The 288,358-nt window shown below is 42.4% G+C and overlaps 4 protein-coding genes, 3 long non-coding RNA genes and 1 pseudogene across 13 annotated transcripts; 5 read left to right on the top strand and 3 right to left on the bottom strand.

Annotated features, from left to right (window-relative positions):
* The first annotated feature begins 27,541 nt into the window (after positions 1-27,541).
* Gm35884 lies at positions 27,542-39,753 on the top strand. 5 transcript variants are annotated; one of them, XR_390408.3, is made up of 5 exons: positions 27,542-27,629; positions 27,964-28,156; positions 31,442-31,611; positions 34,102-34,260; positions 35,245-36,499. It is a non-coding gene; the product is annotated as a predicted gene, 35884 (long non-coding RNA). The 5 variants fall into 5 exon arrangements; XR_881129.1 differs by lacking the exon at positions 35,245-36,499 and adding an exon at positions 39,102-39,753 and having other exon boundaries at positions 27,542-28,156; XR_390407.3 differs by having other exon boundaries at positions 27,542-28,156; positions 31,450-31,611; positions 35,245-36,501.
* On the top strand, positions 53,190-54,107 carry Gm11833 (predicted gene 11833; annotated as a pseudogene).
* Positions 87,912-144,800, bottom strand: Rad54b (RAD54 homolog B (S. cerevisiae)). 2 transcript variants are annotated; one of them, NM_001039556.3, is made up of 15 exons: positions 144,707-144,800; positions 140,243-140,393; positions 133,788-133,899; positions 109,905-110,099; positions 107,781-108,053; positions 105,726-105,888; positions 103,819-104,044; positions 101,962-102,169; positions 98,715-98,854; positions 97,384-97,674; positions 94,251-94,426; positions 93,155-93,416; positions 91,282-91,348; positions 90,902-91,102; positions 87,912-88,277 (listed from the first exon to the last, which is right to left on the bottom strand). In NM_001039556.3, the coding sequence occupies exons 2-15, from the start codon at positions 140,375-140,377 to the stop codon at positions 88,066-88,068; spliced, it is 2,661 nt and encodes an 886-aa protein (NP_001034645.1). In that variant the 5' UTR covers positions 140,378-140,393; positions 144,707-144,800; the 3' UTR covers positions 87,912-88,065. The 2 variants fall into 2 exon arrangements, with proteins under 2 accessions (NP_001034645.1, NP_001243074.1); NM_001256145.1 differs by lacking the exons at positions 87,912-88,277; positions 90,902-91,102; positions 91,282-91,348; ... (7 more) ...; positions 107,781-108,053; positions 109,905-110,099 and adding an exon at positions 115,918-120,043.
* Gm11832 (predicted gene 11832) lies at positions 88,710-92,582 on the top strand. The gene is made up of 3 exons (NR_166636.1): positions 88,710-88,772; positions 91,342-91,469; positions 92,338-92,582. It is a non-coding gene; the product is annotated as a predicted gene 11832 (long non-coding RNA).
* On the bottom strand, positions 115,918-124,058 carry Fsbp (fibrinogen silencer binding protein). Its single transcript, NM_001256142.1, has 2 exons — positions 123,613-124,058; positions 115,918-120,043 (listed from the first exon to the last, which is right to left on the bottom strand). Exons 1-2 carry the CDS (start codon positions 123,984-123,986, stop codon positions 119,518-119,520), a joined length of 900 nt encoding a protein of 299 aa, NP_001243071.1. The 5' UTR covers positions 123,987-124,058; the 3' UTR covers positions 115,918-119,517.
* Positions 143,901-152,264, top strand: LOC115489931 (predicted GPI-anchored protein 58). Its single transcript, XM_030253962.1, has 3 exons — positions 143,901-143,916; positions 144,428-144,877; positions 152,105-152,264. Exons 1-3 carry the CDS (start codon positions 143,901-143,903, stop codon positions 152,128-152,130), a joined length of 492 nt encoding a protein of 163 aa, XP_030109822.1. The 3' UTR covers positions 152,131-152,264.
* Positions 144,894-146,268, top strand: Gm35693. The gene is made up of 3 exons (XR_390401.4): positions 144,894-145,045; positions 145,689-145,806; positions 146,067-146,268. It is a non-coding gene; the product is annotated as a predicted gene, 35693 (long non-coding RNA).
* A 312-nt stretch (positions 152,265-152,576) lies between the features above and the next one.
* Positions 152,577-217,762, bottom strand: Virma (vir like m6A methyltransferase associated). 2 transcript variants are annotated; one of them, NM_001081183.1, is made up of 25 exons: positions 217,615-217,762; positions 208,841-208,956; positions 204,894-204,980; positions 202,363-202,411; positions 198,110-198,278; positions 196,644-196,766; positions 195,541-195,813; positions 189,552-190,692; positions 186,742-186,891; positions 184,306-184,794; positions 182,461-182,615; positions 180,785-180,867; positions 177,280-177,373; positions 176,581-177,125; positions 175,837-176,072; positions 174,930-175,182; positions 172,675-172,892; positions 169,399-169,531; positions 163,658-163,810; positions 163,079-163,239; positions 161,517-161,613; positions 158,723-158,889; positions 157,420-157,751; positions 154,846-154,989; positions 152,577-154,175 (listed from the first exon to the last, which is right to left on the bottom strand). In NM_001081183.1, the coding sequence occupies exons 1-25, from the start codon at positions 217,675-217,677 to the stop codon at positions 154,021-154,023; spliced, it is 5,586 nt and encodes a 1,861-aa protein (NP_001074652.1). In that variant the 5' UTR covers positions 217,678-217,762; the 3' UTR covers positions 152,577-154,020. The 2 variants fall into 2 exon arrangements, with proteins under 2 accessions (NP_001074652.1, NP_001333984.1); NM_001347055.1 differs by lacking the exon at positions 186,742-186,891.
* Positions 217,763-288,358: the final 70,596 nt, after the last annotated feature.

The following is a 288,358-nucleotide window of genomic DNA, read 5'->3' as shown; positions in this document are numbered from 1 at the left end:
GAGCCAGGACTTCCCAGCCATGGGGAGATACAAGGAGGCTCAATCCCCTGAGAGAGCCCTACTGCTTCTATCATTTGCTAAGATTTGCAAAGACCTGTGGTTCTGGTGGGCCTGGAGAACCTTGCCCTTACTACAGTTGTGGATTGAGAACAAGAGGCCCTGCAATGAAACCTGCCTTAAGTACATTTTAAACTGCACTGCTAAGTGACCTCTTCCCCAGGACATGGGTATTTCCCGGGGACGTGGGCATTTCCCACATGCTGTGTTTAGAGTCCATGCTAGCCTTTCCAACACATCCATCTGCTTCTCCAGCCAGCTTCTGCTGTGGGTTGGCTGGCGGCCCCTCGGGAAGCAGCCAGCACCAGTGTCTATTGGAGTGGCTGGGCTGCTCTGTGGTTACAACGGTGTCACGAAGGCATCTATGCGATTTGGGAATTATCCAAGTGACCAGCTGCACCTCAGGTCTGTCAGGGACCAAGCTGGCAAAGGTAGAATCCACCAAATAAGAAAGATGGAGAGTGCCTTAGTCTCAAAGGCAGAGCCCCAAATTTATTTATGCACAAGGAAGATAAGAGCCAGAGCCAGAATAGACTATAGTTTGGCCACTCAGGAAGACTTTAGGTGGCCAAACTAAAGTCTATTCTGGGTACCATAAAGCTCTGGATACGGCTCTTCACCAGCCACGTTTTTCCTCAATGTTAACACGGTGGGAAGGGACACGGATGTAGAAAGAAAATGAGGAAAAAGGACTGGGGGGGGGGGGGAGAAGAAAGATGGAAACAATGAGGGAGATGATGGAGAAGGAAGGAGGGGCAGGGAGACAACTACCCAACTGTGAATACGTCTCTGAGGAGAGGCATTTCCACGCAGATATCCACATTTCCTCCCAGGTCTATTGCTCTGGCGACTGTTCTCAACAGAAACACTGTGGTGTCTGTAAGCAAATCACACCATCTCTTAATCCTACTTCTTCACACTGATAAGAATCTCACATTGGGGGATGGGGTAATGGCACATAATTTAAAATAAATTTAAAAAAATAAAAAAGGAGTAGCAAGAAGCTCACATTGGGGAGCTGTGAAGATTGCTCAGTGGGAACGTGCTGCTAAGCGAGCACAGGACCTGAGTTCAGACCCTTGGCACTTACACAGAAACCAGGCATCGGCCACAGGAATGAAGCTGCAGTGCTGGACTGCAGGACAGAGATGAGCAGAGACCAGCGCTGGCCAGCCTAGGGAATGACAGGTGAGGGAAAGACTCTGATTTATAAAACAAAGTGAAAAGCAACAGAAAACATCCAAACAGTCCCCTTCTGGCCTCTAACCATCATGCAGAGGCAAGCACACAGGCAAGCACACACACACACACACACACACACACACACACACACACACACACATACACACACACACACACACACACACACACACACGAACACACACACACACACGCACACACACGAGCCTCACATTAATACTATAACTGTGTGTCTGGGCAGTATCTTGAACTGTTTCCATTGGCATACGTAAAACACTCCCAAAAATGTAAAGGGTGGAGGGCTCATTCCAACCTTCACATTTTTTTTTTTTTTTTTTTTGGAAAGAGGAGGTACAAAAATGATATGTTTAAAGAAAAGAGTCTGCCTTTCTAAATTGTCCCACAAGAAGCCAGACGCTGACAAATGAGAAAATAGTGATGTAAAACAGGTTCCAACCGACTGATAAGTGAAAATTTAGAGAGAAAAAAAAACACACCTGCAAAGCACAATTGAGAGTCAAATTCTATCAGAGGCCCAAGTAGCCTACCCAGGATGCCAGCTCCTAGACCCATCTGAGGGTCTGAAACTGCACAGGAAAGGCAGAGTCACGGCGTCTGTGCAAGTAGCAAGGTCTGAGGAGGAGAGACTGGCAGCCTCTTGCTGGTTCTTGTTCTGTGGATATTTTCTCCATATTCTTTCTGCCAGCGTTTGAACGTTCCCTTAGGTCCTAGCAAAATGAGCAGCTGGAGTCTAGCAAGGCAGCAGGACCTAACACAAGAACAGCAACAAAAATCCTCTTTCTAAGCAATGAACACAGGCTTCAGCCCTGTTGGACCTCGAAACATCTCCTGCCTACACAGAGGCAACACTGGGGAACGGCCTGATAACAGCTCTGTGTAGCAGAGCTATGCTCGTTCGACCCTCCCGACACTGCTGTTTCATTTCTAGCAGGGCACATGCACCTCTGCTCCACAGAAGCCTGACCAGTCCTAGGGGAAACTACACAAGTCTCTTCCTATCGCCCAAGACCTTCCCTGGGTCACATTTCCCTAGTGAGTGAGGCTCCTTTCTCTCCCTCTCTTCTCCAAGTCTGAACAAAGCCCTGAGTGAGATTAACTTGGGGCCTGCCCATGTCACATGCTCTGCCAGCCTGGAGACTTGGGCAGCAGCTTCCAGTATTTTAGATGGGATGAAAGAGGGAGGCTAGACGTAGAGAAAGAGCAAACTCCTTTCAGGATGTAAATACAGGTAACGGGTGCATGTCTCTCTTAATCACTGATAGACTATGACCTTGAAGATTGTGTCTTGAAAACTAGGAAGGAGAGATTATGGGTTCATAGATGCCTGGGACTATAATACATGTATCCTATTCAAAAGGCAATGGAAGCAATTAGTTACCTTTAACACATTGCCTCATGCCATAGGCTTTCTACAACCAAGGTAGTGTCGTGGCCTCTAGACAGGAAAAGCTACACAACAGCAAAGTGAACAGCCATCCCAACGGTCTCCATTCCCTGCCAACAACCAAGAAGATAACACAGATGAGTTTTTCTTCTCGGTGCATTTTAAATGTTGTATTGGTCAGCTGTCTGTTACTATAACAAAATAGCTAAGGTAATTACTTACAAAGTCAGGTTGAGGCTTATGGTTCTAGAAGGTTCATAGTCCAAGATGAGGCAGTTCCCTTTTCCTTGGGCATCTAGCAGCGCTAGATCATGACGGGAACAGGAATCAGAGGTAAAGCAGCTAACATGGAGAGCTAGGATTGATAAATCCGTGTCTCTCCATCCCTTTAAGTGGCCTGCCTCAATGATCTAAGGGCATCTCCTCATCACGCCTCACCTCCTGAAGACCTGGCCCACCTACCAAAGGCACGAACATGGAGTCTCCTGAGAGCCTGCCTTTCTCACAGTCAATCACTGGACCTTCAACCCCATGGTCTTTCGGAGTGGAGAGGAGAGATTTTTCAATATCCAAACTGTAGCAATGTTTGCAATTTAGCAATGTAGCCAAGGTATGCATTCAGTTCCCGACATCCTTACTAATCCTGAGCACATTTGGCTCCGGCCAGCTCTTCCCTTTTATGTAAGCTACTGCCTCCTGAAGACATGTGTGATCCCTGCATAGGCTGAAAGGAAAGGTAGGGGATTTCACATCAGAAAAGCAAGATCAAACCTAGACCTTGCCTCCTCCTCGCCTGTGACTCGGAGCCTCAGAGGCCAGGGCTTCTGCTGTTCTGCAAACTGCCTGTGGAAGTGCTTATGAACTACAGACCAGGCCATCAGCACAGCAATGACTGTGACAATGACGCAGGAGCCAAGGACTGGAGTTCAGCCACTTGCCCTCAGCTTTGCTGCCTCTTCAGGCTCCAGTTAAATTAATCCAGTAGAATTCAGGACACATGCAGTAGCAGAAGGAAGGGCGGCAAATGTCCTCCCATTAGATGTTACTAGGAAAAAATTAGCAAGGAGAGCGGTATGGCTAAGCTCTTTGTAAACAAACAAGGAGATGGGGGAGGGGTCAAATGCTCGACACTCATAATAGGTCTCCATCAGCCACAAAAATACTCAGAGGAGGAGCTGGGGTGGGAGGCAATGTGCAAAATCTGAGCACAAAAGGAGCCACCCACCCACTCTGGGAAGTCTAAAGAAGGAAAGAATTACTATATGGAAAATCATTGCTTTACAGAAGTAAGGGGGGCTGCCAATTGCACAACCAAGAGAGCCCTGATTAAGAGAAAATAAAGACTGAAGAAAAGATGACTAAGAATAACCTCCCAGCACCCAGGGGCCTGCAGGATCCAGATGGACAATCCCTCCAGCTGCGTCCCCCTTGAGACCTCCCCCCCCCCCAGCCTTCTCATCAAACTCCCGCTGAGCACACTTGATCCCATTGAAAAAAAAAGTTCTCAGCTAGTACCCAACCTCCACCACCACCACCACTACCACCACACCATCAGGCCAGCCTGCTGCAAGCCTCCATGACTACAGGGGCAGAGGTAACCATGGTCCTGTCTGTAATGACCGTGCAGAGAGAAAGCAGAACGCAATTGGTGGAGTGCAGGGAGGGTGGGAGGACCTGAAAAGGGCAGACGTTTTCCCCCATCCATTGTTTCAAAAATCAAAAACACTACTTGCAGAAGGAGGACGAAGTAGGATTGAAGGCACTCCCACTGTCGGACTATCGGCAACAATGGCTCTATTTATGCTCCACCATCAATATGTAAACCGTTCATATCCTTCATGACCCAGCTATTCCACTTGTAAATGTGCACCTTACTACACAAGGTACTAAAAAGAAGTGTGCCATGGAAAACACAGTTGGAAATAGCAACCATCAGAAACCACCTCACCATCACCATCACCATCACCATCACCAACACCATCACCATCACCATCACCATCACCAACACCATCACCATCACCATCACCAACACCATCACCATCACCAACACCATCACCATCACCAACACCATCACCATCACCATCACCATCACCAACACCATCACCATCACCATCACCAACACCATCACCATCACCATCACCATCACCAACACCATCACCATCACCATCACCAACACCATCACCAACACCATCACCATCATCATCATCAATAGACACCATGTGGTGCACAGATGTAGCAGTGAAAATGAGCACTGCACATGTGCCCATAGTAAGAAAAATGAACATCAAGACCACACTGATAGTGTGCAAAGGCCACTTGCAGGATATTGATAGGGTGATCATTCCCATAAAGTGTTAATGCCGCACTAAAAGCACAGTTAGATACATAGCTAGTAAAGGGAGAAAAACATGAATGAGAAAGCTAAACAGCATCTTCAGAATAAAACCGTTCTTGGGGAGAAGAATGCGATCGGATGGCAGCAGATGTTCTCAGACAAGAGGCCAGGCAAGAGTCCCACACAAGATCAAAATGATTACCAAACCAATCAGGGGCTCCTTCCTAGGGGAGGCTAATTCTCCCTCTCTCAGCAGTCACTAGTGCCTGTAGTTCTTTGTCTGGGTGGGGCCCTGTGATTTTACCCCTTCAGCATTAACATATCTATTGATATTGCCACTGTTGGAGTCTGAGAGATAGGGACTCATTGCAGATTTTCTGGTCCTCTTGCTCTGACAATCTTTAAATATCAAAGAAGCAGAGGCCTTCAATTTGAGAAGGAGTGTGGCAGAGTGGGCCTGGGAGGAACTAAAGGAAGGGAAAGGAAGTGGGGAAGTAATTTAATTATGTTTTAATTTAAAGTATTTTTTTAAAATGCTTAGGAAAAATAAATTTGAACAAGAATAACTCTTAGGTGCTTTATTTTCCTCTTGCAGTCTCTCAGGCAGCACACAGCAGTGGCGGGAGAGTGGTAACTCTGTGTGGCACTCTCTGTGGGCAGCCTTCAAGCAGCCCCTCCCATTCCCCATCCTCCCCAAGAGATTTGGTCAACAGTAGAGGAAGAGCTGAGAGCGGAGAGTGAGAGCGAGAGTGAGAGCATCAGGGGATGGATGGGGCACAATCACTCTAAAGCCAGCAATGCATCCCCTGCCAATTTCTCCTCAGTTTCTAAGAATATAAGGGTACAGCAAAGTCCATCTCTGCATGGATGGCTGAGAGGACAAACTGAGCAAGTGATGCTCACAGCTGTCTTCTGTTGAGCAAGGTAGTTCACTAAGCAATTTACATATGTCATCTCATGATGACATCATTAATAATACCCATTTAACAAATTAGAAAACTGAGTCACCGAGATATTAGGTCCTTTACCCATGGTCACACAGTGGTGACAGAACTGACCCATGCCATTTGTCTGAAAAGTGGGAGCGACTCTACCTGACACCATTGCTGCAAAGTAAAATGGCAAAAGCTTTGACAGAGGTGTGTGCTCAGAAGAGTGGAGGCAACAAAGGAGGACTGACAATCTGTGCCTGAGTAGGTGAGAGAATGGAAATTAAGAAAACGCCACCTCATGCTTGCATGCTATGAACAAACCTTGAGAGGGGAGTGCATCTATGTGCCCATATATTGGGAATGAAATATGTATTTGTGTGTGTGTGTTCTAAGCATGCACGCACACACTATTGAGAGAGCTATCTGAGTGTGTGTGTGTGTGTGTGTGTGTGTAGGGGGGCAGGGAGAGAAAGACAGACCAAGGGCCTTAACCAACACTGAGCTGTACCCGATGCTCTATTTGGTCTCACATCAATGACTCAGAGTTCAGGCAAGGGCTTAGGTACTGGGAGGTGAGAGCAAGTCTCTGAGGTCCAGCAGCAAACAAGAAGCCAGCTCTGCGACAAAGTTCGGAGCAGAGACTGAAGGAATGACCATCCAGAGATTGCCCCACTTGGGGATCCATCCCATAAACAACCACCAAACCCAGACACTATTGCAGATGCCAAAAAGAGCTGACAGGAACCTGATATAGCTATCTCCTGAGGGGTTCTGCCAGTGCCTGGCAAATACAGAAGTGGATGCTTACAATCATCCATTGGATGGAGCAGAAGGTCCTCAATGAAGAAGCTGGAGAAAGTACCCAAGGAGCTGAAGGGATTTGAAGCCCCCTAGGAGGAACAACAATATGAACTAGCCAGTACCCACCAGAGCTCCCTGGGACTAAACCACCAATCAAAGAAAACACTGGGAAGGACTCGTGGCTCTAGCTGTATATGTAGTAGAGGATGGCCTAGTGGGTCATCAATGGGGGAGAGGCCCTAGGTCCTCTCTATGCCCCAGTATAGGGGAATGCCAGGATCAGGAATGGGAGTGGGAGGGTTGGGGAGCAGGGGCAGGGGGGAGGGGGACAGGGGATTTTCAGAGGGGAAACTAGGAAAGGGGATAACATTTGAAATGTAAATAAAGAAAATATCTAATAAAGAAAAAAAAGAAGCCAGCTCTGCCAGCCTGGAGTTTCAAGTGGCTGCAGAATCAGATGTTTTGCTGTATATCAACCAACCCTTCCCATATGAGGACCATGGAGTTCCAGCAACTATTTAGTGGAAGCAGCTTCAATCAGGGGAGCTAAGAGCTCTGTGAGGCTCACTGACTACATCTGGGGATGCAGGTTGCAAGAGAACCTGAGATCTGCAAAGGGCAGGCCCCCACACATGCCATTCTCTGTAGCAGGGAGAGTCGGTGCCCAAATGCCCACCTCCCTTTTCAGCCCTCCCATGTTTTCTCTTCACCCTGCCTCTCCCCTCCATGCTCCTCTCTGCTTCTTTGTCTTTGGTCTACATTATTTTTCTGAGCATCTAAGGCATAGCAAATACAGTTCGTGCTCAGCCAAAAAATTGCCATCTCTACCCAATTTGAAACACCACAGTTGGATAGGAAACAGATGTTTCTGGCCATTAAATTTTATATGAAAACTACAAATGTCCCCCCTGACAAATGAGATAAGAGAACCTCTGAGAATCATGAAGCCATGCCCCTGGGGTATCCGGCAGGAGTGATGCACGGCCTGGTGACAAGGGCTTGCTTTTTTCTTGCAAAATTGAAACACAATCTGGGGTAGAGGAAAAGGAAGCTGTTTGCAAATGACCTGGAGACCCAATATTGTTATCTACACCCCCCAGGCTCAGGAATCCCTGCCTTGGGAAGGATATTGCACAGTGTGGTATCACAGCGGTGATGGATTTTATTAAGCACCCCTCCATTTGCATGCTCAAGTTATATAATTCAATATATGTCTTGCTGTAAAGTTTTATGTTCCTGTGTGTGTGTGTGTGTGTGTGTGTGTGTGTGTGTGTGTGTGTGTCTTTTAAATTGCCAATAAGGAAAAGGAAAAACGATTCAGTAATTTACTGAATAAATTTTGATGGAACGCCTATTAGATCCTGGTCTGTGTGCTAGTCTCTGGAGCAATACCGTCTTTGTCCATAATAATGTCACTGAACTCTTACTTGATACTAATGTGTCCCTCCTCCTCAAAGGCCGAGTGCCCTGTTGGCACAGATGGACAGGGTCATACAGAAACCTCTCCTGTAAGAAGGGACTACAGAGCCTCAGAAACCAGGCATGGATTTGCCTATGCCTACTGCGGACCTCCAAGGAAACAAAAATCACATGTAAAGAAAAGGTTAGCAAGAAAAGAGAGAAGTGTTTGGAAAATCCAACTCTATTGTTTCTATATCCTGCTACTCTATTATAATGCAACAACTACCTTAGGATGTCAGACTCTTTGGTTACTATTTTTGTTGTTGTTGTTGTCCTTTCTAGGTGATAAGAAACAGAGGCACATTCAGCTACCAGATTATTGTGGGAGGGACAAGGAACCATCCCACAGCTGCCTGGCTGGGCCCACTTCATCCAAGTCACCACACACGTTCCTCCTCCTCTCTGAGGAGCCTCACTGCAAAAACTGAAAACTAACAAACCACCCTAATTTAATAAAATGAGGAGAGGAGAGGAGAGGAGAGGAGAGGAGAGGAGAGGAGAGGAGAGGAGAGGAGAGGCGAGGCAGAAAGAAAGAAAGAAAGAAAGAAAGAAAGAAAGAAAGAAAGAAAGAAAGAAAGAAATTCAAACGCATGTGCTGTCTCCCTTCATTTCTATGTCTGTTTTACCTTCTCTTCTCTCTATACACCAGCTTTGTCTTCAGTCCACCCAAGGTCCCAGCCAAGAGCATCTGACCGACTCAGCTTGTAGACACCACCACTCTCCATCCTCCAATCGAGTGGCAGAGCCAGTAGCACAGGCACAGTTGTCTCAGAGGAGCCTTAGGGGCGTGGCAGAAGACGTGCTCAGGGTCACAGGAGCTACACTTTGAGCAACTGCCACAGATATGTATGCTAATCTCTGATTATTCTGTCTTCTCTGTGGGGACTTCCTGTGTCACCTGTCCTGGGACTGCTTTAGACTAACACAGACACACTAACAATGTCCTCCATTTCCTGGCTCTTATTATTCTACCACAAAGGCTTGGAGGGAGAGCCCAGGACTACCAAGTTTTCTGCCTCTGAGTTTTGCCTCCAGCTCTCTCTCTCTCTGGGCTTTTGAAAATCTTCAAGCAATACTTGACTTCACATATGTTTAGTAAAATGACTACTTTAACATTTGATCAGAACCTTAGTAAGCCTTGTTCTCCTCAAACATCTATTTGGGGACATCTAACAGTAAGATAGAACAAGAAAATAATAGATTAAAGGAAAAATCAGATCAGATCACAAAATCATTAAGACTAGGGCTGGAGAGATGGCTCAGTGGTTAAGAGCACTGACTGCCCTTCCAAAGGTTCTGAGTTCAATTCCCAGCAACCACATGGTGGCTCACAACCATCTGTAATGAGATCTGATGCTCTCTTCTGGTGTGTCTGAAGACAGTGACAGTGACACAGAAAATAAAATAAAATAAAATAAAATAAAATAAAATCATTAAGACTAAGTACCAAGGCCTCACCCTCCCAGTGGCAAGATTGCTATCCCTCTTGTAAAATCCTCTATATGACTTATTTAAACAACTTGTGACAAGCAGGACACCAACATCTTTCTCCCATGCTCCTCTCCGAGAAATATGAGCAAATTAATACTAAATGATGCGAGGCCTGCCTGTGCTCTCGCCAGACTAAGGAGAAGAGGAACATAAACACAGAGAAGAGAAGATATAACCCAAGAACAAAAGAGTCTATCACCGAGAACCAGGAGCAGTTTTTGGAAGAGGTACATCATGTTACACAAAAGAGTCTAAATATTTTGCTCTCCTAGTTACAGCTCAGCTTCCAATTAATTTACAGCCTAAAATGTCCAGTCACCAGTGAGCGCATCCCTATACTGAAGACGCAGGCTCTCTGGCCATCAGAACATTCTTTGACCCAGAAGTACAGATAAACCCATCCTCTATGGAGCTGAGATGGGGTTTCCTGGGCAGGGAAAAGACCAGTAGAAGAGTAAGGACTTTTACCTGAATGAGAACCACAGAATGGACCGTCTCTTACGTGTGTCACAATGTAAAGATTTCCCCTGTGGCCTCATTTGCAGACCTGGCATATAGAATTGTTTTAACTGGTGTGGTCCAATTTCGCACATTCTTTCCATAGGAAGAACACTGGCCAGGCCCAGAAGTCAGGCAGAATAGCAAGCTCCCTAAGCTAAGACCCACGGCCCTGGTTCTTGCAATAAATCTAAATTCAGCCAGAACCCCACTTCCCACCACCGTTTTGTGGGAATAGTTGGAGTCCTAAGTGAATGTTATTGCATGGCATTTCAAAGACCTCAGAGCCTCAGCCTCATGGGAGTGGCAAAGCCTTCCTCTGGTCCACGTACAAATGTCACAGAGGCTGGCAAATCTTTGTGAGTTCAAGGCCAGCCAGTTCTACAAAGAGAGGTCCAGGCCAGCCAAGGCTACATAGTGAGACCCTGTCTCAAAAAATAAGTATAGATGTTACGAACAATTTACTTTTGGTGAAATTGGCATATGTAGGAATTATGAGCCACCGATTCCTCCTGGAACCTGTGTCCACTGCAGTCTGAAGCAGCTTCCCTTCAGAGACTGCTTACAAGATTAGCTAGTCCACCTTCTGCTCATCCCGTTGTATACAATACACCTGTCTCCTTGACCAAGATTAGCTAGTCCACCTTCTGCTCATCCCGTTGTATACAATACACCTGTCTCCTTGACCAAGATTAGCTAGTCCACCTTCTGCTCGTCCCGTTGTATACAATACACCTGTCTCCTTGATCGGGAGCTAGAATAAATACACCCAGTGTCCGGGCTGCTGGTGTATCTCCATCAGCGGGCACAGCCACCCAATGCCAGCTTTTCTGTATGGACATCTGTCCTTCATGGCCCTGCATCCCAGTCAGATCACCCCCAAAAGCCATGCAGGTTGCTGTGCAGGCCGAGGGTCTGGTTGCTTTTCCCCTCCGAGATAACACGGCTCTTACCAGGGAGAAGCCTGCCATAAGTCCCACGACAATTTAGACACCAAACCTAAAAATCTAAGAGTCTTAGGAGCAAGGTTCCAATGCAGCACGTGACATCCAGAAGATATGGACAATGAGTAAAAAAAAAAAAAAAAAAAAAGTCAAAATAGGAAATGCCAGTGTGAGAACTCCAACAAGCACCTGTGAGATGATGCCACATGTAACAGGACTTACCACACAGCCTGACCACCTGAGTCCAGGCCCCGGGTCCCACATGGAAGGGAGAGAGAACTGACTCCCAAAAGTTGTCCTCCGATTTATACACACATGCCCATTAAATGAATAAATAAATAATAAATAAAAATAAATAAATAAATACTTAGAAAAAGAACTCCAATAAACTGAATTGCTGCACAGCTAAACATAGAATTCCCTGGTAAATCTTCCAGAACAAAAAGGTCATGAAAATACAGCCTTAGGCAGAACACTTGATAGCAGCAGCTGTGCACTGTGGTGAAACAAACTGCCCCAAACAACAATCATTTATTAGCTTGCTGTAGTGTTGGTCATTCAAATGGGCTAGCTGGGGCTGGGCGGCTCCTTCCTAACCTCGCCAGGCTGACTCACGGGGCAGCTGCCAGCTAGCAGTTCAGCAGGAATCTTACAAAACTGGCCTTGCTCTCCTGACAGCCTATTTGGTCTTTGCCTCTCCACATGTTCTCTCATGCCCAGTGCAAATAGCCTTGGTTCTCCTGGAGGCAACAGTAAGGACTGTCGAAGACTGGAGAGGTGAAGCCAAGGGCTACCTACAGCAACAGCAGAGCGCATCCAATGACGACTGTTCCCCTTGGAGTGTAATATAGGATGACTTGGTACATATAGAAGAGTTTTCAAGTATGTTTTAAAAGAATGTGTCATTTAAAATATAGCCAACTGGTTGTTAGATGAAAAAGGAATCCCAAAATTTAAGCTAGCTGTGTTTCTAGCAAGTCAGGTTCAAACATACTAATCAACACTGCTCTTCACACAACACAACTCTTGCTTCTCTCTCTCTCTTTCTCTCTCTCTCTCTCTCTCTCTCTCTCTCTCTCTCTCTCCTTCCCTCCCTCCCTCCCCCACCTGCCACCCATGGTCCCTTCACAGTTTTGTTACTATGAGCATGGTGGTTTTGTGCCATGGTTTGGTGCATGTGTGTGCAAGTCAGAAGACAACTTTGTGAGTCTGTTCTCTCCTTCTACCGTACATGGCTCCTGGGGTCAAACTCAAGTCACCAGGTTTGGGAAGGAAGCGCCTTTATTTACTGAGGCCTCTCAAGGGCTCTCTTTTTTCTACCCTTAGCTAGGATGAGGCTAATTTTGTTATATTCTTAGAAAATTAATTGTAATCTTCTACACTAACTGCTATGACTAGCAAAACAACATTGATCATACTAGATATCATTTTATAAACTGTTTACCAGTGTGGCCCTGGTGTTCTTCTGCACATCTGGAGTCATGAGCACCTACATTGCGTTACCATAGGAACGCAAGCTCACTAGGTAGCACTTCATAACCTCATGACAGCAAGGCCATTGGTAGCACGCCTGTGTGGGGAGCACCAAAGAATGCCTACCTCTGACATCATCCCCGTCCTCATTTCTCTTTTCATGAAAGGTAACACGGGTGTGACTAAGTAGTTTTGTCTGCCTGTTTCCCCTCCAGAAGTTAGGGTGAGAGCAGAAAGCTTGCTCACCCTCTTTTATTGCGTACTCTATCCCTTTCAGTCCAAACTGACAGTATGTCTACTGATGCAAAATTCTTCAGAATGCCATGGATCTCTTAGGTATGTCACAGGCATATGTGCCACTTGGCAAGACAGTGTTGACAGAACCTCTGTAGATAGATAGCCATATCTTCCCTTTTGTTGTTGTTTTGTTTTGTTTTGTTTTGTTTTTCTTTGCTTAGTTGGAAATGTCGATGCCTTGTGTTTTATCATTTCTGGAAGTCATTGCTACTCCTTGGCCTGTGGTTGCCCCTCCATCTTCAAAGCTAGCAATAACAGGTTGGTTAAATCTTTCTCCTATCTCTCTAACCTACTTCTGCTGTAACCGCAGAAACGTTAACAGAATGGTACTTTTGTGACTAATGTGGGAAAGAGAACTTGTGATCTCTGGGACTCTTTTAAAAGTCCACCCAGGTAATTCATGAAGCAACCCTTATGTCAAGGACCATACCTTAATAGTGTCTGTAGAGTCCTTTCCGTTCTATAAGGTTCTACAGATTGTGATGTCTCTTTGGTAGCCTATTACACAGACAGAAATTGCTATCTCATCTAAGTTACTATTATTTCGGTATTGACAGTAGCAACCAAACTGGTGTTCTTTTTAAAATCTTTGTTTATGTGTATGTGACTGCCTGCGTGTACAGAGTACCCACGGAGGCCAGAACCAGATCAGGTTCCCTAGAGCTGCAGTAACAGGTGGCTGTGAGCCTTCTGATCCAGGTGCTGGAACTGGACTCGGGTCCTCTGCAGGGGCCATGGGCTGCACATGCTCTTAACTGCTGAGGCCTCTCCCCAGAACCCCGCCCCAGCTCCCCAATGGTAGTCTAATCAATGTGCTCTTCTCCAATGTTGCAGTGTGAGCACCTTGCTCTTTAAAGTGCTATCTATGGGGTAAGGCATGGTAACAAGAGCAGTAGAGACCTCACTTTATGAAAGATGGCTTGCCTGCTATCATCAGCACAATTATAATTGCTGGAAACAGAATCAAGTTTGAAAGCTGGCAAAAATATCACGTGGAGAATCCTTGGAAAAGTGAAACAGCACTTACATGGAATAAACAGCCCCTAATATGCCACCTTTATCCTCCATTTAAATTTTTTTTATTTGACTAAAGTAAGATAAGCCTGAAAATAAAGTATAAACATTCAAAAGAACTGCTCCTGTTTGGATGCCTACAAAGTACTGTTTTTATAGCACTTTTGTGTGAGCAGCTCTGTAAAATGCAAAATATTTTTCTTAGTAGAGCAGGCAATATGTTTGTTTTATTTTTTAGAATATTGAACCACGTTGTAAAAAGGTAAGAGAAATGGATGGATCAAAAGGAACCTATGAATGAAACTACATAAGTTCAGGGGACGTGCTAAATATAGGCTGGGAATCAAGACATACCTTGTGAGAATATAACACTTTATATTAAGTGTTAATGTAAAGAATAAGTAATCCAGGCTAAGACAGACAGACAGACAGACAGACAGATGAATGGATGCCAGGAGTAATGGAATGCATAGGATGGTAAGCCAGGGTTTTGAGTACACATTCAAAAAGCAGAAAGGCCAAGTACTAAGGTATAAGTACCCATTCAGCCTGAGAGCTGGCCACAGCGGGCCACCTAAGTCATCACTCATCTCCCGCACCCATAATGACGCCCCCATCCTGTCCTCTTACTTTCCCTACACACAGACTACAGATGGAATCCATCCTGGATGGATTGGCTCAGTGGAAATCTTCAGCTGTCCTTCCACACGGGCAGGCTCCACTTACATCCCTGGTTCCTCTCACTAGACCGAGATTACTTGTGCACAAATAAGTACACCCGTATCCCACACCTGCTACAGCACAGATCATGACTTACCTCACGTTCACGTTTTGTCATATGCCCAGTGGGTCTCCAGCAGGTGTAAGGGTTGTCTCAACAGTGCTGACCCTTCTGAAGGATAACTCATGTTTACAAGTGTGCTTCTTTTTTTCAATACTGAGGACTGAACCCAGGACCTCACTCATATTAGGCAAGTTCTGCACCACTGAGCTACATCCAAGCCACAAGACCCTCTTTGTTTAATGTTATTTTTGACACCCAGGAAAAATCAGCAGAGGCAGTGTTCCTGGCCACATTTTCCAGGTGTTTAAATTGAGGCTCAGAGATCATTCAAACGTCATCAGAGACTATTGAGAAATAAGGAAAGACTGAATGTGAGATCTTGGAATCTCAACCTTTAGGAAAACTTTACAAACTTCTTCCCTCCCTAAAGATAAAACTTCATTCAGCTTCGAGTTATCAGATCCGAGGCTACCTAAGCCTTTGAAAACAAAATGGATATTTTAATTTCTTTTTGAAAAATGAAGAAAAGGAATTTACCTGGGATGTTCACATTTGGGCAAGCACAACATCAAGGGAGGAGGCAAATGAGGAGAACTATGTCAGCCATGAGCCCCCATGGCAGAAGGCATGGGAGACGATCCTGTGCCTTGACTCTGGATCTAGGGTGTGCTTGCTGATAAAACCCGAACTCAGCTTCACATAAGCAATGAGTCTAACTTCTGTTTTGAGCACAGAATGGTATACATGCCCGTGGGTTCCCAACTAACCTTCAACAAATCCAAATTATTTGCCAAGATCCTTGAAGTCCTTTTTTTGAAATAGTCAAAGAAATCAAGAAACCATCTTCTAAGGCTTCTGGTCCAAGGTGGAAACTTGAATGTGTGTCCATCTTCCCTCCTTCCTAACATCACACTGCTGTGACTAACAGTAAAGAGTGGGAAGAGGAATATTATACATCACATAAAGGAAGCCTACACCAGGTCAGAAATCTTGACAGGTGTCTGAGTGTAAAGAGTATAGCCATGTGTGATGGCACACGCCGTGAATGCAGAGTCTATCTCCGAGTTTGAGGACAGCCTACTTATGTAGCAAGTTCCAGGCCAGCCATAGCTAAAAAGTGAGATCCTGACTTAAATACAAATGAGGTTATACTGGAGAATAAAAAGAAGGGAAGCCACCATAGCTGAAAGCAGAGACCACAACAGCTGTGCTAGGCCATGGGGTGGGGCCATGGGTTCAAGGACACAAGAACAGAGATGGGACCGGAAAGCAGAATGGAGTGGGTGGAAAGTAGACTGGAGTACGTGGTAAGTGAAGGCCTGTGGCTGAAATTACTGGGCAAATCTGGCTATGTCCACAGCTCTACACTGAACAACCCTGAACTACATTTGCCACAAAGGGTAACCTCTCTTTTGTCAGGACAGAGGCAAGTGGCTTACGCACCAGACCTGCCATAAACACCCATCACATGAACTGCCTCATCCCTCTTTGTTTCAGAATTTCAAATTCCAAATTTACCCTAAACAATTATCCATTGGCTACCCTTCAATCATCAAACAAACAAAACAAACAAAACAAAACAAAACAAAACAAAACCAAATCCTGCATATGCACATCTTAGCCAGGGGTTGGACCCTGACCCAAAAGAGGACAGTCACATCACCTCTTGAACCAGCTGACACAAGGACTCAAATGTCACATTTGTTCACCTTCCAGTGATACCCAAAGACACTCTTGGGTCCCAAACTCAAAGTGTTGCCTAGAGTAAATCCTGGGGATAGCCTGGCTCTGTAGGCCCTCACACTGGTTCTCTTTACCCTAGAGCCTATCTGCTACCCCTTATTTTTCCATGACTCCAGGAATCCTAGCAGTGCTTGCTTTCCCTCTCCCTCCCCCTCCCCCTCCCCCTCCCCCTCTCCCTCTCCCTCTCCCTCTCCCTCTCCCTCTCCCTCTCCCTCTCCCTCTCCCTCTCCTTCCTTCTCAGATCATCCACCTACTGTGGCTTGCAAATGTGTATCAGACCCCTGCCCCACTGGTTCATGTGCTAAGACTGAAAATGGTAGAATGTTTAAGAAGTGGAGCTTACTTCAAAGTCATTAGGGCACCAAAATTAGGGCATCACCCTCAGAAGACATGATGCTGGTCTCATGGAATTCTTAGCTCTTACAGGAGAGGTTGTAAAGCAAGGTCACCCCACATGCTTAGCTCCTTCAGTAAATGTCTCGCCATCATAATTATAACTATAGGGGTCATTACCAGAGGCCAAACACTTTAGAACCTGCATCTTAGACTGACATCCTCCAAATGTGAGCTAAGTAACCTCTTTATGAAGTTCCAGCCTCAAGTGTTGTATTATAGCAACAGAAGGGAGACTATTACATGCCCTACTCTAAAGGCTCCAAGTCCCCATCCACTGGTGTAAGTTCAAAATAAAGCTTCCCCTTAAAGAGATGGCAAATGTATTCAGCAATGAGAGAGGATGACAGAAAGCAGAAACACCTAAACATGAATTAGGAGGAGATCACTTCAGAGACCAAAAAACAATCTAAAAATGTTAGCCAGCATACCTATAGAGACGTGAGACATCTAGAAACCCCAAAGCAAGTACCCATAAGGTAAAAAGAATAGTCCAACACGATAAAGAACTATTTCTTGATTGAGCCACACAGAGAAACCCTGTCTCAAAAAAAAAAAAAAAAAAAAAAAGGACAGAAAGAAACTATCAAGATCTTCTGGAAGATAAGACAAAAACCAAAGAAATAGAATCGATAAGCAGAAATTTTAAGAAGTGCCCTGAGGACTTACCCAGGGAGTATTCCTTCATATGGATTCTGGGATAGGAGAGAGGGAGAGAAGAAGCTAGACTACCAGAGTCCACATGATGAAAGGAGAGAACTCCCACAAATTATCCTTGGACCTCCATGGCACAGGCAGGCACACTCACACTAACACCCAAACAATAAATAAATAGTTTTTTAAGAGGGTGCCTTAGTTAGGGTTTTACTGCTATAAGCAGACACCATGACCAAGACAACTCTTTTTTTTAATTAGATATTTTCTTTATTTACATTTCAAATGTTATCCCCTTTCCTAGTTTCCCCTCCGAAAATTCCCTATCCTCTCCTCCCTCCCCCTGCTCCCCAACCCACCTACTCCAGCTTCCTGGCCTCAGCATTCCCTATACTGGAGCATAGAACCTTCACAGGACCTAGGGCCTTTCCTCCCATTGATGACCTACTGACTAGGCCATCCTCTGCTACATATGCAGCTAGAGCCACAAGTCCCTCCCACTGTTTTCTTTGATTGGTGGTTTAGTCCCAGGGAGCTCTGGGGGGTACTGGCTAGTTCATATTGTTGTTCCTCCTAGGGGACTGCAAACCCCTTCAGCAACTTGGATACTTTCTGTAGCTTCTTCATTGGGGACCCTGTGCTGCATCCAATGGATGACTGTGAGCATCCACTTCTGTATTAGTCAGGCACTGGCAGAGCCCCTCAGAAGACAGCTATATCAGTCTCCTGTCAGCAAGCTCTTGTTGGCATCTGCAATAATGTCTGGGTTTGGTGGGTTTTTTTATGGGATGGATCTCCAGGTGGGGCAGTTTCTGGATGGTCATTCCTTCAGTCTCTGCTCCGAACTTTGTCTCTGTAATTCCTTCCATGGGTATTTTGTTCCCCCTTCTAAGAAGGATCGAAGTATCCACACTTTGGTCTTCCTTCTTGAGTTTCATGTGTTTTGCAAATTGTATCTTGGGTATTCTGAGCTTCTGGGCTAATATCCACTTATCAGTGAGTGCATATCATGTGTGTTCTTTTGTTATTGAGTTACCTTACTCAGGATGATATCCTCCAGATCCATCCATTTGTCTAAGAATTTTATAAATTCATTGTTTTTTTATTGCTGAGTAGTAATCCACAGTGTAAATATATCACATCTTCTGTATCCATTCCTCTGTTGAGGGACATCTGGGTTTTTTCCAGCTTCTGGCTATTATAAATAAGGATGCTATGAACATAGTGGAGCATGTGTCCTTATTACCAGTTGGAACATCTTCTGGGTATATGCTCACGAGAGGATATTCTTGGATCATCCAGTAGTACTATGTCCTATTTTCTGAGGAACCGCCAAACTGATTTCCAGAGTGGTTGTACCAGCTTGCAATCCCACCAACAATGGAGGAGTGTTCCTCTTTCTCCACATCCTCGACAACAACTGCTGTCATCTGAGTTTTTTACCTTAGCCATTCTGACTGGTGTGAGGTAGAATCTCAGGGTTGTTTTGATTTGCATTTCCCTGATGATTAAGGATGTTGAACATTTTTTAGATGTGTGTGCCTCAGCCATTCGATATTCCTCAATTGAGAATTCTTTGTTTAGCTCTGTACCCCATTTTTAAATAGGGTTATTTGGTTTCTGGAGTCCAACTTCTTGAGTTCTTTATATATATTCGATATTAGCTCCCTATCAGATTTAGAATTGGTAAAGACCTTCTCCCAATCTGTCCAAGGCAACTCTTACAAAAACAATATTTAGTTGGGGCCAGATTACAGGTTCAGAGATTTGAGTCCAGTATCATCAAGGTGAGAGCAGGACAGCATCTAGGCAGGCATGGTGCAGGAGGAGCTGAGAGTTCTACATCTTCATCTGAAGGCTGCTAATAGAAGACTGACTTCCAGGAAGCCAGGAGGAGGGTGTTAAACCCACACCCACAGTGACACACCTACCCCACAGGGTCACACCTTCTAAGAGTGTAACTCTCTTAGCTAAGCGTACACAAACCATCACGGAGGGGTTAAAAACTGTTGGTAAATAATAAAATCAATTTCCAAAAGAGAAGGAAATACAAGGTTCTTTCCAGCTTCTTACTATTATAAATAAGACGGCTATGAACATAGTGGAGCATGGTTCCAAGAGCTCAAAAAAAAAAAAAAATGGTCCAGAAAAATTTCGTCTTCTGTATCATACAAGGTCGCATCATTGTAAAATTTATGGTCTGTTTGTCCTGAGACAGTGGAGGTCGGGTAGGAAGCGTGAGAATTAGCTTGGTGTCACTGCATCCGCAGCAATGGGGGCTGGCATTGACTCCCCGTTAGGGGAAACATTGTTTTGAACACACTATTCAGTACCTGGCCCAACTCTCAGTGAAATACTACATGAGAAGAATGACATGAGGTCACGCATGAGAACAGCAGGAGCCTCCCCTGCAGCCACTCAGCCACTTCAGAACGCACTTCCTGTAAAAGCCACTGGTTACGCAGGAGAAAATCCTCCAGGGATAGAGGAAAACAGGGAGGTGGCCCAGTAAGCTCATTTATTTAAACCTGGGATGATAGTCTCCTCGATGCTCAGGAGGTAACAAGTCAGAATTAAAACAATAAATCAGAGAGTTCTGAGAATGGGTCTTTCAGAAGTAAATTCACATTAGTAGTCAGAGTAAGCCACTGGGTGTTCTATATAATATGAATTTATATGCTTCTTTTGTCCACAAAGGGGAAAAAAAGGACAAACAAACCCTTTACAGAGAAAGAATTTAGAAGAAGTACCAACCTAAAATATAATGTTTTCAAGCAATTGTTGAGCATATGAGAAAGGAGAAGCTGGCTATCACGACAAGGACATTTTCTTTCTGTCATTCCATTTTGGACATATGACTACAATTCCTTCCAACTGCAGGTTGGTGTGATGCATAAATTAAACTTACCTGACTCATAACATTGTAAGCACTTTTATTGGTGGCCCATTCTTATTATAAAGCAAGATAATACAGGAAATGATGGGAGGGGTAAGATGGTGGTTGAGTAAGAGCCTCCAATGATCACCTCTCCCAGAGAAGAGCCCGTTTGAACAGTGTGAATAACACCCCAAACTACCTTCACAAATGCTAAGGAAGTCCGGTGAGAGACTACAGTGCCTGGTTGTGGTATAATTTACAAAGAGGTAAAGGGTAGGGAGACAGAAGGGAAGAGTTGCCTCTTAACCCCTAACTAAGCAACCCAGCATGGTGATACTTCCTCAGTACTTAAGGCAGAAATTACATCCAGGGCTTCAACGTGCCAGAAAGAGTCTCACAAACCCTGTGATAGCGGGGCAGCTAACTTTTTCAAACACCCTTCTAATAATCTCTGTCAGCAGAAGGGGAAGCCGCTCAAGAAAGCCAGCACTATATGGGTCTTCATGGAGTAGGAGCTCACGATGTGGCGAAGTTCTGCAGCCTTACTGACCACACCCACGGCACAGGAACCATGGCCAGTGCCTTCAGTGTGAGTCTCCCAGAGCCAGGCTGACTCTTCAGCTAAGCACGGGTCACGGACTATGGATGAGCTCTCTGGGCATGCGCTGATTCCAAGGCGAGGCTAGTGAGAGCAAATGATCAGTTCTAGGTTCTTCTGTTTTGAAGACTTGGGATATGCCTGAGCTTAAGTTAGCCTCTAATGCTGAAACACTGAAGTCAGACTTGAAGCAGAACTGGCCTGAGACTGCCATCTAATGTTGAAACAGAAACAACCACAGGATCAGATTCAACAAAGAGCCTGCTTGAAGTCCTGGAGAGCCAGGCATAAAAGAGTTAAGTTATAAAAGAACAACAAACAACAACAACAAAAACCCACTAATTCTTTGATACTGAAACAATGTTGCACACTAACAAGTGTCAAGCACTTTTAGGAAAACTTGATCCTACCTGTCAAAATAAGGACACTAAACTTCAACTCTATGGGAGACTTTCAAACTTAAGATAGCTATCTTTAGTTTTCAGAAAATTCAATAAACTTCAGGAAAACTGAAGAGATATGACTTAATATCACAACAGAGAAGTTAACAGAGAGACTGAAACTTTTCTTAAAAATCAAATAGAAATCCTTAAAGTAAAAACTACTCAGGACAGACTGAAAGCCTGACAGTGGAATATCACAGAGAAGAAAGATGCAGTGAGCCAAAACCAGGCTACTTGAAAATATACTGCTTGGGCTATTGGGATGGCTCAGTAGGAAAGGTGCTTGATACCAAGCCTAATGGCCTGAGGCCAAACCCTGGGACTGAGGCAGAGAAGAAGAGAACAGACTCCTGAGAGCTGCCTTCTGCCCGAGGAGCAAACCACAGCATGTGCACCAATACACATATACAACATACATACATACATACATACATACATGTAGATTTTTTAAAGAAAAAAAATATACAGGTGGAATGACTGGCCTCCAAAACTGTATGTCCTTTTAACTCATCTAGCAGTTCCCAGCAGGCACCCCTCCCCTGAGCTCCATATCCTGGCCAACAACCCCTGCAAAAGACTCCCATTCTACCTGAGACAATGCCAGTACTGAAAACCCCAGGAACCCCATGGACCTGGAACCACAGAGGCGACACAAGTATCTAAAACCCCAGAGGTCATACTGCCCACCAAAACCCCACTGGAGACACACTATTGGGCCTGAAGTTAACAGAAGAGTTAGCCAGAACTACAGGCCACTTAGGCCAGAAGACCAGAGAGAAAACAGAAAGCAGGGCGAAAACATCCAAAAAAAATCCACCCAACAAAGACAAAGTCAGAAATCAGCACATAAACCCATGACAACTCCAAACACAAACGACTAAAAGCCAGTGCAAGAACACAGTCAGCAGTGCCCAGGACAATAGGGCACCACCACAGCCCAGCTACCCTACTACAGCAAGCACGGGAGATTCCAACACAGCTGAAACTGAAAATGACCTTAAACCCAATCTTATGAAGATGAATGAGGCTCTTACGGAGGAAATGAACAAATCCCTTAAAAAATAATCCTGGAAAACACAAACAAACACTTGAAAAAAATGAATAAAACTGTTCAAGACCTGAAAATGGAAATAGAAACAATAAAGAAAACACAAACTGAGGGAATCCTGGAGATGGAAAATCTAGGTAAGTGAACAGAAGCTACACACTTAAGCGTCACCAACAAAATACAAGAGGTGGAAGAGAGAATCACAGTCATAGAAGATACAATAGAAGAAATTGATACACACGGTCAAAGAAGATGTTAAATCTAAAAAGTTTCTGACACAAAACATCTAGGAAGTCTGAGATTATGAAAAGACCAAATCTAAGGATAATACAAATGGAAGAAGGAAAAGATCCTCGCTCAGAAACCAGGAAAATATATTTAATAAAATTGCAGAGAAAACTTTTCCTAAACTAAAGAAGGAGAGGCCTATAAAGATACAAGAAGCTTACAGAACACCAAGTAGATTGAACCAGAAAAGAAAGTCCCCAGCCACATAATAATCAAAACACTAATAACATACAGAACAAAGAAAGAATATTAAAAGCTGTAAAGGAAAAAGACCAAGTACTATATAAAGGCAGATACATTAGAATTATAGCTGACTTCTCAACAGAGACTCTATAAGCCAGAAGGGCCTATACAGATGTCTTGCATACTCTAAGATACTACAGAGGCCAACCCAGACTACTATAGCCAGCAGAACTTTTAACTAATATAGACAAAACAAGATATTCCATAACAATGTCAAATTCAAACAGTATCTATTTACAAATCCAGGCCTACTGAAGGTACTAGAAGGAAAACGGAAATTATGTTATCTTTTATAAGCATAATGCTATAAAACTAGAAATCAATTACCAAAAAAAAGCTTTATAAACTACATAAATACATGGAAATTGAGCAACTTACTCATTAACACCAATAGATCAAAAAAGAAAGCCAAAGGTGATTGAAAAAATTTGGGGCCATTAATATGGTTCAGAAAGTTAAACTAATTATCATTAAGCCTAAAAACCTGAATTCAATATTCAGAACCCACACTGTAGAAGAATTGACTCTCCTAAGATCTCCTCTGACCTGTGACCTGTGACCTCTGAGCAATCCATAGCATGTACACGCACACATGCGTGTGCGTGTGTGTGTGTGTGCGCACGCGCGCGCGTGTATGTGCGTGTGTGTGTGTGTGTGTGTACATATATTTGCAGGCAATACCAAATGGACTCAGTAATCTGTGTGTATACATAATAATTAAGGAAAAGAGGCCATGAATTTGGGGGTTGGGATATGGGAGGACTTGGAAGGAAGAGAGGAAGGAGGAAGTGTTGTAAATATACTACTAGTATATGAAATTCTCAAAAATGTAAAATTAAAAAACAAAACTCTTAAAACAATGAAAGTAGAGACATAAATATAAAAATCTTCAACACACAGAAAAAGAAGTAATTGAGGGAAATTTATAGCAAGCAATACCTACAGAGAAAAAAAGGCTTCTAAATAAATCACCTACTGCTACATAGCAAGAAACTGGGGAACAAAAACTAAAACCTGACTTGGTTTTGACTTAATCCAAATAAAGCTAGGAATAATTATTATTAGAACAGAAATACACGGAATAGATTGAAAAACTGATACAAACACCAACAAAGTCAAACAACAATGGCAAACCCATAGTCAAACTAAAAAGAGCAACGACTCAAATAAAATTAGAGATGAGAAGAGTGACTAGCAGTTGTCATGACAAAAATACAAAAGATTATTACAGGCTATTATTAACTACATGCTAACAAATATGACAACCTACAAAAAATGGAAAAAATTCTTGAACTCATACACCTTACCAAGATTGAGTCATGAGGAAATAAAGAACTTGACCAGGCCAAACCACAAGTAATGAGATTCAGTCAGTAATGAACTCCCCACCAAAGAAAAGCCCAGGACCAGAAGGCTTCACTATTAAATCCTACCAAACACTTAAACACTAATTCCAATTTTTCTTTTTTAATATACTGTTTACTTATTCTTTGAGTATTTCAAGCAAGCATAAAATGTATTTTGATCATATTTATCTCCTGTTTCAATTCCTCTTAAATTATTCCTAAAAATGCTCCCACAAAAAGCAATTTAAGGGAGAAAGTTTATTTCATCTCACAGTTCAAGGTTCAGGTCTTCCCACATCAATTAACACTTTCAAGATTACCTCTCACAGGCATGCTTAGAGGTCCATCTTTTAGGTGACTCTAGTTTCTGTCAGGATGACAATTAATACTACCCACGGCAACTCTACCCTTTATCAGGTTGATACTCAAACATAGTGCAAGTCATAACCTTCCACTCTTTTGTGGAGGCTTAGGACTACATTATAGTACAGAAAAGCATTCTGTTCAACTTTATTTAAAAGTACCCAAAGTCTTTAACAATTCCAACACTTTAAAAGTCTCTTACCTGAGCTTTTTAAAAAAGTTAAAAATCAAGTTACACATTTCCAACATATAACAGCAGAGAATAAAAATTCCTGTTCTGAAATGAAAGATCCAAAGCACAACAACAACAACAACATGCAGCAAGCCAGCCATACCAAAGCAAAACCAAAATCCAGAAGGGAAGACAACAAATTGGGTAGCTGTGTATCCAGCATTCAGGTCTGGTGATGCAGCTGGCTGGGGCCACCCCTCCAGCTCTGACATCTGTGACACACACAGATTCTCTCCTAGCTAGCTGCCCCCCTCGGTGCCTGAGGCTCTCTTTGGTAGATGTTCTATGGTCCTGGCATCTCCAGTATCCTGGAATTTCACTGCAGCTTAGACTTAATCTTCACAGCCTCATACAGTGGCCTCTCAAGACCTCTTTGTAGAGACTCTAGTCCACCTATCTCTTGCGTGAGCTTAATTTCTATCTAAATTAAAGGAGCAAAGCTCTGATGCACTTGTCTTATGTCTCACACGCTTTTGAAGCCAGTACCATATGGATCCTACTGCCGAGCTTAATGGCCAGCTGTGGCTGAAGTCTGACCCCACCAGCCATGCCTCCACCAGCAACATCAATGTGCTGGCCCTTCAAACACTTTCAGCCCAGACTTTCTTCCTCTAAATTAATTTGGATCTTCATAAGATAGGGCCTCCAAAGGTGAGGTTTCCCTCCCAGGATCCCTTTCTTGTCTGATTACAGAGGGAATTTCTCCTCAGTGGTCTCGATCTCTCACCATTACAGACAACAGTATCAGCCTGACGCTCTCCTCTCCTGAAATATCCTCTGCCAAACAAATTGGTCCCTTATCTTTAAATTAAACTTCATTCTAGATACCGGCAACATGAAGCCATATTCTTGGTCAAAATATCACAAGAATGAGCGTTAGCCCAGTTCATGACAAATTCCTTGTTTCCCTATGAAGTACTTGAGCTGGGTTCTCATGTCCTAATTTATCTTTGCATTCCTGTCTCCTAAGCCCTCTCCCACCCCCCAGAATGGCTCTGTAAGTTCTGTTGCCAACATTTAAGGGCTTTCCCAACTTAGAGTTCTAAACCATCCTATAAGTTAGCAATGAAACGGTTCCACACCTGAGAACCCTGTAGGTACATCATAAGAGTGGCTCCACTCCTTGGCACCAATTTCTGTCTTGGTTTCTTTTCCTGTTGCTGTGATAAATACTCTGACGGAAGCAACTTAAGGGAGAAAGAGTTTGTTCAGGCTCACAGTTCAAGCTACAGATGTACTCAGGTACAGAAGGCAAGGCTTCATGGGCTTGAGGCCGCTGGTCACGTGACACACAGTCATGGCATCGTGATGACTGCTTCCTAGTGTCTGTCTCACCTTCTGTTTTGCACACTCTGGGATCCTTGCCCCAAATTACATGGGTCTCCCCACATCAGTTATGACATTCTTTCACAGGCATCTTCCGGCTGACTCTGTCATTTTGACGGCACGATTTGAGTACTTATTCAAGGAAACCTGATCTTTTAAACATTTAATAGTTTTCTTCCTCTCCTAGGCAGAGGAGGTTGTCTTTCTTTCTTTCTTTCTTTCTTTCTTTCTGTCTCTCTCTCTCTCTCTCTTTCTTTCCTTCTTTCTTTTTTTTTTCTCGAGACAGTTTCTCTCTGTAGCCCTGGCTGTCCTGGAACTCACTTTGTAGACCAGGCTGGCCTCGAACTCAGAAGTCCACCTGCCTCTGCCTCCCAAGTGCTGGGATTAAAGGTGTGTGCCACCATTGCCCAACTTTCTTCCTCCCTTCCTTCTTTCCTTCCTTTCTTTCTTTCTTTCTTTTTTTTTTTTTTTTTTTTTTAGAGGAGGTCTTATATCCTAGGCAGGTTTCACATGTTTGGCATGGAGCAGAGAGGATGAACAATTTGACAGTTTTAGTGTCCCCTGTCTGCAAATGGCTGTGACCTGGGGGCTTTTCCCTGTCTTGCTTCCTTTCCTTGCTTACAAATGAGTTTCTGTCTATATAAAACCCAGAAAGCAAGCAAGACATGTTCTCAGAGATTAAAGAACTTTCCTTTTCTATTTATTGAAACCAAGACCCTCAGAAGATGTCTTAGAATTATTGTAATCTCTGTCTCTCTCTGTCTCTCTCCCTTTCCTTCTCCCTCTTCTCTCTCTCTCTCTCTCTCTGAAGTTAGATAAACAATAACATTTGAAATGGAAATGAATTCCCATCCAGACCTGTCTGTGTCACACCTGGGCCAAGTGATGTGAATATTAAGTTGAGGTTCTGGAGCTGAGCATAGGCTTGTAAGGTTTCACGGGAGAAAAGGCATCTATCTGGTCAGCTTGAGGTAGCCACATGCAATGCAGTTCTGCCACCTATGGGGGGCTCAGGAAGTACCTGTGGGTTGACTTAGGCTGGATTACGGCTATCTGCATGTTTGAAAGCATGTCTGGGGTTAACAGGTGGAGACCTCTGCATCAGCTGTCTGAGTCCTGCTTTGCTGCCCTTCCTGCCCATGGCTGCAGGAACAGATGAGAACAAGATTTTCTAGTTTGTGGAATCATCTCTCGGGGGTTTTATGTTTTCATGTTTCCCAACGACCCTGCCAAGTCTATGTTTGTGAGAACAAGTCCAGGCCAGTGCCTGAGTTTCTGCCTACTCTGACTTCCTTCAGGCCCTGGCAGTCCTTCAGAATTCCATGGGCTCCTGACCACTTCATCCCACATGCCTGGCAAGGTCCTTCCTGGAGGCTGCTTTGGTCAGTGTCTCCTCTGGTAGAGTTCCCCTCAAGGCACGGGCCCCCAAACCCTTGCTCCCCTCTGGAGATGTTCCCATGCTTAAGGACCAGGAGACTGTGACTCATGAGCTACAAGAAGTCCTTGGCATGCGCCCTGCTGGCTGGAAGAAGATTAATGGCCCAGTGAATGTGCTTGCTGAAGGAGGACGGCATAGGCAATGGCAGCGAGTTCCTGCTGGGAGAACACTTGCCAGCCCGTGGGGGATACCAGCCTTGGCATGGCAGAACAGTGGGTTTGCTCGGGTATTTGAAGGTGTGTGTCTCAGAGGGAACCCTCAACTCCTTTCCCCTGCAGCTCCTGTTGGAAGCAGGTGCACAAGATGGTGCCTTACCTATTGCCGCTTGAAAGCCTGCTGCAGGCTAGCACTGGAGAAGGCTGCTGGGTGGTTATACCTCGCTTCATGGAGCATCTGAGGACTGTTCTTCAAGATGTGCCAGTCACTCATTTACTCATTCCTTGTCTTCAACCAGTAAACAAAAGTCCTTCAGTAAGTATCCATAAGGATTGGGTTGCAGGGCTCCCAAGGTAGCCAAGGTCACAGATATTCAAGTGCCTTATGGGAAGTGGTGTCACATTGGCATGCTTCCTCCACACTCACTTCAGATACTTCATTCACTTCAGTGAAGGACAAAAGAGATTAAATGAGAGACAAGATATTCTATATTAACAAGAGCTACTCACAAAGAAATTAACATTTTCTACATGTAGACAATGAGGCAGAGTTAGAAGTGGCAAACTTGTGGTCGTTTTAGGACATTAAATACTTTCTCATATAGGTGCCTTTACATGGTTGTTGCTCATCAGGGTAAAAATGAAATCAGTCTTGAAATAGTGGCTGGGTCCCTCTAACAGCAACCTTAGGAGAGCAGAGGCAGCTCCTAAAGATGCCTCGGAACAGGGACTTAAGAAGAACAGGGGAGGCCAGGCGTGGTGGCGCATGCCTTTAATCCCAGCACTTGGGATGCAGAGGCAGGTGGATTTCTGAGTTTGAGGCCAGCCTGGTCTACAGAGTGAGTTCCAGGACAGCCAGAGCTATACAGAGAAACCCTGTCTCGAAAAACCAGAAGAAGAAGAAGGAGGAGGAGAAGGAGAAGGAGAAGGAGAAGGAGAAGGAGAAGGAGAAGGAGAAGGAGAAGGAGAAGGAGAAGGAGAAGGAGAAGGAGAAGGAGAAGGAGAAGGAGGAGAAGGAGAAGGAGGGGGAGGGGGGAGGGGAGGGGGAGGGGGAGGAGGGAGGGGAGGGGGAGGGGCAGGGGCAGGGGCAGGGGGAGGGAGTTTTAGCCAGGAAAAAGTACTGAGCAGTTCTGAAACTTCGAACTGCCGTCAGGTGATATCTCGCTTGGGTGCTTTAAATCATATCTAGGTTATATTTAACTGCGTTGTAAGTACTAGGGACTGTTGTGCTAATGTCCGGTGATGGTAGGACTTTTGGGGAGTGACTCTAAGGCAGACTGTACCTGCTCAGTACAGACAAGTTGCTCTTGTTTTTTTCCAAATGCTTTTTCATTGGAATTTTGTTGAATCAATGGATGTATAGTCGAGAGGGCTGACTGTTTTTCATGAATCTTTTCCATGCTAGATTCTGAGGTACAGTGGCAGGCTGTTCCTTCATGGAGGGGCCAGAAGGGCTGCTTAGAAGGCAGGGCAGTGTGACAGTGAGGGGCAGCTAAGCATAAAGGAGCAGTGTGCCTCCCACATCCAGCAGCCTCACTTAGACACCCGGGGGCACAGTCAGGCTTCAGTTCACATGGGTGGATCCAGGCCAGGCCACGTGCTACCTGCAGAGCCCAGTCCCCCATCCTGAAGTGTAGATCCACCAGAGCCACTTCTGCAGCTGGTTTACATCCTGTCTCTGTTTTCTTCTCCACACAGGGCATCTGTCTCTGTGTTGATGCTAAAAGTCTGTTGGAGTCTGGCTGGCTGCATCTCATGGATTTCTCTAGCAGGCTGATTTGTAACTTTCTTGGATAACAGATTTTTTTTTAAAAGTGACTTTATCCTTTAGCCAAACATTTTGCCTGTAACTTCAGGGATCCTGTCTGTGCTAGGAAACACCTGGTGAATTCTCAGTGCCTTTGACACGAGGTGGAAGGGACATGCAGTGATCTTGACTGTGAGACACTGGCACAAGGGCAAAGGAGCCTCTTGGAAGTCACCTCCTGGGAAATGTTCAACTGAATTCTCCCTACTCATGTTCACACTTGGTGAGCTGTTTGCCTTCCAGAGCTCTTGCTATGCTCCAAGGAATGGAAAGAACGGCTCTGATGCTGCCCTGGGGGGTGGGGGTGGCCACCACATCTGCCTTTGCCATGCACTGGCTTAGTGATCCTGGGCAGGTGTGAAAAAATCGCTCTTCAGTTTTCCTATCTGTGAACCGTTGAGAGTAACAACACTTTAAATGGGTCTGCCTCATGCAGTTGTTAGGGGGAAAAAAGTGAAGAGCCTGGCACATAGTAAGACCTGTGTAAGTGGGCAGGACCATCAGTGATTACAGCAGCCCTTGTGCCCCGCTTTCCTATCTCTCAGGCCCCAGGAAAGACTCCCTAACCTTGATCTTGAGGCTGGTGGAATGGATGCTTGACATTGAGTCTATTACCTGGGAGTCCTGGAAGAGCCAGGCAGATCCACAAATATCTCACAGTGTGAGAGGTCTGGAAGCTGACGTTTCAGAGCCGTGTGGTGGTGTTAGCAATTCCCTGATGTCTTTCATTCTTCTCTCAGGGGTCCAGGGAACTCAAGCTTATTTCTGAGTCTATCTGTCATAGGCTATGAAACGGATCATGCAAAGCAGCAGATGAGAGGAACCCTGCTTCCTTTCCGCAAGTTTCCTGCTGTTTCAGCTGTATATACCTCCTCCCATTCTAGCTGAGTCTTGGGACAGAGGGAAGGGAGGGAGGGTTTCCACTCTGCAGGAAGGCTCCTGTCAATTTGTTTGCTATACCCGTTGCCCCTAGTTTATAGTACTTTGACTTTAAAAGAAAAGTTTTTCAGGCAACAGCTGGGCGAAGAGACTCGCACAGGAGTGGGCACGGAGCCAGCTCTCCTCAGCACTGGCTAAGTGTGAGGCTTGCTTTGCGAAAGAACCAGTCCTGTGACGAAAATCCCAGTTGGGCCGCAGCCTGCATAGGGCTGATGTGAGGCCTGGCCCCACGGGTGAACACAGCCTAGACAGCCTATTTGTTCTTGGCTGACTAGAGATGGCACAGTGCACATCTGGGATGAATCAACTGTTGGCCAGTTACTAAATAATAAAATGCCCAGGCAGAGTGTGAGTCGGTGCCCTGTTTACAGCAGGTTAGAGGCACATGCGCTGTGCTGCCCCAGAGCAAGACATAAAATTACAGGACTGTCGTTTCCTCTCCAGTGGTTCCTGAAATAGGCTTGCTAGGGGTTGCTTTTTTAAAGCAAGTAAGCAAGCATGCAAGCAAGCAAGCAAACCTGCAAACAGACAACCACAAAACAACTTGGAGCCAATGAATTCTTTTCAAACAAGTTTCTTCTGGAAGCCAGGGTTTTGTTTCCTTGCCAAGGGAGCAGGTTCTCTCTAAGTTGCAGAGGGTGCCTCCTGTGAGCTCTGGAGAGACATGAAGGAGGCAGGCTAGCAGCAGCTGGGCTGTGGCAGGCCAGCCAGGCTTCACCCTCCACAGCTCAGTTAGTCCCCCGAATTGCTCTTTTCAAACAGCTGTCTGCCTGCATGCAGGGGCCTCAATTCTCGAGAAGGGTGGTGTCTCTATTGTCCTAGGCTGCATAACCTTTCTGCTAATGTCCTTTGCAGTGTATTAGGTGTAATATCACATGCCGAGAGAGACCCTTCCAGGACAGAACAATCGAGCTGGGGGAGACCGAAGCGTACTTCTATACACAGTGAAATGGCCAGACTTAGGAAAAGAACATCCCCAGATGGAACACACAACACAGTGGATGACCTGCCTCCTCCTGTGCTAGGTGAGAAACAGGAAGGAGACTGAGGAAGGGGTCAGGGCTTCCACAAGAGGTGGCCCACGCTGGGCTTTCAAAACTCTGTGATTAGACAATGAGATCCTGCCCACAGTAGTGACAGTGACTGTGTACAGGGCAATCTGCTAAGCTGTATGCATGTATTAATTCTGTCTACCAGTGATTTCTGGTGGATGCTAGGATATTTTTTAGATGAGAGAAGAGCAGATCAGAGAGGGTAAGAAATACATTCAAAGTCACACAGCTGGTATGAGTAGTAGTCTATCTAAATTTGAACACAAGAGTCCATTTTTAAAGTATCAGATTCTCTCTTCTAGTGGTTGGGGAATGCTGCCTCAGCTGCTCCAGGTTCTGCTTGTCTTATCAGGAGACCCTGACTGCACTTTTCTTGGCACTGTTTTGTTTGTGTGCTTGTTTGTTTTGTGTCTTAGTTTAACATCCAGCCTGTTCTCTAACTCTCTATGTAGCTTGGGTTGGCTTTCAACTTGTGATCAACTTGCCTCAGTCTCTTGAAAGCTAGAGTTAGAGATGAACATCACCATGGGGCCAATTTCTGCTGTTTTTGAGATGTTTCTGTGATGAGTAGTCTTGAAAGTTAGCAGTGATGTTGCTTTCTGGAACAGAGGGCAGGCATGCTCACTGCTCATTGCAGAAGACTCCAGTTCTGTAAACACTGGCTTCCCCTTCTGTCAGACAATTCCTCTGCACGAGCAGGCATCAGCTGCCCCTTCATAGCAGACCCTCCCCAAGAGAGACGGTGCTCACGGGGCTGCCTTCTGTGCTGCAGTAGTGAATGTCTTTGTTTCTGACCCTAGAGTTTCATGCCTCCTGCTCATGCCTCTTTGAACTGTGTTAAGACAAGCCATCTGTCTAAGTCACTTTCCTATTACTGTGATAAAACACCTTGACCAAGGCAACTTATGGGGTGAAGGATTTATTTGGTTTCTGGCTCCAGATGGGTAGAGTCCACGGTGGCAGAGCAAAGGCAGCAGGCATGGTGACAAGAATAGCAAGCCGGGAGCTCACATCTTGATCCTCAATCAGGAAGGAAGGACAGTGTACTGAGGCACGAGTCTTTACATTCTCAAAGTCCACTTTCTGTGACATACCTCCTCCAGTATATTCCTGTGACATACCTCTTCCTTCCTAATCCTACCCAAACAGGGCCACCAAGTATTCAGACATCTGAGCCTATAGGGGGTACACTCATTCAAACCACCACACCAGTACTTTTTAAGTAGAGAAAAATCTTAGTCCTTCATAGATTTTGATAGTTGTGTGTGGCATGTATGTGGTGTGTGGTGTATATGTGTGTGTGTGGTGTGTGGTGTGGTGTCTGTGAGTGTGGTGTGTGTGTGTGTATGTATGATATGTGTGTATAGTGTGTAGGTTGTATATGTGGTATATAATGTGTATGTCGTGTGGGTGTGTGTGGTGTGTGTATATTTATGGTACGTGTATAGTTTGTGTGTATGTGTGTGTGGTGTGGCATGTGTATGGTATGTGTGTGTGGTGTGGTATGTGTAGTGTGTGTGGCATGTATGTGTATTCTGTATGTGTGTATATATGGTATATGCACAGTGTGTAGTGTGTCTGTGTATGTGAGGTGTGGTATATATGTGTGTATGTGTGTGTGTGTGTGTGTGTGTGTGTGTGTGTGTGTGTAGTGTGTGCAATATGTATGGTGTGTGTGTGGTGTGGTATGTATATGTAGTGTGTGTGTGTGGCATGTATGTGTGTGGTGTGTGTAGTATGAGTGAGTGTGTGTGTGTGTTTGTATTCTGTACACACATACTTGCACGTGGGGATTAGGCGATATAGAAGTTAGGAAGACTGGGGAAGAGGTGGGGTCTGTAGATGGAGAAGGGAGGTAGGAAGGCGAAGCCTTTGGTGGGGATGAGCATACACAGAGTTACAGCATGGAGAGCTGGGATGGAAGTGGGGATGATTTACAGGCAGCGCATCAAGGCTGGGTGGATTGGAAGCAGAGAATCCTGAGGAAGTAACTGCCAGAGATGAGGTTAGAACCCAGGAGGACCTGGAGTAGCACACAAGAGTGAATCTTAAGGAGTGCATCAGATTAAACAGTGTTCTGTCACAACACTGAATGTGCATTGTTGATTGGCAAGTCTTATCAGTGAAGCAGGTCAGCAGGCTATAGGTCTAGATAGGGCTGGTGCTATACTTGAGGCCTTCAGAGCAGTGGTCCTCAGCCTTGTTGATGCTGCGACCCTTTAATACAGTTCCTCCTGTTGTGGGGACCCCAGCTATGGAATTATTTCGTTGTTTCTTCCTAACTTTAGTATTCCTACTGTCATGAATATATATATCTGATGTGCAGCCCCAAAGAGTCCAAGACCAGAGGTTGAGAGCCACTGCCTCAGACAATAGAGCTGATGTAGTAGGTTTGGTCCAGAGACAGGATGATGGACAATCCTCTTTTTCTTGGAGGATGGCTGATCTTTTTGTCTTACTCAGGACTGCATATGACTGGAGGAGGCCCATCCGTGTGGTGGGGGGCTTTCGGCTCTACTCTACTGAGATTAAAACCTACCTCTGTGGTGCTGGCAGGATGGGATGGCTAAGGTGGAAAAGGTGCTTGCTGCAAGCCTGACAACCTGAATTCCAACCTGTAAGGTAAGGTGAGGCACACACAATAGTAATACAAATAAATCTTTAAAAAGTAGAAGGATGCTGGGCAGTGGTGGCGCACGCCTTTAATCTCAGCACTTAGGAGGCAGAGACAGGCAGATTTCTGAGTTCGAGGCCAGTATGGTCTACAGAGTCAGTTCCAGGACAGCCAGGGCTACACAGAGAAACCCTGTCCAAAAAAAAAAAAAAAAAAGTAGAAGGAAGAAAGATGGTCACACACCATGTGTCTGAATTAGGATTAGATTTAAACTCTCTTAATTCAAGCTTTCTGAACTGGTCCACAGCTGGCCCTAGGGAGACAAATATCTCCCCAAGAGCTTCAGTTTAATCCTTATGAAAGGCAGTGACAGACTGGTGGTCTCAGGTAGCGGGACAGTCTTCTGACTAATTCTTTCCTCAACAGCCTCCTATCACCAGCTGGACTGTGGCCACTTTTGGAGATGTTTACAAAGCCAGGAATAATCCCTTAACCCCTCCCCCATGACTAATGACAGAGAGGCTCCTTCTGCTCCTTCTAGGGAAGGACAAAACCCCAGAGGGTTCTGCTTCAACTTGCCTGCCCTAAAGTCTCACAGAGTAGATACTGCCAGGAGGTGCCCGACCTGGGACTCAAATCAAATCAAATCCAATTCAGGAACAAAAACCCTTTTTTAAATGGACTAATTGTAGGGAAATCCTTAGTTACCCATGTAGCTGGTTCCTTACCAGCTTTCCTTTAAACATTTTGACTGTTTTTGCTTAAGTCTTTCCCGCCTCAATAACCCTGTCGTCCTTTATAGTAGCTACAGCTAATTCCATTAAGATTTTTACTGAGCATTCTGAACAGTAGGCAGTGTTGGAGTCATGAATATAAACTGTGGCTTCATCTTTAATGTAATGAGGATTGCAACAGATGATTTACAACTTCCTGTGTGATGTGCTAAGTAGTACTTAATTTCATTCTTTATTCATATTGTTTCCACTTTACAGGTAAGAAAACTAAGCACTGAGTTCCAGGGAGTTGCTGCGGTCTCGTGAGCAGGATTCATGCTCACATCATGGGATTTTGAGGAGTGAGGTTCCCTGAGTGGTGTTTCCTTCCCATGATGCCCATAGAACGTACACAATGAAACTCTTAGCTACAAGCCCTTTGGAACAGAAAGAAACTACACTGTTGTGGGTTAGTGGTCCATGAGAGGTAGCCTGGTCCATGGTTGAGCTAAAGGCTTTGAAGCCCCTGAGGACCCTGAAGGGATGGTAGGGACTTCACTTGCTCCCAGGCACCAGTCCCCTGACACGTAGCCACAGCCCCACATAGATTTGTGGCCATCAGTCATGTAAGAGCAATGCCCCAAGCCCTTCCACATGTAGATGAGGCATTCCTAACATCCCTAACATCCCTAACATCTCAGACCAAGACAATAGGAAAAGAGATGTGACCACATAAGCTCAAGATAGAGATTTCCATGCTGATGAGGTACCTAGAGGCCCAGAGATCATTGCTAATAAAATTTCCTTCCTAGACATTTCTCCCTGCAAAAGGTATTTAATCTCAGGCCCACCCTGAGAAGTGGGGTGTAGTTTTACCAATCCACTTTCCATGATGACAATAAATAATTTGGAACCACAGACTGTATCTTTTCATTGGGATCCGCTGTGGGAAGCCATGGAGAAGATCTTCATCTATAGAGCTAATGTCTAGTCTCCTGTAGAAGGTCTCTTTGCACTCCCAGCCACAACTGCTACAAAGCCTGCCACCTTCAAGCCAAGGACAATCACTGTGGGACCAGGCAGAACCCTAGCCACCTCACCACCCTGGCTCTGGGTTAGACCTAGCTCTCTGACCCAACTCTATTCTCAGCTCTTCTGTGACTTCCTGCAGTGCCTGGATATCCAAGGATCTGAGAAACCCACGGGCCTGGTCCAGGGACCCAGCTCCAGCTTTCCCACATCTCAGCCTGGGCTTTCCCCCTCTGGAGCAGTGTCTCAGGGTTTCCCTACAGCCCAGCACTCACCCCAGCAGCAGCGGTGTGGGACATGTGCAGTCAAACTCCCTGTGTTCCTCCTCCCCAAGCCATCATGCCCTGTGGCAAAGGGGACGAGGGACCCACAACCCTACACATTGTAGAGTATTAATATTTAAACACAAAGCTAACTTTATAAACACTCTACAGGAATAGATGGTTTTCCTTATGCTTCTGTTGTTGAGTATTACAACTGAGGAGTATTACAACCTTTAAACTCAAGTAGCCTTGAAGAACAAAAAGTGGGGGGAAAAAGTTTTGCTCATTTACTTTATTATTTATTTATTTATTTTTAGACTTAAAATTTTATTTTATGCATATGAGTGTTTTGCCTGTATGTACTGTCTGTATACCATTTGTGGTGTGCCTGGTGCCTTCAGAGGCCAGAGAGGGAGTTAGATCCCCTGGAGCTAGAGTTATGGGTAGTTAGAGGCTGCCACGTGGCTTCTGGGAACTGTACCCATTCTTTGCATGAGTAACAAGCACTTTTAATTTTAGAGTCACCTCTTTGCCCACCCCCCCAAAAAAAAATTTAAAGTTTTTTTTCTACTTATATTTGTGTTTTTGATCTATTAGTTGGACATAATCAAATTTGATATCAAAGAATATAAAGCAAAGACCACACTAAGGAAGAAAAGTTAAGTATGCCCAGTGAGTTCAAATAGCTTGCAAGAATAGGCAGAATTTATAAACTGTAAGTTAATAACCCATTGAATGTGTTAAATAATAAAAACCATGAGACAGACAGGAGTGTAACTCCTTGGAATGTTGATAGGTATACATTTTGTATTATTCCTAAATCAAGTTAAGCTTTTGTCCTGGTCACTTATGCCCTGTTGTGAAGAGACACTTTGACCAAGGCAAGTCTTATAAAAGAAATCATTCCATTGGGGGCTTGTTCAAAGTTTCAGAGGTTTGGTATAATATTATTATGGTGGGAGCATGGCAGAACACATGGTGCTGGAACAGTAGTTGAGAGTTACATCCTGGTCCATAAGGGGGGGGGGGAGAGAGAGGGAGAGGGGGGGTTAGGGGGGAGATTGGGTCTGAGTCTGACATGGGCTTTTGAAACTTCAAAGCCCACCGCCAAATAGGTCATACCTAATCCTTCTAAGCATTCAAATATGTGAGCCTATGAGGGCTACTTTTTATCTAAACCACCACCATATTCACTTCCTGGTCCCCATATGCTTGTAAATAGTCTATCATAATCTCAACAAGTCCAAAATACAAAATTATTCTGATACTCATGACAACCTCTTAACTGTAACTTCATATATAATCAAAATAAAAAAGCAGATTGTATACTTTCAACATACAGAACACACACACAATACACACTCACACACACACACACTACATATCTCAAAGAGAATATTCATTACCATTCTAAAAGAGAGGAAATGCTGGACCAAAGCAAGGACTAAAACCAGCTGGGCAAACAAACTCCAAACTCTGCATTTCTATGTCTGATGTCAAAGTGCTCAGACCAAGCCAGCTCAGTCAGTCAACAGGGAGTGAGGATTAAAGAAAGAAAAGACAATTAGACAACACCACAACATGACTCCAGCCAGTGCTGAGGCCTGAAGCAGGTTTAATCTTTTCCAGTCTGCTCTTATATTATTCAAGGTACTACAAAGATATGGTCAGTCCTTAAGGCATAAACAAAGTAGTCAAGGAACAAACAGGGAATAAACAGAGTAGTTAAGAAACAAAGAAAGCATAAGCAAAGATCCCAAGATTACTGTATTCAGGGTCTTAACAAGACCCATCAGGATACAAAGAACACATTTCTCAGCTGTGTTCATCTTGAGTCTATGACCTTGTTCTAGCTCAATGTCAAATTCCTGCCAAATTCCTAGAAGGTTGCCCCAAAAGCTCTCCACAGAGTTCTCCAACTCCTTTCAGCTTTGCTAACTGCAATATACTTCTCTTTTGAGGGGCTGGTTCTGAAAAGGTCGGCTTAGGAACTTTGGAAAGGTCATGAAACACTTGCCCCACCGGAAGGGAGAGGCTAATTAACATTCCTCAGACCACAGGGAGGAACTGACCTGCAGGTGGGGACACATTCAGCAGGACGGACTGTTGCCCACCTTCAGACAGGGGAAGTCCTAGTTACCTCATTCCCTAAAGACCAATCAGTTTAAAGGCTGCACTGTTCTGCCAGTCATATTGTGCCTAGTTGCTGATGCTCTATTCTGCTCCTGGAAACCATATAAAAACTCATCGGATGGGTGCTGGGGGGTCGCCGCCTCTCCTTTGGGTCTGGGACCACCCCAGTGCACTGGAACAATAAATTCCTCTTGCTTTTTGCATCGATCCTGGCTCCATGTGATTCACTCAGGAGGTCCCCTGTAAGCTAAGGCTCCCTAGAGTCTTATAGTTCTTCACACATTCTGCAGTTCTTCTTGGCATATATTCCATGGTTCTGGCACCTCCAGCATTTTGGTGTCTCCAATGAAATCCACATCTCCCAATCCTTCTAATTTTTTCAAATAGTGCCACTCCCTGGTGACTAAACATCTAAATATATGAACCGAATGGATCCATTCTTATTCAAACCACCACAGCATAAGTCTTCACAAATAGTCATCATTATGTTAAAAACTTTAAACCCCTTCTTCCAGCTCTTTAAATATTTCATTTCAATAAGTTGAGTTGTTATTACGTTTTAGAGTTTCTATGTATTCTAGAGGTTGATCCTGTTGGATGTATAGCTCATATATTCCCCCCTGTTCTGTAGGCTGTCTCTTTACTCTGATGGTTTTGGTAACACTGGACTTGGGAAATGCATTTGAGAGAATTCCTTCTCTTTATTTTTAGGAATAATTTAAGAGGAATTGAAACAGGAGATAAATATGATGCCAGGAGTGTGTCGGGGTGGCCCTTCATGGAGTTCCCCGGGAGGTCATTGTGTGAAGCTGTGAAAGTGAAGCTTGGATTTCATTTTTTAGAAAGCTCAGGTAAGAGACTTTTAAAGTGTTGGAATTGTTAAAGACTTTGGGTACTTTAAATAAAGTTGAACAGAATGCTTTTCTGTACTATAATGTAGTCCTAAGCCTCCACAAAAGAGTGGAAGGTTACGACTTGCACTATGTTTGAGTATCATCCTGATAAAGGGTAGAGTTGATCAACCTGATAAAGGGTAGAGTTGCCATGGGTAGTATTAATTGTCATCCTGACAGAAACTAGAGTCACCTAAAAGATGGACCTCTAAGCATGCCTGTGAGAGGTAATCTTGAAAGTGTTAATTGATGTGGGAAGAGCCATCTTTCCTGTGGGTGGGAGTCTTCCCTGGGCAGAGGACCCTGGACAGTATAAACTAGAGAGGCAGACTGAGCACCAGCCAACCTTTTCCTATTGTGTGTACAGTATGCCCAGATGCTTCAAGCTCCCACTGCCTTGCTATGTTGCTTTCTCTACCACGATGGCCTGTACCTTGAACTGTGAGATGAAATAAACTTTCTCCCTTAAATTGCTTTTTGTGAGAGCATTTTTTTATAACAATAGGGAAAAAATCTAAGCACTTACCAAAAAGGAAAACAGTCCCTTGAAATTTGGGATGGAAGTGCTACAGCCTTGGTCATTTTCTAAGGTCCACTTGGTCCTCGGGGCGGTGCCCTAAGGAGGTGCTGGAACTTTGGGAGGTGGAGCTTTGCGCAGGTCTTTAAGTCATTAAGACCCCGGAAAGAAATAACAGAACTGACCACTTCTTCCTCTCTCCCAGCCTCCCTGAGGTGAGCACATTAACTCTACTTCAGCACAGGCTGAAAACCACTGGGACAACTTGCCTGTGAAGTAGGGCTTCCAGAACTGTCAACCAAAACATACCTTTTCTTCTTATAAGCCAACTATCTCCTACTATTTTCTTATAGTTACAGAAAACTCACTAATAAGGGAGTCCAAGCTATGATAACAAGCTAAAGAAAATCAAGCAAGAAGCATGAGCTGATGTCCCTTTAGACTGAACTCTGGACAGTCCATGTTACAGTCTAACATCTTTGGAAGCCTCTTCAGAAGATGTGCTGCAGTAGCTGTAGGAGATAGAAGGCTGTAAGGGCCAGCCTTGACTTTAGAAAGCATGGCACTGATATGGATTTTTGAGATAAGCCAGAATGACTATGCTGGACATCTGGGGGGCTAAGTCAGCAACAGATGACTGACACCAAATGTAGGGTTGTGGGTTCTGTGTCTCCTTGGCTGCTTGGGGAAGCAGGGCATGGGAGTTGACCACTCTTACCCCATGCCATCGCAGGGCAGTAATGAAGCCCCAGGACACTGCTCCAGGGGTGGGGAAACACAGTGATAGTCAGAGCTGGCTCAGCGGTCCCCAGACCTGCAAGGAGGCTGGGCAGTCTGGTTCTTAGGCTCTTGGACACCCAGGCACCACTGGAAGCTGCAGAAGAGCTGAGAATGGAGTGGGGGCCCTATGGGCTGAATCTAACCCAGGGCTGAAGGGAAAAGGGGAGCTCCAGCTGGTTCCACAGGGAGAGTCCTTGGCTTGACACTGCAGGCTTGGCTTGATCTTGGTGGCAGTCATGGCTGGAAATGCAAAGAGGTCTTCTGCAGGAGATTAGATGGCAGCTCTGCAGGCAAAGGCCATCTCCATGGCTCCCCATGGCAGATCCTGATGCAAAGAGACAGTCCGTAGTTTTAAGACATTTATTGTCATGGTGGAAAGTGGATGTGTAAAACCATACCCCACTTTTGAGGGTGGGCCTGAGATTAAACACCTTTTGCAGGGAGGAATGCCTGGGAAGAAAAGCTTATTGGCTAAGCCCTCCAGGGCTCTAGGTACCTCATTAAAATGGAGATCTCTGTCTTGAGCCTTCATGACCACAGGTCACACCCTCTACATGTGGAAGGGCTTGGGGCATTGCCCTTATGTAACTGATGGCCACAAATCTATGGGGGGCTATGACTAGTGACAGGGGCTTAGTGTTCGGGAACAGGCAAAGAGCCTACCGTCCCTTCAGGGTCTCTGGGGGCTTCGAGCCTTAGCTCAACTGAAGACCAAGTTAACTTTCACGGTCCCACAACCAAATGTCCTGGGAACACAAAGACAAATGGTGATGTCATCTGTTACATAACTAGTCCTGGCAAAGTGCATTTTTTTGTATGATCTTCATACAAATATGGCCTTGAGGTCAGAGGCAAGTACCTTTACTTTTTGTCTTTGTCAGCCAGCCTGTGTAGGCTTCTGGGTGTTTACCTGAAGCCTATGTGCCAGTTTGTGTGTGTGTGCCTGTACCTGCATGCATGTGACTCATGTACTGGGATGTGTCACATTTATCTGTCAAGTGCCCTAGGTATGTTGTATCTCTCTTTGACTGTCAGTCTGTGACTCTTCACTTCCCCTTCCATCTCCCAGGCTTCTGTGACTCTCCCCCTTTCCTGGCTTCAGAGTTCAGAGTAGCCCAGAACACAACCTACCTTTAACACTTATGTAATAGGCAGAAAATTTTTAAACAAGCCTTCTCTACTTTCTTGGATTTGGGGAGTGTCCCTATAGAAATAAAGGCACAAATGGAGAGAGAGGGAAGGGTAGAATGGCAGAGAAAGACTGAAGTTTGTTTGCATCAAAGGAACAAAGAACTCTTGGACCAAAAGGATCATCCTTCCATATGGAAATAATAGAAGATATCCACAACAGACTGCAATGTGAGGGACAGGATGCTCAAACAGGCGATGGCTACTGCATCCAGTGTACTGTGGGGTAGAGGTAGAACCCCAAGAGTACCTTTTAGTTTGATATATACACAGGTGTGTTGCAGTACAATGCTCCCCTCTTATGCCCCACCCAGAAATGCCAATTAAACTAAGATCCTTTTGCAGCAGCCTCATGACGTTGGAAGCATGACTTCTTTTCGACCGCTATCCTTTGCTCAGATTCACGGGTTCTTGTGTTTAAAGGCTTGGTCCCCAGCTGGTAACACTGTTCTGGAAGGTCATGGCACCTTCAGACATGGAGTCTAGGTGGTGGACATAGGCCACTAGGGCCAGGCCCTAGAAATTATAGCCAGGTCTTGCTTACTGAGCCACTAATATGAGAGCAAGCCATATTGCTTGATCCAGCAGCTCCAGCTACCATTCCTTTCCTGCCAGATCAGACCTATAGCCCTCTAGTTTGTGAACCAAGACAAGCCCTTCCTCTCGCAACAAAGCAAAAAATAAGTAACACACCTTGTTTGCATTCTGGTGAGCTTTAGGAAAGCTCTTTGTGCCTGGGGTGGCTTCAAACCTGCTGTCTTCTGAGTCTATTAAGACAGTGCACAAGGAAAAGAAAAAAGTGTAAAGTCAAAGACACTGACTCCAACCAGAAGTGAATGCAGTGAGTTATTCAGCTTCTCAGCCCCCTCCATGTGAAAAGAAGATGATTTCCAAACTAATAAGGTATATATACAAAGCAGTCTTGACCAAGAGGCACTGAGTCACCCAAACAAGCTCGTGGTAAGGATGATGGTGATGGTGGTGATGGTGGTGTTGGCTTTATGCTTTTAGAAACTGGGTCTCACTGTGTAGCCAAACTCACCATGTTGGCTGTGTTGGTTTGAACATGAACAGCCCCCACTGGCTCACACATTTGAATGCTTGGCCATTAGGGAGTGCTGCTCCTTGACAGGGGTAGAAGGTGTGGCCTTGTTTCAAAAGGTGTGGCCTTTTGGAGAAAATGTATCACTGGGGGTGGGCTTTGAGGACCAAATTCTCAAGTCCTCTGTCCCAGTGTCTCTCTCTTCCTGCTACCTTCAAATTTGGGGATAGAACTCTCAGCTCCTCTAGCACCATGTCTGAGTGTGCGCTGCTATTCTTCCTGCCATGATGAAAATGAACTAAATCTTTGAAGTTGTAAGCCAGTCCCAATTAAATGTCTTTCTTTAAGAGTTGCCATGGTCTTGGTGTCTTTTCACAGCAATAGAACATTATTAACTAAGACATCAACCAAGTTGTCCTTGAACTTGCAGTAATCCCCTGCCTCTGCTTTCTGGGTGCTAGAACTATAGGCATGTACTGCCAAGCCCTGAAGGCTTTTTAAAAGACTTAATAATCTATTCTGGACCTAACTTCCATAAAGACATCACATTTCATGTGTATCATATAAACCTTCTTGTATCTAGATGCAAAGCTTCTCAAAATCAAGTATTATATTTTTTAATCACATAAAAGGTCATATGCCCATAAAAAGGAACAAATGAAAGTGAATCTCAAAAATATCTTGCTAAGTGGAAGAACTCAACTCAGATGCTGTTAATTATGTAATTATATTTATCTGCAAAGTCTAGAAAATAGAACTCTATAGATACTGTTATAAACTAAGTACTGTCTAGAGTTGCTTGCCATAATTTCTCATCTGAGGAGCAAGCATGAGATTTCCTCCTGGAGTGATAGGAATAAGATATGTAGGGGCTGGAGAGATGGTGACTGGCTGCTCGTTCAAAAGACCCGGGTTTGATTCCTGGCACCCATGTGGCAGCTCACAACAATCTGTAATTTCTGTTCCAGAGAGTCCAATGCCGTCTTCTGGCACTCTCAGGCATTGCATGCATGTGGTATACAGCAATATGTGGAGAAAAAAATACCCACATACATAAAATAAACGTTTTTTAACCTTTAAAATTTTTTTAAATGTAAATGAGATTGTGGTGATAATATACAGCTGATATTCATAAGCACTGAATTGCATGATTAAAAATGGGGTGAATTATGGTATTTGGGTTGTGTCCAAATGAAACTTTAAAAAAATCTATGTGTTTTTCATGGCCTCTAATAAATATAACAATCCTAGTGTAGGGAAGGGAGAAATGTGCTGTAGAAGAATTTCAAGCAGTTAGTTCTTGCTCTTACCCAACCCCTCCCTCCTCGGGCCCTCTGATCCCAGCCACCCCGGGAGCCCCTGGGAATTCAGACTCTGGGGCTCCACTGGGAACAGTGATTTGAATTTAAAGTTGGTGAACACATCCCCGTTTAAGAAACACTATTCTAGTCACTCTATATGAGGTCTGTGCCCTCTCAAAGCCTTTGTCCTTGCCATGCCTTGACCTTCTGTGAATCCAACACTTGATAGGAATCTTTTGTCAGAGAACACTCTTGTTTTCCTGAAATCAGGTAATTGGAAAAAAACCAAATAGCCTCTCCTCAAATTAAAGACCTATATTATCTGTTATAAACAATACTAATTACTATTGCCTGTCTGCTTCAGTGGGGTGACCAGATGTTTATGTACGGCTGCATCCAAGAAGGACGGCCCTCACCTCCATTTCTGGATGGACACTGGAGAAGCTGGTGCCCATTGCCTGTGCTGTGAGGCCTCCCCACAGTCTGTCGTGTTGGGAGGAATACTGATATTCCTCTCAATAATCACATTTAGCACAACTATCAGATGGTTGGCAGTGTGCGCTGGAAAACAACCTAGAGGTGAGCAAGGCTCTGTATTTTGATGCAACAAATGAATAATTCATCAGGAACCTGGCTTCTAAATGGCCTGGTTCTGGTGTGAAGGACTAGCAGAAATGTGTTTTAGAAACTGATTTGGGGAGAAAAGCTAAAGGCTGTCGCATCCACCAAAAGATGCTGGCTCTGAACACCACCCTCAGATATATGTATAACAAGGCTTTCCTTTGAAGTTTTTACTCTGAAACGTGGGAGACATCGTTCCTCTTAAGTCAGAGATTTGACAGTCCCCAAGTAATAAATTGTTTGGAAAATAGTATGTTCCCTTAGCGTGACCTTATCTTACTAGACAAGTATTTATTTGTCTTTGTTTATTAATAGAGTATCATTCTATAGCCATGTCTATAGTCCTGTTATGTAGACCAAGCTGGCCTGGAATCTGTTGTGATCTTCCTACCTCTGCTTCTCAACTGTTGGAATTACAGGAAAGTACCACCATGCCAAATGTATGGAGAGGTGGGGGGTAGAACACAGAGCTGCATGCATGCAAGGCAAGCATAATACCAACTAAGCTACATCCCCAGCCACTAGGTAAGGCATTTTAAAAGTTCTCTCCTAGTTCAATATTCACGGTAGCCATCCAACATAAGTCTGTCATTCTTTGGTCCCATGAATACCTTTTTTTGATCTAGCTGCTTCTTTGTTTCATATTCCCACTCATCAACAGTGGTTCCAAAAGAAGATTGGGAAAAGAGGAAAGGGCAGTAAAATTAGGTTGGTTATCTCTGCCCCTTTCCAGTCCAGAGACTTGATGGACAATGACAGGAAAATTTTGAACCAACCTTTAAAAACAGAAGTTTTGACCGGGCATGGTGGTGCACGCCTTTAATCCCAGCACTTGGGAGGCAGAGGCAGGCGAATTTCTGAGTTTGAGGCTAGCCTGGTCTACAGAGTGAGTTCCAGGACAGCCAGGGCTACACAGAGAAACCCTGTCTCGAAAAACCAAAACCAAAAAAACCCCAGAAGTTTTGGGGTTGGAGAGTTGGCAAAGATGGCTCAGAGGACCCAAGTTCCATTCCCAGCACCCAGGTGGCTCACAACTACCTGTAACTACAGCTCCAAGGAACCTAATACCCTCTTCTGACCTCCACTGGTATACATACACAAACGGTATACATTCTCATTCTCTCTCCCTCTCCCTCTCCCTCTCCCTCTCCCTTTCTCTCTCTCTCTCTCTCTCTCACACACACACACACATACACACACACACAGTGTTTTTAAAAGTCTGGAAATTAATACAAATGACATTCAATTTCTCTTTCCAAGCATGAAGGAGTTCTAAACTCTGAGGGAAAAGTGGGGAATGTTTTATGTGTGTTACTTTCTTGTGGAGGCATGGGGAGAAAGAAAGAATAGATTCCTGAGCTCTGGGACTCTCTAGCCAAAGATCTTGCATCTTTAGGGGTGGGGTCTGAGACAGGCTGGCCAAAGATGACAGTCTCCCTACACCAGGGGAGGCAGTCCTACAATAGCCCGAAAGCAGCCCACTCTACGATTGTTGCAGTGATAAAATACCAAAAGAAACTTGGAAAGGAAAGGGCTTATTTGATTTACACTTTTAGGTAGTGATCAATAATCCATCACCAAGGAAGGTTGGCACAGAAAGTCAAGCAAGAGCTTGAGCATAGGAAATGGAGGAATGGTGCCTACTGGTTTGCTGTCCATGGCTCAAAACTGCTTTCTTATACGTCCCAGGAGCTCTTGCCTAGAAATGGCACCACCCAAAGAGCCATTCTGGGCTCTCCCACATCAATTATTAATCAGTAAAATGCCCCACAGACTTGCCTTCAGGCCAGCCTGATGGTAGCAGTTCTTCAATTAAGGCTCTCTGTTCCCGGGTGGCTCTAGTTTGTGTCAAGTTGACAATAACAGACCAAGGAAAGTCTTAAGGGTCTTATGATGTCTCTACACAACATAGAAAGATCATATGGCTCTTATGCCCTGGTTTCACTGCCAAAGCTATCAAGAAACACACTCCCGAACTACGATATGGGTGAACGCAAGTTCTTGTAGCATTCTCTGGTTACTAGATTCCCAGTGGAGCCCTTTCTGGAAGTCGGCTTAGTTGCCATGTAAACGTCAGTACAATTAACCATGCCAGTCCTGTTAGGCTCTATCTCAGAGATCTCGACAAGTCTCAAAAGAAAAGAAAAACAACCATCTTTAAAAACAAAACCAAAAATCCAAACTATAGCAACCGTGGGTGAAGAAAACTGTCTCAGTGGTAGTGCACTTGCCTCTCATGCTCGAAGCCCTAGGTTCAACCCAAGCATTGAAAAAAAGATGGGGCGAAGGCTGAGACCATGGCTCAGCAGATAAAGTGCTGGCCATGCAAACATGAGGAAGAGAGTTTGGATCCCAGCACTCACATAAAAGCTAGCAGGTATGGCCGCCCACTGCTAACCCCATTGTTTGGGACCTAGAGACTCAATGCCAGGGGCAAGCTGGCTAAGAAGACTAGCCAAATTGGCAAGCTCTGTTTGCAGCAAGAGATCCTGCCTCAATAAACAGAATAATTGAGGAAGACACTGAGCATTAATCTCTGGCCTCCACATGCACAGGCATGAACAAATACACACACACATACCACACACATATCCATGAAATGATTAAGTATACAGCATCAAAATGTTATCTTCCTGTATAAAAGATGAGATGGCTCAGTGGTTAAGAGCACTGGCTGCTCTTCCTGAGGTTCTGAGTTCAACTCTCAACACCCACGTGTCAGCCCACAACCATCTATAACTATAGTCCCATGGGAACTTATGCCCTTTTGTGTTGTGCTGACATACAGGTAGACAAAAAGCCATATATGTAAAATAAATAAATAAATCTCTAAAAAACATGAAAGCAATTTATATTTAAAAAAATAAAAGAAAGATGATACAGCAATCCATGGTTACTGAACATTATAGATCTATCAGCTGCAATGCATAAGTCTGAAGAAAGTCAGCAGCTCCATAATTTCCGTCCACACTGTCATTCCTCCAGGGTTAAGGGGTCTTGACGACAGTGTGTAGCAGCAGACACTGTGCAAAGACAGTGTTCTCTATTCTCCACACCGACTGGACCTGCGCATGTGTGCCTGCCCTACAAGTGTCATTCACCCTGTCCTTTAGCTCCTTCCCTGGGAAGACAAAAGTTAGAGGCTTGGCTCAGAGATAGAGGTCAGGCTGCAGGTGGTCAGGACCAGACACACATGGAACCGTCTTCCTAAGCAGCATGGACCCGGGGTGCGGGGCTGCGAAAGCATAGGACAGAGAGCACTACTTGGCAATTGATGGAGCCACTTGGCAGGTTATAAGTCTCCTCTGAGCAAACAAGAAGAGAACTAAAGCATTTGAGGGAATTTGTGTTTGGGGAATGGGCAATAAAGTAAATGTCAGTAAGACAGAGTAAGAAAAGCAACTTCCCTAGAGTGAATAGAAGCTGATGATAACTGGGGGCTGGGGGAGACAGGTCAAATTGTGTTTGGCACCATAAAAAGGAATTATCATGTTTCAAGGTTAAAGAAAAATCTCTTCTGTTGATGTAGAGATTTGCTTTGGAAACTGAAGGGTAGTTACTGCTGTGATAAGAGAAAAACAAAAGACCGGACCACCTAACAAAAACCCCAGTACCAAACACAAGAAGCCCTCTTTTGAGATGTAGCCAGAATCATTGGCTTAAAGACTCCCATCTTATTGCTGTTGCCATTGGCTACACTGCAGAGGTGGAAGATAAGTTTCTATTGGTGAAGACATCATGTACTTCAGAAACAGAGCCACTGAGCCCCTTGGGGTACCCCTGCAGTACATGGTCTAGTAAAGGAGACAGAGATAAACCAACCATGAACTATGGAAGAATACATTGAGGGTACTCAAATAGTTGAAAATGCCTCCCAGAAGATGCCCCCATGTGCTAACCCTTAGAGCCTGTAAATGCAGCCTTCTATGGCAAATAGGAGGGCAGTCTTTATAGATATGAGTAAGGCTCTCAAGATAAAAGATTACCCTGGAGTGGAGGTGGGTCTCAGATACAATTACATGTCCTTATAAAAGGCAGAGGGAACACTGACACAGAGGGAAGGCAGGGTAATGTGACCACAGAGGCAAAGCACAGAATAATGTGACCACATCCAGAAGGCAATGGGGCAAGGAATCCTGGCAGCTGCTGGAATCTGGAAGAAGGATCTGAGGTCCTCAGTCATTTCTGGATGGCCCTTGATTCACGCAACCCAGAGCCGATTTCCAGTACCTCTCCTGTGCAGCTGTGATAAGGTAGACGTCTAATCCAGAGTTTGCGTGGTTTACCAGCTAGGAGAAATGAGCAGACGCTCTACACACTCCTGGGAAGGTGTCTGCTCAGGAGCCTTGGGTCAAGCTTAGGAACGGATCCTGGCTGATTTAAGCAGAAAGATCCCCTGGAGTTGATACTGACTGGGGATGGGAGGGCTCCTGTGGTGGGCCAGTGGCCTGAGCCTGGGTGGGGGAGTAAGCTTAGCCACGAGGAGGGTTCGAAAAAACTCAGCTGTTAATGTCAGGGAAAAGCCTGCTAAGAGGCTACTGCCCGTGTCATGAGAAAGAATTGTACCCTAGCCATCCCTCTTTTCTTTGTGTCACTTGTAACCTGTGTAATTCCTGAAAGTATAATCTGGTCAGACAGAAAGCCTCTCCACTATGTCTTCCTCAGTTTAGAAAAAGGAGGGAAGTTCCAAAGGGACAGAGGGAATTCTTCCTAACTTTAAGAAGGTTCAACAACCAAAACCAATAACAATTGCAACAAAAATACATAGCAGGAGACAGCCAATCCTGGTATGAGTGGCTTTTGGGGAAAGGGGCTGTGAAAGACAAACCAGCCTGAGCATTCATAGAACTGAACTGTGGCCTGTAGGTACACATGCACGTGCAGGTCATATTCACATGTTCTCTGAGCTGGCTGGCATCCCCCTCCTCCCATTTTCACATCTCACTATTGCAATCTTGAGCAGGAAATGTAAACCAAATCCAGGGGCCCTTGCGAAGGGGAAAGAAGAATGCAGGCTGGACACAGGAACACCACGTATGGCTGCCCCACACCTGTGTCCTTGGAACTTAAGTCAGCATCCCCAGAACATCCCGGAACTAAGAGCAAACACTGCCATCGCTGAAACGAATTGTGTATTGGGTTGCCTAGCAACTCTGTGTTGTTTATGTGACTAACTCCTAGCCTGGACACATGTGAGTACACCTTTAGCTCTCTGGAGAATGTAACTGAGTCATGATTCTACTTTTATGAAATCAGGAAGAGTAAAAGCATTATTTACATACGGGCTTGCCTATGGACCCTGAAATGAAGCAGAGTCCTAGAAGCTGCAGGTGAGGTGACTCAGAAGACTGAAGGATGGAATGTTTCAGAACAAGCTGGAGATGAAGTTCACTGACGTCAGCCTTCCAGTGAGTCTGCTGAGTCTCTCAGCCTGGAACCGTGGGGGTCCGAGAGGAACCACAGTCAGTCACTTTCTGCCCTATGTCATTGATCTTAAACTGAGTGTTGTTCCTGGGAACAACATAAAGCCAGTGCCCTATGGGTAAGATTAAAAGAAAATTTACCAAACATTTAAAACAATGGACTCTGTCATCTTCTCCAGCATACTGTTCATCAGTCTTGGTCTGTCTCTCCATTGCCTAGATGCCTTCTTGGTCCATCAGAAGACAACCAGGGAAAGATGTCAAATGATAGCCCTGTCATTAAGCAGTTCTGTGACATAAGCAACCCTCCACGTCCCAAATACCTTACTTGCAAACTCAGAAAATAACAGTACTTTACTGGGCTGCTTGGTAAACCTTAATAAAATATACATCTGGCACACAAGCACAGTCCTCCAAGCTGTTTCCATGGCCCAGCAGGGAGAGGCCTTTGCTGTCAAGCTTTCTGACCTGAGTATTGTTCCAGGACCCACATGGTAGAAAGAGAAAGCTGATTCCCACAGGCTGTCCTCTGACTTCCACATGCATGCTGTGATACACACACACCTCATACACCACAAATGAATGTTAAAAAAAAAAAAAAACTTAGAAATATCTCTCATCCCTGTTGACCTTGTCTGAGATATTTCACCTGTTCATCTCTTTGTTCTTCAGCGCAAGTGTGTTCATAATGCTTACGTGATAGTGTTGGTTGTCAGTTTGTCAGGACAGAGTCCCATGGGTGGGAGAATCTTGAGAGAATCAGTTGAACAGAAAGACCAGCCCTCTATGGCTTCCCTCTATTCCCTAACTGGGAAAGACAAAACCCGGGATAGCATAGCAGCCTGCACAGGCTCATTGCTCTCTCCTGACTGCAGATAAAATGTGGCCAACTGCTTCAAGCTTCTGACAGCTCCCCCATCACAAAGGACCCTCGCTGGGAACTGAGTTAAAATAAAGCTTTTGTCTCTGAAGTTACTTTGTGTGTATCACATCAGCATGAAAGGAAAGCAAGCAGTTGCTCTTAGCCACTGCACCATCTTGCAGAATTCTCAAGAATATTAAAGAAGACAATACATTTATACCTGGTATGGGATGCACATCAATGAACATTCAGCAACTGGGCAAATACTCTTCTGTTTCTACCCCTGATTTGCTCTCATGTGGATTAAGCTAATATTTAGAAGGTGGATATTATATGGGTAATCTCTCAAAAGAAAGGCAAATTTCTCTGAGTTACTAAGGCTATTTTTTTTAGGTATTTTATTTTATTTTATTTTTTTATTTTATTTTATGTGTGAATGTCTTCATGCATGTGGGGGTTCTGCCTGGTACCCAGAGAGGCCAGAAGAGGACATCAGTAGCTATTTAAACCTCTATATTTAAACTAGATGTCTATTTAGACCATTATATAATGAACTTGTTCAGAGTTTGAAGGGTGTCATTCTTGTATTCCAAAAAATCATAAATTTAAATATGAGGAGTATTAAAATTTCAAATTCAGTTAATAAAGTAGTAAAGCATATACCATAAATAAATTCTATATATGTGGGACATATGACGGAATATTTTAATGAGTCATACCTCATACATTTAAAAAACAATTGACTTAGATTATGTTAAAATTTGTCCTTATTGGACAGTGATAATGCTTTAATCCCAGCACTTCGAAGGCAGAGGCAGGTGGATCTCTGTGAGTTCAAGGTCAGCCTGGTCTACAGGGTGAGTTCCAGGAGAGCCAAGACTACAGAGAAACCCTGTCAGAAAAAACAAACAAAAAATGCCCTCATTATTGAATTTTAACTTTTTACTTTGAATATAGAGCCATCCATATAAAGATCATCCTGCTGGCTAATGTTTTGGACCTGGTGCTTTTTCTTAAAGATTTATTTTTATTTCATGTGTCTATGAATGTCTGCATGTGAGTATGTGGGTATGTAAACCACATACATGCTTGGTGCAGAGGAGGCCAGGAGAGGGTGCCATGCTGTGGGACTGACAGATGGTTATGAGCTGCACTGTGCAGGTGATGGGGAGCAAACGAGCATCCTCAGTGAGAACAGAGTCTCGGTCATGGTCACTGCTGCGATGAAACACCAGGACCAAAGCAACTTGGGGAGGGAAAGTGTTCGTTCAGCTTAAGTTTCCACATCATCATCAGAGGAAGTCAGGACAGGAGCTCCAGCAGAGCGGAAACCTGATGCAGACGCCATGAAATACTTCTTCACTCCCTTGCTCCGTGGTTTGCTCAGCCTGCTTCCTTACAGAAGAACCCTGGACAATCGGCCCAGAAATGACACCACCCATAATGCGCTGGGCCCTCCCAAGTAAATTACTAATTAATAAAATGCCCTGCAGGTTGATGTACATCCTGACATTATGGAGGCGTTTTCTTAATTGGGGTTTTTTTCTCTCAGATGACTTTAGCTTCTGTCAAGTTGACATAAAACCAGCCAGTGGAACCAATCCCATGTCAACTTAACCCACAAACATGTTGGTATTCTTTTTTTCTATTTTTTTGGGGGGGTAGGATGGGGATGTTTTGAAGTAGGGTTTCTTGGATGTCCTGAAACTTGATCTGTAGATCAGGCTGGCTTCAACTTCTGCCTGCCACTGCTTCCCAAATGCTGGGATTAAAGGCGTACACCCTTACTCCTAGGCTTAACACACGAACACATCCCTTCTCAATTAGAACCTTTCCCTCCTTATTTATCCTGAAGATGGTATATTAATATTCATTATACAAAACATAATAACTTTAAAAATTCCACAGTCTTTACAAATTCAAACACATTAAAACTCCAGCCTCAGTCAGAGAGAGACCATTCCAGAGAGCTGTCATGCAGCTGTTGGTACCTGTTTTGAGGAAATACAGAAAGCAAGCTTACAGCCTCGGTGGAGAAAGGTTTTCATGTCAGAGCCCGAGTGAGAATTCTTGCAGTCATTGATACCCTCCCTTCTTCTCCAGACAGAAGGGACCAAAAGAGTACAAGCCAAGATCTGTTCATCTGATTGATAAAGTTACTAATAAGCCAAAATATCTGTTGTTGTCAATGACCGTGTGACAGACCAGTTCTGTCTACAAGATACAAGATGCCCTATCTGACTGCCAAGGTTAAGGGCAAAGGGAACGGAATCCAGACAGCTATGGTCAACATGATTGATGTTACAAAGGCACTCAATTGGCTTCTAATGTATCACACTAGGTATTTTGGTTGTAAGCTGGGAGCACAGACCCAGTCTGATGTTAAAATGACTGTTAACATTGTGGGTGGGTCTCATGAGGTGAATAAGCAGCAAGACATGTTGGATGGATTTAAAAAGTCATTAAAAGACTCTTCTCTCCTGAGTGTGAGAGTTCTGAAGCCGATCTACATGTCTTTCCAAAGAAGCAAGCAATAGGTAATTCTTGTAAAGCCTGTGGGTACTGAGGCATGCTTATACACAACATAAACTCGGTGCACTCAATCTCAGAAACCCACCTGAGAATAATGTCAGTGGTACAGGGAAGAAAGGAAAGGAAAGGATGAGAACACTGGCTCCACAGCCAGCAGTGAGACACCACCAAGTAAAATTAGTCCTCCTCCACAGCATGTGGAGGAAGAGGAGGAGGAGGAAGGGTGCATGGGAGGGGAGGGGGCGATACAACTGAGGTGCAGAGTGGATAAATCCAGTGACCATGCAAAATGCCTGACACTCAGCTAGGATTTGGCAAGAACTGTAGAAGGGCATGAAAACATCCTGTTGGATAAGAAGACAGCGTTATTTATTCATCTGATAAATTGTCAATGAAGCTGAAAAACTGGATGTAAAGCCATGGGTCCCCTTGTTTTGACCGAAGTTCTCTTTAATGAGAAGATGTGAGAGAAAAGCAAGAAATACAGGCTCCATTTCCCAAGATTTTGTCATAACAACAAAAAAGGCTCAGAGGCACCTTATTCGTGGAAAAGAATGGATGATGGAGATGCATCGAGTTTAGCTGATTTGTCATAGGTGCACTGCATCTCAGCATGACTCCTTCAGACCTGGGCCTTCAACTGCTACTGAGGTTCTCACCAATGGCCTCTCCTGGCCTCTCACATGGCCAGTCTCAGATGCTCTCTATGACCCCTTCATGCCTTCTTAACCAGTACCACTTACACTGGGTGACCCTTAAACTGCCAAGTCTGGCTGCTAGCATAAGGTACAACCTTGGCCACCTCTGTGTGCTGACTCTCAGGAAACACTTCCCAGAAGATGTCACCTTCTTAATCACCTTCAGCTCAGCTAACCAGCACCAAGGGTCCCAGCAAAGCAGAGGTTTCATGTCAGTAGCTCTGATGTCTTGCTGGCTAATCATGAGAGATTCTTCAGCCTCAATTACCCAAAACCACAGAACCTTAATTCAGAATAACGAATGACCCCAATAGAATCCTTACACCTCCCCGAAACATCAAAAGCTGGGTCTCAGCCTTCCTGTCTTCCAAGCTCCTATAGAACAGCTCGCCAAGCTTTGAACAGCCAATGGATCTTCTAGCCCAAAGTTTCAAAGTCCTTCCACAGTCCTCCCCAAAACATGGTCAGCAATACTCCACTATCCTGAAACCAACTTGTCTTAGTTAGGGCTTCTATTGTTGTGATGAAACACCATGACCAAAGCAACTCGGGGGAGAAAAGGTTTATTCAGCTTATGCTTCCATAGCACAGTTCATCATCGAAGGACGTCAGGACAGGAACTCACACGTGGCCGGAACCTGGAGAGAGGCTGATGCAGACAGAGGCCATGGAGAGGTGCTGTTTACTGGCTTGCTCCTCATAGCTTCCTCAGCCTGCTTTGTTAGAGAACCCAGAACCACCAGCCCAAGAATAAAAGCACCCACAATGGACTGGGCCCTCCCCCCATAAGTTATTAATTAAAAAAAACACCCTACAAGCTTACCTACAGCCAGATCTTGTGGGAAGCACTTTCTCAATCGAGCCTCCCTCCTTTCCGATGACTAAGCTGACAAGCAGCAAGTGGCCTTTATTGATTTGCCATCTCTCTCTTCCCCCACCCCAAACCTAATACTTTTATTGCCTTTATTAGAAGATAAAGGAATGAAAAATGAGAGCGGCAAAGAGTGAAATGTGGAGAAAATATAAAGATTCAAACTTTTAAAATCTCCAAAAAATAATCCTCCAGGAGTCCTTCTAGCGTTTCTGTGACTAGAGCCAGAGGCATGATGTCTGTACATCACCCACCGCTGCCGAACTCGGCAGAACAATAACACAAGCACTTGCTCCACAATGAATGAACAGAAACCAGTTTGTCCACTATGGTGATGAAAAGTTCACCTGGGTCTGGCTGGGTACCTGAAGCACCTTTCTCGTCATGGTTGATCTTTACTGACCTTCTACTCCTGCTCACCCTGGGCCATCATCCTGGAGACTGTTGGTAATGATTATCCTGTTGGACTCTACTTGCTCAAACTGTAGAGAGGTGTTAAAGCATGGCAGGTGGCCTCAGTAAGACATCAATTCGAACTGCCTAAACCTAAACTATTAGTTACACAAGACCCTCTTCTGAGTAGAATATATATTGGTAAATAGCTTCAGGCTGGGAGTGTGCCTCAATGGTAGCACTTGCCTGGAATATCCAAACAGTAGGTGCAAACTCCAGCATTCCAAATGCTTTAAAGTTTCCCCCACTCCTCTGTTGGAGCTTTTCATTCAGCACTTCTAGCCATGGGAGAGCAGTAGCTATGGCTCACAAAGCCCCCTCTCCCATGGCCAACTCTTCCCAACACTCAAACTAGAAGCTCATCACAGCTGGGTCTAGACACACACATCATCTCAGAAGCATGCCCTTCTGTTAGCTGAGTAACCTGTCCTAGTAAAACAAGCTATTAATGGGTCAGCCTCAGTCTTAACTGTTTGGGCAAGTTGAGACTAATTAAATAGCTTCTTAGACTTGTGACCCAAGGGGTCAGTGCCAAGATTTAAAAAAAAAAAAAAAATCCTTTCCCATCACTTGGGAGGTAGAGGCAGGAGATTCGGGAATTCAAAGTCAACCTCAGCTACATAGTGAGTTTGAGGCTAGCCTGGGCTACATATGACTGACTCAAAAACAGTGCAGGCATGATGGTGCATGCCTTTAATCCCAGCACTCTGGAGGCAGAAGCAGTTGATTTCTGCCTCTGTGATTTCAAAGCCAGCCGGGTCTACATAGTGAGTTCGTGGTCAGCCAGGACTATGCAGTGAGACCCCATCTCAAAGCAACTCTCCATGCTCTCAGGATTGATATTGATCCAGAAAATACCAGAAGGCTGACTCACTCCCCAAGTGGCCATTCTTACCATGATGAATTCACCCTCCAAATGATCCCATGGAGACTGTCTTAGTTAGGGTTTTACTGCTGTGCACAGACCCCATGACCAAGGCAACTCTTAAAAGGACAACATTTAACTGGGGTTGGCTTATAGGTTCAGAGGTTCAGTCCATTATCATCAAGGTGGGAATGTGGCAGCATCCAGGCAGGCATGAGGAGTTGAGAGTTCAAAGGGCCAAACCTATCCTATTTTATCTTGGAACAACTGGCCTCTATCCAAAAAAAAAAAAAAAAGCTACACTCAGAGGAGACAAAGACAAGGAGGAGGAATAGGGAAGGATTGTAGGAGGGGATGACCAGGAGGTGGGCAGTGAGCAAGATGTAAGATAGATAGATAGATAGATAGATAGATAGATAGATAGATAGATAGATAGATAGATAGATTTTAAAAAGAAACCCTGATTGGAGGATGTAAATACAGGTAGGAAGACATATAGCATTTCTAAGCAGCTGGCTCTTCAACTGCTCTGGAGCCATGATGATTCTTCAAAGGCAGTGCGCTAAGGCCTCGGCCTTATCCTATGTCCTCACTGGATATGAGACTAAAACTTCAGGAAGTCAAACACGGTCTTGTCTGCCCGGTAGCTTGGGTCAAAGAGCATGTCACTGGTGGCAGTGGTTTCCCAATCCCATCAAATCAAAACAAGCATCTCATGTTGGAAAGAGAGAAGACCTGTGGTGTCCTAGCAAATCATGGGAAACAAGCCCCACTCCCTCCGTTCCCAAGACTTGGTGCTGATACACCAGGCTACCTCCTCTCATAGCAGAACTCTCAGCAGCACCACAGCCTCAGAACCTCTCATCCATGGTATGTGAAGAGACTCCTTTAATTAAATGCACAAGGCTGGGGTGTAGCTCTGTGATATGTGCTTGCCTCGCATGTGAAAGACTCCGAATTCAATCTTCAGCACCGCAAAAAAAAGTAAGTAAAAATAAACAAACAAATGTACTAGGCTTTCTCATCCAAAGATTGACTTTCACATTCAAATCCCATGACCAAGATCCCTCAACAACAGCCATGTGTTATTCTCAGAGAGGTGCTTCTATTAGCTAACCCAATGCTGCTTGGCTTGGCCCTAATTCAATAAAGGTTATTCAACTCTTATGGTATAGTTGTCTCATATGAGGCTATGCCAGTGCCTGACAAATACAGAAGTGGATGCTCACAGTCATCTATAAGATGGAACACAGGGCCCCCAATGGAGAAGCTAGAGAAAGCACCCAAGGAGCTGAAGGGGTCTGCAACCCTATAGGTGGAACAACAATATGAACTAACCAGTACCCCCAGAGCTCATGTCTCTAGCTGCATATGTAGCAGAAGATGGCCTAGTTGGCCATCACTGGGAAGAGAGGCCCCTTGGTATTGCAAACTTTATATGCCACAGTACAGGGGAACACCAGGGCCAAGAAGTGGGAGTGGGTGGGTAGGGGGGCAGGGTGGGGGGAGGGTATAGGGAACTTTCGGGATAGCATTTGAAATTTGAAATGTATATAAAGAAAATATCTAATAAAAAAGAAAATATAATTCACAAACACAGAATTAAAATTTTAAAAATTTTTAAAATAAAAAATAAAAAGGAGGGAGGCAACAAGATGGCTCAGTGGGTAAATGTGCCTGCTACTGAGCCTGACAACCTAAGCTCAGTCTCCAGGACCCATACGATGGAAGAACCAACTCCTGAAATGTGTCCTCTAGCATACATACATACATACATACATACATACATACATACATACATACATAAATGCAAAAAAATAAGACTGCTTCTGCATTTGCTCTTGGGAACCCCGAAGCCATTATCTAAGAAACAAGGCGATGTGCGGGCACTGCATGCAAAAGGTGACCCAAAACTTATATGGAGAGAGGGAACCTGTTGCCTGGCTGACCTCAGTTCCATCTGATCTACTGACCACCAACTGACCATCAAGACCAGAAGAACTGCCCTGTGAGCTCAGCTGTTACTACAGCCCTTCAGATAACTACAGTCAGAATTAACCATGATTGTAAATACAAATGTGAGAAAGCACTTTAGCTGATACAACACTTAACCAAATACCAGTTGCCTCTCCACTGGAGCCTGTATCTTCCCTGGTACTAGGTTTTTGTCTAAGTACCCAGTACAGATGTAAATCTACCCCTGTGAATGGGCCTTAAGTCCCATCAGAAATTTGGTTCAACTCATTCATGCAGGTTCTAGAGCTGAGTGGAACTTTGGGCAAGACACCCTTGCTCACTCAACATTTACCAATCCAGACTATTGCAGCCCTGTCCCAGTCAGCTTGGCGGGAGGCATCTCTGCCTTATCCAACCATAAAGCTCTCAAAAGCTGCAGAGTTGCACATGGTACTTGTCCCTCATGTGAACTAATGCCTTCTGCTTGCTCCTTGGGGTGCACACACATTTCCTTCTGCACTGGCTTTCCAAATCTGCAAAATGGTCAGAAGTTGGGATTGTGTCATCTGTATGATGAGCCCTTTCCCAAGAGGATGGGTGGAACAAGGCAACACCCTGAACCAGCATCCCAAAAGAAATAGTGAGGTAAATGTCTCTTAGCATTTGCTGCCATCAGTTTCTGAGCAGATGTCAGTGATCACAGAAGTTCATAACTATGGAGATGCTAAGGTCACACACAAGCAAGATCTAAAGACTCCAGCCTCTGCTTCAACCATTCCCGCCACAGATCAATGTTGGGCACAATAGCATGGGTAGGAGGTGTGAACCGTGTTAGATCTCCCCAGCCCTCAATTGTAGGCATGTATTTTTCCTCAACCTACTTTAATAAGGGTTCAACCTCCCTTCTAGCCCACTGCCCACCAGAGATAATGGTAAAGAAAGGTTATTAGGATACAGGGGAAGTGGACCTGTTTAGAAATAGTTCTTTGGGGAAATTCCAATCTCTGTTGTTCTCAGTTCAGTCCACTAACAATCACCAAACACGAACCAGCAGCTGCTGTCTAGTCCATTCAGCAGACATCACACATTTTAGAACATAAGCTATTGGAAGCTATTTAAAACATAAAATTTCTCCTGTGCCCATGTGTTTGAGGCTCTTCCCCACTTTCTTTTCTATTAGTTTTAGTGTATCTGATTTTATGTGGAGGTCCTTGATCCACTTGGTCTTGAGCTTTGTACAAGGAGATAAAATTTGCATTCTTCTACATGCTATCCGCCAGTTGAACCAGCACCATTTGTTGAAAACGCTCTCTTTTTTTTCCACTGGATGGTTTTAGCTCCTTTGCCAAAGATCAAGTGACCACAGGTATGTGGGTTTGTTTCTGGATCTTCAATTCTATTCCATTGATCTACCTGCTTGTCACTGTACCAGTACCATGCAGTTTTTATCATGATTGCTCTATAGTATAGCTTGAGGTCAGGAATGGTGATTCTCCCAGATGTTCATTTATTGTTGAGAATAGTTTTTGCTATCCTGGGTTTTTTGTTATTCCATATGAATTTGCAAATTGCTCTTTCTAACTCTATGAAAAATTGAGTTGGAATTTTGATGGGAATTGCATTGAATCTGTAGATTACTTTTGGCAAGATGGTCATTTTTACTATTAGTCCTGCCAATCCATGAGCATGGGAGATCTTTCCATCTGAGATCTCCGATTTCTTTCTTCAGAGACTTGAAGTTCTTGTCATACAGATCTTTCACTTATTTAGTTAGAGTCACACCAAGATATTTTATATTATTTGTGACTATTGTAAAGGGTGTTGTTTCCCTAATTTCTTTCTCAGCCTGTTTATCCTTTGAATAGAGGAAGGCCACTGATTTGTTTGAGTTAATTTTATATCCAGCCACTTTGCTGAAGTTGTTTATCAGCTTTAGGAGTTCTCTGGTGCAATTTTTTGGGGGGGTCACTTATATATACTATCATATCATCTGCAAATAATGATATCTTGACTTCTTCCTTTCCAATTTGTAGCCCTTTGACCTCCTTTTGTTGTCTAATTGCTCTGGCTAGGACTTTGAGTACTATACTGAACAGGTAGGGAAAGAGTGGACAGCCTTGTGTACTCCCTGAATTTAGTGGGATTGCTTCAAGTTTCTCTCCATTTAGTTTGATGTTGCTACTGGTTTGCTGTATATTGCTTTTACTATGTTTAGGTATGGGCCTTGAATTCCTGATCTTTCTAAGACTTTTATCATGAAGGGGTGTTGGATTTTGTCAAATGCTTTCTCAGCATCTAATGAAATAAATGATCATATTTTTTTCTCTGAGTTTGTTTATAGAGTGGTTTACATTGATGGATTTCTATATATTGAACCATCCCTGCATCCCTGGGATGCAGCCAAGTTTATCATGATGGATGATCATTTTGATGTGTTCTTGGATTTGGTTTGTGGAAAGTATATTGAATATTTTTGCATCGAAATTCATAAGAGAAATTGGTCTGAAGTTCTCTTTCTTTGTTGGGTCTTTGTGTGGTTTAGGTATCAGAGTAATTTTGTCTTCATAGAACGAATAGGGTAGTGTTCCTTCTGTTTCTATTTTGTGGAATAATTTGAAGAGTATTGCTATTAGGTCTTCTTTGAAGGTTTGATAGAACTCTGCACTAAACCCATCTGGTCCTGGGCTTTTTTTGTTTGGGACACTATTAATGGCTGTTTCTATTTCTGTAGGGGTTATGGAGCTATTTAGATTGTATATCTGATCCTGATTTAACTTGGGTACCTGGAATCTGTCTAGAAAATTGTCCATTTCATTCAGATTTTCCAGTTTTGTTGAGATTAGGCTTTTGTAGGAGTATCCCATGATTTTGTGGATTTCCTCAGTTTCTGTTGTTATTTCTCCCTTTTCATTTCTGATTTTGTTGATTTGGAGACTGTCTCTGCACCCTCTCGTTAGTTTGGCTAAGAGTTTATCTATCTTGCTGATTTTCTCAAAAAGAAAAAAAAAAAAGCTCCTGGTTTTGTTGATTCTTTGAACAGTTCTTTTTGTTTCCACTTGGTTGATTTCAGCCCTGAGTTTGATTACTTCCTGCCTTCTACTCCTCTTGAGTCTATTTGCTTCTTTTTGTTCTAGAGCTTTCCATTGTTCTGTCAAACTGCTAGTGTATGCTCCCTCCAGTTTCTTTTTGTAGGCACTCAGAGCTATGTTTTCCTCTTAGCAGTGCTTCATTGTGTCCCATAAATTTGGGTATGTTGTGGTTTTATTTTCATTAAATTCTAAAAAGTCTTTCATTTCTTTCTTTATTTCTTCCTTGACCAAGTTATCATTGAGTAGATCGTTGTTCAGCTTCCGTGTGTGTGGGCTTTCTGTTGTTTTTGTTGGTATTTAAGACCAGACTTAATCCATGGTGATCTGATAGGGTGCATGGGATTATTTCAATCTTCTTGTATTTGTTGAGGACTGTTTTGTGACCAATTACATGGTCAGTTTTGGAGAAGGTGCCATGAGGTGCTGAGAAGAAGGTATATCCTTTTGTTTTAGGAAAAAAATGTTCTATAAATATCAGTTAAATCCATTTGGTTCATAATTTCTGTTAGATTCACTGTGTCTCTGTTTAGTTTGTGTTTCCATGATCTGTTCATTGCTGAGACTGGGGTGTTGAAGTCTCTCACTATTATTGTGTCAGGTTCAATGTGAGCTTTGAGCTTTAGCAAAATTTCTTTTATGAATGTGGGTGCCCTTGCATTTGGTGCATAGATGTTCAGAATTGAAAGTTCATCTTGGTAGATTTTACCTTTGATGAGTATGAAGTGTCCCTCCTTATCTTTTTTGATAATTTTAGATTGAAAGTTGATTTTATTTGATATTAGTATGGTTACTCCAGCTTGTTTCTTGGGACCATTTGCTTGGAAAATTATTTTCCAGCCTTTACTTTGTGGTAGTGTCTGTCTTTGTCACTGAGGTGGGTTTTCTGTATGCAGCAAAATGGTGGTCTTGTTTATGTATCCAGTCCATTAGTCAGTGTCTTTTTATTGAGGAATTGAGTCCATTGATATTAAGAGACATTAAGGAAAAGTGATTGTTGCTTCCTTTTATTCTTGTTGTTAGAGGTGGAGTTATGTTTATGTGGCTATCCCCTTTTTTGCTTATTAAAAGAAGATTCTTTTCTTGTTATGTCTAGGGAGTAGTTTCTCTCCTTGTGTTGGAGTTTTCCATTTATTATACTTTGAAGGGCTGGATTTGTGGAGAGATATTGTATAAATTTGGTTTTGTCATAGTTTCTCCATCTATGGTAATTGAGAGTTTTACTGGGTATAGTAGTCTGGGCTGGCATTTGTGTTCTCTTAGGATCTGGATGACATCTGCCCAGGATCTTCTGGCTTTCATAGTCTCTGGTGAGAAGTCTGGTGTAATTCTGATAGATCTGCCTTTATATGTTACTTGACCTTTTTCCCTTACTGCTTTTAATATTTTTTCTTTGTATTGTACATCTGGCATTTTGATTATGATGTGACAGGAAGAATTTCTTTTCTGGTCCAGTGTATTTGGAGTTCTGTAGGCTTCTTGTATGTTCATGGGCATCTTTCTTTAGGCTAGAAGTTTTCTTCCATAATTTTGTTGAAGATATTTACTGGCTCTTTAAGTTGGGAATCTTCACTCTCTTCTATACCTATTATCCTTAGGTTTGGTCTTCTCATTGTGTCCTGGATTTCCTGGATGTTTTGAGTTAGGAGCTTTTTGCATTTTGCATTTTCTTTGACTGGTGTGTCAATGTTTTCTATTGTATCTTCTGCACCTGAGATTCTCTCTTCCATCTCTTGTATTCTGTTGGTGATGCTAACATCTATAACTCCTGATCTCCTTCCTAGGTTCTCTATCTCCAGAGTTGTCTCCCTTTGTGGTTTCTTTATTGTTTCTATTTCCATTTGTAGATCCTGGATGGTTTTGTTCAATTCCTTCACCTGTTTGGTTGTGTTTTCCTGTAATTCTTTAAGGGATTTTTGTGTTTCCTCTTTAAGATCTTCTACCTGTTTTCCTGTGTTCTCCTGTATTTCTTTAAGGGAGTTATTTATGTCCTTCTTAAACTCATCTATCAGCATCATGGGATGTGATTTTAAATCCAAATCTTGCTTTTCCAATGTGTTGGGGTATTCAGGACTTGCTGTTGTGGGACAACTGGGTTCTGATGATGCCATGTAGCCTTGGTTTCTGTTGGTAAGGTTCTTGTACTTGACTTTCACCATCTGGTTATCTCTGGTGTTAATTGGTCTTTCTGTCTCTTGCTTGAGCTTATCTCTCCTGTGGTCCTGTAAGCCTACATCAGCACTTCCTGGAGATAAGTCTCCCCTGGCTGGAACTATGCACAGAGGCTGCAGGACAGCCCCAGCTCCTGGGTACAGATGGAGGCAGGAAAGACACTGTCCCAGCTGTTCCATGACTTCTGCGACCTGTGTGCTCCTGGCTAGTCCTGCCTTATACAGTCACTGGAGAGAAAATCTCGATCCACACTTCTTGAACAAGAATTATTTACATTTAGTGTGTGTATGTACGTGTGTGCATGTGTCTGGGTGTGTGTATGTATATATGTATGTATGTGTTATATGTGTACCACAACTTTCATGGAAATGGCAGAGGACAACTTGCAGGAGTTGGTCCTCTTTCTTCACTATGTGAGTTCCAGGGATGGAACCCAAGTGATCCGGCTGAGTGGCAGGCACATCTGGTTACCGAGCCAGCTCACTGACCCAAGCAAAAGTTCTTGTCCTGACCTTAAAACAATTCTAATAAGGTTAATCTACAAATATATTCCACAATTATTTTCTAACAATGTAAACAAATTCTAACAAGGTTAATCTAGAAATCTATTCCAGAATCATTTTCTGACATGGTAAACAAGAAGAGCACACACTCTTCAGGGATTTGTGAAGCTCTGAAAGGTTATTGGTGGCGGCTCCTTTTTTCCAGTGGTTGCTTTTTCACACTTGTAAAACTTGGTCTATCCCAGATGATTTATCTTAACTTTAGAAATCATCTGGTTCAGGAAACAGAGAAATGTCTGTTCCTACTCAGAATCATGTGGAAGGGTCACCCTCTCAGCTTCCTGTGTTTTCACACTGGCTAGTTGAAAGGCTATTTCATGTTTCATTCTGACGTCACATTTAATAAACATGATTAAAATTCAAAATAACAACCTTGTTTTCTTAAAATTGCATAATTAGAATTGAAGGAAAATATATACTACATAAAGTTATTGTCCAAGATAAATGGTTGGGGTTAGAGTGGCATTTGTTTTCTGCTCTTCTATAAAGAATGACAAAGAAAAATCTTCAAAATAACCTTAATTAATGTTTTCTTTGGTGATGGCTCACTCCCCCATTGACTTTCCAACAATCCCTTTCAGAAAGAGAAGACTCCTTAGGGTCTATTGATTTAATAAACAGGATTTTCAAACCCATACTGAATCACTTGATGAGTTTTAAGAGTAGACTTTCATTACCAGTCTATTTATACTGCCTTAGTCAATGTCATATTGTTTTGACACCAAGGCAATTCTTATAAAAGAACACATTTACTTGGGGCTGGCTTACAGTTTCAGAAATTCAGCCCGTTCTCATCATGGTGGGGAGCATGCAGGCAGACATGGGGCTGGAGAAGTAGCTAAGAGTTCTAGATTGGGATCTGCAGGCAACAGGGAGAGAAGAAATACTGAGCCTGGCTTAGGCCTTGAATCTTTGGCCTTGAAACCTCAAAGCCCCCAACCCTCATGGCATACTTTCTCCAAAAAAGGTCACATCTACTCCAAGAAGGCCACACCTCTTACTACAGTCAAATAGTATCACTTCCTGGTGACCAAGCATTCAGATCTATGAGCCTATGAGGACATTTTTATTCAAAGCACCACATATCCTGTTGATAGATGTATGGGATTCATGGTATTGATACAACTGTCTGACTTTCTTTGCAATAATGTTAGATATCACACTCCTTATATCAGGGCCAATTCTAGTAGAATCAGAAACATAAACAGGAAGAAGAAATTGCATAAAGAAGCCGTGGTACTGGTGAGCATCTGAAATTGCAGCACTTTGGGGTAGAGACAGGTCGTTGTCATTGGCTACGTAGTAAGTTCAAGTCAACCTTGTCTCAAAACAACAAACAAAGAAGAAGAAAAAGAGGAGAACATTGAGGGGAAGGGAGAAATATAAAAAAGATATGAGGAGTCCTATTTGTAATAAATAGTAGATTAGGTAGTTCAACCAATATCCCAGTGAAAACAAAGTAGAATGTTTAAGCACATACCATAGGAACAAATTATCCTATGCCTTAGTGCTTACTAATGGGAAATTATAATGTATATTCACACAAGGACAATCCCGCAAATGTTCACAGCAACTGTATTTACACAAGCCCCAAATGGGAAACAATTCAAGTGCCAACCAGCACGTGAGTGGTCAGATAAACTGTGCATGCATCTATTCCATGAAATACTAGTACACAGTGGAAAGGAGTGAACTGTCAGCAACACAGATTAATTTGGAGATAACTTACTCTGAGTAAAAGGAGCTAGGCAAAAAGAAGCAAATAGTGTATACTTTTGTTTATAGAAATTCCTAGAAAATATGAACAAATCAGTTGTTACCTAAGGATGGGAATTAGGATGAAACATGGTAGAAAACCAAAAGCCACACAGTGCAGAGAAATGTAAATCCATCAACATGGCTGGTCTGGCAAGAGGTCAGATCCAAAGACCTCTTAGGTTGGTGTGGTCTAGCTGAAGTGCAGACACACTTTTAGTACACATCTTTAATCCCAAACAATGTAGGTATGGTTAGTTTGTAGAAGGAAACAGTCATATTTAAAAGTGATGTCTAATTGGAGGGCAGATCAGTTAGTGGAGTCAGGCAGCTCTCTGTCCAGTCAGTTTACTGCAGTGGAGTTCAGTCAGTCAGTTGAAAGTCAGCACAGGAGGCAATGCAATGGAGTCCAGTTCAGTTTCGTTGAGTTTGTGTAGCAGAGGCACATATGGAGAATAAGGAGCCAGAAGACTATAACAAATTGCCAGAGTTAATTTAAGGCCAAGCAGAGCAATTCAGTGAGAAGCTGACAGAAGTCAGTTTGAATCAGTCATCTTGGAGAGAAGTTTGACACAGAACAGCTGAGCTGAACCAGCCAGCCAACGTTCAAAAAGTATTAGAGGCTGTGAGTTTATTCAGCAGTAAGCTACCAAGACAACATTTACATCAGGCGAATAAAAGTTACATTTACACCACAGGGATAAATTTGAGGAGTGATGAATATATTAATTCTATCAATTATTTATGGTTAAATATATGTGTCCAAACTCACATTCTGATAATGTGCTAGACATTAAAGAAGACTATGAAGAATGACAGGAACACAGTGTCCCTTCTCCATTTGGGAAGCCTTTAAGTGTTAATCTTAAAACAAAGGAGTGCTAGGGCCAACCATATGGCTCCGTAGCTAAAGGTGCTTGCCAATAAGTCTGAAGATCCAAGTTCAATGCCTGGCCCCACATGATGGAAAAACAGAAGTGACTCCCACAAGCTGTCTTCTGACTTCCACACAGTCACTGTGGCACAAATGCACATGGACACACAAACATGTACATACATGTACATGCACATTCAAAATAAATGCTTAGAAAAAAGAATAGTAAAAATGAGTGGCCCAATATACCCAACTTAAAAGTTTTTAAAGAACAGTATTACAACAAACCTAAAGAAATATAAAGAATGAAAACATAAAAATCACAGAAATCAATAAACCAGAAAATAACAATTAACCAACAAAACCAAATGTTGAATGGAAACATGGGGGGGGGGGCGGGGGTAAGCCTGGTGAAACAGACTCTGGGAATTATTATCCTGAGATAAATAGAAGTGACTTGAAAGAAGACAATAAGGGGCTGGTGAGATGGCTCAGTGGGTAAGAGCACCCGACTGCTCTTCTGAAGGTCCAGAGTTCAAATCCCAGCAACCACATGGTGGCTCACAACCATCCCTAGCGAGATCTGACTCCCTCTTCTGGAGTGTCTGAAGACAGCTACAGTGTACTTACATATAATAAATAAATAAATCTTTAAAAAAAAAAAAGAAGACAATAAAATAGAAAAGCATTCTGAAACCAAAAATTTTTTGTAATACAAAAAGTGAAACCCTTAGGGGAAAACTGAATTTAAATTTTCTGTGCATCCAGATGTAGCAGAGGTGCAGCTTGGTCCTAATGTGGGCACTGAACAACTGGAGCGGGGGGTGGGGGGGCCTTTGGGTCTCAAACAACCGGAGTGGGGGCTATCCCACAAGTTGTTGCCTGTCTATGGGTATGTTCCTCTAACCTAGCTGCCTTGTCTGGACTCAGTGGGAGAGGATGTGCCTAGCCTCATGGGGACTTGATGTGTCACAGGAAGGGGGGACTTCCCAGGGGCGCCCCACCCACTCAGAAGAGAAGAGAAGGGAAGAGGGAGGGATTATGGGAGGAGTGGCCAGGAGGGGGGAGTAAGTGGGATGTGAAATGAATAAATAAAAATAATAACAATTTTTTTTAAAAAATTTAAATTTCTGTGTGTCACCCCACATACTACAACACTAACGTATAGAAGAAAGACTGGTGCATTAGAGCCATGTCAGACATGGGGGCAACCAGCTGCTCTCTGATTAGATAAGAGTCCTGCTCCCCTGGAAGGGTTTCATAGCTGGTACTGAAAACCTTGTCAAAATCCTATGACGGGGGAGGTCACAGGCCCTGTGAGGAACCTAATAGTAATTGTTCTGCTTAAACAGTCAAACTGTCAAACCGCATTCTCAATGTTGGTGTTTAAACCATAGATTTGTGTTGAAACACTGAAAGTGTTTGTCAGAGAAGCTCCTTTTAGCTGGGTGACGGTTAATGCATACCTATAATATGTCCAAGGGCCAAGTATAAATAGCTGAGTGTTCAGCTGTGGATGGATCACATATTAGCATCTAGGTGCCAAGGCTCGGGGAAACTTGCAGAAGAGGAGGTAGAAAGAGTGTAAGGGCCAGAAGACGAGGAGCTCTGTGAAATGACAATTTGTGTCCAAGGCACGGCTGTGGCATGGAGCTGCGTTAGTTGCAGAAGACCTGCACGTGATCAAGCCAGTCAAACTTTCAGTACTGGGGGGAAGGGAGCATGCCAGAGAGATAGCCCAGCAGTTAAGAGCATTGTCTGCTCTCGCAGAGAATCTGACTTCAAGTCCCAGCACCCACATCCTGGTTCACAACTACCTGTAGCTTTAGTTACAAAGGATCCAATACCTCTTCTGGCCTCTGTGGGCACCAGGCATGCTAGTGATGCCCAGGCATATATGCAAGCAAAATACCCACATACATAAAATACAATTTTTAATTAAAAATGAATAAAAATTCTAGCATGCATCAGAAAGGGACCTAGAGACTCCACCCCATCAGAGAAGTAATCGGTAGCTACAGGGAAAGAGAGTCCCTCTTCTTTGGGGACGAGGCCACTAGGAGGTGCTGATGCTGCAGTGGAAGACTGCATACCTATCTGTACATGGGCAGCATGAGCTGAGTGCTGGGGGATATTAATTTTACAAAATTGAAAAAAAAAAGAGAGGACATGAAGATGGGAGGAAGATGAGGAGCACTAGAGATAGCTGAAGGGACACAGTGGTGAATCATAGAACAGGAAAACCTACTGCCACCAGGTGTCTTTTGACATCCAGACACATGCCATGGCATGCATGTGAGCACACACACACACACTCTTCAGCACACTCACACACACACACACACACACACACACACACACACACACTCTTCAGCATGAATGGGGGTGATAAGTTCATTGCTCTATTCTTCAGGATGGTAATACTTTCTGAAGGAGGGACAGGATACACTCCCACATTTGTTATATCTTATTTCTGAATAAATAAAAGACGTGAAGCAAGTACTATATGATGCTCTGTTTTAGAACATGGTAGGTGTGCAGCTTAGAGAGGAGATTCTAGTGGCCTTTGATCTGGCCTTAGAAAGTAATTGGCCTTACAACAGAACAACAGGAGAACAGTGTAAATGCATTAACATTTAACATGAGAAGCCCTTCACGTGAGGATGTGAAGACTCACCAGCACAGTCAAGAGATGAGCACGGTTGTGCCGAGTGGAACAAGTAATAAACACCACAAGACAGAGGGGCTGGGCAGTGGGTGTCATAAGTAGAAACAGAGGTGAGTTAGTGAGGTCTGTTTGCACATGTTACATGTCTTCACGTTCTGTCCTTGCTGACAAGAGTGATGTGTTCTGTCCCAGGCAAAGTGTCCCACACCTGTAATCCCAGCCCTTGTGAGGATGAAGTCAGTCTACTGTACAGACCAAGTTCCAGGTGACCCAGGTCTACTACACCACCCTGTCCACTCCTCCTCCCACAGAGGACAACACTCTTCCTTCTGCCATCAGGAGGAAGTCTTTCACAAGGGAGTTTTAACAACACTTTTAAGATCCAGAGCAAAGGTTAAAGTGACGTCGTCACACCTGTTTCTCATGTGCCTTTAACTCAGAATGGCCAGTGTGCCATTGTGACATATAGGGAAACAGACGGCAGTCTAATGATGATGTTGTTGATAAAGGAGGATGTGTGAACAAATACATACAGCCAAGAAGTGTAGGCAGGAGCAACAGAGGGTTGCTAGGCAACAGAGGGTTGCTAGTCGCCATCACTAATGGTGCATGCTTTACAGAGCCTTGATAGAAGAATGAGCAGGCCTGCTTTTGTCAGCTGCAATTTGAACACAATTTACTCCTATTTATAGATATTCCCCAGCTTAGGAGTCCTTAAAGTTCTCCACACAGGCACCAGTTGATGAGCTCTGCCTCTGTGGGGCTCCAATAAAAAGATCTTTATGGTCAGTGGCCATGGGGTGGCTGACAACCGGGCAGCTTGAGTCAGCGCCCTAGGAGGAGCATGTGACCACAGTGCTGCAGAAAGGAGAGTGTTGGATCCTTGGCTTAGGGATTGCTTCCAAGGGAGACCTGGAAAGCCTTTCTGAGAGGTCGTGGGCCAGAGCCAATCAGATCTTCAGAACACTCAACAACACTCAGGGGAGATAAATATAGTTTTGAGCCCTGCAGAGGACCCCACCCTTATCTAAATTTGAATTTCAAATTGTTTGGCAAAAGCTAGCCAGGACTTGCTTGTGTTCCTAGGTTTCTATGGATATTATCTGTGTTACACAGGACACCCTAAATATCAGCTAGAATTTCACTTTTTATTCACTGGAGGTAAAATATAACATCACCTAACTTGTACAGCAAATCTGAGAACACAAAATTACCTCATCAGCACTTAAAGCAGAGAGGTTTTGAGTTGTGAGTGGTATCTTTTGGGTATGTCCAGTTAACAGGCCTATTCACCAAAGGAAATAAATCGACAAATCAGACTCCATGAAAAGGTCTAAAATTTGTGTGTAGAAAGGCAATTTCACCAGAGTAAAAGGGCAATCCACAGAATGGAAGGAAACTTGGAAATCGTATAATCTGATGAGAGTTTAGTGTCAAGAATGTATAGCGAACTAAAGCTCAACAAAAATACACACTAAGGAAGGCCATGTCAAGCTGTGGACATGGGCCTCCATTCCACAGCAAAAGGCTCAAGTCAAGACTAAGGCCAATGTAAAGAGATACCAACTGAAATGTATAGGACAGACATACGTGCAGGAAAAACAGTGCATATCTGCAACACACTACAGCAAAATGTTTTTTGTGGGTTTTTTTTTTTTTTTTTTTTTTTTGGTTGGTTGGTTGGTTGGTTGGTTGGTTGGTTGGTTGGTTGGGACTTTTTTAGTTTTTCCCCCCAATGGTATGTTTCTCCTTTTTTGTTGTTTTTATTTTTATTTTTTGTTTTCTTTGGGGGGATGCAAGGGCAGAAGGCAGAAGGAATAGGGGGAAATGAGTATAATTGGGGCACATGATGTAAAATTCACAATTAATCAATAAAAAATAAGCAAAAAGCTTTTTGCCAAACAGTTTAAAAGAATTAAAAAAAAAAAAAGCCAGGTGTCTTTAAGCCCAGCACTTGGGAGGCAGAGACAGGTGGGATCTCCAGGTTCGAGGCCAGCCTGGTCTACAGAGTGAGTAGTGAGTTCAGGTTATAGGACAGCCAGGGCTACACAGAGAAACCCTGTCTTGAAAACCACACACACACACACACACACACACAAGCGAAGGGATCAGACAATGTCTTCTGGCCTTCGGGGGCCTTACATACATTCACAAAACACTCATATACATAAAATCAATATATGAATAAAATTGGAATAATTTAAACACTCCTTAAGAACAGACAAATCAATAGTAATTTTTAAAAGCGCCTTTTCCAGCCTTGATTGTGATGGTGTGTGCCTGATCTTCCTGCAGCTTGTTATGCCATGTTTGGTTGATGTCCGCTGGAAGGCCTGCTCTTTTCTGAGAGGTGATATCTGGGGGAAAGGGGCAGCAGGGGGAGAGGCTGAGGGTAGGGAAAGGAGGGGAAACTGCAGTTGGGATGTAAAATATGAGAGAAGAATAAAAAAGAGAAAACTGTAGAGATAATTGTTACTACTTGTCGCCATTGTCCAGCAGTGGGTAAGAATAGATTCTGTAAGTGTTGATATGACTGGGTGATCGTTCTTAAAACAGTGATTCCTAACTCATTCCTCACATCAAAATTACAGAAAACAGAACATGAAGAAATTAAAGTAAGCACCTTTTAATCTAGCTACTTCACAACACCAACAAATCTAGAATACCCCCAGCATTATAGGACAAATAGTGAATGGGTAGTAAGACTGGGAGATCTCTTATGATTTACTATTTGTTTAATTTTTCCATTTATCCATCTAATCTATGCAGTCCCTGCAGCATTATCCACTGTACTGTTTAAAGGCTCAACATGTCCTGGGCCACCGATCATGTTTCTCTTGACAGCAGAGCCGTGTGTGGTTGACTTACACAGTGAGCTCTCCTCTGGAATCAGAACCTGACTCCATGTAGACCAACCTACAAGACTCATTCAGGAAGACAGAAAATAATAACTAGGTGAAGACTTCATTGCCTGACCATATGAACCCTCCACATCTAGATGCCCTCAACAATGCAGCCATGAGGCAGTTCCTGCTGCTGCCTGAGGGGGACAGCAGCAGACACGGCCTCTGTTAGAGGAGTCTCGGGGCATGTCTTCAAGCATAAGTAATGTAAATAAAACATGCGTTTCGTTTTTTTACTACTTATGGAATAAACATCGTCTGTTTTGTTTTCTATGTTATCTGACAGCTGGAAATCCTTTAATAATTTTTAAGAAAAAAAAGTCTTACTAGAACTCTCCTGAAACTATCACAATCAAATAGCAAACCATTCATTATTATAAACGCTTGTTAAAAGTATGTTGCTCTTACAAGAAAATCAGTTGGTGATTAGGTGTTACTGTTTCAATATTATTTATATCATGTTTTATAAGGGTTGCTCATTTTTTTTCACAATATTTTGTATTGATTATTTGGAAATTTCATATCATGAATTCCAAGCACACTCTCTTCCCAGTCTTCCCAGGTCCACCTCCCACCCACCCTTGTGACCTCCCCCTAACTCCCTACAAGAAGAGGGGGAAACCAAGTCAATTTGTGTTGCCCATATACTCACTAGAGCATGATCAAACTTCTAGTGGCCAGTTCCTTAATAAAACTGAGTCCTTCCCTGCCCTCATCCCCCCCACCCCCCCAGAAGGCATCAGCTGTGGAGAGCTTCACTTCAGTATCCTTATCACAATTTTAGGAGTTCTCTTTGGTAGATTTCTCTCTAGGTTTTTACTACTTGGGGATGGGGGGGTGGGTAAAGGTTGTCACAGAAGCCTTCTATGTCACTCTTTCTCAACTGTGAGTCTGCCATCATCAATACCATGGCAGCCATAGCTTTCTTGCCCTTCACAATCAGCAGGAGCCCAGATCATAGACTCAGACATGGTTTCTGGATACAGCATGGACCACAAGACATCCACATGGTCTCTGGCATTAGCACATGATGGACTTCAGCATCTTCTCCAGTGGCAATACAGACCATAGACATCAGTACTGCCTTCTGCTGCAGTAGGAAGGCAGACCCAGACATGGTCATCGATGGCAGCACAGACCAGGACATCACCATAGCCTCAGGTGGCAGCGCAGGTCACTCGAATAAATATGGCTCTCAGTGGCAGCAGGGCTCAGAGACATTGTGATGGTTTGTATATGCTTGGCCCAGGGAGTGACACTATTAGGAGGTATGGGCTTGTTGGAGTAGTTTTAGCCTTGTTAGAGTGGGTGTGACCTTGTTGGAGTAGGTGTGTCACTGTGGGTATGAGCTTTAAGACCCTCAAGGTAGCCTGGAAGTCAGTCTTCTCCTGTCTGCCTTTGGATAGAGATGGTAGAACTCTCAGATCCTGCTGTGCCATGCCTGCCTGGGCACTGCAATGCTCCCACGTTGATGATAATGGACTGAATCTCTGAACCTGTAAGCCAGCCCCAGTTAAATGTTGTTCTTATAAGAGTTGCCTTGGTCATGGTGTCTGTTTACAGCAGTAAAACGCTAAGACATAAGTTGGTACCAGGAGTGGGGTATTTCTGTGATAAGCCTGACCATACTTTACTCAGAAAAATGTGGATTTTGAAAAGCAGTGGGATGCTTTAAGTGGGGCTTAGTGGGCCATCTTAGTAGGAATGTGGAAGAGTTTATTGCTGAGAGTTCTACAGTTGCATCCAAAGGCAGACAGGAGAAGACTGGTATACAAGAAGATACAAGGGTCTGAAAGCCCACAGTGACACACCTTCTCCAACAAGGCCACACCTCCTAATAGTGCCACTCCCTGAGCCAAGCATATACAAACCATCACAGACATCATCAACATGGCTTCAGGTTGCAGCACAGACTATGGACATCCACATGACCTTTGGTGGTAACACTAGCCATAGGCACCAACACAGACCCTGGCTGAAGCAGGAACAGGGACCCAGACAGACATCAGCGTGGCCTCAGGAGGCAGCTCAGACCCAGTACATCTGTGCGGCATTCAATGGTACCTTGGGCCAGGGACATCAACATGGCTCCCAGCTGCTGTAAGATCACAGACATCCACATGAACCTCGGGCTTCAACACAGTCTGAAGCAGTGGACCGTGAATACCAAAGTGGCCTTGGGGGACAGCACAGACCATAGAGGTCTTTCAAGAGAGGTCTTTCAAGCAGGTTCATTCCAAAAATTGATCTGTTCTTCCTCTTGGACACCCTGCTGTTGCTCAGAACCATGGCAACTGTGCAGCTGGGGAGCCTGTGGAGGGGGCAGGGGGAGGGGCTAAATTGGAGTGCAAGCTCCAGGCTGCTACACACCGCCCTATCCCCTATCGTCCCTACTTGGCAACTACATGTGTCTCCCCCCCCCGCCCCGCCCCCACCCCCACCGTCCACCGCAGGCCTCTCTCACTTCTATTACCACCATAACATTTCTAGTTCTGCACCCTCTCCACCATTTGCTCACTGCTCCGTTGCTCTCTTTTCTATCTCTGTATGGAATATTTGTTCATTGTGACACTGGAAACTGTGGGTGTCATAATACACACACACACACACACACACACACACACACACACACACACACACACACACACTAGCCAAGATGGCTGTACTTGCAAATATTCATTGCAATGAGTCTTTGGTTCACGGTTTCTGGTTTCTGAAGCACCAGACATACTGGACCATTGCTGGCCCCTATTGGAGAACCTGCCAGAGTCATGGTGATCCTGCAGCTCTGGTTCTGCAGGACCGGCCCTTTCACGTGCTCCGGCGGCTCGCAGATGGTGTAGATGTTGGGGTAGACTGACTCAAAGCACTGGATCTGGGCCCAGATTGTAGCTGAGTTGGTCAGCTGTGGCTCGGTACACTTTCTGTTTAATTAAATAATTTACTGCTCATGGCCCTTCACCCACACAAGGAATATAAAACCCGGACAATATAAAATGTTAGAGAAAATCACACCGTGGGGCACATGGATAACTGAAATGGGTTATAGCTTTTATAGCTATCATAAGGGAAACAGGAAGACAGTATGCGAAGGCTGATGAGACAACTGTGAGCTGTTGCTGCCCCCTGCAGGCCATCCACCATAAAACAGCATTGTATATACAAATAGTTCTGGCCAGGATATGCAGATAATTAAAGTTACAGATAATAAATTAACAATATTTTATATAGTTAATTCATTAGTCTTAAACTTTTTCTTCGCATTTTTATTACATTTATTTTCACGGTGTTAGGAGGTATGTCATAGCCTGCGGAGGTCAGAGAACAATTTGTGGAATCTTCTCTCCTACTGCGTGGGTCCCAGTGGTCAAACTCAGATCATGAGACCTAACAGTAAATGCACCTCCCTTACCCACTGAGACATCCCACTGACCCAACTTTATTTTTCATAAACCCCAAAATCTTTGGGGATTTGCTTTGTTTTGAGATTTTGCTCTCAGTAAATATGTTTCTGGCATAAACGGTAGAGGCTCAGAGCTCTTCATACTAATAACTGCTAAAGACAGCCCTTAAACTTTCCTTTAACTTATGAATCAAATATAAAAGTTCTGAAACCACACTGGCTTATGATTGAATTCAGCTCCTTTCATGAAAAGTGATGCTCCTGGAAAGTATTTGAGCTCTCATTTTTCTCCCCTGTAAAATGAAGAAAATAATAATAATAAAGATAATATTATCTAAGTTTTGAGATTGCCATGAACAAAATAAAATAAGGCATATAGATTCAGCAATGCCATTCAGACACATAGTCAGGAATCCACAAATAATTTATTATTTCTAATTATTATTATTATTAAAAGAAAGTATGCATTTTAAGTGACTTCCACACAATCTATGGGAAGGCTGACTAGAGCATCCAGGCCTGCTGACTGCGAGCCAAGTGTCAGACCGTCACAAGGATGCTGACTTGCTCTTCATGCAATTAATATAAAGCTCGGGGTTCCTGGAGATAGCCACACAATTCCCGCAAGCGGCTATCCAAATAGCTCACTGTCAAGTCCTTTATAAGCCCAGCACATCACAGATTAAGGTTACTGGACAATCCTCCAGCATCTAATGACTTCATTGCACTGGAATGACAAAAGTGGTTCAGCTTTTGTTTTTTGTTTGATTGTTAATGTATTTTTAAAGATGTATTTAATTCTATGTGTTTTGCTGACATGTGCCTTTGCACCACACAGATGTGTGCCTGGTGCCTAAGGTCAGAAGAGGGTATAAGATCCCTGGAACTGGAGTTAGGTGTGGTTGGGAACTACTATGTGGGTCCTGGGGATAGAAGCCTCGGGCCCTGTAAGATCTTAACTGCTGAGCTAGCTCTCCAGCCAGATTATACACTTTCAGACAGGGTCCTATACCGTAGCAGAGGTTGGCCTTAAACTCATGACAATCTTCCTGCCTCTACCCACCTTGGGCTGGGATTGCAGGCATCAGCCACTGTACCTGTTTGACAAAGCTGATATTTTCATGACACTGCCTCATAGAAAGTAAGCACATTCCATTTCTCCCTCCGCTCTGAAATCCCCTTTTTAGATGCTTTAGATAAATATCTTTTAAAATATCTATTGCTTGTTTCTATCAGGCCATTTCATTGTCTCTGGTAGAGCAGAACCAGATGCCTCATTCCCCACGAGAAACCATCGCTTGTCAGTTGACAGGTCCGAGTCTTCTAACATTCCAGGAACGATGCTTCCATGAAAGTTGAGATGCTGCAGATTTCCATCTAGTGTCATTGCTAAAAATTTGTGGGTTCAAGAGCTGGGGAAAGTCCTGAGGCACCGAAGGTCAGCCTTTCTTACAGAGAGGGTGGGGTCCCCTTAGTAATAAGTATCACACAAGTACTTTTTTTAAAAAAAATTTTTTCCCTGGAGCTGGGGAGATGGCTCAGCAAGTTAAGAGCACAGGCTGCTCTTCAGAGGACCTGGGCTTCATTCCCAGCAACCACATGGAGGCTCAAAATCATCTGTAACTCTAGTTCCAGCGATTCTGCCACCCTCTTCTGTTTTTTGTTTGTTTGGTTTTGGTTTTTTTGAGAAGGGTTTCTCTGTGTAGTTCTGGCTGTCCTGAAACTCACTTTATAGACCAGACTGGCCTCAAACTCAGAAATCTGCCTGCCTCTGCCTCCCGAGTGCTGGGATTAAAGGAGTGTGCCACCACGCCCGGCCCCTGTCACCCTCTTCTGGCCTTCACAGGTTGCAGGCATACACATGACATACATATGTAAATGCAGGGAAAACACACACACACACACACTAGCTGTGTTTAAAAAGTGTCCCCTGAAAAGTTCATCTCCTGGTTCTCTTTTGACCCTGATGGCTTTCATTGTGGCATTTCCATACACACATGTCATTTGCTTCCTTTCACCCCCTTCTCCAGTGTCCTCCCCAGTCTTCCCTCCCTCCTAACTTGTTTCTCTGTCTCTGTGACAAAACACTTGACCAAAAGCAACCAGAGGGAGGCTGGTGTTTAATTCAGCTTACAGATTGTGGCCCATCATCAAGGGAAACTCCAGGACTTCAGGGCAGAGGACAGAAAGCAGAAAGGAAGCAGAGGCCATGGAGGCCCGCTGTTCACCGGCTTGCTCCCATGGCTCACCCAGCCTGCTTTCTCATACAATGCAGGACCACTGTGGGCTGTGCCCTCCCACATCAGTCATAAACCAAGAAAGTGTCCCCTGAACACAGGCATGCAGGCTCGGTTCATGACAGAGACAAGTCCTCGAGAGACGTCCCCTTTTCCCAGATGACTGCAGCTTGTGTCAAGTTGACAAAAACTAACAGCACACCCCTCTTCCTACTGGTCCCCTTCCTTCCCTAAAACAGCCTGCCGACCTTCTGGTTTCATGGCACATAAATTCCATTTTCCTCGCTTTTCTACCTTCTGCTTTAGATCTCTTCTTCTCCTTTCATGGTCTCCTTTCTAGTTCATGGCTTATACATATACATGTATACTCTGCCTCACGAGTGCTGGGACTAAAGGCGTGCACCACCACGCCTGGTGATTTTCTTTAAAGATTTAATTTTTAAATTAAATGTGCATGTGGGTGCAATTCCCGCAGAGGCCAGAAGAGGGCACTGGATCCCCTAGAGCCAAAGTCGCAGGCGACTGTGAGTCACCTGATGATGTTGGGACCTGAACTCAGGTCTTCTACAAGAGCAATACCTGCTCTTAAGACTGGGCCATCTCTCCACCCTGATTTCATTATTCTTTATTGAAAAATGTTAGTATGATGTATATATACTTCTTCTCTGCCATTCATGAACTGAACTTGATTCCATCTTTTGGCTACTGTGAATATTGCAACAATAAACACGTGTCCTTCTGAGCATGCCAACTTAGAGTCCTTCAGGTGTCTATCAAGAGTGATCTAACTGATCACCATAACACTATTTTCATCCTTTTGAAGTCCCCACACGGATGTCCACAGTAGCTGCACTAGCTCACCCTCCCACCATCAATCGCTGAGTGAGGTCTCCTCTCTCCTGTACTCACCAGCATTCGTTGTTTCTTTTCTGTTTTAGACAGGATTTCTCCACATAAGCTTGGCTGTCCTGGAACTATGTAGACCAGGATAGCATTGAACTCACAGAACTATGCCTGCCTCTGTTTTCCAAGCGCTGGGATTAAAAGAATGTGCCACCACAGCCAGCTGCCATTTGTTCTCCTGACTGCAGCCATCCTGACTAGGGTGAAATGGAATGTCATGGCAGCTTTAAGGTGCATTTCTCTGGTGTGGAAGATGTTGAACACCTTCCTGAGTATTTGTTGGCCATTGGTAGTTCTTTTAAGAACTGTATTTTAATTCAATAGCCTACTTACTTACTGGTAGATGGGTCGATCTGGGGATTTAATTTTTGCAGCTCTTTCTACATTCGAGATGCTAATCCCGCGTGGGGCATGGTAAAGACTGAGCTGGGAAAGTTCTTGGGCTTATTTCTAGGCCCTATATTCTTCTCCACTAGTCAAGAATCCTGTCCATTACTATGGCTGTGTACCACAATCTGAGATATAACAAGGCTGTGTGATAAACACAAGGCTTCCCAGAATGGTTTCCTCCAAGTTTCTACCTTCCAGACGGCCGAGTGAATAAATATTAGGGCAACCAGCCCCTTGTGCTGCAGCTGTCAGTGTCTTCCTTGCCCATGATCGAATTTTAAAATGTAAGAGGAGTCAAAGAATAAAGGTTAAAGTGACAGTGACTGCATTAATACTCCCAAAGTGCTGATACAAGCCCTAACTGCTCTCATGACAGACGAGTCACAGTGACATAAATCATTGAGGTCCAAAAGTTGAAAACAAATACAATAACAAAGACAAACAAAAATGCAACCTTTGCTGAACCCTGCAAAGTATAGGTTACTTTGTCAGTTTGCTTGTGCCTCACTCCGTCCTCAGTCGCTCTCACTGTGACTGAGTGATTCTCCACCCCTTGATGCTCAGTGACACTGTGCCGTCCTACTGAAGACAGCTCAACTCTAGCCCTCACCGAGCCTTTCTGAGCATCTACCCTGGGGAGGAATGGTTAATCTCACTCCCAGATAAGCTAACAGCAATTGATGAGAATTAAATGAAGGTTGGCACGTCATTTGACTGGGCCCTAAGGGTGTAGAGTTGCCATTCATTTACGCACGCCTTTAATCCCAGCACTCGAGAGGCAGAGGCAGGCAGATTTCTGAGTTCGAGGCCAGCCTGGTCTACAGAGTGAGTTCCAGGACAGCCAGGGCTATACAGAGAAACCCTGTCTCAAAAAACAAAAATTGAACCATTCATTTACCATTGACTGGAATCCACTAGTGATTTGGGGAGCCTGTCCACACAAACTACAAGTGTGAGATCCCAAAGACTCATGGAATCTGCACTTCTGACTTGGGCTTCGACCTGAGACATATTCTTGTGTTACTAGGCTTGGGAGTCTCTTCTGTAATTAGTGCAGAGAGAGGCAGTAGGTACATGGAGAGCTTGCATCAGGGGCACCAGACTTAAAAAGAAAAATTATGACCCCCAAATATATAATGATCAAATTACACCTAACACTCCAGGGTTTCGAGTTGTGTAACTAACTCCAATAAAGCATGGTCTGAATCAAAAGGCTTTTCCCCTCAGTATCTTTTTAATGATAAAAGCTGGGTCCTAAATTGGTATTGATTTTGTGGGCAACAAAGAGGGAGTCTCACGGATGGAAATTTGAAACAGCTCAAGGGAAAGAATAGACTAGCTGTGGAAGAGAGCCACAGGAAACTGGTCCTAGACAAAAAAAAAAAAAAAAAAAAAATTCTATGGTACACCAAATCATGTTGAATCCTTCCTTGAACGCCAGAATTAAATCAGTAAATCCCTCTAGGGCACAAGCCATCTGGGATCAAACTGGAGAAACAGTACCATCTGCTGGTTATGTGTGATTTCTGCAAGCCCTAGGATTCCAAAGTGGCCAACACAAGACAACGTTGCTTGGGCAATGGGACTGTGGCATGGAACACAAATGGACTCTATGTGCTCCTTCCAGAGAGGATACAGAAGATGACCTGGGTCCAAAACTTCAACTACGGGGCATCAGAGACATTCTGTTTTAAACTTAATGATTCAGTACTAATGAGAAATGATTAAGTATACTTACATTGTCATTTAAAACCAAGGTCACCAGTGTAGAAGTTGTATAAAAAACATATGTGTGTAATTAGAAATTAATCCTGAATTATAATTACTTCTTGTTGTGGATTTGATTTAATGCTAGCGCATTATGGGTTCCCCAAATTACACAGGAATTCGCACATCTGCATGTAAGATGCTGCAGATCCCTGCCCACAGTTGGCGGTAATTGGTAAATGAAGAGGCTGGGCAGGAAGAAGCAAGACTTTGAGGTTCCCAGGCAAGGGACTCAAATGAAGTGAGAATCACCATTGCCAGGAAGGAACAGGTCCTGGCCTGAGAAGTGGGGGGACAGAGACAGAGACTGCCAACATGTAAGAGTTGGGGATTGTGGCACAGGAGGGCTGCAGGCCTGGGTCCCTGGTGGCTGGGATGGAATATAGGTTTTAGTAAGTAATAATTCGGGATTAGAGGGGAGAGTGTGTTAACCACAGATAGGTTTGGAAGTGCCCAGCCATTGTGCTGTTTAAGGCATATTAAATATAAGGCTGTGTGTGTGTGTGTGTCTTTCTTACAGAAATCCAGAACATTGGGTGGATGGAGAGGGATGCTTGCCACTGACAGTAGCCTAAACCTTAATGCAGCAGCTTCTAGTTTGCTCAATGTTCTGTTGCTGTGAAGAGACATCACAGTCAGGGCAACTCTTATAAAAGCATTTAATTTGGGGAGCTTGCTAATGGCTTCAGAAGGTTAGTCCATTAGCATCACGGCAGGCTGCACAGCAGCACTCAGCAGGCAAGATGATAGAAAATGTCCTGAACCACAGATGGGGGATAGGGGTAGACAGAGACAGAGATTGTGGGGCCTGATATGGGCTTTTGAAACCTCAAAGCCCACCTTTTATGACACATCACTAAAGCCACACCTCCTGGCAGCTCATCAACTGGAAACCAAGCATGCAGACATAAGAAACTATGGAGGCCAATCTCATTCAAACCTCAGCACTATGGTTACCAATTGCATGACATATTGATAGCAATCATGGAAGCAAAAAGAAACCTGCATTGTTTAGGTGGCCTTGTTTAGCTGTTTGGTTTTTGCTGTTGGTTTTGTTTCATTTTGGCCTTAGTATATATGTGTGTGTGTGTGTGTGTGTGTGTGTGTGTGTGTGTGTATGTGTATGTATATGTTTATGTTTATGTTTATGTATATATGTGTGTGTATATATTGGGGGGGTGTTATTTTCGAGACAGGGTTTCTCTGTGTAGCCCTGGCTGTCCTGGAACTCACTCTGTAGACCAGGCTGGCCTCGAACTCAGAAATCCGCCTGCCTCTGCCTCCCAAGTGCTGGGATTAAAGGCGTGAGCCATATATTTTTTAAAGATTTATTTATTTTATATATGTGAATACACCATTGCTGTCTTCAGACACATCAGAAGAGGGCATCAGATCCCATTACATATGGTTGTGAGCCACTATGTGGTTGCTGGGAATTGAACTCAGGACCTCTGGAAAAGCAGCCACTGCTCTTATAGCCGATGAGCCATCTCTCCAGCCCATTGCTGTTTGTTTGTAAAGAAGACACAGCTGCTTAAGGACTGACAAACACAAACCAGGGGAAAGAGTCAGACCCCCAGAAACCACACTTGATACTTAAGGTGGTTTGAATAAATATGGTCCCCAAAGGCCAAAGAGAATGGCACTACTAGGTTTGTAGCCTTGTTGGAGTAAGTGTGGCTTTGTTGGAGGTCACTAGGGTCACTAAGGGGTGGGCTCTGAGGTCTCAGAAGCTCTAGCCTGGCCAGTGTGGCTGTCACTACCTGCTGCTTTGGGATCCAGATGTTGAACTCTCAGCTCCTTCTCTAACTCCATGTTTACCTGCATGCTGTCATGCTTCCCGCCATGACAATAATGGACAAACACCTCTGAAACTATAAGCCAGCCGCAATTAAATGTTCTCCCCGTAAGAGCTGCTGTGCTGTGGTCATGGAGTCTCTTCACAGCACTAGAAACTGTAAGACATCTCCTTCAAGGAACTGGCTGCAGCCCTAGACTGGCCTTGCCAAGTTATCCCTGGACAAAAACACAGAACTAAAGATCCCTTAGTGCTTTCATTGAACCCTCTGGCTCCCCATACCCCCAGTGCCACCAACTGGGGACCAAGTGTTCAAATGCCTGGGTCTACGGGGAACATTTCAGTCATACCACCACATTCTACCCCATGGTCCCCACAGGGTCATGGCTGTGGTATGTGTTGGGGATCAGCCGTGGATCCACCTCCACCATTCTGTCCTCAGGGTGGGTGTCCAGGCACCGCTGCACACTGAGCTGGAAGGATGGAGTCTAGAACATGTGGAGTAGGCAGGATCCAGGTCCAGCTGGGAATGAGTGCTGGGTGAGGGTGGGGGTCTCCCTGAGGATTTTAGTTTTACAGCTCTTTTAGACAATACTCAATGAAACAGCTCTCTTAGACAGCCTTCAGTGAAACAGCTTGCATGCACTTTACTTGGGGTGACCAAGGGCTATATGCGTACCTTAAAGAGTGGGAAGGAGTTCTCAGGGTGAGTGTGGATCAGTGGCTGGAGTGTAAAGTACAGTGAATGCCTTATTTGTATGGAGAGGCATTCCAGGAGTCCCAGGTACTTGCTGGGCAGGTTCTTATCAAGAAAAAGGAAGCTAAGGACTATGTGACATTCCTCAGGTAGAAGACTGGGGGTGAGGCTCCCCAGATCAGGCAGAGAAAAGGAAGACTTGCTAAGAAAAAGGAGTCCCCCATTTTGAGCCAAGCTCGGAGGAGCTATCCAGACATGGTAGACTGCAGCCTTAAATAGCGAGGTACATGCCACATCATAATATAAAATGCATGTAATCCAGAGTCATAAGTCCCCATGTCTTTCAGTCTCAACACTGTTTAAAAGTCCAAAGTCTCTCCTGTGACTCAAGGAAATCCCCCAGCTGTGTGTGGGCATGCGTGGGGAATCAGTCCTTTCCTACCACCTACAAGTGGGTCCCAGACTTGTGTAGCAAGTGCCTTGACATCTGAAACTTCTCGCAGTTAGGACATGGCTCTGTGCTCAGATATCAGTCTAGTGCTTTAAAATGAAATCTGTGAGCAAAGAACCCAACAGATCATTAAAGAAGAGAGGAAGTACAAGTTCAAGGCAGCTGTTATGTGGCTTGGCTCACAGACGGTCCTGAGATAGAACCAGGCATGAACAAAATGAAGTCTCTGTCTTCAAGATGCTCAGCCTAGTGGGAAGAAGAGCAAAGCAAGTTGTCAGTTAAGAGAAAAATGTGTTATTGCCACACAGCAGAGCCAAAGACTTGGAGAACAGAAAAAGAGAATGTCTTATAGATGTAACTCAGGGGTTAACAAAGATTATCTAGAAGTGAGTCTAACCCCACAGTCCTTGGCCTATTAAAGTCCCACGTCTTTTGAGCCCCGGAGAGCTTAGCATCTCCGCGCTCCACAGGCCCTGGGCTCCACATCATGTAGGCTTTTTTTTTTTTTCCATTTTTTATTAGGTATTTAGCTCATTTACATTTCCAATGCTATACCAAAAGTCCCCCATACCCACCCACTTCCACTCCCCTACCCGCCCACTCCCCCTTTTTGGCCCTGGCGTTCCCCTGTACTGGGGCATATAAAGTTTGCCTGTCCAATGGGCCTCTCTTTCCAGTGATGGCCGACTAGGCCATCTTTTGATACATATGCAGCTAGAGTCAAGAGCTCCGGGGTACTGGTTAGTTCATAATGTTGTTCCACCTATAGGGTTGCAGATCCCTTTAGCTCCTTGGGTACTTTCTCTAGCTCCTCCATTGGGAGCCCTGTGATCCATCCATTAGCTGACTGTGAGCATCCACTTCTGTGTTTGCTAGGCCCCGGCATAGTCTCACAAGAGACAGCTACATCTGGGTCCTTTCGATAAAATCTTGCTAGTGTATGCAATGGTGTCAGCGTTTGGATGCTGATTATGGGGTGGATCCCTGGATATGGCAGTCTCTACATGGTCCATCCTTTCATCTCAGCTCCAAACTTTGTCTCTGTAACTCCTTCCAAGGGTGTTTTGTTCCCACTTCTAAGGAGGGGCATAGTGTCCACACTTCAGTCTTCATTTTTCTTGAGTTTCATGTATCATGTAGGCTTTTACCCATGAAACATGAAACTCAGCCTCTTCTTGGATACGTAAGACTGTATCCTTAGGGTAAGAGTTTAGATTGGGCAGAGATGGACAGAATTATAGCTTAAAAATATTAGTAAGCATTATGTACTGAACCATCCTCTTAGCTCCAAAACAACTTATTTTAAAAAGAAAACTCTTGGGCTGGCGAGATGGCTCAGCGGGTAAGAGCAGTGACTGCTATTCCGAAGATCCAGCAAAAACATGGTGGTTCACAACCACCCATAATGAGATCTGACGCCCTCTTCTGGTGCATCTAAAGACAGCTACAGTGTACTTACGTATAATAATAAATAAATCTTTGGGCCAGAGCAAGCAGGGACTGAGAGAGCAAGGGTTTACCATAGCAAGCAGAGGTCCTAAAATTCAATTCCCAACAACCACATGAAGGCTCACAACCATCTGTACAGCTACAGTGGACTCACATACATAAGACAAATAAATCTTGGGAGGGAGGGAGGGAGGGAGGGAGGGAGGGAGGGAGGGAGGGAGGGAGAGAGAGAGAGAGAAAGAGACAGAAAGAAAGAAAGAAAGAAAGAAAGAAAGAAAGAAAGAAAGAAAGAAAGAAAGAAAGAAAGAAAGAAAGAAAGAAAATAAATGAAATCAAGGGGAGTGTAGTCCCTGAGTGGTCAGCGCAGGAGCTGTCAAAGCCACAGTACCTCTTTCCCACTCCAGCCTGCAGCCACCATAAGGTACCACCTATAGGAGCTGTCAAATGGCTATCCCTGTCAAAGCTGTAGCACCTGTCAAAGCAGCAGCCACCTCCTTTCCTCTCCTCAGGAGCTGCTCATGCTGGCAGAACCTCCTCTCTAGCCTTCTTCTGAAGTGGCTGTTCCCCCTTTCCCCAGAAGCGATGGTGCAGCGACCAAAGCACCTTGCAGCCTGGGAGGTCTTCCCATCTTAACCCACGGGTCAGATGAAGAGAAAAGGGGGTGAAAAAAGTCACCAATTCCTGAGCATGGAAACCCACCACTCCTCACTCCAGAAGTCTCTACCCTGAAAAGCTCTGTTCTTTGTTCGATTTGTCTCTGTTCCCTCTGGGAAGCAGAGGCAGCCAGCCCTGGATTCATCCCCCACACCCTGGACCCTCCCAATAAATCTCTTTTCTGAGATTTATTACCTGGTGTCACCTTCTCATCAGAAGCCAAGAAGCAGTGAAGAGAAGACGTGGAACAGGCTGAGGCTCCTCGGTCCTCTGTTCAGCTGGGGATCCCCTCCCCTAGGAGCTGCAACACCTCCGCTGAGGAGCCCAGTGGTTCCAAGCCACAGGACACCCTTCCATCGGAGCAGGAACACTTACAGGGGGACTGTCCCATTCATAAGAGCTTAAAACAACAACAACAAAACTACCCAGCACTAATTTCTAGAATGGAACTTTAAGTCACTGAAAAACAATTGAGATGGAAAGACACCACTATGGGATGGTAGAATTACCAAAAGCAATCTGCAGACTGAATGCAATGTCATTAAAATCCCAATAGTGTGTTTCACAGAACTAGGAAAAAGAATCCTAAAATGTATCTAGAAGCACAAAAGGCCTCAAATAACACAGGCAATCCTTACCACAATATAACAACCACAGTCACAACAATAAAATCACAGTCCTGGCACAAAACAAGTGAAGCAGACAGAAACCCCTCAAGGCACATGGGTGGCAGGCCCCTTCCTGAGGTCCTCCAGCCACCAGGTTCCACCCACAGAAGACAAACTGCCAGACCCTGCCCCCACCCCACATAGTAAAAGCACAAGCTTTGCACTTGAAAGGCCCCTGCCCCGCCCCCAAGAAATCCTATATAAACTGTCTTCTGCTTAGTTCCCAAACATAGGCTGCCTCCCTCCTCAAAAAATTGGGTTTTTCACTCCCAATAAGTGTGAAGTTTGTCGTGTGCTGTGACTTTGCTGTATTCCTTGGGTCCCGGCTGCCTGTCAGAGAGCTGGACCGCTTTCCTCAGAGATTTCACGGAGGAGCCTTCTCCCAGGGGCAGAGCTGCAAGGCCTTTGCTGGGGAATCTGCGGGCAGCTGGAGCAGAACTTGTGTAGGGAAGCCTTTCCCTTCAGACTTGCTGCACTTACAGTCTCCATCTTTCTCACTCGGCACAAAACTATTCAAAATCACGGCTGGAACTGTGTAAACTGATAGAGGAAAACACAGACCCTGCAAGACACAGGCACAGGCCGGGCCTTTCTCAACAGGAAACAATGTGAGTGCCCACAAGATGACAGGAAGCAGCAGCTACCTGTGCTTGCTTTCACCAGCTCAGCCGCCCACGCCCACTCATGCCCTGCTGCCCCTTCCTTAATCTCCCAGCTTTAAAAGCAACGCAAGGATGAAGCCCTGAGCACAGCCCAGGAAGCCATCACCAGAGTGAAGAGACAGCCTGCAGGATGAGATCTCTGCAACTCCATCAGGAGAGTCATATCCAGGACACATAAGAACCACAATAATTAAACAGCAAAAAAAACCCCTAAACCATCCCATCAGTAAACAGGCTAATAAACTACATAGCTCTCAAAAGAAGAAACAACCAATAAACACTCAGGAAAGTGCACAGCAGCCTTAGTGATCAGGGAAATGCAAGTCAAGCTGCTGGCACATGGACGCTCGCGGAGCGTGAGCTGATGCAGCACGGCACATGGTTAACGGTTCATTTCAACACTTAAGGATACACACAAGAAAGCAAACAACTCAGCTTTTACTGTATTTAAATAAGCATATTGTGAAACAAAGTTCACTACCATTTAAATAATTTTGTTCATTTTCAAAATTACATTTAACTCCTGTATTAATTTTTAAGGGGAGCAAAGGCATGTTAGGAAGCAGTCCTTCATTAGACGGCAGGAGCTTGGTTGGTTATATTCTGGAAAAAGAACGACACATTTTCCCGTATTCTTTCGAGAAATGGATCTGGAAGATTTAAATGGTCTCCAGAAAAATGTTTCCACTGCTTCAGCTGTGACATGGACAGAGGTCTCAAGGCGTCAGACTTCTGAGGGCCGAACTGACACTGTCGGGAGGCGACGGGGCCTTCGGACGCATCCTCTGCAATGAGTTAAACAGTGAGACTCTTTGGGAAGCAGATACCCTGCTACATATAGGATCATGTGCCACATCTGAGCTCCACAGTGCAGACTAAACCCATCAGCCATTCATCCTTTTTACTGGGTACTCAATAAGCCTTCAGGCCTCTGAATTCAACAGCTTTAAGGTCTAGTAAGAAAGATACACACCAGACAAATAATCCCCCAAAGCAATGTTTGCAAGTGCACAGTCCATTAGAGAAGGCCTGTGGGACAGCTGGGGTGGAGTCACTGTGGAGGGAGCCCTTGTCTTGTGTGCCTAAGGTCACTGCTCCCATCTCCAGCACCAATAAATAGACAAGTTCTGTGCTTATTTATTTTCTGTGTTGCAAACACAAATATCTGGGTCAGAACTCCATCAATCAAATTTATTAGTCTCTGCAAGGAACACACCAACAGACTCTGAACTGGCTCCCTATGAAATGAGTCATAAAAACTACTGCACTCATCGAGTTAGGTAGGATTTCTTTAAAGATTTGTTGTTATTTTCTAACTATGTGGTTTATGTGTCTGCATGTGGGTGTGTGCAATGTGAATGCAGGTGCCCAAGGAGGCCACAGCAATCCCCACCTCTGCAGCTGGAATTATAGACACTTGTGAGCCACTCAGTAACACTAACAAGTTATCTGACAAATATATACTTAACTGCATCAAAAAGGTGTATAAATAAGAATATAACTAATTACACATGGTAGCGTGGTGGGTAAATAAATGATTATATATCCATACAATGATAGATAACATGGCAGAGTGGGTTAGGAACTCACTCTGCTCTGCATATTGATATTGCAAAAACCTTAGAGCAAATGTATCCTATTTACATAACGTACATACCTCCCACTACTCTCCCATTCCACTCACTTTGAAATGTATGGCCTCTTTTATAATAACCATTGCTACCCACACACATGCACACAGGCTGAATTTACATAGTATTGCTGTGTATATGCGTTTAGGACTGAATATTTTTAAATAAACCATGAGTAAAGAATAAATAATAATAGAAAATATGAAATGTTTAAAAATGAACAATAAGAATATCAAATTTATGAAACTCTACATAAAAGAAAATTTAAATGGTTAAAAAACATTTTAGAAAATAAGTTTGAAAATCATTAAGTCATTCTGGGAGGCGGTGGTGCGGGCCTTTAATCTCAGCAGAGGCAAGAGTGCAAGTCCAGCCTGGGCTACAAAGGGAATTTGAAGCTATCTCAGGGTACCTAACAAGAACTTGACTTTAAAAAAAAAAAAAGGTTAAAAATAAAAATAAAAAGGAAAAGTTTTACAAAATAAAGCATAGTAAGACCAAATGTCCATAAAGAGAAAAATGAACATATTTATCTGAAGTTTGAAATCTACTCCTAGGACAGTAAGGTCACTACCTATGAGATGAAGGCTTGCCTGTCTATATACATGTTCCAGACCAGCCAGAGCTACATAGTAAGACCCTGTCTCAAAAACTAAACAAGTAAAATAAAATCCACCCTAATAAATAAAAGTATATCAATATAACTAAAATATAATTATGATTATGCATAATCATATCTGTTATTCTAGTATGTGCAATAAAATTTTAGAATATGTAAATTTATATAAACTAGATTATATGCTATAGAAAACATTAGCTGTGGGTTGAGCTTGTAGAGTATTCATTTAGCATGTTCAGAGCTCTAGATTCAATCTCTAAAACCACAAAAATTGTATAATGTATGGGTATGTGTATATGTATGTACATGTACATCAATTTAATATGTTTATACATGTTTTGTTTTGAGAATTTAATATATAAGTACTGTACTTGCATCATATACAATTTCAAACTCCTCCCTTTAAGAAGTTGAAAAAGAATAACTTAAGCATCACAAAGATTTATTTTGTAATTTCTGTTAAGTGTCTGTGTGCCGGGTGAATACACGTGCATGTGAGGGGCAGTGCATTTGCACTTTATGTGCCATGTACACAGACTGTTACATGGTGCTAGGATCCAAAGTCCAGTCCTCATGACCATGCAGCAAGCACTGTCAATGCAGAGTCATCCCTCCAGCCCCCAACATCATCTACTAATGACCTCCCATCCTGGACAGGGCTTACTCACTTCCTGTTGTTCCCTAGCTCCCCGTGAATAGTGTCTAACTTTAAAGACAGATAGTCTCAGGCTTGCTTAAACAACACTCGTGTCCAAGCACTGAGCAGCACAGTTGATTATTCTAAGCACTCTCAAAGGCTTGTCCTATTATGAATAAATTTTACATGATTTAAGCAACAATACATAATTCTGCTAAGTATAGGATTTTTACGAAATTCCAATAAAACTTTACATCTTTCTTACTCTGAAGTCATTCTATCAGGCTTTGAGAGATTTGCCTACATAGTTAATTTTTCTACAACAGATTTAGAAATAAGAAACTAAACTGAGCTTAAGGTTCTACGGAATATTTTCTCAACTGTATACCTAGTACTTGCCCTACAACCCGAGGAACAAAGAGAACTAACACGTGCAAATGGCAGACATTTTTACGTTACTCTTTGAATGTTTTCAGGGACAAGTTGAGTATACTGTGGTAATAGGATCAGCAGACAACTCACCGGTGTGACCTTTTTCCCCTGTGCACTCACAGTCAAGCAGGTCATGAGTGACACAATGTGAACTTTCATGTAGTGTGAACAAGTTTTTAAGCTCTTCCACTGAAAACTGGATATGTTCAGATGATCTGGTTAGGTCTACCACTGCCCCAGAAAGGCCTTGCTTACTGATCTGCCTTTGATAGATCTTTTCCTCTATTGTACCTAGGGAGAAAACACCCATTAGATTTTCTTCTTGTGTCTATTATTTGTGTTTGGTAAAACATGTTTATTACTTATTATCTGATAAAAGAATACATTCCAGATGTTCAGATGTTGAAGCACAAACTAACAACAAAACAATTTTAAGGAGCTACATTTTTGTCAGGTGAAGGTTTTTTTACCTGTAGTCAGGAGTCTGTAAATATGTACAGGATGCTTCTGACCATCTCTCCATACTCTAGACATGGCCTAGACAAAAGAAGAGTTATGAATACAATAGAAAACAATGGCCCTTGCCACATCAGCAATCTGCAGGAATATACTGTACCATTGGGAATTCTGGATTTCACTGCCAGCACGATGCTGAGAGGTAAGAGCAGCAGCCTGGCAGGCCAGTCTGAGGCCTAGAACCTACGTTGTAAGAGAGCCAGCTCCTACATAGGTCCTACAGGAGGTCCTCTGACCTCCACAGACATGCCATGGCACACAGTGGCGTATACACACACACACACACAATGTACCCTCTTTACATCCTTGCCCTGGGTTCAGAGAGGGAGACTAGCACTCATAGAGGCATGTGAAGGAGCGCAGCAGTGCCATGCAACAGTGAGATGGGTATCTTGATAAAACATGAAGGCAAATTTAGACAGCCAAGAAGCAAAGCACAGCCTGGGCATGCAAGGTCCCAGCAGCCAATAGTTCACCCTTGAAAATCCCTTACGCTGTCTGCAATCACTGTAGGCTCCCTCTAGTTTAAGGATTAAAGTGATCCTGGGCAGCACAGGGTTGGTATTTATACCTTGCCCACTCTCCCAGAACGGCTGCTTCCAATGCCCTTAATCCGTGAAGCCTGTTACTACCTCCCCCTCTTACTGACAATGTGTGCATGTAGCTTTCCCTTATCCCTACCTTACCAAAATGGAAAACCCCACCAGGCACAGAATAATGCCAGCACTCTTGGCCATCAATTTCTATCACACAAACTACCCACTGATCTAAAGCTCACAGAAGAAAATCCCCGAACTTATGAGATAAAAATTTTAAAGAGTGCCCCTCCCAAAACCACCTAAGAATCATTAAAGGCCTGTCTCTGCTCTGCCCGCAGGCAGCCGGGGATCCTGAGGTCAGGTTACTCCCCTCCCCCAACTCCTCTGTCCTACTGAAACGTAGGTCTTTGTGTCCGCCCGCCCACACTCAGTGCAGTTGTATGTCTACCATCATCCTTCATCTCTCCTCAGGCTGACCATCACACCCAGCTTCATGTGGTGTGACTCTGACCTCTGGAGGGAAGACGATCGAAGGACTCATCAGGCTGTCGTGGAGGCACTAATGTTACAGAACCAGCTCGCAGCAGAAGCTCTGGACACCAAACCTTGGGTGAAGTCCTTTAGCTGGCACTGTCCCTCACTGGTGCTGAGAATTAACTACTGTTTATAAAGCTCTGAGTGGAGAGGGGATGGAGTTCGTGCCTCGTCCCTCCTGATCCCTGCCTTATGTGTTTGCTGATTTTAGTGTCCGTGTAAAACATTGAATGAGCACAGGTGCTTTCCTCCGTTCTCGGAGGCCTAGTAAGTCACAAACTCCATGGCTGTCTCGGGATCCCTTAATGAAATGCCAACTGAGGTAGAAATCTATCTGTTAAAACCTTAAGAAAACATAAGAGTAGTCTGTACACTGAAAAACCCTGGTCTTCTCCACAAAGTTTCCTAACGAAATTAATGTTGTAGTCTTACTGCAACCTCCACGAGTCAATCATGGCTCCACAACTGTCATCCCCAGTGGTCATGAACACCCTGCAAGTTAGCTGTACAGTGTGACCTGAAGCTTGGGTTTGAATTCTCACACTGGAAGGAGAACAAATCTCTCCACATGTAGAAAACATAGGCTACTAATATCCATATGGGAGATGCTGTGAAGATTAAACAGACAGTGAGTGGAAAGCACGCAGCAGAGCACTGGGTACAAAACCAGAGCCCAACACAACAGCTATTAACACACCATCATCACAGCTGTGCTTCTGGACGTTCATAGTGTCATCTTAATGCATAGTCCTACCTGGATATCAGTAGCTGGGTTCCAATCGATATCATAGAGAATTAAGTGAGATCCTCCAATGAGATTAAGTCCCACACCACCAGCTTTTGAACTTAATAAAAAAATAAAATCAGTAGAGTATTTACTATTGAAACTATCAACAATGTGCTGCCTTTGAGAGACTGGTGTTTGGCCATCAAGTCTTGCACAAGCATATCCATGACGCTTACATACTTCTTCTAGAACATTCAAGGTTTGTCTGTAGTTGGATACCAAAATCACTCTGTCAACCAAAAACAAAACGTCATTACATTATGTTTTAAAGCAGTAGCCTGGATTGTTTTCTATGTGAAGGACAATAGTAACCCTGATATCACAGTGGCAGCATTGAACAACTAACCACAGGGACTCCTCCCTTCTCCTTTGAAGTCCTTATCTAAACTTCCAGTCTTAAGATGCTAGAACAAAGACCTTGCCTCCCTCATCTCTGATGTCACCCTAAAAAGGAGCACAGTAAACAAAATACAAGAAAAAAAATTTCAAACTCTATCAAATAAACAAGGAAATGTTTATATGCAAAAGTAAAAGGAGAAAAGTAAGACAGGGGCTGGCTGCCTTAAAAGAGCAGCAGGAAAAGAAATAGACACAGAATGGGCTCCAGCAGCAATCAACACAGAGTGTTCACACCTCACAGCCTTTTCAGTGTTAATCGTGTGTGTGTGTGTGTGTGTGTGTGTGTGTGTGTGTGTGTGTGTGTGTGTGTACATACACACATGTTGAGTACAGGTCCCCACAGGGGCCAGAAGAGGATGTCAGATTCCCCTGCAGGGACCCGGTATGGGTTCTGGAAACCAAACTCAGGTCCTCTGGAAAGGAGTATGTTCTCAACCGCAGAGCAATCTCACCAGCCCAAACACTGTAAAATCTCACTGAGGCTCCTCAGAAGCAAAGACTGTAGAGCATCAGTACACAGAAGCCCAGGTCTCACCTCCATGTGACTAGAGGACTTGCAAAAATTGATTCTTTGGAGAAAGTAAAGCAAAGGCCCTAAGTCCCCGAGAGACTGTGGAGGCAGGGCAGGGACAGACGGCAGCAGAATGGCTAGACGCTGGCTTACTTCTCAGTGGGACGAAGTTCATGGATCACTGCCAGGAGCTTGACTAACACCTGTAGTTTTCCTGACTCTTCCTCAGAGAACTGCAGAGGGTTGTAGCCAGCAGGGAACACAGACAGCAAGCCTTGGCATAGATTTCTTTCTTCATTTTCCTCACAACTTGAGCTAAATTCTTTGCCCTGTTCAAATATGAGTTAATATGCGTTCACATTTACTGTTTTAATAAGTAAGGAGCAAAACTTACAGGGGATTTACTTCCAAGCCAACTGTGAAGGAAATCTTTGTAGGTCACAATTACCACTTTTCAAGCAGTCCCATGCTCCCTGCACAGTTCATAGGCCTTTCCAAAGCCCTGTCACTCCCCTATCAATATCCTCACTTCCTGTCACTCCCCTATCACTCCCTATCAATACCCTAACTCCCTGGCACTCCCCTATCAATACCCTCACTCCCTGTCACTCCCTATCAATACCCTCACTCCCTGTCACTCCCTATCAATACCCTCACTCCCTGGCACTTCCTATCAATACCCTCACTCCCTGGCATCCTCATCAATACTCTCTCTCCTTTTCACTGTCTCCTCTCCTACTACTTTTTCTCTTGATTTGTAAGTGGCTCATTACATTTTCCAGATGACAAACCAAAACTAGACAAGTTGCCTGAGTCATAAGTCATATCAGTTTCTTCATAAGAAGTAATGATGTCATCAAAAGGCTACTAGAGAAATCTTATAACACAGTGTGCTTATATAACTAGAATTTGTGGTGGAGGGATATGCTGGATATTGAACCCAGGGTCCCCATTTTAACTCCAATTACTTTTATTCCAAAATGATTATAGGCACCTCTGAAATTCTTTCTTTAAAATGCCTAGTTGACATAGAAATAGATGAATTTAGAGTGACCCTGATGACAACCCCTGTTGGGGTAAATGGTCAGGACTGGCGAGTCTCTCTCCTCTCCCAAGTTGAAGGATCCTCTCCTTTTCTGGAACTTTGTTAACCTACAGCACTGCCTGCCTGAAAGACTTCTTCCTTTTCTGCTGTTATCTCAGGTCGAAAAAGAACTGGGGGCCTGATGCAAAAATCATCGACTCATTCAGAGCCCTTTCCTCTTTCAGAGTCTCACCCTAGACACCAGGCTGGCCTGCAGCTCTCTATGAAGTCTAAACTGGCCTTGAACTCAGAGATCACCTGTCTCTGCTTCTTGAGTGCTGAAATTAAAGGCATGAGCCAACACTACTGGACAGGTTTGTTTTGGTTTGGTTTTTATGCACACTATATTCATCTTTGACCTTATTTACCTGAGCAGCTAACTACATTTTAAACTCCCCTTATATTCCTTTTTTAGTAGTACTGGACAAACCTTTCTGGGTACATATTTAATTGTAATTTGGCTTTCAACAAGGAAAAAACAATGCCTAGGTAAAGTCACTTGATTAAATATCTGTAGAACTTCATGCCCAAAGGGTTTAATTGTTACCACTGTATATAGAACCTGTTTCTTTAAAAGTTGCTTAATAAATTGTTATAATCCAGCTTTCTGTAGTTACACAAAGCTCACTCCCATAATAAACTAAGTAAATAGGATCCACTATAGGATAAACTTGGAGAACTTTGTCCCAACACTCTATTATAATTAATGATCTCATATATAAGTTAGCACCCACAGCTTTTGTTTGGGAAGGTTATTTGTGAGCATATTTTGGTTTTACTGTCTAAATAATTGAATACAAGTTTTCCATGATGAGCAGGGAAATATCATTAACGGTTACTGTGCAATTTCTTTAACTAGGCATGGAAGAATTACTAGGTTCTTCCCATCATTTCTTGTTAAACAACGATGTCATTGTTAGCTCTGCATTCCAGACAAGACAACCAATGCTTATAGATACAGCTTAAGTACAAACTTTGCCAAAAGTTAAAGCATTAGACCTGGGAACTGTTGTGCACACCTACAATCCTAGCTGCTGGCAAGTCAGGAAAGTAGAATCGGAACCCAGGGTCAGGCTCAGCTGCATATGGACATCACGGCCAAGCTGAGCTGCAGGAGACGCTCTCAGAAGAACAACAGGTCCAATTTAAGGAGCTGATAGCAGTTCTAATCTCAAAACTCCTTACCATGCCACAGACTGCTTTATGATATTAAATATGCAAACAGCTGACTCAACTATGTCATCATTCAAACTCACACCTATAGACAGAATATAATTTGGGAAATGTTCAAGAAAAAGGCTACACATAAATATCTCTGAATCCCTATTTTGTTTGTTTGATCCCCCCAACCCTCCCGCCTTTCTGAGTTTCTCAGTTTAGCCCAGGCTGTCTTGGAACTTATTCTATAGACCAGGCTGGCCTAAAATTCAGAGTCTTGCCTGCCTCTGCCTCTGCCTCTACCTCCCGAGTATTGAGATTAAAGTCGTGTACCACAAAACTAGGAACAGAAGCTAAGCACAGTGGAAGGTACTTCCTGTCCTGGTTATTCTGAAGTCTGAAGCGGGGGATTCGTTAAAGAACCCAGTAAGATAATACTAACCTACACAAAACAGCAAGACCCTCTCTTAACAAAAATAGATGACAGTAATAGTACTTATTCCAGATACTTGCATAAAGAATAAAACCAGAAAAGCACTTTATTTTTGGTATACAGAAAATACTTAATAACTATTAGCTAGTACTATTAATAATATACCAAAATGTGGTTCTGCCAGTTGGAGACTGTATAATGATTTTTATTTTTATTTTTGTTTCTGTTCTGCAACAGAATCTTACTCTGTAGCCCAGGCCAACCTCAAGATCAAGGCAATTCTCCCTCTACCTCCCACAGCTCCACACCAGTTGTTAATTTTCTTTTTGTGGGTTTTCTGAATTTTCCAAATTTTCTGCAACAGTTATGTATTAACTTTATAAAAAGAAAAATAAATTATTTTAATGCTCAGTTCTGTGTCTGTTATAGTATCACAAAAACCAAATGAGTATATTAACATAAATTAGGAAGGGAGAGGCCACGGCAAAGGCTGGTGGTTCTACGACAGAACCACACGGGAGCCACACAGGGGGGCAGCCTCACAAATCCCACGTCAGGGCCCAGCACTCAGGCTTCTGGGCTCCCAAGCCACACGGCCCTCGGCCACTCACCTTCACAGAGCTGAACAAGAGGCAAGGGTGGTTGCACAGCTTCTTTAGGGCCCCTATGCAGATGAGGTGAGCACTATTTTCCAATAGTCCTTGCAAACAGAACCTCACAGACTGAGAGCGCAGCAGCTTTCGGTAAAGTTCAATCTGCAATGCTCCTGGTCGGCAAAAGACTACATTCTCTATCTTAGGCGGGAGATATTTATTGATGACTTCCTGAGTTCTTCTAAGGATAAAACGTCCAGTGAGGCGCGTGAGCTCAGTTGCTCTTCTCTCCCCTAACTCTCTCTCTTCCTATAGAGAAAGGAGCAGACTTAAAAAATGGTTATATACAAGAATACCTGTAATTATGATTACAATGAACACTAAATATTATGGAATTATAAAGCATCATTAATTATTTCTATCAGATTTTAGGGGGAGAAAGTGGTGGCTTCTGAGACAAAGTCTCAGATTTTAGACTGCTTGCCCACATGCAAGAAGCCCAAGGTTTGCTCTACTTAGCACCTAATAAAGCTGTGTCTTTGGCACATATCTGTATTCCCTGCACTGAGGATATGGGTGGGTCAGTTCAAAGTCAGCCTGAGCTATAGGAGACTATTTCCAAAGCAAACTTTTTTGGTGGGGGAGGATTGTTTGTTTGGTGTGGGGTGTGGGGTGCATGAGATAGGAACTTACTATTATGCAGCTCTGGCTATTGTAGCAGTCTCTATGCAAACCAGGCTGCAGGCTGCTGGCCTTGAACCTGCAGAGTGTGTGTGTGTGTGTGTGTGTGTGTGTGTGTGTGTGTGTGTGTGTGTGGTGTGTGTGTGGTAGGTGTGTGGGTGGGTGTGTGTGTGTGTGTGTGTGTGTGTGTGTGGTGTGTGTGTGTGTGTGTGTGTGTGTGTGTGTGTATGGGTGTGCACACATGTATGTTAAATACAATCATACTTTGCAGCTCAACCTCCCCTAGAATTTGCAGCAATCTGCCTCAACCTCTAGGATGCTTTCCTTACATTTTTAATCATATCCTCTTTAGAGATATATAGAATGGTATATCTTGGATTTAATAATATACAGTATACTGGGGCTGGAGAGATGGCTCAGCGGTTGAGAGCACTGACTGCTCTTCTGAAGGTCCTGAGTTCAAATCTCAGCAACCACATGGCAGCTCACAACCATCTGTAATGAGATCTGGCGCCCTCTTCTGGAGTGTCTGAAGACAGCTACAGTGTTCTTACTTATAATAAATAAATCTTAAAAAAAATATAATATACAGTATATAAATGAATACCAAAATTTTATTCTTCCAGACATACTGCTCTTTAAAAAATAATCATTAAAGTAAGTTATACCTTAGAAGAAGAAGGCTCTCTTGATATAATGATGGGTTCTTCATATATTTTCCTGTAAGACGACAGAGACCCTAATATTCCTGGATTAACAAAATCAACTAATGCAAAAAACTCTTGCAAATCATTCTGAACTGGGGTACCTAGGGAGAGATAACAGTAATGAGCGGCTGAACTGAATTAGTCTTATGATAAATCACAAGTCTCTGTAGAAATCTGTCTCTTCTTTCTGAGAGCATAAATACAAGCAAATAACCTGCAACTAAATAGCAACAGCCAAAGCAAAGCTTAGAATAGAGATCACGTAAAGTTCTGCACCTGGTTTCAGCAAGGTGGCTGAGGGCAGGGCTCTGGCTCTGGCTGCACACATTCTGAACTCACCTCCTCCCCTGAGCAGGCCTGAACTAGGTATTTGCACCAGCTCATCACCTGTGAGCCAGGGGTGTGACAGTAGCTCCTTTACCTAAGTGCTGAGCTTCTACTCCTGACAACTACAAGGAAAGTGTTGTGTAAGCCACAGACCAAAAAAAAAAAAAAAAAAAAAAAAAAAAAAGCTGGGCTTGGTGGCGCACGCCTTTAATCCCAGTACTCGGGAGGCAGAGGCAGGTGGATTTCTGAGTTCGAGGCCAGCCTGGTCTACAGAGTCAGGGCTATACAGAGAAACCCTGTCTTGGAAAAAAAAAAAAAAAAAAAAAGCCACAGGTCATGGCTTTTTATTACAGCAACCCTGACAGACAACATACCTATTAGATATCTAAATCTTGACCTATTTCTAGTCAACACCAATTGAATGCTTTCCATAACAATCGGCTAAAATATAGCAGGAAACAAAATCAAAATTTCTTCTACCATGGATAACTGAGTATGATCACATATGTAACATTGCACATGTTCATTTGCATACATGAACTTTCATAGAAGGTAGACCATCACATTCGGAGCACAGCAAAAGGCCCTATAATTATAAAAAACAAGAATTGGTCCAAAAATGTAGGTCATTTACAGAGCTTGCTTAGCAAGGTCCTCTGAATCAACTCAGCAAGGTGCACATGAGCACAGAGACTAGAGCAGCAAGCACAAGGCTGACACAGTCCACACCACGCCCTCTGTGTATGATCTAGCCATGAGCTTAGCTGTTTTTTTTTTGTTTTGTTTTGTTTTTTCGAGACAGGGTTTCTCTGTGTAGTCCTGGCTGTCCTGAAACTCAGTCTGTAGACCAGGCTGGCCTTGAACTCAGAAATCCACCTGCCTCTGTCTCCCAAGTGCTGGGATTAAAGGTGTGCGCCACCACGCCGGCTTGAGCTTAACTTTTATGGGACTCCTGACTGAGAACGACTGGGTCTCTGACCCCTGTGCCTGTTCTTAGGGCTGTCCTCCTCCTCTTGGATGATGTTCAATTCAGTATGATAGTTTTTGCTTCAGCCTTATTATAGTCTACTTTGCAATGTTTGGTTGCTATCTTGTAGAAGCCTATTCTTTTCTAATGGGAGACAGGGAATGGATTGAGAAGAGATAGAGAGGGGAAAGGAACTTGGAGAAGTAGAGGGAGGAAAAATTATAATCATATTATAAAAACCTATTGTCAATTAAAATGGAAAAAAAAAAGAATAGATTAAAATAAATCCTAGGTTTAGTCCCTAGAAAGAATAAAATAAATCCTAGGTTCAGTTCCTAGAACCAAAAAATGATAGATATGGATGCATCGATTCAGACAATTCTAAAGACATTAAAAAAAACTATATACTTTCTTTTTTTTAATTTAAGACATTAGTTAGGGCTAGTTTTTATCAAAGTTACAGCTCTAGGATAAGAACAGGAAAGCAAGAACGGTCTCAAGATTGACAAAGCAAGGACACAGAGGAGAGTGGCAGTGCCCTGTGAAGCAAGCTACCAACAGAACATTCCTTCTAAATGACATTGCAGAATCAACGTTCTACTGACGAAATCAAACTTAATGTGGCCTGCCTGCTGCCTCGGCAGGAAGGCACTGCGCACCCTCACTGAGGATGTGAGTCGTCCGCCTGTTCCTGGGAAGGGCAGTTATCTGATGTCCACGTGAGGGAAGAGCTTTTCACTCCGTGACTGCAGCTCTGTTCAAAGCCTTTCTTCTATGCTCATCTCAGTTGCCCTCCTCTCTAGAGCTAATCTTTTCTGTTTTATAGCTGCAATGCTGGCCTCACACTAAATGGAGAGGAGAAATAACCATATATTAAAGCCAAACACAGTCATTTTCCCATTGTTTCTCCAGCCTAATGGCTCTCAAGATCCAAGGTTGGTGGTGAAGTTGGAAGAATCCACTCAGATCCTCAAATAGCCAAAGACATGGAAATCACCTAGATTCTACTTCCCATTTCTCCAACTTCCTGTTTCCTTAAACTCAGAATTCTCTAGGCAGTAAACACCAGCTTCCCTACTATTCAATTTTTATGTTATTACATAAAAACATTGATTGGCTATCTGCTAAACATTGAGCATCAAAGTATATATGATATTTGATGCCAATTCTTCTCATCTTTTTCATCTTTAATTGATTAAATTTCAAATAAATAAACAAACGGGCTGGAGAGATGGCTAGGATCACAACCAAAAATATAAATAAACAAACAAACAAGCAGGCCCAGAGAGATGGCTCAGCAGGGAAAAGGGCTATGGCCAAGCCTCACAACCTGAGCTCCATCCCTGGAGCCCACACGGTGGGAAAAACAGAAGAGACCCTGTAGTTGTCCTCTGACCCCCAAAGCATGTGCACACCCACACCCACACACAACACAGAAATAAATAATTTAAAAAACATTTAAAACAAGGCTGGGTGTATGAGACAGAAATATCTACCACATGACTGAATTAGACTTACACAGATCAATTCCTCTGGCCCTCATGACAAGTCCATAACATGATGCTATTACATCTCTGTTTCACAGACAAGGAAATTGAGGAACCAAGAAGTTAAACTACTTTCCCAAGTTTCGGCCTTCACTTCACCGGCAGACTGAGAAACCAAGCACACCCAGTCCCACCCTGTCAACCTCATGCTTTACTGCGATACCATTACATTTATTCCGCAAAAGGCAGAAACAGGGCTGCAGAAAAGTGCACAGGGATTTGAAGATTCCTAACCAATGAACATGGGCTTATTCATATGAATTTCCCCAACATCACCAGGTCTGTTTCTGTCAAGCATCAGATTACAAACTGTAAAAGGTTCATTAAACAAAAGTTGCATCCCATCTTCCCCAGAGTGACTACGAACCAGTGAGAATTACTGTCTTCTCACAGGAGAGGCTAGAAAGGGCCGTCGTTGTCTTGATGCTGCTGTTCTTCAAACGGTGTCCCTCATCACAGATCAGAAGGCCAAATGGGATAGTCTTAATTTGATCTAGGGAACGAAGTAACATTTCATAACTGATGATAAGAACTGAATGAAATGTAGAATTGATAAACTCCTCGACTTTATGGTCCTAAAGAGAGAAATATAATATTTAATAAGCCATAAACAGAAACTATATACTCAAATCGAAGCAACGGATTTTGCCCACCAGTAACCAACTATCATTAACCCCTCCTGTCTTGGTCCTGTTGGGCTGCATTACGAAGGCTTGGACAGCCATGGCTTCTCACTGGGATGGGAAGCCTAAGACTGACCATCATAAAGACGGTCCCAGCCACAGACTCGGGCATGCTCATTTTGTTCTTTTCTTTCCTTCTGAGTTCTCCTGGGTTTCTCTCCCCTACAACTGCATTAAATCCCAGGAACAAGGGCCCTGACTGACAAATATCTTAAGTCAAAAGACAAACTTACACACCCACACCCAGGAACAGAACCTCCTCAGCATCATCAACGCCCCTAACATAATGGTCTCAGGTAATACCAACCAGACCACAGCCGAACCAGGAAGACCTAGACTGTTAGCATAAAAAGCCTTCCCCTTCTCCCTGGTTTCACAGGGAAGTATGGCTCTCATAATGGACAGGGGAAGATCTGATCTCTCTTCCTTTAGTACTAGCATACTAATGTCATCGTAGGGCTCCATCCTTATGATTTTATCTAACCCTAACCACCTTCCAATGTCCTAGCTCTTAAAGCATTGCAAGCTCCTGAGTGACTCCCAATGGTTGACTTTTGATATTTTGACTTGAAAATGGCACAGAGGGATAGATAAAGCCATTCTGTTTTCTCAGTATTCAGTAAAACAAATAAAATATTCAACATTCTATTATAAAATAGGTTTTTGTAAGGTGACTATACACGATGTTAGCAGCCAGTCTCTGCTGAGACCCCCTCCTGGATACTAACTGTGAACAGCCTCACTATGGCATCTCAGCTGGGAAGTGCTGTCTACTGAGTCTACAACAAAGGGGTACCCATATTGTCACCAACCACTCCATGCCTCCTGCCTATGAACCTCCTTGTTCTCAAGAGTTATAAAGAGACTCCCTCTTCTGCCTCTTGGACTTGGATTCTCTTCAGAGACACTGCCTGCTGCCTTTCTGTGCCGGGACTGAACTCTCCTCAGTCATTCTGTTGCCTCTGTCTCCCTAAGTCATCAACAGCGCGTCTAGGAAACTCCTTAGTCCCCAGGGATCCAACTCAGTGTCCTCTCGAATCACCTGCCCACATACAAAACCTAACTGAGTTTTCCAAGGTACAAGCTAATATAACTGTTTTAAGCTCATTTAAGGTAAACTAGGCTAAACTATATTACAAAATATTACATGAGTTCATAACACATGTATGTACGTATGTATGTATGTATGTACGTATATATGTATTTATGTAACAGGCTAAGGTTATACAGTCTCATTATATAGCTGAGGTTGGCCTCAAATTCTGGATCCTCCTGCCTGTGTTTCCAACTCATTATAGTACATTGTCACACTACAAGAAAATGAACACTTGCACACTGAGAGTCAGCACCTTAACATATGACTCTGAAGAAGCAAAGGTAATCATCCTGTAACAACTCAAAATCAAAATGTAGGGCAAAGCTCCATTTCTATGCAAGGGGCTTGTGGGATTCCATACACTCAAAAAGCTAAGAACTATACTAAGTGAAAAGGCTTGATATTGCAAGAATGTTTAGGACTTAAATCTTTAAAAATCCCTTACCTGATCAACGGTGAATATCTTGATCCTTTCACTTCCCAGCCATTTTTGAAATTCTTTCCTCCAATTATTCACCAGGCTTCCAGGGGTAACAATGAGTGTCTTCTTTATTACTGGCTTGCCGCCATAGGGCCCCTGACACTGTAGGGTCCAGATGAGCGAGATACACTGCAACGTTTTCCCTAAGCCCATTTCATCAGCAAGAATAGCGCCACATTTGCCAACTGCTCTGTTAGAAGTAATTATAGTTTAGTGAATCACAATGGGAAAATATTTCATGCCCTGATATCATCAAGAACAGGAAACTGGTAATAATGACCCTCACAGACTGGTTTAGAGTTTCATCTAGCTGATAATAACCTGTCAATTTTGAGTCTTTGATGATTATAAGCATTATATATTGTGAACTAAAGAATCTGAAGTTAAAGACCTGAATATAAAGCCTCTATTGCTGTCATCTAGATATAGTTGAATACTAGAAATGAATTACAATTTTGAATCTACATTGGGATAATTAAACTATAGCTATGTCTCTCATAACTAACATTTTGAACACTTATCAATCAATTTTACTAGATCTGAAACTTTAGTCAGCAAGACCTGAGCTAAAATTATTTAAAATAAACGTATTCTACAATCAAAATTTATCACTCTCTGACAAACAATGGAGTCCTCAATAAAAATAGCTTAGAAAATGTCTGATGTCCTACAATAATACAACTTAAAATGAAGTCATTAAGAATATTTTCAAAATCATACATTTTATTCTGCTTTATATTTTTAAGCTCTTAGATAGCTACATGATATTTAAAAGTTACAATGTCCAATGAAATTAAGGATATTAGCAAAACATAAATATAGTTTGTTAGCTTAACTGAATTTCTCTATTAGAAATGGGAACTGATAAGAGGGTTTGGGGAGATGGTTTCAGCAGCAGCACAGATAAAAACCTAAGTTCCAATCTCACACCCCACATTAAAAGCCAGGCATGGTGGACTCCCAGGGCTCCATGGCCAGCCAGTCTGCCACATCAGCACGTTTGTGTCATTAAAAGACCATAACTCCAAAACAACAACAAACAGATCACCAAGACAGAAACGACACAGGAACTTGACTTCCGGTGTCCATGTGCTAGGTACATGGTGCATGCACACACACAGGAACACACATGAGGGGGATGAACAACTCATCAGTCTGTAACATGACTTCAGATTGCTCAAACCAAAAAATGGTGCTTTCCAAACACATACACTTTTGTAGCCATGTGTGTTTGTGAGTAAGAAGCATAAGCTGGCACGGGTAAGTTTAGAACTAGATCTTTTGTTGAAGCCTATAAAACATGAAAGTGAAGATCAGATGAGAGACTTGGTGAGGTCAAAAAAGTGTGTGCAAAGCCCCAGGCTCAAGACACAGCATGAAAAAGTGTGTGTGTGTGTGTGTGTGTGTGTGTGTGTGTGTGTGTGTGTGACCTCTTAGAAGTCAAATGGTTTAGAGAAAAGAAGCTTCAACTGAAAGCTGACCATCCCTACATTGTATCTAACAACGCCTCCTACTAACTATATAACTGGGAAAGTAAATCTCTCTATTCTTATTATTGTTCATAAAATAAAACTGGTATTTTCTCTACCTAACTTACAGCTTTTGTGAGGAACAAGTGAAATACTATTGATAAGAAGACAAATTAAATGGGTTGTGTAGGGCGGAGCTACTTATGGTCCTTGCTCCTGATTTACTTCTCACCAGAACATCTGGCACATGGCTTCCACCAGTGACCACTGTGGAACACACACACACACACACACACTTAGTACCAATTGCCTTTCCTACCAGCTGATATTTATGGTGCAGACCTGAAGTTCGTTCTATCGGATTCTTCTCAACAACCTAATTGTGACTATTTATTTTCCTACCTCATTCCCATCACACACTCATAGAGGAAGATGATTCCGTCTTTCTGATGTGGTCGGAGGTGGTGTACAAGGTGAGGGTCTATCACGACATCCACAATAGGAGAGCAGTGCCTATTAAACATCCGCTGGTGATTCTCGTCTGGGCGCGGCATAACAAGGGCATCTTAAAGATAAGGTAATACCACTTTCAGAACAGCATTATCTCATTCCCAACAGGACTGCTTGCCACTGTTTATGCCTTCCTCTACAGCCTGAGAACTCCCTCCCAATCTCAAAGGTTCAAATCGGAATGATGGCTGCATTGCAAGAACTGATGGCCCTGGATATGATAACAGAAACCAACAGGGAACCTGCTGTGACCAGGCATCGTCATGGGGCAAACACCATGACCAAGAGCAACCTTGGGAGGAAAGGCTTACTGACCTCACAGCTTTTAAGTCCATCATTAGGGAAGCCAGGGCAGGAACTCAGGGCAGAAGTTTGGAGGCAGGAACAGATGCGGAGGCCATCAAGGAATGCTGCTTACTGGCTTATTCACCGTGGCTTGCTCAGCCTGATTTCTCTCAACATGCAAAAGCACCAGGCCAGGGGGTGCACAACCCACCTGGCTGGGCCCTCCCATATCAATCACCAATTTTTAAAAAACACACTACAAACTTGCCCACAGGCCAATCTTACAGAGGCATTTTTCTCAGTCGTGGTTCCCTCTTCTCAGATAACTCTAGCTTATATCAAGTTAACATTAGAACTAGCTGGCACACTGCCTAATGCTTACCGAGAAACTCTGGTTTTGAGTCACCGAGAATGTAGCAACTCCAGACTACTTGTACTGTGAGGACCACAGGCAATTCCTACCACAGGAGTCCAGGCCCTCTTCTCCAATCAGTCAATGAAGAGTGAAAATCTTGTGGTCTCTCATAGGAAGGGACTACACTCCTCAAAAGAAGTGGTTGTAAGATGTATCATCATCCTTCAGCTACCCAAATGCTCTCAGGGAGGAGCTGAGACTGGACAGTGCAGACAGTAAGGGCAGGAAGAACTTACCCCCAAACTACAAAATTAGCAATGAGAGATAAGCCAATGGGCAAAAAGGAGGGTTGGAATCTCCAGGCACAGACCAACTAGAACCAGCTGGAAGCACTGGCAGAGGGCTCCAGGCCTGAGAGGACAACATGCAACAGAAAGTGTTCCTGAGGAAGCTGGAAGTATGCAAATGAGCTGTAAAGCCTATGCTACTGGAATGTATGTGTCCATCCTATGTGCAGCACTGCCACAGGGTTCTAACTCTGTTCTGCCTTTCTCCCCTCCTTGGAAGTCTACTAATTATTAATAAACTTTCTGCTGTAGGTATGTGCCTGCTCAATGCTTTCTTCTGGGAACAAGAAACTGGAAATCCTTGTAGATACACACCAACTACCAAGATCAGCATATGTCACTGAAATGATGAATTAACATGTATATAACTCCCAGCAGTATTTGACTTCATCATTATTCCTTATGTGAAAGGGTATATCTGAATATAATCTTCACCTGCAATTTTCACAATTTTTGAATTTTGTACAAGCACAGTGCAGGAAGGTGTGCTCACACCACCAAAGGATGTGAGGATCAAGTCAGGTAATCAGACTGGGCAGCAGTGCCTTTGCCACCTATCCATTTTCCAGTCACTTACCTGCAAGTTAAGTTTTACTTAGCTTTCACTTTTGAGACAAATCTCAATATATAGTGCAAACTGTCTTTCAGCTCACTATGTAACTCAAGCTGACCTCAATCATTTGCAAATTTTAAAACAAAATACAAACATGTCAAAAACCTTTTTTGAATTCACATGTCAAAACCCTTTAGACAGTAGCAGGTAGTGGTAGCACATGCCTTTAATCCCAGGACTCAGGAGGAAGAGGCAGGTGGATCTCTCTAAGTTTAAGGCTAGCTTGGTCTACAGAGTGAATTCCAGGACAGTCGGGGCTGTTCCAGAGAAACACTGTCTCAAAAACAAAACAAAACAAAGATCTTTAAACAATGAAAAGAGAAAGATAGGTTATTTTAAACTCTTACTTGGTGTGCACGGGTTATGGCGCGGTCTGCAGTCATTCCATCTTTTTCCCTGTGCTTGCGTTGACTGACACACACTTTTGAAAGGGTTAGAAAAGCATTTCCTGGCAGCCTGAGAACTTGGGACAGCAGGACTTCCACTTCCGTGCTGAAAACACTTGCCACTGTTGAAGTCATCAGAAGAGATTGTCCCCAGGATTTCTATTTCTTTCCCACCAATTATCAATGTTTGGCCCTCTTCTACATTCTCAAGGTCCTTGAATTTGTATCCAATGCCTTTAAGAAAAAAACCAAATTAATTGTACTGACATTCTAAGAAAACTTAGTAATAATTACCTTCCCATGACTGTACAAAATAAGCATTATACTTTGCATATAAATTACATATATATTTCATCATTCTGAATTAAAAAAAAAAACTTAAGAGCCAGAAAATAGTTCAAAATGCTAGGTCAACAAGCCTGATGGCTCAAGTTTAATTCTCAAAATTAAAAAGCCAAATGTTTTTTAATGCAGTAGTGTCTATAATCTCAGCACTTTTACAATATTTATTATTTATTTATATATAAACAATATATGCACCTATGTAGGTGCTGGAAAGTGAACTTGGGCTCAAGGGAAGAACAATATGTACTCATAACTAAGAAATACTTGCTCACGCCCACTTCGCAGCATTCTTATGGTAAGATGAAAATTTGGAACAGGAGAACTACTTGAAAGCTCTTGGGCAAGCTAGCCCAGATACACCAACTCCCAAAGGTCGTCCTCTTACCTCCCTGCCTCCACACACACCATTGCACATGCATTCTCTCTCTCTCTCTCTCTCTCTCACACACACACACATACACACACACACACACACACACAAAATCTCTCTCGTTCTAGCTGACACACACAAAATAGATAGATAGATAAACGGATAAATAAGTTTGTAAAAGTATTTAAGAATTAACACAGCTGAGACCCCCCCCCACCTTGCCACCCCACCCCTACTCCACTTCTGCACCCCCCCCAACACTGCTATGAGGCATGCAGAAGACACCCAGAGGCCCCGGATGTCACTGAAATGGGCAAGACAGTGGTAGAGAGATGGAGAGAAACAAACAAAATGATGTGTGCACAATGAAGAGGTGGGATTGGGAACACAAGGGTGGTGAGAAACAGCCTGATGTGAGAGCATACACGGTGAGGCCGTGGTGAGGTCCTGGCCCATGCTGCCGCTGAGTGCCACATCTGGGTCCATGTCCACTGCCCATGTTACCAAAGGTCACGCAGACGTCTGTGGCCGGGGTGACGCCTGTGGCCAAGCTGATGTGGGGCTGAACAGAGCTGACCCTGCCCCCGCCTGGCTGCAGGACTAGAAAAGCTGGCCCTGCCCATCAGACTCCAACTAGCAGGAATTGACAGTGAAAGTTACCTAAACACTTCCTATTATCAATTACATTGCCTTCTCCTTACTAAGCTGTAAATTATATTTATCTCTGAATCTTTGCTCCTATAGAAGTTGGCATATATGCTGAAAATTAGACAAACTATAAACAATATCTTTAAGTGAGTGAATTAATATATACAAAGGATTTTATAGTCTGACCAAGCTCAAAAGTAAACAGTAGAGGACAAAAGCCCTCGTGTGACAGACACCTTCTGGACCGCAGACTGCTCTGTATTAGGGCATTACTCTGAAACAATGGTTCCCTGCAACCTAGCTGTGTGGATCTAGTCAGGCCCAACCCCTACGTCCTTACTATGTACTTGAAATTTGTATTGAGTAGTACTGAAACTGGAGACCACTAAACGGCCAATAGTGACAGCTCTTAAGGATTTCAATCACGCAACATTGCAGGAGGGGGTGACCAAGACAGACTCCTCAGTCTCAGAAGAGTGCTAAGATAATTATGGCTGGTTGGCTCCTTTCAGGGAAAACTAAACCCTCCGACAGAATTTACCCTAATGAACCAGCACAGCCCATAAGAGTAACATTGTGTATCCTATAAAATTGAGACACAAAATTCAATGAAATAACATCCCAATCTGTCCCTTTGTAAAGCCCAATTGTATTTCAATTGTACAAAAATATACTAATATTTTTGACCAAATAATAAATACAGGTAATATATATCACAATACCTCTTCCAATATCTTTTCCTTCCAAATCTTTCAATGTGAAGGACCTTCCTCTTACAATAAGAATAGCATCGCCTTCCCACTTTTTGTGTTTTTTCTTTGAAGCTTTACACCAAACAACACTGAAATATTTAAGCAAGCTGCTAGCTTCCTCTTCTTGTGCCTTGGACTCTGTGATTTCTTTAGAGGCCGAATGAACTGAAATAAAAAGTAAATTTAAAACATTATTATTGAGGAAGATTTATTTATTATGTGCATGTAGTACACTGTAGCTGTCTTCAGACACACCAGCAGAGGCTGTCAGACGTCATTACAGATGGTTGTAAGCCACCATGTGGTTGCTGGGATTTGAACTCAGGACCTTCATAAGAACAGTCAGTGCTCTTAACCACTGAGTCATCTCTCCAGCCTCCGAGGATGACTAATTTCTACGTATCAAGCTCATTCAAACAAAAGTAAGCCAGCACACCAATACCATGGCCTGAGTTAGCCCAGGAATCCTAGAATGCTGGCGGTGGGGGCAAGAGAATCAGTTCAAGGTCAAACCTAGGCTGCATGAGTCTGTCTAATAATAATAACAGTAATGACTATATGCACAAGAAAATCAGGCTGCATTAAGAAAGAATATAAAAGTATTCTTGGGTCCGTGGGATGGCTCAGTGAGTAAACGCACCTACCTACCGCCAAGCCTGACAATCAGTCGGGTCCTAGGAGCCCACATGGTAGGAGAGAATTAACTCTCCCACAAATTGTCATCTGACCTCCAATGACAAATGCCTCTGACACACACACACACATGAATGTAAAACAAAAATTTAAAGACTATTTGACATGTTCATTTTGGTATTTAAGAAACTGAGCCGGTTGAAATAGTGTAACATATCATTGTAAAAAGTTTGGAACCTTAGAAATTAAAGCTATTATTCCAATGTTAGACATGAAGAAATATATAAAATTATGTTTTAATGACTGACTTAATTAACACGGCAAGCTGAGGAAAAGATAACTTACAGAGTTTTTTGAGATTAAGAAAGTTGTATTTTTCCTTCATTTATTTTTGACAAATTTATACATCTTATATTGTACAACTTAAATATTGTATCTTGACTGACAGCTCCCACCCCATGGTGGCTCTGGAGGCTACCATGTTCTGCCTCTATCTCAACAGTTATAGATATAAGTGAAGCCATACAGTAGTGGCCTATTTCGCTTGTATAATATCCTCCATATTCCCCTATGTGGCCACAAATGATAGGACTTTGTTTTTCAAGATAGAATTTCTCTGAAGAGTCCTAGAATTTACTTTGTAGACTTGGTTTGCCTTGAACTCTCAGAGACTCTCCTGCGTCTACCTCCCAAGTGCTAGGGTTAAAGGTGTGTACCGCCACCACCACCTAGCATATCCATCATTTCTAACAAGTACAGTTTTGCTAACTCAAAGTTTGTGTAACTAAATTCTGTCAGCATTGTATTAATCCAGCAATTTTTAGTTCAAAAAACTGATTAATTTTAAAATAAATTCGATCTTATGGGTTATGCATGCTGCCTGCAGGATAGCATATGAAGTATAGTGAGTTCCAGGCCAGCCTGTACTATACAGTGAAGACACCTAAACATGCATTGATGATTTTTGTTGTTTTTTTATTATCAGACAGATAGTTTTAAGGTTTGTAAAAAGAAGAATGTTTTGGTCAATCTGTGAACTATTAAAAAAAAAAAAAAAAAAAAAAACCTTTTTGAGGAGATTGAAGCAATGGCTCATAGGTTAAGAGCAGCTACTGCTAGGACACAGCTTGATCCCCAGAGCCCACATTGGGGCTCACAATTGTCTATAGCCCTAGTTCCAGGAGATCTGATACCCTTTTGGTCTCCAGCAGCACCAGGCGCTCATGGTACACAGGGTGACATGTAGGCAAAACACCCATATACATAAGCATCATTGTTTAAATGTGAGGTGTGGTTATTCTCACATAACTCCAACAGTAGCAGTCATTATGCATTGAGCAAAAACACGGTGCTTCTTTAAAATGTGTTCTGCTTTCTGTTATATTACCCAGGGGAAAAACAGAACTCCCCTTTAAACATTTCAAGACTGTCCAAAGTTAGATGGATACCTTATCAAATGTTAGGCACAGCAGCAAGGGTCTGGGAGGGTGAGGGGGGTCCCAGTTAAAGACCAGCTTGAGCTGCACACCACGTCCTGGGCTAGCCCAGGTTTACATAATTAGACACTGTCTCTAGAAAAAAAATGCTGGAACGAAATATAGATTAAATATTCTGCTGTATTCTCAGAATCCAAAATACATTATTTTTATGTCCAATGTTCTCATTCCTGAAAAAGGACAATTCAATTCTATAAATTCAGAAATTATAATTAATTTTAAAACCAAAAGGCTCTCAGATTCAGTAGTGTACCCTTTCTTTTGTAGAACCGCAGATGAGCAGGAAGTGCCCGGCCAAGCTGGGCAGATAGTGTGGGGCAATGGGCTACACAGACAGCCTGCTCTCCAGTGGAGCTGAGGTCTTGAACCCCGGTGGGACTGGGTGGGTGGTAATTTCCACCTACATGGGACAGAAGGCGTTCAATCATGTCTCCTGGACCCCTGGCTCCTGTTACTGCCCCCACAGCCCCGACAGGGGAGGTCTGTGGCTATCAGTCACAAAGACAATGTCCCAAGCTTCAGGCATTCTGGCTAGACTCCACTCCCACAGTTACCTGACTATAGCCAGGTATGTTCTTTCTCACAGTTACCTGGCAACAGCCAGATAGCCCAGCCCACTATAAGAGGTGCTGCTTGGCCCCACCTCTCTCTCTCTTTAAGCTTTCTTACTCTCTAGCCCCCTTCTTTCTTTCCCTTCCCCTCTCTCTCCATGTGGTCATGGCCGGTCTCTCTCTACCTTCTCTCCTTTCTCCCTGCCTTTCTACAAAGCTCTAAAACCATAGACTGTCTCTGATCATCAAGGGCCACTGCGCTTGAAGGATGGGATGGGCTTCCTCCAAACGAGCTGTGTCTAACCTCCCACCAGAAGGTCATCCTGTGCTCCAGCCACAGACCTGACCAAGGACTCTCACTCACATGGGAACCATCCAGCGCCCTCTCTCCCCTGCCCTTTTCTCCCTTCATCTCCAGGGCCTAGTGCCACCCTGGGGCCCCTATTCTGTTCTCAGCTCTTCCACCATATCCAGCATGGGATGCCAGAGGCTGAAAACCTGGTACCTGGGACTGCCCCTTGTCACCACCCCTGTGTGGGGTCGGTGGCTTAACACAGCCAGATGCCCACCTGGGGCAGCACAGAAAGCAGCCTGCCCAGAGCACTGGAACTCTGGTGGGACACTAATTCTCTTCCACTCCCCTTTCCCCAACACTCACGGCCCGGCAAGATAGCAAGCTCTGAGTTCAGAGAATGACCCTGCCTCAGGAAATAGAGTGCAAAGAAGAAACATACCCAGTGTCAACCCTGGGACTCCAGAGCTCACACTCACACATTTCACACACATAAGAAGATGCAAATTTATACCACATACACATCCAAAAAAACAAAGTTACTTTATAACCTAACTCAGATGTGTGTGTGTATATATGTATGTCTTTGCACACGCACACACACACGCACATGCATACACATACATATAATGCTTAAAATGCAACTTGGCACATAACAGGTAGACCTAAAACTTTGACTACCACAATCAATCCTTCTTGTCCTTCTGTCACTGAACCCCATAAGTCAGTGAAGGGAAAAGATGAGGGACTCCAAAGAGTAGAATGAAGACCACTGGGAACAGCAACAAGGAATATAACCCCTTACGGAAGGCCACCTGTATGACAGTAAATATTAATTTACTATTTCCCTGGCTAACCAACCCCCAAATTCCATTATAAGCTTTTGAAATCCATTCCATTTTAGTTCCTCCAAAACCCTGGAGCATACTTCCTAAATCAATACCAAAAAAAAAAAAAAAAAAAAAAAAGAAAAGATAACAAGAGACTTAAGGGCTTTTCAGCAAGAATAAAAGAGTAAAACCAAATCTTGAGGAAGCCAGGGTAATTTCTAATCAACAGTGGGCATCTAATCTCTTTTTCTTTGAAACACTATATACTCTCTGTATACTTGGCTAACCTGGAACTTGATACACAGAACTCACAGTGATCCACCTGAATGCTGAATTTAAAGGTGTATGCAATCATACCCACCTTTGGCATTTTTTATTAGAATCAATGATTCATAAGAATAGGATGACATAAATATTTATCTTTAAACCCAAACCCTTAACATTCTTTTCTGTTTTAACAATTCTAAATACCCAAGTTATTTTGAAGAGAGTACATAAAATTTAAAGTGTCTTATATAATCAATTCCAAAACTAAATATTCCAATAGGTCATTTTTTGATAAAAATTACCAAAACCTCTAGAACTTCAAAATCTGCTTAGTTACTCTTCTACCGGTATGAATAAACACCAAACTTATACAAGAGAGTTCTTCATTGTGGGCCTGCTTATAGTATCAGAGTGTCTGTGACCACCACTGCAGAGTATGTAGCAATTGGGCATGGTACTGGAACAGTAGCTGAGAACTTACATCCTGAGCCATCTACAGAAGGCAGAAAGAGACTAGGCCTGGCGCAGGCTTTGAACCCTCAAAGCCCACTCCTAGTGACGACTCCTCCAAACAGGTCATACATCTAAATCCTTCCTAAACAATGCACTAAGAACCACACATTCAAATCTATGAGCCTGTGGGGGCCATTCTCAGTTAACCCACCACATATGCATTAAGAGGTAACTAAAATAGAAATTTAACTTTTTTTTTTCTGGTAGTGGTTGGGGAGACAAGTCTTGTGTTGTCCAGACTGGCCTCAAAAATCTATCCAATGATAACCCTGAATTCCTGATCCTCCCGCCTTTATTTTCCTGGGTGCTAGAAACACAGGAATACACAAGCATATACTCTTTGTAACGCTATAAACCAAGCCTGGGTTTCATGCATGCTAGCTAAGCATTCTATAAACTAAGCTACAAGCCTGGACTCAAGAAAGCTTTTATTACACTAGAAAAAAGTAAACAACAAGGGCTGGAGAGATGACTCGGTGGCTAAAAACATTGGCTTTTTACCAGAGGACCAGGGTTTGATTTGAGCCCCAACATGACTGTGTCTGTAATTCCAGCCCAGTCCCAGGGGAGCCGGTGTCCTCTTCTGGCTTCCACTGATACAGGCACACATGTGGTGCACAGACATACACATAGGCAAAACACCTATACACATTTTAAGTAATTTTCTTTTTTCTTTTTTTAAGATGTATTTATTTATTTATGTGAGTACACTGTAGCTCTCTTCAGACATACCAGCAGAGGACATCAGATCCCATTACAGATAGTTTGTGAGCCACCATGTGGTTGCTGGGAATTGAACTCAGGACCTCTGGGACAGCAGTCAGTGCTCTTAACCACTGAGCCATCTCTCCAGCCCTCATAAATAATTTTCTTAAAGTATACAGTAACATATGACTTCAACTGAAAATTACCTATAACTTTCTTCACCAAATAAAAATAGTAAATACCAAAGTTCAAGTGTTCTACGTAAAACAAACATATATTTCTTTCCACTCAAGATTTATACAATGACACCAGGACAGCCAGAGCTATACAAAGAAACCCTGTCTCAAAGGAAAAACCATTTTTTACAGTGGAATACTATCCCATAATAAAAATGTAATGAACTAGTAACAAGGGCAGACACGTAAAGGTGGAGAACTAGAAACATGAAGGGAGTATCCTGGTCTGGGTTAGTATTGCTGTGACGAAACACCATGACCAAAACACAAGGTGGGGAGGAAGGGGTTTATTTGGCTCACACTTCCATAGCACAGCCCATCACTGAAGGAAGTCAGGACAGGAACTCACACAGGGCAGGAACCTGAGGCAGGAGCTGATGCAGAGGCCATGGAGGGTGCTGCTTACTGGCTTGCTGTCCAATGCTTTGCCCAACCTGCTTGCTTTCTTACACCCAGGGGGTGGGAGAAGGGGGTCAAGAAGGGTTTGTGGTCAAATGACTAATTTTTTGCCTTATTCGGGAATTCTCATGAACCATGCTCTAAAATGATGGTTACACAGGGGAAAGAATTAAAAGAATGTGGCAGAATTATGTTTTACAATTAAAACAATATTGACTCATAAAAACTTCAGTGAGTTTACTCTGACGAATGGAATTCTGGATTTAAAACTAAGAAAAATTAAGTTTATTATTCTACACAGCCCTTAACTGCTACCAAATTGTGTCACTTGATATAGGAAAACAGCAAAGTTAAACAATGCCAGAGAAAAATGTGATTATAATACTATTTTATGTACAACAAAAGAATTTTTCAAAGGTAATTTCACATCTATTTTAATTTCCACACTGATTATAGAACCAACCCATCAAAAAAAAAAAGTACTTTAAATACTTTAAAACTGAGTTCTTTTCTAGAAATATTTCACAGGATTAATTTTTCACAGAAACACTTATAAAATGGGTTTTGCTATACAAAGTCAATACTCTATTATTAAGTATGAATGGTAGCATGCTGAAATTATAACATTAATTATACTGCATATCTTAACTTGTAAAATTTCAAAACAGATATATTTACTCAAATCATATTACAAAATATGCTACCTCAAATTAGAAGATTCGTTGCATTTCAAATGAAAGTTAGCACAGATTACAAAGATAAATTGCCATAAAGGCAGGGCCATGGTGGCCACGTCTTTAATCTTAGCACTCAGGACAGGAAGCAGAGGCAGGGGCAGGTGGATCTCTGTGAACTCAAAGCCAGCCTGATCTACAGAGGGAGTTCCAGGACAGCCAAAGCTACATAGAGAAACCCCGTCTTGGGGGGGTGGGGGGGGAAGAAGAGTACGTCATAACCTTGATGTCCTGACCCTGCAGTGCCAAGTGCTAGGATTAGAGATGCACTACACCCACACACAGGTTCATGGAGTGTTGGCAATCTATCTAACCCAGTGCCTCCTGGGCACTAGGCAAGCATCTATCACCTGAGCTGAGCTACCTCCTCAGGCCTCAAGACATTTCACAGTACACATTTTTACTTATGCAAGTATAAAGTACAAAATGTTTTGTGATTCAACTAAGGAAATTAAATAAACTAACCTAATGCCCTAAGAATCCACTCGATTTACTTTTTCTATTTCGATAACCATAACTTGTACCACTAAATTTAAAATAAATCACATCTTTAATCATGTCATCTCTATAATTAAAAAGCCATCAATGGCTTCTCACTTTACATTCAGTTCAATCTGAGTCCTTAAAAATAGCGTTTAATGTAATCCATAACTTGGTGACAACTGGCATCCAGTTGACACCCGCTCAATTTCACTTCGCCCACATTACTCTTCAACAGTAACTGTTGAGAAGCTGATTTAAGCACCAAGTTCACTTGTTACCCTTCAGCGAGCATCACTATGAGCAGACTGCTGGACCCCAGCCCTGGTTTCTCATCAGGACTGACACTACTGTTGTAACTCTATTGTATGTGTGCTACCGTGGATGGACTCTAAGCCTCAGTTACGCCAGGAGAGTCCTGGGTCCCAGCCACGGCCTTTCCTGACCTTTTTACTCTAAAGACCACCAGCTAGAAGCCTGGTGCTAACTGGCAGGGCCAGGGGCATGCCCAAACTCTGTTTTAAAAGCATTCTGAATGACTTGCAAACATTTAATCCCAGCACTCTGGAGGGGAATGATCTCTGTGAGACTGAGGGCAGTCTGATCTACATAGTGTGTCCCAGGTCATTGTCCTTGTTGACGTTACTCAAAGCTTTCTACCTATCCCCCCTGGCTCAGCGTGCCTATGCGTGGACACCCTGATCCAGTTCACCCACTTTCTATGTTTTCACAAGTTTATTCTGACCCCAAGCTCGCTTGATCCCCAGTACTTCTGAAACTCTAACTGCCCAATCCAAAAGAAAGCCTGAATTTTAAAGTCCTTCCTCATCAAAATTCCAGAAAAAATGGAAATCAACTATGTAAGACATACATTAAATACATAACATAAATTCAATATATACTTTATAAAGATTTTATTTCCATGAATACTACAATATTTACAAAAAAATCATTCTTAAAAAATCTACAAGTTATATATTTATGTGAACATGATCTTTGTTATTTTCATTCTAAGTAATTTTTATTTTGTTTTATTCTAAGTTTCCTATGAAGGAAGTATTTCCCAGAAAGACATTTAAAATGAATTAAGATAATCTTACTTACATGGTGAAAATATGTAATATTTTAAATAAAAATACCTGATCTCTTTTGGCAGAACAAAAAAGAGGGGAGCGTGGGGTAGATACAATTCCCTGGGTTTTGTAACCCAACAATGTGTAAAAGTCAGCTTTCTTTGTCACCAGGGGACGGCAGGCACCTCAAACAGGCCAAGCAATGTTCTATCCTTGAGCTACATCTCCAACCAAAAGGTGGTTTTAATTAAATAAATTCTCCTAAATCTTTATTTCTATAGAATAAATAAGGAATAAAAACTATCACCACCACCCCCTGCTGCCCCCAACCCTCTCCTCCAAAAAACTAAGTACTCATAACTTGCTCTGCCATAAAAAGCAGATACCTAGAATAAATTATGGTGCCCTCCCTGGACCTCCCTCCGCTCGCTAAACTGTTTTAAGACTTTTCCAAATATCTTCCAACTGTAAGTTCTACCACCACTCTTTCAAAGGATAAGGACAATGCCAATGTCATGCACACAAGTCTTTTGTTACTGTTAGTTTAACATAAACTTATAATCTCAGTATTCAGAAGCTGGGGCAGGAGAAACTTATATCACAGGCTAGCCTGGGCTACATAGTGAGATCTTGTCTCCAAAAAAGAAAAACTAGGAATGGGGATGGATATAGGTCAACAGTAAAAGTATGTGCTTACCACTCATTAGGTAGCTTCCAACACTCTCTCTTTTTCTCTTTTAACTCTAACTTTTAAAGTCGTAACTAAAACTGTTAAAAATTCAGTTCTTTAAAGTAATATGTATGCAATTCATACAATTTTGTGAATTTTGTTATTTGACATAGGATTTCACATAGCACAGGCTGACCTTGAAATTGGAAGGTAGCCAAGGCTGGCCTGCATCTTCTCATCTGCCTCTACCTCCCAAGGGCTGAGGTTACAAGCTTATGCAACAAATGCAATTCTCTTTGCATTATTTTTTATAATCAAAATAAAAGATCTTACATGAGGCCAACAATTAAATGTCTTAGAAAACAATTGAGGGAAGGCAACAAACTAGATTACCATGTCAGCCAATCAATAAATGACAGTATTTAAAGAGTAACTAAATACTTAGAAAACTATGTTCAAAAAGAAAATAGGTTCAAGGCCAGCCTGGTCTACAGAGCTAGTTCCAAGACAGCCAGGGCTACACAGAGAAACCCTGTCTCAGAAAAATAAAACAGGAAGGTTAAGAAAAGAAGAAAATCGTGTTAAAAGCTTTTTTATAAGAGAGATTAACATTTTTATAGGACGTGTGCTGAGCTTCATGATGCTCCAAAATGAAAATAATTCTGGCAAAATTAAGATTATCACGACCCCAGGCTGGAACCATCTCAGAGACTACTGTATTCAGGCAGATCACGCCGTAAGCGAGTCGCTTTCAGCTTCTCCACTTCAATCTTTGCTCTTAGCAGCTCCTCCTCAAGCCGCTGCCTTCTTCTCAACCCATCCCTCTTCTCCTGAACATACAATCCAAAATTCTTCTGATTTTCTAAAATTATCTGGTGTTCCTCTTTTAACATTTGCAGGACCTGAGGGTCACATCTTAGCAGAGACCTAAAGTGTTCTCCACTTTCCTGATGAAAAATCTCATCTCTCCTTGGGACAGAAGATGGAGATGATGTCATTCTCATATCAACAGAAGAAAGTGATGGAGACTCGGATCCCTCCACAACATGCATTAACTCATGTTCTTCTCTTTGCTCTAAAGTATCACTGAGTTGAGGATTTGAAACCAGGGGAGGAGATGGCTTAATGTCCTCTTCTTGCTTCACCTCTACAGTGATAGCAACAGGATGGTGATCCACCATTACCTGCAGCGAACTGGTACCAGCTTGGGCAGTCTCATCCAAGTTTGCACTATAGCACATTAAAAAAAGAGCATTATAAACAATAAATATATGTACAGCAAAATCTCATATTTATATATTTAATATTTGATATCAATGTACATTTAACTACAATCTTTGGGTAGAGGATAGTGGCACATACCTTTAACCCCAGCACTTGAGAGGTAGAGATAGGATAATCTTAAGTTCCAGGACAGTCAGGGCTACATACCACACCCTATGTCAAAAGATCAACCAAACAACAACAAAAACGTCTTTAATCCCAGCACTCAAGTGGATTTCTGAGTTCGAGGCCAGCCTGCCCTGGTCTGTATAGTGAATTCCAGGGCAGAAAGGGTCACACAGAGAAACCCCCATCTTAACCCCACCCTCCAAAGAAAGCTGTGGGGTTTTTTTGGGTTTTGGGTTTTTGTTTTTGTTTTTGTTTTGTTTGCTTTGTAGAGCTGGTCAATGAACTTCAGTGATCCACTTGCCTCTGATTCCTCCAGTGAAGGGGATGCTGCCATTTTCAGCTTTTCATATGTGTTCTAGGGATCTGAATTCAGATCCTCCTGCTTGTGAGACTTTACAACTAAAGCCATCTCCCCAGACTTAAGTTAAAAAAAAAACCACTTTTCTACGTGTGTGTATGTGTGTGTGTGGAGGTCAGAACACAATATGTAGAAGTTGGTTCTCTCCTTCCTTCCACCATGAAGATACTAGGATCAAAGGCAGGTCATCAGGTTTGGCAGCAAAAACCTTTACCACCTCGCTAGCCCAGAAAAGCCACGTTAATGTTCTCATTAATTGTCCCTACACTGTTGAGGTTCTTAGATGCTATAATCATCTGACATATTCTCTTGCTTCTGTCCTAGACCAATTCACCAACCATAAAGATGAGGACTCTGAGGAAGATGATAAACAACTCTCTTCAGGACCAATCAGAATTATTTCATTGCTATTTCAGAACTGTGATGTTGCTACTGTTATGAATTGTAATATAAATATCAGATATGTGACCCCCAAAGGAGTCATGACCTACAGGTTGAGAACCTCTCATCTAGACTAAGTCTGGAACCAGAAAAGGTTAAAACTATAAATAAAAATTGTTTTAAATTATCTTCATAATTTTTACTGCAAATAGCATGTAGCATATAAATATAGGCATTATACTCCCATACTACTTAAAAATATGCTTATACCTCGATTATTCATTCCATTTTGGTGAAACATTCTAAGTAGTAAAACATAACATTAGAAAGAATATCTCAAAAAAGATAAACAGAAGTAAAAATTTCTACAAACTAAAACTATAAATAAATTTAGAGGATCAAAAAGATTATAAAACATAAACTACTATCTAGTTTTTGAGACATAAAATTTTTTGAAAGGGGGCTGGAGAGATGGCTCAGTGGTTAAGAACATCGACTGCTTTTCCAGAGTTCCTGAGTTCAATTCCCAGCAACCACATGATGGTTCATAACCATCTATAATGGGATCCAATGCCCTCTTCTGAAGTGTCTGAAGACAGCTACAGTGGACTCACATAAATAAAATAAATATAATTTTTAAAAATCATTCTAAGTTGTAAAGTTAGAAAATATTAAAATAGATATTTTTTTAAAATATATAACGTGCAGGAAAATTTCCTAGTAGAGTGTCTAATCAAGTTAATAGTAATATTTGTATAAAAATATAATCAAATAGATTTTAAAACTTCTGGGGATAATTAGGATTTGAGATTCTCTCAGCTAAATAAATACATAGCTGAGATAAATAAATAAATTTATTAAATGAATGAGCTAGCAAAAAATATCAATGTAGATACTAATATAAGTGGCATTTTTTTTATATTCTTCCTTTTTAAAACCTAATAAAGAGTGCTATTTCAACAACAGATCTAGAAATATACAAATCAGCTAGCTCATTTCTACCAGAGAAATGTTGGTGTGTCAAAAGCTTGTGTGTGTGTGTATGTGTGTGAGTATGTGTGTGTGTGTGTGTCTCACAGAGAGAAACAGAGAAGCAGAGAGAGAGATGTTGATCAGAATTAAGCAGGTACCTACTCATGTGCTCTTCTGTATTCACTGTATATTTTAAATGTCATCAACTAAAATCACAGTATCTATGTATCATTTCCAAATTACAAAAATCTAAATTTAATACCCAAAAGGTATAGTTTTATACCAGTAAAACAAAAGTCATTTCTCTTCAGGCTATTTTTGAAAAGAGCAAAATTTAAAACAAGTAGTCCAGTGTCAAACGCTTTTACTGTGGAGATTACCCATCCAATAGATTACCCAATAGAATCTCATTGCCATCACAGTGAAAATTTCTCGCAGTGGTCGAAAGAATTAACCCCCTGCACAGCCATGTCCTGAATTCCCAGATGCAGTGCTTTTTTAAAAAAAAAAAAAATCACATAAAAATAAGCAGTATAGGGTAAAACACTAAAAAATATCTTTTAATGTTACCAAAACAACAGACAGTTTCAGCTAAAATGTTTTCTCCCCTAACTTCAAAAAGTCCCACAGGTAGTCAGCAATTTTGCTTATCTAACGCCTCTCCTAGAGCAGCAAAGCACTTGAGTCTTTGTTTGAAAGGGCCTTCAACTAATAGAGCTTGCAGTTTGTGTAAAGTACCCTAAGTCAGTCAGTAGAAAGGAAAGGAGCTGCCATTTTTATCTTATGTCAAGAATTAAATTTAAATTGATCACAGGTAACAGCTTTTAAAATTTTTAGGCAAACAATCATACCTAACGCAAACTGTTTTCAATCCCTATTTCAGTTGCCCTTATTAAATGTGAGTCTTATAAGTTACAGAGGGCAGTATGAGAAAGTTTACCTTCCCTATGAGCCAATGTCAGAGTGGAACTAGACCATTAGCCAATTACACTTTACTCTGTTATGTAACTGGAACCCCTTAGCTAGCTATTAAGCTCCTTTCGTCAATGTGTCTGTCTTACCAACTTCAAACACACTAGAGAAACAAAACAGTCTTCACTTAGAATCAATCATGTTATCTATCAAGGAAGTTTTGTTACTTTAGTGCATATTCAGGAAATATACACAGTAATAATTCATAAAAAAACAAAGTCCCCATTTGCTCCCAAAACTACTAACTTCATATAACTTTTATGTAAAAAAATTTTTTTTTAATTTCAATGACATGTAATCTTTAAAAAGAATAATTTCTCACAGAAGCAAGTAATCTAATTTTAAGGCTTACAAGTTTATGAGATATAATCAAAGTATATAATAAATGTGTAAAAATGTCATAGTAAAACCCATTACTTTATACACTCTACGCTATGAAGGCTTTAAAGTTCACTTAGTGATGTCACAGCTTCATCCCATCAATTCTGCCTTAACTTTTACTTGTGGAATCGGCAGGATGGAGGGAAAGCAGCTGCAAGCTGTCCTAACAGAGAACTCCTCAGAGCTTTACTTTTTTTTTTTTTTTTTAAGAAAGCAAAACAAAGACACTGTTCACGGCTCCCCTTGTGGGGACGCTCGCTATGCACATGTCTAGCACAGCTAAGCCAGAGCCCAAGAGATAGGAGGCGCCATAATTCCCACAACAAAATAAAATAAGGCTTACCTCTGTATGTGGCTCCTGTCTCTTATGAGGCCGAAGCTGGCAATCTGGGGAATCATTTCCATGACTTGCTTGGTGGGCTCCGAAACACTGCTTTTAAACTCAGACTGGGCCTCCTTTTGCTGCAATAGCTCCTGTTTGGCATATTCTTTGAGCCTTTTGTAAAGGCTGCGTAGGCCCTGAGCTGTGCGAGGAGGGCGGTCTACTCCAATCGCATTATAGTTAACTGCTATGACATCCCAACATCTATTCTTTTCCACTATTACTGAATTTTTATTAGTGTGCTCTTCGAGAATTTTCACATATGGCTTCACAAGGTTTAGCAAATCAAGCTTTTCAGATAAGGTAAAATTGGAAGATCTAGCCTTTCCTACCATTGTTCTTTTGGAATTAAGTAGGCCGTTTCTGAAACCACCATGCAGCCTTCAGCTCTGCTCAGCTCTTTTCACAAACAGAAAGATCAGGCTTAACTAGGCTAGCCTCATTTAGGCCCACGCCTACAGGGGAGGGCTTATTAAAATTCCTCCAGCTTAAGCTGACTTACGCAGGTTCAGGAAAGCCGCTTAAGCCAAGCCTGACCTACATAAAGCTAGCTTCTCACAGAAGGCAGGAGAGCACAAGCAAAACACACTTGTGTATACAGGGAGCAGCTCCAGATAGGATTTAATGCACAAAGGTCTGGAGATAAGCAGGAACCACAGCTTAAAATGAGCTAATTTAGTGAGAATATCACATTTCCACGCATGTATGCTGGCAGAGGGGCTGAAACAGCACCGCAGTCACTTTAATAAAAACAAAAGAGGAACTGTTCTGTGTTATTTGTTTACAAATCTAGTAGACCGAAAAACACAAGACACCAGGCAGGGGTGAACGTGGCGGTTCCTGACAAAGCTCTAATCACTGCCTCTGAGCTGGGTGTTCTCCCTTACAGACTCTGCATACTGCTGGTCCTGCTGTCAATCAGGAATTGCATAGCCTCTAGCTAGTTAGGTTACACCAGCTCAGACTGCAGGAAAGCTAAGCTTCCTCGTCGTCTCCAGCGGATAGTATCCTCTGCATAATTGTGTTATTCAAGGACAAGTGTTTACTGAATACTAGATATAAAACCCAGATAAAAATATTCGCTATTACTCTACCTGTATCGTACGTAAATATGCTATCCTGCTTTATCATGTGTAAAAATTAATGGTGAGAAATGGCATGATCATGTACAAACAAAATCGTGTTTCTATTAAAGCAATGTCTTGTTTATCTTAATCACACCACATGGACTATGAAAAGGAACACCTAATCTAGCTATGAGTTTTCCTGTTTAATGCTAGTCTGAAGCACGTGATCATCATGAAAACAAAGCAAGCTCATTTCCTCCCGGTGTGCTTGTCCAGATAGGGGATTACCTGGAACGGATGAAAGACGTGAGGTGCAGCAAGTGCTTAACACGTTCAAGGCCCCAGCTTTAATCTCCAGCGCCTCAAAACTAAAGAAATAGTAAAGAAAACGCAACTTGAACATGTTTGATTCAGGCAAAGACCGGCAAGACAGCTCATCTGGTGAAAGCATGCTGCCAAGGCCCACAGCCTGCCCTTGATCCCTAGGCTCACATGGTGGAAGGCAAAACCAACTCCCAAAGCCGCGGCCGCATGCAACTAAGCAAGTGCTGTTTAGGAGGTAAGAGCAACTCTGTACAACAGTTAAGCAAACCTACACCAATGGTCCTGACCACAGCTCAAGACCCCAAATATAAAGGTGCATCTAGACACAGCCGCTTGGTAGAAAGCAGGAGTGCACAGAAATGCTACAAAGATGTCTCCTGGTGCAGGAGGTCTTTATGATTGCTGGCCACATGCTGGACCCCTGATCTACAACTCAGCCCCTAAAGTTATTTACTTTGTTTTCATTTCTTTAACCAAGAAGCAAACTAAACTTACTGAATCCTCACTTTGTTGGAGCTGTTTGCTATTGATTTGAGACAGTCTCCCTGTATAGCTCAAATTCTCAATGTAGCCCAGGCTAGCCTCCAACTCATGATTACCCTGAGTACTAGACAATAAACATGTACAAACAGGATCAATGAGCCTAGCAAAATGCTGCAAGCTTTAAATGTATTATCTCTTCAAAAAGTAAAACGAACATGTGGAAATCCTTTTGGGGTACCGCTTGGCAGGAGTCTGACATTGGCCAAGGACAAGGAAACGGGCTTCAGGCAGGAATCTGATACTAGGGCATAATAAGGAAGTAAATTTCCACAAGAATCTAACTTTAGGCTGTAAAAGGGGAGTAGGTTAAGGCAGGAATTTTAGTCTTAGGGTGGAACTAGGCTTCAGGCAAGATTTTGGGCTTGGACGAGGAAGTGGGCTCAAGTATTTTGGTCATTATGACAAGCCCTTTTTAACAACTAACTTGGGAGTAATCACTTCACTTGCTGCTTTGTTAGTAGTTCCTTATGGTGCTGCTTGCCGAAAATACTTGCATGTAATTAAAATGGTATAAAAAGTGGGTTAGAAAATAAAAATTTGCCTTCAGTCTCAGAATAGACTGGGGTCACACTACAATGTTGTCTAACTGTCTTTTTTCTTTTTAATCCTCACTCCTGTACTGGAGAACCTGTTGACTGACTGAGCAGGCCTGGACACAAACAAACAAAGGAATAGAAGCTGGGTGTAGTGCTTACATGCCCAGGGATGCGGAGAGCACAAGTTCAAGGCTAAACTGGGCTATATATAACAAGACCTTGCATCAAGAGACAACATGGGCTACTGAAACGACTCAGACAATAACGTACCTGTCATTCAAGCATGAAAACCAGAGTTCAGCTCCCCACCACCCAAATAAGCAAGCTTTTAATCCTAGCAGAGGCAGGCAGATCTCCATGAGTTTGAGGCCAGTTGCAGGACAGCCAAGGGCTACATAAAGAAATTTTGTCTTTAAAAGCAAAACAAAACAAAAAACTGGATAGGCATGGCAACCTACCTCTAATCCCTAAATTCAGGAAGTAAAGACAGGGGATTCCCAGGGTAACTGGCTAGCTTAGATTAGCCCAATCTGAGAATTCGAGGTTTAGTCAGAGACCTTGTCTCAGTAAATAAAGCAGAGATCAATAATGGAAGAAGACAGACCACCAATTCTAACCTCTGTACACATGCAGGCACACACACAGGTTCCCTAAGTAAATATGAATGTACAGCATGGAATGTACACACGCAAAAAGAAAAGGAAAGCAGATTTCTAAATATTAACATAGTACATTTAAAAAGAATGCATTAGACAAAAATATATAGTCTGTAATTCCTATTGTGCTGATACTTGGGAGCCAACACAGATACTCCTAAAGTACAGTACTTACCTATGAGTTCTGTGAAATAAAGGGCAATCTCAGAACAGAATTCCTTCTCTCATCCCTATGGACAAGCAGGCATTTCTCCACACATCTGCACCATACTTTCTATATCTCCCCTGTTTTCTCACTGTTAGGAACATAATTTTGTGCAGCTTGGAATAATGTAGTGTTTGCAAGACAGGAGCCAATGAGAGGCAGCTCAAATGTGTGCCAAACCCAAAGCAGGTGTTGATATGCTAATTAGCTAGGTAAGGGGTGGCAGTGATAGGCTAATGATCCCTGACTACAGGAAAGGAATGCCCAATCTAGCAGTGACCCTAGGAAGCACTACTGTGCTCCTACTGTGCTCCTGAGACAAGGCATCTCAACCCTTAAGACGGTGACAGAAAAGCCAAGGATTAAGGGTTAACTAGTGCCTGTTCTAAGTTACTGTGTATTGTGTAAAAATGGTTTTTCAGGCTATGTATGCCTTCTGCAAGACTCCAGTTCACAAGCAGCTTCTCACTCAATCTTGAAAGTGGAAAAACCTGCATTCCTGATATCTCTGGGGTCAAGCTCCACAAAAACAAATAATAAAAAGATCAAATGAATGACAAGAAAAGACAGTATAAAACAGAGTTGTGTCAGGTTTGGTGGCACATACTACAGCCCTAGCAGTGACATAGATGGATCAAAACTTCAAGACCAGCTCAGGCTAAACAGTGAGATCCTGTCTCAAATTTTTAAAATGAAATACTGAAGCTGGAAGAAATGGTACACACCTGTAATTCAAGCACTTTGGGAACCCGAGACAGGGAGATTACAAGTCGGAGACTTCGTGAAAAAGTAAATAAATTAAAGAGCAAGGTTTAGGAGTCTTTGTGCTCACAGATAAGTAAGCACTAGGGGATTAAACACAGAGTTGTCTTTGGTCCCCAAGAAGGCTGGGACCAAAGGTGGTTAATAGCCTGGTGACCTTTGTGCTGAAAGGACACCAGACTGCCCCAGTCCCTTATCTGGAGTTTGTTTGCCTCAGTCAATCTATGAGGCTATCTTCCCCCAGGCCCCTATCTCCGGGCTGCTTGTTCAGTTAACACAGAACCTATTTTACAGAAGATGTCGTTGTGCTGTGCGTGCATACACCTAAAATGAACTCTCGGGATCTGCACGAACACTGGCTACTGAGACAGGTCGAACTGAACTGCTGCTGCCTTTTTATCTTCTGCAGACTGACACTCTGATTGGTGTCAGAGAAATCTTTGAATATTATAATTTCACTTTTCCCACACTGGTCCTCATAAAAGCAGATTCAAAGCAAGTGAATAAGTCTAAACCGATTGCTAGGGAAGGAAAAGGTTTTTTGAAAGACCACTTGGATAACATGTCTTACAAAGTTTTATTAGCAAGGATTCAGAAAGTATGAGAAACACGGCAAAACGGTGAGAAAAAATGCACTCCACTTAGAACACTGCATGTCACAAATGTCCCTCAAATTTTAAATGCCTCCAATTAATCCAACTGATGGGAAAAGAATTTCCGCTCTAACATTAAGACACATGGCACCTGGCACTGTAAATGGAGATGGACCACAGCTCACTAGTCACACTCTCAGGGGCCTTCTCACGAAGGCCACGCAGGAGTTCAGTAAGAACCTGGTGCACAGGCCAGCCTCAGGATCAAGAGGGCTGACTAGAGTGGCTGCTCTAACACTGAGGCTGGCGAGGAACTGAATCAACAGAACCCATGCATGAAGCCTTCAGAAAGAAGGTGTTTCAGCTGGGAAACCACCCACCGGATAGGTATGGGGGCAGTGGGGGAGGCTGTCCAAGGCCCTTCTGGTTTTACAGCTACTGAGGCAGCATGTACTACTGAGAGTTCAAAATAAATAACCCAGACTAGGGACTCAGTAGTAGAACAAGTGTCTGAAATTCTGGCAGCCCTGGCAAACCCAGCTCAACTAAATAAATAAAATAATAATTAAATTTTAAAAAGGACAAAACAGCTAAATAGACATTTTCCAAAACTAAAAATATGGAAGAGGTCATGAACATATGCTCAACATCATTAATCATTAGCGAAATGCAAATAAAACCACTGATGTTAGACATGATGGTGCAGCTTGTAATTCTAGTACTTGAGGGGCAGAGACAAGACCAGTTACATGGTGAGCTTGAGGCCAGCCTGAGCTGTATGAGACACTGTCTCAAGAAACCAATTAATCATGTACGCTGAATTGATGCAAAGAACTCATCTACAATATCAGAACTAGTTAATAAAGCTACTGTACTAGAGGTGTGTTGAATAAGTAGATTTCAGTTGCTTTGTCATAAGAATTAACTGAGATGATAAATATGTTAATTTGCTTCACTGCAGTAACCATTTTACTATAAGCATCCTATGACATCACACATGATACATGCAATTAACTTTTTAAAAATGGTTTATTTTACTTCATTTTGTTTACATGCACACATGGAGATCAGAGGACAACTTTCAGGAGTCAATTCTCTCCTCCCACCACATGGGGTCAGGCGTCAAACAGCCTATCCAGCCCACTCAGTCATCTTACTGGCCCTAAAGCTTACTTTTTAAATATTTTTTAAACTGTGCCGTGAGTGGAGAGCCCACCTCAGTGGGGTTTTCAAAAGCACTGGGGTGCAGAGGGTGGGTACCCACACATGTGAATTAGGAAGGACTGATTAATATGAATCGCCTGACTACTGCCTGTCGCCATGCAAGCGTCATCCATCTAAAAGGTGGTAATGCTCTATACATAGCAGAAAAGGTGGTACTCCAGTCTCATGAACAAGAGTTCTGGGTATTCCTAACTAGTAGCTTCAACCATACAGAAACTTCAAAATGAGCTGGAAGGGTAAACAGGAGAGGCCAATATCTGAATTATCGCAGCCCTTTTCTCAACAAGACTGATCCCAGAACAAAGTTTAATAAATATATTTGCTTGCTTCCACAGCAAAAATTCCAACAGTCTCTACACATAGATTGTTTTAAAAGCTTCCTTATCCAGGGAACTATAAGTCAGGGAGGATTATCTTCAATAGGGTCTTTACAACCAATGTATTCCATTTCCTCTCTCACTGGAAAATAACTCTACACACTTCCAAAATCATGAAAACTATTTAGTCACCAATCTACATCTTCATAAAGAGGCCTTGAGCAAAAAAAAAAAAAAAAAAAAAAACCTCCTTAGTTCTTAATTTTCTGTGAGAAATAAATCATGAAGTTAGATAACAGTTTACATGAGCTGGACCTGTACTAAGTGGATAGCACAGTGGGTGGGATCATAAGCGCCTGAGCCAGGCTCTCCAGAAGATGTAAAAACCCAGCCCTGCAGCAGGGGGTGGAGAATCAGAGAAGAGTGGATCCCAGGGACTCTCTGACTATTAACAAACTGCAACCAACTTCCCTGAACAACCAACAACCACTGACAATGACTCTCGGGGCTTTAGCATTTACATACCCTTTGAAATTTTTCCAGAAATTCAAACATCTCACAACCACAGAAACTCTCTGCAGCTAGCAAAACCATGCATGTGCTAGAGCACGAGGCAAATCACAGTCAGCTGCTCTGGACAGTCTGAAGCAGCCCCACATCCCCACACCTCGGATTAAAACAAAACATAGTCTTATTATTTCTCTGACTCTAAAGAAAACAGAAGTCCTGAATTCTCACTACACAGGTAGCCCTCCATTTTGGGGGGGGGGGGGGGAGTTGTTCCAGATGTAGTCAAGCTGACAACCAAGTATAGCCATCACAATCATAAACTAAACTGAATCTATCTAAACATGATCACATCTGCAAAGACCTGCATTTGAAAAGAAAGTCACATTCACGGACATCAGTACTCAGAATCTGCCTTTGTAGGAAACGTACTCAACTCACATTTCCCCTCTTCCAGGATTTGGTTTCCACAGGCCCAGGCCAAAATGACTCAGACTATTCATAAAGAAAATGGGCGGTGCTGGAAAGTTTTATTTCAACTTGACACAAGCTAAAGTCATCTGAGAGGAGGGAGCCTCAGTTGAGAAAATGCCTCCATAAGATAGGGCTGTAGACAAGCCTGTAGGACATTTTCTTAGTTAGCAATCAATGAGGGCCCAGTTCATTGTGGATAGGGCTACCCCAGAGCTGGTAGCCCTAATGTCCTAGTTCTGAGCAAGCCATGGGGAACACGCTGGTAATCAGCACTTCTCCATGGCCTCTGCATCAGCTCCTGCTTCTAGGTTCCGGCCCTGTCCTGACTTCCCTCAATCATGAACAGTGATGTGGAAGTGTAAGCCAAATAAACCCTTTCCTCCCTAACTTGCTTTGGTCATGGCATCTCATCCCAGCAATGATAACATTAAATAGGACATGGGCTATCCAAAAATGGGCTCTTCTATCACACTCTCCATAGAGAAGACATTCTGTGAACCTCTGAGAGTCATTAGAGGTAAACTTAAACCTTCATCCTCAAAGAACATCATCTGCAAATACAGAGTGCTATAAGGAGACAAGTACCCAGTGAAGCACAATGCAGTCAAGAGTAATTAACAAACCATCTGATAGAACTCAGTGGTAGAAAATTTGCCTAGTGTTCATAAGACCATAGGTTCAACTCCTAACACACACGGAATAGGAGGAAAGAAAACTGTAAATGAGGCATAATATAATCAACTTCTGAATTTAGAATGCTGACTGAACTATTTCAACTTCTTTACATACGGGAAAATTTTCAAAACAACGAGGTAATGTGGGGATATGGCAACGTATTTTAACTGAAATATACAGGCTTACATCTCCCCCAGAATGAATGAGACCTAGAATTAAGAGTGTCAAAAGGTATGACCTGTGCATGCCACATTCTCTCTCATTCCCATGCCTTTCTACCGACATGCTTCTGCAGCAATCAACCAGAGGACAAACATTTCTTGGAGTGAGTGGCCCTGTCTCTGAGAAAGAGGCAGGAGAGAATCAGAAGGTAGGAACAGGCCTCCCAGTCCAGTGAACCCACTAAATCAGCAAAGGGATTAAGGGTTCGATGAATTAATTCACTCTTCAATTTATTTAACTCTTAACTCCTCCTCAATTTTAGTATTAAGATAATGACAAATAAAGCACAAATCAGTAACGGATTATATTACATTCCATAGTAAAAACATCATTCTCAGATGAAAAAATCAGCTACCATAATAGAAAAGAAAGAAAGAGAGAGAGAAAGAGAGAAAGAGAGAGAGAAAGAGAGAAAGAGAGAGAGAGAGAAAGAGAAAGGGAAAGAGAAAGGGAAAGGGAAAGGGAAAGGGAAAGGGAAAGGGAAAGGGAAAGGGAAAGGGAAAGGGAAAGGGAAAGGGAAAGGGAAAGGGAAAGGGAAAGGGAAAGGGAAAGGGAAAGGGAAAGGGAAAGGGAAAGGGAAAGGGAAAGGGAAAGGGAAAGGGAAAGGGAAAGGGAAAGGGAAAGGGAAAGGGAAAGGGAAAGGGAAAGGGAAAGGGAAAGGGAAAGGGAAAGGGAAAGGGAAAGGGAAAGGGAAAGGGAAAGGGAAAGGGAAAGGGAAAGGGAAAGGGAAAGGGAAAGGGAAAGGGAAAAGAGAAGAGAAGAAAAGAGAAGAAAAGAGAAGAAAAGAGAAGAAAAGAGAAGAAAAGAGAAGAAAAGAGAAGAAAAGAGAAGAAAAGAGAAGAAAAGAGAAGAAAAGAGAAGAAAAGAGAAGAGAAGAGAAGAGAAGAGAAGAGAAGAGAAGAGAAGAGAAGAGAAGAGAAGAGAAGAGAAGAGAAAAGAAGCACACAGCACTGATTATCTGCCCTAGGCCTGACAGTGAAAGAGAAAGCCCAGAACAAGAAAAAAGGGAGTCTGGGAGCAGGGACGGAAGGACAGAGAGTCCATCAGACAGGCAGCAGCCACACTGACAAGCAGTAGGATGGATAACCAGGAAAATACACAGCTGCTTTTTCAACCTTCAAAACTGAATCCACAAAAAGGCTAAGTAATTATATACTTAGTATTCAGTAGCCATAGAGTTGAGGCCAGCTCCCAGAACCTATCCAGTCAAAGAACATTAAAATATATATATATTATATATGTATGTATGTATATATATCACCAGGCGTGGTGGCGCACACCTTTAATCCCAGCACTGGGGAGGCAGGTGGATCTCTGAGTTCGAGGCCAGCCTGGTCTACAAAGTGAGTTCCAGGACAGCCAGGGCTATACAGAGAAACCCTGTCTCAAAAAAAAAAAAAATATATGTATATATATATATACATATATATATATATATCTTTCTCAAAACCAAATAAATTCTACAAAGGAACCATAATTATTTTAACTCAGTTCAACAATGGAGAGATGGAACACAAGTAAAATGCTAGATTTTCCTGAATTAATAATTCAAATCTGATTTGACCTTAACATAGAGTACAATAAAGTTGTGACTTGGCGTATTTCAAGCTTTTCTCTTCTAGTTTAGCAGTATCAACATGTTTATTCACAGAATTTTAAATACAACTAATTGGTGCTTAAAGATTGTACCTGATCGACACTTTTCCTGTAGTTTAAAACGTAGCCCTACTACAAAACCCAAGATTCAACTGCATGGTTTTAAGGTTTGTACAGATTGCTTATTTTGTCAGTGCTGTAGCTCAAACCCTGGACTTTGCCATGCAAGGCAAACATTCTAACCACTGAGCTACAGCCTTTTAGTTAAATGGTTAAATTCAACTTCTAAACATAAAATCAGACAACAGATAACCTGAAGCAAAATATCCAGTGGTATTATATCAACAATTATCAAATAGCATTCATTCTTGAATAATCATTTCTAGAGCACTGTGAAGTAACGTAAGTACAAACATAATACAATAAGTGTCTTACCTGGAGGAAGTGGATCTACTCTAGTCCCATCACCCACTTCCCTAGGGATTCCCTCACTGGGGCAAGGATTTGAACTGCATACACCTGGATCATTTTGTGACTGTTCAGCACCCTAAAAAGAAAAAGAATTGCATACATACATATATGATACATGAATTAAAGTTAAGTTCCCACATCTTTATATAATAGGCTCTAAATTTAAATCGAGCCAGTTTCAACATATCTGTATTAATAGGTACTTTCCCAGGACCTAGGTTCTAGAACTGAAAGGCAGCCTAGAACACATAGCAAGGCCAAGGACGACCTGAGCTACACAGCAATTCAAACTCAGCTTGAGTTATGCAACATGCTGTCTCGAAAATTCAAGAGCTCATTGGTAGAACACTTGCCTACCAAGCAAAAGGTCTTGGATTTAAACCTCAGTACCACGAAACAAAAGTTGAAATAAACCAAACACTCCTTAACTAATGAATGAGATGTATAAGACACAGTAAATGAATAAAAGGGATTTTTTTTGTTTTTGGTTTTTTGAGACAGGGTTTTTCTGTGTAGCCCTGGCTGTCCTGGAACTCATTCTGTAGACCAGGTTGGCCTCGAACTCAGAAATCCGCCTGCTGTAAACCAGGCATAGTGGCGCACGCCTTTAATCCTAGCACTCGGGAGACAGAGGCAGGCGGATTTCTGAGTTCAAGGCCAGCCTGGTCTACAAAGTGAATTTCAGGACAGCCAGGGCTATACAGAGAAACCCTGTCTCGAAAAAAAACAAAAAAACAATCAAGCAAAAAAAAAAAAAAAAAAAAAAAAAAAAAAAAAAAAGAAATCCACCTGCCTCTGCCTCCCGAGAGCTGGGATTAAAGGCGTGCGACACCACTGCCCAGCTTGGTCATTTTTTTTTTTTTTACAATTATATATATATAAGGTTTTGGGATTTTTTGGTTTTTTGGGTTTTTTTATTTAAGATTTATTTATTTTATGTATGAACACTGTCACTGTCTTCAGACACATGAGAAGAGGGCATTGGATCCCATGATAGATGGTTGTGAGCTACCATGTGGTTGCTGGGACTTGACTTCGGGACCTCCAGAAAAGCAGTCAGTGCTCTTAACCACTGAGCCGTCTCACCAGCCCACAAGGGAATATTATTAAGTGGTCTCTCAAACATACTGTCTAGTGCCCAGAATCTATAAGATGCTGCTGTCTTGTCCTACGTGGCAAGTGGGGTTCAGAGGCTGCCGTCAGGGACTTTCAGACACATTCTCAGGAGATACAAACAGATCCAATCTAAGCAAATGGGGTTCCAGCTACAGAAAACCAGAGAAGCGGCGGTTCCCAGTGCTGGCTTGAAGACAGAAAAGGTAGTCATAAGACCTGCAAAGGCTGGATGTCCAGCTGCTGCAGCTGCAGGATTACTCGACAGGCTGAGGTAGAAAGATCAAGAAATCAGGTAAATAAATGGATTCTTCCCTAAAAACCTCCACAAATCCTCGTAGGCCTTACCTTCATCTTCGCCCGTGGTAATTTAAGTGAGCAGTGTCTTCAGAAGCGCAGGCATAGGACCCCGTGGTCCCCAAGCAGTGGTGCTGCGAGGGGAGGGTTGCTGGACAGAGCGCCTCAGTAGAGACAGAGCTTGAGAGTTCATAGGCTCACCCTACTTCCAGCTCACACTCTGCTTTATACTGCCATTTCAAGGTGTCTCTCAGCTTCCTATCCTTCCACCATGCTAGCTTCCTGCTGCCATATTGCCCCACCATGATACACTCTTACCCTCTGGAATCGCAAACCCAAGTAAGTTCTTCCTCCTATTAATTGATTCTGGTCATGGTATTCTATTATGACAACAGAAGAATAACTAACACAGGTACTTTGACCTTGACCCCTGAATGGCTGAATAATATTCAGATGTGTGTAGATACCACATCTGCTCATCAATAATTACCTACTGATGGATTCTTGGTTGTTTCTACCTTTTAGCTTTCAAAATTAGACAGTACATTTTTGCTGTTAAGTCCATAAATCCATGGTACTACGTTACAGGAGCAAGAGAAAACTAGTATTTCAGCAGTAAGAACAAATTATTACTGATGTCTGCTTTAACATGGATAAACCTGGAAAACATGCTAAAGGAAAAGGCTATGCAAGTTACAAAAGGACATGTTTCACATGAATCCATTTATATGAAATGTCAATAATAGGCAAATCTAAGACAAAATATATTAGCTGTGTCAAGTCTAGAGAACTCAAACAAATGAAAGTAGTAGTTAACATATAAGGATTTTTGTTTTGTTTTGTTTTGTTTTGTTTGTTTTGTCTGTAGTCATGAAAATGTCTACAATTGACTGTGGTGGTAGCTACACATTCAGTAAATTTATTACCTCAACAGTGAGCTAGGCAGTGGTGCCACACACCTTTGATCCCAGCACTCACGAGGCAGAGGCAGGTAGATCTCTGAGTTCAAAGCTAGCTTGGTCTACAGCGTGAATAAGTTACAAAACCCTGTTTCAAAAATAAGAAAGAAAAGGTGGGAGTAGTAAGGAAAGGGAGAAAGAAGGGGAGAAAGAAAGAAAGAAATGCAAAAAACACTCATATTCAGAAAAAGACAAGAGTTCAAGAGTCAGCTAGGCAGCGGTAGTGGACGCCATTAATCCTAGAACTTGTGACACAGAGGCAGGAGCCCAGCTTAGTGTACAAAACAAGTTCCAGGATAGCCAGAAATACATAGAAAAACTCTATCTTGAAAAGTCAAAAAAGAAATAAAAAAAAAAAATCTATTAAAGCCAAGGAACATATTTAAAGTTCTGAGCTGCTGTGTAGCTAGTTGGAGGACTTGCCCAGCATGAAGGAAGGACTGGATTTGAGCCCTAGAACCACATGTAGAACAGGCGTGGTGGTGCACACACCTGTAATCCAGAAGTTCAAGGCCATCCTTGGCTACACAGCAAGTTCAAGGCCGACGCGAGCTAGAAGAAACTGTTTAAAAAGGAAAGGGGGCCAACAAGATGGCTCTGTGACTAACACTTACCATCAAGGCTTACAACCTGAGTTAGGCCCCCAACCCACATAAGGCAAAAAGAGAACCAATGATCTTTGACCTGCACAGGGGCACTGTAGCACAAGATACTCACGCCCACGCATACAATAAACAAAACAATATAGTAAGAACGGATTAAAAGAATCAAATCCAGTATAGAGTGCAACGTAGATGAGCTCTGAAAATAAAAAACTCCAAATGGCAAACAGCACACAACTCCACCTCTTGCAGTACATGAAGGAGTGAAACTCATGGGCAGTAGCAGTCCCTACCCAAGGGCGGAGTGCTATGCTAAAGGGCAGAGTTTTAGGTAGAGTTACTGTTTAGCGGGTACAAAGTTTCTGTTTGAGCTGCTGAGAAAGCTTTGGACATAATGAGGATGCTTGCACAATGGCTGAAAGTTATCAATGCCACTCAGTTCCACATTTAAAAATCCCTAAAATCTCAAAAGCCAGGTATCTTGTAACCTCAGTTCCCAAGAGGCAGAGAATGGAGGCTCAAAGCAACTTCAAAGGCAACCAGGGACACACGAGTTCCGGGCCAATCTGGGCTGCAGAGAACTTGACTTTAAAAAAAAAAAAAAACATTACATTTTATGTTATATGTTTTACCCCAATAATATTTTTTTAAAAAAATGACTTAGGCTGGAGAGATGACTCAGCAATTACAAGCACTAGCTTCTCTTCCAGAGGACCCAGATTCAACTCCCAGAACCACATGGCAGCTCAGTATTGTCTGTAACTCCAGTCTCAGAGGACCGGATGCCCTCTTCTGCCCTCCATGGGCACCAAGCATGCAAGTGGCAAACAGATATACATGCAGAAATAATCTATATACTTTGTATGTTTTATATACCACCTTTCCACTTAAGAACCTTCTCTTTATACCTAAGGCAAAAATAATCCTTTTAGGACTAGAGAGATTGCTAGGCGGTTGAGAACATGAACTGCTCTTGCAGAGGACCTGGTTCAATGCCCAAAACCCCCGTGGTTGTTAATAACCATCTGAGGGTCTAGTTCCAAGGAAGCCAATGCTCTCTTTTGCCTTCCATAGAGGCACTGCATGCACATGGTGCACAGACATACATGCAGGAAAAAGACCAGCACACATAAAATAGAAATATACAAATAGTCTTTTTTCTTACAAGAGATTTATGAAGACCCTTTTAGTAATCTTTTTTTTTTGAGACAAAGTGTGAAAACTTTCAAAGCCCCACACTCCCAGTCCTCCTGCCTCAGGACTACTGAAATTACAGGGATACACAAGCACCCTGGCCCAACATTTACTCTTTATAAATTAAACACCTAGAAGCCGAGGTTGTAGCTACATCAAAAGTCACTAACCTACCATGTACAAGACCTGGGCTCACCCCCCCAGCAAAGAAAACAATGATGATGTAAAAGTCTGGAATAATTATGTAAATTATATGTGTATTTTTCCTCTTTAAACCACTTTCTCCCAAGCCTCAATTAATCGAATCAATAACTTGAAAGAACACTGACTAGATTTTTTTTAAAGATTTATTTATTATATGTAAGTACACTGTAGCTGTGTTCAGACACTCCAGAAGAGGGCACCAGATCTCATTACAGATGGTTGTGAGCCACCATGTGGTTGCCGAGTATTGAACTCAGGACCTTCGGAAGAGCAGTCAGTGCTCTTAACCGCTGAGCCATCTCTGCAACCCCATGACTAGATTTTTTATTGCATTTATTTATTATGTATTCTGCAGGTGTCTGTGTCTGTGCACACATGTGAAGTCAGAGGACAACTTATGGGAATCTGTTCTCTCCTGCCACCCCATGAGTCCTGGAGATTGTGGTCAGTTTGCCAGGCTTGGTGGCAAGTGCCTCTACCCAGTGAGCCACCCTACCAGTCCACACATGACTTTCTATAAGAGATTGCGTGTAGGACTGTGAAAGGTAGCATGGTCCCCATTGAGCTAAGGCTAAAAGTCCCAGAGACACTGAAGGGACAGTAGGGGCTTTGCCTGCTTCCAGGCACCAGGCCCCAGTCACTAGCTGCAGGCCTGATAGATTTGTGGCCATCAGTCACATGAGGGCAATGCCCCAAGCCCTTCCACATGTAGAGGACGTGTAAGGTTCAAGACAGATCTCCATTTTAATGAGGTACCTTAGCCAACAAGCTCTCCTTCCCAGACATTCATCTCTGCAAAAGGTGTTTAACCTCAGGCCCAGCCTGAGAAGTGGGGTATGGCTTACTCATCCACTTTCCGCCATGACAAGAAATGCCTTAACACAATTGACTGTCTCTTTTCATCAGGTTCCACCATGGGGAGCCATGGAGATGGCCTCTGCTTACAGAGCTGTGGTCTAATCTTGAGTAGACAGCCTCTCTACATTTCCAGCCACAACTGCCACCAAGCTCAAGCCAAGCCCAAGATTGCCACCAGCAAGCCAAGGGCTCCCCATGGGACCAGCCTGCAGGGGGACGCCCACTCCATTCTCAGCTCTTGCACAGCTTTCAGTAGTCCCTGGGTGTCCAAGAGCCTGAGAACTCCATGGGCCCGGCCTTGTTGCCGGAACCCATTAGCCAGCTCCAGCTGTCCTGCACCTCAAACTGCGGCTTTCCCACCCCTGGAGCGGTGTCTCGGGGCTTCCCTACGACCCAACACTCGCCAGGCCCAGCCAGGCCCAGCAAGAGCACGGGGTATAAGCAAGGTCAGAATTCCCATGTCCCACCTCCCGTAACCCTACAACTGTACTTCCTTGAAAAGGTTTTTATTTGCTACTAACAAAAGGCCACACTGTTATTTGTAAGAATTCTGGAAGATTTTGTGTGGGGAGCACTTTGACTAATTGTTTGTGATTAATCATGAATGAGTCTGCCAACATCTGTCTTTGTTCTTTACTGAGGTGCATTATAACCTGACAAGCTCCTCTGCTTGCACATGCGTCCTGGAGAGAATGTCCTAGCCTAAAGAAAACAGTCTTGTCAATCACAGATACTGTGTACCATTAACTTGGCACACGAGGATTTGTGGTCACTGTTTATCTTCCTGGAAGTGGTCATGCTTTGTGTTGCTTGCCTTTAAAAGACACTGAGAAGATATACTTGCTCGCTGGCTGAGACAGGAGGAATGCCATAAGTTCAAAACTAGTTTAGGCTTCATAATGAGTTCAAGCCAGTCTGTTCTGTATAGTGAGACTGTCAAAAGCAATCAAACAACAAAAGAAACCAACAACAACTAAAAACCTCTCAACAAAAAGTAAAACCTTGTTGCCTATTAGAATTTTCAATGCCCCTGGCAAAATTGCCGGCAGATCAACGTGGTAACCACGGCTGGGGGAGTGAGGATGATTGTCGGAAAGGTAGCAAGGTATGAGGCACCATACCTAGTCTTAGGAGAGAAAGGGAGAGAGGGAGGGAGGGGGAGATCCTATCCTGACCCCCTTCTTTGATTTACCTGAAACAGTTTTGGATCTGGACTCATCTTTGTGATCTCCTTACTCACATCTGCATTACTTCTTCCTGGAGGTATGAATCTTGTTTTTTTAAAGGACTTTCCCTGCACCTGACTTGGTGCTGCAGATCTTCTCATCCTCAGCAATACTAACCTGAAAAACACCACAACAGAAACCATCCATCAACATGAATAGAGCACATTTCTGTAACTCCAGTCCCAGAAGATCTGACAGATTAGACATGCACACGTGGAGATAAACAATCATACATATAAAATGAAAATAGTCTTATAAATGGAGAAATAGTTGAAGTAGGGGAGACTTCATTAAATAAAGTGGTATGTGCAAACATGAGGCCCTAAGCTGGGAATACTCAATACCCATGTAACAGTCACTGCAGACACAGCATGAATCAGGAACTCCAGACAGCCAAAGAGAGGTGCATCTCAGGGCTGGCTAGCCAGCTGCTCTAGCCAAACTCCAAGGTTAGAGAGAGACCATCTCAAAAGATAAGATGGGCCAGGCAGTGGTGGCACACGCCTTTAATCCCAGCACTCAGGAAGCAGAGGCAGGCAGATTTCTGAGTTTGAGGCCAGCCTGGTCTACAGAGTGAATTCCAGGACAGCCAGGGCTACACAGAGAAACCCTGTCTCGAAAAATAAATAAATAAATAATAAAATAAATAAATAAATACAACACACGATAACAACAATCATGTCTGCTTTCTTCACCATTATTGTAACGGTTTGAATAAGAATGGTCCTCATAGGCTCATGTAATTGAATAGAGTGATGGAACTGCTTGGGCAGGATTAGTAGGTGTGGCCTTATTGGAGGAGCTGTTCCATTGAGGCTGGGCTATTTCAAAAGCCAGCCCCATTCCTCTGTCTTTCTTTCTGTGGATGAAAATCCAGAAGTCCTCAGCTACTGCTCCCCTGGGGACACACCAGCCTGCCTACTACCATGCCCCCCCTGCATGGTGGTCATAAGCTCTAACCCTCTGGAACTGTACTGCCCAAACTGCATGTTCTTTGTATATAAATTGCCTTGGTAACTATGATGATTCTTGGTTGTCGACCTAACTATATCTAGAATTAACTAAAAGCCAAGTGGCTGGTCCAACTGTGAGGAATTTTTTTTCTTAATTAAATCATGGGAAGTAGGAAGCCCACATTTAATCTTGAGATTCTGAAGTGGAAATAGAGACCTTTAATCCAGATCTTTTGAAGAACACACCTTCTAGCGGCAGCTTATACAAAGGACATGGAAGAAGGAAGCTTGCTTTCTTTTCACCGCTCTTTCTCCCTGGCTAGTTCATCCCTTCACTCACATTCCAGCCTACTCCTTCAAGATTTCAGCACATAACGAAGACCTGCTGAGACATCCCTCTTACGAATGTGTGTGCGTGCATGTGTGTGTGTGTGTGTGTGTGTGTGTGCGCGCGCGCGCGTGCACACGTGTGTCATATATGCAGTCAGTACTTCACTGCAACCCTTGCCAAGCATATAGTTACCAAAATCATTTGATTAATTCAGAAATATAATTTTATTCTAAGAAAGTATCAAAAATATGCTTAAATGATTCTGTATGTTAGTACCACTTGTCCATAAACAAATACTAGATGAATAAATCATCACACGCCATGCTCACAACCGAATACAGTCTTCACCAACTCCTAAACTTCTAAGTCTTTACTGCAGCTCCTCCATCTAGACATGTTCTCTTTTCCTTGGGGCTTTGACCACTCCTTCCTCTGTATGAGGTTGAAATGCTTTTCTACCTTATCCTTAGAGCATTCTGTACCTCCCAACTACCAGCTTAGGCTCCTCAAATATGTGCACTAGCTAGGCACTTTCCATGAGGCAATAAAATCTGTCCCATTGTTTCCCACAGATATAAACTTTAGAAATTGATCTAAAAATATAAATCCAAGCTGGTGGTAACTATGGCACACGACTTTAATGCCAGAACACAGGAGGCAGAGGCAGAGGCAGGTGGATCTCTGCTAGTTCTACAGAGCTAGTTCCAAGATGGCCAGGGCTACAAAGAGAAACCCTGTCTCGAAACACACACACACACACACACACACACACACACACACACACACGGCTTCAAACTCTGAAAATCTGAGAGCCAATTATTAGTACCACAAATAGAATATTCCTTCTCACTTAGTCTAATATAGCAAGTCATAGTCACATTTACAAGGACACCAAAAATATTACATAATATTATTACTTGGGGCCTGTAAACTGGACTGGCAGTTAAAGGCATTTGTCACCAAGTCTGATTACCTGTTTAATCTCCAGGACTAAGGTGTGGCAAAAAGGAAGACCCAACCTCCACAAGTTGTTCTCTGACCTCTGCTGGCACATCATAGTACACACACACACCCTCACACACAAACAAAACAAGCAAATGTAAAATCGTTAACTTTAAAATTTTTTTCTTTGGGCCTATATACATAAGGTTTATATAAATAAAACAAATGAATTGTTGGGCTGGCAAGATGGCTGGCTCAGTGGGTAAAGACAAGCCTGGTGACCAAGAAGCCTGAATTCAATCTCTGGAATCCATATATGTGGTGGAAGAAGAGAACCAACTCCCACCAGTTGTCCTCTAATTTTATACATGCATCATGGCACAGGCATACCCACACACACATAGACAAACACACACACACACAACGTGTAAGTAAAATTTTAAGAAATATAAATGAATTTCATGATAAGACCAGCAAAATATGTGCTATAACATTAACACTGATTATCTCCGCATGTTAGATTAAAATGTGATTTTTATTCTGAGTTCTTTTCAAACTTCAAATTTCCCACAAAGACAATGTTATCTTTATAACAAACTACACTGGTTAAATATATCATATTTTGTTAAATCTAAAATGCCATAAATTTTCAAATATGGCATTATTTTATATCCACCATTGCATTGAAAGCTATTCTCAATTTCATTAATGTTAAAATGAAATACATTAACTATCTGATGCAAATTTTAACTCATTTAAAAGATTTGGGTGGACGTCATGCTCTGTGGTTTCTTCAAATACAAACCATCACTACAAGCACAACCTTAAAGCAAATTATGAAACTGGTGCTTTGTTGATCTAATTTGTTGATGCATTTAAAAGTAAACTACAGGGGCTGGAGAGATGGCTCAGCGGGTAAGAGCACTGACTACTCTTCCAGAGGTCCTGAGTTCAATTCCCAGCAACCACATGGTGGCTCACAACCATCTGTCATGGGATCTGATGCCCTCTTCTGGTGTGTCTGAAGACAGCTACAGTGTACATAAAATAAATCTTTTTTTTAAAAAGGTGAACTACAGAAATTAGTTTATTTCCCAAAACATATTAGCATCTTTACTAGTTTGTTTTGTTTTCTAGGACAAGGGCTCTCTATAGATCCTAGACTGGCTCTGAACTTGAGATCTTCCATCTCCGACCGGCTCTAGCTGGTTTGTAAACTAGTTTTGCTGAGACCTTTTTTACAGGCCCTAGATGTAAAGCCACTTGGCAGCTCTATTGAAATGCTGCGATTTCTGAGGCTTGTAACACGCTACGGCTGAGATTAGGTCTCCCAAGGAAAACGGCCAGCCCAGGCTGATATCTGGAGCACATCATGTTTGCCTTAATAACTGTGCACCAATGACCTTCCCAGCAGGTGATTCTGCAGTTAGCTTAAATCCGTGTCTCCTCTTGTGTCTTATTCACTCTTAATCACACTCAAGCATACGACTATGCAACGGTGAGATTAATTTAAGAATTCAGAACAAAGCTTGACACACAGTACTCAAATACTTTCTGTAATATTATTACTTATAATTACTGTTGCCTGTTTAATCCACAAAATCCTATGAAATCAGAAACAACAAAGGTCCCAGGAGAGGAAAGACAAGAGGGATTATAGAATCATAGCCAGAATCTCTGCCTTCCTCTGGACTACATGGGGAAGAGGGTGTGGCAACTTCTAGGATGCAAGAAAATAAATAAAACTCCAACAGCTAGCAACAGGCCTTGCTATTTCTGCTTTTTGGCTTCCAGCCACGTTGGGTAATAAGATTTCCATTTCATACTGTAAATTCCCCTTAGACTTTGGGACTCCAATCTACCTACCTACAAAATCCTCCATAATTAATGTAAATGGTGTGTTTTTGTTTGTTTGTTGAAACCAGGAGCGGAGAGAGGGCGAGAGAGAACTAGTGGGTGGGTAATTCGCCTAGGGGAGGTGCTAGATGGTTCCACAAGCTCTTGGCTGACACCTGATGTTCTCTGGCCCCAGGCGGCCTCGGGGGCCGTGGCCTCCGAGATCGCTCGGCCCGCAGGACCCGCCCCCCTGCCCCCTGCCCAGCCAGCGAGGGCGCTCCCGCCGCCTCGCCCAGCTCCCCGGGACCCGCGCCATCCTGCACCAGGCCCCGCACGCGCCTCCCCGGGCCTCCGCTGCAGAGACCTACCCCGCAGGCTGACCGAAATCGCGAGCGCCCCGCAGCAGGTACCAACGCCTGCCGCCGACCAGCTCGAGCTTCCCGCCTTCCTACAGCCAACCACGGGCCGGGCGCCGAGCATGCGCACCACGGCGTGCAGTGCTGGTCCCGCCCCCGACTCTGATTGGACAACCGTTGCAGGTACCTTTGCACTTCCTTTTACGTGGGTCTAGGTTTGGTTCCGGTTGACTGCTAGATCTAAAACGAACCGATTTGGTTTCAGTCTTCAGGTCCTAGCTGAGGCGATAAGCCTCACAACTTAAATCAATAAATTAGGATTCGGATCATAGAAGTGTGTGCACCACTGAGGTACACGAAATCCTGTTACTCAAGTGACACTGAGCTACAGTAGTTGCAGCCCCTGTTTTACAAGCCCTTTTAAGGTCTAGGAGTATAAAAACAGATGCGTGATTATTGGACTCTCGTGAAAAGGAGAAGAGCTCCTTTAAACTTAAAAAAAAAAAGACACTATCTTAAAGTATTGTAGACAAGGTCTTGATAGACAAAGTCTTGCTGATCCTTCTGCTCTAAGAATTCTGGAGATAGATCCTTTGAAAAGAGAGAGTGGTTAAAGGTCATTCACTAGATTTTATACACGTTTGACAATTAAAATGCATCCTGTTCTGGTGTCTCTGGACACTGCACACATGAAGTACACCAACTTAAGTGCCTGCAAAACACCCATAGACATAAAACTTAAGTAGACCCTTCCTCCGAAAACAAGGTTTTTTAGAAACCTTTGACCAGTCTAACTTCAGAAGCCACCAGTGTTGTATATGACCGTTGTAAGATATTTAGTGATTTTTTTCTCTTAAGATGCACACACTCACACACACTCACTCACACAATTAGCGATGCAGTTTCTATTAAAGCCTTGCTTAAATCTACATTAACATCTCTTAACTCAAATTTGGCTTCCCACTGACTTCTGAAATTATTTTCTTTGGCAAAGTTAAGAAGCACAGCCTCATCTGAGCAGAGGTCTCTGGTGAGACCCCTCCGGCCGCTGCAGGTGGAAAGCTGTTGTTTGCTGCTACTATGGTGCCTCTCTTTCCACGGGGTGAAGTCAGGTATGCTGGCACACACTTATAATCCCAACACTCAGGAGGTTAAGGCAGAAGGATCACCATAAGAGAGCAGCCTGGGCTACATAGCAAGACTGTCTCAAAAAGCAAACAGGCAGACACATAAATAAGTAAATAGTCTTGTTAAAATGACATAGACACAAAAATTCTACGCATTAATGGGCACCATGAGACGCTTTTACTTGTGTATGTATTGTAATCAAGGTAAACACACCTACCGCTTTAAATTCTTATTTTTTTTTTAGGGTGAAAACTTTGGAAACCCTTCCTTCTGGCTTTTTGAGATATACTGTACAACTCTCTCTGCAGTCACCCTGCTATGCAACCTCGTGCTAAAATTCTTCTAGCTTTCTGAGTGTGAACTAAAGTTTCTTCTTCATAGTTAGCATTTCACTTCATCTGAAAAGCTACAGGTACAAAGATTAAATATGGACATTTTTCTATGGCTTATTTGTATCTCATGTGCACTGCTGCTTTGCCTGCATACATGCCTGTGTGAGGGTGTCAGAAGCCCTGGAACTGGAGTCACTGACAGGTGTGAGGTACCATGTGGGTGCTGGCAATTAAACCCAGGTTCTCTGCAAGAGCAGCCAGTGCTCTTAACTGCTGAGCCATCTCTCTAGCCCCTTTATAAACATTTAAATATAGGCGTTTTGTTTTTTAAGTTCAGTCAGTAGCAGTTTTAAGTACAAAGCAAACAATGTAATAAGGTTCTCTATCCCCTTTCCACTACACACACACACACACACACACACACACACACACACACACACTCACCTAGACAAAGTATCACTGTGCAGCCCAGGCTGACCTAGAACTCCCTATGTAGACCAGGCTGGCCTTGAACTCACAGAGATCCACCTGCCTCTGCCTCCCTGAGTACTGGGATTAAAGGCATGCACTACTACACTTTGGTTTTTAAAGGCAGTGTGGCCCAGAACTGTTAAGAGAAGAGCAATACAGCAGGCTGGTTTGTCAAAGGAGCGGACACATAACAGCCATTCAGAAATGATGTTTATTAGAGAAAGGGCCTTGCCATGAGGGGCTCCCAGTGGAGGAGCACGACAAAGGCCGCAGTACAATGTACCAGAAACAACATGAAGGAAAACAGAAGCTTTCCCCTAAAGCCTGGAGAACTTCATTGCAATGGATAGCTCAGGATAGCTCAGGATAAGAGTAAGGGAGAGCCATCCTGGACAGAATAATGTAATAAGGGAGGCCCCCAGGAAGAAAGCTTTCAGAGAAAATCCCCCAAAGAAGAGGAGATCTGACCTTTATAATTAGTGCAGAGGGGAATGTGGGGAGGCTGGTGTGAAGTTTCACACCACCCGATTTGGTTTGGGACTGCCTACGTGGGTAAGAGCATAAACTGGCCGGGCAGTGGGGGTGCACGCCTTTAATCCCAGCACTTGGGAGGCAGAGGCAGGCAGATTTCTGAGTTCAAGGCCAGCCTGGTCTACAGAGTGAGTTCCAGGACAGCCAGGGCTACACAGAGAAACCCTGTCTCAAAAAAAACAAAAACAAAACAACAACAACAAAAAGAACATAAACTGGAGGCTGCAAAATCATAGTACAAACTGCTTAACTCTGTGCTAGGAAGAGAGCTGGAGGTGGGATGTAGGGCATCGGATTTCTTCAGGCTGTCCCTGGCCTCCTGCAGTGACCAGCTTCATAAAAGGGAACTAAGATTGATTTAACAAAGCCAATACTCAGCAGTTGTATTAAGTTGCCCAAGCAAACCTTGAATTTACAATCCTCCTGCCTCAGCCCCCATGCCTGACTCTAGTCACTTCAAAATACATCACACAGTACCACCGACTTTGTGCTATAGAAAATCAAACTAACCCTTCTTCCTGCAGCTCCACATTTCTCTTTTTGTTTTGTTTTTTTGTTTTGCTTTGTTTTGTTTTTTGCTGTTGTTGCTGGGGGGTTTTTTGTTGTTGTTTTTTGGGTTTTTTGTTTGGTTGGTTGGTTGGTTTGGTTTGGTTTTTCGAGACAGGGTTTCTCTGTGTAGCCCTGGCTGTCCTGGAACTCACTCTGTAGACCAAGCTGGCCTCAAACTCAGAAATCCACCTGCCTCTGCCTCCAGAGTGCTGGGATCAAAGGTGTGTGCCACACGCCCAGCTTGGCTCAGCTCAGCATTTCTACTGGCCTGAATTTGGACATGTGCTTTCAGTCTCTTTGCACTGCCCTATCTGTCTCTTAGCCACTACATTGAACTCTGAGTTGCCCAGCTTTCCATTAATATTCCTGTAGTGTGTCTCTTCTAACTCATACTTCCTCCCCACCACATACAGTCTTAGCTGTCTTATATTTCAGAATGTATGTTGGCTTGTTGTTTGGTTTGATTTTTTTCAAGTCAGGGTTTCTCTGTGTAGCCTTCACTGTTCTAGAACTCACAGATATTTACCTGCCTCTGCCTTGCCTCCCAAGCACTGGGATTAAAGGCGTGTGACACCACTGACTGGTCAGAATAGATTTTTAAAAGGCTTCACAGATAATTTAGTTTGTTTATATCACACAGTAAGTTAATGAATCACAAAATCAGGATTAGCACATAGCTCTTCTCAACTACTAATTTTCTTAATTTCCACCAACATAAGCTTCAGGGAAAAAAGTTACTAATAGCTTTTAATAGCTTTTACATGCTTCTGGAGTTATTCAGAAGACATATTTAGGCACAGTAAGTAGCAACTGCAGCATTCCAGAGCGTTTAGCCATCTAACACCATCCCTAGAGAAAGTAGCTTCGAGCAGCTGCAGACTTAAAGGGTGCTATTAGGTTGCTTTAGTTCAAAGCAGTCTCAAAGTATTCCCAGTCTCTCTTAGCAAGAGCCATCACTGAAAATGAACGGTTTGCCAACTTGAGTTCTTTATCAAAATTTACTACCTTGAGAACATGTTTTAAAAGTTGGTTTTTCATTTTGGTTTGGTTGTTGGTTGGTTAGTTGGTTGGTTTGGTTGTTGGTTGGTTAGTTGGTTGGTTCTGGTATGTGTGTGTATGGTGTTTGCATGATATGGTTGTAATCCCAGCACTTGGAAGGCAGAAGGATTCCAAGTTAGAAGCTTGGCCAGGCTACAAGTCAAGACCCTGTCAGAGGGGTAACAAAACAAAACAAAGAAAGCAATGCAAAACAAAATACCTGCATTTCACCATTTTATCTTGTTTTAAAATGAAAACTGTGTTAAAAGTTTATTTTAAAACCCCCAAAATGTAATGACACACCTAACAATAAATAACCAAATTGTCAAAAAATTACATTTCACAGATTTGGAAGATGGCTAAGTTGAAAGTGCCACATAATCATTTGGAGCCCTAGCACCCATATAACAAGTCGGGCATGGTAACCCACACGCGGGATCTAAGTGCCAGGGAGGTGGAGACTCAGATCAGTGAGCTGCAGGTTCAGTAAGAGACTCTATGGCAAAACTTAAGGACAGGGCCAGAGAGTCAGCTCAGCAGGTAAAGGTGCCTACAACTAGACTTGAACCCCTGAGATCTAACATAAAACACACACACACACACGCCATGCATCATAAGCACATACAAAATACATGTAATCTTTTTTTTTTTTTTTTAATGAGAAGGGCTGGAAAGATGGCTGAGTGATTAAGAGTATTTGTTGCTCTAAATTTTAGAGGACCTATGTTTGGTTCCCAGAACCAACACTGAGTAGCTCACACTTGCCTGTACCTCCAACTCTAGAAGGACCCCTTACCTCTGACCTTGGGCACCTGCACTCAAATGCAATACCCATACATACATATATTTTAAGATGTTAAGAAAATGGTTACAACCGTAAGTCTTATTTACCATGAAAACTTGGTAATTCTAAGAAGCAAATCAGAAGTTGCTTCAGGCCTCTACCTATCAACGCGAAGTTAGAGTTGTTTAGCTGCCAGCACCCTACAGAGCCAATAGTACCCAACTCGTAGTTTCCTCCCTGGTGCAGAGACTGGTATCTACTGGCCCCGTCCTGGCTCTCACCTGCTGGCCTTCCATTTGCTGCTCTTCTGATACTTAAGCATGTGCCATTCTCTAGACTATGCGCTTTTATGTCTCCTGTAACATCTCTGCATTACTTCCTTTAAAAAAAAAGATTTTATTTATTTACTTATTGATTTACTTATTTATTTATTTATTTATTCCATGTATGTGAATACACTGTCGCTGTCTTCAGCCACACCAGAAGAGGTCATCAGATCCCCATTACAAATGGTTGTAAGCCACCATGTGGTTGCTGGGAATTGAACTCAGGACCTCTGGAAGAGCAGTCAGTGCTCTTAACCACAGAGCCATCTCTCCAGCCCTCCTATTTTTTTTTTTTAATACAGGGTCCTACTATGTCACCCTGGCTAGCCTGGAATTCACTGCTGCCTGCCTCTGCCTCCCAAGTGCTGAGATTAAAAACATATACCACCACACTTAGTCCTCGATTTATGAAATTAAAAAGTACACATATTTTCTATCTTCACCTCCATATATCATTCCAAAAAAAGGGCCAGCCTGGTCTACAAAGTGAGTTCCAGGGCTATACAGAGAAACCCTGTCTTGAAATAAATAAATAAATAGATAGATAGATAGATAGATAGATAGATAGATAGATAGATAGATAGATAAAAGTGTGACATTAAGATTCTCTCCCCTCTTATCTATTTAGCTATTATGAAATTAGCTACTTTTAACCACCTACAATTAAAATTATATTGTAATGTACTGGTTGGATTACTTAAGAATTCTGGATCATTTCCTATTCATACACTTTATTATTTCTCTCTTTGTTTTAAAGATTTATTTCATGTGGGTGGGTATATTGTCGTTGTCTTCAGACACAGCAAAAGAGGGCATTGGATTCCATTACAGATGTTGTGAGCCACCATGTGGTTGCTGAGAATTGAACTCAGGACCTCTGGAAGAACAGTCAGTGCTCTTAACCACTGAGCCATCTCTCTAGTCCTTTCTCTTTTTAAGGACACCGGTTTATGGGATCATTGTCTTCAATATATTGTATATTTCCTGAAGACAGAAAATACCTAGCTTTGGGCTGGTAAGATGACTCAGTGGGTAAAGAGCTTGCCAAACCTAAGTCTGATCCCAGAACTCGAATAAAGGAAGAGATAAAGTGCCAACTCTACCAAGTTGTCCTTTGACCTACATAGACAGACATGCCATGGCATACTCCCCCATCCCCATATATCACACAGACAGACGTACACTAATAATAAAGCATTAGAAAAAAAAAAAGCTAGTACTTTGCTTTAACATTAAGGCCTGAACTAAGGCACTAAGACACATGGAGACATGCTCAGGAGACATGTTCTATCTCTTGATCGCATCCTGTAGGTTTTCCCAAGGTTTTTTTTTTTTTTTTTTTTTAATTTTTTTTTTAAAGATTTATTTATTTATTATATGTAAGTACACTGTAGCTGTCTTCAGACACACCAGAAGAGGGAGTCAGATCTTGTTACGGATGGTTGTGAGCCACCATGTGGTTGCTGGGATTTGAACTCTGGACCTTCGGAAGAGCAGTCTGGTGCTCTTACCCACTGAGCCATCTCACCAGCCCCTAAAGTAAGTGCACTGTAGCTATCTTCAGACACTTTTTCTTTTTGCCCCACCCACTTGCCGAAGCTGTCTGTCTTCAGACACCCTGGAAGAAGGCATCAGATCTCATTACAGATAGTCATGTGGTTGCTGGGATTTGAACTCACAACTTTTTGAAGAGCAGACAGTGCTCTTAACCACTGAGCCATCTCTCCAGCCTGCCCCAAGGTTTTGTACTAACTAAAAAAAACTAACCTAACTGAAGTTTTACTGTCTGTAAAGCCCATCAATATTTTATTCTTTTGTATTTTTATGGAATGATCCTATCCTCTATTTGTGCTAGAGATGAAATACACTTTGTCCCCAAAGATATTCTGCAGTTCTAATTTCTAAATATCAAACACCACCATTGAAATGTCTAGTGTAAATAGACATTCAGGGCACCAAAGTACACACACAACCACTCATTTGTGAAGAAATACAGTTATACACAGATCTAAAATGTACATGTAACCCTAACCCTTTACCTTACTCATTTTAAAATGACAAATCACAATATTAGGTGTTTGTAATTCTATTTCTATGGTGAATTGATTCTGTTTAAGTTCTAAGTAGCCTGCTAGTGTTCATCTTCTTTCTTCACTTTTGTAGTCCTGGATCTCACACAGGGAACTGTGCCAAACATGATAGGCTAGTATTACCATTGCAGTGTAATGAATTAAAGTTATCCCTTATCCAGCTTGTCCAGAGACCCACCTCCCATGACTCTACATTCTATCAAGTGGACGACGTTAGTCATCATAGTACAGATGCAAACTAATACGAACTGAAAGCTTCTTAAATGCAAGGCTCAAATAAATGAGAAAAGAAGTCAAGACCCAGCCGGGAGTGGTGGCGCACGCCTTTAATCCCAGCACTCCGGAGCTAGAGGCAGGTGGATTCCTGAGTTCGAGGCCAGCCTGGTCTACAAAGTGAGTTCCAGGACAGCCAGGGCTATACAGAGAAACCCTGTCTTGAACCACCCCCCCCAAAAAAGAAGAAGTCAAGACCCTTTACAGATGTATCACTCTACAGCCCAGCAAAAGAGGTAATGTCCTGATGCTACAGGAGGGGATAGCTAAGGTACTTGATTCAGATGGTATACAAATATGATTCAAAACCCAGGCTGGCAAACTCCTTACACTGTCTCTCCTTGAAAGAAGAGGTCCTCAACTACAGAAAGCCCATGTGAAAAGTCTACAAGGAGTGCCTCCCCAGAGCCTGCTTTTACCGACTGCCTGACCAATGGAACTGTGAGATTTTCTTCTTATATAAGCCATCCAGTCTATTTTATGATGTTATAGCAGCCTGAGCAGACTAAGAGTTTGGGTTGTTCCAGAATAGTAAGAAGATTTTCATCACCTTGTACTTAAACATCAGAATCCTTCCATCTGAAATTTCCATGCACATGTATGTGTACACATGTGCATGCTCACACACACACACTCAGAAACATTGCTAGTAGTTAATCACACATGCTAGGCAACTACTTCTATCAATAAGCTAAACCCTCAATTCTAAAGCTGAACTTTTCGAGGCCTTTTTTCCTAATAAATATATATTAAATGCACTCAAGTGATTCCCCAAAATAGAGGCTGTTAGGATGGAATGAGACTCATACACTTATTTTTGTTTAAGAGAACTCTATATTTTATGCCATTTATATAGGCTCAATGAATTAAGACATACCTTAGGGGAAATATGGCTCCTTGGTCAAAGTTATAAGTTTTATTTCTGAATATAAAGTAGATGCTTCTGATTCCCAAAATAACCGCATTAAGATAAGCCAACTTTTAGGCTTTAAATAACTCTATAATAAAATAGCATCAGTAGGTCCGAACTTGAAGCAAAGTCTGTACTTCTAACATAAAGAAGTTTTTGCTCCTTCTGGTACAGCAATGATTGCTAAATTGTGTGGTGGGCACCTTAGTAAATTAGCATGAGTGTTTTAAACTTCTGAGGAAACAGCGACATCTGCTGGGCACCACACAAACTATGAATTGAGGTAGTTCCCATTTTCAGCACTGGGTAACACTGGGTGACTTTCCAGGACAGCACACATTTGTAACGACCATTCAGCAGTTTGATAAACAGTACTGCTCAGGAAACCCGGACAGGGAAGGCTGCTGTTTCCAAGGGTGAGTGAGGCCTTGAGCGGTGTCCAGTTACTAGTGGTGATGATGGTGGAAAGTCTTCAGTTGCTTGGACCCTAACTGTTCAATAAACAAAAGTATCAAGTTTGTTTTTGGCCTAGGGATACTGTGAAAAAATTCCCGAGACACACTAAAGGGTGTCACAGGCTAAGAAAGTTTGGAAATATCTATAGTATAAGCAAGAGAAATACAAAAAAAAAAAATCATTGTTTTTTTCTTTCTACCTAGAAACTTTCTAAATAAATACCATATAAAATGGGAAAAATATATACAAACATACGTACAAAGTTTGGATTTTTATTGAAATCTCATTAAGTATCAAACAAAATCTGCTTTCTTCAGATAAAAATATTCTCTCAGATGTATCCAGATATAACTGTTAAGTCTAAATTGGTCCTTCAAGGTCTGTTTGTTTTTGTCCTCATGAAATGTGCATTTACTTGGGGTGTTGCCAAGAACACATCTATCGAGTAAAGGACCGTACATGACGGCCTCTACCACTGCCTCCACTAACAAACTTTCCTCTCGAGCCTCCACTGCCGCTATTTGTACTAGCCCAGGACGGTCCCAGGCCCCCGCGGCCTCTAGAAGCTCGATCCCGGGGACTAGGGCGGTAACCTAGAAAAGAAAAACAAGACCACTTTTAGTTCAGACATCCTCTCCTTGCCTGTTATATAGTGCTTATACTTTCAAACAGAATTATATCCCAAATAAAACTTATTTTAGAGCTGCAGAGATAGCTCTGTGATAAGAGCATGGGCTGCTTTTTCAGAGGACTGTATGTGTCGGGTAACTCCAGTTCCAGGGAATCTTGTGTCTTCTTCTGCCCTAAACACACACACACACACACACACACACACACACACACACACACAAACACTCTCTCTGCACATTTTTTTAAAAAGGAACATATTTTCAGAACGCCCATTTTTTAAAAAAGGAACATATTTTCAGAACGCCCATTTAAAACCAAAGCTATGTCTGACAAGAATCCTAAACTTGAGATAGTAATGTAGAAAAACGATTCTATGCTTATACTGTATAGAACAGTAGCCATTATATGATGCTACTTTTGCTATCAAAACACTTTGTAATTCAAAAGACACTATAGCAACTGGTTTGTTTTTATAAATATGGCCCATTATCATGAGACATTTCAGATTACACTGGCAGTTAAGTTCCAGTCCCTGATATGAACCTAACTTTAAAATAAGTCTACATGCTAAAATAAGTCTCTCCCAAAACAAAAGGAAATGACCTTCACAATCTGAAAAGAAGGAACGCGTACCCGTAGAACTAAGCGGCCGTAATGGTGGAAGAGGACCCCTGTTAAAGTTGCTCTGGCCCCCTCGGCTTTCATTATAATTTCCTCGAGGAGTGTTCTGAGCACTCCAACTCGAGCCTCTTGTTCCTTCCCGACGACTGTAGTTTCCTAAACACAAAGAACACAATCAACTGATTTCACACTTGAGTTGCTTCTCTTGTTTGGGGAACTTCTGAGTAAGGGTCTTGCCCTGTAAGAGCCAGACCAGCCTCAAATCTGCGGTCTTTCTGCCTTCCAACTCCTGAGAGTGGAGGCTACAGGCTACTCACATCACCCCCACTAGCCAACTCGATTAATGTGTCTGACAGGCTCTTGTTAATCTTCAAGGGTGATGATACAGCAGAAGCCGACCGTCTCTACCCTGAGCAGCATCACAGTGGTTAAGTGCAGGGTGACTACAGCACCAGACTGCCATGGTTCTGAAAAAGTGGGTTCTCAAGAACTCCACGATGAAGTCCTGAGCACAGTTCCTGCGCCCTGCCGTGTACATGACTGTATTAATGCAAACTAAGTCCCCTGCACTCACTCACCTTCCTAACTCAGCAGCTTACCAGTGAAGAACCATTTCTGGCTGGGTGGGGATGGGACATGCCTGTCACCCCAGCACTCATGACGTAAAGAGGACAAGATTTCCTTGACTACATAGTGAATTTAAGCCTGCCTCAGTACATATAATACATAAGGAATACATAAGGCCCTGTTTCAAATAAAATATAGAAATAGAGTACAAAGGTAAGGGAAGAAGACAGTGGGGGGAGGGGAGGGACTGATTATCTCTGAAGCCAGTGTAGAGACATATGCCTACAATTCCAGTATTTTCTGAAGCAGGAGGATCACAAATTTGGGATGAATCTTGCTATATAGCAACACTTCATATAAAAACAAAGTAAAATAATAACAACAAAGGAGCAATGTCTGTAAGTATATTCAGTGTCTACACTCTTCAAACAATTTAAAATAAATTAAATACAACATTTAAAAGAAAATAGGGGATGGAGAGCTTACTCAGTAGTTAAAGCACTTACTGCTCAGTCACAAGGACCAGACTCAAATACCAGCACCCGTGTAGGCAGCTCACGAATGCCCTTAACTGCAGTTCTAAGCGATCCAATGCCTGCCTAGTCTAGACCCTGTAAGCACGCACACACATGTATGTACATGTGTATAGACACATACACAAATAAAACTGGATTTTAAAAAGAAGAAAAAGATATAAACCATATACACCTGTGCATGCCCAGCACTTTGCAAGGTCAGCACCAGCAAGAGGAAGGCAGCAGAGTTATGAGTTCCAGGCTAGCTTGAACTACATAGCAACAACCCGTCTCTGAAAGAGAATGCAGAGAGCAATGGGGACAGCACGGAGGGGAAAGAGCAAGCTACAAAAGCATGAGGAACTGCCGTAACCACCCCCCCACACACACACACCCACACACACACACCCACACACACACACACACACACAGAGGAATGTTGGGCAAGCACCCCTGTCCCATGCCAGCTGGCTAGTCTAGCTGAATCAACATGCCTGGGGTAAAGCGAAAGGTTCAGTATGAGTATCTAAGGTGGAGAGCATTTGAAGAAAACTAGTATCAACCGACCTCTAGCACCCATATATACCTTTACCTTCATCTGCACACATATACCTATACATACCACTAATGAGTGGAAACCATGAAAGATAAAAAAAATAGGTAAGAGAAGCAAGAGGCCAACTATAGAGAGCAACAAGACTGTGCTGAGAGGTGTAATTGTGAAAATAACACATGTTGCCCAGGAGGGATATATAAAATTGTCACTGTGAGAGCTAGAGGGATGGCTCAAGCTGCTCTCCAGAGGACAGGGTTCAATTCCCAGCACCTACATGGTAGTTCACACCTGTCTTGACTCCAGCTTCAGGGATCCAATGCCCTCTTCTGACCTCACTGGGCAATAGGCACACATGTAGTGTATAGATCACAAAATACCCACACAAATAAAATACATTAAAATTTTCTTCGAGTTGGTACGGGAGTGCACATGTTTAATCCTAGGACTCAGGAGGCATAGGCAGCAGGAACCTGGACTACATAGTGAGATTCAGACCAGCCAAGGGTACATTGTGAGACACTGCCTCAAAAACAAGTTTTCTCCCTCTATGTACAAAGGAAAATAGTTAAGAAAGAAAGGGCCTGAAGAGATGGCTCAGCAGTTAAGAGCACTGACTGCTCTTCTAGAGGTCCTGAGTTCAAATCCCAACAATCACATGGTGGCTCACAACCATCTGATCAATGCCTTCTTCTGGTGCATCTGAAGACAGCTACAGTGTACTCATATACATAAAATAATTAATCTTTAAAAAAAAAAAAAAGGAAAAAGGCAGGAAGGAAGGCAGGCAGGAAGGAAGGAGCCCTCATAACTGAAAGTACAACACATCAAAAGGAGCAACAGAGGCAGCTTAACTGGAGGGAGAGAGAAGTCCCTGGGCCCATTCTATCTGGGTCCCGTGTTTACTACTCCGTCACTCCAGCCCATTAGAGAACATACAGAGGCAGTCACCTTTCGAAGCAGGCGGTGTGAAAAACCTGTTCTGACTATGAAAAGCACCCCGTCCTCCTCGGTTGCCTGAAAATCCACCACGAGAGGAAATCTTTTGTGAGACTTTGAGTGGCCGTTTTGGTGGGGGTATTCCATCTTGAGGGACCACTTCTTTACTTTCAGCTGCAACAAAGTCATCCACGTGCATAGATGGCGGCCTGCTCGTGTTCTGCTTTCTCTGACGGAAAATATCATGGGGCCGTATGCCCTGTCCAAATCCTCCCCGGCCCCGGCCTCTAGGTGGCGGCACAACATGAGCTCGTTTGGCAGGTTCAATGTATTCAGATTTTCCACTGTTAAAGACAAAAGCACTCTATGAGAAGATTGTTCTCTTTCAGATTTCCAATGGAAATGTCATCGTCCACCTTTACAATAACAAAAGCACTCTATGAGAAGATTGTTCTCTTTCAGATTTCCAATGGAAATGTCATCGTCCACCTTTACAATACTAAAAGTGGAATGGCACTCCGCTCCAGGAACTGTCCCAGTGATATTACTTTCTGTGACAATATAACAAACTAGCTAAAAATCGTGGGCTTGTTTATTGATAAGACTAACAATATTTTTGTTGTTGTTTTGAGACAGGGTTTGTCTATGTATTCCTGGCTGTCCTGGAACTCAGAGATCTACCTGCCCCTGCCTCCTGAGTGCTGGGACTAAAGGCATGAACCAACAAAAAGGCATGAACCAGCAAGACTAACAATATTTTTAAACAAACCAGTCTGTTTTTTGATCAATGAAAGACCAACACAAGGACTTACAAGTGCCCTGGGTTCAAACCCCAGCAACAACAGCAAAAAAAGACCAATAGCATACACCAGTCACTTCCTGAAATTATTCATTTTAAACATTATTATTCTTTTTTTAAAAAAAGATTTATTTATTATTATATCTAAGTACACTGTAGCTGTCCCTTCAGACGCACCAGAAGAGGGCGTCAGATCTTATTAAAGATGGTTGTGAGCCACCATGTGGTTTCTGGGATTTGAACTCATGACTTTTGGAAGAGCAGTCAGTGCTCTTACCCGCTGAGCCAACTCTTCAGCCCAACATTATTATTCTTATGCCAGTCAAGATGGCACAAACTTTTAATCTCAGAATTTGGGAGGCAGAGGCAGGCAGATCTCTGTGAGCTTGAGGTTAGCCTGGTCTAAACAGTCCAAGAGCTACATAACATAAATAGTCAGAGCTACATAAGAGAGAGGCTCTTGTCTCAAAGGGGGTGGGGGGTTTACAATTAGGTGTTTATTGGAAGGAATTTTACCTTGAAGTTATGAATGTCTCATGCTTATGCTTCCCGAGTTTAAATCCCTTAGTAGTCTTGGATCTTCCTGGAGATGATGGTTCTGACAGAAACGAGCGCTCTAGTTCTGAATGCAAATCAAAATCACTGCAGCACTTTTCTGAAAGCTCAATTAAGTCAACCTTTACCTGCAGTCATAAAAATAAGATAGAACATAGTAAAGGTTGTGTAACTTTCACTACACAAACTGCCATTACCTACAAATTCTTTTTCACTTTCATGGTAATTTGATTGTAAATCTACCTCTATCTTTTCAGGAAGTCACATCATTGGTATTAACAAAAACAGAAAGCCCTGGGAATTCAACTAATGATTTCGTGGCATTCCTCCTCAGGAAAGCTGCAGGTCTGCAAATCTAGGGAACAGCTATGTGACAGGAAACTCAGGATTACACTATATAAATAAAAAACAGAATACCCAAAGAACATTAACAATAACGTGGAGACAATGCAATGGCCACCTTGTGTGATCGCCCACACTCATTAGAAAAGCGTTATGTGTTGCAGACTCCCAAAACCTTGAACCATTTCATGACATTCTAACCTATGCTTAATGTCAGAGAAATGAGAAAGCTATTTACAAGGTCTAAAATTTCTCCAAGCCATGGTCACAATTATCACTGTGAGAGAATCCTGTTTAAGCTTTAAAAAGAGAGCTTAGCTGAGCAGTGTTGGTTCACACCTTTAATCCCAGCACTCAGGAGGCAGAGCCAGACAGATCTCTGAGTTCAAGGCTAGTCTAGTCTATATAGCAAGTTCCAGGATAGCCAGAAATACACAGAGAAACTGTCTTGAAGATTCCCCATATCCCCGCAAAAGGAAAGCTCAGGTTTTGTCATGTTTTATTTTTATTTTTGTCAAGCTCTTTGTCTGTAGCTCAGTGTGGCCTAGGAAGGACTAGTGGCCCAGACTGGCTTCAAATTTGTAGCAATTCTGTCACTTTAGTGCTAGAATTTCAAGTGTGAGCCACCACTCTCAGCTGAAAATGAACAACCTCTCACACAAATTATACTGTCAACTACATGTGAGGTAGGTAGCTAGCTAGCTTGCTTGCTTCCTTCCTTCCTTTCTCTCTCTCTCTCTCTCTCTCTCTCTCTCTCTCTCTCTCTCTCTCTCTCTCTCTCTCTCTTTCTTTCTTTCTTTGGTTTTTCGAGACAGGGTTTCTCTGCATAGCCCTAGCTGTCCTGGAACTCACTTTGTAGACCAGGCTGGCCTCGAACTCAGAAATCTGCCTGTCTCTGCCTCCCGAGTGCTGGGATTAAAGGAGTGCGCCACCATGCCCGGCTGATTTACTTATTTTTACTATATCTGTATGAAAGTTATGCCTACGAGTATGTACGTGCCTGTGCCTGATACCCAGAGAGGTCACATACGGGCATGAGATTCCCAAGAACTGAAGTTACCAGTAGTTGTGAGCTGCTATGTAAGTGCTAGGAACTAAAGGCCAGTCCTCTACAAGAGCATCAAGTATCGGCTGTTGAGCCATCTCTCCAACTCCCATGTGGGAGTATTTAAATAACAGTAGGTAAGACCCAATCATAATAAAATTCAGTGCTTATTTTTAAGAGAGAGGTTCTTATCACATATAGCCCTGGCAAGCTTGGAACTCACTATGTAGATTAGACTGGTCTTGAGCTCACAGATATTCTCCTGCCTTGGCCTTCCTAGGACTGAGATTAGAAGTATAGGCCACCAAGCCTAACCAAAATTCAGTGTTTCAGTCACACTACCTAAATTTTAATTTTCCAAGAGTTACACAAAGCTACTCGCTACTGTACCAAAGAAAGAAAAGCATAGAGTACAGAGTTTACTGGACAGCACAATTCTAATGAATCACTAAAAAGTTTATAGTAAAAATCAATTCTTTAATTCAAGGTTAGTTATACTGTGTGTGTGTTTGTGTTTGTGTGTTTTCCTTAAAGGAAAAGCAGCTCTCAATACACAAAACACATCTTAAATATAAAGGAGCCCATACTTTCAGTTTCCGTTTCATTACTCATGATAAACACTAGTACCCTTTGGACAGGGAATATACCCAATAGATGTCCTTGATAAAGGAAGTAGGTAATACACAGGTACAGTACAATGTGGGTAGTATCACCTGCAGCACCACAGCTCTGAGAAGAACACAACAGCCTGCATTTACACTAATGAACCTTTGCAGCACTATGCTTATGAACATCAACTACCGCCCCAGGGCACAGGCCACGCCATTCCTCCCCTGGAATCCAGTGCAGACCAACAGTCTGGTCAGAAATGTTTTCTGGGGGGCTGGTGAGATGGCTCAGCGGGTAAGAGCACTGACTGCTCTTCTGAAGGTCATGAGTTCAAATCCCAGCAACCACATGGTGGCTCACAACCACCCATAATGAGATCTGATGCCCTCTTCTGGTGTGTTTGAAGACAGCTACAGTGTACTTATGTATAATAATAAATAAATCTTTTTTAAAAAATGTTTTCTGTGCTCCAGCAGCATAAAGGAACCTAGTGCTCCAGAGGGCATGTGTAAGAATGTAATGTTCCCTCATCCTAACCTCAGAATACAAACTACTAACTAGATCCAAGTGAAATGAGAGTATAAAAGTGATGAGTTCTAGATTTCAATAAAGTGGAAGACTGTCACAGAGAGAACATGAATTTGTCCTCAAATGGACCTGAAGTGTACAGTACATAAACTGTTAGAATGTTATCAACACACAAAGAAGCCAACAGAAATATCAACTTTTTCTAAAGATAAGTAATAAAATCTTTTATACCAAATCCAAGTCTGTATCGATCTCTTCAGCCTGAAATGGAGTAAACCACATAGATTTCAACTGATCATCCATGACATCAGCCAACACATATGCAGTCCTAGAATATGGAAAAAGTATTTTGTCAAAAGCAGAATCCCAAAATAAAGTATCTCATCTAAGTAAAATAATTAAAATCAATATCCTCCAGAGTATTAACAGGATTAGCCCTTTATCGTTCAAAAAGCTATTCAACAATCAGGTATCCTTAAAAGTCAAAGATTCAGAAAACAAACCCGGTGGGGCTGCGGAGAGAGCAATGAAATGACTCCTAACGATCTGCTGCAGCTGCAGCTTGGGGCCTGGTCTTCAGAGAGGCTGCCTCTGGCAGCTGACGGGAGCAAATACAGAGACCCAGAGCCAAACATTAAGTGGAAAGAATGCCCAGGGTGGAGTTTTCCAGTGGGTCTGTCCCCTTGGAGCTCATGGAACCCCAAGAAAAAGAGGAAAGAGAAATCGTGGGAGCCAGAGAAAGAGGAAACCGGAAGAGCACAGTCTGCAGAGCCCTCCAAAATCAACTAAGCAGGACTCATGGGGGCTCACAGCGACTGAAGCAGCAATCACAGAAGAGCCTCCATGGGTCTGCCCTAGGTCCTGTGCATCCATGTTAGGGTTGTTGGCTTGTTGTTTGGGGCGTGGGGGGCTCCTGACAGTAGGAGTGGGGGTGTTCTGACTCTTTTGACTGCTTTTGGGACCCTTTTCCTCCTACTGGATTGCCTCCCTCAGCCTTGATACATCAAGGGTTTGTGCCTGGCCTTACTGTATATTGTTGTGGCATATCCGGCTAATGTCCCTGGGAGGCCTGTTCTTTTATTGGCCAAGGAGGGGATGCTGTGAATCTCAGAAGAGGGGAAGTTGTAAAGGAACTGGGAGGAGTGCCTTGAGAAAGGAAGCAGGAGAACCTGCCGTGAGAATGTATTGTACAAGGAAAAAAAAAAAAAAACCAATTCTAATGGGCTTGCAGCTCTCTGTAAATCAAACAGAGCCTGGATTTATTGATAGCACTGTACCAATTTGAACAGAAACTGCTAATATATAAATTTTCTAAATACAGAAACTAATTGTGCCATGTTAGATGGTCAATAAGGCTACAATACTCTAAAGGTCAAGAGAGAGCGAGCCTCAGTTCAGTATCACAGCTCACACCCACCATTCTAGTAGTCAGAAGGCTTAGGCAGGAGAATCACAAGTTCTAAACCAGCTTAATCTATATGAAATCCTATTTTCAAAGGAACATCCACAAAAAAGACGTTATATGTTCTCAAAGCTTGGGTCAGTCAACCTTGGTCTGCCAGCCTGTTTTTATTCAGGCTATATGCCAGGCATAGATGTGCATTTTTAAAGTTTTTCTTAAAAAGCAAAAAGAAACAAACAAAACTATAAAATATGAAAGAGGCTATAGATAATGTGCAGATTTTGGGATTTTTACTATTTCTTTAAAAACAAACAATTGGTTGACCCAATCTAGACTCTAGCAGCCATTATTTAAATGCTCTCTATTTAAACTAAAATCTTGGTTATTTTACCTGTTGTTAAATAAATTCTGGAGAGACTCTGGAGCTGACAGTACTGGCTCTACATCTTGGTCACTGAGAGGCAAAGGCTCACCAGATGACTCCAGCATCTGCTTCAGTCCAATTACATTATCCAGCAAAGACTCCAGACTGTCATCATCTTTAGAATGTTCCTAGACACAAGCACAAGCAATGAGAGGGTGCCAACAAAGAAAGCCATAGCACTTAAGCCTTATCTACTGACGGGAGCAAAAGAGGTGGAAGTACACAACACACTACAACTCTGGAACAGCATCCAGTCACCAAGTTAACAATGAACATATTAAGTAAGACATCAAAGCCACTTGTCATTTTATCTCTAAACGGTGGCAGCAGAGGCATCTTGCACTCAAAAGTAAACAGTTCACACACAACTCCTCCCTCTGTTTACTCCTGAGACTCATGCCATGAAGAAGTGCACTCCAAGTCATTGATCCAAAGAGTCCCCCAGCTGAGGGGTCTCTCATTCAAACGGTCACCACGAAAAGGTGGAATCAGCCACACTGAGAAGGAGCACTGATTTATTACTAGTTTTTCTAGTTTTCTTTTTACCAAAACAAGCTTCTCTAGTTCAAGGAACAGACTCTCTGGACTCTCTTCTTTGCTCTGTAGGAGCTGTTTTAACTCTGCAGCGTTAAGACTCATCGTCCGGGGTGGGTGAGCGCCCTCTACCTCCATGAGACCACTATCGTCTCCACAACAGCCCTGTAAATGTCACACAAGGTAAGTTTGAGAACAGAGAAATCTACAAAGGTGCTTCTAAATTTATTCATCTACTTCAGCCATTTGCTATGATGTCCCCTCAACACTATAATTTTTACAACCCAACAAATGCTAGTTTTAAAAAGAACGCAGTTTACTGAAAGTAAAAATGTTTTAGGTAGATTAATAAACAGGCAAACATAGCCGGGCGTGGTGGTGCACACCTTTAATCCCAGCACTTGGGAGGCAGAGGCAGGCGGATTTCTGAGTTCAAGGCCAGCCTGGTCTACAGAGTGAGTTCCAGGACAGCCAGGGCTACAGAGAAACCCTGTCTCAAAAAACCAATAAACAAACAAGCAAACAAACAAACAGGTAAACACATATATTTAAATTACTGACATACATTTCTCAAAAATATATATTCGATAGTAAACACTTGCATTGGTAGAACAGATAACTGACATGTTGGAGAGGCAAGAAGATGCCTACAAGAACAAAGAACTGAAGGAACCTGAATTACATCTCTGAAGACAAAAGAGGCACTAAGAATAGCAACTATCATATGCAAGACCTGCCACACAGAAACACAAGTATTTTCTACTTTAAAATCATATATATTATAAACACACAAAAATATGTAAGTTAGACAGTTCAGTACATGTAAGGAGTAGTGACAAGCCCAGCATCCCTTGTTTTAAATGACTCAAAATGAACTATGCTCTACCAGAAATAAAATCTCAAAATAAAAGTGTCACTACCAATCCTGATGCAGGATTTAATGCTTTTGTGCTGAGTTTTCCTAAGTTTAGGTACACCATGTGTGTGCAGGAACCCGTGAGGACCAGAGGGTGTCAGATCCCCTAAGACTGGAGTCACAAGCAGCTCTTGCTGCCTGTGTGGGTGCTGGGAACCAGGGCCTCTACAATGGTAGTGTACACTCTTAACCACTGATCTCTCCAACCCCGAAGATTTAGGTTTTTTTTTTTACATTTATTTATTTATTTATTTATTTATTTATTTATTTCATATAAGTAGTATTTTTTACATTTATTTATTTATTTATTTATTTATTTATTTATTTATTTATTGCATGTAAGTACACTGTAGCTGTCTTCAGACACTTCAGAAGAGGGGGTCAGATCATTATGGGTGGTTTTGAGCCACCATGTGGTTGCTGGGATTTGAACTTCGAACCTTCGGAAGAGCAGTCGGGTGCTCTTACCCACTGAACCATTTAACCAGCCCCCGATTTAGTATTTTTAACTGCCACAAACATTTACAATTTTGTTTGCAATTCATAACATTTGTCCTGAAAATGCTCAAATGTCAAAAACAAACTGAACATTCTTCTTTTTAAAAAAAATAATATAAGTTCCCATGTAGCCAAAATTGGCCTCAAACTCGCTGTTGGCCTCGAACTGGTCCTCCTGCCTCCATTTCCCAATTGCATTGATAACAAGCATGTGCTACCTAACTGGGCTATTGAATGAAAGACTACTCTTCACAATGAGCCTGATGGGGGCACTTGCTCTTTTCAGAGAACACCAGGCTAAGGAAGTAAGCGCACTGGCTTTAAGGAGAAACCCACAAGCCCCTGGGTCTATAGTTCTACGGCTGTATGCTGAATGGTGGATTATCTAATCCATGTGTTCTTAGGGGAAAAGATAAATTCAAACAGTGTGCTGAAGGAGTCAAGGCTCTATCTACTCAGACTATCCTCTAAAGGGACACTTTATAAACTGAAAGATTCTATACATCTCTAAGAACCCAACCCGACCAAACAGTTTGCTTATTCTGTTGGTGTACTTGCAGTGGGGATCAAACCCAGGTTCTGTGCCTACCAGGCAAGTGCTCCACCACTGAGCTACAGTCTCAGACCCCAGGAAGTTTGTAAACAAAACACAATACTTACACTGTAACCCATTTGCTTCTAACTAAAAGTAGTCTTAGAAAATGGAGGATCAATAACTGAGCAGAGGTAATGCACACCTTTGATCCCAGCACATGGGAGGCAGAAGCGGGTGGATCTCTGTGAGTTTGAGGCCAGCCTGATACATACATACATACATACATACATACATACATATCCATCCATCCATCCATCCATCACGGGGTCTTCCTGCTACTGGTACTGTTGGGTAAACTGAGCAATGTGCTGAGGAAACATGTGCTGTGGGGGTAGAACAGTTCCAGGACAGCCAGGGCTACACAGAGAAACTGTCTCAGGGGCCAGGGGTTTGGAGAGGTGGGTAGAGGGTCAAATTTACAATATGGTGATAAGTAATAACAATTCTTAAGGGTTTTACAAACTAAACTCCTGTGTGGTTTCAGGAAAATAGACATTTTATTAAATTTGTGTGTGAAGCCATCATAAATTTCATCTGTCAAACATTATCTATTAAGTTATATAATACCAGTCAAGTGTAATGGCAACATTTATAATCCAAGCTACTAGGGGGAAGAGACAAGAAGACAGCAAGTTCAAGGACAGTCTAGACAGTTCAATGACATCAAACTACAAAAGGAAAGAAGGATTGGGGATGTGGTTCAGTGGTAGAACACTTGCCTAGGGTGTGCTAGGTCCAATCTGAGTTCAGTCCCCAGCAACATACACACAAAAATTAAAAAGAAAAACACAAAAAAGAATGAATCACCACAAACAGCCTCAGAGATTGTGACACACCACCAAAGTCATTTAAGTACTAAATTAAGCATTCCAAAAGGACACCAGTAAGGGCCACACCAAACCTAACACCAATCCCAGGAACTCACACAGTACAAAGAGAGAATGGAAGCCCAGAAGTTGTCCCCTAACTTCCACAGGGCATTTTTAATTTTTTAAAAAAGATTTATTTGATTATTTTATGTAAGTACACTGTAACTGTCTTCAGACGCACCAGGAGAGGGCATCAGATCCCATTACAGACGGTTGTGAGCCACCATGTGGTTGCTGGGAACTGAACTCAGGACCTCTGGAAGAGCAGTCAGTGCTCTTAACCACTGAGCCATATCTCTAGCCCCAGCAGCATTTAATTTAAGAGTTTCAAAAGAGGAGGAAAGCAGCAGAATATCTGAGGAGGTAAGGTTGCATGCCTCCCAAACTTATGAACTATACTGATCTACACTTCCAAGGAATTACCAAACTCCAAGTATGAAAATCATGATGAGATCCACAAACAGATACCATTTAGGGCCAATCTAACCACCCACATGGCTATTGAATGACTAAAAGGTGGATAGTTCTCATGTGTAGATTTGTTGGATGCAGAGTGACTCATGTGCAAGACAAGGGAGACTTCACCACGCTCATAGAATGGTGCTCATTTTAAAACATACAAATTATTCTTTTCTGACATCATCTGCTGTTGGGACCATGGGTGAGTCAGATTAACTACAACTTTAGGAAACAAAATTGTAAAGATCAACAAAACTGACAAACATTTAACCAAACTTAGGAAAAGAAAACAGAGAAAGAAAGAACACAGAAAGCAGCAGAGGCGGAGCACTAGCCTAGCATGAGGCCCCAGGTTCAATATCAAGCACCACAACCAAGGAACGACTCGATTTACTAAAATCAGGGGGAAAGGCAGACAGTTTACCAGAAACTTTGGAGTTTATAAGAAAATACTTAGTTTATAAAAAAAAATACTTATGCCATCAGATACTGAAGATGGAACACAGAGAAATGTATTTCCAAAAGAATGAAAAAAGAAACTTAGGCTTAGAATAATCTGAATGGACTTAATTAAATTAGTGTTTTTAAAGAGAAAAGGGGCTCCTGTCAGCAGATCGTTCTCTAAAATTGGAGCAACACAGAGAAGATAAGCGAGGCCCAGTACAGGGATGACATCAATTGGTGACTCATGCCATTCCTCACAATAGAACAAAACAAAGAGAAGCCCAGGCCCCAAATGGCTTCATTAGTGTTAAACAATTAGTAATCTACACCAAGCAGTGGCGGCACACACCTGTGCCCAGCACTCAGGAAGCAGAGCCAGCCACATCTCTTTGAGGTTGTGTCCAGCCTTGTCTACTAATTGAGTTCCAGGACAGCCAGGCCAACAGACAAACCCTGTCTTAAACATAAGCACACATACACACAACACACACACACACACACACACACACCATTCACAAACTTCTAAAACCTAAAAAAATGAAATCTCTTCAGCTTACTCAACAAAGTCAAAAAACATTACCAGAAAAGACAGTTACAGACCAAGATCCCTTGTGAACACATACATAAAAAATCCTTACTAAATAAAACAAATTGGATCCATAAAAGGAATCCATACATAAAATGAATCGAACTGGACTAATCCCAGGAAAACAATGCTGGTTCAATAATCAAAACCTAATCCACTTAAAGTAATACAAAGAAAACCCATGTGATTATCACAATAGAATCACATAAAGCATTTCACAAAATTCAACAACCTTTCACAACACAGACACATAGTATGTAACCCTGGCTAGCCTGGAACTCACTATGTAAACAGACTAGGCTAGCCCTGAACTCATGTCATTCCTCCTTTCTGTGTGAGTGCTAGGACCAGAAGCATAGACCACCAAGAAGAGGAAAACTTTGACAACAAAATTGGAGGACAATATCAGACAGGATGGGTTACCCAAAAAAAAAAAAAAAAAAAAAAAAAAAAAAAAAAAAGTTACAAATCACATGCACTGCACTTTCTCATAGAATCTGTTATTCTGTAACCCTGCAGTAAAAGATCCTTACAAGCTTCTCTAGACTACTGTAAACTATCAGCTCAATTTGTTTTGTTTTAAATGATTTATTTTTATTTATGTGCAGTGGTGTTTTGCCTCCTTGTATGCCTGTGTGATGGTATCAGATCCCTAGAGCTGAAGTTACAGACAATGATGACCTGACATGTGGGTGCTAGGAACTGAACCTGGGTACTCTGGAAGAGCAGCCAATGCTCTTAACCACTGAGCCAGCTCTCCAGCCACCATAAGATGAATCTCTTAAACAGTATATACTGTTGAAAAGTATATACTGGCACACACACGCCATAGTCAATATTTTTTATGAAAGGCTGGATTATTCTGCAATAAAAATATGCAAGAACTCAGTTTCTAATAATGTGTATAATAAAGTTTGGGGGCAGCGACAACACTGTCAAACTTATTTAACCTCAAGTCTTTACTCTCTCCCTCTTTTTTTGAGTTTGTTTGTTTGTTTGGTTGGTTGGTTGGTTTTTCAAGACATAGTTTCTCTGGGTAGCTCTGGCTGGAACTCTCTCTATAGACCAGGCTAGCCTCAGACTATGAGATCCACCTACCTATGCCTTCCAAGTGCTGGGTTTAAAGGAGTACACCATCACACAGGGTCCCCAAGTACTTCTTAAGATAGGCTTATTAATGGCTTGTGGCATATGGACCACTACAGAAGGGCCTTAATCATATTTGAACAAGCATGAACAAAAAACAGCTATTCTGTCTTTTGGACGGCATTCCACTTTACAGGGAGATACAAAAAGGTATCACTCTAAGTTCCAAGATATGTTTTTAATTGAAGTAATCCATAATGCTTTAAAGAAATCAAATAAAAATAATAAATGCACACTAACCATAGCATCAGCATTGAGGATCTGTCTCATGAAGTCCAGAGACGCCGATGCAAGCTCACCGGTGTCCTTACTGAATGTGCTGACCACTCGCTTCAGCAAACTATGCAGAGCACTACTGTTCTTCCTTAAAGAGCTGAAATTAAAGGCAACGGCAGACATATTAAGAACTGTAATGAAAATACGCCAGGCATAGTGTTGCACACCTGTACTCCCCGTTCTCAGAGGGCAGAAATGAGGAAAGCTCTAAGCCACTGCTTCTCAGCCTTCTAATACAGTTCTTTATCTGATGGTGACCTCCAACCATTAAATTATTTCGTTGCTACTTTATAACTGTAATTTTGCTACTGATAAAAATTGTAATGTAGAATAACTGGTATGTGACATCTGTGAAAGTGCTGTGCAACCCTCAGCAGAGTGGAGACCTACAGGTTGAGAACTACCATGCTAGGCCAACCAGGGCTTTAAAATGAGGTACTGTCTCAAAAGGATCTAAGACAAAGCAAAACAACAACAAAAAAAGAGATAATACATCAAAATGTTGAGTATATAAGATTAGTATGAGAAACAAATAAGTTCAGAAAATTTATTTTACCATTTTAAAAAACATAAAGATATACTTAGGTGTCTCTGTTCACAAATTTAGCCTTTAAAAAAATCACTTCATTTTAATCTTCAATTACATTATTTTTTTTCCCTTTTTCTTTTTTGGGGGGTGGGGGTGGGAGAGGGGCACGTTCTCACTATGCAGGGCAGGCTAATCTCAAATTCACAATCCTCCTGCCTCAGTTTTCCAGTTGCTATGATTATAGATATGTATCTCCATGCCTGCATATACTAAAAAACTTCCTTCAGATAATAAACTTTCAAAACCTATCACAAGCAACTTACTAGTTTCCTATCTAAATGTCTTTTCATGATGTGAAGGTTTCCCTAACATAAGAAGGGTAAGCACTAGCTCAGAGACTAACCTGGGAAAGCTAACTTAAGAATTACAAAGAAGAACAAAGAAAAACAAAGTCCTAAACAGAGGTGCAACTGCTTAGGAACCAGATGGTAGGCTCTGTGGGCTATTCACAACGCATGTGTTAACTACTGCAGACTGGCATGGTGGGGAGTGGTGCTGGACATACACAGATGATCTTCCAGCAACACCTTATTTGCAGTAACTACAGAAAACCAGACTCAGCCTATAGTCCAAACTGCCAACCCCAATACAAAAAGACTTTTGCATAACAAACCCCCTTGGTGTGTATCTAAAATCCTGATCATAATTAGTCTATACACTTACATGGTTTTTAGTTTCAATAGAATTTCAAGGGAAAACCATTTCAATATTCAGCTGTCTTTTAAACTACAACCCAACCAGACAAATGGAGTAAGTATGATGTTAATACTAAACAAGCGGTGTTATCCCATTTACCAAACAGGTCAGTCTGCGAGATGCATTGGATAAGACGACGTGCATGCACATAAAGCAACATAAAGGGAAGAAAGGCCAGCCTCCTACTCTTGAGAATTTTTTATCACAGTCAGAAAGTCATGACAAATAGGAACGAAATCAGACCTAAAGAAAAAGGTAGTAATAAAAAACTAAGAGGCTCAAAACTACCAGCCCAATTTCTAGGGACTTCAAAGAAAGGAAAAAAAAAAAAAAGCTTAATTAAATGATTCAGGTTTGTAATTGATCTAAGAAAACCTGGAATCTGTATTGAGCACTTGGTTCACGGCTATAATCTTAGCATTCCAGAGGCTGAGGATCACATGTTCCAGGCTACCCCAGACTATTGAACAAGGCCCTTTCTCAACAAACAACCCAAAACAACAATAACCAAAAAATCTACAACTAATATATCTTTTAGAATGTCTTTTAGGAAAATTAAAAAAAAAAAAAAAAAAAGCCCTGGCAAACCCAGGACATAGTGGCATGTCTCTCATGTCTCTCAGGACACGGTGGCATGTCTCTCATGTCTCTCAGGACACGGTAGCATGTCTCTCATGTCTCTCAGGACACGGTGGTATGTCTCTCATGTCTCTCAGGACACGGTGGCATGTCTCTCATGTCTCTCAGGACACGGTGGCATGTCTCTCATGTCTCTCAGGACACGGTGGCATGTCTCTCATGTCTCTCAGGACACGGTAGCATGTCTCTCATGTCTCTCAGGACACGGTGGTATGTCTCTCATGTCTCTCAGGACACGGTAGCATGTCTCTCATGTCTCTCAGGACACGGTGGCATGTCTCTCATGTCTCTCAGGACACGGTGGCATGTCTCTCATGCCTCTCAGGACACGGTGGCATGTCTCTCATGCCTCTCAGGACACGGTGGCATGTCTCTCATGTCTCTCAGGACACGGTGGCATGTCTCTCATGTCTCTCAGGACACGGTGGCATGTCTCTCATGTCTCTCAGGACACGGTGGCATGTCTCTCATGTCTCTCAGGACACGGTGGCATGTCTCTCATGTCTCTCAGGACACGGTGGCATGTCTCTCATGTCTCTCAGGACATGGTGGCATGTCTCTCATGTCTCTCAGGACATGGTGGCATGTCTCTCATGTCTCTCATCCTAACTACTCTGGAGACTGAGCCTGCAGGGCTGAAGCCCACGAGTCTGAGGCCAACCTGAGCAACACAGGAAGGCGCCATGTCAATAAGACAAACAAAACAACCCTGATGACTCCAAGTTCTGATGAACCTAAGTAGTCACTGGGACTCTAATGCAAATGGAGCAAATAGGAGATACACTTTGGAAAACACCTTGGCAGCTTTAGATTCCTTAAACAGTCACCTACCACATGACCAGGTAATCCCACTCTGAGATACCTAGCCAAAAGAAATAAGTTTTCTTTTCTTTTCTTTTCTTTTCTTTTCTTTTTTTTTTTTTTTTTTGGTTTTTCAAGACAGGGTTTCTCTGTATAGCCCTGGCTGTCCTGGAACTCACTTTGTAGACCAGGCTGGCCTCGAACTCAGAAATATGCCTGCCTCTGCCTCCCAAGTGCTGGGATTAAAGGCGTGTGCCACCATGCCCGGCCCGAAATAAATTTTCAAGTGCACCCAGAAATCCTTATGCAGACTTATAACAGTGCCACTCATAAGTCTCAGAAAGTAGATCTCAGACAGAAAAGACTGTAAAATCCATTACTATCTGCCAATGAGACTCAGCCACAAACAAAATTTTCCCTGTGAAAGAGGTCATACTTCGAACCTTCAATATTAAGTAGGGATTAACTAAATGAGGGGTGGGTGGGGCATAGTATATTAAATCTCCAAAGCCTACCTTTTCAGGTGAAACAATCCATAATCGTGCTCTGCAAGAAACATCATTGTACGGACACATGTCAGCAGACAGTTGTAACTGCTTTCAGAGTTGGCTAGAGTTGCCAGCAGACAGTCGCAGATTGCAGTCATCAGCTCTTTACTTGGTAGGGAGTTAGAGAGCTGTTCAAGCTCAGAGGCAGGACCTTCAGAAGGGCTTGGCAAAATGAGTGCAATGTCCTGGGGGCAGGGAGAACATTTCCAAATGAGTATCACCATCCACTGATTCTGAACACACGCCAACTAATACTTAGCAACAAGCTCATTAAAATGTTGTTGGGGGCTCAGCAGTTACAAGCACTGGCACTCACATAGGGAAGAGGCCTGGGGAACATAATATTAATACTACATGAGATGTGAAGATGGAACAAAGACTCACGCAGGCAAAGGGTATGAATCCAGGCAGGAGTGTGGCAGGAGAGGAGCAGAGGAGGGCTGAGCAAAGCACAGTATATGCAAACATGCTGTCATCTGCTGGGACAGTCAGTTTCCTTCAGGGAGGTAGCCCCTGATGTGTGAGATGGCCCTACACTCATGTATATGCTGGGAGCACTAAATGGACTCAGTAGGTTGGGGGTGGGGGAGGAACACACAAGATTGCAAGATAATAATGGCAAGGAGACAAGAGTTAGGACTGGGGTGAACTGGTGGGTGGAATTGATCAAAACACATTGTATGTGTTTATGAAATTCGCTGACATATTTATACTTTACAGTAAAAGAAAAAGAATGACCTTTATAATGAACTGATCAGGACAGAGTTTCAATTTTAAAATGTTTTTGCTTTTGTTTTGTAAAATACTTTAAATCAGTCTACTATTAACTGATTCACACTCCTTTTTAGATTATAGAGGCTTCTAGAAATAAATTTTTTTGGCTAAAATCTTAAATTTATCAACATCAGAATTTAAAACTTCATTAAAAGGCATGGACAAAGCAAACAAACTTTAGGCACAATCTCCAGTTAAATGTCTCCCTCTAATTTTTAACTTTTAAAACTTAAGTTTTCAGGCTGCAGAGATGGTTCAGCAGTTAAGAGCACTGACTGCTCTTCCAGAGGTCCTGAGTTCAAATCCCAGCAACCGCGTGGTGGCTCACAACCATCTGCAATAAGATCTGGTGCCCTCTTCTGGTGTGTCTGAAGACAGCTACAGTGTACTCATATATAATAAATAAATCTTAAAAAGAAACCCTCAAGTTTTCTAGTGTTAAGCAAGTGGAGCTAACTACACATACAGCAGTGTTCAGAAGTCTCCTGGGCTTTCAGGGGCGTGTAGATACAGATTTGCATCAGAAGGGAGTGAAAAGGGCAGCAAGGGGTCAACAGTCCTGGGACTCAGTTACTTAATGAGCACCAATCACAGAGGCCTTAAGCTTTCAACCAGGGCCACAGTTATCATCTACCACTTCTGAAAACAAGCCACAAGCAAAAGTGCCCGAGTCTTCAATGTAACCAAACTGCACTTTCATTAGCCAACACAGGCTCTTAGTAAAAATATTCTCTCTGGGGGAAAAAAAAAATCACATCTGATGACTAGCTGGCATGAGCCTTCTGACTAGTTAAAAATGTGTTACTACATGGAAATGTTCTTTAAAGATTCCAAACAATGGAAGGAGAACCCCTGTCTCATGACCCTATAAACAAGTCAACAGCATGGAAAGCAGCTGCAAGCATCGCTGCAATATTCACTGCAGTGACTCCTGCTGCTCCAAGCCGTGCTCACAAAGTTGGCCTGGAGGCACACACTGCAGTCCTAGGACTCGGGAGAATTAATATCGGGAATTAAAGGTCAGCCATGGCTACCTAGCAAGTTTGAGGCTAGTCAGGGATACAAAAGACTAACCATACAAAGAAGTCATCCTTACAAGACACCAACAAATTAACTCAACCAAAGTCAAAGTTATAAAACTAAATGATGTACTTAGGAAAAAAAGTAACACAGTAAATATTAATCAGCCATAAAAAGTATTGAAACTTTTGCATAAAAGCTATTACCCAGGTTGGCAAAAATACTACAAAAGGAAAATCTTCTCAGAGACCCAAAAGCTAAGCCAAATAAAACTACCATGCACCAACTTAATTTGCTTTTCCTCTACTTACCAAACTTCCTAAATAACCCAAAAGTAATACACCATGAGCAAGCTGCATTGTTTACTCTCAAAATTACTAGACAGGAGTTACACCAACACAAACGATGACAATAAAAGCAATGAATACCTGGTCACAGAGAGACTGCAAAATGGATGTGACATACTCCACGCACTGCTGGCGAGTAACACTGTCCCCAGGAGAGCGCACCAAAGCTAAAAGATCCTGGAAGATCTCTGCATATCTTTCATCGCCTTTAATAGTTCCATTAATTAGATGCAAAATAGCTAATTTACAAGCTTTGTGTGAAGCCAGGGCATCGAGAAGAGCAAGCAACCTGGTGGTTTGGCTAGTATACTGTTTTTCTTTATCTTCTGAAGTGCTGAAATAAAATCAATATGTTCAGTAAACAAGGTTCTTGATTTTAAACACAATTTCATATTTTCTATATATTCACACAAATTTTGTATAAAACATACACCTCATTCCTTTGATATAATGATTTTTTTCCAGAAGCTTATAGTCACTGCAAAATTTTATAATTTCAGGATTTCAATAATATACTTCAAGTCAGAGTAGTTCTTTATACTTCACCTTTTAAAAACTGCAAAACTGGGGCAGGAAGGTGACTCAGGAAATAAAGGTACTCATATAGAACAACCCTAATGACCTGAGTTCAACCCCAGAATCCACATACAGAAGGAAAGAAAAAAGCAACTATATAAAGTCCTGACCATACATGTATGAGCATGTACATGCACACAAGCAAGCATTATGCTATAATGAAATTTAAGTAAAAACCCCAATCAAGACCTTCAACATGACTTACACATGAAATGAGAAGATAAAGCATTCTAAAAAAATAATTTTCATATATTATAGTATGTGTGTGCGTGTGTGTGTGTGTGTGTGTGTGTGTATTTATACATCCACATGTTATCTAGGCTTACTAAACCCTAGTTTCCAAACTATGTAAAAGAGGTTATCTGTGTCAAGAGTAACTTGAGGAAAACTTCTTAAGGTGGAATGAAAATACCTTTGCAAGTCTTCTACAATCAAATCCAACACAGTTCTCATGATCAGAAGAGCAGTTGGAGAGGCAAGGTCACACAATTGAACACAAATACGCCGTAACATATGTTGAATGGGCTGGCAGGTTGTGCCAGAGAAAGAACGAACTATTTCTTGGAGCAACTTTGCTTGAACATGAAGGTGCATGCTCCACAATTTTCGGGTGTTGAGTGCCACTGATATATCATGTGGCTCAATAACCTGTTAAAAAAGTATAATGTGTGTGTACATAGATTTTTTTTTTATTATAGTCGCAAAACTGTTCAGGAAGAACTGTCATAAAAAGAACACCTTTACTGCATGCTTAAAACATAATTCACTATTACACTATTACAATTAAACAATTGTTTGAATCCAACAGGTCTAAAAAAAAGTATTGTTCTCAGGTTGGCAGTCAGTTGAGCAGAGTCCATTGATGAAGCGATCTAATTTGCAAATTCTAAAAACATGATAAGGGGAGAAAAAAGATTTGCAGTAACAGGAAAACATAAGTACAAGTATACATAACAACATGATAAAACTCGCTTCACAAAAGGCATTTCAAACATTACCCCACACTTCCAACTCGCTTCAGTTTCATCTCACCCTCAGCTCAGTTACTCTGTCTTTGGGGAGGAGGACGAAGGCTTGCTTGGGTTTGACCAGCATCCCTGGCATTACTAAGGAGCTACTGCAGTCATGACAAGATGCATGTGATATGAAGTGGTACCTGCGTGGTCTGCATGGGCAAGGGAAGAGGCAGCAGCTCTGAAAGGAGTATGAGTCCTGAGAAGAAGCCTTCCGGAACCTTCAAGATGGAAGAGAGAACTTCCTTTAACATTAAAGACCAAGTATTATTGGCCAGAGTCTCTTCCGAGATCGTGAGCTTCTCATTGACTCCTTGTGTAAAAGTCAGTAAGATATCTATGATATCATTCTGAATTTTCTGCTCATCACTATCCAAACGACCTGAGAGAGGGATAGAGCACAGGAGCATGTGTAAAGTAACAAGTGCTGAAGGAACACGCATGTCCTTAAACTCAAAGGATCCGCCTCGCAGGAGCTCTGTCAGCATAGTTTTAAGCAGAGTGAGCGTGCAGCGAGCCATTGAAATGGTAGTGACTCTGTGCAGGGTAGTCCCCATGTTCACATGGAGCCTCCAAGGCTGCGTCAAAATACTGTTCAGTTTTTGCAGAACCCGAATAAAGGTGTCCATTCCTTCAGCAGAAAAAAGCTGAATAACAGCAAGGTTCCATTTCAGGTCTTTCTGCTGACCTTTATATAGGGTAAGGAAGGAATAAGAAAAAACGAATTACTTACATGCTATCAATCAATCAAGAATATTTTGAATATAAGAATATTTTGAATATTTAATGATATTTAACCAGGCTTAAGTATGGAAGTTTTCAAAGTATATTAATTATATTACCTTCTACGGGAGGTGGTGGACATGCCACATTACAGAGAACACGTAAGGCAGTGGTAAGGCCAACTCCTTCTGCAGTCATCAAGTTATCAATATTCTTTAAAAAATAAAATAAAAGCAAACAAGAAGTTAGTGAAGACTCTGAGCTTCCAGAGGTAGAGTGTGCACGCGCATGCACAAGGCTCTAGGTTTAATCCTCAGCACAAAGGCTTGGGCTGCACACTCTTCACTCTTTAGCATGTTTCAAGCATGACAAAGCTGGGTGTGGTGCTGTACACCTGCAATGCCAGCACTCAGGAGGCTGAAGCAAGAAGCACAGTGGTGAGTTTAAGGCCAGCCTTGGGTTACACAATGAATTCCAAGGCAGCCAGGGTTAGACCTATACCATGTCCAGTCTCAAAGAACACCCAAACAAAAGAGACAACATCTAAGAAAAACCACACTACTAAAGAAACTTTCGTAAATTAGTTCACCTTAGGTTTAATTTCACTTTTTCTTGTAAAATTCTTTTTTAATTTTTTTAAAAGATTTATTAATTTTTACCTTATATGCACTGGTGTTTTGTCTGCATGTATGTGTGCATAAGAATGTCGCACCCCCTCTGGAACTAGAGTTACAGTGAGCTGCCATGTAGGGACAGGGAATGGAACCTGAATCCTCTAGAAGAGCAACCAGTGTTTTTAATGCTAACCCATCTCTCCAGCAACATCACAGGCATGTTTTGTACTGTACAATAATATGTTAAAAATCAAACGTAGCCAGGCAGTGGCAGCGCACATCTTTTAATCCCAGCACTTGGGAGGCAGAGGCAAGCAGGTTTCTGAGTTCAAGGCCAGCCTGGTCTACAAAGTGAGTTCCAGGACAGCCAGGGCTGCACAGAGAAACCCTGTCTAAAAAACAAAAAACAAAAAACAAAAACAAAAACAAAAACAAAAACAAAAACCAAACATAGCATATTTGTGTATTTCAAGTACTAAAACAAAGCAGTAAATAAAAGCCTATGATTCTTTGTATTAAGAATTTAAAATAACTCTTTTCTATAGACCCATTTTATATTATTTCTCTCAAAAATGAAGCAATGGTTAAACTGACAAGTGAGCTCTTGGGTTCTGGGGTCTTTGTTTTGTTTTTGTTTTGAGCAGAGGTCTCACTAAGATCCCCAGATTAGCCTCTAACTTTAATTTGGCCTCCTCTGCCTCATAAAGAGCTAGAATTACAGATTTGCACCACTGTGCCAGACTATATTTAAAAAGCCCCATGGTTACTAAACTTCTTTCAAGGGTTAGATGAAACCTTCAAACATTTATAGACTAAATAGCATTTATTTTTTAAAATGCAGACACCAAAAAGACAGAGTACAAGAAATGAAACTGTTTTTGTATTTAAAATCTGATTATGCCTTTAGTCCCAGCACTCGGGAGGCAGAAGCAGGTGGATTTCTGAGTTTGAGGCCAGCCTGGTCTACAGAGTGAGTTCCAGGACAGCCAGGGCTATGCAGAGAAACCCTGTCTCGAAAAACAAAAAATCTGATTATGTTTCCAAATACCAAATAGTTTTGTTTACATTTTGTAGCTTTCACAGACTAACATTATTAATAAATTTATAACTTGAAATTTTTTGATGATTTAAAATATTCCAACTTCTAAGTCTCAGGATATAAGCTTTAAAAGCAAGCAAACAAACCGACCAAGCCTGCTCTCCCTCACGGGCTTCTGCTCTGCATTATCCTTTTGCCTTAACTTTTTTCTTACAGTTTTACAAATCACTGAGACAAGAAGAAATCATCAACTTTCAATATTGGTTCAACTGTATTTAGTGTATCTTAGGATAGGAATTACTTATAGAATAAAATTTATGGGGTAATGACTTGAAAGGACATGGTAGTACATGACTGGTCTTAGCACTCAGGAGGTAAATAAAGACCAGCCTAAGTTTTCCAACTGAATCCTACCTCAAACCAAAAATCAAAATAGAAATAAACACAAGGTTTATGAGGAAATCAGAATTTCATTTTGTTGTTTGGTTTTTTGAGATAGGATCCCATGTAGCCCAGACTGGCCTCAAACTCACCATCCAGCTGACAATATAACCCTGTACCAGTGATTCCTACAGACCACCGTACCCCGGCTCGTATGCTGCAGGAAAGAAAGTCAGGGCTTTGTGCATTCTGGGCAAGCACTCTGCCAACAGAGCTTCCTCCCTGGCCCTGGCAGGGTTCTGGTTTTGAGGCAATGTTTTCTGATGCTGTCTCTGCTTGCTTCTCACTTGCAATCCTTCGACTCAGGCACCCAGTGCTGAGATTACAAGCATTCACCATCATCATCAGTTTAAAATGTTTAGTTAATAGACAATAATTCAAGGTCTTTTCTTCTCTTTACCCTCTTTCTGTTTTGAGACAGGATCTCATGCAGCACAGGCTGCCTTTAATCTCAACATTCACGAGGCAGAGGCAGACCAATCTTGGCGAGTTCTAGACTAGCCTGGTCTACATAATGAGTTCCACACTAGCCTGGTCTACATAGTGAGTTACAGGCCAGCAAGGGCAGTGAGACCTTTCTATAAAAGAAAAAAGAAGAGCAAGCAAGCAAGCAAACAAACAAAAATATTCTTAAGAGACACAGAATGAAAAGACAAGGGAATCACTAAGACAAAAAGATCTAAAGCAGATAGTACTAAACAATACTTCCTTTTGACTTCAAAAGAGCAAAGAATTGGTCAAAATATATAAATTACTTTAATAATATATTACAGCTGCAAAACCAAGGTGACTTCCTCTCTTAAATATGAAAAAAACACAGTGGTCATCTGCTAAACATAGCAGTAGCAGAGAACTCAGTCTACACTGATGTAGTTTAACGTGTTCATTATGTGCCTTCAGCCCCACTGGGTCAAGTAAGAAAAAAAGGGGAGAAAGAGCAACCTGCAAGATTAATGATGAATAATTTTTTCATTATGAAATACATATGAATTTTTAAATATTACTTTTACAAATTATAGATTTTACAGATTTCAACTTTTAATTTCAACTACAGTTGTCACTATCCAAAATTAACAACAAAGAACACTGGTCCACACTAGACTTATCTGGAATTGGCTACATCCATTTTCACCTAAATATTCTGAGCTACACTATTTCATTAATTAAAATTAGAATACTAGTAGCATTTAACTTCAAAGGTGTTTGTAGAACCTAGGAGATAGCTTTCCAAAAGTACTTTCCAAAATGCTTGAAGACTTGAGTGCCATCCCTGGACTCCACATGGCAGAAGAGAGAGCCAACCCCACAAGCTGTACTCTGACATCCAAACATAGAGTAGCAGGTTATTTAAACAGAGTATTGCATGCATGTGTGTTCATGTACATGACTACCTTCATCCATGCATCAAATACTATAGTCACACAGATCAATCAAGGTCGGGGTTTCTCCACTATCAAGAGGGTAACTTCAGTATTGTCTCCATGTGTCATCAGTTTCACAACAATCACAGCCCTTCTAACTTTTACTTACCTGTTTAACATATTCAATTAGATTTGGGATGCAGTTAATTTCAAATCTGAGGTTTTTCAGAGGTTCAAGCCATTTGCCAAGTTCTTAAAAAACAAAAAGAATAATCTATATTTTTAAATGGAAGTATCTATAACAAAACTTTTTCCCCAAAAGAAAACACCACATCTACAATCATTTCAATCATCTAGATTTTACAAAAAGATAATCTCTGACAACTAACTCTTTTTGTTTTTTAAAGATAGGCCTCATGCTATATCCCCAAGTTGGCCTCAAACTCATGATCTTCCTGTCTCAACCCCGTAACTGGTAGGAATACAGGGGTGTTCTTTACATGTACTTTAAAATGAAACTGGGGCCCTACTGTGTTGATTTAAAAAATACTCATGACTATTACTTATCTCATTTTCTTTAAATGTTTAAAGGCTTATCCAATCTGCCTAATTAAAATAAATTTATTGCAAGCCAATGAAAACATTAAAACAATTTATAAATATGATTATAAACTAATATAATGCAGCATTTATTTACCTATCTTTACTGCTGGCTGCAACCCCCAACCAAAAAAACATTTATATGTACATATATATATATTTCTAGTAGAATCAAACTATGCAGAGACATTTTATTGAGTAGCCTTTCTTCCTTTAACAAGAAAATGTATGGGGCTGGAGAGATGGCTCAGTGGTTAAGAGCACTGACTGCTCTTCTGGAGGTTCTGAGTTCAAATCCCAGTAACCACATGGTGGCTCACAACCATCTGTAATGAGATCAGACGTCCTCTTTTGGTGTGTCTGAAGACAGCTACAGTGTACTTACTTACATAAAATAAATAAAATAAATCTTTAAAAAGAAAGAAAGAATTTTCCTTTTGTTTTTGTGCATGAGATTCTGGGCTATGTAAAACCTGGGTCGCCATGCATGCATGCATGCTAGTCACTGAGCTGTATCACTAACCTGATTCTGTCAATTCCTTAACTGGTCATTTTAAGATTCACTATTTTTAAAAGTAGTACAATGTACTAACCAGCAGTCTTTAAGTTAACTCAGAACAGTGCAAATATCTAAGTGTAACAAAACACTCAAAAACAAAAACAACCCAGAAACTGCTTGTAGGTTCTCCTGACCATATTCACTGCCTATCTACCCTGATTAGCTAGACTGCTACTTTTCAGGACTTTTCAAGAAAAGGAAGGCACTTTCAAACCTTTTCATTTATATTCTAAAACACTTTATGAAACCTTCAGTTTTATAAACTCTTTTCCTAAAAGGCAACTCAAGAAAATGAAAATGCTTTGGAGAGATGGCTCAGTGGGCCAGGTGCATGAGGCTCTCAGTTCAGATCCCTGTCACTCACGCAAGAGCTAGGCATGCTGTAAACACGCGTCACACACCTATAACACCAGCTCTGGTGGAGCAGACAGATATAGCTCAGAGGCTTGCTAGAGCCAATCTAGCTAAAACTGGCAAACTGCAGGTTCAGTGAGAGCCCTTGTGTCAAAAAAATAAAGTGGGCAGCAGTCAAGAAAAACATCTGGTATCTGCTATCTTCAAGGCCTATGCATGCAAACCACCCACACATAAACACACACACAAATGTACTGAAGCAACAGTCAGAAGAGTTCAGCCTTTTCTCCTCATGTATCACAAATGTTAAAAAATAGCTCCAGATACCATACCTTGCAATTTCGCATTATTTTCATCTGCTTTGCAGAGCTTCAAGAGCGATGCTGCGTGCTGTTCTAACATCTGGACACCGCTGGAAGACTGAGCCACCACCAGCGTGAGTACGCATGCGTAATTATAAGCTACTGACTTCTTAGACTTGGAATCGCTGGAATAAAATCAGGGTTAGTGTGCGGTACGAAAGTAACTCTTCAGGGATAATTTTAAACAGTTTTCGTATGTTCTTTTAAAGAGATCGAGGAAATTTACAATCCAACATTAGCACATCACCTAACTTCTTGAAAATAAAGAATGAGATTTTACACTTCACTTTCTTTTTTCTTTCTTCTTTTCTCTCTCTCTCTCTCTCTCTCTCTCTCTCTCTCTCTCTCTCTCTCTTTCTTTCTTTTTTTTTTTTTCTCTGTGTAGGCCAGGCTGTCCTTGAACTCAGAAATCCGCCCGCCTCTGCCTCCCAAGTGCTGGGATTAAAGGCGTGCGCCACCACTGCCCGGCTTACACTTCACTTTGGATTCACCTGAAGAGAGTATCAGTAACAGCCATCCCTCAGTAGCCGTGCAATACTGGTTCCAGGACCCGTACAGATACCTAAGTCCATGGGGTCATCAGTACCTTAAATGGCATGTGCACATCCTCCCATCTACTTTCAGTCAACTCCACACGACTTGGGATACTTAATATGATCTAAATACTGTGTGAGTACATGTTGCATTGTTTACACAACAAAGACAAGAAAAAAAGCTAAGTGCTCAGTGCACACAGTCTTACTATGTATCAAAAGATTTAAGGATGACTTCAAATTCACAATCCTCCTGCCTCAGCCTTCCAAGGACTGGGATTACAGGCATGCACTACCATGCCAGGCTCAGATGTATTTCTCCCATGCCTAGTTTTTTCCCTTGAAATAAGGTCTTTTTGATAAAGTATTTTTGATAAGTAAGGAGAGACAACTGATATGAAAACAAATTCATATACATTACAGTGGGAAGTAAAATGAACAAGAACAAATGAACAAGGAAATGTTCACAACCATATCTCATTAACCATGACATTAGGACATATGTCTCTCTTTAAAACCTCCTTTAAAGCTTCATCTACGAGCGAATGAGATCATCTGCCACCCTCACTTGTCTTTCACCACAGAATCACTAAGACACTACAGCTAGGCAGAAGCCACTGTAGTTCGCCTTTCATGACGGGGTCACCCCATTCTGAAGGCAACTGGTTACCTGTATGTTTCTACTCTGCTTGATAATACGGCCATGCGACCCTGAACGTGCCCATCTTGTCTGGTTTCCCATGACATAAGCAAGGAAGCGAGCAGGTCTCTCTTCTCTCATGCTAAAATCCTCTGCCCTACTGGGCAGCTCTTCAATATCATTATCTCCCCCAACTCCCCCCACTCAGCCAAAGCAATCCAAAAATCAGAGCACCGTGAAGCTGGGAGAACAGACAGTAAGACAGTGTGAGCAGTACCCTTAGAGTGTATACTTCTGGGCTTTAACATTCCCTTCTCCACAAGACAGAGGGATACTGTACTTGTAACCTTTCTCAATACCAGGAGGGACTAAAAGAAGCTGGAGAAAGTTCACTGCACTGCTCACCAGACACAGCACAGAGACTCCTGTTATTCTAGCTCTTACCTAGCAAGTTATGACAAAACATATATGGATATATGTGAGTATATAGATAGGTAGGTAGATCTTAAGATACACATTCATACATACATTCATACATTACATGCGCCTGTGCCAAAGACACTTCTTTGGTAAAGAAACTAGCCTATGAGTGACCTAGATTCCTAATGTAATTGAGATTTTTAAAAGTAAATAGAAAATTACCCTAGGGCTTCTTTGGAATAGTACTCCATTAGAGTAATGAGACTTTGAAGGTTTTTGTCAAGGCTGAAAACATGGCCAACAGCTGATCTTCCCACAGGGTTAAAAGTAATCAAGTAAAGATTGTGGAGGGTGCCCAGGAGATCAGAATGGTCAGTTTCTTCACTGGCTGTACACCGCTGGAAATGGCTGAACAGCTCTGTGATGCACTGCAGAGTCTGAGTTGAGTCCTGCAGCCACAAGGCAAAGGCATCATCAGCCCCATCAGACTGAAGGCCTTCCTCTTCGTCTTGATCATAAAGGTGGCACAGAGCTCGGATCAACAAGTTTGTCGCTTCATATTCTGACATAAAAAAGAGAAGGCCCTTTTGTGACTGTGCAAGAAACTTTAAAACATCCTTCGTGGCTTGCAGTACACCCTGATGGGCACTTGTTATTGGAATCGACAGAAGCAAGGTGACCAACTCCAGGAAGTGATGGCTGTGAAGATACCTGTGGAAGCCAAGTGACACGTGTCAGGTAGGTGTAAAGCACTCGTCCCTTCCTCAAAACCACAAGACTGTAGAAAGTAAACGCCTGAACAGTTGTAATTACAGAAACACAGTTTTTTGCAGAAATGAAATAATCATTACAATGTGAGCACCAACTCTTTTCTGTGGTGTCATATGAAAGTTCTAGATATTCAACAGACCCTCAAGAAATGACTAATTCTGTTTCTCATTTCTGAGCCAACTACCAAATACTCCTTTTTCTCTATGGTCTCACTCTACTTATAGAGTACCAGTCTGTGTGAATTAGTACATCCAGGGAATGTAAGGACTTAGATTTATTGTATGGTATGAGTTAGTATCACCAGAGAAAAATTACAAATTATAAATTGCAGTATGTAAGTAGTTACTACTAAACACTGAATTTATTTTTTTTTTTTGTCCCCTCAATACCAAATCTAAGAACTCCTCTTTTGTATGTTGAGTCAGCGTCTCAGGTTGGCCTAAAACTCAATGTATAGCCCAGGCTAACTTCTAATTCATGGCAATCCTTCTGCCTCAGTCCAACCTGATGGGTCTACTGGAGTTAGTCACAAGGCTCTGGCTTCAGAAACACTTCTCTTTTAAATAGTGGGAGAGGGGTGGAGAGAGAGGCAGGGAGGGAGGGAGGGAGAGAGAGAGATCAGAGACACTTCCATTGTGTGGATTCTGGGGATCAAACTGAGGGTGCCAGGTTGGTGTTAAATGCCTTTATTTATTAAGCCACCTACCGGGCCTAGAACTATATATCTTAGTATACAAAATAGTTTTAAAAGATTTATTTTTTATTAATTATGTGCATGTATGTGTGTCTAAGTATATACACGTAGGTGTCAGTACATGAGGTGACCTGAAGTAGCCAGAGCCATCGGATCCCCTGTAAGATGGAGTTACTGGCCTCTGTGAGCCACTTGATAAATGTGGGTGCTGGGAACCAAACTGGTTCACTGCAGGGGTGGTATGTGCTATTACACTCTGTGTCAAGTTCTCCTACCCCTAGTATACATAACTTTAGTAAGAGAGCAGTTAAAAAGTACCCACTACTATAAAATAGACCTAAAGACAACTTTTCCTATTATTTTGTTTTTTAAAAACAGGGTAAAGGGGCTGGAGTGCTGGAGAGATGGGTCAGCGGTTAAGAGCACTGACTGCTCTTCTGAAGGTCCTGAGTTCAAATCCCAGCAACCACATGGTGGCTCATAACCATCCATAACAAGATCTGGCACCCTCTTCTGCTGTGTCTGAAGATAGCTACAGTGTACTCACATATAATAAATAAATAAATAACCCAACAACAGGGATTGTAAACCCAGGCTGGCCTGATACTACATAGACAAGGTTAGTCTCAAATGTAGCAATTCTCCTTCCTCTACTTCACGAATGCTGGGGTTATAATATGCCACCATGCCTAACTATGCTCTTCTAAAAATCAGTTTTTTTAGAAATGATATCTAAAGAGTTTCAAGAAAAAAAAATTTTCCCAAAAATTCTGAGATGGGAAGGACTTTAACAAAGTTTACCTTAATGCATATTTGCTAACTTTGGGTTAAGAGAGTTTTGTTTTGTTTTAAGATTTATTTATTTATTATATGTAAGTACACTGTAGCTGTCCTCAGATACTCCAGAAGAGGGCATCAGATTTCATTACAGATGGTTGTGAGCCACCATGTGGTTGCTGGGATTTGAACTCTGGACCTTCAGAAGAGCAGTCAGTGCTCTTAACCACTGAGCCATCTCACCAGCCCAAGAGAGTATTTTACTTTCTTAAATTTCAAAGTCTCATTTTCATGCGTGTAGTCACTAAACAGTTTCTGTAAATTGTTTAAAATATTACTAAAAGGTAGATGAAAGGTCAGAATTTATATTCATCAAAAACTAAAATTCACTTTAAATGTTTAAAATTAATCTTTACCTTATGTCATGAGTATTTTGCTTGCATGTGTCTATGTACCATGTGTGTACAGTGCCCACATAGGCCAGAAGAGGGCACTGGACCCTCTGGAACTGGAGTAGCTGATGGCTGTGAGCCACTATTGAGTGCTGAAAACCAAACCCAGGCCCTCTAGAAGAGGACAAGTACTATTAAGTAATGAGCTATCACTCCAGGCCCTAAAATGAGTTAATTATTTCACTGCTTAAACTGAGGCTTCTAGAATATTCTTATCATAATATCCATGAAATTATTCTTGAATATCATGGAATTCACAATAAACACCCTCAGTAACAGCTTTCTATAAACTCAGCAGTAACTCAAGATGACACAATTACCCTCAGTACATCCTTAACTTCCTTATAGACTCTGCAAAGTAGTTAACACAGAAAGTTCCACATGGCTATCTCTACAAAGACACACTTACAAGGTGGGCTCTTGGCCAATACCTGTGAACAAGATTTCAGAGTCCTCAATTCCCAAAAGTTAAGGATGGCTCACCATGTCCAAGTTATTTATGCAACCAAAACAATTTATGTAAATATCTGTTTTCTTTCTGGAAATAGAGAATTCTGGAACACTACAATAGTGACTTGTTTCCTGAGTGCAAACTAGTTCAATATATACTTTCCACTTTGCAAAGATCTATACCAAAACACGTCTTTTTTTCTTTTGAAGCTAAAGTGTCAAATTTCTGAAGAGCAGTTAACACTTCGCACCTGTCCCCAGAGGAGCCAAACAAGTTCCACACATATCACTGAGGCTCTGCAGACGGTGACCAGGTTTCACCAGACTCTGGCTAAGGTACCTTACGCCTCTGGGCCCTAGCTCTGCACGCAGAGTCCTATAAATCCTGCTAGAAAATACTGGGGCTGACTTTGTGGACCCTCAAACATATTGTTAGAATCTTTCTATTACTTCAAAGTAATCCTTCCAAAATGCAATGCATCTTTTTCTAAGATTCTCTAACTCCTAATTTACAAATTCCTATCAATAAAACCACAGTTCCAATTCGTGCCGTGACTAGAAAGCTCTAAATACTCTTAGTTCTTCCCATAGTCTCTCTTCTATCAAGTCTCAGTGTTAGAAATTGCCCCTCATAGACTCTCCAGAGTAGCACAGTATCTGTCTTCCCTTCTTGGTACATACCACTATAAAAAGCAAAATATTTAACAACCAGCTAACTAGAATCTTCAAACTTGCTTATTCACTGACTAATTTCAGTGACTTTTCTTTCATAATAACCTTGCAGCATAAAATTTTAGAACACTACTTTAAGTATATCTGCTACTCCAAAATAGTATCTTTCTAACTCCGATAATATAGCTCCAAGTCCCTAGCACAACATCCAAGCCCTTAATTTCCTCTGCTATATCTATCTCCTCAGCAGCAGATGGAGTGGGGTGGGATAGCATTTAATGAGCAGGTAACTACTACTTTCTCCTCAGTAACTGTCTGAAAGTAGTACTTTCTTACACTGAGTACCTTCTGCCACCATCAGGACATGACTTTATCCCTACTTTATTAAAAATGAAATCACCAGTAACAAGTGTCTCAATTCCTTTGGTATATTATTACAAAAGTAACGACATTGCATACTCACATGGCTTCTACTCTCCTGCCAAAACCAAAGTCTCCATATTTAAACTGGACTATTTTTTTTAAGACTGCGCCTCACAAAATAGCCCTGGCTGACCTAGAGCTTGCTATGTAGACCAGGCTACCCTTTAGGTCCCAGAGATCAATTGCCTGTACCTCCCAAGTGTTGACTTAAAGGCACACACTGCCTGCCATACTCGGCACACTTCTCAGAGCCTCTTCTCCTAGCAAACCCTGCTCCAGCAATTGAGCTCTTCCTCCATTTCTCCCTCCTTATTAGTTTTTAAATCTGCCATTCTTCCAGTCTATAAACGTGCTTTCCCATTCCAGAAAAATGAAATAAAAGGTTCCATTTTGTCCACAACATGTCTGTCTGATGTTGCCTTACTTCCTCATTTTGTATTTTAAAAGGTTCTCACATAGCCCATGCTGGTCTCAAACGCACTATACAGCCAAGGATGACATAATACTCGTGATCTTCCTGCCTCCTCCTCCTCCTCCTCCTCCTCCTGAGTGCTGGAACTACACGCTAAGGATAGAATCCAGGGCTTCTGTGAGCTAGACAACACCTACCAACTGAGCTGTATCCCCAGGCCCTGCACCCTCAGGTGGGCTGGAAGAGCTGCTGTCACATCCTCCACCCCCGCTCATCCATACTTCATCACCTACTATTACAGGCTAGGAGAAACCATGTCAACCTCGCATGCTTCCTGATCCTAGTTCTTCGCTGAATACTAACAAAGGCAAAATTCTACTATCACGTAACTAAGACTGATGACAGAAGCAAGTGATGACACCAAAGACACACTGTCAGGGGAACAAAATTGCATCATAACTTATGATGGACAGGAGTGGTCAGGAACCAAGGTTTTACAGAGAGCCTCTCCTTCCTGTGCCAGCCTCTTCTACCACATCCCAGGAGGTCGGCTGCTTTACCTTTGTTTTACTTACAGACAACTCAAACAAGCATTGTTATTGTTCACTAGCACCTATATTCCTAACTCTGCTTTATATACCAACACATGCAGGCTCACTCAAACAGTAATGTATCTCTAAGTTTGCTGCTGAATACCTATTTTGAGATATCAACTATCCTTACATAATTATGTACTGCATATGAACAGAAAAAAATCAAAGTCACAACATAAAACTCCCTCCAATGATTTGTGATCCAAAAGCCAAGTATACCTTACCTAAAGAGGACAGGGTACGGGTCATCCCGCTCTGGAGGCCCGGTAATCCGGGCTATTGTGGGGAAAGACTTGACAGGAGGTTGGGTCATTGTATGAGGTGCAGTTTCCATGACATGAAAAACCTCCTCTAAGAGATTAGTAAGCTTTTCTATTTCACCTTCACTTATAATTGAGGACTCCAAAAGATCCATGTCCATAGAAGCTTCTACTTCATTCTCATAATCGGGATTTGCTCTCTCCAGCACAGCATCTGTGTCCTGGTCAGGCTCACTGTGGTTAGGAACAGCTGAAGTCTTCTCTGCTATGTGGTCACCAAGTCTTTTAATCTCTGACAAGATTTCATAGAAATGGCATTTTTGAAGAATAGCTGAGCCAGCAGTGACAACCCTCACAGTCTGATCCAGAAGTATGAGTTCCAGAAGTCTTTGATAGCCACTTTTCTCATTTTGGGTGCTTCTTAAAAAAGCCTCCATTCCTTCTGTCATGCTAATGACACTGTCCAAAGCTTTAAAAGCATTTAACTTAAGGGAAGATGAGACATGATCAGCAAATAAGAGATCAAACAATACATTGATCACTCCTGCTTGTAGCAATTCTGTGACTCCTGGAGCCCCACATTCTGCTAATGAGGTCACTAGCTTGGTCCCAGCTTTGAGCTGTCGGACATTTAAGGCTATGGGCTGTCGAAAGGCTACTTGTAAATTTAAAGCTTGCATTGTCCAGTCTACCAACTGGCCAAGGGAGTCTTGTTCTGTGTTTTTCAATTGCAAATAGCTTAATCCTTTTATAATTAGACTTGGAATTTCTTCTAGAGCCGTCACCCACTTTGCACCCCTGTCTTCCTGATACAGGTCTAGCAGTTCAGTTAACTTCACCGAGGCTTCTACTGCCCCTGAATTCTCTTTATCTGGACCTTGATCCTTCATTCTACTGATTTCAATTTCAAAAGTAGTTTTGTATGGACAGCTGAAATACAAGAGTGGTGCCAGCTCCCTGTCATACGGGTCATACGTCATAGGAGGGACAGATGCCAGGTCTTCTGGAGTATACTCAACATCGAAGTTTGGATACTTGAATGTTTCACGTTCCAAGTCAGCAATTCCATCTTCATCACTAGAGATCTGCTCGTAGCCATCGTCCCCTGAAAATAAGTTTAAACAGTATCTGAGCCCTATATCACTCTTATGACTGTATAATGCTGACTGACCAACAAACACCCTGGTTCATGGTAAACCATGCATCTGAACTTTGAATGACTGATTTCCTCAAAAAAAAAAAAATTCAACTTTTGCTCCCCCCATAACAAGAATTGACAATACTTACACTCTGTAATAGGATAATTATGGATAAGCTTACTAATTAATTACTGTTATAATTAATTCTGTGATGACACCTTTTCCTGACAGAAATAGAATTAGAAATTCAAAACAACAAAAACAAATTCTCTTAGAAGGGAAAATATAAAGCTTAACCTTCTGAAACATTTAACTTTTTAAATTATTTTTGATTTTGCAGGTGTCTATGTATGAATATGCGCACACGAGTTTGCAGGGAGGCCAGAAGTATCAGGTGCCCATGGGCTAAAGTTACAGGCAATTCTGAGCTGTCCTATGGAGATTCTGGGAACTGAACTTAGGTCCTTTCAAGAAGCAGTTCATATTCTTAACCAGTGAGCCATCTCACGAGCCTCTTCAGAGATTTTTTAAAATAAACTTTTCTATTTATTGGGCTTGGGGGACATGTGTCACAGCACATGTATGCAGCTCAGAGGACAACTAGCATGAACAGTCAGCTCCTTCTGCATGCAGGTCCTGGGGACAGAAATCAGGTCATCAGGTTTGGCAGAAAAAGCCTTTACCTAATGAACTATCGCAAGCTCAAGATTTAATTTAATTCTATTTATTTATTTCTATTTCTTTATTTATTTGAGACAGTCTCATCATGTAAACTATACTGACCTGGAATTCACAGAGATTTGTCTGCCTCTACCTTCTGGTGCTATGATTAAAGGTGTGTGCCACCATGCCCAGCTCAAGCTTATGTTTAAGAATTTAAAAAAACAAAAAAACAAAACAAAAAAAAACCATGGTAAAGCTAAGTCAGAGCATTACAAGCCAGGCATGGTGCCCAGTGCCTGTAATCCCAACACTCAAAGGACAGGAGACTGCACTGAGTGCCAGGCCAGCCTGAACATCAACAGTGTCTCGGGGCTAGAGATATGGCTCAAAGGTTAGCAATACTTGCTGCTCTTCCACAGTGCCCAAGTCTCATTTCCAGTACCTACATGGTGGCTCACAACCATCCTGTTCTAAGGGTCTGATACCTTATGAACTTATGTCCATCCTTTGTGGACACTGTACACATTTGGTACTCAGACATGCATGCAGGCAACAAAATACCTCTACACACAAAATAAAAGACTACCTCAAAAGAAGAGAGTGAGGGAGGCTGAGGAGAAGGCTCAGTTGGTAAAGGGTCTAGCACTCAAGCATAAACTCTGGGTTCGGATATCCCCGCACCCATGGAGAAAACCAGAGTAGAGGATGGGGAGGTTCAAATGAAGACGTGTAAGAATGAACACCAGAGTCTGGGTATCCAGAACCCATGTAAATGTTAGGGTGCAGTAAAATGCATCTATGACCCCACCACTTGAGGGCAATGGGAGCAGAGACAGGTGGATCTTAGAGGTAGATAGCCAGACAGCCTAGCCAAACAGTGAGCTCCAGGTTCACTCAGAGACCATGTTTTAAAATATAAGGTAAGAAAATGATATAGGGGCACTGTAGAGATGGCTCAGTGGTTAAGAGCACTGGCTGTTCTTCCAGAGGTCGAGTTCAACTCCCAGCAACCACATGGTGGCTCACAACCATCTGTAATGGGATCCCATGCCTTCTTCTAGTGTGTCTGAAGTCAGCTACAGTGTACTCATATACATAAGACAATAAATAATTCTAAAAAAAAAAGTGATATAGGAAGACACCTAACTGAGTTAACTTCTGACACAATGACACACACAGACAAACCGACCGACAGGAGGGGGTGGGGGGCCAAGTGGTTAAAGTGCTTCCATCCAAGTCTCAGAATCTGAGCTCAGAATGAACTCCAGAGCCCACATCAGGTGGACCTCAGTGTTCCTTCATCAAGACAGGATGTGAGCACAACAACATCCCTAAAGTGTGCCGGCTGGTTGGCCTGGAGTATGCAGCTTTAAACAAGAGGCCCTTTCTCAAGGTAGAAGACAAGGACTGACACCTGAGCTTGACACGCACACATGTGCCTATTCTTTTTGTTTGTTTGTTTTTTTGTTTTTCGAGACAGGGTTTCTCTGTGTAGCCCTGGCTGTCCTGGAACTCACTCTGTAGACCAGGCTGGCCTCGAACTCAGATATTCACCTGTCTCTGCCTCCTGAGTGCTGGGATTAAAGGGGTGCGCCACCACGCCCGGCACATTCTTCAACACACAACATATAGACACATACATGCAAAGACAAAAGGAAAGAGAATACTGTAATTACAAGATGAAGTATTTTCACAAAAACAAACAAACAAACCTGTATGGGGCTGAACTGATGCTCAAGGATCATTTCCAGACGAGCTAGCTCAGTTTCCAGCACCGATATCAGGGGCTCACAGCAGCTGGACGCCAGCCCAGGGATTCAATGCCCTCTTCTGGCCTCTTTGAGAAGCTACACTCACATGAACTTATCCATACACAGAATTAAAAATAAACTATTGAGCTGAGCATGGTGTCAAACCCCTTTACCTCCAATACTTAGGATGTGGAGGCAAGTGTATCTTGTTTCCTGGAGACAGCCTGACAGCCTGGTCTACAGAATGAGCTCTAAGACAGCCAGGGCTACACAGAGAAACCCTGTCTTAAAAAAAAAAAAAAAAAAGGCCGGGCGTGGTAGCACACGCCTTTAATCCCAGCACTCGGCAGGCAGAGGCAGGCAGATTTCTGAGTTCGAGGCCAGCCTGGTCTACAGAGTGAGTTCCAGGACAGCCAGGACTAAGCCTCTTTTGTTAATCACAATATAAGAACAGCTTTTTTCCCCTCTGTATCAAAACAGAACTAAAACCAAAGACATTGGTATGACTGCCTACTTATAAAAAAGTAAAAATGTATAACGATACCCCAATAAGAAAGGACAGCAACCCACCCACAAAACCTTTGACCCAAAATGTGTCTTGCCTACAAGATGTGCAGAAATACAAAGACTGAGCAGAGAATGAGGGAATGGCCAACCAATGACTGCCCTAAATTGAGATCCATCTCACAGGCAAGAACCAATCACTGACACTATTAATGATATGTTATATTTGCAGATAGGAACCTAGCATAACTGTCCTCTGAGAGGCTCCATCTAGGAGCCAATAGAAAGAGATACAGAGACTTGCACCTAAACATTAGATGGAGCTCAGGAAAAGGGAGTTGGGAGAAGGGACTTGAGGACAGGGCCTCCACAGGAAGACCAACAGAATCAACTAGCCCTTGGGGGCTCCCAGAGACTGAATTACCAACCTAGAGCAAGCCCGGGCTGGACCTAGATCCCTGCACACATGTGGCAGAGGAGCAGCTTCATGCAGGTCTCCTAACAACTAAAGCAGGGGCTGCCACGGAGCCTGTAGCCTGCCTGCCTGTGGATCTCGAACCCCTAAATGGACCACCTTGTCTAACCTCAGAGGGAGAGGATGCACCTAGTTCTGCAGCAACTTGATGTGCAGGGGGCGGGGTGATAGTGAGGAGTGACATCCAGAGGGGAGATTCCCGCTTCTCTCTTGAGAACAAGAATATTCTCACCTGGAATAGGGGGAAGACTTGCATGAGGGGTGCTGGGAGGAGAGGGAAGGTGATAATGGGTCGTGAAGTAAATTAATTAATTTTAAATTTTTAAAAAGACAGACCCCCTGAAATGTTCCTAGAAAATTGCTCCAGCCCTCTCTTGCTCACCCTTAGTAACACACTCATGAAAGCTGAATCTCTAGGAATCTGACTCTCTGACAGCCCAGACACACTGTAAGTCGAGTCAGCCTGTCCACTCTTGCCTTCTCTGCCAAGCTGCTAAGGTGTTACTAGATGAAATGTAACTATCAGCACATCATACACACAAATCTAAGCATGATTACTTGAAAATCTGGGAATGGAGGAAGCTAAAAAATGTAGCACTTAGCATTTAATTATGTGTTTATCTTATAGACACACTCAGGGTGAAGGCTGTGTTAGAATTACAGGGCATCTGTGAGCTCACAAATGTCTGTAACGATCTAGCTCATAAATACCCTTGTAATTCCAAAACAACCCTCACTTATTTTTTTAAAGCTAAGGTAAACTGCCACTTTGTATAAATGTTTAGCATTGCATGTCATTTCTTGCAAATTAAGAATTTTTAAAAGATATTTGAGTTACCTGGTCAATTAACTTTTTTCTTGGTCAATTAACAAAAATTGTTCAATTTTTTATTTTAAAGGAAAACTTAAACCTAATCAAAAAAAAAAAAAAAAAAAAAAAATCACACCACTCAGTCACATGTACTTAAACTGAGCTACCCAGACAATTTTCTGAAAATACCACAGCATTTTGTTAGTCTTTCTGTGTCATTTATCTTTGTTGGCCTAACTTATGATACATCAATGCCTACTCTAAAAGTAGTCTATTTTTAGATCCTGCTTCCCTGACAAATGCTGATGGTACCAAGAAATAACTCATGCATATACCAAATAAAACCTCTCCTAAGGGAAATGACAGAGTCAGGCACTTGGGGTTAATAAGTTAAAAAGAGGAGGTAACACCATCACATAAAGAAGTTAGGTGACAGAGAATAAAGACAGAAGACAGAGACCTCATTTTCTATCATGTATTGAGGCCAAACTACACGACCCTAGAGCTCCAGCCCACTTACTGCTATACTATGACCTTCTGCAATGCTCAAAGCAGCATGCACTTAGTATCTACTACTTAAATTCAGAAAGCCCTAGCTAAAGTTACACACCTTCACCTTCTTCATCCTCTTCACCTTCTTCCTCTTCATCTTCTTCCTCATCATCAGGGATACTATCTACTGTATGGCAGTCATCCTCATCTTCATCCTCTTCTTCCTCTACATCCACATCATCTTCATCATCTTCTCCCTCTTCTTGCGGTTCCTCTTCTACCTCTCCTTCATCGGAATACTGACCTTCCTGCGGGACAGAATTCCTATCAGGAGAAATGGGCTCAAAGTAATCTTCTCGATGGGGAACATCCTCTTCTTTGTCACCAGACACTGAAAAAAAAAAAAGAGAGAGATTTAGAACAAATTGTTGAATGGCTTAAATATCATAAGGCAGAAGGGCTAGAGCTCCAGCCACATAATCCATGCTGGATGATTTAGCTCACAAAGGCTCTTCTTAAAAAATGCTAGGCTAATAACTTGAGACTGTTATGGTAACACATGCTTCTAATTCTAGCACTTGAGAAACAGAAATAGGAAGATCATGAGGCCGAGGCCGGTCTCACCTCCATAGTAAATCGGAGGCCAGCCTAGACTACATGAAACTCTGACTCAAAATAAAAATAAGTCCCACTCATAATATTCATTATATAACTTCATGTACTGACAACTAATCACATAAGCTACTTTATAGTGTTTTATACTCTAGTATACGTAAAATTCTTTTCAGTTTTTAAATTATTAAGCTGATTTTTTTAATAACACATACTTATTTTTAACTGCTATATAATATTACATCAATAGTCTATTTTCAAAGCACTGTTGGTATAACTTAAAAGAAACTAACACTATTGAGTAAGTTGTTCTGCCAACAGGAAAACCACAAAGAATCCCTGCCAGGCTGAGAAAGCCTTGCGACCGCCAAGCTTTGATCACCTGAGGCTTTAATTAAGAAGCACCCCTGGAGCTGGGCTTGGTAATGTTCCCTTTAATCCCAGCTCAGGAGGCTGAGGCAAGTGGATCTTTGAGTTTAAAGCCAATTTGGTCTGCAAAGTTCCAGGACAGCTAGGGCTACACAAAGAAACCCTGTCTCCAAAAACTATTTAAGAGAAGCACCAGGGATCACCAGTGTGGGGGAGGAGCCCCTAGCACAGATTTTACACCTGGCAAAGACATAGGGTCGTCCTCATCGTCATCAGGTGGAGGAGGTCCAGGAGGAGTTCTTGGTCCCCGTGGCTGGGGTCTTGGAGGACTTCCATTAAACTGATCTTCCTTCTCACCATCAGCTATAGATGGGAAACAGCATGTTCAAATTATTAAAGTATACTGAAATGAACTCATGAAAAATGTTTTTTATCATCTGAACTTATGTTCAGACTGAATGATAATACAAGCTTTTCCTCCCTAGAGACTTAAATAAAAAAATTGCTGACTAATCTATAAATCTACAAGTTTTAAGTGCCCACACATGAAAATATGATAGAGTCTAAGACAATACCCTGGAAACATAAAGACTTAATTCAGACAGGAAAGTAAAGTCAAAAGCTCTAGTTCATTTTAACTGCCAAAAATTAGAAATTACTCAAATGTCTTTCAATGGATAAAAAGTTAAATAAACTGTGGTATGGACTTGGATAGAAAGTGACAATGCACAGGCTCTTGGGTTTGAACCCCAGCATCTCAAAAAAAGCCAGCAAGCACAACACACAGACGAGTATACATATCACACACACACTCATACTCAGACATAAAAATACACACCACACACACTCATATTCATACACATAGAAATACACACCACACATAAATACACCACACACATACAAATAACAAATACAGCATACATAACACACACATTGAAATACACCACACACACACAGAGCTCTGATAAGGTTAAAGGAACACATGTAAGACATACTCTTTTTTCACAAAGAACTCACAGTCTGTTTTTTTTTTTAAAGTGGTTTTTTCAGTACAGAAAAATAAAGAGTTTTTTAAAAGAGTAACGTAGAAGAGTAACTGGGCTTTAGCACATAAGATGAAAAAAAGAAAAAAATTAATAAAAAATAGGCATTATGAAGCTTGCCTACAATCACAGAACACAAGGCAGAGGATAGTAAATTAGAGGACAGAGTGGACCACTGATTGAGGCCATACACATATACCTACTAGCATTAAATTACTTTAAATGGGGCCAATAACAAAGAGAGGAAAGGACAGATGGAAGAAACAAGGAAAGGAAAACAGGCATGCAGGCAGGCAGGCAGGCAGGAAGCCAGCCCGAGAGCTTTGGGACTGTTTAAAATGCCCTCCAGAACCAGGTGTGGTAACACACACTTTAGTCTCAGCCCTTAAGTGGGCAGATCTCTGCAAGTTCTACACCAGTTAGCGTTACATACTAAGACCCTGCCTGAAAAAGCAGGCAAGCAAGCTAACTACCTCTTCTGAAAATTTGAGGAATTAAAAAAACAAAAAACAAAAAACCTCTTACTGACAAGGAGACTGGCAAATATGTCAAATCTGATACAAAGCTAGAGGAAAAAGTAGAAAAGCTCTTTGAATCAGCAATTCTTGCTATCCATAACAGAACATAGCAGTTTCACTGGGAAAAGCAAATTCAACTTCTCACCATGCTTTAGATTCCTTTTCAAAGTCGGCTGTGGCTGGGGAGGAGGTGGAGGTGGAGGTGGAGGTGGTGGAGAGTCTCTGTCATGGCTTATCACTCTATCTACCGATCCATATATTGCCAGGGTCAGACAGTTGTACCAGCCTCTTAGTACCAGACCATCAGTATTTACCTGATTTTCAGGGATGGTAAAAGATCTCAAATTAATGTCTTAACATGCCAAAAGCAACGTGATATTAAACTATTTATAGTTTTAAAGCACTGCTGAAGGAACCGGAGGTTTGGCTCCACAGTTTAGAGTATTTGTAGCTTTTCTAAAAGATGTGAGTTGAGTTCCCACCACCCACGTTAGGGGTCTCACAACTACTAGTAACTCTAGATTTTGAGAGTTCTGGCGCCTCCTTCTGGTCTCCACAGGCACTGCATTTAAGCTTTAGGTGCACATATGCATGCACTGGTAAACACATATACACATAGCTATTTTTTAATTTAAATAAAAACAGAGTCTGAAGAGATAGCTCATCAGTTAAGAACACTAGCACTGGCTGATCTTAGAGAGGACCCAGATTCTATTCTCAGCACACATATCATCTCATAACCATCTATAACTTCAGTTCCAGGGAATGTGATGCCCTCTTCTGGCCTTCAATGACACCGCATTTGCCTAAAATACAGACACACATGACAAAACATCCAGATGCAAAGATTTTTGTTGTTGTTCTGTTTTTTCAAGACAGGATTTCACAGTGTACCCCTAGCTGTCCTGGAACCAGCTCTGTGGACAAGGCTGTCCTTGAACTCACAGAGATCCACCTGCCTGTGCCGTACCACCACTGCCTGGCTAAAAATAAATATTTTAATTAAAATAAGTTGACAATGCAAAAGGCCAATATTGGTAAAAAGCCACCTATAGGCGCAGATTTTATATGGTCCTCCAGTCCCTGGACCCAAACCCATGCTAAGACTAAGTCTTCCCATGTCTACAGTTGATGTCAACTTTGTTCAAAGTAAATGGACAAGCTCTCAAGCCAAACAAGAAAACTAAGAATGAACTAGGTAAGAGTCGTGAAAGGAAACAGCCAAAGTTTGCCCTGTCTCCAGAATGCTAAAGCTCCATAAACTGTTTAGCACTTCTCACATGGAAATCAGGGAGATATATACGCTCACAAAGAGCCAGCCATAAAATGAGTAACTCTCACAAGCAAACTTTCAGCTCCAAGTGATATTCAGGTTCCTATCTAGCCCACTGACACCCGCCTCGCCCCTTGCAGTACTCAATAAACTTGACTTTCTTTTCTTTCTTTGTTGTTGTTGTTGTTGTTTTGGGATTTTTGGTTTTGGTCTGGTTTGGTCTGGTTTTCAGGACAGGGTTTCTCTGTGTGCCCTGGCTGTCCTGGAAGTCACTCTGTAGACCACACTGGTCTCAAGCTCAGAGATTTACTTGTCTACATCTCTGCCTCCCAAGTGCTGGGATTTTTTTTTTTTTTACTTGTTTGGTTTGGTTTTTAAAAATAGGGTTTCTCTATGTTTCAGCCCTGACTGTCCTAGAACTCAACTTGTAGACCAGGTTGACCTCAAACTTACTGGGATTAAAGATAAATGACGCCACTACCTGGTAAACTTGTCTTTCTTCCCAAAAGATCAAAGATTACCAAGACCATTAGTCCTCATTATCTCCTTATAAACTAAACAGATACAACAGCTTACGTTTTTATAACTTAATCATTACTCCACACATTACTGTGAAGGGTCACAACAGGCACCATCCCTTAACAAAAAGTGAGAGTCTGAGCAACAGCCTGCACTCAAGCTGGGCATGGTAGTATGTGCCTGCGATCCCAGTGCTCAGACAGAGGCTGAGTGCAGGCAACAGGCAGGAATTATGAAAGAGGATGGGAAGCTCATTGTTTTTTACTTCTAATTCTCTCATGGATATTTTTGGGGTTAGTGGTGGATTAACACACAAAACATATTTGATATCGAAAGTATAAAATTTAGACATGAGTTGGTGTCTTTAATACCAGCACTCAGGAGGTAGGGACAAGTGGATCTCTACGATCATGGTCAGCCTGGTCCACTTTGGGAGTTCCAGGACACAAAGAAACCATTTAAATCAATCAATCAATCAATTGGAAGGAAGTATAAAATGTAATGTGAAGCCCCACAGCTTCTGTTCTGAATGCCTATGCTAACTATATAGAAGTTTACTGAGATATATAGACTTTGGGTTTGTTTAACTTTGGTGTGTGGTATTTTTATTCATTTTCATTTTTTTTAATAAAAGTTGTTTTTTGTTTTTTAATTAAAAGAAATCTTCCCTAGAAACCAAAGCCCTTGACTTCTTGGGCTAAGATGAAGTAGTACGGGTGACTGAAGCCCCTTCTGGAAGCACTATGGGATGGAAGCAATCAGAAATCTCTGCAATGGACTCTGCAGGGAAACTGGAGAAAAGCTCAAAGTTCAGGATTAATTATGAAGTCTGAGCAGACATCCCACTGCAAAGCCGGGTATGTTGCACATGGAGACTAGAAAAGGTTCAGGAATTGAAAGGCCAGCCTTGGCTACTCAGTAATCCTGGGCTCATCCTGGGCTACCTGAGACTCTGTCTTAAAAAATAAAAATTGGGCTGAAGAAATGTCTCAGTGTTAGCAGCATTTGCTGTTCTTCTGTAAGATTGGATCCCAGACTGATCCACAGACTGATGCACCACCTGTAACTTCAGCTCCAGGGAGTCCAGTCTCCTCAGACCTACATGGCTATCTACACATTCATGGATGGCATGCATGCACACAGATAACACACACAGCAAAGACACACACAGACACACACACACACACACATAACAATAATAATAACAATTTTTAATTTTAAAGAGATTTTATTTTACTTTAGTGTATGTACTTATGCATGCACACATGAGTACAGTGGTCGTGCAGATCAGAGGCAATGGATGGATCCCTGTGCAGCTGGAGTTACGGTGGGCTGTGAGCGCCCTGACATGGGTGCTGGGAACCGAACTCAGGTCCTCTACAAGACCAGTATACACTCTTAACCGGTTACTCACCCATCTTTCCAACCCCCCAAATAAGAATAAATCCTTAAAAAAAAATGTATGTGTGTGTATACACACACACACACACACACACACACACACACACACATATACACAAGCAAAAAGGAACCCTATTGGAAGGAACATAAATTTACATCAATGCATAAACAGGATGCAAAGGGTTAAATACATATAACCCAGAGTTAATTCTCAAGCTAAGTGGATTCACATTACTTCTGTATTTCAGATCTTCCATTACATGACACTAACTAAAATGGCATTTGGTACATAAAGAAATAAAGCAATTGCTGATGTGGAAAAATATGAAAGTTTATCTTTAGAAAATTTTAATAAAGACTGGAGAGACAGCTCAGCAGTTAGAAACACTGACTGCTTTTCCAGAGGTTCTTGAGTTCAATTCCCAGCAACCACATGGTGCCTGACAACCATCTGTAATAGGATCTGATGCCCTCTTCTGGTGTGTCTGAAGACAGCTACAGTGTTCTCACATAACTAAAAAATAATAATAAAATTAATAAAGGGTCTAGAGAGATGGTTTAGAAGAGCAAGGACTATTCTTGTAGAGGACCCGAGTTCAATTCCCAGTACCCACATGAGATAGCTCTTAACTGCCTGTGAGTTTAGCTCCAGGAACATCTGAGGACACACATATACACATACCCACATGCAGGTACTTACAACAACAACAAAAAAAACTTTAACAGGTCATAGAAATATCTAGTAATAAGTTACTGGCCTGAATGCTATAAACTTATCTACTCAAATAAAAGAGAAGCCCTAAATGCGTTTATGTATGTGCACTATATGCATGCTTTATGTCAGCGGAGGTCAGAGGAGGGCATCAGATCTTTGGAACCAGAGTTACAGATGGTTGTGAGCCACCATGTGGGTGCTGAGAACCAAACACAGGTCTTCTGTGAGAGCAAGTGCTCTTAACCACTGAGACATCTCGACAGCCCCAGTACTTTACCGTTTTAAAACCATACTTTATTTCATACTCACCATAAAACAGTTCAAGAGAATAATGGGATTTTAAAGCTCCTTATAATTGCAAGACACATCTGTACGAGAGATAACATCCTGGAACACTGGGTCCTGCTCTGTTCACTAGCTTACTTAGATCAACAGCTGTACAGAAGCAAGAACAGCAGAAACAAGGGGAAAAGGTCACAGTGATAATTACCTTCGAGTTTGGTCTAAAGATGATAGACGTATTCTCATCATATTCCAGGCTGTGAAAAGGGGTAAGAATAAACACAAAGGTTCAAATAATAAGTATTACAAATTATGAAGTTCTGGCTGGTGAGACAGCTGACTACATAAAGCACTTACTACCTAAGTCTGCTGGCCTGAGTTCAATCTCTGAAACCTACATCAAGGCAGAAGGGAAAACCAACTCCCATACACCCTCACCATGAGCTGTACATGTGAAAGTAATAAATAAAGCCTCACTTCCCAAGGCGGCACTGTGGAAAGTGCTGGGGTCTCAGCTCCAGGCAGGCCACAGCACTCAGAGTGCTGAAGGGTAGAGGCAGGGCCTAGTGGTGCACCTTAGGTGTTTCCAGACACAGCCTGGGTCTACAGCACATGTACTACAGTGCCTTGTGTTTATTAAAAACTGTTTAAAAGGACACAAAATGTACAGTTACTAAAACAGCTAATAATTTATTTCTCCCCCTAAGAAAGGAAGGGCTTCTGCTGTTCCTACATAGCTAGAACTCTATTAAACCATTTCCTACATTCTGTAAACGGCTACAATGGTATTAGTAATAATCTTACAGCCTTTTCCCCCCAAAGTCTGTTTTTATCAGTTCAGTATACTGCATTATTCTAGGTATTTTCATTATACGAAATCTACCATGTCAGGTACTTTATTTAAGTGGTCATCTGCTAGCAGAACTTGTACAGCTTTTTAGAAACTTAAAATTAATAAGAAAAACAGTTTTCACCAGTGTTTAGTTTTATTTCAAGGTACTCAAGTTGCAATAAAGTGATTAAAAAAACAAAAATAAATACTTTTTCATGTTTTTCTTTTTTTTTTTTTTAATTAGGTACTTTCTTCATTCACATCTCCAGTGCTATCCCAAAAGTCCCCCACATCCTCCCCCCATCCACCCACTCCCACTTCCCAGCCTTGGCATTCCCCTGTACTGGAGCATATAAAGTCTGCACAACCAATGGGCCTCTCTTTCCACTGATGGCCAACTAGGCCATCCTCTGATACATATGCAGCTAGAGACACGAGCTCCAGGGGGCACTGGTTCGTTCATATTGTTGTTCCACCCATAGGGTTGCAGATCCCCTCAGCTCCTTGGGTACTTTCTCTAGTTCCTCCATTGGGAGCCCTGTGATCCATCCAATAGATGACTGTGAGCATCCACTTCTGTGTTTGCTAGGCCCCAGTATAGCCTCACAAGAGACAGCTATATCAGGGTTCACATTTTTCTACTGTAAATACTTGAATATAAATTTTTACAAGACTATGATGTAATTGGTTTGGGCTATGCACACATATTAGTTGAGATTTTAAAAGAACCTCCAAAAAAATCTAATGAACAGTCAGAGAGAGAACCACAGACAGCATTATACTCTACCAACTGTATACTATGTGTAACAAAGTGTACACTTTGAGGCTGAGGATGCCATTATGTGATAGAGTACTTGCCTGGCATCCAAAAGTCCTAAGTTCAATCCCTAGCACCCCCCCCCCCGAAAATGTACACTGGGACCAAAACTTAAGAAAAGTACTCACACCAGGCGTGGTGGTGCATGCCTTTAATCCCAGCACTTGGGAGGCAGAGGGGCAGAGGGGCAGAGGGGCAGAGGGGCAGAGGGGCAGAGGGGCAGAGGGGCAGAGGGGCAGAGGGGCAGAGAGGCAGAGGCAGGTGAATTTCTGAGTTCGAGGCCAGTCTGGTCTACTGAGTTAGTTCCAGGACAGCCAGGGCTACACAGGGAAACCCTGTCTCGAAAAACCAAAAAACCAAAAAAAAAAAAAAAAGAACAGAACAGACCAGAACTCACTCTACAGTTGGTGCACACTGCTCAGTGTAGAGCATGTGCTTAATTGTCTGCAGTCTGGGGTTTTAAAAATGTTAAATTTTCAATGTAATTTCCTAGGAAATTAAGAGGATCAGAAAAGAATGATTAATGTCTACTAATTCCTGGCAGGAGTGTATTTTTTGTATCTTTAAGCAAACTTTAATTTTTCTCATATTATAATGAGTTCTTATTAAACTCATTCAATGGTTATTTTGCCTAATTTTTTTTGGGGGGGGGGTTGAGACAGGGTTTCTCTGTGTAGCCCTAGCTGTCTTGGAACTCACTCTGTAGACCAGGCTGGCCTCGAACTCAGAAATTCACCTGCCTCTGCCTCCCAAGTGCTGGGATTAAAGGCGTGCACCACCATACCCAGCCTAATATAATTTTTAAGAATCAAAAAGCTGCCTTTTCCAGATCAGGTTAGTAATAAATCATATAATAATGTCTTGTTTATGATGCATGCACATACACGTAAGAAGCAAACAAAAGATGGCTATTATTTCACACTTAAGCTTTCTATTTTGTTATTAAGACTCTCATGAGCTTAGCATTTTCATAATTCCCACAGAGAAAATTGTGTCTACCACCCGACACTTCCTACTATCTACACAACAGGGGTCTGTTTGCTTCCTGACTCAGTAAGGTTCCTGATAAAGTGACTTTGTATGTACATACCTTCCCAACCTATCAAAAACTGGAGCACTTGGTTTGCTTACATTATTGAAGAATAAGTCAAGTTGAAATGTGTGAGGAGATGTTTCCCTGTAAAACAAACAAGAACAAAACATCAGCTGTTTTAACAATTAGTCCTACAGTAAGACAACTACTTGCAGCAGTAAGTACTACTGTAAAGATTTAAATGTAAAACATCAAGTGACGTGCATATTTGAACAGAATCCTATCTAATTCTCAAATCATTTAAGTATTATTTAAAGTGAACTTTTTATTAGAAGAAGGTACACTATAAAACTAACAGGGATCGCAAAATGGCTCACATGATAAAGGTTCCCACCACCACCAAGCCCAATAACCTCAATGTAATCCCCAGGACCCAAACAGTAGCAGAAGAACCATCTCCTGAATGCTTCTCTACAATTTCCACACACTGGCATAAACATGTCCATATGCATCCACACATCCTCCCCACAAACATCTCAAAAAACATAAAATAAAATAAAATAAAATAAAATAAATACACTACTAACAAAATCCAAAGCCAGGTAAGCTCATGTGTGCCTGTGTCCCCAGCACTTAGAAAGGTGAGAAGGCGAGCTGGGAAGTCTGCTACAAGTTCAAGACCAGCCTGGGCTATAAAGTGAAAACCAAGTCAGAACAGAAAGAACAAAAGAGGGTCTGGAGACATGACTTAAAAGCAAATACTGCTCCTGCAGAGAACCCAAGTTTGGTTCCCAGAAACCACCCTGGGCATCTCACAACTGCAGGTAACTCAAGCTCCAAGAGATCCAACTCCCTCTTCTGGCTTCCATGGGTACCTTTACCCATATGTGGGTGTGCACATAAGCACACACACACACACACACACACACACACACACACACACAGAGTGGTAGGGTGTGTGTGGGGGGGAGACTAAGAATAAATAAAAATTAGGAGCAGAGGTGGTGCACGCCTTTAACCCCAACACCCTGGAGACAGAAGCAGGCAGATTTCTGGCCTACAGAGATAGTTCCAGTACAGTCAGGACTGCTACACAGAGAAACCTAGTCTGAAAATCAAGCAGTCAATCAATCAATCAATCAGCCAATCAAAATAAATCTTTTTAAAAATACATCAGGCTGGGTTGTATCAATCCCAGCACCCAGGAGGCACAGCCAGCCAGCCTGGTCTACATACAGAGCTAGTTCTAGGAAAGCCAAGACACAAACACACTGTCTTGAAAACCAAACCAAAAAAAAATTTAAAAGTTGGATCCTTTCAGGACAGAAATATAGGAATTCTGGTTTTACCTATGTATTTCTAAGTCTTATTGTGAGGGAAAAAAAATTATAAAGTACTTTTGAGTTTAAGATCCCAGGCTTCCACCAGGTGGTGATGCTGTACACCAGACTTGGATCTCTGAGTCTGAGGCCAGCCTGGTCCACAGAACAAGTTCCAGGAGACACAGGGCACACAGAGAAACTGTCTCAAAACAGCAAAACAAAAACAAAAACGAATAGACATCAAGCTTCATGGCATCAAGATGGTTCATCAGGCAAGACAGCTGCCAAGGCAGATGCTCGACCTCAATTCCTGGGGACCCACATGGTGGCAGAAGAGAACTGATTCATTCCTACAAGGTGTCCTGACCTCCACCCATGACTCCATGACACATGAAGGACCACACATCACACATAAACTTAAATATGTAATAAAAATTGGTAAAAAGATTCCCTGCAGGTTTCTTCTTGTTTGTTTTACTCCATTAATCCTTAATTTGATTGTTCTACATGTTAAGCATGTGTAAATGTTTTTGGTACTTATATATCTCATTACAACATAAGGAGCCATTCACCCCCAGCTAAAGACAGGGAGTTATTCTCTGCAAGGGGCAGAGATATGCTTTTCCTGCTGTGGTGGCCAAGCTTCGAGATGTCTCCAGTGAGCCAGGCTTTCTGTTACTCAGAACCTGTACAGTCCCCTCCTACACTGTTCTAGAATCTGTAACTAAGAGAATAGAGTAAACCTCTCAGTGTGTCACTTCCAATGATAAGTTACAGGACACACTACCTGAGGCTTCTTCCTGGGAATGCTCACTTGTGCACCGCTCACCCTGGAAGAAGCTGTTATGACTTGAGCAGGATGGACCTCAACAGAGAACATCTGCTACTAAAGATCGGCAACTTCTCACAAGCAGCTATGTAAGTGAGCTCCAGGCAAACTCTCCACCTCATTCCCACCAGAGATAAGAATTGCAACCTGTATCTTGACTACAAAAATAAAGGAAATAAAGCAGCTTAGTACTTGTGCTAGAGGTTAATGCAGCTGCCTTCTTCAATCTGTTTCCCAGTTCATTGTTGTTCTTAGGACAGTCTTTTAGGAACCTGTAGTTTGTCGACTCCTCTAGACTGACTAGCCACAAGCCTCAGGAATCCCATCTCTGCTTTCTCAGTGCTGGGATTATAGGTTCTGCTATCACCATTCTTTTTAACAGGGGTGCTAAGATTGAACTTAGGTCCTCATAGTTGTGCAGACAGAAATTAACTAATTGAGCCATACTAGTCTGTAAACAGGTAAGGGCAGGTGAAAGATAGGACTAGAGCCTGTGATTGATTGGGCAGTGGAAAAAGAAGGCGGGCTGAGAGTTTTAGACATGGGACAGAGACAGAGACAGAGGGAGAGGGAGAGGGAGAAAAGGAGATAGAGATGAAGAGACAAGATGGAACCTATAGGAGAGGAAGACAAACCGGATCCATGTGGCTTGAAAGAGTCACAGGTAGCTATGGATGTCATAAAAGAGCAATAGAGTAATGTAGGACACATCTGTCCAACCTAGTTGGGCAGTATGTATAAATATCAATTGAGTTTTGAGTTCTTTGAGTGGGCATTTGGGAGATTAAGAATTTACAATTATAAATCAGACTGATAATTTACACGCCTCTGGAATTCTTTTTATACAGGGCTCAGGGTTTAAAGTGAGTCACGGCAGACTAGTGGCAGGGGACGGATGAATAAGAATGCCAAGTTCACTGGCAAGCTAACTGTGGGAAGTTGGGCGGACCACTACATGGGGAAAGCCATGGGGGCTGGGAGACCACTGCAGCCAGACAGTAGCCAGCAATTGCGTGGTTTGTTTTTTAACAATTACATGCTCCGCTAGTCCCTTTGGGGTGGAGGGTGTTATGGGATCCCACATATCCTGTAGCCCCATCTGGCCTTCAACTTGCTAAGTAGCCGAAGAGTACTTTGAAGGCCTCATTCTCCCAAGTGCCAGAAATGCATGCATGTCTCCCTGCACAGTTTAAATTTTAGTTTTTGTGGTTGCTGTTTTCCAGCCATCATTTTACACTGCCCTGGCTGGTCTTAAACTTCCAATCCTCCAGGTTCTGCCTCCCCAGAGCTGAATTATAGACATGCCACACTTACTTCATGCCATGCTTGGGGATCAAATGCAGGGCTCTGTGCATGCTAAGCAAGCACTCTACCAACTAAACTAATTTCACCTCTCCTAAATTCCTTAAATGTGGAAAAAAAAATGTATGAGATCTACTGAAAACAATAATTAATCTAATTGTTTTATATTTTATATTGTAACTTCTGAATGATACCTCTGAAGACTTTTACACCTACTTCTATAAATACCAATAAATTTTCACAATTAGGAAGGAACTTCCACCCTGAATCTGTCCCATAATATTTACCAGGAAGCAGCAGGTTGAACTATTTTATATAATAGAAATGGAGTTACAAATAGTATCAATAAAATGAAATGTATCAATATGCAAAACCAGTGCCTATGATATAAGCTAAAAGGTCTTTTAAAAATCCATTTATCATATATATTCACATATTCACAGTCAAACTTCAGCTTCTATCTCCAACACATAGGGGCTGCAGAGAGAGGAGAGGCGGGGAGGAGCATATTTAAGTTTAAAAAAAAAAAAAACCACAAAGAGTTGACTCACCCATATGCTCTGTTGTCAGGTAAGCCACTATGGGCTCGTACTCCCGGGGGTATAACTCGGACTTCATTGATATAAACCACACACGGAAAACGAACCACATCTATATGAGAACTTTGCTATAAAAAGGATGAAACATACTATAAGTAAAACATTTCTTTCAATTCAAAACACGCTTTCTTTTTTCAGCTTAAAATGAAGCCAACAATCTTAAAATCCAGGGATGAGATGTAACAGTGTTGTAAAAGCACATAAGTCACAAGTGTGTGTGTGTGGGGGGGGGGGGGGGTGGAGGTGTGCTCGAGTGTGCAGTACAAGCCTCTAATCCTGGCACTTGGGAGACAAAAGTAAGTAGATCTCTGTGAGTTCAAGGCCAGCCTGGTCTACAAAGTGAGTTACAGGACATCCAGGACTACACAGAGAAACCCTGTCTCAAAAAAAAACAAAACAAAAAACAAAAGAAAACAACAACAACAGCAAAGCACATGCCTCACATGTTCAAGACCCTGGGTTGAACCCTCATCACTAAAACCAGTCTAGATCACTAAACATATCATTAACTTTTACACTAACTACGATGCTGTGTAAATCACTTTTTTAAAAGCTGGGGGATGATGGAACTGGAGAGAAGTCAGCAGTCGAGAATGCCCGGGGCTTTTCCAAAAGGACCAGAATTCAGCTCCTAGCATCTATTATTCCAGAAAACCCAATACATCCTCTTCTAAACTCCAAAGGCATCGCATCTATGTGGCATACAGAGAGATACACACATGCATACAAATAGTAAGTATTTTTAAATAGCTGATGATTTATCATGATAATAATGTACCCAATTAAGTCTCTCAGTTGATATTACATAAAACTTCCTGCAGTACATTTACCTCTTCACTCATGTTTTGCTTAGACCAAACTTTTTCTATTCATGGCTCCAGACACTCAAGAAACTTTAATGGATGCTTCAAATATGCAGATACATAAAACAGACATCTACTGATAAATGAATAGAAATGAAGTAGGCAAGTCTGGCCACGCCTTTAAATGGAAGGTTCAGTCTGTGACTCGCCTTCCTCCCTTTCTTCCAATATTCTGCTGCTTTTCTAAAACATGTCATGATGAGCTACCATGAACAGTACAGGCAATGCTCTAAGGATGGCAGAGGAAACAATATAGACAGAACCTGTGCCCAACACTAAAACTGCTGCATTCTTCCTAAGAGATTTTCAATTCTTTTCTAGATTATTTAAAGATAAAATTCTATCCCATGTAAGGCCACAAAAACAAACAAACAAAAAAGCAACCCTTTTGTTGTTGTTTAGTTTTGGGGTTTTTTTTTGTTGTTGTTGGGTCTTTTTTTTAAGGATTTTTTTTTTTAAGATTTATTATTATTTGCCTGTGAGTACACTGCATCAGATCTCATTACAGATGGTAGTGAGCCACCATGTGGTTGCTGGGAACTGAACTCAGGACCTCTGGAAGAGCAGTCAGTGCTCTGAACTGCTGAGCCAGCTCTCCAGGCCCCATTTAGTTATTTTGCACACTTAAGTTACTGCAAAGATGTAAAAAAAAAAAAAAAAAAAAAGAATACAACTTTAAGTCAGGGTAACTCTGAACTTTTGACCTTCCTGCCTCCACCTCCTAAGTGCTAAAATATAGACGTGTCACCAGGTCGTTTTATGTGGTAAGAGAGATAGAACCCATGTTTAACGCATGCTAGGCAAGCATTCTACCAAATGCCCTAAAATGTACTACTTATAAACAGGAAATCCTCAGTATTAGCTGTTACCACTTCTATTAACCATATATTACATATTTCCATAAATTCAAGGGTAGCCTAGTCTGTATAATATGTTCAAGGCCAACCAGGGCTCTGTAGTGAGATCTGGTCTGAGAAAGAGGGGCTTGGGGGACCCGTGAATGAGGGAAAAGAGCTTTCTAGGTAAAGGGGAAGGGAATGCATCAGAGGAAATAGACAACCTCAGGTTTAAAAAAACTAGGTGCATAGTTCACAAGGACTAGCGGGCAGATGGAGGTAGGGGAGAGAAAGCAGGGCTGGGGCTAAGCAGAGCACAACCAAGGTGATTATAAAGACCTTTCACCCACAGCCAGGGGACAATTCCTAGTCTGTATCTCCACCTAGGATTCTTCAAAGACCCTAGGGACATCTCCATTTAAATGTCTTTAGATACTTCAAAGCTGGCAAGACAAACACTGAACTCTGTCCTTCATCCACAATACTATCTATCACTAACCACAATAACACGCAAGTCACATGTGGCTCCTTGTCCTCTCACCTCACCTTCCATTTACTAAATGCTGAACCGTTCTCAGGCTGTGTGTGGCACACCTGCATTTCTGCTGTCCTTCAGCTCCGTACACTGTCCACTCTAATCTCACTAGAGCAGTAGGACCCTGACCGGCTCGGTGCCTCGCATTCAGCTCCACCCCATGGCCTGCTGAAAGGTAATGTAGTCTGTCTAGCGTAGAGCCATGTATCGTGCTGCTGCTTCCTTCAGCCAGCCAAGGCCTGGGCCTTACAAACCACAATGCTGTACGATGTACAATGTACAATGATGTCCCTCACACACCGAGCTGCTTTTCAGCTTCATGGCCTCTGTAGTGCTGTTCTCTTATCACCGCGCTCACACCCCTCTGCCCCAACTCTACTTGGACGACAGCTCTCTCTCTCAAAAGCTAAGTCCAGGTAAGTCCTCCTTTAGGAGCCCAAGGTCCCTTATCAAACTCATCTGTCAGACGCTCTCTTTTCCCATCCCAATAAGCGTATGTGACAAGACCTGACTGTAATTCAGTACCTGGCATATTCATGTAATGAAAAACCTTTCAATACATGCCTAAAGATAACTTGTTTTGAAGTTGAGAAAGATGAAACTCTGGGCTGAGAAGGTAGAGCAATTGAAAGAAATACTTTTCTAATCTGCATGAAGGTCCTAGGTTCAACCCCACATAAACCAGTAAGAAAGATCGGGAGTTTAAAACTTACCCGCTGGCCTGGCCTACACAAGACTTTGTCTCAAAAAAAAAAAAAAACAAAAACAAAAACAAAAAAAACAAAACTAAGACAGGCTGAGACTGAGAACTCTGGGAAAGTTTATGATCATAAACTAATGTGAATATGAATACACTGGTTAGACTTCAAGCCCACATTTGTCCATAGGAAGTCTCTGTCAGAATCCTTCAAGCTGTCTGCTTGCATTTCTCATACTATCTGTAACTGCCTTCTCTCTCCCTCAGTTCACTCATCTACTGCTGCCAGTTAAGCTGCCCCTTATACATAAATGGTGCAGATTGCTCCCTAACTAAACTCTGAAGCAGCGGTTCTCAACCGCTGTGGGTCGACACCCCTTTCCAAAGGGTTACCTAAGACAACTGGAAAACACAGATATTTACATTATGATTCCTAACAGTAGCAAGATTACAGCTATGAAGTAGCAATGAGATAACTGTGCGGCTAGGGGTCCTCACAACCTGAGGAACTGTATTGAAGGTCAGAGTGTTAGAAGGGTGGAGAACAACTCTTAAAGCCCTCTAGATCACCCATTCCCCCTCACAGTGTATTTGAACCTAGCAAATACGCTCAAACAATACAAAAGAAATAAAAAATTCATAACCTATCCCCTTTGGGTTTCTATAAAAAGTCAGAATCATAAATCCCAAGAGTTTAGTACACAGATAATAAATACAATTATCATTTAAAGCCACAGGATGTCCATGTGACAGGGATAACAGACTGACTTTTTACTGAATACTCTCTGCACCTTTTACATGTGTACCTCATGCATGTGTTATCTAGTTAAACCACAAAGCAATGCTTCTTTAAATGACGCTCACCTTCATGCAGGTTTACTGTAACTCACTGTTGGATAAAAAAGAAACCACAAACCAGTACTAGGACATTAATATAAAAGGACATACATTCAAACATAACTATATGTACTGGAGATTTGGGAAATATTAATATAAAGAAAGCTGTTATTGAACTAGAAAATAGAGTACATACTAATTATAATAATTGGAGGGGGTCAGATAAAAGAAATTAACTCACATCAAAATACATTAGCTTTCCACTCATTTTCCAAATAGTCTGTGTAAATCTTACTTTAAACAATTTTTCTAAAATATATTGCATTCATGCTAGAGTTTTATCTTGCTTTTATTTGTATTTATTTGTCTATTTGAAATTGTGTGTAATGTAGCCCAAGCTGGTCACAACCTGTCTTTACAGCTAAAATTAATTTTAAAACTCCCGACCCTAATGCCTCCACCTCCTGAATGCTAGGCTCACTGGCACAGGCACCATGCTCAGCTGACCTTGTAGTTTGATTTGTAATACTGTTTTATTCTTTTATTGGAACATCATTTATTTTCTAGTGATCAATCTTGTTAGTCTGAAATCAATAAACCAGACTTAAAAGCACGTAACTGTTTATGTGACGATCGACTGCTGCAAGATAAAGGAGACAGAAAGAAGAGAGAGTTAATGAAGACTAGATCTATGAAAGGGTATGCTTTTTCTCTATCTTACAATTTTTGGTTTTTTTCTTTTCTCTTTTCCTTTTCATTTAAGTGTGTGTGTGTGTGATGTGTGCACCCAGATGCCATGCACATGGATGTAAAGAACAACTCTGGGGAGTCAGTTCTCTCCTTCCCCCTTTCCACGGTTCCAGAGCTGAACCCGTAAAGCTTGGCTGCCAAGTGCTTTTTATCCACTGAGTCATTTGCTCACTCCATCTTCTAAGTTTTCTAGAATGAAATTTACATGTGCAGTGCCAAGGGAAGCCAAAGGAAGCCAAAGGAAGGCACTAGATTCCTTGGAGCTAAAGTCACAAGCCATTGGAGGCTGCCTGCTGTCAGTGCTAAGAACCAAACTTAAGTCCCTCTGCAAGAGCAACAAGTGTTCTTAATCACTGAGCCATGTCCGGAGCCCTAAAGATTGCCTGACTGATTAACTGGTTGATTATTTGTAACTACATATATCTGTGTGTGTTGAGGGGAGTAGGTGCAGGTGATTCCAGGCACCCAGAACTGACCCTGGGTCCTGTGCAAGAACAGTACACACTTTTTCCCCCTAAGGTTTACTTTAGTTTTAATCATGTATGTTTGCACACATATGGCCATGGGGTAGGATCCCATGGAGCTGGAATTACAGCTGTGCACCTCCTGATACGGGTACTAGAAACAAAATCAGGTCCTCTGTAAGACTAACAGGTGTGCTTAACCACTGAATCATCTCTCCAGCCCCATTTTTAAAGGAATCGCAATACAAAGGGGTTTTTTTACCTTTAAATATTTATCTTATGTATCTGTATATTGCCCGCGTATATGTATGTACATCACATTCGTGGTACTGCACACATGCTGGTGCCTGAAGAGGTCAGAAGGGGGCATTTCAGCCCCCGAAACTGGAGTTACACAGCTGTGTAATCCCGGAACCTCTGCAAAAATAGCAAATGCTCTAAACTGCTGAGCCTTCTCTCCAGCCATTCAAACTACCACTAGTAATTCATCTAGAGCTTCTCTCACCCCTTTTAGGGATCCTCTGCGAAAGGTTAATCAAAGGTTAACTTCCCTATAGATTACAAATGTCTTTAGAAGCAACTCAACTTTCTTGTTTCATGTTTACGAACTGCCTCTCCTCCAAGACGTGCCTTGCATGCACTTCTTCCTCCTTGGTCCCACTGCAAAACCGATGGCATCACTTTAGAGCCAGGAAAAAAAAATGTCTGGTGTTGTATTTTCTTCCTGGTTTTGTCTGGTTTGATTTTTCTTTCTTTATTCCACAGTGCCTGAATGCAAGTCAGAGGAAATCCTCTAGAGGCAGTTCTCTCCTTTGATCAGAAGCCCCAGAAACCACACTGAAGTTCTCAGGATTGGCGTCAGGGGCTTTGCTCATGCAGCCATCTCACACACCTTGTTTTTGTCTGTCTTCTATGTCGCCCAGGGAGCCATGAGCTTGTACTTCTTCTCTAGATGTCCGGAATGCAGGCATGGCTCAGAATGTCATTTTACCTTAAGGTAGCCATGTCAGTTCAAAGAAACCACCTGACCTTTTACCATTGCTTATCTATAAAATGAAAACAACTTTCAAAACTAATAGATCAGAGAAAATTCCTTCAAATAACCAAAGCACTGTCCCTAGCTCAGGAAAAGCTCCAGGGATCAATTCCATCTGCTAACTAGCTTTCACTGCACCTCACTCACCCATTCTGACTTTGCTACCCATTTTCACTGACTTTTTTATTCTATGACTGACCAATTAATCTATCTAGCTTACTAATCATATAATCCCCCTGCTCAATAACGAAAGACTTCCAACAAAGAGTCTGTACTATTCTTGAACATTTAAGGCGCTCCAAGACATGGCCTGTCAGGCATCAATTCATACAGCTGGTCTGGGCATAACCTAACAGAAGACTGACGACAGCAGCCCTCCTTTCCCACAATCAAAGAAACAGTTCCCATTTTACCAAGATCAACTTAATATGTCACTTGCGTTAATGAAATCTCCCTTGATATTCACAAAGGAATAGCCTCTCACCAAAATTCTGTACCTTTATGTTCACAAAGAGAGCTAAATAAGTATCAACTAGAGTGTCCTACATCAGACACTGAATACGGACTTTGTTTGGCTGGGAATGGTGGCACCCACCTTTAATCCTGGTTCCAGGGAGGCTGAGGTAGGTGAATCTCTGAGTTCTAAACCAGCCCTAGTTCACACTGCAAGTTAGCCCCAGTCCAAAAAAAAAAAAAAGAATTTTGTTTGGTTTTAGTGCCTTTTGTTTTGTAAACTAAGTTGGGCTTTTTGGCTTTTTTGTTTAGTTTTGCTAGACAGGGTTTCTCTGCATAGTCCTGGCTGTCCTGGAACTCACTCTATAGATTAGGCTGGCCTAGAAATCACAGAGATCCACCTGCCTCTGCCTCCCAAGTGCTGAGATTAAGGTGTGCTTTGTGATTCAGTTAATGCCATTCATCCTCTACACTCCAGTGATTAGGCATTTTGGAGATAAGACTGTAAACTTCACAGGATTCCCAGTGTACCTCTTTACACAACATATTCTAACTCGAACCAAACATTTCTATACCTCTTACAAACCCCTACTCTTCCAAGATAAAGTCAAATGGGATTTTTTTTTTCTAAACCTTCAACCACTCCCGGAGAGTATTTTTTTAACCTGCTCTGTTTTCCTAGGATCCTTAATTTTTGTCTAAGAACGAAGGATAGAAAAGCCTGAAAGAATGACAAATTGCTTGGTAGACTAGTACTAGGTATGTATGCTTCTTCCAAAAAAAATTGTTTTAAGACAGACTCTTACTATGTAACCCTGACTGTCCTGGAACTTGCTATGAGAGTTCACTGGCCTCAAACTCACAAAGATCTGCCTACCTGGGCTTCCCAAGTACTGGGATAAAAAACATTAATGCCATGCCTGGTTCTTTCTTTAAATTTTATTGTTCTCTACTTCCATAAAGATGTTTGTTCTGGTAACAATTTTGCGTTTGGCAGCCATTTTGCGTTTTCTCAAGTCTGGCTGGAATTACATAGCCCAGCAGTCACTCATTCATTTATTCAAGAAAATGCAGCCGTACTCATTTCATTACTTCATAAGAGAACATTTTAAATCTCTTCTCATTCAGATGCTTATGTTTTCCTAGGTACGGTCTAAACCCAGGACATACAACCGAGAAAGAATAGGAGACACTCTACCCTACTTTCATGTTGTCATATTAAGAGTACAGTAGGGTTGGAGAGATGGCTCAGCGGTTAAGAGCACTGACTGCTCTTCCAGGGGTCCTGAGTTCAAGTCCCAGCAACCTCATGATGGCTCACAAGGAATCTGATGCCCTCTTCTGGTGTGTCTTAAGACAGCGACAGCGTACCCACATACATAAAATAAATAAATCTTAAAAAAAAAAAAAAAAAAGAATACAGTCTTCATAGAAACAAGACAATCCCCAAAGAATGACTCTCGAAATGATTAGGTTTCCGGTGAAACAAACAAATATGAGGCTTGTTCATTTACTCTCTCTTCCTCGCAGCCGAATTTCTCTGTGGACTTCGTTATAGTTCATTTTTGCGAATCTTCGTTAATTCGCTACATTCAGTACATTCAACTTAAGAATTCCAAGGCCTTTCAGGGACGCTAAAGTAATTCTGTACACAAAACTACGCAACACCCCACCTTCGTCCCCTGAAAACAACAGACTTGCTTTCTAATGACAGTCTTTAGTCCTTCAATACTGCATGATTCGCAAGTGTCCTCCACGCAAAGGAGATTCTCGTAGATCTGTCATGTCCTAATAGGTGAATTCCTTCCCAAACTATTGAAGTGCTATGACAAATTGAGCAATGAGACCGCCGTTAGAAGAGAGATAGAAGAGGACTTAGGATCCTGGATAGTCCGTACCCTGAGGGCATCCAGAACCCGACACTACTGTCAAAAACCAGATGCCCAAGCTCACGCCTGCATCCCACCCGAAGTACACCTGAGACCAAGGACCCTCCGCAGGACTCAACGCTGACAGGACAAACTGTCAGCAGCGCGACTGACTCGACTGAAGCCGCGGGCCCCAAATCAAAGCCGAGAAAGGCAGGGCCGCCGCCCAGGGCCACCGGGCTCGCACCGGGCTGGGGGAGGGGGTGTGGACCAGAGGACCCCCGCGCGCGCGCGACTGAGGGAGGACACCGCCCGGACGGCCCCCGACTCCGCAGCAGGGGTACCGGAACTGAGGGGCCGTGTCGAAATCGGGTCGCGAGGCCTTACCTCAGCGCTCGGATGTTTAAAAGTATCTAAAAATAGCAGCTCCATAGACGAGTCCACCGCCATGTCTGCCGCGGGCGGGGGACCGGGAGATGACTTCCGGGGCAGCTCTCCAACCTCCCAGGCCGAGGCTCCAGCTAGGGGGAAAACTGCAGTACTTCCGGTAAACAGGACGCTGTCGTCTCAAGCCTCCACCAATCCCATCGCAGCTTGCTGACTTAAGCCGTAAGCCCCGCCTCCTCCAGCGCGGCGGAGGGCGCCTTCTGCGAGCCCAAAGGGGCAGGGAAAAAAAAAAAAAAAGAGGGGCGGGGACTACGGTGTTTGCAGTGGTCCAAATCCCGTGGTTCTCCGGAGTAGCGGAGCCACGACGCCTGCGAGAGGCGATGAGTTCTAGAAGATAGGAAAGTGTGCCAAATCTAGACACACGGCACCGTATGCCTCCCACGAGGCATGCTCTCCAAACAAAACCATGCAATGAGGGAATCTGAAAAGACACTGTTTTCAAAGAGAAGAAAAGAGCACACACAAGGCCAGCCAGGAGTTGAATCCCAGCTTGAGCTACATGAGACCGTGTCTCAAAAAATGAGGGAAAGGGAGAAAGAGGGAGGGAGACAACTTGTCTCAGCAAACGAAAGGAAAATTTTCTCGTTTATGAAAATGTTAAATATGATGAATAATCCCACGAGCTGATTATGAGGATTAATTCTTATAAGGTTCAAAAAGGTATATAAATGAAACGTCACGAATATAAGAGAGAGCACAAAGTCTATTTCTGGCTGACAAGCAGTCTGCCAATTCCAGCATTTAAAGGACAAAGGAAGAGTTTGAGCTTCAGACCAGCCTAGACTACTACTCCGTGAGACCCTGCCTCAAAATAAAAAGTGTGTTTGTTTTAATTTTATGAATAGTTTCTCTGTCAAGTGCTGGACACTTGAAACTATACATAGTCCTAGGGAGTGTTAAGAAGGAATTTTTCTCTATTCTGGTCCTCTCAGGAACCACCCATCAAGACACAAAGTTGTAGCAAAACAAAAGCAGATCAGCAAAAGTAGGAACAGGCCATCAGGGAGAGAGTGGGGTGGATCAGCTCAGTGCCTAGGCTATCTCCCTCTCAGGGTTTATATAACTGTCTCTTTGTCGTGCTCTGCTGAGGAGGCTTAAAATGTCTCCATTCTCCTGTATGTTTGCCAGAATTGCTTTCAACTAGACACTGTCTATTCATTTGTTAGATTTGTTCAAGGTCTTGTATTTGATCTCATGACCTTCCCTTAGGACATTTTCTTCTTTTTAAAATTGAGGTTTCGGGGGCTGGTGAGATGGCTCAGTGGGTAAGAGCACCCGACTGTTCTTCCAAAGGTCCAGAGTTCAAATACCAGCAACCACATGGTGGCTCACAACCATCCATAACGAGATCTGACGCCCTCTTCTGGAGTGTCTGAAGACAGCTACGGTGTACTTACATATAATCAATAAATAAATCTTTAAAAAAATAAAAAAAATAAAAAAAAAATAAAATTGAGGTTTCACACTGAAGGCTGAGGCCAGGATTTTACAATAGACTGGCAGGCTATCTAAACAAGGAACAGGACTCAAGCTGTCTGTGGGATTCCCCTTTTACCGACGTTTTTCATGTCTATCTTCTGCTTAACAAGACTATGTGGGGAGGGAACAGCAAGTAAACGTGCATATTCTTCTCCCTCAGCTAGGAAAAACAAAAAACAAAACCAAAGAAATACCTTTAAGTCTAAAAGTCCACTCATACTCTTGTTTTTCTCCAGTTCTGGAAATCAAACCTAGGATCTTGAGGTTAGGCAAGTACTCTAAAAGGATCTATATCCCTAACCCACAATTTTTTTAAGCCAGTTAAGTAGCCCAAGCTGATGTGAAAATTGTACATCTCCTATTTCCACCTCCCAACGTTGGGATTCCAGGGATGTGCCCTTTTTAAGAGCAGTTTTACAATAAATTTCACAGACAGTATAGAGAGATCCCATATTTTTCTTTCCCCACCCCAAGTCCCCTTCTATTAATAACTTGAAGTAAGATTGTACATATATTACAATTGATCAGCCAATATTGATATATTATAATTACTGAGTATTGTACAGTTTTGACAAATACATCATTATCGATCCAAGGATACAATCTCTCATGAAATAATTTGTAAGCTTTTCAATTCTCTCTTCTTCCTAAGAGATAGGAGTGTGTGTGTGTGCGTGCACTTGTGTGTGGAAATTTTTGTGTGAATATAAGTTTTCATCTCATTAAGCTCAATATTTAGAGTAATCATGGGACCATATGATAAAAGGACCATCTATATAAGAAACTACCAAACTGTCTTCTAAATATTTATCTCATTTTGCACTTACCCAGCATTAAGAGTCAGTGTTTTAGATTTGTCTATTCTAATATGTACATAGTATTAGCCCACTGTCTAATCTTGCAATTGTCTAATGACATATTTATTACTTTGGAAGGGTATTTATGTCTTTGCCACCCATACATATTTGGCAAGGACTTACTTTTTTAAAATTTGTATTACACTTATTTGATTGACATAGAAGAACAGGTACTCTTATTCACAGAAAATGTTCCAAGATTCCAAGTGGATACAATCCTACATATGTGATATTTTTTCCATATATATGGAAATGTAATGTCTTTTCCGTCATAACTATGCCCTCCCACCACTTCCCTTTTTCCCTCTTGCTCCAGTCCTGTTCACTCGCTTTGGCCCTGTTCACTCCAGCCCATAGGTCTTTTTTAAATTTGTTTCTCATTACAGATGGTTGTGAGCCACCATGTGGTTGCTGGTATTTGAACTCATGACCTCTAGAAGAGCAGCCAGTGCTCTTAACCGCTGAGCCATCTCATCAGCCCAACAATGTTCTTTTAATACACTGCAACTCTTGCCATTGAAATAGCCATGCAAAACTACCACAAAATTTTTTCTTTTGATGGCTAGAAGATGTGATCTTAACCATGTCTTAGCTACTGTTCTATTGCTGTGAAGAACCACAAGCAAGGTCTCTTATAAGAAGAAGTCATTTGGGGGTGGCTTGCTTACAGTTTCAGAAGGTTAGTCCATAATCATTGTGGCAGGAGGCAGAGCATGGTGTTAGAGCAGTAGCTGAGAGCTTTATATCCTGATCCACAGGCAGCAGGTAGAAAGTGAAACCCTAGCCTGGGAGGGGCTTTTGAAACCTCAGAGCTCAACCTCAGTGACACACCTCATCCAACAAGGCCACATCCCTGAATCCTTCCCAAACAGTTCCACTAACTGAGGCCCAAGTATTCAACTATAGGAACCTATGGGGCAGGGGGAAGACATTCTCATTCAAACCACTATCGCACAGATTTTAGCAACCTCAGCAAAGTTTTTCTTTCCTAACAGCATTTTCCTTTTCAATTAAAGGAAGCAACTTATGACTTAACTTTAAAATGTTCAGACTGTTGAGCATTACTACTGGCCACAATTAATCTTCTTGATCAACTTGACTAGATTTAGAATCACTATGGAAATATACCTCTGGTGTGTCAATTGTGGTATTTCTAGGTTTAACAGGGAGAGGAGACCCATCCTGAATGTGGGAGTCCCAGACTAAATAAAGAGAAGTCAAGCTGAGCACAGGAATTCATCTCTCTGCCTTCTGGTTACAGACATAATGTGGTTGCTGCCACACCTTTTCTTTCTTGTGGCCTATACTCCCTTAAACTATGAGCCAAACTAAGTCTTCACTTGAGTTAGATCAGTAAGGAAGGGAACTTGCTGCCAATCCTGCTGACACAATTCAGTCCCTGGGGTGCCTGGAAGAAGGAGAAAATCAACTCTAAAGTTCTCCTGCCTCCAAACACATGCCACATAAGCTGTGGTATTCATGTACACACACGCACACACGCACATACACACGCACACACACGCACACAGGCACGCACATGCACATGCACATGCGCGCAAACACACACATGCACACACACTAAATATATACATACATGCATAAAGACATAAATAGATACATAAGTAAATAAATATCACATCAACAAGAAAAGTTACTAAAATGATTCTCTTGTGCTTTGGAATGTTTCTTGGTTTTTGTCAGTAAGATATGAAATTTTTTTTGCATTTCACCTTTCAAAAGCCAAGCATATTTCACTTTCTAGAAAGTTGTCTTGACAGAAATAGAGGAAGTGCATTGAATACCAGAGGATACACTTCTTGGTTCCTCCTGTGAAATAGACACACTCCTGTCAGTCTCCTCAATGCAGGCTTGTGTCAAACTTCCCTCCCAATTTCTACTAAAACAGCAATTCAAGGAGGTCTGAATGAACCTTTTCCAGAAATTAAAATGAAGATTCAGATCTTACTATTGGGACCTTCCAAGTTATAACACTTAAAAAAAAAAAATCACTCTTCCCTGGACTGGCAAGATGACTCAGCAAGTAAGAGCACTGACTGCTCTTCCAAAAGTTGAGTTCAAATCCCAGCAACCACATGGTAACTCAGGACCACCTGTAATGGGATCTGACGCCCTCTTCTGGTGTGTCTGAAGATAGCTACAGTGTATGTATAATAATAAATAAATCTTTGGGCCAGAACAAGCAGGGACTGGGAGAACAGAGTTGACTGGAGCGAGTGGGGCTGACCAGAGCAAGCAGGGTTGACCAGAGACAGCAGAGGTCCTAAATTCAATTCCCAACAACCATATGAAGGCTCACAACCATCTGTACAGCTACAGTGCACTCACATACATAAAATAAATAAATAAATCTTTAAAAAAAATCACTCTTCCCCAAATGGGCCTCATGTTGGCTCATTACAACATATCTGAGCAGCTCTTTCCTAGCAAGTAGGAGAGAGTCACAGCAGCATATATAACCTAAAACCGTGTCATGGTTTAGAACCCCAGCAACGGGCCAGAGACATGGTCAACTGATCTGGCAGCTCTTAGCCTTGTATTCTCTAGATAAAAAATGTGTTGCTTCACTGGGCAGTGGTGGCACACGCCTTTAATCCCAGAATTTGGGAGGCAGAGGCAAGTGGATTTCTGAGTTCAAGGCCAGCCTGGTCTACAGAGTTAGTTCCAGGACAGCCAGGGCTACACAAAGAAATCCTGTCTCAAAAACAACAACAACAACAAAAATGTGTTGCTTCAAACTTCTTGAGCTGTTATTCAAGTGACACTCAAGGACAAGTCTCTTAGCTGATGGGAGGAGAGGAATTGGGCCATCCTGGCAGTATTGCTTGTCTAGAAAGGTAATAAAGTGGGCTCCCAGGCTTCTTAGAGCTCTGCATTGAAAGGCAGGATTTGTTTCTTCTTCTTCTTCTTCTTCTTCTTCTTCTTCTTCTTCTTCTTCTTCTTCTTCTTCTTCTTCTTCTTCTTCTTCTTCTTCTTTTTCTTCTTCTTCTTCTTCTCCTCCTCCTCCTCCTCCTCCTCCTCCTCTTTCTTTTTTCTTTTGTTTTTGAAACAGAGTTTCTTAGTGGGCCCCAAATTTGTCCTGTAGCCAATGATGACTGTGAACTACTGACCCTCCTACAAGCACATCGGAGTGGTGGGGTTAGAGGTGTAGCCACACATCCAAATTACAAGGCACTAGAGAACCAACTCAGGGCAAACGTTCAACTAACCAAACTATATCCCTAGCCAAAAGTCAGAGTTTGAAAGTATAGGATTACACATTCAATCAGCATCATAAGAAAATCATGTTTGGTAGAAAAGTAATGCTCTGATTAATCTAAGTTACCCAGGAGAAGATAAAGGAACTGGTAGCCAGCAGAGCTAGGACCTCGGTAGTGTCCTCTTCTGAGCACAGAGGTGGCTGGAGCTGGTGTTGCATCACTGTAGCTAACATCGGCTGTTGATAACTGTTCTTCTCCTTTGCAAGAGTAAGAGAGAGAGAATGCAGACTTGGGAAGGGTGTGAAAGTTGACAACATGAGCCTAAAAAACAGAAGCAGTCCAAGGGGAGGAGTTAGATGATCTTGCTCAGGGGAGAATCAAATGACTGGAAACCATAAGGCGTCACCCAGGAAGTGAAAGGCAATTCCAGACAAGGAGACTATACAGAGAAACCCTGTCTCAAAAAAACAAAAAAAAAACAAAACAACAACAACAACAAGATTTGATGTCCTCAGTCAGGTAGTGGTGGCACAAGTCTTCTTCAATCACAACATTTGGGAAGCAGAGGCAGGAGGATCTCTGAGTTTGTGGCCAGCCTGGTCTATGGAAAATTCTAGGACAGCCAAGACAGTTGACATCCTTTTATAACTATTTTAGCAATAGAGGATAATCATTTTATAGTTTCTTGAGTGTTTGTCTGACAAAGATTGCCGTACAAATATGTATGTGTCTTGTTTATAACTTTAAATAGTTTCCTCTGTGAAAGGCTGGCTGAGGAACACAGTCTTGGCACCCATTACGCTCTGAAATCACAGTAGTATTCATCCTTTCCACCCCTTCATGAAGGACATCCCACTGAGTCTTTGTGCAGAGCTTGCACAGACATTCACCACTCTTATGTGTAATATGTCAATGCCTTTGAAAGCTTCTTATTTGTAAACTGGGTGTCTTAGTCAGGGTCTCACTGCTGTGAACAGACACCATGACCAAGGCAAGTCTTATAAAGGACAATACATAGTGGGGCTGGCTTACAGGTTCAGAGTCCAGTATGAGAAAGGTGGGAGCAGGACGGCATCCAGCCAGGCATGGTGCAGGAGGAGCTGAGAGTTCTGCATCTTCATCTGAAAGCAAAGGTTCACTGTGAGTCTGATCTGAGCTATAGAGTAAATCCCAGGATTGTTTCCCACTCAATTCCCATGAAAAAAGCAGAAGAAATACAGGTGAAGCTGCCTCTGAATGTCCAGGGTATGGACTGAGTGTTACCAGACTCCCAGCAGGACACTGGTTAATAGTCTTGGCTGCTACACTGCCTTCTTGTGATCATCACTCCCTGCCTTTCCCTGCTTCCCACTGCGCGCGAGTGCACGTACACACACACACACTCCTCTTTATCCTCTCCATTTTGGTGCCTTGGATTTGGGTTATACATTCACATAAGACTCCAATTTCACATTAAACTGTGGTTTGAGAGACTTAAAAGTATTTCAAAAGCAAACCGTTAAACAACGTATGTGCCTTTCACAGCGAGTTGGCTTGTTCTTTGCACACTTAACCCTCGGGCCGTCTGGCTTTTTTTTTTTTTTTTTATTGCCACGATTACTGAAACAGTCCTTTAAATTAAAACCTATATTCTTGGGCTAGGGAGCTAGCCCAGCAGGGGAGTATGATAACTTGAGTTCAATTCCAGAAACCACATTAGGAAGCCAGGTGTGGAGGCTGGGAAGATGGTTCCCTGGTTAAAAACCCTTGCTGCCCTTCCAGGGGGCTCAATTCTGTCCCCTGCACCCAGGTCAGGGGTGACAGCGAACTGCAGCTCTGGTTCAAAGGTATTTGGCACTCTCTTCTGGAGTCTGCAGGCACCTACACATGTGACATACATACACACAGACTTGCACACACATACACATAATTAAAAATAATGTTTAGGGGGTATAGTATGTAGCTCTGTGGTAGTATATTTGCATGTATGGGGTCCTGAGTTCAACCCCTTACTACTGCAAAAATAAATATGTAAACAATGTTGTAAAAAAGTCATATTTTAAAAATATAATAATTTTTTTTTTTTTGGTTTTTCGAGACAGGGTTTCTCTGTATAGCCCTGGCTGTCCTGGAGCTCACTTTGTAGACCAGGCTGGCCTCGAACTCAGAAATCCGCCTGCCTCTGCCTCCCGAGTGCTGGGATTAAAGGCGTGCACCACCAAGCCCGGCTAAAAATAATAATTTTTAAAGCCAAGTGTAGTACTATGTGCACATAATTCCAGAAGTGGGGAGTCTCACATAGGCAATGGCTCTCTGGAGCTTTCTGGGCTACCCAGCCTAGACCATGTGTGAACTCCAGACAAGTCAGACATGCTGTCTCAAAAACCTAAGTGGGCATCTCACAAGGAATGCCATTCAGTGTCATCCCCTGGCCTCCACATACGCGTGAAGCATCCATACATGCACCCACGCTCTCACATGCACCAACCCACACACACCCATACACACTGCAAATCTATATGCTTATCCACACCACGTTGGCTCCCAGTTAGGGTTAGTATCGCTGTGATGAAACACAATGACCAAAGAAACTTGGGAAGGAAAGGGTTTATTCAGCTTACACTTCTGCCATCCTGTTCATCATTGAAGAAGTCAGAACAGGATCTCAGGCAGGGCAGGATCCTGGAGGCAGGAGCTGATGCAGAGGCCATGGAGGGTGCTGCTTACTGGCTTGCTCCACTTGACTGGCTCAGCCTGCATGCTTATAAAACCCAAGACCACAAGCTTCGGCGTGGCCCCATCCACACTGGTCTGAGCCCTCCCCCATCAATCCCTAATTAAGAAAATGCCCTATGTGTGATCTTATAGAGGTGTTTTCTCAGTTGAGGCTCCCTCCTCTCTGATGACTCTAGCTTATGTGAAGTTATCATAAAGCCAGGACAGCAGGGCATAGGAAGAATCTGTAAGGTAAGAAAACGAGATCACGGGCTGCAGAGACGGCTCAGTGGTTAAGAGCACTGACTGCTCTGCCGGAGGTCCTGAGTTCAATTCCCAGCAACCACATGGTGGCTCACAACCATCTGAAATGGGATCCAATGCTCACTTCTGATGTGTATGAAGCTAGCAACAGTGTACTCATATGCATTAAATAAATAAATAAATAAATCAAAGAAAGAAAGAGAGAGAGAGAGAGAGAGAGAGAGAGAGAGAAAGAAAGAAAGAAAGAAAGAAAGAAAGAAAGAAAGAAAGAAAGAAAGAAGGAAGGAAGCTGTGATCACAGCAGGTGGACTGTCCCGGTTTCTGTTTAGTGCTCTACCGGCTCGTATTATTTTCTGTACATTTGTGGAGTCATCCAGAGCTCCACTATGCCCTGCTTCTTCACTCACTGGAACTGTGGACATATAGCCAAAGGTGGAGATTTCACAGGAATATACAAGAAGAAAGGTGAATATAGCTCAATTAATAAATCATATTTGAGCTCATTCCTTATGTTGGGAATTATATCAGGCTGGGATATGAAGATGAACAGGACATTCCATGGCCTCATTAACTCAGTCACTCAAATGTTTGCTTTTGCTGTTTTGGTTTGGTTTGGTTGTTTGATTTGGTTTTTTGAGACAGGGTTTCTCTGTGTAGCCTTGGCTGTCCTGGAACTCACTCGGTAGACCAGGCTGACCTCGAATTCACAGAGATCCGCCTGCCTCTGCCTCCTTAGTGCTGGGATGCTTTTGCTTTTTAACTAGTCGTCCTTCTCCACTCTTGACCCTCTTTAAGACCACTGAGCAGCAGCATAACAGAATCGAATGTGGGTTTGGTGGCTCATACCTGTCAATCCAGCACTCGAGAGAGTAAGCATGGAGGAGTGCCTTGAGCCTGAGTCCAGCCTGGGCCAAATAGTACCAGACCATGCAGGTCTACATAACAAGATTCTGTCTCTAAAAACAAAGGAACAAAAACAATCTAAATTTAACTTTGCTTCGTAAAAATGTAATGGCAAGAGGAGAGGACCACCAGACCAAATTCAGTATAATTAGCCAAATTGATTAAAACCACCAGCAAAGCTGCTGTCTCTAACCCAAATGAGAGAAGTGTCATCCAGAAGAGGGTGAGGAACCACAATCACTTCCTTTCTGAAGCATTTACAGCTACGTGAGGCAAATGGCTACTAAAATGGGTGCCTAGCACAAAGGGGGGTTTCCTTAGGTATCACATTCTCCACTGGCTTGAGATCATATCCCCCAAACACTGATTTGTGTTGAAGTACAAGTTTATACTCAACAGAGTTGATTCTTCTACTGTATGTTAGCAACCAATTCAAAATGCAAGGGCTGACCATAGCCTCAAGGAGCAGTGAGAGAATAGGTTCAGCTAAGGCAGGCAAAGGGTGGTAAGCTGTGAGGAGCAGGAGAAAAGAGACTGCTGTCAATTAGAGGCCTCAGGACTCTCCTCTAGTCTTGCATCTAAGGGTTTTTGAGGGTATTTAATGTGGCTCATATTATTGATGAGTTGTTGGTGTAAAAACAGCATTTTTTTTTAATCTAGAGCACCACAAAGGCATGCGTCCTTTAGAATGACAAACCTAGTCCCTGTCACTTTTGCAAAGCCATTTCTACTAAGGAATTTATTTGTTTAGCAAGCTATCCTGTGAAATCCTTGAGGTGCTGTGTGTGTCCTGGTCTATTCTGGCTCTCAGAGATCTGAAATTCTGATTCTGAAGGGCTACTGCTAAGGTCTCCAGAGGCAGCAGAGCCTGCAGTCAGAGCCCCTATGAAGAGAAGAAGAAAGTTGAAACTTCCCTCTTTCTCCAGGTGAGGATTTTATGTGATAAGAAATGCGTCTTCACTTCTTCTCAAATGTAAACATGAAAAGGGGGAGGGAGAGGGGGAGCGAGAGGGAGGGAGAGAGAGTGTGTACGTAGGAAGAGGAACACAGACCAGTGCTCAGAAACGTTTCCCATCCAATTCCAGAAGTTCAGCAGTTACACATTTGGCAAGAAGCCAAATATGCAGGCTCACCATGTCCCCAGTGGGGCCAGGAACTGTACTTTATTTAGATCTATTTGTATGAGTTAAGGAACTCCAAGATAGACTGTAAGAGAGATTGGGGAAGGCAAGAGTTGAAGAAAGTACCTTTCCCTTGTAGGTCTCTCAGGTTGAGTCTAGACTCTTGTGACCTACAATCTATGTCTTTTGGTGGGACAGAGAAGGGGAAATAGAGATATTGCCTCCTATCTCCACCTAAAATGGGGGTTTTGGGATCCAGGCAGAGCCAATAACCCTGCCCTAGATAAGTCCTTAAGACTAGTCTATTCAGCTAGTCTTAAGGACTCAGTTTCAGGAATATCATTTGAAGTTGGGGCTATGTCCTGCCAAGAAGGCAGGGTTACAGGAGGGCATTGGGATAGGTCACCTTGAGTCAGAGGGCCGCTGGGCACCCGGCATAGAGATGATGGCTGTCCACCTCAGTTAAAACTGAGGTTTGACTCAACATTACAGATTGAGTTGGCAGAAGACAAAAGGAAAAGAAGGTACTTCTGGTTTGGGGTGGGGTAGCCAGCTTCTTCCAGGGCCTGTAGGCTCAGTCCTGCAGGGTGGAATCCTTCTCTGTATAGTGAATTCTACACTGGACTTGTCTCCAAATCCTCTAAATTTAAGCAAGAGTCCTCAGGTCTGTCTTATAAAGTAGGTTCTTAACTCCTTCCAGTTGTGTTCCCAGGTTTGAATCTTGGGTGACTATCCTAAGAAGGCTCTTTCCTGATGAACAGAGATGGACGACGGGTCTTTATGTTTGCCCTGGACAAATTCAGTCTTGCAGCCTGGGAAGGTGCAATGATAACCCCTCTTCCATTTATGATGTCAATGGGGCATGTATAAGATTGTAAATACCACAGGGCTGTTTCCCAGTTCTTGGTCCCACATCCTACGTGGTTTGGATAACTTTTCTACTTGGTCATGATGTCACTGTTATCAAAGAAATCACACAGGTCAAATCAATACAGGTTTGGAAGTAGCATTTCAGAAAACACCTATTATTTTTCTGTCAGAGGTTCAAGACAATTCCCAATCCCAGATCTCAATATTTCTACTTGGCCACATCTTGGAGTTATGGATTAAAATTCCCAACATCATTGTCAGCTTGAGTATAAAGTACAGATAGTTCAACTGCACTTTTAGTCAGCTCTAGGGATCGTGTATGACCCTCCACAGTTCAACTTTCTCTTGGCTGGTCATGCCTGCCTTTAGATTGGAATGGTGGATTCAAGCAGTAGTACCTGATACCTTGACAGAGTGATGTTGTCAGGATTACAGAGTATAGCTTCTTCCAAGGTCCAGGGTTTTGCTGGGTAGTCATGGAACCCACACAAAGTCCCTGGGTAGAACTTGTGTGCTGGTTCAGTAAAAGGTAGTGCCTGAGGTGGGGGTGCTAGATGACTCTGTATCTCCAGGGTCATTTCAATGGGTTGTGGCCGTCCCTTTACAGGAATAAGCAGAGGCAGCCATTATTTCAAACTACGTTAGATTGTCATGGCAGGGGAGCACCCGATCCTAAAAATGGTAGGGAGCAGCTCAGTTCACCAGTTTCTGTCTGTAATTTCCAATGTATTTCTAGAGTTTTAGCCACTTGCTGAGGCACTTTAGCCATGGAGGCTGGGCCATTGTGAGACAGTAAAGAGCAGGGAAGTCTGAATGGGAGAATGATCTCCACCAGTAATTTGACCTGGTGGGAAAAGCTTCTACCACCCTGAAAGACTAGGAGATATAAGAACTAGCCAAACCTTGTCGGAGTAACTTCAGTAAAATCCAATTCCCAATGTTTGCCAGGACTAAGTTCTTTTTCCAGATACCCAGAGGTGTTGGTTTTCCTCCTTTTGGGTTAACCTGGGTACAGCAGCAACCCTTTCATCAAGGTTGTACTGGATGGTTTTGTGTGTCAATTTGACAAAAGCAGGAGTTATCACAGAGAAAGGAGCTTCAGTTGAGGAAATGCTGTAAGGCATTTTCTCAATTAGTGATCAAGGCAGGAAGGTCCATTGTGGGTGGTGCCATCCCTGGGCTGGTGGTCTTGGTTCTATAAGAAAGCAAGCTGAGCAAGCCTGGGAAAGCAAGCCAGTAAGTAACATCCCTCCATGGCCTCTGCATCAGCTCCTGATTCCTGACCTGCTTGAGTTCCTGTCCTGGCTTCCTTTGGTGATGAACAGCAATGTAGACCTGTAAGTTGAATAAACCCCTTCCTCCCCAACTTGCTTCTTAGTCATGATGTTTGTGCAGCCATCTCGCCAGCCCCAAATGGAAGTTTGTAAGGGTAAAAGGAGAAACCCCACGCTAGTGTGAGGTGTTTAATGTTGATTGGACAGGTTAGTTAGGGTAGCCAAAAGGGGGGCTTTTGATTGCTGGACTTCAATACTTTGATGTATACCTAGCTGGACCTAGGTAGTCAGCCTCAAGAGGGAGAAGTGGACAAGTACAGGAACAGAGCTTGGTGGCCAGCTTTAGGAATGTGATCTAATGGTTTTTAGCAAGGAGGAGAAAGGTATAGGGAAGGCAAGGCCTGCCAGGGCCATGTTTGCCATACTCAAGCTGACCAGAGCCCACCACTGCCTAGAAGCGTCTCTGTATGCAGTGCGCATGCGTGGTGCCTATGGCGGCCAGAAGAGAATCATGGGTCCCCTGGAACTGCAGACATTTGTGAGCCATCATGATGCTGCTAGAAATCAAACCTGAGACCCCTGGAGAAGCAGCCAATGCTTGTCACCTCTAAGCCAATTCTATAAGCGTTCACTTTTATTTTATCTTAATTTTTAAGGCACGGGGTCTTGCTATGCAGCCCACGCTTCCCTGGAACTCTCAACCTTCTTGCCTCAGTGTCCTGAACGCTGTTGCATGTGTGTGCCACTATGCCTTGTTATAGAAACAATACGGTAGGTCATTTTCAGAAATAATAAGTCAACAGTATAGTTTGTGCAACATATTTATGATTATAAATGCAAGCAGCCTCTTATACTGTGTAATTTGTAAAGAAAGCAAATTTGGGTCTTAAGATATCTCTGCATATAAATGGGCCTATAAAGGCCGGGCAGTGGTGGCGCACATCCCAGCATTTGGGAGGCAGAGGCAGGAGGAAGTTCGAGGCCAGCCTGGTCTATAGAGTGAGTTCCAGAACAGTCAGGGCTACACAGAGAAACCCTGTCTTGAAAAGCCAAAAATAAAATAAAATAAAATAAATGGGCCTATACACACCAGATGACCTGAACTCCATTCCTGGGCTCTACATGGTAGAACGAGAGAATGAACTCCTGAAGGTTGTCCTCTGACTTCCACACTCTTGCTGTGCACACACCCACATACATGCATGCACACACACACACACACACACACACACACACACACACACAAGAGATAACAATAACAATAATTAATAATAATATAGTTACAAAAACATTCTTTAAACATTCTTTAAAAGACAACAAAATGTTAGAGTGTTTGGAGTATGTCTCACTGGTGAGTTCAAATCCGCATATGGAGAGTTCCTCTGCCCTGCTGTTGCTGCTGGCAGCAGCCGCCACTGCCACCAACGCTGCCTGCTGCTCTCTGAAACCAGCTTCTTCTCCCTTTCAGCACACACTGCAGAAATACACTGCAGAAGACGAGCAACTCTCCAGAGCAGCTCCCCCTCCCCATTCATCCAGCCCCAGATTGGGACCTGCAACCTGTAGCCTAGTAGACTAGGTGTCTACCGGGTTCTCAGGCTTTCCAGTGTGCAGGCAGCTATTGAAAGGCGACTGACTACCCTTGTTGTGCTGTAAGTCAACTGAAGAAATTCCTATCGGTACATACTCACGCCATCAGCTCAGTTCACTAAAGAAGCCTGAGCGATGAAGCACATGGGTGTGACTGCCACCCTGCATTTACCTTTATACTTTGCTAGATTGTGATCTTGGCAGGAGTGGAGTTGGTTGAGGAAAAGATGTTGGGGAAATGCTGGACACTGAGTCTCCTTCATGCTAAGCATATGCTTAGGGAGTGGTTTTAAATTCTTTTCTAGAGTCAGTACAATGACACAGTGGGTCCTTAGTTAACACATGTAAAATGAATAATGAACTTGAGAGGCATACAGCTGAGCAGGGTAGTTAGTGCACAGCTGAGAAACCAAGCAGTGGAAGGAACAACTGACTTGTGGAACTCTGACTGCCATATGTACACTGTGGAACATGCAGCTATACCCACACCTCCACCCACCAAAACAAATTACTACACAAATACATGCAATAAGAAAAGGCGTTCGTTCTCTCTCAGTCTCAAGCCATCAGTTTAAGATGTGAGCTCTCCCCTCACTCCAGTTGCCATGCCTGCCTGCTGCCGAGCTTCCCCACCTTGATGGAGATGAACCCCAATCTTCTGTAACCACAAGCCCAAATAAGCCTTTCATTCTATAAGCTGCTTCGGTCGTGGTGTCTTGTCACAGTACTAGAAAAGCAACAAATACAAAGTCTTCGGTTCTGCCGAAGGGCTTCAGATGGGAGGAGGCGCCGTTCTCCAGGAGCAGGAATAGGGGGAGCTTTACTCTGACTGCAGATAGTGTTAGACCCGAGAAAAACCAGTTCCATAACTGTCTGAATAAGCAAGCTTTACTTAGGCTGGCCAGACAGCTGCCTTTCCCAAAGTCAGGATTTCAGAGGGCTCAGGCTTTTGAGGTCTCTTTTATAGAGAAGGGCTAGGGTTGCTACAACACCCGAGATAACTGAATGTTAGCACCTGGACAGAAGAGTGGGGAACTCAGGGTACAAGGCTGCCTGTGGGGTAGATAAATGCAAGAACACATCATATAGAAGGGGAGTCATAGCTGGGCATGGTGGCGCACGCCTTTAATCCCAGCACTTGGGAGGCAGAGGCAGGCAGATTTCTGAGTTCAAAGCCAGCCTGGTCTACAGAGTGAGTTCCAGGACAGCAGGGCTACACAGAGAAACCCTGTCTCAAAAAACCAAAAAAAAAAAAAAAAAAAAAAAAAAAGAAGGGGAGTCATCTGGGAAGACACATTTTTGCAAGGCAAAAGAGCAATCGTATATCATAGATTCTAGAGTTTAGTAAGGAAAAGGGATGGGCGTACATCATGGGGTCCCAAGTTCAGCCTAGGTTGTAAAACATAGTTTGCAGGATACATTAAGCTTAGGAATCAGAAACTTATCCTTGTAAGGGATGGTGATTTAATAACAATGTATAACAATGTAGCTCCTTAACAACAATGTGGCTCCTCTTTTGGTTTCATAATAGAATGTTATTTATATATACTTAAGGGCTGCACATGCCATATTTTAAACATATGTATATCTGTCCTGTCATGCTTACACATGAACTTGTGAATAGTATTTACCTTAAAGGTCTCAAGGACAAGTTTCCACAGTTGTGACTGCTCCCAAAACATCATGTCTTGCTTATCTCTCCTTCTACTAGGAAGTGCCTGACATCAACTTAACAGACAAGGACAGAGGCGATGGGTGGTGGTCTAATATAAAAGGACAAAAAACATTTTTCTTGTTTTCTTTCTTTTTCTTTTTGTCTTCATTATTTCAATTGATTCTCTTTTTTCACTTAACTTTTTATTGATTCGTTGTGATTTTCCCATCATGCACCTGATCCCACTCATCTCCCATCCCTTCATACCCACCCTCCACCCTCACAACCTCCCCACAAAGGAAAAAAATCTCATTGTTGAAGTGGTAGTATGTCACAGTGAGTCCAACAGTACACCCTTTTGCCCACACTTCTTTACTTTTAAATGTTCATCGCAGTGAGTCATTGGCCTGATTCCACGCCTCTGGCTTCAGCTACACCATCAATACAGGCTCCTCACCAGGACTTCCCTAGGATATCCTGTTGTCGCCCTGTGTCATGGAGATCCCAAAGCTTTGAAGCTAAAGAGCTGGCTCCTGCACATGCCCCAGCACTTCACAGATGGCATAAATGTTGGGGTGGGCCAACTGACAGCCCTGGATCTGGGCCTGGGTAGTAGCTGAGCTAGTCAGCCCACCAGCCCTCCCTCACCCATACCAGGAGGGTGAGCTCTCCAGCACTGCCCTGACAGCCCACCCAATGCTGAGCTGCCAAGGGGCAGAGCCAGCTTTCCCACTCTCACACCCTTGGGGCTGGCTCACCCGCAAGCCCTGAAACCAGGGCTAGCTCTACTATAATGACCAGGGAAGGTGCAGGGTCAGCTCTCCTGAGTGCTGCAGCAGGTGAGGGACAGGACCAACTCTCCCACTTGCAGTAGGTGACAAAGGGCAAGAAAAAGGGCATCACTCCCTCTCTCACACCGCTACAGGGCAGACAAGTGACAGGGACAGCTCTCCCACACTCACATCCTTAAGACTATTGCCATGAAAAAGCTTCCTAGGGCAAGGCTGAAGATTGACTATTAAATGCAAATGCCAGATAGTCAAGTGGGGACAAGAGAACATTCTCTATGTTGAGTATGCCAGGAAGCCATTTGGGTTGGTCAAAGAGCAATGGAAAACTTGTGATCTCTTCTGGAATAGGCTTAAAATCCTGTTGAAATACCAATTGAGGTAGAAATATTTTTCCTTTTATTAAAAATAGATTTTTTTCTCATATAATATATCTTGATTATGGTTTTCCCTCCCTCTACTCCTCTCAGTTCCTCCCCACTTCCTCTTTCAGAAAACAAACAAGCTTCTAAGGGAGTATAAAAGAATACAGATGAAACAAAAACTAACACATTGGAACTGCACAAAACAGATGAAAAGAGCCCATGAGGTGGCATAAGAATCAGAGACCCACTCATTCACACATTCAGGAATCCCATAAAAACACTAAGCTGCCCCTGATATATATACAGAGGACCTGGTGCAGACAGGTCCCTGTACTTGCTGTTTCAGACTCTGTGAATTCACACATGCTTTGCTTATGTCGATTTAGAGAGCCTTGTTTTTTTTAGTGTCCTTCATCCTCCCTGGCTCTTACACTCCAAGTCTGAGCCCTGAGGAGAGGAATTTGATTGAAACATCCCTTTTAAGGCTGAGTGTTCCAAGGTCTCTCACTCTCTGCATAAAGTCTGGCTGTGGATCTCAGCATCCCCACCCCCCACCCACACCCACCCACCCACACCCACCCCACCCACCCTGTCTGCTGCAAGAAGAATCTTCTCTGATGATGGGTGAGCAAGGCATTGATCTTTGAATGCAATATTAGGTCTCTGGCTAATACTGGCAAACTGGCTAATTAAGGTGCCTAGTAACATATCAAAGCTAACATGGGTTCCACCTGCATCCCCCAGTCCTTAGCTGTTACTGGGTCCTCCTGCCTAGCATACCCTGCCCCCAACCCAAATTCTTCAGCCCAGGAGCTGAGCTGCCCTTCCCCAAACTGTTCTTTCCTATGTAAGTCAGTCATTTAAATTATATAAGATCTTTTAGCCACTTGGTCTCCTGATCTCCTGGGTCTCCCTTCTCCCCTCTTCCCCGCCACACATGAGCCAGCTCAGAGTCTTGTTCACTCTAGACTCTCCCAAATGTCTCTGCTATGCTCTCCCCCATATCTACAATACATTTTTCCTCCATCATTCCTAGGCGCAGTTATATCCTCCCTTTTTAATTCCTTTTTTTTTTCATTTATATAGCAGAATGTCATTATTAATGCTATGGTTTTTGTTATTGGTTTTGTTTATTTGTATTTGCTTTACCTTAGGTCCCTGGGCTATCTATCTAGTCTCAGGTTCTTGGTCACCCAAGCAATATCAGATATGGGATCCATCTTATAGAGTGGGCCTTAAATCAAGTCAGATAATGGTCGGTTACTCCCCTAAGCTTTGTACCACCATTGTACTAACATATCTTGCAGGCAGGGCACCATTGTTGAGGCAAGGTCTCGTGTTTGGCTTGACATTTACATTTCTCTTTCGGTAGTGTGCAGAGTGTATTCCTGTACCAAAGATGCTAGAACCCAGGGGTAAAGGCTCTATGCAGGTACCAGCTAAATTTCTCTGTTCAATGAGTTAGAGAATGCTTTTGGTAGGATTATTTCAGGTAGGTGTTGTCCTCAGCAAGGGAGGGGAGGGTGGAGGCTTGTCAGTTTCTGAAGAGCAACCTACACACTTAGCAGCAGTCTGGGTTGTTTGGGGAATCCCCATTTCTATAGGGTGCTCTTGCCCAACAACTCAATTAGATATAATCCAAAACTGGGACTAGAAGCTTTATTTGGTGACAAGAGATGTCCAGTAGGGGCTCTTTCTCCCCCATTATTTGTCAATTTTATTTAGATCACCTTCATATATGTATATATTTTAGGAAGTTTCCACTGTGTTAGGTTTCCATATTATCCCTTATTTTTAGTTGTTTTCTCATATTCCCTCCTTCATCCTCCTCTTTATTATGCCTCCCAACTTGATTCCCCCATTCCAGCTCATTCCACACCCATCCATAAGTATCTATTCTATTTCCCTTACCTAGGGATATCTGTCTCTCTCAATTCCTTACACTCTACCTAACTTGTGTGGTTCTACGAATTGTATCTTGGTTATCATTTACTTAACAACTAATATCCAAATATAAGCAAATAAATACAGTATTTTGTGCATACATACAAAAACAAAAATAAAACAAAAAAATGAAATCTTAGTCGGGCGTGGTGGTACACGCCTTTAATCCCAGCACTTGGGAGGCAGAGGCAGGCAGATTTCTGAGTTTGAGGCCAGCCTGGTCTACAGAGTGAGTTCCAGGACAGCCAGGGCTACACAGAGAAACCCTGTCTCGAAAGGAAAAAGAAAAAAGAAATCTTATGTAGGGAAACTAATTACGGTCGCAGTCTACCATGTCCAGATAGCACCTCTGAGCTCAGAACAAAATGGGTTCCCCTTCTCGAACCTTGTATAGGGAGCCTGATCCCCCATACCCTGTACCAAGGAAGGTCACATAGCCCTTGGCAAATCTACAAATTCAACTTCCTCTTTCCTTATAAGAACTCTCCCAAGTACCTGGGATTCATGGAATACTGTCTTGATACATATGAGTCATTTACAGTATTTTAAATACCAGCCAATGATTTCATTCACCCTAAAAAATACTTCCCACTCTCCAAACTTCATATATAGCCCTTGGTCACCTGAATAAAGCAAATGAGTGCAGCCCTACCCCAAATAAAGGTATGCAGTCCAGTGTGCAGTGGTGTCTGGATACCCTGAGAGGAAGAAAACAGAGGGCATGAAACCATAGCTGGTTCCCAACATGCATACGACAATCTCAAAGTAGTTTTTTTTTTTTTTGGTTTTTCGAGACAGGGTTTCTCTGTGTAGCCCTGGCTATCCTGGAACTCACTTTGTAGACCAGGCTGGCCTCAAACTCAGAAATCTGCCTGCCTCTGCCTCCCGAGTGCTGGGATTAAAGGCGTGCACCACCACCACCCGGCTCTCAAAGTAGTTTTGATTTGCTTTTCCTTGATGACTAGGGATTTTAAACATTTCTTTAAGTTTGTTTCAGCCATTTGAGTTTCCTCTTTTGAGAATTCTCTATTTAGATCTTTATCACATTTTTTTTTCTTGATAACCAGCTTTTGCATTCTTTATACGTGCTGGCTATTGTTCCTTCATAGGATGTGGAGTTGGCAAAAATCTTTTCCCATTCTGAAGGCTGTCTCTGTCTGAATGACGATGTCCTTTGCCATGCATGAGCTCCTCAGCTTCATGGGGTGCCGTTTATTAATTGGTTTTGTTAATCTGAGATAACAGCTCTGTTCAGTCTTTTCCTGTGCCAATGAGTTCAAGGCTATTCCCCACGCTCTCTGTAGCAAGCTCAGTGTTTTTATGTTGAAGTCTTTGATGTGTTTGGGTTTGGGTTTTTTGCATCATAGTTAGCATGGACCCATTTGGATTCTTCTGCATGTAGCTGTCATGTTTGACCAACACTATGTTTTTTAGATGCTGTCTTTTTTCCACTGTGTACCTGGCTTCTTTAAAACAGATCAGGTCTCCATAAGTGTTGTTTCCCTGGTTTCTTTCTCAGTCTGTTTCTCATATATAGGAGGGTTACTGATTTTTGGAAGTTAATTTTGTGCCCGGGTATTATTTATTTATTTTCATTTTATTTTTTGGTTTTATTTTTGGGCTTTTTTTCCCCTTGTTTTGTTTTTGGTTTTGTTTTCAAGACAGGGTTTCTCTGTATAGCCCTGGCTGTCCTGGAACTCACTTTGTAAACCAGGCTGGCCTCGAACTCAGAAATCCACCTGCTTCTGCCTCCCAAGTGCTGGTGAAGGAACCCCCGAAGGGAGACCCTCACTCCAGTCTCAGGAATCGCAAGCCCAGAAAGTCACAACAGTCAAGCTTGCTGCAAACACATGAGGTTTTAATGGTACACAAACCAGCATGCTGAGGTCGAGACCCATACACCACGCAGGGGTAGAGGAGTCCGACAACGACCCTATTTTCCAGCAGGCTTATAAAGGCAAAAACCATAACCTAGGGGAGAATCGGAGAGGAAATAGGGGAAGTCTAGGGGCCGATATTTACTTCCAGGCACTGGGACATTGAAACATTTTGTGGTTGTTTTTCCCAAAAGTTCCGGGGAATTAGGCCATCTGGCCGGGGGCCGGGGCCCATGTTCTCAGTCAGTATTTTTTTAATTCTTCACTGAGATTAAAGGCGTGCACCACCACCGCCCAGCTATTTTTATTTTATTTTATTTTATTTTATTTGCCTTTTAAAGATTTAAGTGTTTATCACCTGTAGGAGTTCCCCAGTGGAATTTTTAGGGTCACTTATGTATATCATCTGAAAATAAAGATATTTTGACTCCTCCCTTTTCAATTTGTATCCTCTTGATCCCCTTCAGTTGTCTTATTGCTCTAGCTAAGGCTGTATTGGGTATTTATGAAGAGAGTGAACAGTCTCATCTTGTTTTTTATTTTAATAGAATTACTTTGACTTTCTCTCCATTTAAGTTCCTGTTGGCTACAAACTTGCTGTAAATTTTCTTTATTATTTTTATTATTCTTTTTTTTTCCATTTTTTATTAGGTATTTAGCTCATTTACATTTCCAATGCTATACCAAAAGTCCCCCATACCCACCCACCCCCACTCCCCTACCCACCCACTCCCCCTTTTTGGCCCTGGAGTTCCCCTGTACTGGGGCATATAAAGTTTGCGTGTCCAATGGGCCTCTCTTTCCAGTGATGGCCGACTAGGCCATCTTTTGATACATATGCAGCTAGAGTCAAGAGCTCCGGGGTGGGTACTGGTTAGTTCATAATGTTGTTCCACCTATAGGGTTGCAGATCCCTTTAGCTCCTTGGGTACTTTCTCTAGCTCCTCCATTGGGAGCCCTGTGATCCATCCATTAGCTGACTGTGATCATCCACTTCTGTGTTTGCTAGGCCCCGGCATAGTCTCACATTTATTATTCTTATTATGCTTAGGTTTGTCCCTACTCTCTCCAGGACTTTTTTACTCATTAAGACAGATAATGGGCCATTCTATACTGGCAACAATTTTATTTCATTTTGTAAGGAATTTGATAACAGACATAAAACTGAAATCCCTTATAACCCCATGGGACAAGGAATTATTGAACATGCTCATCACACTCTGAAAATTTGGCTTTTAAAAACAAAACAGGGGCAATTATACCCCCCAAGGTCACAAAAAGCACATCTTACTTTTGTCTTGTTCATTTTAAATTTTTTGCAAACTGACGTTAAAGGTCAGTCTGTAGCAGATTGACACTGGCATCCAGTTACTTCCAGTTCTTTTGCCATGGTTAAATGGCAGGACCCATTAACTAATACGTGGAATGGTCCAGACCCTGTTTTTATTTGGGGAAGAGGTTCTGTCTGCGTTCTTTGACAAAAAGAAGATGGAGCGCCATGGCAACCTGAAAGATTGGTTCGTCAAGTGGACACAGATCTTGAATCTTCTAGTAAGTATGATTCCAATCTTGATGATGGCTAAAACTCTTTTTTAGCTAGAAGAGTTAATTTGGAGCACAGCCTCCATTTCCAGAGAATTTACAGCCTTTCTGTTGATTTTCAAAGTCACCTCTCCTACACTGGGAGGTCAGAGTCTAAGCTTAATCGTTGCTAATTTGCAACTAAATAGAGTACCTGGACATCCCCAAAGAAGTTTTGTCCTGTTGTTTTTCAACTGTCTCGACTTTGTTTTTCAAGCAGGCCAGTCAACACCTGTTTTCAGAAAGCGTACAGCTCACCCCCAGCAAAAGCAGGTGGCAGAAATTCATCGATATGAAGAAGCATTTTTAGTACATATTGTGACTTTGGTCTGATTTGGGAACAAGGTGTGCTATGAGGGCTGATTAGTCAATGATGGGCAACCAGATTTCGGAACTATATCAATCTAAGACAGAGGTATATGCCAAGAGGCCGTGGTTTATTAATAATATACCACAGAGTCATGTTTGTGCAAAATAAACACAAACAAGCTGCATATATTCTCCTTGATGGATAAGAATAGTTCAGGAAAATCTGAGTCCCCAAGCCAGGCATGGCCGCCAGCCACCATAACTCCCAGGCAGGACTATGGAGCATAAATAAATTTTATGCCTCAGTCCAGCTAATTTTTATTATATATTTAGGGAAGAATTGTAGCCTCCCTCAGCCTTGAGGCAGGCTGATCCAGACTTTGATCTTGCTGCCACTAAGAAGATTACCTAGGGTAGAGCCTTCTGACCTTGATGGCTCTATTTGCTCTTCTCCAAGACTCTGCTTCCTGCTGAAAGGCCTTGAGACATTCCGGAGACACACCCTGTAGATCTGTAAGGGCTGACTCCAGGCACCAAGAATGGGCTGGCGGGGGATGGGCCTACCCTCTTTATAAGCACAGACTCTCAGTAAACTTCAGAGGCTTTGAACAGAAAGGTTTGTCTTGGCCTCATTCTTTTCTTGCTGTCTGATCTCTTTCAGCCCCAGCCCGCCTTTCAGGGGAACCCAGTTCACATGGCTACAGGTGGCTACAATGGGATTTTATCATGGCAATAGTAACCCAAACTAAGATGGGAGACTTTTAATTGCTGCTTCTACCTTACTAGGGTTTATGGGTCTGTTTAAATTGCTTATTTAAGATTGTTACGAAGTTGGTAGGTGGTATGCATTGAAACAATCATCCATTTTCTTTTATATTTTCCAATTTGGTGGCGTACAGGTGTTTAAATTCTGACTGTATGAGTCTTTGAATTTCGTTGGTGTTTGTAGTTATGTCTCCCTTTTCATTTCTTTTTTAAAATTTATTTATTATTATATCTAAGTACACTGTAGGTGTCTTTAGACACACCAGAAGAGGGCATCAGATTTCATTACGGATGGTTATGAGCCACCATGTGGCTGCTGGGATTTGAACTCAGGACCTTCAGAAGAGCAGTCAGTGCTCTTAACTGCTGAGCCATCTCTCCAGCCCTCTCTTTTCATTTCTAATTTTCTTAACTTGAATATTCCGTCTCTGCCTTTTAGTTAATTTGAATAAGGATTTGACAATCTTAATGATTTTTCTCAAAGAAACAACTCTTGATTTCTTTTTATTGCTTATTGTCATTTCTATTATATTGATTTCAGTCCCAAGTTTAACTATTTTATTGCCATTTACTCCTTTTAGATGTGATTTCTTCTTTTTGTTCTATAGTTTTTAGGTATGCTGTTAAAATGCTAGTATAAGCTGGGCAGTGGTGGTAAACGCCTTTAATCCCAGCACTTGGGAGGCAGAGGCAGGTGGATTTCTGACTTCAAGGCCAGCCTGGTCTACAGAGTGAGTTCCAGGACAGCCAGGGCTACACAGAGAAATTCTGCCTTGAAAAACAAAAACAAAAAAACAAAAATGCTAGTATAAGATTTCTGAAATTTTTTGTAGGCACTTAGCAGAATTGAGTTTGCCATCTTCAAAGTGTCCATAAGCTTGGATATGTTGTGTTTTCATTTTCATTCATTTCTAGAAAGTCTTTGATTTCTTTTTTTTTTTTTTGTGTTGCCAAATTTTTCATTTAGTAATGAACCCTGAAATTGTAGTATTTATTTAAAAATCCCGTTTCCAGTTGTGGTGTGGCTCAGCCTTAAGCCCATATCTTTCATCCTCCTCTCTCTAGCTAGCATACAGACACATCCTTAGCACACCTCTTTAATTCCAAACAATGAAAGTAAAATTAGTTTGTACAAGGAAGTATCCATGTTTGAAATTGATGTCTAATTGAGCAGCAGACAAAGTAACAAATCAGAAAAAGATTTGACAGAATAGGATCTGCCTACCTCTCATGAGAAGATACAGGAAAGGGGAGCTACTTAAGAGAATAGAGAGAGAGAAAAAAAGGTAAGAGGAAGGAGATGGTTTTGCTGGGACAGTTGTACAGAGAAAGATTGCAAAGAGAGAACAAGCCAGAGAATGAAAAGGAGCCAGAAGATTAGAACAGATTGCCAGAGTAAATTTGAGGACAAGCAGAGCAATTCAGGAGAGGCCAAAAGAGAGAAATCAGATTGAATCAGTCATCTTGAGGAGTTTAAGCCATAACAGCTGAGTTGAACCAGCCAGGCAGAGATCAGAAAGAACTAGGAAGGAGTGAGCAGCAAGTCTCAGAGGCTTAGATTAGATTGTATGGAGGCTAGAAGCATCCAGGACTAGGCCTAGGTTAGCAGACTGAGTTACTAAGGCTTGGGGACAACAATTACTACAGGAGACTAAGTCACATTTACAGTGGGTCTCCATGAGTTTGTTAGCTCCTTATTGTTTCTGTCGTTGATATCCAACTTTAGTCTGTGATGGTCAGATATGATGTGGTGTATTACTTCATTTTTTTTAATCTATTGAGACTTGTTTATTTATTGTTTGTTTGTTTGTTTGTTTTCAAGACAGAGTTTTTCTGTGTAGCCCTGGGTGACCTGGAACTATGTAGACCAGACTGGTCTTGAACTCACAGAGTTTCACTTGCCTCTGCCTCCCAAGTGTTGGGATTAAAGGTATGCACTACCACTGCCCAAGAACTTCCTTTGTAAGTATATAGTCACTGTTGGAGAAAGTTCTATGGGGTGTTGAGAAGGTATATTCCTTTGTGTTTGGGTGATGTGTTCTATAAGTATCTGTTAGGTCCATTTGCTTTATAACTTCAGCTAGCTTCAGCATTTCTGTTAGTTTTTGTCTGAATGACATGTCTGTTGGAAAGAGTTAGGTACTGAAGTCTTCCACTATCAGTGTGTAAGGGTCAATATGTGATTTAAGCTGAAGTAGTGTTTCTTTGATGAGCTCCAATGCTCTTGTGTTTAGTGCATAGATGTTCAGAACTGCAGGGTCCTCATGGTAGATTTTTCCCTTTGAGTGTGTAGTGTCCTTCTCTATCTTCTGATTAGTTTTTATTTGAAGTTTATTTTGTCAGATATTAAAATGGCTACACCAGCATGCTTACTAGGTCCATTTACTTGAAATGTCTTTTTAATCATTTTCACTCTGAGGTAATATGTATCCTTAATGTTAAAGTTTGTTTTTTGGATGCAGTAAAAGGCTGGATCCTACTTTGCCTTTTTTTTTTTTTTTTTGGTCTGTGTTGTTTTATTGAGGTAACTGAGACCATTGGTATTTAGAGATATCAGTGAGTGGTGTTTACTTGTTGAGTTTTTTGTTGTTGTTTGATGTGGGTTTTTTGTTTTTGTTTTGGTTTTTTTTTTGTTTTGTTTTGTTTTGGGGGGGGGATTTTTTTTGTTTTTTTGTTTTTTTGGCTTTTTCGAGACAGGGTTTCTCTGTATAGTCCTGGCTGTCCTGAAACTCACTTTGTAGACCAGGCTGGCCTTAAACTCAGAACGCCTGCCTCTGCCTCCCAAGTGATGGGATTAAAGGCGTGCACCACCATGCTATTTCCACATTCTAGTTATGAACTGTTTTTTGTTTTGTTTTGTTTTTAAAGATGTATTTATTTATGTATATGAGTACATCATTGCTCTCTTCAGACACACCAGATGAGGGCATCAAATCCCATTCCAGATCATTGTGAGTCACATGTGTTGCTGGGAATTGAACTGCTCTAGAAGAGCAGTCAGTGCTCTTAACCACTGAGCCAACTCTCTAGCTCCTGGTCATGAACTGTTTTATTTATTTCCATCTATTGTTTCTTAGTGTTTTCATAGATTTACTTAAGGGATTATTTATTTTCTCTTTAAGTACCTCTAGAATATTCTTAGAGACTCTTTTAGGTCCTTGTCCTGCATTTTAGCTATGTTGCAGTACTCAGGGTGGTAGGATTGCTGGGTCCCAGTGGGGACATATTGTCCTGGCTGTGATTGTGTTTTTATGTTGGCATCTGGGCATCTGTGCTTGTGAAAAAATTGTAATTCTAAGTGATGGTACTATCTGGCATTATCTTTGTTGAGTGAGTATATTGTTCCTTAGTGTATGTTGCCCTCTCTGGTTCGTAAGAGAGTGTGGTGACTGTGCGTTGCCTGACAGGAAATTCTTCTGTGATCCTGATAGTGTTGCCCCTTGAGGTTTCCAGTGTTTCTAGATATTGGGAACTGACACTTTGGAATGGGCATAGGCTTGGGGGTTTGTCAAAGGGGGTCCACTGGATCTGCTTGGTCCCCTGACTCCCTGGAATTGAGAACAGAGACTGAAAACAGATAGCAACTGGTGGTCTGCTACAGAATTGGGGATGAGACAGGAGATTGGATTTGGAGTGGAGTAAAGAAGGAAGGAAGATCTGCATTTAGCCTACCTGTGGGTTCCAGGGAGTGCCTGCCGGGGTTAGGGGTTGGAAGTTTGGAAGAGAAGATCTGTGTGATTGACTGATGGGGCAGGGAAGAAAGAGAGGCCACAGCAGCTGATCAGCTACAGAGGTAGAGATGAGACTAGGGGATTGGTTTTAAACGAGCACAGATATATTGGTGAAGATTTATAGTTAGCTTACTGGTTTCTGTTGCACGTAGTTTTATGCAGTTAGCTTGCTGACTGTAGTTTTATGCTCTATCTACCTTTAGCTTCAGAAAGTAATGGTGCTACCAGCCCCCTCCTAGCCTCCCTTAAATCCTTGTATAAAAGACACAGACACACAGTTTTTCAATTTCTTTTTTAATATTAATATTTAATATTAATATTTTATATATGTGACAAGTACACTGTAGCTGTCCTCAGACACACCAGAAGAAGGGCATCGAATCCCATGACAGATGGTTGTGAGCCACCATGTGGTTGCTGGGAATTGAACTCAGGACCTCTGGAAGAGCAGTCAGTGCTCTTAATTGCTGAGCCATCTCTCCAGCCCCCAGTTTTTCAATTTCAATTTGCCTTCTGGCACAATTGCTGGGTGCTACAATCTCCCTCCTGGAAAATATGCCCTTACCAATTTCTTATCTCTGTCTCTCACCTGCCCTAAACATCAGTTGCTAAACTCCTCTGATCACCCACCTGTAGGAGCAGCCTGTGTGGCCACTCCGGTTTGAGATCTCATTTGTTTGCCCAGTTCTCCTCTCTCCAACACATGGAGAATGCTTTCTCCTGCCTTGTGTCCCCTGACTGCCTCCAGGAATCCAAGTCCTGCCTGTCCCTTCCACCCAGCAATTGGCCCATGGCTTTCTTTACTGACAGGTCAAGAACCAATTGGGGGAAAGGACTGTAGCATCAGTACCACCCCGTACAGGTTTCCTTGTCCAGAATGGCCGGAGGGTTCGCAGGGTATAAAAACAAATCTTGTTCTGAGATTTAATAGACAAAGTCTGAACAGGAAGAGAGCCCACAAGGTCCCAATTAAGGGCAACACTTTGGAGGCATGATCTGCCATTTTTAATGCAGTGTCTCTGACAAATCCAGATGGATAGCATAAAAACAATATTGTCTGAAGAGAAGTATCACACCCATTTTGTATGTGAAGGTTTATTTTACATTTTAAAAGAAATTCAGGTGGGGGCCAGAGCAAGTGGGGCTGGAGTAAGGGGGGGGGGAATCCAGGTAACATACAAAGGTGTTGGGGTTGGTCTGCTGCTGCTGTGTATTCAAATGCTAAATACTGGCCCCCAAGATCTGGCTGTCTCAAGGGGCAGATCTCATTTTCATCAAATGATGTATGAACTTTGCTTGCCAATCTTCTTTTACTGGTTAAATAAAAATTGCTATAGCTAATTACTGGGTAGAATAGAGATAGGTGGGATTTTGGTTATTGGGCTGGGAGTCAAAGGTAAGGACCAGAAGGGAAAGAGAATGAGAGGGGAGAAGGAAAAAGAAGACAGGAGAGAGCTGGAGAGATGGATGGCTCAGCAGTCACTGACTGTTCTTCCAGAGGTCCTGAGTTCAGTTCCCAGCAACCACATGGTGGCTCACAACCATCTGTCATGGGATCTGATGCCCTCTTCTGGTGGGTCTGAACATACACACACACACACACACACACACACACACACACATACATATTGGTTTTTTTCAAGACAGGGTTTCTCCATATAGCCCTGGCTGTCCTGGAACTCACTTTGTAGACCAGGCTGGCCTTGAACTCAGAAATCCGCTTGCCTCTGCCTCCCAAGTGCTGGGATTAAGGCGTGCACCACCACGCCCAGCTATAAATAAATCTTTAAAAAAAAAAAAAAAGACAGGAGGAGGTTTCTATTTGATGGGCCAGGAGAAGTGCATCCTGAGGACAGACTGGTGGAGCAGCCGAGGCGAGACTCAAATAGCAAGTTATTTAGGAAGAGCCAGTCTAGGATAGAAAAATGGTATAGGGGTAATTGCCCAGTAAAGCATGCTAAATAAATCCTTAGGGTTCTGCCTCAATTAATTGGGGGGACTGGACAAGTCATAATAAAAAATAAGTGGCTAGAGAGATGGCTCAGCAGTTGGGAGCACTGAGTCTTCCAGAGGTCTTGAGTTCAATTCCCAGCAACCACATGGTGGCTCATAACCATCTATAATGAGATCTGGTGCCCTCTTCTGATCAGCAGCCATACATGGAGGCAGAATGTTGTATACATAATAAATCAGAGAGAGAGAGAGAGAGGGAGAGAGAGGGAGAGAGAGAGTTTCCAGGGCAGCCTGGACTGTTACACAGAGAAAACCTGTCTCAAAAGAAAAAAAAAAGAAAAAAAAAAGAAAAGAAAAAAGAAAGAAAAAGGGAAAAGAAGCTATGGAGCAGGGTGGTAGTTCAAAAGGTAAGGCAGCCTTCTATTTATTTGTAAAAAAATATTTATTTTTTATTTCTTTTATTTTTAGGAGTATAATTATAATATTTTGCCTTCCTCTTTCCTCCCTCCAAACCTTCCCACATGTCCCTCCTTGCTCTCTTTCAAATTCATGGCCTCTTTTTTTTAATTAATTGTTGCTATATGCATATATGTATGGGTACATACATATATATTGCATATATGTATGTGTAGATACATACACATTCCTAAATGTAACTTGCTCTGCATAATGTTACTTGTATTTTACCTGTATGCCTACATGTGTGTATGTGCAGGTTCCATGTGTGGACCTAGTAATCTCAGATCCCCCAGAGCTAGTGTTGTAGACAATTGTGAGCCGTCATGCTCGTGCTGGGAATGGAACAGTAAGTTCTTTCAATCACTGAGCCATCTCCCTAGCTGCAGGAAAGGCCATTTTCTTAGCACTCACTTTCCTGTGCATGATCTATCTGTTGGGAGTTGCTCCAGAAGAAATAGCTTCCAGCCTTCCTCTTGGCTATCCTGTTCATTGAATACTAATTCCAGATTTCGAAGCCCCCATCCTGCGTGGCCTGCAACCTGTTCTCAGACTCCCAGGCTCCAGAAGGGTGAGAAATAATTTTTTATGGCTTATAACCTATCGAATTTATGGTACTTTGATACAAAAGCTCAAACAGGCTATTATGAAAATCAATAAATTCAATTAAAAATTAAAAGCCACAAGGAAGAAAGCAAACAGAGTCCCGAGGGAGAATCGGCGGTGTGGTGAAGGAACTACATAACACAGTTACACTTAATAAGCGACTCGTGGGATCAGAAGCCAGTCTTGCATAGATAGACTGAGGAGAGGGGTTGGCAGAGGAGCCACATGCAGGAAAGCTCAGAGGACCTGCACGGACCAAGCATGAGCGTGTATCACCACTGCCCGCACAGGGTCACAGAAAGAATGTTGCGGCACATGTCATCTCCCTGAGGGCTGGTCACAGGCTCTAGGAAGAAAGAAAGCACACTCACTTCCCCACAGGACTTGCCACACGAGACTGTATTCATTCACCTATGGCCGCTTCCTCCTTGCCTCAGATTGGCCAGTGCCCAAGCTACGCCCCTTCACCAGTTACAGCCAACAACAATGAAGCCCTTGCTCGGATTCCTGCCTCCTCATCATCTCACTGCTGCGATTTGGCACTTGAGTTTAGTCAGGGCTTTCTGACTAACTGCTTTTCTATAGGATGAGAAATCAGGTTCCAGAGTTAGGTGACCAGTATCTAACATTCCGGACCGCTAGTATGAGCGTTGATACTGTCGACAGGATCTAGGAATCAAACGCTGGGCATGTCTTTGGGGGAACGTGGGGTTTCTAGATTCAGTCCAATGAGCTGGAAAGATTTACTCTACATGAGGGAAGTATCAGTCCACGGCTGGTGTCCTGGGGTGAGTGGGGGTGGGGAGAAAGAAAGAAAGTTGAACATTAGCTCTCCTCTGGGTGTCCTAGCATCAAACACCATGTGTCCACGTCCCCGCCTGGGTGCCTTCCCACCCATGGTAGACTGTGAGCCTACATTAAACCCTTCCTTCCTTAAGTTGCTTTGTTACCTAGTGAGAACATTAATATTATTTATATTTATATTATTTTAAAACTATTATACTACCTAGGTATTATTGGGCACACGACTGTAATTTTCAACAATGGGAGTCTGAGGCAGGAGGATTGTGAGTTTGATGCCAGCCTAGGCTATTTAGGGAGCCTCTGTCTCAAACAAGCAAACTCCTGCACTCATGAAGTTTACAACTTAAAAATCACAAGACTAAACAGATATTCCTTAACAAAATACAAATAAGCACAGTGTTTTACTTGTTCCTCAAGAAATTGAAAATACGGATGTCAGCGATCATTTTCTATTTCCCAGTTCACTGGCTGATGTTGGCACGTTCCTGTGGGTCTCACTGTCTCAATGTTTCATGCACTCAAACCTTGTCTTCTACTTGCGTCCTTATGGGATTCAAACCAAAATGCTAACGTTGTCCTAAAGTTTAGGACAGAATGCTTGATCAGAAAGAAAAAGAAAAAGAAAAAGAAAAAGAAAAAGAAAAAGAAAAAGAAAAAGAAAAAGAAAAAGAAAAAGAAAAAGAAAAAGAAGGAGAAAAGGAGAAAAAGAGAAAGGGAAAGGGAAAGGGGAAGGGGAAGGGGAAGGGAAAGGGGAAGGGAAAGGGAAAGGGGAAGGGAAAGGGGAAGGGAAAGGGAAAGAAATCTCTAAACTGAAGCTCTCTGACAGATAAAGACCTTCCTCAAAGGAGAACGACAGAAGGATGGTAAGGATTTAGAGCCACGAAAGCAGCCTGGGAATCACCGCAGTGTACTGACTGGATCTGGCCAGGAGAGGGAAGCAAACTCTAAGACTATTATCAGCAGGGGTGAAGCAGCTACTTTAGGTAGGTAGTTGACTTTGAAGCCTAAATATGTATCTAAACTCTTTGTCTCTGTCTCTGTCTGTGTCTGTCTGTCTGTCTGTCTGTCTGTCTGTGTCTGTATCTGCATCACTCTCTGTCCCCCCTCCCTCTGTCCCACCCTCCTCCCTTCCCAGGAAGTTCTACCTGCCTCCTCCACACAAGAACTACAAGTATGTGCTACCATGCCTGTGGTTTTTTTTCCTTCCTTCTTTCTTTTTCCTTCCTTCCTTCCTTCCTTCTTCCCTCCCTCTCTCCCTCCCTCCCTTCTTTCTTTTGTTCTTTCTTTCTTTCTTTCTTTCTTTCTTTCTTTCTTGTTATTTTCTGAGTTAAGGGTTCTCTGTGTAGCTCTGGCTGTCCAGGAACTCACTCTTTATACCAAGCTGGTCTCGAAGTTAGAGATTTGCCTGCCTCTGCCTCTGCCTCTAGAGTTCTGGGATTAAGGCCCTGTGCTACCGCTACTGTCTCCTGGTGTCACCATGCCTTTTTAATGTGGTTGCTGGGGACAAGCACGACAAGCACTTTGCTGAAATGTGCTCCCAGCCTGGCAGTCCAGTTTTACTTGTCTTGGATAGTGTCATGCCCACAGGCTTTCCCGGTCTATTCTCTCAGGCGTTCATCAGTATGACAAAACGGGTATGAAACAGAGCCTTTAGGACCCCAGTAGATGCTGCAATGAAAACCCCAAGTGAACTAAACTTTTCACGCAGATATATGTTCCTCTTTTACAATCTGAATAGAACATTCACCAAGGTGCGGAAAAGCTAACACTGTTTCTGCCTTGTTGCAAGCAACACTAAAACCACAAAAGGACAAAGTCAGATTTGGAGCGCTGCCTACCCATTTCACAGATATAGAACTGGGAGGATAATTTCACAGGAGGGAGTTCTAGCAACTAGTGCAGACACCTAACAACTGATGGGCAACAGGAGCTGCCCCAGCATTTATAATAATAACTATGTAACAACAGAGGAGTCAAAGGTTATTTTATTATGAGCAGTCAAGTCCATGGGAATGCGACTTGTCTCACACTGACTCTGCAGGCTACTAAAAGGAATGGGCCCAGAGTTATTCAGCTCTCAGGAGAGTCATTGAAGTGACTCCTTGGTTTTATTTACTTTTATTTAGAGTGCTCGTCATTGAGTCTGGGGCTTTTTTTTTTTAATACTTACTAAGTGCACATTCCATCTTCAAGCTAAACCTATAGCTCCTCTCCTTAAAACAAAACATAAAAACAAAGCCCCAAGTCTCCTGGGTATTCCAGGCCAGCCTAGAACTTACTATGTAACCTTGAATTTATGAGCCTCTGCCTCTTCCTTCCAAGTCCTAGGTTTACAGACACATGTTCAATATCCAGTCTGCTTTTATTTTTAATTGTGTCTTCTGGATTTCTTATGGGGTTCATAGCCTTTCTGGGCCCAGAGAACCAAATATTTCATAGCATAAAAATAGGAGTTTATTGATTAGCTCCATTTTAAGTAATTGAATTTAATATGGTTACCTTCTAAGCGAGACTGTCCAAAAGCTCTCTCATCCTTCCATTCTGCTGACCCATGCTCACCAGGACCAAACTGCTCATCTTCATTGATTTCATTACAGGCTTTCTTTCTTAGTTTAATAATATGCTTTATTTACCAATACCCTGTTTTTCCTAAGGCACTGCTTTCAGCTTCATTAATTCACTCACTCATTCATTCATTAAACATTACTAAAGGCTTGCAAGTCTACCTGCTACTGTCTTAATTTGATAGAAACATAGACATTAGAGAAGGCTGTTCCATTGATAGCACATAGGAATATCATTTTTATCATTCTTAGAACTAAAAACCTATTATAAAATTCCAGAGTCACACCTTAAACATACATCTAAAGCAAACACCACAATATATCCTACATATGATGGCATTTAGTATGTATACCAAAATTATAATTCATGTTTGTACTGGGGGAGTGTACAGCTGGGGGAGTGTACAGCTGGGGGAGGGCCCAGTCCATTGTGGGTGGTGCCATCCCTGGGTTGGTGGTCCTGGATTCTATAATAAAGCAAGCTTAGCAAAAACATGCGGAGCAAGGCCAGTAAGCAGCATCCTCCATGGCCTCTGCATTAGCTCCTGCCTCCAGGATCCTGCCCTGCCTGAGTTCCTGTCCTGACTTCCTTTAATGATTGACTATGATCTGAAAGGATAAGACAAATAAATCCTTTTCTCCCCACCTTGCTTTTTGTTCATGTTGTTTCATCACAGCAATAGAAACCCTAACTAAGACAATAATTATGTGCATCTTATTTTACATTTGTATAATTAGGACAATTATATGTTTATCAATGTTTCCCTATTTTCCCCTTCTCCTATTTTACAGTCAATGCATTGGGGAGGGATCATAAGAAAAGAAAGGGGGGGGACTGGAGAAATGGGCTTAGTGGTTAAGAGCATTGACTGCGAAGGTCATGAGTTCAAATCCCAGCAACCACATGGTGGCTCACAACCATCTGTAATGATATCTGATGCCCTCTTCTGGTGTGTCTCTAAACAGCAACAGTGTACTCACATAATAAATAAAGAAATCTTTTTTAAAAAGAAAAGGAAAAGAAAAAGAAAAGAAAGGGGGAGTCGAGCATGTCAGCATGAGACAGAAATTCCACAATTGAGAAACTGAGGCAGGAGGATAAAAAGTTCAAGTTAGCCCAAGCTACATAGGGAAACCCTGCCTCAAAATAAATAATAAGCCGAGTATGGTGGTACAGTGGATGGATAATACAAAAGAATTGTTGCAAGTTTAAAATCAGCCTGGTTATGTGTACCAAGCCATATTGGGCTTCATAACAAGACCCCATCTCAATAAAACAAAACGAATATTAGACCAAAGAGAAGAGTGAGACAAGGAATTTGGTGTTTTTAATATATATAATTTGCTCATTACATGTATTGATCAAGCACACAGGCGAGAACGCTAGCACTGCAGCTTGCACATGGAGGTCGGAGGACAGCTTTCAGGAGTCAGCTGCTGCTTCTCAGCACACGGATGCTGCACACGGATGCTGGGGATACAGCTTAGGTCCTCAGGCTCAGCCAATGGGCTTTACCTGCTCAGTCATCTTAATGGCCCAGAGGTGGTGGGTTTTATTTCTTCTTATTTTTTTTTTTAAAAGACTTATTTATTTATTATATGTAAGTACACTGTAGCTGTCTTCAGACACTCCAGAAGAGGGCGTCAGATCTTGTTACAGATGGTTGTGAGCCACCATGTGGTTGCTGGGATTTGAACTCCTGACCTTCAGAAGAGCAGTCGGGTGCTCTTATCCACTGAGCCATCTCACCAGCCCTTATTTCTTCTTATTAAGTAGTTAAATAGTAACTACTGATCTGAGGTGACTTAGAACTGATTAGTGTTAAATTCTCAAGTCTCGAATACTCACTCAGTTATGTATATTTTCTCAACTATTTCTTCCAATATTTATGGAGTTCTATATACTGCATGTACATTAAGCTCCTTTCTTTAAGTTTGTTTATGTGTGTTCCTCCGACTCCATGACTTCCAGAGGTGCTCCTTCCTCTGAACAACTGAGGCTTGCTTATCTTGCCTAGATTAACATACTAATTATTACATGTTAATGTATTAATGATTATGTGTTAATTACATATAAATTGTATTATAAATTATATATTAATGTAATTGGTATATTAATATATGTGTACATATATATGCATACACACATATCCATATATATCCCAGTGGTAGTAGCACACACATCTTTAATTCCAGCATTTAAGATCTCTGAGACAGGTGGATCTCTGTGAGTTCAAGAACATCCTGATGTACAGAGCAGGTTCCGGGACAGCCAAAGCTATACAGAGAAACTCTGTCTCAAAAAAAACAACAAAAAGACCCAAACAAAACAACAACAAACACCTGTCTCAAAAAAGCAAAAATAAAAGCAAAAAAGTGTGTCTATATACTTATGAATTCAGGTATTGGAGGAGACCAGAGGCATGGGGTCCCCCTTGGAGTTGGAGTTAGAGGTTATTTTGAGCCGTCTGATATGGGTGCTGGGAACAAAACGCCAGCCCTCTGCAATATCAGTCTGCAGGTATTCTTAACAGCTAAACCATCCCCTCATCCCGTATTGCCTATATCAGTAGACTGAGACCTCTTCGAACAACTTCTTTTATGCAACTCTTTGATGCAGATTCTTTATTCATGCATTCTCTACAATAGCCTGAAAACATTAGGTGGCAAAATAAACCCCAAAACAAGATTGCCTTAAATGTTCTATGAAATCCTAAACTGGTTCACTGAACCTAAAACAGAAAAAGAGGAGGAGTTTCAGGTTCCAGTTAGGAGCACACAAATGAACATTTTTATACATGGTGAAAGGAAAAGCATAGGTTCAGGAACCCCAGGCCCAAGTGCTCAGGACAAAGGAGATGTGTTCGCCCCAGAGAGACAGAGGACAGAGATAAGGGACAAAGACAGGAAACATCGGAAGAAGGAACACAGGAAAGCAAAGAAACAGGACAGGGAGAAGGGGAGGGGTATTTGTCCCAGGGTGGAGGACAAAGGTCTGCCTCTGAATAGGGAGGAGACAGACATGGCCCACAGACAAACGGCAGGTTATAAAACCCCAAGGGAGGATGAGGTATGTCATTTTAGTGGGGTATTTTAATTAGGTGAACGAGAGGGTGCTTTTGATTGCTGGACTTCAATACTTTCATAGCTGGACCTTTATGTCAGCCTCAGAAGGAAGAAGTGGCCAAATAAGGGAATAGACCTTGGTGGCTAGAGGTTTGTAGCAAAGCAGATGGACTTGGGGAGAATGGCAAGGCCTGCCAGAGCCATGCTTCTCACACTTGAGTTGGCCAGAGTCCCTGCTCATGACTGCTGGAAGTTAAAGTCAGGTCCTCGCACTTGTTGAGCCATTTCCCCAGTCCCTGAATTTCTTGCTCTTTTTTTTTTTAATTTTTAATATTTATTTAATGTATGAGTGCTCTGCTGCAGGCCAGAAGAGGGCATCAGATCCCCTTATAGATGGTTGTGAGCCACCATGTGGTTGCTGGGAATTGAACTCAGGACCTCTGGAAAAACAGCTAGTGCTCTTAACCAGTGAGCCACCTCTCCAGCCCTGAATTTCTTACTCTAGATAAATGTGTCATAGTGCTGTAAAGTGGTACTATTAGGAGACACTGGGCAAAGGGACACAGGCATCCCCCTAAGCACTACAACTGCGTCGTTTACAAAGTGTATAAAACTAAGTCACTGAAACAGACATTCTCCTGATGTAAATTTAAGTAACCTTACAGTTTGTGTTGGGTTGTGTTCATAGCTGTCGTGGGGCACATGTAATCCAGGGCTACAGGTTGGTCACCTACATGATACTTTCCAGGCAACTCTTTTTTTGATTTTTGGTCTTGTTCCTCCCCTGGCCCCCCCACCTCTAGTGTGTGGGGGTGTGTGACAAAGGTGACTGAACATCTGACCCTCCTGCCGCCACCTGAGCGTTGGTATTACAGGCATGTATCACCATTGCATTTGTACTGAGCTGTGGTTCATGCATGTTAGGCTGGCTTCCATACCAGCTGGCTACATCACTAAATCAAAGGTTCCAAAATAAAAAAAATGTAAGCCAGGTGCAGTGCTATATACCTGTGGCTACAGTTAATCAGGAGACTGAGGCAGGAGGATTATTTAAACCCAGCTGTTACAGACAAGCCTAGGCCATAGAGAAATCTCACTATTTCAACGTCTAAAAATAAAATGAAATGGGGGGGGGGTTGGCTCAATCTTACTCAATCAGTCAATCCACCCACAAATAAAAGGCTCTGAATGTAACAATGTTTCACTACGGTTCAAGATCCCAGCAGAGAGGAGGGAACAGTGCCAGGGAGGCTGGTGTTATGCAACAGTTTCCTCTGAGATTGAAACAGTCCATCCTGCCAGAAACCTCCTTAACCAGGGAAGGAAACAACTCAAAATTGCTTTAGGAAGTCCCTGAAACTGACCAGATGCCCTAGGCCCTCCTGCCTAAGCAAACAATAAAGGCTGAGCATGCCTCTCAGCCTAGCGGGACTGGTGATGCAGATGTCTTTGAGTCATTTCTGCTCCTGTAAGTGGCCATTCACCCATACCCCTGTAAGTAACCCGAATAAAGCTCATTGGCTCACCATGTCCAACTTTGGTGGCATTGGTACTTTGTTCTGTCATGGACATCCTTTTTGGGATGAGTAGACACATGTGTTTTCTCCCAGGGAAAGTTTTGTCATGTAATGACCAGGGGAAAGTGAAACGTTTCTGAGTAAGAACACTTGCTGCTCCTGCAAAGAATCCAGCTAGCTACCATCTGTAACTCTACTTCTGTTCTCCAGGGCTCTGTACACACCTGGTATGCAGAAATGCATGCAGGTGAAACACATACCATAAAAACAAAAAAATTTAAAAACCTGTTAAAAGGGAAAAAGAAGCTGTATGGTGGTGGCACACGCCTTTAATCTTAGAACTGGGGAGGCAGAGGCCAGCAATCTCTGAGTTTGAAGCCATCTAACAGCTAGGGCTACACAGAGAAACTCTGTCTCAAAAAAGGAAAGGGGGGGGAAGGAAGAAGGAAAAGAAAGGATGAGGAGGAAAAGGAGAAGAAAGAAGGAGGAGGAGGAGGAGAAGAATAAAAATCCAAAGTTTTGGTATTGATATTTTCAAAAGGCAACTGTTCAAACTATTTTTATTGATTCAAACATCAATCTCTCAGCTGTTCAGCTTCATGCCATTCATCAGTGCCAGGCTCTTCAGCCACCTCTAGGAACTCAAACTTAACCGCACCACCCCAGGGACTTTGAACCCTCCATCTTGATCTTGGCATACAGCCCATGGCCACACCTGTTGAATCTGTCCTTTAGCGTTTTCCATGTAAAATCACATGGGAGATTTCTCACAAATACCTGGCTACTACAAGTGCATGGCCTACATCTCCACCAAAAGAACTGAAGGGGTTCTAGCAGGCTTTTGCATGGCAAATGCGGCTGATCTAATTAACCGGTCCAATCAAAATTAAATACCCCATCCTAACACAGAGTCTCCCCGTTTCCCTTTATAAACTGCTATTCGCCTATGGGCCATATCTGTCTCCTTTGTCCCTGTGGGGTACATATCCCTTCCTCCTCTCCTGTTCCTTTTCCCTTCTCTCTTGTCCTCTGTCTCCTGTCTTTATCTCTTATTCCTTTCCCTTTATCCCTCCAGGGGAAATAAGCCTCTTTTGTTCTAAGAATTGATCTTGGGGTGTTTTGCACTGACACTGGTATTTTCAGGAGCCTATGAGGCTTCCTCCAAAGTCTCGATGACTGTCAACATCAGTCCATTCACTCAGTGCCAGCACCCAATGCCAGACCCATAGCAGGAGCCACACACACCAGGCTGTTGGTGCCCATTAGCTCCAGGCCCATGAAATCAAGACTGTAGTTCCATGTGCTCAAGGTCCATGTATGTAACCATGAGCTTTCCACCTGTGCCCCAGTTCCTGAAACATCAACTCTCAGACTTAATTATATATGAATAAATGCCTACATAACCTTGAACTTGTACCCTAACTAGCTTGTAACTTACTTAACCCATTTGTTCTATTCTATGAGTGCCACATGGCTGACTACCTCTCCTCAGCTTCAAGTATCTGTCTCCTGAGAGTTCAGGGCAAATCTCTTCCCACACCTGACTCTATCCCAGAGTTCCTCTTTCCCTACTTGCAACTCCCACCTCTGTTTCTTGCCTCAGCTCATTGGCCAATCAGCTTCTTATTGACAGGTGATGCTTCCATACAATACTCAAGAAGTTCTCCCTACATTTCCACCTTAGTCCAATAAAAGATACTTTCTCTTTAAAGATTAAACTATATACAGTAATAACTATTATGAAAACTATCAGGTAATATTTATATTCATAATGTCCAGTCCATACGTATTTGGCAACCTTGGAGCAGGTATTCTACTACCTATCATATCTTGGTGAGTTTAGAGTTCTGAACCTAAGTCAATTTCTATCATAACTTGCATTGCCAGCCTAAAGCATCTTCCTAGACTTAAAAACGTTTCCTAAAATTCTAAACAACTTAAGCTTAATTGTGAGGTTATAACTATCTAATCTTCAATCCCATCAGAGACCTGAGAATAAATATCTCAGTTTGCAGGAAGTGCAGACAAGCAGCTCCCAAAACTATAGGAATGACAGAGAAAGCCGTCAACTTGAACAGCGCTGCCCCCCCCCCCCGGCACCCCCCACAGGTTTCTCTGTGTTGTTGGAGCATCATCTTTTGCCTTCTAGTCCAGAATATCTGACAACTATTCTGTGAAGCAAGAATTATAAAGAATTTCCATACTTTCTCTCTGTAAAGCAAAATATGATCCTAAATCTGTATCAATATACAAAGTCCATACCAAGATAAAAATACTTGTCTTGTTGATGTTCTTTGGTCTAATAGTAGATTCATTCTATCCTTTATCCTATCATTGCTCTAGCTCCCTCTTTCTTTTCATCCCTTCTCCCCCCTCCCCCTTTTCTCCTTAACACCAGATAAGAGAGAAGGAATAAAGGAAAGAAAAAGCAAGAAGAAAAGAAACCCCTGGATCTAACTTTCCTTATTTTGTTTCCTGCCTGTCCAAGACCATAACAACTTGTAATTGCACCCCTTAAATAATGACAAACATCCATCATCCATCGAATGACCAAAAAGCACCCGCCCCACTTCTTGGGAATGGGGGTGCATCACCTTAAAATCGCTTCCTGCTGTCTGGGGACATCGTTTTCTTTTGTTTGCTTGTTTGTTTGGTTTTTGGTTATTGTTTGTTTGTTTTTTGTTTTTCGAGACAGGGTTTCTCTGTGTATCCCTGGCTATCCTGGAACTCACTCTGTAGACCAGGAGGGCCTTGAACTCAGAAATCCACCTGCCTATACCTCCCAAGTGCTGGGATTAAAGGCGAGCGCCACCACGCCCGGAGGGACATCGTTTTCTTTGGCATGCCTATAAAAATTAAGATAGTGGCCAGTCTTAAGAAAGCTAGCTGTATCCAGTCTCTGTGTGTTGAGAAAGTTTAGGCTTAAATGAAGTCCTGACTGGAATAGTCTGAGGGTCTGAACCAATTGGGGTCATCTGGGGTCAGCAGCTTTCTTTGAAGCTGTCCTGGAAGCAAGTTTTTTGACAAAACAGCTATTAAGGCAGCCTGAGGTTGCATCAAGCAGGAGGCCAGACAAACAGGTCTCAGCATCTCAGCAATCTTCTCAGCATCCTCTAGGATGAAGCTTGTCAGAACCTCTCTAACTTCATTGGTGTCTGTAAACATATAAACTTTCACTAGTAATATACATTTCTGCATAAATACATGTATGGAATGTGCACAATTCAGGTAAAAATGATTCTTTGCTCTATGTTCAAGCAGGTCACGCATCTGTCTGTCTTTAGAAGTTAGTTTGGGCTGTATAACCAAACTGTAATATGATTTCTATGCCATTTGAGAGGATAGCATGTCAAGTCCTGAGGATTCTGTAGCCGACAAGATTTATTGGCGATGCTTAGCTGAAGTCCTGGCTGGAAACATTTTCATATCTCAGGCTGTCTCAGAGATGATCCCTTGTAGAGGGATCAGCAGTACAAGTTACTTGTTTTGTTGGTCTATGTGATTTCTTTTTTCCTGGCTGTAGTGAGGATCTTTAGAAAGTCTCCTCTGGTCAAATCTGATTTTTATTAATTTTGAAGGAATCCATGGTTTTTCTTCTCCTGTTGAAACAAAGACAAATCTTTCACCAAAAGTAACATATTTCTTTCCTTCCATCCTGAGGCTAGGACATCCTTAATATTGACAGGCTGATCTAGTTTAGCAGTTTTTTTTTTTCAATAATCCAATGTCCCTCATTGACATTTTAAAAAAATTAAACTCAATAAAGCATTATTGGAGCTATCTCTGGGAGATTTCATATCCCCTTCTGTTCTATGAGCATTCCCTTTAAAGTCCTGTCAGGTCTCTCCATGACTGCTTGAACTGAGGATTCTAAGATATATCTGTAACATGTGCTATGCTATAATGTCTAAAGAGTTGTTATATTCTATTATATGTTATATATATATATCAGCTTCAGTCTGCAAAGGCATTTCCAGGATAACCAACATCTCTGACAAGTGTGTAATCTCAACCAGCCTTTTCAAAATTTAAGACAAAAGCCCGTTGGGTTTCTAGATATTTTTGAATAGTATGGTGTATCAACATATTTACATATCTTAACTCTCCAAACTCTACAAAATGAAACATAATCGATTATATGACATCACTCTAAGGTAGCATTAAATATAATTTGTACTCTTTATTCAATATATGTATCTGTATGAGTTGCTATCCTGATTCCTCAAGCCTTTGTGGGTTTCCCCATCTGGGACTATCTTTCTAGCTTGTTAGTGTAGATTACAGATTGGATTTTTCTGAAGGCTCTTTATTCTGATTTAAAGAATCCTTTAACCTCTGTTTTATAGCCTCCAACCACACATCTGTCTTTCAGTCATCTCCTCTGTTTGTTTTATTCTGATCTCTCTTGAGAAGGACATATAAGAAAATTATAATCGCCGGGCAGTGGTGGCGCACACCTTTAATCCCAGCACTTGGGAGGCAGTGGCAGGTGGATTTCTGAGTTCGAGGCCAACCTGGTCTACAGAGTGAGTTCCAGGACAGCCAGGGCTACACAGAGAAACCCTGTCTCAAAAAAAAAGAAAGAAAGAAAGAAAGAAAGAAAGAAAGAAAGAAAGAAAGAAAGAAAGAGAAAGGAAAGGAAGGAAGGAAGGAAGGAAGGAAGAAAGAAAGAAAGAAAGAAAGAAAGAAAGAAAGAAAGAAAGAAAGAAAGAAAGAAAGAAAGAAAGGAAGAAAGAAAGAAAGAAAGAAGAAAAAGAAAAAGAAAATTATAATCACTGTCAGTCGAGGAAAAGCCTCGAAGATATGGGTACAGGGGAAATTTTCCTGAATAGAACAGCAATGGCTTGTGCTGTAAGATCAAGAATCGATAAATGGGACCTCATAAAATTGCAAAGCTTCTGCAAAGCAAAAGACACCGTCAATAATACAAAAAGGCCACCAACAGATTGGGAAAGGATCTTTACCTATCCCAAATCGGATAGGAGACTAATATCCAATATATATAAAGAACTCAAGAAGGTGGACTCCAGAAAATCAAATAACCCCATTAAAAATGGGGCTCAGAGCTGAACAAAGAATTCTCACCTGAGGAATACCGAATGGCAGAGAAGCATCTGAAAAAATGTTCAACATCCTTAATCATCAGGGAAATGCAAATCAAAACAACACTATGATTCCACTTCACTCCAGTCAGAATGGCTAAGATCAAAAACTCAGGTGACAGCAGATGCTGGCGAGGATGTGGAGAAAGGGGAACACTCTTCCATTGTTGGTGGGATTGCAAGCTTGTACAACCACTCTGGAAATCAGTCTGGCGGTTCCTCAGAAAATTGGACATACTACTACCAGAGGATCCCGCAATACCTCTCCTGGGCATATATCCAGAAGATGTCCCAACCGGTAAGAAGAACACATGCTCCACTATGTTCATAGCAGCCTTATTTATAATAGCCAGAAGCTGGAAAGAACCCAGATGCCCCTCAACAGAGGAATGGATACAGAAAATGTGGTACATTTACACAATGGAATACTACTCAGCTATTAAAAAAATGAATTTATGAAATTCCTAGGCAAATGGATGGACCTGGAGGGTATCATCCTGAGTGAAGTAACCCAATCACAAAGGAACTCGCACAATATGTACTCACTGATAAGTGGATATTAGCCCAGAAACTTAGGATACCCAAGATATAAGATACAACTTGCCAAACGCATGAAATTCAAGAAGAACGAAGACCAAAGTGTGGACAATTTACCCTTTCTTAGAAATGTGAACAAATCACCCATAGGAGTTACAGAGACAAAATTTGGAGCTGTGACGAAAGGATGGACCATCTAGTGATTGCCATATGCAGGGATCCATCCCATAATCAGCTTCCAAATGCTGACACCATTGCCTACACTAGCAAGATTTTGCTGAAAGGACCCAGATATAGCTCTCTCTTGTGAGACTATGCCGGGGCCTAGCAAACACAGAAGTGGATGATCACAGTCAGCTATTGGATGGGTCACACGGCCCCCAATGGAGGAGCTAGAGAAATTACCCAAGGAGCTAAAGGGAACTGCAACCATATAGGTGGAACAACAATATGAACTAACCATTACCCGGGAGCTCTTGTCTTTAGCTGCATATGTATCAAAAGATGGCCTAGTTGGCCATCACTGCAAAAAGAGGCCCATTGGACTTGCAAACTTTATATGCCCCAGTACAGGGGAATGCCAGGGCCAAAAATGGGGAGTGGGTGGGTAGGGGATTGGGGGTGGGGTGGGTATGGGGGACCTTTGGAATAGCATTGAAAATGTAAACAAGGAAAATACCTAATTAAAAAAAAGAAACAAAATCATAGAAATCTAGATGCCCTTTGTCGTGGCATTTTTCTTCATTTTTAACACAGAAAAAAATTTAAATCTCTCTCCTTAAGGACTTAATGTTTGCTGGGCAGTGGTGGCGCATGCGTTTGATTCCAGCACTTGGGAGGCAGAGGCAGGCAGACTTCTGAGTTCGAAGAAAGCCTGGTCTACATAGTGAGTTCCAGGACAGCTAGGGCTACACAGAGAAAAAAGGACTTAACTTTCTTATTTTCAAACTAAATATTTCTTCCCATGATATCCAGTTGTTTTTTTGCTTGTTTGTTTTTCTTTTCTTGCCAGTTTAGAAGTTTGGGGCTTTTCTGTCCCATCTCAGCTCTGGGAAAAGGTTCCCTTTGCCCTTCTGTGTGTCTGCAGTCTCCTCAGGCCAGCAGGCGTCTATAGCAGGCGTCTAACTATGTCCCTCAGCTCCATCAAGAAGGCTGCTTTTGCAGGGTTTGGGGCTGGATCCTCATATGCATGCATGCATACTGACTGGGAGCTAGCCTATCTGTCCTGGCGCTGGGAAGTTTTTCACCTGCGAGGCTCTGGTTCTCACTCTCAGACCTATGCTTTCTATCTAGTGACCGGCTGTAGTGTCCCACCCTGCAAGGAAATTGTGTCTAGCTCTGGGAAGTGCTCGTTTCCCCACTTTTCAGCCTCTTTCAAGACTTTCTTACCAGCTTTCTCCAGCCCTGTGCCCCATGTTGGATGTCATTTATAACCATGGGCTTTTCCACTTGAGTCCCAGTTCCCAAAATAACAACTCTGAGACTTAATTATATCTGAATAAATGCCTCCACCATCCCTGTAGGCGTGTTCCCTGACTCACTTGTAACTTAATTAATCCATTTATTCTATTCTATGAGTGCCATATGGTTGATTACCTCCTCAGTTCCCTGCGTCTGTCTTTTCTGAGTTTGGGGTGAATCTCTCCCGGCACTTAACTCTATCCCAGAGTTCTCTCCCTACCAGAACTCCCACCTCCTATTTCCTGCCTAAGCTCATGGGCCAATTAGCTTTTTATTGACAGGTGATGCTTCCATACAGTACACAAGAGATTATTTCTACACATGCATTCTGGGCTGTTGGTGCCCATGTATGCTCTAGACCTGTCACATACAATCTATCACAAGACATATGCACTCCAGGCAGGTTCCCATGCCTGTGGGCACCAGGCGACCCGTGTTCAGGCCCACAGGCTCAATGCCAGGGCCCATGAGCTCAATGGTTTGGCCCACACTGTCAGTAGGTGTGGCCCTGTGTGGGAAGCCAAAATACGACATTACAAGATGGTGCTGGTTTCAATAAGCCGACACCCATGAATATGGGTAAACAACCAATGTGCGCATGTGCAGTAGAGTTTTTTGCTGAGTCACTGCCTGGCCCGAGGCATGTAAATTGGTTATACTAAAAGTATAACCAATCAGGTGTAGACACGCCTATCCTAGGCCTATATAAGCAGCACTGGTTTTTGGCTCTGGTTCTTTCGCTTTCACTATCAAGCTCTCCCAATAAACGTGTGGAGAAGAATCCTGTTGTGACTTGTAGAGTCGGGCATCTACAAGTGGTGCCAAAACCCGGGAACAAGACATCTGAAGTCACGAGTGAGGACCCCCAAGAAAGGGAAGATTCAAAACTACATTTTGTGAGAAAATTAAGGTAAGTCTTTGAGAGGTATGCTTTCTTTCGGAATAGATCCTGTGATTGTTGCTGGGGTTGTGTTGCTTGCTTTCTTTCTTGTCCTGATATTGTGTTATTGTCTTAATTTTCACTGCCCTAGACACAAGTGTATCTGCTAAAAATAATCTCATGTAGATAACACTTTAGTCCAGGACGATCATGGGTACTGGCCAGTCTATGCCGTTAGTAGGGCTGGTGCAGGCCTTGCTCGAAGAATGAGGTTTAAAGATTTCTGAAAGTACAGTGAGAGGGTTCTTAAAAGAGATAGACAGACTTGCTCCTTGGTTTGCCCCCACTAGGTCGCTGACGCTACCTAGTTGGGAAAAGTTAGGGAGAAATATGGCGAGAGAGGAAGCTTAAGGGGAAGTAAAAGCAGGAACGAGACCACTATGGAAGTTGATTAAGGCTTGTATCCAGAACAAGAAATGTAAACCAGCTATTAAAGAAGGGCAGCGACTTTTACAAGAACACCAGGAAAGCATGTCAAAAACAAAGAAAATTAAAAAGGAAGGAGCGCGCAAAAAAAAAAAAATAAGTAAAGGAAGAGATATAAAAAGAGAAAAGAAAAAGAAACCAAAATATAAAGATTCAAAAGATGATATAAAGAATGAAGATCAAAAAATTAAGTCAATTTACCCTCCTCTCTTGCGCGCGCCCTGACTCGCCAGCATGAATGATGCTGCAACAGGATCCTTCCGCACACGTTTATTGGGAGAGCTTGATTGCAGAGGTGAAGAGACCCCAAGCCCAGAACTGGTACTGCTTATATAGGCCTAGGAGAGGCGTGTCTCACACCCGGATTGGTTATGCATGGGTTATGCTTACCACCTCATTTGCATGTCTCACATCTGATTGGTTAACTTCTCTCTCATCTGATTGGTTAACTTCTCTCTCTTCTGATTGGTTAGCTTGTCTCTCATCTGAATGGTTAATTTTGGTTAATTCTCAAAACCTTATCTTGGCAAAAAAAATCTTTACTGCCTATGGATGCGTGGTGGCCAGCGGAAGCCAGTGCCACCCTGCAACGGCACATGTGGCTTCCCACAAATTTACCCTCCTCTCGAGGACTTTGAGTTATTAGAATTATCTAGCTCAGAGAACTCAAAATTATTAGCAGGGGAGGAGGAAAATTTGGAGGAGGCTGCTACAGAGTATGAGGCGAAAAGATATGGTCCAATAAGGAGGAGTCTCAGTGCTCCCCCACCACCTCCGCCTTATACAGAAAAGAAAACAATTGGCAATGGCCACTCTTTTTGCACTCCTAGAGGGTTGCATAAAATATGTCAGGCTTTTCCTGTTTTTCAAGATCAAGCTCAACAGTGATATTATGAGCCAATATCGCATAAACAATTGAAAGATTTAGCAGAGTCAGTAAGGACCTATAGAGTCAATGCCTCTTTTACTCAGTCCCAAATTGATAGACTGGCTCACCATGCCATGACTCCTTTTGATTGGATAAGTGTAGTAAAGGCATGTCTTACTATGAGACAGTATCTAGACTGGAAGTCTATATGGCATGATCTGTGTTTGAGTCAGGCCCGTGCTAATGCTGCTACAGGAAAACCAACATAGAGCTTTAAAATGCTTACAGGCCAGGGTCAATAGACAAACAATCAATTAGGATACCCAGTGCAGGTCTATGATCAAATCAATCAGGCAACAGTAAAAGCTTAAAAAAGATTGCCTAATTGAGGAGAGGTATCTAGTAATCTGACAAAAATTATTCAGAGAGCTAATGAGCCATTCTCTGACTTTGTGGCCCACATGATGGAAACAGCCAAACACATATTTGGTGATTCTGAGGCCACAATGCCATTAATTGAACAATTAGTTTATGAACAATGTACCAAAAAATACAAAAATGCTATCACACCTTAAAAAGAGAAAAGACTACAGATGTAGATAAAAAGCCTATAAAAAAAAAATAGGAGGACCCCTTTCAAATGCAGGGCTGGCTACCACAGTTTTGATGGCACAAACAAAAGGAATAACCTGCTATAATTGTGGACAAACAGGTCATATACAAAAACAGTGTTTAAAGGGTAAAAAGAGTAGGCTTAAAAAAAAAGTACCAAGCATTTGCCCAAAATGTGAGAAAAAAAAACCATTGGGCAAATAAATGTAGATCAGTCAAAGATATAAAAGGAAGGCCAATACCTCAGTTTAAAGTGCAACAGCCAAAAAACAGAGTGAGGGGCCCCCGTCCCCAGGGCCCCCAAATGTATGGGGCACTCCAGACCACAGTGTCCATGAGGCCACCCAAAGACGGAAGAGAGCCACTCCAAGTTCAACAAGATTGGACATCTGTGCCACCTCCAGAGTAATTCTTACACCTCAAATGGGGTGCCAACCTATTTCATCAGATTTTAGAGGTCCCTTACCGAAGGATACAGTGGGCCTACTGTTGGGTAGGTCCTCTTCTGCCTTAAAAAGATTGGTGCTACATCCCAGAGTTATAGACTCAGACTATGAGAGACAAGTTAAGATTATGTGTTCTACACCCCGAGATATCGTGGCCATTTCTCCTAGAGACCGCATTGCTCAATTGCTGATTCTTCCTAGTTTGCATAACATGTTCTCTAGTAGCCAAAATTCCCAAAGAGATAAGGGATTTGGTTCTACAGGAACTAATGTGGCCTACATATCTTTAGATTTAGATAATCGTCCCACTTTACAACTACAAATAGAAGAAAAAACCTTTAAAGGTATACTAGATACAAGAGCAGATAAAAACATTGTATTCAGTAACTGGTGGCCTGCTTCTTGGCCTGTTATTCAATCATCACATAGCCTACAAGGATTAGGATATGAGGCTACCCCAACTATAAGTACAAAATCCTTACAATGGAAAGATAAAGAAAGAAGGACAAAATTTTTTCAACCTTATGTGCTCCCTTTACCTGTAAATTTATGGAAAAGAGATGTGTTGTCAGCCATAAATTTTATATTGACTAATAATTATTCTCAAAAAAGCAAAGAAATGATGAAAGGAATAGAATATATACCTAGACTAGGTCTTAAAAAAAAATTACAAGACAAAATTTCACCAGTTGAAACCACAAAAAAAAAAAAAAAGGCTGTTTTTTCTAGGGGCAGCTAAAGAACCTTTGCCCATTCTGTGGCATACAAAAGACGCTGTGTGGGTGCCTCAGTGGCCTTTACCCTCTGAAAAGTTAAAAGCAGCTAAAAAATTAGTACAAACAATTAGACCTGGGGCATGTAGAACCCACACAATCACCCTAAAATACCTCTATTTTTGTTGTAAAGAAGAAATCAGGTAAATGGAGATTGTTATATGACCTACGAGCCATTAATACACAGATACAAGTTATGGGTCCTGTACAAAGAGGACTCCCCCTACTCTCAGCTCTACCTAGAGATTAGAAAATTATAGTAGTGGATATTAAAGATTGTTTCTTTTCCATTCCACTAAATAAAAAAGATAAACCTAGATTTACATTTACCCTGCCTTCTACTAATCATATAGAGCCTAATAAAAGGTATCAATGACAGGTATTACCCCAAGAAATGACAAAAAGCCCTACCATGTGTCAGTTATATGTAGAAAAAGCTTTGCAACCAGTTAGAGATGGTTTCCCCTCCTTAAAAATATGTCATTATATGGATGATATTTTGATATGTGGACCTAAAGAAGAAAGTATACAGCAAGCTTATGGCTTGCTTAATGAAACTTTAAAAAATAGTGGCTTAACTATTGCACCAAAAAAGGTACAACAGTCTAATGTTAGTCATTTTTTAAGAGCCACTATTACTTTACAGTGTGTTACCCCACAAAAGATTAATATTAGAAAAGATCATTTAAAAACATTAAATGATTTTCAAAAATTATTAAGAGACATAAATTGGATTAGACCTTATTTAAGAATCCCTACTTCAAAATTGAAACCTTTATTTCAAATTTTAAAAGGAGAATCACATATTACCTCATTGAGACAATTAACACCCGAGGCTTCTAAAATTCTTAAGAGGGTAAAAAGAGCTATCCAAAAAGCACAGTTAAATCGTATAAATGAGCAAAAACCTTTGTGCCTATGCATATTACAAACCATAAATTTGCCAACTGCTGTGTTATGGCAAGATGGCCCTATAGTATGGATACATCCACATATATCCCCTAATAAGACTATAGAGCATTATCCCACCATGGTGGCAAATATGGCCCATAAAGGTATAAAAAGTTCAATTACTCACTTTAAAAAAAAATGCCTGATAGCCTGATTATTCCATATACTGCCACACAAATACAAATATTGTGTGCTACTATAGATAAATGGACCATTCTTAGATGCACTTATTCTGGTTTAATTGATAATCATTATCCTAAACATCCATTATTACATTTTATGTTATTACATCCAGTGATATTTCCAAAGGTGACGGCTAATATCCCTATAAAGAGAGCCACTGATATTTATACAGATAAATCCAAAACAAGAATTAAAAGTTATGTGATTAATTAAAAAGGCTGTACGGTTACAATTTACACCAAGAGCCCCTCAATTGATAAAATGTTTGGTGGTTTTAAAAGTTTTTAAAAGATTCCTTATGCCCATAAATATTATCTCTGATTCTGTTTATGTGGTTAATGCTGTATTAGCATTAAAGACCACCAAAAATTTTAAGCAGTCTAGTCCAATATCTAAAATTTTGATGAAAATACAAGATTGTATTTTAATGCGTGAACACCCCTTTTATATTCAACATATTAGAGCACCTGGACCTATGGTTAAGGGAAATACAATTACTGGTTCAGCCACCAGAGATATGGTTTTGCTATCACAAAGTTCTATAGAAGGTGCTAAAAATTTTCATCAACTTTATCATGTCCCTGCTTCTACATTGCGACAAAAGTTTAAGCTCACACAAACAAAAGCTCGAGATATTGTCCTACAGTATGGTAAATGTGTAGAATTTATTAATGCACCTTCTGTGGGCATTAATCCTCACGGATTGCGACCCCTAGATGTTTGACAAATGGACGTCACACATATCCCAGCTTTTAGTAAATTACAATATGTACATGTGTCCATCAATACCAGTTCTGGTGTCCTACATGCCTCTCCCTTGACAGGGAAAAATGCAAATCATGTCATATCCCACTGCTTAGAGGCTTAGGCTACATAAAACAAGCCCCTGGTACTAAAGACAGATAATGGTCCTACATATACCTCTTCTAAATTTAGTCAATCTTACAAACAAATGCAAGTAAAACATATTACTAGGTTGCCCTACAATCCACAGGGCCAAGACATCATTAAAAGAGCCCATCGTACTTTAAAACAATATTTGCAAAAACAAAAAGGGGGAATAGAGGCTATGATGCCAAAGATGGCTCTATCCCTTACAATATTTACCCTTAATTTTTTAAAATTAAATGATGCTGGGAAATCACCAGCCGAAAGGCACGGACAATGGCCTCAACCGCCCAATGAAATGGTCAAATAGAAAAATGTCCTTGATAATAAATGGTATGGCCCAGATCCCATATTAATCAGATCCAGGGGAGCTATTTGTATCTTTCCACAGAGTGAAGGTAATCCACTTTAGGTTCTGACGCAACTGACAAAAACCGTAAAAGATCAAGATGAATCCCAAGATAATTCTGTTATTCTTACTCCTGATGATTGAGACAGAGATAAATATACTTTTGTGGGCCATAGTAAAATCATGGCCAATACCCTTACCAGTACATTCCAATTCTTCTATCTTGCCATTGTTTCTTTTTTTTTAAATATTTTTAAAGATTCATTTATTTATTTATTATATGTAAGTACACTGTAGCTGTCTTCAGACACTCCAGAAGAGGGAGCCAGATCTCGTTACGGATGGTTGTGAGCCACCATGTGGTTGCTGGGATTTGAACTCTGAACCTTCGGAAGAGCAGTCGGGTGCTCTTACCCACGCCATTGTTTCTTACAACTAAATGTTGTTTAGATGTGCCTTGTACACAACAAACTCCTCAAGAGCCACAGGTGTATAATAGTACAAGTTTTCATTTAAATTATATACTATGCTTTGTACATAATGTAGATAACCCTTTTATACCCTGTATGTTTTTTTTTAAAAAAAAAGATCATCTCTAATTGGGCAGATCCCATTAACCAAAATAAAGTGAGCTCTAGAGTGTTATTTAATGCTTTAATGCAAGTTGTTCAAAGAGCACAATCAGGCTCAAGTGATGTTAAAAATAATGTAACTTCACCTATAAACATCACCACTATTATGATAAAGAGAAATGTGACTATTCCCAAAAGATCACAATGGCCTGTTAGTAATGCTACAATTAAACGCAGCATGCCCTGGTGTCATCCAAACCTTACATTTCCTATAGTTTTTTCACCTTGTCAATCAAAATTTTTTCCTCAAAAAAAAAAATAATAATACAGGGTTTTGTTTTGTCACCTCCATTAGATTTTGCCGTAATGAATGATAAAAGAGATGCTACAAAAAAAAATTGGCCATATTACCAATGGATTTTAAGTAATGAGGCAGGTGCTACTACCAGTCTGTCAGCCTTTGCATTGCTGACTGGAACCTTTGATGAGATATTGAATGTTTCTGCCACACGTTCCGATATCTCTGCTCATTTAGATAATGTGACATCTAATAGAGTTATCAAAAATATAACTACTTCTCCAGTAGAAGTTTGCGTCAATCCTCCATTTTTCTTTATGCTGGCTAAATTTCAAAATAATACAAAATGGTTAAATTGTACAAATGTCACTTGTTTTTTGATGCAATGCTAGAATGGAACAAATTTCTTAGCTTTAGTGGTACATCTACCAACCTTTGTCCCTGTGCCTGTTGAGGCAGATCCAGAGAAGTTCCCAATCATAAGTCTTGTTCGACAAAAGAGAGATTTTAAAATCACAACTGCCATTGTTACTGCCATTGTGGTGTCCATGGTGTCAGCGGTTACCACAAAAATGCTATGGCCAATCAAGTTAATACTGCTGACACCATAAATCAAATAGCAAAAAAAACGTCTGAGGCATTGCTTACCCTACAAAGGGCAAATTCTCATATCGCCTCAGGGTTATTGTTAGTAAATCAAAGAGTAGATATTTTACAACATAACATGGAACGGATGATAGATGTCATACAAATGAGTTGTGTGACATCAACCCTACATGTGTGCATTACTCCCATTAGGTATATTAATGATTCTTTTATTAAAAGTACAGATTTATCAAATTATCTAAAAGAGAACTGGTCACAAAAGCTAAAAAGGTTACAGACGAAGCTGCAAATACAGATCCTAAACCTTAATAAAACCAAAGTAGAACCAGTGACCCTTGGAGACTTTACCTCTTGGCTTACCTCTATATTTTCATACTTTAAAGAATGAGTGAGAGTGATTTTGTTTGGTGCTGCCATATGCTGTGGACTGGTATTCATGCTTTGGTTAGTTTACAAATTCAAAACCCAACAAAAACGTGACAAGGTGATTATAACTCAAACGCTTTTAGCCATTAAAAATGGCACCTTCCCTAAAGTTTGGTTATCTATGCTCATAAATTAATCGGCATCTGAGTCCTCTGCTCTTACACCTCACGGATCTATGGATCCATTTTACTAAGATGAGAAAGACTCAACGATCATTGATCAGCCCTTACACACTGCTGAGGTTTTCTCATTACATGCGGTAGGGTGATCATGCTTTGCCCTTCTAAATCCTTCTTGATCGTTTTGTGCTAAAAAAGTGGGAGACTAGATCGTCAAATTAGGCCTTTTCTATTAAATAAAAAAGGGGGAGATGTGGGAAGCCAATAAACACCATTACAAGATAGCGCTGGTTTCAATAAGCCGACACCCATGAATATGGGTAAACAACCAATGTGCGCATGTGAAGTAGAGTTTTTTCCTGAGTCACTGCCTGGCCCGAGGCATGTAAATGAGGTACTGAAAGCATAACCAATCAGGTGTAGACACGCCTATCCTAGGCCTATATAAGCAACACTGGTTTTTGGGCTCGGGTTCTTTTTCTTTCACTATCAAGCTCTCCCAATAAATGTGTACAAAAGAATCCTGTTGTGGCGTCCTTCTTGCTGGGGAGTGGGGCGTCTACAGCCCTGCACTCCAGCCCAAAGCCTGTGCCAGTGGTACATACCTTAGAGGCAGAAGCAGGCAGATCTCAAGGCCAGCCTGGCCTATATGAGTTCTAGGACATCCAGGACTACATAGAGACTATAGGATAACAGGCAAGCAGAAAATCACCTGGCCTGTTCTCTAGCTGAGACTTGGAAATCCCCACTCTGTTAACCTCCAAATGATGTCACAGTGCTAACTACCGAACAGTACTTCTGGCTGTTCTTTTGCACCAGCTCGCTGCACATACTCCAAAGACATTTTCCTCTGTTTATCCCACTGCTCTTTCTATATTCTGTTCTTGTCCCCAATCTCTTGTGTGAGGTTTGTTGTGTGGTGTGACTTGTGGTATTCACTGGCTTCTAACTGCCAAGATGCCCTTCTAGAGATATCATTATCAAAAAATAAAAACAAAAACAAAAGAAAGAAAAGAGAGGAAAGAAATTAAAATTCAATTTTAAAACTTATGTGGAAAAGAAAGGGATCTATACAGATAGATACATGCTTATGTATAAAATAGAAATCAGTTGATGGGTTATGGCTCATTTTTGAGCATCTTTATTCTTTAAATTTTCTACAATAAAGAAAAGCACTATGTTGGCAGTAAAATCACTTGGGTTTTTTTTTTTTAATTTAATGTTTTCCAGTATAATTCTAGGCAATTCCTGCAATAAGCATTTGTAAATGCATTTTTAAAAAAGTATAGAATAGTTTATTCAGGGCATGGGGAGGGGAGTTAAGAGGGTAGTAGAAGCAGAGAAAGGCAGAGAGAGAGAGTAGAGAAGTAGAGAAGTAGAGTCTAGCGTGAGCATGTGGAGGGTGGGGGGAGGGAATGGGGAAGGGGCAAGGGGACAGAGCAGGAACAAGAAGGGAAGAGCAAGAGAGGAACAAGAGCATAAATGCATTTTTAAAAGTGGCAGTTTTCGTTATTCCCGGCTAGCTCCCAAATAAATAGGACAGAGAATATACTATTTATTTGATAAGCTTATGGCTGAATAAGTAGGCAGTTAATAATCTATTCTAAGCCTCTGAGATAATCTGACTACCTCCCAGCCAAACTCCCTGAGACACTTGGATTTTAGTATAGGTTTGGCTTTCTGGGCTTTTCTCCCTCTCCATCTCCTGGTTGGCAGAAGTCCCGCCTTATTCTCCCTTCTGCTCAGCCATTGGCTGATCAACTTTTATTGACAAGTCAGAGAATAAATGGGAAGCAATGTTTACACAAATTTGAACTAGGGGACACCTAGAATAAGCATTGCAATGCCATGACTGAATTTCAACAAGATATGGAGGCAGAGAAATCAGAATTTGAATAATACAAAAATAATCTTCACACAGTACACAAAAACAATAAGCCTAACCTGCAGTTGCAAGCCTTTCCCAATATTCTCTTATCAAAGAGTACTTTCAAGGACCAGCTGCATTTAGGAATAGTGTGGGTTATTTCTGCTCTAGGCAACAGTTTGGAAAGCACACTGTTTCTCTCAAGTAGGAGCAGACACAGAAACGGCCCAGAATGGATCTCATCTTGAGAATCTCCCTAACTGAATTAAGTCTGGGCTGGCCACACACCCTCTTGGTGTGCCAGTTAAAACACATACAAATTTGATTTTGTTTTGCTTTTTTTATTCTAGACAGGGTTTCTCTATGTAACAGCCCTGACTTTCCTGGAACTGTCTTTGTAGAACAGGCTGACCCTCGAACTTGCTCACAGAGATCTGCCTGCCTTTGCCTCCTGAGTGCTGGACTTAAAGGTGTGTGCCACTGTGCCCAGCTAATATATAACTTAAAATTGCCATTTCCACCATTTGTGATTTTTCTATTCAACAAACACTACATAAAGTTACTACAATTGATATCTGACAGAATTTTTTTTTATAATGGAACCAGAAACTACCCAATAAACAACTGACCATTTCTCCTCCCTGGAAGCTACTACTCTGCTTTCTGCCAGTGAATTTGATGGCTCCCAGTACTTCTGAGTGGTGAGGTCATACAGCATTCATGTCTGTGAATTAGCATACTTCCAGTTGTCATTGTTTGGGGTGTTTGTTTGTTTGTTTGTTTTTGAGACAGAATCTCTAATGTAGTCCTGGCTGGCTCTTATTATATAGACCAGGCTAACCTCAAACTTTCAGCAATCTTCTAGCTGCCTCTGAAATACTGGTACTAGAACTGTACACCACCAACCCAGCTTTTTGTTTAAAAGCACATTTATGTATGTATGTATGTATGTATGTATGTATGTATGTATGTGCTTGTGTGGTATGGGTGTGTACAAGCTGTGGCATATGTGGAGGTAGGAGGACAACTTGTAAGAGATGGTTCTCTTCTTTCACCATGTAGGTCCCAGGGATCAAATCTGATCAGGTTTGGCCACTGGCATCTTTATCTTTGAGCCTTTTGGTATCCTAGTTGATTTCTTTGTTTGTTGTTGGTTTTTTGTTTGTTTGTTCGTTCGTTTTTTGAGACAGGGTTTCTCTGTATAGCCCTGGCTGTCCTGGAACTCACTCTGTAGAGCAGGCTGGCCTCGAACTCAGAAATCCACCTGCCTCTGCCTCTGCCTCGAAAGTGCTGGGATTTAAAGGAGTGCAGCACCACTGCTAGGCTGACGCCCTCGTTTTGTTTTCTGATACAAGGTCTCACTATATAGCTCAGGATCAGTCACATTCAAACTTGTTTGTCAACACAGGCTGACTGGACTTGCAATCCCGCCTCCTCAACTGGGACAAAAGACACGTGCCACCACGCCCATTTTAGCATAATGTTTTTAAGGTTTTTTTCATGTGTGTTGTAGCCTGTGTCAGGACTGATTCATTTTCAAGTTGAATAGTGTTTTGGTCTATGTATACCTCACATTTAATTCATCCAGTTGTCTGAGTGTTTATGGGCTCAGTACTGGGCTGAGTAAATGGTCAGTGGGTAAAAGTGACTTACTGTGCTAGCCTACAGACCTGCGTTTGACTCCCTGCATCCTGCTTACAAAGCCAGATATGGTGCAATGCATCTCTAATCCCATTACTCCCAAGGTGAAGCTTGAGGGCAAGTCTGAACTGTCTAGCTCAGCAGCCAGAGCAGGAGAGAAAGCCTACCTCAAAACAAAGTGGGAAGAAAGAACTGGCTTCTGAAATGTTCTCTGACCCTCACAGGTACACTGTGGCACAAGTGCGTGATACACACACACACACACACACACACACACACACACACGAGTCTTTTTTAATGTAGGTTGTTTCTATCATTTAGCTATTTTGAATATTTTCCATATCCTGTGTATCCTTAACAATTATACTTCTTTGGTAATATCATTGCTATCTCCACCGGGGCACTTGAAATGCAAAATTTGCTCCATTTAATCCCTACACCAGGTCACCTCCCAAACACTTTGCCTAGAACAGGCACAGAACTCTGCCTTGGGAGAACATGGCAAGAGTGTGCAGACAGATACCAGAGAGATGCCACAGAGCCCAACAGAAACTGAGCCAAGACTGGCTTGGGGGGGGGGGGTGATTAAAGAGTTAAAGAATGGGGGTTATATCTCAAATATCCAAAGGAGATTTTTGCCCAAACAGATGTGTCAACAACTGTCACTCATCTGAACAAAGCCTGCCACCAGAAAAGCCAGTTTGGCAGCTTAGAAGGAGGAGAGGAGAGAAGTCAAAGCTTTTGACTTGAACATTGCAAACTCATCTGGTCGGGACCTGCTCACAGTTTGAACTTTCCTGTTTCTGTTTTTGTTTGTTTTGTTACTCTGCTAATCTCTACTCTGCTGCAAGTAGTTTCTGAAATTAATCTGAGCATTACAGATGCATCAGTCATCCAGGGAGCCACAGTTAAAGTCTTTCATCAGCCTCTGGAGATGCTTGTCTGGGCAGCAGGGAATGGCCAAATGTACCTGTCTCAAGGGTTAACTCACCCACAAAGCATTTCATAGATCGCTAGCATGCTTTCATCTTTTAAAGAGAAAATAACTTTCCATTTCTTTTTCTTTTCTTCCTGCATTTCTGTTAGAAATGTGTGTGTGTAAAAAAAATTTAAAAAAAAATAACAAAAGAAAAAAAATTAAAAAAAGAAAGAAAAAAAAAGAAAAAGAAAGAAAAAAAAAAAAAGAAATGTGTGTGTAGCCAGGCGTTGGTGGCCCTCGCCTTTAATCCCAGCACTTGGGAGGCAGAGGCAGGCAGATTTCTGAGTTTGAGGCCAGCCTGGTCAACAGAGTGAGTTCCAGAACAGCCAGGGCTACACAGAGAAACCCTGTCTCAAAAAAAAAAAAACAAAAAAAAGTAAAAAGAAATGTGTGTGTGTGTGTGTGTGTCTCTCTTTGTGTCTCTCTGTGTGTGTCTATGTCTCTGTGTGTGTGTGTGTGTGTGTGTCTATGTGTTTGTCTCTCTCTGTCTCTGTGTGTGTGTCTCTGTGTGTGTCTCTCTCTCTCTCTGTGTGTCTGTGTGTGTGTCTATGTGTGTGTCTCTCTCTCTGACTCTGTGTGTGTGTCTGTGTGTGTGTCTGTGTGTGTGTCTGTGTCTGTGTGTGTGTGTGTGTGTGTGTGTGTGTGTGTGTGTGTGAAACCTTGGATAACAGTGCACAGGAGCTGTCCAGCTACTGTATTTTGACACAGGGTGTCTCATGAACCTAAATCTCATCAAGAAGACTGGGCTAGCTGGCCTTTGGTCCCTGGAAAGCTCTGGTGTCTGACCATGAGCCTGGCACAAGGGTCACACGCACAGGCCACCACCTTTTTACATGTGGGTCCTAGAGATCAAACTCAGGTCTTCAGGCTTATGTAATCAGCACTTTTCCAACTGACCTATATCTCTCTAGGACCCCAGAACCCCTATATCCAAATAGTACCTTTTTTTTAGACAGGTTCTTTTCTCTCTCTCTCTCTCTCTCTCTCTCTCTCTCTCTCTCTCTCTCTCTCTCTCTCTCTCTCATATGTAAGTACACTGTAGCTGTCTTCAGACACTCCAAAAGATGGCATTAGATTTCGTTATGGATGGTTGTTAGCCACCATGTGGTTGTTGGGATTTGAACTCAGGACCTTTGGAAGAGCAGTCGGCGCTCTTAACCGCTGAGCCATCTCACCAGCCCCCATTAGACAGGTTTTTAATGTGTAAACTCTGACTGGCCTAGAACTTGCTTCGCCACCATGCCTCAAACATTAGATATCCATATTCTTCTCCTCCCTGCTCCCTTTTTCATCTTGAAAGTGACTTGCTATGTATGCCAGGCTGGCCTCCAGCGCATAGCAATCCTCCTGCCTCAGCCTCATTTGTGCTAGGATTATCTGTATCATCTTACCTAGGATGTATCTAAGTGGTAGATTATTTATCTGGCATATGCAAGCCATGAGTTTTACACACACACACACACACACACACACACACACACACACACACACACACAATTAACTTCTTTGAGTCTGAAGTATTGGCCCACTCCTGCAATCTCAGCACCCTGGAACTTAAGTTTAAGGCCAACCTGTACTACATAGTGAATTCCAGGATAGCTTGAGCTACATGGTCGTAAGACCCTATATCAAATAAATAAACCAAAACCAAACATCTAAGTGTAAAATAAAAATTTAGCATAGTTTTATTTTATTTACTTCAAATAAAGCCTAAAAATAAAATATTAGAAATCTTACATTTGTAGTTGCCAAAATTAAGTTGTATTTCCAATGATGCCCCATCTTTGTGGTCTAAAAGAGACTTCTGTTGTGCTGGGTATGGGGCCTTGTGCGAGCTTAACAAATACATGGCCACTGAACTATATCCTCATCTCCCTAAAGAGGCTTGGAGAAGACAAAGGAGAAGAAAGGAGTAAGAATAATGGCCCTGGGGTGGGATCCCTACCTCACACCATCAAAACCAAGGCTTATGTGGGCTAATGAGGGCTAAGCATCTAGTATCCTTACTTAGATGTGTTGTCAAATCTGTATCTGGGGTGAGTAGATGTCTGCTCATCTCTCCCCAGGAATAGAGTCACACACAAGAGGAAAGTCATTGGCTCAGAAAGGACACACACACACACACACACACACAGCCCTAAGATGAGAGAGACCACAAGCATCAACTCAGGAAGGAGGAGGACCGATTCTAGAGATATTAAAAGCTAATCACAGGCTTGGTACTCACTGGCTGTGGGAACCCTGGAGACAGTAGCATGGTCTAAGGTCAGCAGCAAATCACTGGGTGACTCCTGATGACTAAGATGAGACAGGCAAGCAAGGATCAGGGCTGGGAAAGATAATGTGGCACCTTCTGGGGAGTATGTCTACATGACCAGTCCAGAGCTCAGGAGCTGTCTATGTAGGAGTCACTGTACACCATAATTATAGGTCTGACAGGAGCTGAAACTGCATGGGAGACTACAGAATGGGGATGAATAAGTGTAGTAAATCTCACCTTCAGGTCTCTGTGCCTCTCACCTCACACCAGCTAAACTGGTTTTGTCTATGGTTTTGACTATAGAGGACTATCCATGTCTAAAAGCAAATCAAATTGTGTACTTAAAAAGATATGGAATCGGGCAGTGGAGGCACACACCTTAATCCCAGCACTCAGGAGGCAGAGGCAGACAGATGTCTGTGAGTTCAAAGCCAGCCAGGTCTACAGAGCAAGTTCCAGGACAGCCAGGGCCACACAGAGAAACCCTGTTATCCAAACTCTCCTCCCCACAAAAGAAGATATGGTTTGGGAAGCTGAAAGATGGTGCAGTAGTTAGGAGCACATGTTGCTCTCCAGAGGACCAAGTTCAGGTCCCAACACCTACATGGTGGCTCACAACTATCTATATGTCCAGTTCCTTGAGATATGATGCCCTCTTCTGACTTTTTTTTTTTTTTTGAGACAGGGTTTCTCTGTATAGCCCTGGGACTCGCTCTGTAGACCATACTGGTCTTGAACTCAGAAATCCGCCTGCCTCTGCCTCCCAAGTGATGGGATAAAAGGCATGCGCCACCACTGCCTGGTTTCTTCTGACTTTCAAGGGCACCAGGAATACATGGAACACACATACATACATGTAGGCAAGCATTCATATGCAAAAAAATGTAAGATGACACAGTTTGAGTATCTATGGAAATTAAAACAAGGGGTAGTGAAAAGAATGTTCTGGAATGGCTAACATGGTGATGTTCAGTAGAGCAATTTATAAAACTGCAGGTTTTTCATGTGTCCTTTCCACTAGAAACAGCCAGACTGGCATCCTCCCTCTTGGGGGTTTGCCAATGAGTTGAGAGTTCTCAATCTGAAAGCCCTTTTAACAAGCAGTGTCGTTGGATTCTGATGAATCTCAGATGGCTACTGCACCTCTATGCATGCTCTTGAACACTGAGGCCTGGTGAAAGTCCTGGCCCATTTGGACCTCAGGATTAGAGCTTCCAATTCTTTTTTTTTTTTTTTAACCAAGAAACAACAGCCACCCTACACACATATACATATCCAGGGTGATGATTTCCTGATTGCAGTTTTTTTTTTTTTTTAAGATTTATTTATTTAAGTACACTGTAGCTGTCTTCAGACTCCAGAAGAGGGCATCAGATTTCGTTAAGGATGGTTGTGAGCCACCATGTGGTTGCTGGGATTTGAACTCGGGACCTTCAGAAGAGCAGTCTGTGCTCTAAACCACTGAGCCATCTCGCCAGCCCCGAGCTTCCAATTCTTAGAAACATGGAATTTTTAAAAAATTTATTTCTTCCTTGGCAATTTCATGCATGTATATAATAGATTCTGGTCACACACAAACCCATTTTCTTATCTTCTTCCACCATCCCCCAAGTCCCTATCCCACTATCTTATCTTTGTCTTTTTCTTTTGAGACCCATTGGGTTTAACCAGGGCCTCTCCAGTGGGCATGGGTGTGGAGCTATCCACTAAGGCATGAGTCACTTATCAGTGACTACATCACTGAAAGCAATTGCTTTCTCTCTAGCAGCCTTGGATTGCCAGCAGCTCCCCTGGGTGAGGCTGAGAACCATGAGCCTAACCTTGTCTGGAAACTGAACATTTACAGAGTCAGCCTTATGCAGGACCCATGCATTCAACCACAGTTACCTCAAGTTCTTGAGTAACATAGCCATATTATGCCCATAAAAAAGCACATTACAAACCTTCCCCACACCCCTAACTTTACATTGTATTTCACCTTCTTTTCTAAAAGTCTCCCCTCAGCCTTGCATGGAGTAACGTGGAGGCCACAGTTAAGACTGAGCATTCAAGAGTTAACGTTTTCAGCACAATGACCAACCATGTGCCTCAGCATTTCCTGCTACTCAATGCAGAGAGGAGCATCTTTGCTGAAAGCTGAGGACAGTCTATGTCTGGACAATGTGTCCACTCAGTAAAACCACAAATTAGGCTCACACCTGGGACCCTTAAGCTCCTCAGACCAGGTCCGCAGTACGGGGCATGAAGAGAAGGCCTTAAGAATCAATCAAAAAATCAATTGGCTACACCCATCATAGTCATTCCAGAACATACCTTTTGCCTGGCAAGTTGGAATTGTAACATACAAGATCCAAAGTTGAGCAAGCCTGTTGAAGACTTTTCTCCTCCAGCAGCCTACAGAGCAGCTCCTGTGAAGGCTAGTCAGGTAGGAAGAAGCTTGCCCCTCGGTTCCAGTATGATTTCTCTGTTCTCTACAACCAGGGTGTGTGAAGTCTTCAGCAATCCAGTCCTTTGGGCAACCAAGGGCGTTGGCTATAACCTATACATATATAGTCTTGGTGGGGAGCTAAGGGGAGCCTCTGGAGTTGTTTTGGCTACCAGCTCTTAAGGAGGAGTACTTGGACACTTGGATTCTTGTTTAATAACCTATAGCTTCTGGAATCATTACCCACATGGTGTATCTGTTCAAACTCTTCTAACATTAGGAGCATTATTTTCCTTTTTATTTTATTCTAAGGGTCTCACTATATAGACTTCTGACCTAGAACCCACTAGGTAGACCAAGCTGACCTCAAACTCACAGAGATCTTCCCGGCTTTGCCTCCCATGTGTTAGAATTAGAGGAGTGTGAGCCCCATATTTGTTTTTATTTTTTATTTTTATGTACTTACTCAAGGGAGGAGTACACAGGCCACCATGAATGTGTGGAGATTTTTTTTTCTTTTTCTTTTAGAGACAGGGTTTCTCTGTATAGCCCTGGCTGTCCTGGAACTCACTTTGTAGACCAGGCTGGCCTCGAACTCAGAAATCTGCCTGCCTCTGCCTCCCGAGTGCTGGGATTAAAGGTGAGCACCACCACCACCCAGCCAAATGTGTGGAGATTAAAGCAGAACTTCTAATCCATTCTCTTCTTCCACCCTATGAGTCCTAGGTTCAAACTCAGGTTGTCAGGCTCCACAGCAAATATCCTTACCTGCTGAGCCATCTCACCAGTGCAAAAACATAGGATTTGATGTTTCACCTCAATAGAACTGCTTCATGGAAGGAAATCCAAGTTGAAAAAACTTGGCAGAAAGATTTCTGAGTTCGAGGCCAGCCAAGGCTATACAGAGAAACCCTGTCTTGAAAAACCCAAAACAAACAAACAAACAAAAATAATATTACTTTAATTTTTTTTTTATTCAGATAGGTCTCATGTAGCCCTAGTTGCTATCAAGCTACCATGTGGCCAAGGGTGACTTTGAGTTAGTGACGCCTCTGCCACCAACCTTTTGAGTGTTGGAACTACAGGTATGCGCTATCATTCTTTCCAGTGCCAGTTCTTATTTTTATAACATTCTAAGCTTTAAAAAAATTATTTTGCCAATAAATAAATATACCGCCCCCGAAATAAACAAAGAAGAAAAAAGAAAAAGAAATTGCTGCCAAATGAGTTTATTGAAGTGGACTTTTTCTTCTTTAATGATATGCTTGTTTTAAACAATATTCTATAGAGGATCTAGAGCGATGGCATAGCTTTTAAGAGTACCTACTGTGCATGGCGTGGTGGCTCATGCCTTTAATCCCAGCACTCGGGAGGCAGGGGCAGGCGAATTTCTGAGTTCAAGGCCAGCCTGGTCTACAAAGTGAGTTCCAGGACAGCCAGGGCTATACAGAGAAACCCTGTCTCGAAAAACCAAAAAGAGAGAGAGAGAGAGAGAGAGAGAGAGAGAGAGAGAGAGAGAACCTACTGCTTCTGCAGAGAACCATGTTCAGTTCCCAGCACCGACTGGTAGCTTATAACCAACTTAACTCCAGTATCCAAGGATCTGAAACCTTCTTATGGTCTCCATAGACACCAGACAAACACACGGCATACACTGAACACTCTCAAACATAAAATAAAATAAATAAATATTTTTAACTACAGAGATATATCCAACTTTTTAATCACAACTCCATTTAGAGTTCTGCTCAATGCATTAGATTCCTTTGCTGTTGTTGTGGCAACTGATCTGCTAGGGGCAGCAATGGGAGGAAGGTTTACTTTGGCTCAGGTTTGATGGAAAACAGTGATGGCAGAGGGGTGGGGCAGAAGCCTTGGTCATACTGTGCCCAGAGTCAGAATCCCAGGGCACAAACCCTGGCACTCAGCCTGTCTTCTCTTTTTCTATTTCTGTTCAGCCTAGCACCTCAGTTTGTGGGATGGTGACAGCTACATTCAAGGTGGGTATTTCCCTTCAGTCAAGAGCTTCAAACAGAAGTGTGTCTCCTACTTGATTCTAAATCCAGTCAAGTTGGCATTGAAGACTGGCCATCACATTTAGTTAATGTGTAGCTTAAGAATGCCTTGCTTGTAAACCAAACATTAAAGGACATAAAGAAAATTTTTATCATGAAAAACACATGAAGCAATGATCTCACACAGGTTTCTGTTATACATCCCAGCCTCTCTTGGATGTATACAGTGTAATCACTTCTATTAGACGTACCATTCTTCTTTCTCTCAGGCCTGTAGCACCGGCAAAATGGGCAAATATTGTTGTCTCTGTACTACCAGGAATCTCCACAGTCTCTGACAGGACAAGTGGAATGACAAACAGTACAAGAAAGCTCACTTCCGCACAGCCCCGAAGGCCAATCCTTTTGGGGTGCCTCTCATGCAAAGTGAATTGTGCTGGAGAAGCCAAAAAGCCTAATTCTGCTATCAGGAAGTGTGTCAGGGTGCAGCTCATTAAAAATGGCAAGAAGGTCATAACATCAGTGCCCAGTGGTGGCTTCTGGGATGTCATTGAGGAAAACAATGAAGCACTGGGCCATGGACTTCGTTAGAAAGGTCAGGCTGTAGGTGCTATTCCTGGAGTCCGTGTTAAGGTTGTTAAAGTAGCCAATGTGTCTCTTTTGGCCCTATACAAAGGCAAGAAGAAAAGACCAACATCATAAGATTTGGCAATGGTAATAAAATTTCATATTCTGAGAAAGAAGAGGATGAAGAAGAAAAAAAGGAGGAGGAGGAGAAGGAGGAGAAGGAGGAGGAGGAGGAGGAGAAGAAGGAGGAGGTGGAGAAGGAGAAGGAGGAGGAGGAGGAGGAGGAGGAGGAGAGCAACAACAACAACCACCACCACCATTGTCAGCCCAGCCCTTAGAATAGTTCATTCTGTCAAGGCCGCAGGGAATAGAAAGGAAGACAGCAGAGAGGCAGAGAGACCTTGGCTTGAATATGAAGACAACGTGAACTCGCCTTCATGCTGCCACAGAGAAAGCTGGGTTCCAGGACCCTTTGAGCCTAGAGACAGTTAGGTGTTACAGTTTTTCTTCAAAGGATAGACAGGCCACAAAGAGGAAGGTACTAAGAAGAGAGAGGGCGGTCTTTCCAGGAACAGATATGTGTTTCCAATTTCAGCTACTAGAGGGCAGAATCGCAGCACTGGCAATGGTGAACCGTTTCCAGCCCTGAAGAAGCTGGTGGCCAAATTAGGAACACATCCAGGTTTTGTTTTTTGTTTTGTTTTGTTTTGTTTTTAAGAAAAAAAAAAAAAAAAGGTAAGGTGCAGGCCAGGAAAGGTACAGGAAATGAGGGCAAGGCAGGGCAGAGCTGGGTGGAACCAGGGTGTGGACGGAGCAGGAACGCATTGCTGAGGTGGCACCTAACAACTGCTGATGGGATTCAGTGTGACCCCCGGGTCCTGTCATCGCCTCAGTTGAGAGTGTCTAAGGTGTGGCCACCATAAACAAGAATCTCTGATCCTGGAAGCTCCATCTTCTTTCAGAGTTGGGGGTTGGGGAGTCCACCCAGGGAAGAAAGGTTTCCAAGGGAAACTCCCAGGAAAGTTGGAGGGGATCCAGAAGCAAGTATAGACAGAATATGGGGGTGGCCCTAAGAAGCAAGGGATGACTTTTCAGGGGAGTGGTGAAAAATCTTCCTCAGTCACTAAGCTGATAATTAAAATCCTACCAGCCTGCTTCTTCCTGATCCTACAACTCTGATTCCAGATCCAAATCAAGGCCCGAGACAGAGCCCTCTGGGTTCCCGGCAGTCATCTAGACGGTGGTGTGAATTAGTGACTGACCAGAAACACTAATGGGCATTGTCGCGCATAGTGAATGTGTACAATGAAAAATAGTTTTAATTTATGAAAAGAAGACATCCTGATTGAAACCAAGCATGATTGCCCAGGACAGCAATCTCTGATACTCAGGAAACTGAGTATTAGTTCAAGGCTTACCTGAGCTACAGAATGAGTTCAAAGCCAACCTGGGTAACTTATTGAGAACCAGCCTCAAAACGAAAAACTAAAAAAAAGCAGAGAACATAACTTTGTGGTAGCATGTGTCAGGCCCTAGGTTTGAGACCCAATCCCATTTTAAGGGGGATGGGGGGCAAGGTAGGACAATTAGCCAAGTATGCCAGTAGAAGCCTGTAGTTCTAGCCCTTAGGAGAAAACTTAAAGTCTTTCAAGGCAACATTAGCATTTGAAGTCAGCTGGGCTACCTGACACCTAGTCTCAAAATTAGTTCCACCCCCCCCCCCCAGAATCTTGGGGGTGGGGGGAAATCAGTGTAAAAACTAATTGAGCACATGGCTTATGGAGCTAGGATGTCATCTGGGCTACCTGGAACAGACGTAAATGGTAAACAAGTATATAAATTAAATGTTCCGATTGAGAGAGCAAAGAGGAGAAAAGAGAGCTAGGCAGGTTGGTGTGTCCCTAGGAACACATGGTAGCAAGGTATCCCTCCTCCGGGATGATGTTTGAGCCAAGGCTAAATGCTAAGGAGCATGCAGTGCAAAGACCTGTGGGGGAGCCTTGTGGGCATAGGAGAGAGAAAGCCCTGTGTATGTGGGGGAGCTCTGTGCACGTGGGGAGGGGGACCCCTGTGAGCATGGGGTGAGCCTTGCGGGCATGCTTAGGGCTTCAGTACTCTGTAGACTCTGAAATAAGGAGTTGGGTTTTATTCTATCACAAAGCAGAGTCCATAAGAGATTTTAATAAAGACACCGGTTTGAATTTACTTTTATTTAGTATTAGGATTAGATTTAGTTTCAAACATGCCAGAACCCCCACCCCCTAAATTTACATCCCCTTCTTCCCCTCACATTTTAAATAGTGTTCATGGTGTCTCATGTGTAGAATCCCAGCACTCAGAAAGCCGAGGCAGGAGAATCATAGCAAGTTATAGGCCAGCCAAGGCTATATAAAGCAACCCTGTGCAAAAAAATCAAAATTTGACTGGTAAGATGGCTCAGGGGACAAAGGTACTTGCTGGCAGGACGACCTGAGTTCACTACTGGGGATCCAGATGTATAAAGAAGATAACTGACCCCCACAAATTTTCCTTTGACCTTGAAACACATGCCACAACACATAGATACATACTAATGTATATGTAGGCATATGGACAATATATAAATAAATAACAAATTGTGATCAGTGGGATACTAAGAAGTCTAAGAATGGGAGCCAAGCAGAATAGGACACACCTTTAATCTCAGCAGTAGGAAGGCAGAGGTAGGTCTGCCAGCCTGGTCTACATAGATAGTTCCAAGACAACCAGGGCTACCTAGAGAGTCCCTGTCTTAGAGGGAAAGGGGAAGGAGAAGAAGGGTGAGAATGGAGAAAAGGAAGAGGAGAAGGAAGAGGAGGAGAAGAAAAGTATGGAGGCAAAAAGGGTCAGGCTCCATAGCAGAGCACTTGCTTGGCATGTAGGTGGCTTTGAGTTTCATTTTCTAGTCCTGAATTAAAATACGGAGCAGAGACTAGTAAGAGCCGTGACCAGAGTATGAATGAGAGCTGATAGTACCATGAAAGAGGGAAGAAGCAGAGAGACACGGAGAAGTTTCACAGGTACATGAGAAAATGAGTACTGACGTTGCTAGACATTTCTCTTGAACCATCACACAGGTATGACAGCTGGCCCTTTTCAATCTCAAACAGTCAGGGCTGGAGAGATGGTTTAGTGGTTAAGAGCACTAACTGCTCTTCCAGAGGTCCTGAGTTCAATTCCCAGAAACCATATGATGACTCACAACCATCTGTAATGGCATCTGATGCCCTCTTCTGGTGTGCCTGAAGACAGCTACAGTACAGAGAGAAAGATTAGCTGAGGGTTCCGAAACTACCTTCAGAGAATGGGCATTTGAGAGCATCTCAGGCTGAGAAGTAGCTCTGTAGCCTCCCCTCCCCAACCTGAAACCTGCTTGCTCAGGGGTGGAGCTTGCCGCTTAATTGTTCTGCCACTCCCACTGCTGGAACCTGCCTCTTTGCTGTTCCTGAGCCATACACGTGGTCACCCTGCTACTAGACTCCAGGATTATTTGGTGGGAATCGGGCCCCTCCCACTCCTTCATAACTGAGTGTCAGAATAGTAAAATTGAGCTTTGATCAGGATAACGCCGCCTAGCCCCTCTTCTCTTCCAGGTTTCCAAGATGCCTTTCCAGACTAGAACCCAAACATGTGGTCCGCTGGCCGGACACAATATAGCTCACCATACCAATCAATGTATCTGTGGTCTACTGCGTCAGGACTGTCAGGATGAGAACCTGAGGATCACCAGGATGTGAGGAAGCTGAACCATCCACGGAACTTGCAGATTCCCTTTCTGGCTACAATGTAGCGCAATGATAGAGAGACATGAAGTGGAAAGGTAAGGGTTCTTTGGAAAGTCAGTTGTGTCCAGCTGTGTTTTGCTGGGGCAAACACGTGAAGGAGTGTTTTCCTGAAGCAGCCACAAGTGAAAGGATGTTTTTGCTAAAGCAAGAATGTGAAAGGACGCTTGATGAAGAATTCTTTACTAATGACACACATGTATTAGTCCACCTTACATTGCACAGTTGAGCTCCATTTGTCGGGACTCCGTAGAGAGAAATGCACCAAAAAGCTTCTGCAGGTATACTGCAGCTTCTTGCCACTTCTACAGACTCAGGCCGATTGGCAGAGCAAGGTCAGCGGAGACAGACTCACGTGGAGTTTTGCTAAGTCAGACTCATGTGTTAAGGCAAGACCCATGGAAGACATGTCATGTTTGGAGGGAGTGTAAGGCTCTGCTGATTGAGAGAGGGACTTACTCTTACAGCTAGCTCTGTAATGACTGTTGGTCTTGAGTCTTCACTGATCTTAGCGTCACTGAGTGAGGCACAGCCAAGAACTTCTGGAGTTCCTGTTGGTTCTGGTTCCTCCTGCTGACTTGTGGTGATTTGGATGAGGTCTGGCTGTTCCTGCTAGGTTATGGCACAGCTGCTGCTATCCTGACTCTACAGAATTGGACTGGTGATATATCCATGAAGTGTTTGTGAGAAGATCAAGCTGCTGCCGCCTATGAACTGTACTGCTGATTTCCTGACAACAAACAACGGGAGTTGCTCCAAAGAATGATTTCTAAATAGGTCCACATCCCCTGTATCCTTTCTTTTCCACTGACTCTGGCAAGTGGTGGGCTAGAAGAGAGGTTAAAGCAATCAAGAGCAATCACTAAAAGTAGGATTTTAAAAATTAAAGTTACACTGGGCATGGTGGTGCACGCCTTTAGTCCCAGCACTTGGGAGGCAGAGGCAGGCAGATTTCTGAATTTGAGGTCAACCTGGTCAGAGTGCATTCCAGGACAGCCAGGGCTATACAGAGAAAAACTGTCTCAAAAAAAAAAAAAAATTAAAGTTACACTGACATCCATAGTGCTCTGAGTTCAATCCCAAGACTGCTCATACAAGAAAAAAAAAAAAAAAAAAAAACCATTTTTTTATCTCTGGTACTGGGAACAAACCCAGGTTCTCATCCATGTTCAAGAACTAGGAGCTTCTGTGACAAGGGCGTTATAGTGACCTGAGGTGTCTCTGCTTATACCCCAACCCTAAGAGGAAAACTGTGAAAGAGATCTTACAGTAGAGAAATGTCAGACCAAGCTAACCTAAGAACCAGAGACAAATCCTAAGTAG

This window comes from Mus musculus, chromosome 4 (genome assembly GCF_000001635.26).
Source record: "Mus musculus strain C57BL/6J chromosome 4, GRCm38.p6 C57BL/6J".
NCBI classification, from domain to species: Eukaryota; Metazoa; Chordata; class Mammalia; order Rodentia; family Muridae; genus Mus; species Mus musculus.
Note: the sequence above shows the minus strand (reverse complement) of the source record. Positions and strands in the feature narration are given on the sequence as shown.

Excerpts from the sequence above, each read along its gene's own strand:
- Rad54b (NM_001039556.3), bottom strand. The coding sequence starts at position 140,377 with ATGAGAAGATCTGCAGCACCAAGTCAGGTGCAGGGAAAGTCCTTTAAA. Across the intron at positions 97,675-98,714 it reads GAGAGCCTTCTTCTTCTAAG|GAAGAGAGAGAGTTAGGGGA; the intron begins GTATAACTTACT and ends CTTTCTCTATAG. Across the intron at positions 88,278-90,901 it reads AGGGGAAAAAGGTCACACCG|AGGATGCGTCCGAAGGCCCC; the intron begins GTGAGTTGTCTG and ends AACTCATTGCAG.
- LOC115489931 (XM_030253962.1), top strand. Across the intron at positions 144,878-152,104 it reads TGATTGGACAACCGTTGCAG|CTTGTCCAGAGACCCACCTC; the intron begins GTACCTTTGCAC and ends TCCCTTATCCAG.
- Fsbp (NM_001256142.1), bottom strand. The coding sequence starts at position 123,986 with ATGGTAGGAAAGGCTAGATCTTCCAATTTTACCTTATCTGAAAAGCTT. Across the intron at positions 120,044-123,612 it reads GACAGGAGCCACATACAGAG|TGCAAACTTGGATGAGACTG; the intron begins GTAAGCCTTATT and ends AATGTGCTATAG.
- Virma (NM_001081183.1), bottom strand. The coding sequence starts at position 217,677 with ATGGCGGTGGACTCGTCTATGGAGCTGCTATTTTTAGATACTTTTAAA. Across the intron at positions 204,981-208,840 it reads CCTGACAACAGAGCATATGG|GGAAACATCTCCTCACACAT; the intron begins GTGAGTCAACTC and ends TTTGTTTTACAG. Across the intron at positions 169,532-172,674 it reads GGATTGTTTCACCTGAAAAG|CTCTTTAAGGAAGAACAGTA; the intron begins GTAGGCTTTGGA and ends CTTTAATTTCAG.